Source organism: Saimiri boliviensis, chromosome 5 (assembly GCF_048565385.1).
Source record: "Saimiri boliviensis isolate mSaiBol1 chromosome 5, mSaiBol1.pri, whole genome shotgun sequence".
In the NCBI taxonomy this organism is placed as follows: domain Eukaryota; kingdom Metazoa; phylum Chordata; class Mammalia; order Primates; family Cebidae; genus Saimiri; species Saimiri boliviensis.
The window spans coordinates 21,449,014-21,691,907 of record NC_133453.1 but is presented as its reverse complement, the minus strand read 5'-3'; the positions used below and the strand labels follow the sequence as shown (position 1 = coordinate 21,691,907).

Genomic DNA, 242,894 nt, shown 5'->3' with positions numbered 1-242,894 from the left:
CTAGTGTCTTGCCCTCAACCTTCTCCTCCCTGTCCCCCCATCCCACGCCGCTCCCCACATGCCCCTCAGAGCTCTAATCCCTCCTGCTGCTGTGCCGCCTTATCTGCTCCCAGCAGCTTTCCCTGCTGCAAAGCCCTCTCCCCCTCCTTCCTGGATCTTCTCCCCCTCCTTCCCTTACTCTCTCCACTCTCTGACCAGCCCCCCTCCTGGCCAGCCCATGTCTGCCACTCAGGCCCCCGCTGTGGCTCCTGGCTGACACTGGCTCTGTACCCCCGGCGCCCTTTGCCCTCTGCAGCCTCAGCTCCGAGGTTGTCAGCTGCACACCCACTCTCACAGTGGCTGCGGCCATCCCAGCCCTCCCTCGCAGGCCCCGCAGACTTTGTTAGTTTCTGGCCAGCCAGGATTTTTCATCTTCCTGCCCTCCCTTTCCTGGTGCCTTCCCTACTTCCTCCTGATGCCCCCACCCCATCTTGGATCTGGTGCTCTTATAGTCCCAGGGACCCATTGCCTTGGCTTGGGAGCACCGGAAAGGAGATAGGAAGTGTTGGTATGAGACTCAGGAGAGGGTGCGGGGCAGTGCTGGCCCTAGGAAGATGGGTTGGGGGTGCAGGGAGGACTGGCGGACCATGGGGGCAGGGCCGGGTGGTGGGACGCTAACCCTCTTCAGTCACCTCAGATCACGTTCGGGCCTCCCCACCCCCCTTCACTGGGACTCTCATTAACCGCTTCTCCTGCCTCGTCCGCGGCATAAATAACCCAGATAAATCAGCCGCCGTCCGCCCCCCGCCCCTCGGCCCCCGCACAGCCCGTTTGTCACCGCTGTGTGCTCGCCAGCCAGGCCTGGCCCCGCTCCGGCCCCAACCCCCCCATCCTGTCCCTTCCCGCCCACATCTGTCCCACACTGGCTCATCACTCCGTCCGCACCAGGGGCAGGTGTCTGGGCTGCAGAGGGTGTCCTCCGGGTGAAGCGGGAGACTGGGTAACCTTAGGAGAATGCTGGCTAGGAGTTTGGGGGGTGGGGGTCATAGGATTTATGAATGGGGCCAGCCAGGCAAGGAATCTGGGCATCAGCTTGGGGGTTCCTGTGCTTTGAGAAAGCACCCTTGGAACCCCCTAAGTTGGATCCTGGGAGGTCTCTGGGTCTGCTTTTGGGGCATTTTGCCCAAACAAAATCTCCATGCCTCCTCCCAGGAACCTGGAGGCAGAAACCCACTTCTCAGCCTCCCTCCCCCTCTGCCCCTCACCCCCCACTGCCATACCAAACCTCGTCCCAGTCCATCTACCACTCAGTCTCACTGTCAGGAAGCTCATCCCCTGGGGGACGGAGGCGGGTGAACTGGCCTGGGAATAAATCTGAGGAATGGGGACAACCGGAGAGCTGAGGAACCTGGGATGAGGCTTCACATTCTGACCCTGCAACACCCAGCTCCCCTGCACTCGCAGCCCAGAGCCCCTAACAGCCCCGCCCCCTTTCTCACACCCAGCTCAGGGCCTTGCCAGCCACGCTGGTCCCTGATGCCTCACTGCAAGGGGCAGCTGGTCCCCTGGGAGTGGGTGGGGGAAGCAGGGAGGGGTGGGGGAGCTTGGGCGCAGGGCTGGGGTGGGGGTGGGGAAGAAGCTGGGCCGGGCCCCAGGGACCAGCTGGGCAATGAGCCGGGGAAGCAGCCGGGAGGCTAAATGAGGGAGATTATCACCCAACTGCAGCCGGGCAGAGAGGGAGGCAGGCAGGGAAGCGGGGAGAGGGAGGAGAGAGGGGACCGGGCCAGAGGCAAAGGGGGTATGGAGAGACAGGGAGGGGACCCGGGGGCCTGTAGAGAAGTAGAGGGAAAGGTCAAGAGATGAGCTGGAAGGACGGGGAACTCCCCCAGAACATCACCAGATTCCTGGAGGTCTGGGAGACTGGAGGCTGGGGGCTTGGGAACAATTGGAGACAGCTGGCCGTGGGGCAGTGGTGGGGGTGTGCAGGCAGCTAATTGCTGCTCCACTTCCTGGCAGCCTGGAGCTCCCCTCACAGCCCACCCCCCCACCGCACGCCCCTTATACCAGTTACCACCCGATTTCACTCCTTATAGAGGTTGAAGGCAAACGGCCATCCTCAGGAGGAAAGAGGGTGAGATTTGTCTCATGATGGAGGCCAGTATGTTGTTGGGGGAGTGTGACCCCAAGATCTCAATGGATGCTGGGGGAATTCAGAGACATATATTCTCTCCAGGGTAGCAAAGAGTGCTGGGGAGAGCTTGGGGGGCAGCTCCCCACTTTCTTGGCAGAGCCCCAGACTGAAGTAACCTTAAAAAAGCAATTAAATCACCTTTTAAAAAAAAAACAGCAAAGAAAAATCAATATTAGGAGAAAGGGGAAGAGAGAGAAGGATGGGGAGGAACAATGCAGGGAGCTCTGGAAAGATCTGGAAGTCTACCAGGGAGGGGAGAGCAGAGGAGGGGGCTGCCTGGGCATGGGACAGAGAGGGGGGTGTTGTCTGTGGTCACTTGGACACTTTCAGTGCTAACTCAGCAGCTTCTTCAATGCCAACTCCACTTTCCCCTCCGGGACGCTATGTCCCAGCCAGATGCAGCTTCTGCCCCAAGGGTCTTATCTTCGAAGCTTGGGGAACCAGCTGACCCAGACTCATCTGAGGCTTGGGGAGAAGCCCAGCTGTGGGATCCCTGGGGAAGCCTCTTTGCCTAAAGGCTCGGGACAACCTAGGCTGGGCACCACGCATGACCAAGGCTGGGTGAGTGGGCAGGCTCTGTGCTGGGGTGACCCTGATGGGGCCTGACCTGGCCTTGCAGCCAGGGTGGGCAAAGTGGCACCCAGCCTCCAAGGGAGCCATCCCTGGGCCCCTCCCCTGAGGCCAGGCCGAGGCTTGGGGGCCAGGCCTGACGCAGGGGGCGGGGTGGCCGTTGGGCCGCGGGTGGACCTCGGGCTCTAATCCCCAGCAGCTGCCGTTTCCCTCGGATCGATTCCCTTCTCACTTTTTTTTCAGCTGCTGGTTCCGCGGCTTGGATCGATGGAGCCACCTCCCCCCGCCCGTCCGTGCTTCCTCTCCCTGCTGCTCATTAGCGCCCCGATTAATCAGCCCCCCTTTCCTCCTGGGGACAAGGGCTTCCTTCCCCATGAGGGCACATGCTCTCACATGGGGCCCCAGAGCACACGCACTGATTCTTGCCACCCCACCCTGGGGGCATGGATGCGTCCCCTCCCAGCCAGTCAACCGAGGCTCCCACCCCTGCCTGTGATGATGGCCCACATGCCTGCTTCCCCTCCACAAGAACACAGCAGACCCCTTAGGGCTCTCCTGTCCTACTCTGCCAGGCACCCCTCAAACTCATTTTCTTAGGAGAGCATTCGCTCCCATTGACGCGCAGCACATCTTTCTGCTCCCTTCCACGACCCCACTGGGGCTCTTCCTCTCCCTCCATTGCACACCCTGTCCCCCTACATATAGAGCACCCCCGAAGCACACCTCCCTGTTGCTCACTGGCTTGCTTACCCAACATCCCTCCCGCCTAGGCTGGTTGTGGCAAGGGATTTGGGGAAGCAAAGTGGCCACAGAGATGCAAGCTGGCTGGGGTGTCAGTTTGAATGACTGAAATTGGGGGTGGAGGCAAAAAGAGGGTGAGGGCAGCCAGCCTCCAGAGGGGGAAGGGGCATGGTGGGTGCTGAAGTCAGGAGCAAAGCTCCAGGGAAGCTGAGAATCTTGGAGTCACAGTTGTCCCCTGGTCGGTCTAGCCTGCCCTCCTCTGCCCCCCTCCCCTGCCTCATTCAAACAAGTGGCTCTCTCAAGGAGTTTCTGGAAGCTGCTGTGAGTTGGGTAGTGGGATCAGGTGGTGGCTGGGTGCTGGAGTCAGCCGGCTCGGAGGCCAGGAGGTGGGGGGATAGAGTTGGCTGACCCTTCCCTGGGTGTGGGCCAGGAAAGTGGCCAAGAGTGAGCTGAGGACCCTGGGCACGGCACCCTTCCCTGGGTGGCCGGAGAGTGGGGAGATCTGGGGACCTAGTGAGCGGCTAGTGTGCGGCAGGAGTTTGGGGGATAACCCCAGTCTCAGGATCCCGGTCCTGGGCTGGGGACTGCCCCCTCCCCTGGCCTGGCTCCTGACGCCCGTGCTGCCGGTGAAACGCTGTTGACATGTCCTGAATTATTAAGCGCGGGGTGGGCTCCGGAGCACATGCTGAGCGGAGCGGCTGGGGCTGCGCGGCGTGGCGGAGCAGCACTCGCTCCCTCGCTCACTCGCTCGCTCGCTCGCAGGGACACACGCAGGGGCTGACAGCTGTGCTGGTGCTGATAAGGGAAGCCACAAGGAGACGATCGAGGAGAGAGACAAGCGGCAGCAGAGGCAGCAGCGGCAGAGGCAGCACCAGGGCTGCGGAGCTGCTGGGAGTGGGAGTGACTCCCCCACCTCGGGCCCCCACCCTGTCCCTGTCCTCCTCCCGCTTGCCCTGAGTTTAGAAGAGCAGCCGCTGCCACCACCGACACTCGGGAGGGCACCGGGGCTGCTGGCTAGGGAGGGACGGGGCAGGGAGGCTCTGGCCAGTCCCAGCAGCCGGCGACAGATGCCGATCGAGATTGTGTGCAAAATCAAATTTGCTGAGGAGGATGCGAAACCCAAGGAGAAGGAGGCAGGGGATGAGCAGAGCCTCCTTGGGGCTGCTCAGGGGGCAGCAGCCCCCCGGGACCTGGCCACCTTTGCCAGCACCAGCACCCTGCATGGACTGGGCCGGGCCTGTGGCCCAGGCCCCCACGGACTGCGCAGAACCCTGTGGGCACTGGCCCTACTCACCTCGATGGCTGCCTTCCTGTACCAGGCAGCTGGCCTGGCCCGGGGCTACCTGACCCGGCCTCACCTGGTGGCAGTGGACCCTGCTGCCCCAGCCCCAGTGGCGGGCTTCCCGGCTGTCACCCTCTGCAATATCAACCGCTTTCGGCATTCGGCACTCAGCGATGCCGACATCTTCCACCTGGCCAATCTGACAGGGCTGCCCCCCAAAGACCGGGATGGGCACCGTGCCGCTGGCCTGCGCTACCCGGAGCCCGACATGGTAGACATCCTCAACCGCACCGGCCACCAGCTCGCCGACATGCTCAAGAGCTGCAACTTCAGTGGGCATCACTGCTCCGCCAGTAACTTCTCTGTGGTGAGTTCTGCCAGCTGGGCTGCCTGGCCCGGGGTGGCCATAGGCCGGGGAGCGGGGAGGAGGAGTGGTGGCAGTGGTGTGCAGGGCATCCTCGACAGGGCTTCCCTTCCTTCCGCCACCAGAGGCTGGCCTCGTGTCTCTCCAAGCCTGGCATCTCCCTCTGGCTTCCCAGCCATGGAGCAGTGGCCGCTCATAGGGGCTTACCCTGGGATGCCTGCAGCTCCTTTTCTTGGTCTTGCTGCTGCTGCAGTGCCCAGGGCTGGGGGCTGGGGCGAGGGGGTCCTGGGGGTGGGCCCAGGTGTCCTGGAGCTGGCTGGCTTGCAGGGAAGGGACCCACCATCCCAAGGCCAGACTAACTGACTCCCACTTTTCTCTTGCTCCCTTTTTCTTCTGAGGCTACTGGATTCTTCCCACCAAACGAAGGAGATGGGGAGGGAAGGTTTGGGGGGCTCCATCTAGGGAAGGACTCCAGGTGGCCTCCTGGGGAGCTGGCCCGGTGGGCAGACTGGAGACAGCTGGTCTTCAGGACACTGGGTGCCAGTGTCTCTTCTGGATCTCTGTGTGTCTCTCACATGCCCCCCCTCACAGATGCCCTCACACATCCCTCTTTCATTCTGCCCTCCAGCCCTGCCGGGGGCCAGTCCCCTCCATCTCCTCTTCTAGCTGCTCCCATGTCCAGCTCTGGCTCTTACACTGGGAATCACTGGTTCACTCTTATGTGCATAACTCACCCTCACTGCTGCCCCAGCACGCCTGCACACACACACACACACACACACACACTGCTGGGGGGCAGTTTCCTGCACACTCCCTCTCACACACACACTCAGTATCCCTGTCACAACACTCACATGCACACCTGCACACCCACACATCCAGAGAGCCACTCATCTCCATGCTTGTCTCCCAGCTCTCGCTGAGCTGCCAAGGACGGGGTCCCACTGCAGCTGCCATCCCCTCTCATGACACCCTCATCCCCATCTATCCCAATGGCTGCTCCCCATTTGGAGGCTGCCGGCGCCATCTCTCACCTACATGTGAGCACAAACACGCGCACCCTCTCCGGGAAAGGGGCGTGAGCTTGGGCTGCTCTCCCTTGCACGCCTCCCACAGTCAGGTATGTGAGGGGGTAGGCGTGTCTTGTACGTAGCCTGCCTGACAGGCCTCCATTCACCCAGTCACCGGGTATCTAGTATTCATGGTGCTCTCAATGCTTGTCCCCAGTCCACGGTTTGCTCCCAGCATTGTGTGTGCGTGTATGTTTCATCCTGGCTACCACTGCCCAGTGTGTATGCAAATGTTTAGCGTCAACATGGTGCCCACTCCGGCCCAGCCTCCAGAGCCATCCCCAGTGTTAGGGACCCCCGCCAGGTTCTCACTCACCCGCTGCCTCAGGATCACCAGGAAACATGCTCCAGCCAACGAGGTTCCTGGCTCCCACCACGTCTGCAGTGTATGGGACCTCCGGCCATTGGGCAGGGGAGTTAGATAGAAATAGAGGAACAGGAGGGGGAGCATTGTGCAGGAAGAAGCGTCGAGGGCATTGGCCTGTTGTCCAGCTGTCCATCCCTCTCCTAGGGAAAATCACTGCTCCCCAAAGCCAGGGTTGGTAGAGTCCCCGAGGAGGAGGTGGGATATGGAGGGTGAGTGTGGCCTTTAGGATTCATGGGGCTCTGCCGTCCTCAGTCCTTACCCCTCCGTGTTGGGGGCTGGGCAGAGCTCAGTCTCAGCAGGTGCTGTTGGGGCAGAAATCAATGGGGTCTTTGTGTCCCTGAGTGGGAGTTGGGGGTGGGCAGGAAAGGGGAAGGGTGAGGAGACCTCAGAGGGAGGAAAGGAGAGGAAGAGCTGAAGGGGGTGAGGAAGTAAGGGGAGGGAGACCGAGGGAGCTTGGCTTCCAGGCTAGGAGGCGGTGCCTGGAGGATACAGGAGTGGGGATCCCCTAATCAAGGCTGGTGAGTCCCCGGAATCCTGGGGATGGCCGGGAGGAGTGTGGGTGGATTTCCCACAGGCCCTCTGGTACCCTGGGGCTGGAGAGAGGAGGATGGTAGAAGTCTGTGGGGTGAGGTTCTGGCGCTGGGGCAGGACAACGAGGGGTTGAGGGGACAGGCATTCCCCTTTGGGATTTGGCTCCCCCCACCGCTGTCTCCAGCTCAGCCTCTTACCCTTCTGCCCACGCTGCATCCCCTGTCTGCTGAGTGTCACTCTCCCTTGGGCCTGGCATTCAAGGGCTGAGTGTGCCGCAGATTCACCGGGGTGTGGAATTACAGGGTGGGCTGGGGGCCCATGGTCCATGGCAGTGGGGAAGATGGGGTGATGGGGTGTCTAACAGGGAAAGACTGGAGAAGGGGCATGGGGATGAAGATGCAGGCGCTCTAGAAAGGATATGAGGTCCATAATCAGCTCTGTGGTGAGGACCTGGAGTCAGTGATGGGAATTAGCGGTCTCTGGCGGGGAGATGGTATGTGAGCTGGTTGGTGGGGAACCTGCGGGGTGTGGGTGGTGAGATGGTCCGGGACAGGGACAGCCTTCCCCAGGGGGCTGTTATGTGTTTTCTGTTGCTTTCCCTGTTTCCTCCTTCCCACTCCCCACTCTGCTGTGACCTTTCCTCCGGAATCCAAGTTAATAAATGTCACATTTTCCAGCCTATTTTTACTCTGGTTAATGTGCCCTCCCCCAGTCCCCTCTGCTGCTGCTCTTGCTTCTGTTACCACTGCAGTCGCTCTCCCCCACGCTCCCTGTATCCCCTCATGTACTCCCCAGCAGTCAGAATCAGTCAACATGGAGTTCTGTGTGCCTGTGTGCTGGGCTCCCTGCTTGGAGCTGCAGGGGACAGCGAAGACAAGAAGCCCTGTCCCTGGTCCCTGTCCTCAAGCAGTCTATAGTCTCATGGTGGAGGGGGACAGGGACACTCCAAAGCTTAAGCAACCATGGGAGAGTTAATCAGCCATGCAAGTGGTATCATAAGGTGCCAGGATAGATTGCCAGACGAGGTGCATGGGTGGGAAGAGTCCGAGTTCAGAGAGGGAGAGGTCACTCTAGATGGACGAGAGCTGGGAAGGCCTTAGGGATGGGGCAGGCTGGGTGCAGTTTGGAGAGGAAAAGAGGGAAGACGGGAGAGAAGAGAGGGCCCTGGGAGGTGTGCCCCGTGTGTTCCCTCTGCTACAGCTAGTTTACCTCCGGTGCCTCTCCCACCTCCTCTCCCCACTCAGTCTCGTATCATCCCACTCCCACCCTTTCCACTGCCTGTGTGTCCCCCACCCCAGCCTCGCAGACAGCTCTCCCTTCCTCCCCGATTCCTGTTGCCATCTGCTGCCCACACCCCCTTCCTCCAAGCCCCACTTCTGCCTTCCCCACTGTGGCCTGCTCTCATCCTGCCCTCTCACTAAAAGGTAGACATCACTCTTCCTCCCTCGGCTTCATTTCTTGAGCTGTAAAATGCAAGGGTGGCTCTAAAATTCAGCATCCCCTCTCACCTGGGGACCACCAGGATTCGAACCTCTGCCCTAGCCATTAAGCTGTGTATGGCCTCGAGGAAGCCAAAAAGCTTCTGTGAGCATCAGTTTGTGTATTCTTGAAATAGGATGTTAGAACCTAAAAACTGGGGGTTGTGGTGAGGATTAAAGAGATGCTCCTGAAGAGCTCAGCACACTACCTGGCACACACATTGTATACACTGTGTAAGCGTCAGCTGTTATAAATGCCGCCACCCCAACTGCTGGCTATCTTTAACCTAACTGTTCTCGACACCACCTACTAGTTTCCGACCCATGTACTGGCATCTTCGTTACTCTCCATTACCTAGTCTTCTCCCCGATTTTGACCCTCAGGCTCACACCCTCCCCTGCCCTGTTCTAGCATTCCCATTCTATCCAGCGCTCCAAAATATGCTCACACTTGTGCATAGGTGCGGAAATGTGCACACATTGTCTAGAGGAGTGCTGGGGCCACAGAACATTCTGTGAGGACGGAAATGCTCTGTGTCTGTGCTTGTCCAACATGGTAGTCACTAGCCACATGTGGCCGCTGAGCACTTGAAATGTGATTAGTGAGACAGCGAAAATGAATTTTTAATTCAAATAGCCACACGTGGCTAGAAGCCGCCGCGCTGGGCAGCGCAGCCCTGGATGGCCCTAGGAATTAGACTGTCTGGGTAGGGCAGGGCTGGGATTGCAGCTGGGGCCACAGGATATAAGGAGGTAGCTGCGGGCTGCAATTGGAAGTCGGGCCATCTACTCTGTGGCTTTGATCTCAGGTTGAGCTGAGGACAGGGCCTGTGTCTGGGGGCTGGGGACAGTAGGGTGTCTGGAAACACCATGAGAGCAAAGGCGTGCTTCTTCCCAGGTGTAGGACGTGACCTTGGGTCTTTTGCATGCTACTGTCTGGAAAATTGAGGCATGGGGGAGGTGGAGAAGCCCTCAGAGGCGTGGGTAGGAGCCAGCCCGGCTCCCCGCGGTCCTCGAGGGTCCAGGCAGCCCCTGGAGGGCCAGGAGCCTGGGGCCCTGTGGGCGCCTCACTATCTGCCTCCCCTGTGGGCTCCCGGGTCTCCCTCCCCCTCCTGACCCTCCTTCCCCACACGCTGGTGACTGCCGTGACTATTAATCACTCGCCCTGTTCTCTTCCTCTCTACTAATCAGGCACAATTAGACAAGGCCTCTTCCAGCTGGGCAGTCCCCCTCCCTGCCCTTCTCCCTCCTCTCTCAGCCCCACCCAGCCACCAGCCAGGGGCAGCTCTGAGGCACTGAACCGGCATGCAAGCCCTCTCTCCCTTCCTCTCTCTCTCTCTCTCTCTGGCTGTCCCAGGCCCTAGTTTCGGGGCTCCTCAGCACCCACTCCTTCTGTCCCAGAGACCTCCTTAGCCCCTTCTCTTCCCAGTGTGTATTAAGGCCAATACTGATGGTCTCTGCCCTCCACCCCCTGCTCTTGGCCCTGGGAGGAGCTACTCCACACTCCATCCCAACTCCACACCTTTGTCACTGGGCTGGAAATTCCAAGGGCTGCCTCTTGCCCCTTTGGCTGTGGAAGGGAGGGCATGCCCGCTGAGGTGGGTCCAAACCTCTTCTCTGCTGCACAGCCTTCCCTCTGACTCCCCGCCTGTTCAGCCCTCTGTCCCCCATGGTCCCAGCTTCTCCTGGGGCATGAGCCTTGAGCACATTTAGTTCAGCATCTGGTTCAGGGCTGATCCTGCCCTCAGGAGCCAGGCAGGTCAGGTCGGGGCTGGGGGACACAGTAGGGAGGGGTGAGGTCTGAGAGCTGAAGACCTGTAGCCTTGAAGGGCACAGCTGCTCCTCAGCCTCAACTAACTGTTGCCCTGTGTGAGGAGCCCAGCGTGGCTGGGTCTTCTAGTTTGTCAAAAGCAGCTCCAAATCATGCTTATTTTATTTTTTATTTATTTATTTATTTTTGAGACAGATTTTCGTTTTTGTTACCCAGGCTGGAGTGCAATGGCGCAATCTCAGCTTACCGCAACCTCCGCCTCCTGGGTTCAAGCAATTCTCCTGCCTCAGCCTCCTGAGTAGCTGGGATTACAGGCACGCGCCACCATGCCCAGCTAATTTTTTGTATTTTTAGTAGAGACGGGGTTTCACCATGTTGACCAGGATGGTCTCGATCTCCTGACCTCGTGATCCACCCACCTCGGCCTCCCAAAGTGCTGGGATTACAGGCTTGAGCCCCCGCGCCCGGCCCCAAATCATGATTATTTTAATAGAACAGTAACTGATTTTTAAAACACTGAGGGCTGCCTACCCCTCAGATTGCAGAACCAGGTGCCCCTGCCCTCCTGACCTTCCACCCCACACCAGTGGCCGAGGCTCAGACCCACCTGGAGCGGGTGCTCTCGGCCTGCCTGCCTGGGCAGTGGAGTGGGTGGAGGGGCTGTAAGTGGTGTGGCCCGGCAGAGAAGGGCAGGGACTGTCACTGTCTCGGAGGTCTGGTCTTCAAGGGCAGGGGGAGGGGCCATGAGGGACATGCCCCACCCAGCCCCACTCAGCAGCCCCGTCGCCTCTTCATTAATCAGGAATCAGCCCCGAGCTGGGCTCATTATCAGCTCAGCGTCTCATGCACCGCCGGAAGATGCTGATTAGCGTGTGAAGAAATGGCCCTGCGTCCTGTCCCCCTCTGATCCTCACTCTGTCTCCCCGGCCCGGGCTCCTTCCTGGACCCCCACCCCTGCCCTTCTGCTTCCTGGGAGGAATCTGCTCCCTCTAGTGGCTGGCGGCAGGGCTGCCTCTGCTAGGGCCAGGCAGGGGGCAGGAAGGATGAGGAATGGAGAGGCAGGGGCACCCAGGGAGCACCACAGAGAGCACTGGAATTCAAGGCCCAAGCTACTCAGCCCGGGGGTCAATGGGTCCCATGGGCAGGCGCGAAGCAGTCAAGAGGGCGGAGCCTGAGGTGGTCCAGGAGAGACGGACAGCCACCCTGGAGGAGAGGCCGGCCTCGGGCTGCTGAGTTATCAGTGTTCCCTGCCCTTTCACGCTGGCCCTGCAGCCCACCTCGTTTGAGCAGCTGGGGAGAGGAGGTGGGAACGGCCAGCATTTGGGGCAGGAGGCCCACGGTTTTTTGTTTGTTTGTTTTTTGAGTTTTTGCAAATCATGGTGGAGACTTAGGGTCTTCAGAAGGATGAGTGAGGGTAGGAAGGCAGGAGGTAGGACAGAGGGGCAGAGACCCTGAGAGTGGGGATGGGAAGGTTCAGTGGTGTGTTTTTCCAGGAAGAGGTGGGCAGGGGTCTGCACTTCCTCCCCTGGCTCCTAGGCTGGGGCTGGCAGTGCTGGAAATCCAACCCACCCCTCAAATGCTCACCATGCCCTTGGGACACCCGTGGGTGTTGGGTTGGAGGGGGAGCAGTTTCAGAGAGATAGGCACGGGCTGCCGCAGCCGAGGCGGCAGCAAGAGTTCAGAGAGGAGCCACGGGATGATTAAGGGGAAATGGAGGATTGATTTAGGAGGAAAGATTAAAGGAGCTAAATCCGTGGCGCTTGGCTCAGCGGTGACTAAGCGTGGACAGGATAATAGCTTACAAATGTGTGGAAGGTGTAAATACCAAGTGGGGGGAGGGGAGGCTGCTCAGCGGCCCGGGGGGCGGGGTGGGGGCTCGGCAGGCCCCCAGAAGGGTTGGGAACCCCAGGGCGACTCCCCGGCGGGGCCGGCCCCTCCCCAGTGGGGGCTCTCAGGGGAGGAAAACGGGGTGTTGAGGAGCCCCCGGTTCCTAGCAGGGGTTCCGTTTCTGGCCTCAGCCTCCCGGGCTTCGTGCTAATTTCCACATCTCACTCCCGCCTGGATGGGGATCTGAGATCGTGGGTTCAAATCCCACCCGAGCACTCGAGTCCTTCGGCGCCCCTCGGCCCCGGGCCTTTTGGCCGCTTCAAGCCCACCAGCCAGGCTCTGCTGCAAGTCCACCTCCTCGGGACCCCCGCCCCGTCGTCCCCTCCCCGGCCGCGGCGGGGGCGGGCGGCGGTGTCTCCCTCCACGGTGGAAGCCTCTGGCGCTGCTGTGTGCGGAGGTCACTTTGCCGAGGAGCCGGGAGCCGGGGGAATGCAAATGAGGCAGACCCAGGGAGGAGAGCGGAGGAACCCGGAGGAGATGGGAGGGAGGGCGCTCGGGCGCCGTGATGGATGCCCGCCCCGCGGGAGGGAGCGGGGCGGGGGGGCGGCGAGGCGCGCGAGCCGGTGGGTGCGGCCTGCCGGGTGCGGGTGGGCCAGGCTTGGGCGGCCAGGCTGCGTGTGCGGGAGGGGGCGGGGGTCCAGGGCTCCGGGCGGGGCACGCCCAGTCACCCACGGTCCCCGCCGCCACCTTCTGTCTGGTCTCCTGAACTCTCGCCTGGCTGTGGGTGTGTACTCCACTGTGTAAGCAAAACTCTAGACGAGGAACTTTGCATCGAGGGGCGGGAATGTCAGGGAAGGACTTCGTTACCAATTCACTAATTAAAAATGACTGTCTAGGTGTAAGGCCTAAGCGGTCGCTGTCCGGGGAACGGGTTTGACTTTTACCTGGGTCCCAGAGGTCTTCATCCTCCGGTTCTCCTCTCCCGCGGAAGCCCGGTGCCCGTTGGGGACCACAACCTTGTTCCACCGCCCCCAGCCCTCCCTGGCTCCTAGGGTTCCCCGGTCCCTTCCACCACAGCTCACACATTTACATTTGAACAAACACCACGGGCATTGCCTCCTAGATCCACCGGAGGGAGGAAGTGGCCCAGAAAAGCTCCTGTGTGGCGGTGGAGGCGGGAAGGTGAGGGCCCCTGTGGGCATCTGTGGAACCAGGCTTGCTGGGGGCGGCTGTGTCTTCTTCCTTCTTCTTTCTTTTTTTGAGATGGAGTCTTGCTCTGTCGACCAGGCTGGAGTGTAATGGAACCATCTCAACTCATTGCAACCTCTGCCTCTTGGGTTCAAGGGATTCTCCTGCCTCAGCCTCCTGAGTGGCTGGGATTACAGGTGCCTGCCACCATGCCCAGCTAATTTTTTGTATTTTTAGTGGAGATGGGGTTTCACTATGTTGGCCAGGCTGGTCTCGAACTTCCGTCCTGCTGACCCACCAACGTCAGCCTCCCAAAGTGCTGGGATAACAGGTGTGGGCCACCGCGCCCGGCCTTCTTCCTTCTTGAGTGTGGCATGTTCACAGTTTTGGAACAGGAGTGCCATTTGGCTAGTTCGGTTTTTCCTGACCCTCCAAGCCAAATGGCACTCCTATTCCACCGCGGCGGCCTTGGGCGGGTCGTCCCATCACAATCAGGATCACAATTAGTAACAATCTATTCATTTGTGTCACTGGTGGATTTGCGTGTTTTGTGAACATGCCTGCTTTTTTTTTTTTTTTTTTTTTTTTTTTTTTTTTTTTTTTTTTTTTTTGAGACAGGGTCACTCTCTGTCGCCCTGGCCGGGGTGGATTGGTGCTATCACAGGGGCTTCCTCAGCCTCCCTCCAGGGCGTAAAAGATCCTCCCACCTCAGCTTCCTGAGTAGCTGGGACTACAGGTGTGAGCCTCCATGCCTGGCTAATTTATTATTATTATTATTTGTAGATACAAGGTCTCACTCTGTTACCTATTGGTCTCAAATTCTTGGGCTTAATTGATCCTCCCACCTTGGACTCCTAAAGGGCTGGGATTACAAACGTGAGCCACCGCACCTGGCCCATAAGTACTTTGAATGAATGAATGTCTCTGTAGCCAGACAGCAAACTCCTTGAGGGCAGAGCCTGTTTTGTTCGCTGTTGTATGTCCAGCACCAAGCACAGTGCCTGACACTGTTGAGCACAGGCTCCACCAATAGCATCAGACAAAGTAAGTGTTGTTTGAATACTCACCAGTTCTTGAGCACCTACTGTTTGTGGGTACTGTATGCCAGGTGTATGTCACAGAATGGCGATGGGTGGACTCCAGGGTCACATTACCTGTTCCCCTGTCAGCTCCCTTATCCTCTCTGTACCTCCGTTACCTTGTCTGTAAAATGAAAATGATAGGAGTGCCGCCAGCATAAGAGTTTTGTGAGGATTAAGGGGTTAATCTATATAAAGTGCTTAGAATGGTGCCTGGCACAGCGGTAAGTACTAAGTAAATGCTAGCGGTTGCTGTGGTTTACGCACATTCTTTCCTCTGCAGAGTGCCTGTTGTTATTTCCATTTTACAGATGAAAAATGGAGGATTGGAGAGGTTAATTGATTGAATCTAAATTCCACAGACTTAAGGGCAAGGCCCAGATGTGAACTAGGTTGAGCTTTCCATCTGGGTAGGAAGTCCTATCTCAGAGCCTGGGGGTTTTGCTCTGACAGAGCTCCATCCTCTAAGCAGCTCCCAAATTGCAGAGAGAGCCTGCAAGGGGCTTGATGCCCGGTGAGGATGCACCCAGTGGGGATCCAAGATCAAAACGGCTACACTGTCCGTCCTGGTGGGAAGTGGCTTTTCCCAAAGGGCCTCACCCCTCCCATGAGCACCTGTCAGGAATCACTGAATTGATCTCTAATCCTCTCATCTAACTTTAGGAGGAGGAATTACCATTCCCCTTTTACAGATGAGCAAACCGAGGCTCAGAGAGGTTCAGTCACACATCCAAGGTTGTTTGTCTAAAGTTGGTGGGAGAGGCTAGATTTGAACCCTGCTCTATCAGGCTACAAAATATATGCCCTTTTCTGTCAGGCTCGTAACATATATGCCCATAACGCATATGTTATGAGCCTCCTGTATATCCACTTTCAGCACCACATAGTGATAATCTCTGCCCTAGCAAGCTCGGGCAGGTCTCGACAAACCCTTCATGCAGGTCTCGACAAACCCTTTATTACATGGCCGGTCGAGGTGGCTCATGCCTGTAATCTCAGCACTTTGGGAGGCTCAGGTAGGTGGATCACCTGAGGTCAGGAGTTCAAGACCAGCCTGGTCAACATGGTGAAAACCCGTCTCTACTAAAATACAAAAAATAGCCAGGCATGGTGTTGCACGCCTGTAATCCCAGCTACTCGGGAGGCTGAGGCAAGAGAATCACTTGAGCCCGGGAGGCGGAGGTTGCGGTGAGCTAAGATTGTGCCACTGCACTCCAGCCTGGGCAACAAGAGCAAAACTCTGTCTAAAAAAGTAACCTTATTACTGGTACATGCATATGACTGCACTTTGCAAAAGCCTTTCACATAATTCCTCTCTTTTGAGATGTGCGACTAGTCTGGGAAATAAGCAGGGATTTCTGTCTCTGTTTGACACATGAAGAAACAGGTCCAGAGAAGTTGATGGATCACCTTACTAACCACAGTCACACAGGCTGTCATTGGCAGAGCTGGAGCCGAAACCAGGACCCACTGACTCCCAGGGAGGTGATGCTGGCCCGTGAACCTGGGGTCCACTTCTGAATCTGCCCCTGTTTTACGCATGCCCTTGGATATGAACCTGGCCATCTCTAGTCCTTTTCTGCCTTTGTACAGTGAATGACTGGACTGAGTGGCCCCGAAGGTCTGCGCGGCACAGACACCAAGGCATTTTGGTTGGTGCCATCTCCCTTCCTCTGCCCCTGGAAAGGATAGAGAAGGAAGAGGCTTTGAACCTGGATACTGGGCCACCGCTGAATAAAGCCAGGCTCTGGGAGCTGTTCCACCCCAGGGTGCTGGTCACAGTTCAGGGACAAGGAAGACGCACCCCTTCCACCTGGCCTACTCTGGACCTCGGGGCAGAAGAGTTCATTCTGGGGATGCCTAAGTGAGAGGCATGCCGGTGGACCCCATCAGTGAAAAGCTGATGGAATTTTGGGGGGAAGGGACACCATAGAAGAGTGTCGGGGGAGGTGCTGGGACCAGAGGCAGGTGCCCAGAAGGCAGTGGAGATAAAGCCCAGGCCGAAGATTAGCTCTGGGATTAGCCTGGCCTCGGCAGCTTCTGGCTGCTTCTTATCTCCTGGAGGCCCAGGGCCCTCTCCCCGCTGCAGCTCTGAGTCCTGGCCCCGCTAATTGCCTGTTAACCCTGTGGGTTCTTCAAGGGAGGGAGGATGCGAGCAAGCCAGCCAGGGAGAGCTTTCTGGAGAAATGGGAGCTGTGAATAGATGGAGCTGAGAGAAGCTGCTGCTCTCAGGAGGAGGAAGCTCTGGACAGATCTCTCCCAACCCCTCCTCACTGTCTCAGGCAGACCCTGAGAGAGAGCAGCCAGGGAGAAGGAGGTGGAGGGCACCTGGAGAGGGGTTCCTGGTGTGTGGTGTTGCGGGGGTGGGGGAGGCTCAGGCCCAGGGAAAAGTCTAGGAGGGAGACAGGAGGCTGAGGCTGTAGAGCCAGACTGGGATGGATAGAGAAGAAAGCAAATGGGATAGAGAATGCAGTGGGCAGGGGACAGAAAGGCCAGGAGGCATCCAGGCCAATGGGAGAGAAAGAGGCTAAGGAGATGGACAGGCCAACAGAGGGCAGGGGCAGAGAGGCAGAGTCCAGATGGATAACTGATCGGGGGCAGGGCCAGATGGGCCGGGCAAGTAGGGAAGGACTCGAGAGGCAGACTGAGATCAGGAAACAGAGGCTAGCGAGGCAGACAGACCCAGCTGGGGACGCTAAAGGGAGGTGACCAGAGAGGGACAGGCAGGGGCTGGCAGAAGGAAGGTGGGGGAGGGGACCCGAGGATGTGCGTGCAGCACAGACACAGTCCTGTCTAGGTGTTGTCAGCCAAGGCCGGGAGGGGCTTTGGGAGGCCACATGCCCCAGCTAGGGCCAAGAGGGTGGGCCTGGAGCTAAGGCAGAGAGAGAGGGAGGGCCAGACTAAAGGAGGAGGTGGGGGTCTGAGACAGGGACAGGGCCCAGAGGTTGAGGACTGGTCACCTGGAGATAGCCTCCCTGCCATTAGGACGCTCCTTGGCCCGGGACCTTCCCCTTTCTGTGACTGGGTCGTGGACTCCCAACTCCTCTACATAGGCCGCTGTCCCCCCTCCCCCATCTGGGCCAGTCCATGGGGAGGAAGCAGTGGACAACCTGTGGGACCTTGTGGCAGGGCTGCCGTGCCGTCTCCATGGAAGAAGCTATGGGCTGTGCTGCCACCAGAGTTCTGCCACTTAGGAGCTGGCGGCTCCACCCGCCCCTGCCTGCCTGGCCCAGGGACTGTCTCCTGGGCAACGCTGTGCTCTGACCAGCAGTCAGGACTGACCTGGGCTGTGCAGGGGGCCTTCTCTTGCCAGTCTGGCTGGTCCATTCCCTGCAGAGTATCCCTGAGACCCAGACAACTTCCACCCATCTCCCTTTGTCACCCCAACTCTGCACAGCCACCTTGAGGGCTTGTGTGCTAGGCAACCACCACCCTCACCAGTTGGGTATTTGTTCTGCCCTGTGTGGGGTGGGCTCAGGGTCATGTACGATGTGTCTGTGTGTATCTGTTGGAGGGACCAGGTAGGGATGCTGCCCCAGCTCCTCCAAGAGTCACGAGCCTTCAGGAGTCATTCATTCACTGAACACCCCCCAGGGGTCCTATAAGCCCTTACTGTGCTTTGACATGGGACTTAGTTCTGTTTGAATCTTGGCTGTCATTGACTTGCTATGCACCCTTAGCCAAGTCACTTTCTGTCTCTGAGCTTCAGGTACCTAATCATTAAATGGGGGCAACAATATGTAGCTCATTTTGGTTTCTTGAGACTCAAAGGAGAAAACAGATCAAAAGCACCTATCACAGGACTTGGTACAAAGTGAGGATGTTCGATCATGCTTGCTTTCCTTCCTCCTACCTCACACCTCCCTCTGCAAATCTCGCTGGGCTCTGGGGATGCCACGAGGGAAGCAGGACTCCTGGCCACCTGGAATTCATGGTCCCATGGGTGAGGCTGAGCTTCAGCGAGACCAGCACGTTGCCTGGCCATCAGGGCTCTGCTGAGGTGGTGCTGAATGCTGAGGGACCCAAGGGGGGAGCTCATAACTTGGGTGCCCCACATAGTTCATGTCTTCTTTAGCCTTTCAACTGGAGTGTACATGCAAAACTGGCTGTGTCAGCAAGAGCTGATTCCGGCATCTTCTTGGTGTCAAATAGGAAGAGGTTGAGTACTTTCAGATTTCTACAAACACTTATATATGCCTCGAATCTGCCTTCTCACACCACCAGGACCCAGGATTTTTTTCTTTTTGGGATGGAGTCTCACTCTGTTGTCCAGGCTGAAGTGCAGTGGTGTGATCTCAGCTCACTGCAATCTCCACCTCCTGGGTTCAAGTGATTCTCCTGCCTCAGTCTCCTGAGTAGCTGGGATTACAGGTGCCTGCCACGACACCCAGCTAATTTTTTTTTGAGGCGGGTATTGTTCTGTTGCCCAGGCTGGAGTGCAATGGTGAGATCTTGACTCACTGCAACCTCTACCTCCCGGATTCAAGTGATTCTCCTGCCTCAGCTTTCCAAATAGCTGGGATTGCAGGCGCCTGCTACCACACCCAGCTAATTTTTGTATTTTTTAAGTAGAGACAGGGTTTCACTATGCTGTCTCGAACCCCCAACCTCAGAGGATCTGCCCGCCTCAGCCTCTCAAAGTGCTGGGATTACAGGTGTGAGCCACCGCGCCTGGATGGGACCAAGGAATCTTGCACCCAGCCCACTTCAGGGTTCCTCTGCCTCCAGTGACTTGGCATAAGAGCAATGGTCTGGAGTGGGGCTATCTTGCTGGGATCTCCCCCTTCATCTAGTGCCTTGCTACTCACTGTATAGCCCATGGACCGGCAGTTGACAGAAAGACTCTCAGCCTTGTCCCACCCTCTCCCCACATCTTCGTATCAGAATCTGCACTTTAAAAAGACCTTCCTGATTTGTGTGCACAAAAGCTTTTGAGAAGCCCTGAGCTTGAAGATCCTGGGAAACCAGTTGAATTCTCTGAGCCGCCATTTCTTTCTCTGTAAAATGGGAAGATAATAATACCTGCCTCACAGGGTAGTTGTGAGGATTCATCCAGATAGAGCATGTGAAGCATTTAGCACAGTGCATGGGGCATACTGAGTGCTCCTGAACTGCCCATGACACCCACTCCTGACCCACAGATGGACACACAGCAGGGAGGAGGGCAGGGGTGATACTCGTGGGGTCAAGGACTTGAACCTGGAAGCTGGCAAACCTGTGGGCGTCGGGTGTTGAGGGAAGGAGAGGACTCAAGAGACAGGTGAGGAATGGAGGAGCAACAGATACGGAGAAGAAAGGTCGAGAAAGGTACAGAGAAACGGTGCAGAAGGGAAGGGGGGATGGGAGAAGAGAAGGGGACAGGCCTGGGGACCATTCCATCCAACTCATCTCACCTGGATGGGCTGGGGCAGGAGATGGGTCCCAAGGTAGGGCAGGCTTGGGGTGGGGTGCCAGCAATGGTTTGCCGGAGTAGCCAGAGCCTCACCCCTGGATGAGTTGCACCTCCTTCCCAGCTGTGTGACTTTGACGGTCACCTCAATTCTCTGAACTGCGATGTCCTCATCTGGAGTAGTCGGGGTAACTCCACCTAGCTGGTACTGAGGGCATGTGGGCCAACGGTAGATGGCACCATGTTCGGTGAACTCGGGGGGCTTGGTCTGTGGTGCACGAGTTTCTGTTTCAGGAATGGGAGGCAGGGTGGTTGGGTGGCAGAAGAGCTGCGTGAGAGAGAAGATCAGGGTTGCAGCTCTCAGAGCACTGCAGCCCGGGGCTAGTCCGTGGGGACGGGGACTTCACCCTGTCCCCAGGAGGTCTCGGGAAGACTCTCGGTTGGTTCGCCGCCCTCCACCCAGCCTCTCCCTTCTGCACTCCTCCTGTGAAGCTAGGCATCCAGGATCTCTTTTTCCTTCCACACCGCCTCTTGCCGTTTCTCCCAGCTTTTACCAGTGGGAAATGTTCCCAGGGAGAGGGGAGGGGGAGCGGGAGAGAGTGATTGAGTGCACTGACCCCTTGCCCCCAGGGAAGGTGCTGCCTGTGATGGGTTTGACCCAGGGGCTCGTCTCTGTTGGGGAAGCCTGGTGGGGGGAAACCAGAACCCGCCTCTCCCTCAACCTCTTCTCCACCCCTGCCGCTGCTGCGCAGCTCCTGGTGGCAGCTAAATTCCCAGCAGGAGCCTGGGCTTCCATCTCCGGGGCGCCAGCGCCATCTGCTGGCCATACAGGAGAACCCCGCAGAGGAAAAGGGAGCGGGCTTCTGTGCTGCAGAGACTGCTTATTAGAGTCTCTTGTGCCCTGTCCTGGGCCAGGGGCTGGGGACACCAGACAGCCTCACTGCTCCTGTACAGCATACACACTAACGGGGGGAGATGGACAATGGAAAGGAGACAAATAGATGAACAAGATCTTCTCAGGTCTTCATAAGTACTTCGAGCAAACCAACAAGACATATGGATGCATGGACAATGACGTTTAATGTGGCGGTGTGATGTATGAGTGTGACGGGCTGAGGCCTCAGCGACGGGCAGCTGCCATACCAAGACTGTGTGTGATAGGGCATTCCAGGAGAGGGGACAACAGCAACAAAAACCTGAGAAGGAAAGGCGTCCAGGTGTCTGAACTTGTCACAGAGATGGGGAGGTGACAGGAGAGGCAGGCAACAGCCACGTCACATGGAAGCTTTTGGGTTAAGGAAGGAGCATGACTACATTATGTGGGAAATGGAAAGATATTGTTGGCTAAGTCAGTGAGTGGTTTCATTGGATCTGAGCACTGTGGACTGGGCACTATAGCTTCTGGAAGGGAGGGTTAGGGGTGGACCAAGAGGGAGACCAGTTAGGAGGAGATGGTGAAATGGGGGTCGCTGGAGTGGGAAGGAAAGTGGATGGATTTTCAATATATTTCAGAAGTGGCCTGGAGGCTGGATACGGTGGCTCATGCTTGTAATCCTGCATTTTGGAAAACCAAAGCAGAAGGATTGTTTGGGCCCAGGAGTTCAAGACCAGCCTGGCAATATGGCAAGACCCTGTCTACAAAAATAAAATAAAAAATTACCTGGGCTTGGTGGCACACGCTTGTAATCTCAGCTACTTGTCAGGCTGAAGCAGGAGGATGACTTGAGCCTGGGAGGTTGAGGCTACTGTGAGTAGTGTTCGTGCCGCTGCTGCCTGGGATGTAGGGGTGAGGGAAGCAGAGATTTTGGAAATTCTGACTTGAGAAACTGGGTAGATTTGTGGGGCCGTTTACTAGGGAGGAGGAGAATGGGGGGGCAGGCAAGGTTTAGGAAGGTGTTGACAATTCTTGTGTTGATATGTTGTTAGGTTGGAGATGCCTTTTAATCATCTAAGGGAAGCCATCAGTGGAAAAGTTGGTGCTCATTGGACAGGCTGGGCTGTACATTGCCTGCTGGGATATGGGACTGGAGTGTCCAAGCAGATCTGGTGGCCTCAGCGGCAAACCGGGAACTTTGGAGTTGCATTGGCCCCTCCCTTCATCTCCCCTCCTCCTCTCTTACCCCACCTCCCAGGTCTATACTCGCTATGGGAAGTGTTACACCTTCAACGCAGACCCTCGGAGCTCGCTGCCCAGCCGGGCAGGTGGCATGGGCAGTGGCCTGGAGATCATGCTGGACATCCAGCAGGAGGAATACCTGCCCATCTGGAGGGAGACAAGTACGAAGGCGGGAAAGGGACAAGGGCCACCCTGGGGCCTGGGGCCTGGGCTCTCTGTCCCGGGATGGGTCTCCAAAGGTCCCCATCTCTGCTGTGCAGATGAGACATCGTTCGAGGCAGGTATTCGGGTGCAGATCCACAGCCAGGAGGAGCCACCCTACATCCACCAGCTGGGATTCGGGGTGTCCCCCGGCTTCCAGACCTTTGTATCCTGCCAGGAACAGCGAGTGAGCACCTCCTGCCAGGCCCTGGATTGGGCACAGGACTTGCCTTGGGTTCAGAGGGGATGTGGAGCCAACCTGCCCTTTAGAAGCTCACAGCCTGTCAGCTGTGTTGACTTTGCTAGGGCTGTGGGCATGGGAGGACCGGGTGGGATTCCTGGGTGTGACCTCATCGTGCCCCACCTCTGCAGCTGACCTACCTGCCCCAGCCCTGGGGCAACTGCCGCGCAGAAAGTGAGCTCAGGGAGCCTGAGCTTCAGGGCTACTCAGCCTACAGTGTGTCTGCCTGCCGGCTGCGCTGTGAAAAGGAGGCCGTGCTTCAGCGCTGCCACTGCCGGATGGTGCACATGCCAGGTGGGCACCCCACCCCCAGCCAGCCCTCCATGCCACCCTGCTGGGCTCCAGAGCCTCCCAGGGCAAGGGGCAAGGCACTGATCATGTGCACAGGCAGGTGCATGGGTACAACACGTGTGTGTGTGTGTACCTGCGTGAGTGTGCATGTGTGTGTTTGGGATTTTTATACATGGTTTCACATATGCATATGGGAATGCTGGCAGGCAGATGCAAGTGTGCATGTTAATATGTATTGGTGTGTGTGCATGCTCATTTACATCTGTGCTTGTATATTTGCTGGGGTTATGTGTGTTGGATTCAAGCACATGTATGCAAATGTGTGCATATGTGTGTGCATGCACGTATGTGCTTACATTTGGGCGTACTGGGGAGAGGGGAAGTGATCACAGATTCCAGGAATAATTTTCTCTCCTTTCAGGCAATGAGACCATCTGCCCACCAAATATCTACATCGAGTGTGCCGACCACACACTGGGTCCGTGCTGCCTTACCCTTCCCTACCGCTCCATCAGCCTCTCCATGTCTCTGTCCACTCTTCTCCTCCGTGTCTTGGCTCTTCTCCTCCCACTCTCCCTCTGGAGGGTTCTTCCTGGGGGTTGAGCCTTAGCCCATACTTCAGTGGGGTCAGGGAGAGGTCTGCAGACCTCTGCAGGTACAGATGCTTGGGTACATGGAGGCAGCAGGGTGGGGAGGTTGCAGAGAAGCCTGGACTGGGAGTGAAGGGCTGGGCTTCTCATCTTGGTTCAACCAATGAGCTCACCCACTTTGAGAAAGTGAAATGACTTCTTTCTTGGTCTCAGGAAAAATGCATTGCTGGCTATCGGTGTGGGTAAGGCAAACCCCATCTGTCCACAGATCTTGCCTGATCTGCAGTTCATCCATCTATCCATCCATTCACCGATTCGTGCATTCTCCAGACCTTTACAGCCTGTGCTGGGTACTGGAGGTGAGAGTGGGGGCGACAGCCCTGACCTTGGAGAGCTTACAGCCTGGCAGGGGTATGGACAGGCACTCCCACATAGCCCATCAGCTCGTGGAGAGGGGCGCCTCGGGTGTGCGGCAAGGCCCCAAGGAGGGGCATGCAGCACTAGTCGGGGAAGGCAGGGAGGATTCCTAGAGGAAGAGACACATTCGCTGAGGCTTGATGGGTGTATAAGAGCCAGGTGCAAAGACCTTGTGGCCAGAGAGAGCATGCTGTGTCCGGGGCACTTAAAGATCTGTGTGGCTGCAGGGCAGAGAACAGGGGAGGGAGTGGAAAGAGTGGAGGAAGGCCAGGCACGGTGGCTCACACCTACAGACGTGGCACTTTGGGAGGCCAGAGTGAGCAGATCACTTGAGCCCAGTGGTTCGACACCAGCCTGGGCAACATGGTGAGACCCTGTCTCTACAAAAAATTAAAAAATGACCTGGATGTCATGGGGCACACCTGTAGTCCCACCTATTCCGGAGGCTGAGGTGAGAGGACAGGCTTGAGCCTAGGAGGTCGAGGCTGCAGTGAGCTGCACTCTAGTCTGGGCTACAGAGTTATCCTGTTTAAAGAAAAACAGTGGGGGAGGGAGGCTCTAGGAAGCCAACAAAGGCCCCTGGCCAGGGAGGAATGCCAGGTAAGTCCAATGAGATGTGGACAATGGGTGGGAGGGGAGGGACTCAAGGCCAGGGCCTGGTCGAGCTGGCTGCAGTAATCCAGACACCAAGGGCCCTGTGGCTGGATTTGAGGCACTGGGCAGCCACACACACATCCAGCCCTTCTCTGTCCCCCACGCCACCTGCATCTGTCACAGGGGTGATTGGAGGTGTTTAGTTAAGGAACAGATGTGTGATCAGGAGTAAGGAGACTGCAAGGCACAGCGGGAGTTCACAGAGCTAGCAACACCTGGGAGCCTCATTCCCACCAGGCATGCAGGAGGAGAGAGACCTGTGGCTGTCCGAGAGGGCTGGCTGACAGCAGCATGGCTGGAGGAGCACAGCCTCTGCCACCTGCGGCAGTAAGGAAGCCAGGCGGGAGAAATACCCTGGCATCTCTCCCCCCTCATCTTCTGTTTCCGCTGGGGACTCCTGTTGGTCAAACCCAACCCAAAGCCAGAGGACAAGGGAGTTTAGGTGATGCATTTGGCGGAGATCAGCCTCGTGGGGAGCAGAGCAAGGTGGAAGAGTGGAGAGTGGATCTGAAGGGGCAGGCGGAGAAGGCCCAGCACATTGAGCCTGGGAGTCTTGGCGGTCCATTTGTTCTTCTGTTTCCCATCCATCACTCTGGCCATCTGCCATCCATCCATCCATCATCCATCCATCATCCATCCATAGATCCCAGCATCCTCTCCGCACCTCCTTGTGAGTCTGAAACCTCGCCGACTTGATCAGCCGTGGTGGATGGGCTCTGTCCTCCCTGTAGGTCATGAGGACCCCCCAGTCCCAGGGCCCTGGGAGGGTGCTGGAGGGTTCTGCTTATACTTGCTCTCCGGGGTCATCTGAAGCTGGTCTAGGTGGGGACCCACAGCCAGTCCCCTCTAGGAAGCACCAGGGCTGGCCAGTAAAGGCCCTTGGTGTGGGTGTGCCTGCCTCAGGATGGCTCCCGGGCCTCCTCTCTGCAGCTGGTGGGCCGCTGACCACGCTCCTCCAACTCCCACTGTAGCCGCTGCCTCTGTGTTGCAGACTCCCTGGGTGGGGGCTCCGAGGGCCCGTGCTTCTGCCCCACCCCCTGCAACCTGACGCGCTACGGGAAAGAAATCTCCATGGTCAGGATCCCCAACAGGGGCTCAGCCCGGTACCTGGCGAGGAAGTACAACCGCAACGAGACCTACATACGGTATGTGTGGGGGGTGGGGATGAGGGGGACTGTGTGTGTGAGCATGTGTGTGTGTGTATGTGGGTGTGTATGTGTATGTGTGGGGGTGTGTGTACATGTGTGCATGTATGCTTGTGTGTTTCTTGTGGGCGTGTATGTTTGTGAGGGTATATGTAAGTGGGTGATGTATGTGTGCATTCACACTTGTGAGTGTATCTGAGAATGTGTGTGTGTGTGTGTGTGAGTGAGTGTGAGTGATAGAGGCCACTCTCAACAGGCCTGGGCACGGTGGAGGCGGGGCGTGGGCTGCCTCTCTCTCTATGATGAGTCTTCTGCCAGGAATGCCTTTCATGGCCCTTTTATTCTCCTTTTCCTTCTCCTTCACCTTTTTTTTTGAGACAGAGTCTTGCTTTGATGCCCAGGCTGGAGTGCAGTGGCACAATCGTGGTCCACTACAACCTCCACCTCCCGGATTCAAGCAATTCTCCTGCCTCAGCCTCCCAAGTAGCTGGGATTATAGGCACCCCCCCCATCTTTTTAGTAGAAAAGGGGTTTAACCATGTTGGCCAGGCTGGTCTTGAACTCCTGACCTCAAGTGATCTACCGTCCTCGGCCTCCCAAAGTGCTGGGATTACAGGTGTAAGCCACCTCACCACCGGCCACATCCCTCTTCTTCTAAGTAGCCCCACCCCCTGCTCAAGTCACGTTCAGTGTCTCAACCTCCAGGGAAGCGCTTCCAGGTCCAAACGTCTTTCATCTGAGCGTCCAGTACCTGCACAGGTCTCCATCATTACACATAGGCCATGTCTGTAATGACGGAGCCCTCTGCTTATGCGTCTTTCTCCCCTGCACTGAGGGAGAGGGACAGGATGAGAGGGAAGGAACACGGCACCCTGCAGGCGGAGGCAGGGGGGGCTGCCCTGAGCCTTGGGTCTGGTCCCAGATAGCCAGTCTACACTTGCGGAGCGTGGTCTGGGTGCCAGCCCCCGTGCTGGGTTCTGTGGGGACAGATGATTACAACACAAAACCCGTGCCACAACTTGTCAATGAGCCCACGTTTGATTATGTAGGACTGATTCTCAGGCCCGTGTCGGGGAGGGAAGCCGGGGAGGCGTGAGCTGGCCCCTTAGGGCTCTAGGTTTGGGTCTGTGAGAGGAGGTGATGGGGAGGCGTCCAGTGAGAGGATGTGGGGCGGTGTGGCATGGAGCCTGAGCCACAGGCAGCTGTTTGGAGGAAGCGGAGAAGATGGTGCTGGGGAAGAAGGCGCCGGAGACAGGCCACAGGCTGCCCAGAACACCGAGAAGGGGCATTGTGGAGTGTACTGACAGGCGGCAGGAGTCACTTAAGGGTCTGCAGAGGTATAAGGAGGAGGCAAAGGGAACAGCACTGGTTGCTTTAGAGGGAGCAGCAGGGGTTCCTTCAGGCTCAGGAGCTGTTTTGCTCTCCCAGGCCCTTTGCTACCCCTCAAAAGATGAAACACACACACCTGCCACTGCCTCCCCTCACAGCCTGGGGGAGTCTGGGAGTGGCCACCGACTTCCCCGTGCAGCGTCTTGGATTAGGACCTGCGGGACCCGGATACCCCTGCCAGCCTTCTGAGGAAGAGAGGCCCACATGGACACCCCGCTTCCTGTCTCCACAGGGAGAACTTCCTGGTCCTGGATGTCTTCTTTGAAGCCCTGACCTCTGAAGCCATGGAGCAGCGAGCAGCCTACGGCCTGTCAGCCCTGCTGGGTGAGACCGGTGTCCCTGCCCCCAGCTTGTGTGGGGGTGGACTGGCCGGCAGCTCCCTCTGACGCTGCTCTCCTGCTTCCCAGGAGACCTTGGGGGACAGATGGGGCTGTTCATCGGGGCCAGCATCCTCACGTTGCTGGAGATCCTGGACTACATCTACGAGGCAAGAGCCCCAGGAGTGCAGGGCGGAAGTGGGGCCGTGGGCAGAGCAGAAGTGGGCAGAGCGGGGTGCCTGGTGGAGCTGGCCTGGGTGGGAAGTCAGGCTCAGGGTTCTCTGCCAGGGTCCCCTGACTGGCTGGCAGGCCTGAGGGCTCAGAGTCAGGAGAAGGGAATGGATAAGGCGGATGGGGGTGTCCTACTGGGAGTTTGCTGCGGCAGTGAGTCCTGTGGGCAGCTGGGCATGGTAAGGCCCACCCTTTTCCTTGACCAAATTTCCCGAGCCCACTGCTGTCCCCCACCCTGAACCCCAAGGTGTCCTGGGATCGACTGAAGCGGGTATGGAGGCGTCCCAAGACCCCCCTGCGGACCTCCACTGGGGGCATCTCCACTTTGGGGCTTCAGGAGCTGAAGGAACAGGTGAGGACGAGCTCACACGCAGCCATGCCTCCCGAGGACTGACTACCCCCGTGGTTTCTGAACCAGCCCGTGGAGGGGGCGCTGGAGATGATAAGGAAAGGCTGGTGGTGTGAGGCCTGGGGGCCCCACTGGAGCTCTCCCTGTCCCACGCTCTTTCTCCTGCAGAGTCCCTGCCCAAGCCGGGGCCGTGCAGAGGGTGGGGGGGCCAGCAGCCTGCTCCCCAACCACCACCACCACCCCCACGGTCCCCCAGGAGGTCTCTTTGAAGATTTCGCTTGTTAGGATGGTGCTGTGACTGAAGGACGAGGAGTCTGGGACCCCTCCTGGGATCCCCAGCACATTCTCCTCCTGCTCCCGGGAAAGACTGGGGGCGGTGCTCACTGGGAGGGCCAGGAGTCCGTTCCTGCTCTTGTCCTCCCCTGCCCTGGTGTCAGCTGCTTTGCACAAAGGTCCTTTTCCACACCCCTTACCCCCGGGCTGGTGCCCAGGGAGGGCTGAAGACCAGGCCATGGGCCCTAGCGGAGAGGAAGGGAGGAAAGGAGGAGTGGGGAGGATAAAGCCCATCCCAGCTGGGGAGGGGGAGCCCTCTGTACATTTGTATATATTTAGGGAAGGCTGGGTGGGGGGATGCAGATGTAGAAGGTGGGTAGGGCTTATGGGGTGGGTGATTTCGGGACAGCCAGGGTCCCAGCCCCGATGTCAGCAGGAGACGGAGAGTCCCAGGACTCAGGAGTGCTGGGCCGTCCTACTTCCTGCCCCTCTCCAGGCCCAGCTCCCCTCTCAGCAGGGGGAGAGGATGGCCCAGCAGGCCTGGCCCAGCTCCCAGTTCCCCCTGCACCAGCCCCCACCCCTTAAGTCCCCTCTACAGGGAGAGGGTAGGAGACAGTCCAGACTTCGGCTGAGCTTGGAGGGTGGGAGGGAACCTTCTCAGGCCCCTCTCCCTCCAGTCTGATTTTATAAAATGCTGACGAGATTGGGAATAAAGAGGCATAAAGAATTCTCTGTGTGTATGTGTGACCAAGCACGCAGTGGGGGTTGGGGCAGGGCTGGGCACATGCATGACTTGGTCCCGGGTGAAAGGAAAGGCAGGCCCCAGCAGGGGCAGGGCAGCCTGCATGCTCAGCCAGCCCTCCCTCCCCCACACGTCTACCCTCAAAACCTCCAAATCACGAGTCCACACTTGGCCAGTTTACTAAAGGCAGGGAGCTTCAGCAGAGTTCAAAAGGGAGAAATTGGGAGATGCCCCCTCCTCAGCTCCCCCTTCCCCATCAACTCAACTACAGCCCAGCCCCCAGGGCCCAGAGGCAGAGCTGGCGTCAGGCAGATTGTACTGCATAAATAGGTGGAGGCCACAGCCCGAATCAGCAGCGTCAGAGGGCAGGGAGACTGGGTTTGGGACAAGAAGGGCGTGGCTCTGGGGGCAACTCCCCCAGTGCTTGTCCAGAGCCCAGGGACCTACAAAGCCAGAGAGGGACCAGTGGGCCACCTTGGGGTCTGAGGCTATGGCCAGCCCTGCCCAGCGAGGCTGGCAGGTGGCTCTGGTTTTAGGGGAGGGGTGGCTCACGGGGACAGGATGGGGTCAGGTGCTGTTGCCCTGCTCCTGCTCGAAGAGCAGCATGGCCAGCTGGGTTCGGGAGCCGAGGCCTTCAAGCACGCTCTGGCGGCAGCGGTGGTACAGGTCCTCACTGAGCCTCGCGCTGCACGTCTGGGCCCGGTAGCGCTGCAGCAGCGCCGGCTCTACCGCCCGCAGCACATGCAGACCGGAGAAGTGCAGGAACAGCTCATACACGTCCAGGCTCTCCAGCAGCTCCTCTTCTTGTTCTGAGGCTGCCGCCAGGCGCCCACGGGCTGCCACGTAGTCGGAGTTGTAGAAGCAGGCCTCGCTGGCTGCCTGGCGATCAAAGCGGCCAGTGTCGCGGCCCAGCTCTGGCGGCCCAGGCCCTTGCGATGGGGCCACAGATGGGTGGAAGGCTTGGAAGTGCATGGGAAAGAAGGCCTGCCAGCCGGAGATGGCGTGCATGCGGCAGCGGTTCAGGAAGTCAGGCGTGAGCACCGTGTCTGGCCCGGCCAGCAGGAACAGTGTGTCCAACGGGTGCTTCTTGGAGAGGAGATCCATGAGGCGCAGTGGCGAGGGTGCGGCTGTCTGCACACTGAGCCATGGCACCCGGGCACCGGGGAAACGCCGCTCCAGCTCTGCCACGTGGGCCTTGACAGGTGCGAAGACATCTGCGTGGGCTGCGCGCTGGGCCTGGCGCGGCTCATACAGTAGCAGCAGGGTCAGAGCTGCCGCAGCATCACCAGGCTCCAGTGCTGCAGTGGCAAAGGCCTCCAGGAAGCCAGGGGCCAGGTCACGCTCAGCCGCAGCCAGAGGCAGCAGCACAGTGAGACGTGAGGCCTCAGTGACATAGGGCACAGGCAAGATCTCCACGCGGCTCAGCGGCCGGAGCAGTTGCACTCGGCGAGTGAGGGGCCTTCGACCTCCCTGGGGGGTTAGTGCCTCCAGCTGCAAGTCCAGCGTGTATTCCATACCCCGGGCTGGGTCAAAGCGTCGGTAGCCATTAACCAGCTGCTGCTTCTGGAGCCGCAAGGCTGGATGGTAGCGGCGGTTGAGCTCCTCCAGAGCGGCCCCCAGAACATCGGCCACGTCAGCCTGGTCCACCCCACGCAGTGGGCAGCGGGGTGAGCCATCGGCGCAGGAGAAAGCATGCTGCTCTGTGAAGTAGTCCCAGCGCAGCACCTCAAAGCGGGAGGCCGGGCGGGATGGTGCTGGGATACCCACGGGCCAGGCAGCTGCCCGGTCCCCATCGATGGCCAGATGGCTGGTATTCTGGATCTCCCACTGGATCAGAGAAACAGACCATAAGTAAGGGACAGACCACAGGCGCCAGCACACAGCTGGGGAATGGGTAGGCAGCAGGTACCACCCAGGGTGGGTCACTAGTCCCCAGCCAACCTCTGCCCACCCAGGGCCCATACCTATCATTTCCCCAGCACAGGCAGCCTAAGAGCCCCAGAGGCCCATCAGAGAATGTAGAAACAGCCAGGGGCTGGGAATAGGTTTGTTCTGTGATTCTAGTGCTAGCTTTTCACGTCTCTGGGATCTCTGTGACCTCTCAGATCCTGTCCCCCTCACCCGCCACCCCCAGGCCTAGACCATACCTGCAACTCCTGGATCTCCTGGTATGTGCGTTCCAGTTCAGCTCGGGCAAAAGCCTTGTGCAGCTGGTACATGTGCACAGGGTCACGCACAGGGTGGGCTGTCAGGGCACTTCGGAAACGAGGGTCTCCCTCCTGCACTGGCTCCCCTGGGCTCAGCTCCAGATGGCTATAGTGCACCCCCTGGGGAGAGGAAGGGAAGGGGTCCATGATGGCTGGTATTGCCTTCCCTTGTCTCACAGTCAGGGTCTCGGCTCCTCATCCTATGACCTGTTGTGGCCTTCCAGTCTGAGGGTTTAAGTCTACCTTGACCAGCTGTGAGTCTGCATGACCTCCAGCAAGCCTCTGCTAGCTCAGCTGCAAAATGGGCATGTGTCCTGTCTCAGAGCTGTCCAAGGGCTAAAATAATAACATCGAATGCCTATTGTGCACAGAGCTCTCTTATTTTCTCTAATCTTTGTAACAACCCCAAGCAATAGTTATTTCCATTGCACAGAGGAAGATACTGAAGCCCAGGGCATTTAGTAATTTATCCAGGGTCACAGGGATATAAAATAAAAGTCCGAATTGGCATAGAAAACCAGGCCTGTATCTCCACCACCACTTTGCCTCTCAGCAGGATTTGATTAAGACAGGAGATATCAGTGGGGTAGCTGATCATCCCACCTCGTGGTCACCAGTGCAGCCCACCCCGGTGGCGTCCAGAATGCAGCGTCCCAGCCACTCGTCCGGGCGCGCACTGACGATGTCGTTGCGGCAGCCTTCCAGGTGGGGGCGCAGCTGCTGCAGCAGCATGCGCGAGAGCAGCACCCCAAAGCCGCCGTGGCAGTAGCGGCCTGGGGTGGGCTCTCCGCCGATGAAGTCCTGGGGCCGGCCCAGGTACAGGTGGGCGGCGGAGGCCAGGCTGAGGTGGCCAGCTAGGCGTGCCAGGCCGTGTGCCTCGGTGTAGGTGGTGTCAGGCACCAGGAAGAACCAGTCAAAGTCGTCGCCGTGCTGCTCCAGCAGGTGGCGCAGCGCCAGGTGCAGGTGCCCGATGGGCCGCTCTTCGCCCAGCGTCACCACCGCCATGCCAGGTGGGGCCCGGCGGCCCCGTGCGCCCGTCAGGAACACCACACGCTCCAGCCGGTGACCCAGTGTTCGGTTCACCGCCACACCTAGCGTGGGCAGCGTGGCCTGAGAGGTCAGCACTGCCACCAGCAGCCTCTGTCTGATGCCCAGCTCCGTGCTGATATAGCGAGTCCTGGGGGAGGAGATGGCACAAAGTTATCAAAAAGACAATGGGGCGGGGTGTGTTGGGGGCGGTCAGCACAGATTCTGGCAGGTTGCGTCTTCTCTGTATCTGTTTTCTCACCTGTGAACAGGATAAGGATAAACCCTCTCTCCCAGGGGTCACGAGGATTTAAACGAAATATTGGTCTTACCCACGTAGTCCTTTACATTTGGGAGATGGCAATATCCACCCAGATAGGGCAGAGATATTGTGGGTCTGATTCCAGGGTTCACCACTTAGTAGTTACGTCCTTGTGGATGTTATTTAACCTGAGCCATCTGTAAAATGGGACTGATAATAACTGTTTAAAGCACCCAGCCAAATGCTGGACCCACCATGTATCTACTCATTTCTATATAAATATGCCATTATGCCAAAAATTACTCACATAAATGACATAAAGGAACGTTTGGCATAGGGGTGAGTGCGTGTCTTTGCGGGGAAGGGCAAACGACTCAGGGACGCCAGGAACTTACCTTTGGTAAGGCAGAAGGTAAACTGCAGAACCAGAATTCGAACCCAATGTTACTTAGAAATTATTTCCACTCATCAGCAGAGACATCAATGGGTAATGGGATGGGTACATTCCTCCCTCCCCCATCTCACCCTGAGGTGGCCCTTGTGACCCACTCAGGAACAAGAGATCCAGGTAAATCCTAGTTCTTGCCTTTCTCTTTCCCTGTCTCTATATCCTCACCCTATATACGAGTCATTTATCTAACCCCAGCAGCCCTGCCAGGGAGCTAGGAGGATCTTTGGGGAGCCATCGGGTCGAGCCGGTTTAGAACACAGGCCAGCAAGTTCAGCCCAGGCCCAGAGAAAGCCTCGGACTGGCCCCAAGGCTCTCGGGAAGGCAGGGCCATCGGAAGTTATCGGGGCCCAAAGACTTCCTGGCCGGCCAGCCCCTTCCTTCCGGAGCCCGACCCGGGCCCGGCGGCTTCCCCCGCGCGCGTCCCGGCCGCTGCCCAGGGGGTGGAGCGGGCTCAGCCGATCACTACCTGACGGCCTTTTTGGCGGCCTGGCCGGGCTGTGCGGGGTGGTAGGGCAAGACGCGCGGCTCCCAATTCTCCCCGGCGCCTGCGCCGGCCCCGGGCTTCTCGCGCTCCGCTCCGGGCTGCACCGAGTTGGGCCGGCGCGCCGCATTGGTGTTGCCGCGCAGCGGCAGCTCAGAGTCTCCAGGTTGGGGCGGGCCTGGGCCGCACGGTTCCTCCACCCAGGTGACGCTGAGCAGGCTCAGCGTGAAGCCCAGGGAGATGCCCACGGCCACGGGCCCTGCGGGCCGCAGCACCGACAGCAGCAGCGATGCCCGCATGGCGCCCGGACCGCGGGTCCCGGGCCCCGGCGAAGCCCCAGAGCAGCCAGAGGAGGCTCCGAGGGGGCGGGACCGGGGAGGGGGCGGATCCGGAGGACCCGAGCCCCGCGGGCGGGCCCGCTCCCTCCCCGCCGAACAGAGCCAGCTGCCCGAGCCGAATCCCCGGGGCTGCGCCTAGATTCCCCTCCAGCAGCTGCTCTGGGCTGCGCGGGGTCCCCGAGCTCGGCGCCTGAGCCTCAACCGCTGCCGCCGCTGTCCGACGTGTCACTGCGAGGGTCCCGCCCCCGGGGTGGGGTCTCGGGCTCCGGCTACCGGAGAGGGAGGAGAAGGGGGAGGTTAAAGGGGAAGGACCCCCGGAAGTTCCCCCTCCTCGGTGCAGGAGAGGGATACGCCGGGGGCGGAGTCCCCTGACTTCTGCAGCGTGGTTGGTGCGTCCCGGGTGACGTCAGAAGCAGCCCGCCCCTGCCTGGATGGTGCGCCCTGAGTGACGTCAGGAGCAGAGGCCGGAGCTGTCCATCAGCACCAAAGGCCGCGGGCGGGCTCAGGGCATGGGGCCTCGGTTCTGGGGCGGCCCGAGCCCCGGCTCCTGCTCTTTCCCTTTCCCCAGGCCCAGCCCGAGTTCCGGGACGCCGCGGTACTGGAGCGCCAGCCGGTGTTGGAGGTGGAGCGGAGCCGCTGCCGCGCCGAGACCAGTCTCTCCGGCCCAGCAGCCCCCTTCCCCGCACGACAGACTTTCCCTGGACCCCAGTCAGTTCGAGCCTCTGGCGCCCCGCAACCCCGGTCCGTCGGGCCTCCGCACAGCCTCTTTCACTCAGAAGCTCAGGTCGCCTCCAGCCCAGGTAAATCTTGGACAATCCCATATTGAGCCGCCCACAGACGAACCTCTTGGCTGCCTCCTTCTCACTGGCGGCACCCTGCCATCATCCCCCCGACCCTCGTCCCTCTTTTAACTTCATCCCAGCTTCCTCTAGCCAAGCACTTTTGTTTCCCTTTGTCTTTGCTCCCCACTCCAGAGATGCTTCCAGAGCTGCACAAATGTGGATACCACTCCTTTGTCCACTGTCCTTGCTGAGTTCTCCCAATCCCTCTCCCACTCCCATCCTGGTGAGGACCCAGGACGCCTCCGTGACCCCAACTTTCCCTCGTCAGGTTAACTTGGGAGGGTGACTCCCTTCTATTCCCAGCACTATGCCGGGGACTGTGGCAACACTGCGGTTCCAGCTGCTGCCCCCTGAGCCGGATGATGCCTTCTGGGGTGCACCTTGTGAACAGCCCCTGGAGCGCAGGTACCAGGCACTGCCGGCCCTCGTCTGCATCATGTGCTGTTTGTTTGGAGTCGTCTACTGCTTCTTCGGTGAGATCCCCATCATCCCTCACCTGGGCTCCCCAGTGTTTTCCCTAGTTCTTTTTCTGGGCACCCCAAGTCTTCGCTGAATCCCTCTACCATCATTAATAATTCTTTCTTTTCTTTCATCCCACAATTTATAGATTATCTAGACTCTAGATTATAGAGAACACAGGTTTTTGGATTAGGCATACTTGAGTTTGAATTTACTTAGTTTTGCAGTTACTACTTGTGTTAGGCACATTAATCTGTCTGAGCCTCAGTTGTCTCATCTGAACAATGAGAACAATATTTGTCTCATATAGCGTTATGAATTAATAAGCTTTCAATAAATAGTAGCTATTGTAATGAAGATGTGTTTGGGTGACTGTGCTAGGTAGGCACTGAAAACACTTAGCAGGGTCATTACACATGGTCCCTAACCACAGGGGATATTGTCTGACAGGGAGGAGATGTAACGTCTTGTGTAATATGTATCCCAGGTGTAAATGCTCCAGGGATTGCTCTCTGACGCCAGAGCCTCCTGGACTCCAGGGAGCATTTATACCTGGGATACATAGTAGGGCAGGCTGGATGGTAGTCACACACATCCATCCAGCCTACAAAGCAGGCTCCAGTAATCAGAGCTGCAGTGAATACAGGATGGGTACTAAATAAGGTAGCTCAGCTGAGTAGGCAAGTGGGGGCTGGAATCCAGCTCATGCTCTACCTGACAAACTCTGGGCCTTGGTACAAAGCTGCTTTGCCTAAAGAAAGGCACACCTTTTTCTAGTATGCATAAAGGTGCCATATGGGCTAGTGGCCCAGTGTAATGGGAATAAATGGCCAGCGACTCTGTAGCAAGAGTTACAGAACTTCAGAGAAGAGTGAGCTCTATGGGCTGGGGGCCCAAGAAAAGCCTCCAGGAGGAGAATTATAGGTGAGTGGGACCAGTGTGGTAAAGGATGCTTAGGGGCTGGGGTTTCAGGCTGGGCAGAGGTAATGCAAGACTTGCGTTCTGCAGCCTCCCCCTACAATGGGTGGGTAGACAGGGTTGGGAGCCAGATGGTCCCTCCCATTCCTCCCCCAAACTCTGGGCTGAACAACTGACAAGTAGGCAGGAGGAAGTGCCCCCTCAAGGGTTCAGGACACGTTCTGGGCCTCCAAGGATTCTATATCACCTCACCCCCTCCATTTCTGTACCCACTCCCTCTGCATGTTGCTCAGTGCAGCTTCATATTCCCTCTCCTGGGCTTGCTGACATCCTACCCCTCTTGGATGCCACTACTCCCAGGCTCATGGACTCAGAGCTCTTGTCCATGCCCTACTCCTCTCTCTGACCCCAGAGCCTCTTTGACTCTCATATTTCCCCCCACTCCTGGAAGTGACTCTCCTCTCTGTTATCTTTTCCTTTGGTTCTCCCCCTGACTCCCTGACCCCTGTCTCTGACTTCCATCTTCCCAACTGTTCAGGATCTCCACTTCCCCCACCCTTTCAGGTATCTCTAATGGGCTGAATGGCCCTATAACCTTATTTCTGAAACTCCACAAATACTATTTCCTTCTCTTTCATTCCCTGTGACCTCATGTAAGCCTTAGTGACTTCCACATCCCCTCACCTCCCATTATGTCCTTACCTTCTATACCTCTGATCCCCTCTATTACTCCTAGCTTTGATCCCTGGTTACTCCTCTCTAATTCCTACAACCTCATCATCTGATCACCTTTCTCCATGCTGTGATCCCAATCATTCTTTGTTTTTTGGCCTCAGTGTTCCTCTGTCTTGGAAATCCTTTTTTAAGATTTTTATTTATTTATTTTTTGAAATGGAATCTCGCTCTGTCACCAGGCTGGAGTGCAGTGGTGCGATCTCAGCTCACTGCAACCTCTACCTCCTGAATTCAAGCAATTCTCCTGCCTCAGCCTCCTGAGTAGCTGGGACTATAAGCATGAGCGCCCCCCCCCGGCCCCATACAGCTAATTTTTGTATTTTTAGTAGAGACAGGGTTTCATCATGTTGGGCAGGATGGTCTTGATCTCTTGACCTCATGATCCACCTGCCTCAGCCTCCCAAAGTGCTGGGATTACAGGCGTGAGCCACCGAGCCCTGGAAATCCTTTTATACTCTCAATGATTCCATTTCTGTCAATCTCCCTAACCTACAAATACCTTAATTCCCCAGGACAACTCTCCAGTAACCCTGCTTCTCTGTCCTCATTGTAACCTTTCAATGGTACCCTCTGAAGCCCTGTGACCCCCAAAGACCTCATTTTTCTAAGCCTGTGTGACCCCACCTCTCAAGTTTCTTATGATTTCCAAATACTTCCTCCCTCTGAACAATCCCTCCCATAGACCCCAATGACTCTCTTGCTGATCCCCTTGGGACCCCAATGATTTATTTCTCTGACTCCTATGATCCCAAAGACACCAATGCACAGATTCACTCTTGACTCCAAAGATTTATCCTAACTCCTGTGATCCTCAAATATGTCACCCCTCACAGACCCCAAATCGTGATCTCAGTGATTATGTCTGCTTTCCCAGTGACCGCCAACAGCCATCTCTCTGTAACCTCCCCTGACCTCAGTGGCCCCATCACTGATGTCCTCATGACCCCAGTGACCCGCAAATCTCTGATCTTAGTGTCTTTGTCTCTGGTTCCCTTGGGATCCCATGTCCTTGACTCCTCTGACCTGCTCTTTCCAGCCTGGTGACCTCATCTTGGTCCCTCACTAGCCCCTGTTCCCCTCCAGGTTACCGCTGCTTCAAGGCAGTGCTCTTCCTCACTGGGTTGCTGTTTGGCTCGGTGGTCATCTTCCTCCTGTGCTACCGAGAGCGGGTGCTAGAGACACAGCTGAGTGCTGGGGCGAGCGCAGGCATCGCACTGGGCATCGGGCTGCTCTGTGGGCTGGTGGCCATGCTGGTGCGCAGCGTGGGCCTCTTCTTGGTGGGGCTGCTGCTCGGCCTGCTGCTCGCAGCTGCTGCCCTGCTGGGCTCCGCACCCTACTACCAGCCAGGCTCCGTGTGGGGTCCACTGGGGCTGCTGCTGGGGGGCGGCCTGCTCTGTGCCCTGCTCACTCTGCGCTGGCCCCGCCCACTCACCACCCTGGCCACCGCCGTGACTGGTGCTGCGCTCATCGCTACTGCCGCTGACTACTTTGCTGAGCTGTTACTGCTGGGGCGCTACGTGGTGGAGAGACTCCGGGCCGCTCCTGTGCCCCCCCTCTGCTGGCGAAGCTGGGCCCTGCTGGCACTCTGGCCCCTGCTCAGTCTGATGGGCGTTCTGGTGCAGTGGCGGGTGACAGCTGAGGGGGACTCCCATACAGAAGGTAAGGGGACACAGGCCAAGGTGAACATGAGAGGAGTGGGTGGCCAGGGATGGATGGGGGTGCCGAGTAACTGGGGAGTGTGGGACAGCAGCAGAAGGCCTGGATGGCGGTAGAGGGCTGACTTGCTTGGCATCTGTAAGGATAAGAGCCGGGTACCATCACTCATTCCACAAAAACATATGGAGCGTTGGCTCTGCACCAACCCCATTCCAGGCACCAAGGATACAGCAGAGCTATAACAGAAAAGGTCCCTGTCCTTATGGGTATATGTTTGGGGTGGGCAGGAGACAGGTAACAGAGATGCAAACAAACAAGATAATTCCAGTTGTGTAGAGTGACATGACAGAGATATGCAGGGCAATGTGAAAGAGGACCCAGGGAAGCCATTAGAATTAGGGTGGTCAGGGAAGGCTGCTTGGAGGAGGTGATATGTAAGCAGACACTTGAAGGCTAGGGAGCCGGCCATGCAAAGAGTTAGGGAAGAGGGAACAGCAGGGGCGAGGGCCCTGAGAAGGAATGAGCCAGGTTGTTTGAGGAAGTAGGGCTGGGGTATGGGAGGGAGGTTTGGGAGCCAGGGTGATTGTGTGAAGCCTCTGGGCCCTAAGAAACACTCCACATTTTATTAGAAGGGCAATGAGATGCCACCGGAGTGTTTAAAGTAGGCGAGGACAGAATTGAATTTTGCTTTTGGGATGCTCGTTCTGCTGCCGAGTGTAGAAAGCACTGGAGGGAGCAAGCATAGGGGGAAACCAGTGAGGAAGCAACTGTGGCTGTCCGGTGGAAAGATGATGGTGGGTGGCCTAGGCCTAGGTGAGTCACCTATGGCTGAGGATTGGGAGGGTGATGACAGCCGGGAAGCGGGTAACTGGAAACCTAGGAATCTTCCACAAAGACCTATGGAAGAACAGAGCGACAGCAGGGAGTCCCCTCCAGGAGGTAGGAGACCAGAAAAGGACGTGACGGGGTAGGAGTAAGAGTTTATGGACAAGAGGAATCTGGAAGCCTGCAGCCCTAGGTGGGAAAAGAGAGGGAGGGCTCAGGGGAATTAAGGCGCACACTCCTCTGAGCTCCTCCTCTGCCCGTCCCACCTCAGTGGTCATCAGCCGGCAGCGCCGACGCGTGCAGCTGATGCGGATTCGGCAGCAGGAAGATCGCAAGGAGAAAAGGCGGAAAAAGAGACCTCCTCGGGCTCCCCCCAGAGGTCCCCGGGCTCCTCCCAGGCCTGGGCCCCCAGACCCAGCTTATCGGCGCAGGCCAGTGCCCATCAAACGCTTCAATGGAGACGTCCTCTCCCCGGTGAGCCCCCTGAGCCCATCCAGTCAGAATGGGGAGAAAAAAGTGTGGAAAGTCTATCCAAACAGTCCTGGGCTTTCCCCATGGGCTGGCTGCTGTCTAGAAGGCCTACTCTCTGTGTGTCAGAGCCCATGCACCAGGGACTTGGCAGGTCCAGCTGGTGGGGGGATTGGGGGAACTGTACCCTGAGTATGGGTTTTAAGTGGGATGTGGTATGTGGTGGGGTCTTAGGGCTGTGGACTCTGAGTCTGTGGCAGTCTGTAGGGGTGTAAGGCTTGCGGGGATTCAGGAAGAGGTGGTTTTTAGGGCAGGATTCTGCGGTGGGACTCTCACACCTATGTTTGCTCCCCCACAGAGCTACATCCAGAGCTTCCGAGACCGGCAGACCGGGAGCTCCCTGAGCTCCTTCATGGCCTCACCCACAGATGCGGACTATGAGTATGGGTCCCGGGGACCTCTGACAGCCTGCTCAGGCCCCCCAGTGCGGGTATAGCCAGATCTCTGCCTGTCTAGACTCTGCAGTCACCAGCTCTGCCAGCTCGGGAGGCCTGCCAGGCTGCCACCCAGCCCCCTGGCTTTGGCTGTCTCTCTCCCCAGCCTGGAGAGGGCTGGCCGGGTCACTAGAAGGGAGGATTGTCTCAGGCGAGGCTTGGCCTAAGAGAAAAGGCCCCTCCCAAGCTCCCAAGGGGCTCCTGAGGAACTTGGGGTGTGAACCCCATTGGGGTGTGCTCAGGGTTGTAAGTGTGTTGCCCGTGTGTGTGTATGTGTGGGGGGCAGGCTTGGAGGGGAAACTGGGACCCTTGCCTTAGATTTCTGACTGGTAGGGTTTCTCCAGGCACGGCCCCACCTCCTCCCCCCGGCTGGGGTCCCATGGGCCACCTCCTGCATGTCTCCGCGGAGGGGCTGCCTTCCTCCCCATCACCCTGCCACCCAGCCAGACTCATCTAAGGGTTCTTGTCCTTGTCTATGGGGCAAACTGTAGCACCCCTCACCCTGGTCCCCTGGCCTCTGCAAAGCCACCAGCCTGAAGGCAGGGGCAGGAGATGGGGATGGGGGGTGCTGCTCTGGGCTGGGCTGGGTTGGGAAGGGAGTTGGGGAGGGGCTTAAATGCACGGTGCATGTCTGGTGTCTGTCATGCCAACCTGGACACCTCATGCTTCTGTCTCCCCCATCCCACTCTGTTTTACATCTTTTATAAATGTGCCAAATTGCGTGGCCTCTGCCAGGAATGGTGGTCTTTGGTGGCTGGCACTTTCATGGGCGAGGTACAAGCACTACAGCCCTCACTGCACAGGGGCAACAGGCAAGGTCTGCCCTCCCACATCACTCAGAGAGGCAAGGGAATGAGCTGTAGCACTTTTATTGTTTCCTGACACCTCTGATTTCCCTGTCTCTCCTCCCCTGCCCAGGGTAAGGGCACACGCCTTCCAAGCTGTCCAAGGGCACCTGCCTGGCCTGGTTCGGTCCTCCTAGTTACCTGCAGAGGAATGACTCCACGTGGGGCTGGGGAGAGAGTGGGTACCACCTTCCTCTTCCCCGGCAGAGCCTGGACACTAGCACAGGAAGAGCTGGGCCCACAGGCTCTGCCCTACCCTTTCTGGGCCTCTGTTAGGGCTGTCTTGGAAGGTGGGGGTCAGCTAGGGGTAGGGCACAGCTCAACATCTGGAGGGAATGCTGGGATTTGGGATAGAAGGTGGGATGTCTCTTCCTGTGAGACATGTGTAAGAGGAAAGGAAGAGGCCTCTGCTAAGGCTGACATGGAACTCACTGAGATGGGCGGGAGGGAGGAGGGACAGGCTGGAGGCAGGCAGTGTTGGGGAGGCACAGAGGAGAGGAACTGGTAGAAATGGGGCTGTTCAAGAGAGAGAAACATGGTCCAGTGGCAAGAGAGAAGCCTGGCAGGAAGGGGTGTAGAAAGGTGGGAACAGCTGACCAGGAGCAGCTGATCTGAATCAAGCGGTTCCAGGGCTTTCCAGCCCTAGGTGTGCTCTATCCCTCCCCTCCCCCACCCCCACCTCCAACACATCCCGGGACCCGCCGCCACCCCAAGTCCTCGAAAGCCTCCCATAGGTGTGGCTTAGCCCATCGGCTCCCAGGTGTCCTCGTCCGCCTGCCTCTGCCCAGTCGGCTTTACTCACCCTCTACCAGCAGCCGTGTGTGGGCGCTGTCCTGGCCGGCCTGGCAGCAGTAGGTGCCCTGGTCCTCAGGTCGAACGTCATGGATGACCAGGCTGTGGGTGGGGCCGTGGCTGCGCATCTCATACTTATCTCCCGGGCACAGCTCGGCCCCCTCCCGCAACCAGCACACGTGGCCCCCCGAGCGGGACACAGTCACTTCCAGCACGGCCCGGCGGCCCACCAGAATGGTCTTCTCGCGAGGGGGGCGGCGGCACATCTGGAGAGGCAATGCTGAGGGTAGGGGGCGGGGGCTTAAGTTAATAGGGACACAAATAGCCCCCAGGAGAAGAGACGCATCTTCCCTCCCTGCAGCCTCCACTCATGGCCTCAGCCCTCTATGCCACTGGTCCGTTCCTTTGCACCTCAAATCCGAAGTCTCCTCTTCCCAGGGAAACGCGGTGCCCTCTGTGACCCGGCCCAGGAGAGCCCTTCGGGGGAAGGGGAAGAGGAAGGCAGCGTTCCCGGGGTCACTCCCGGTCCGTCAGTCCCCCGGCGGGAGAGGAGAGGGTGTTCTTTCCCTGTCGCTCCCGCCCTTGGTGCTTACCCTCCACTTCCAGCAGAGCCAAGGACTGGGCGGGCCCCGCCTGGAAGCGGACTTCACCGGCGTCCTCGGCGCGCAGCTCGCTCAGCACCAGAATGTGTTTCTTCCCTGGGGGTGACGGGGTCGCTAGCGAGGCCGGAGCCACCTCAGAGGAGCGCTGGGGACGAGGGTGGGGCCGCAGCAGGCCCCTGGGTCGGTTCGGACGCCGTTAGTGTACGCTAAGTGGGGCGGAACCGGGGTGCGGAGCGGGGAGAGGAGCGGTCCGGGACTCGGGGCTGGGGGCTGGGGAGAGACCGGGGACGCGGCTCTGGTGCCTTGAGGCGGGGCCCGTCGGAGCCGGAGGTGGGGCTTGTCCCGCGGGGCGGGGTCTGTCCGAGCCTGGGCGGGGCAGCGAGGGGCCGGAGAGGGTAGCCAGGCTGCCAGACCTTCTTGTCGGATGCGGACGCGGGCTCCGGGTCTCAGCGGGCGGCCTCCGAGCTCCCAGCGCCCCGTGGTCTCGGCCTCCGACACGGTGCACTCGAACGTAGCGCCGCCGCCTTCGCGGGCTCTCACCGACAGCAGCTCTGAGAGCACCGCCACTGTGCGGGCTGGGGCGGAGCCCGGGGCGTGAGCGGGGCGGGCGGAGGGCAGGTGCTGGCCACGCCCCCACGCCCCTTTTTAGAAGCACGCGCGGTCAATAGGGTCGCGGGAAGATCGCTCCGCAGGTCTCGCGCCCAAAGCAGTGCCCAGCCCCCGCATCACCCCATACCCACCGCGCACGGTCAGGCGGACCGGCCCAACGCGGGCCGTTCCCAACGCGCAGCTGTAGGTCCCGGCGTCCGAGGGGCTGCAGCGCCGCAGCTGGAGAAGGCGGCGCGTGCCGAGGGCCTGGAGCCGGAGCCGCGGGCTTGGAGTGAGCGCGCGCCCGTCCTAGGGGCGGGAGTTGCAGAGGGTCGGGGAGAGCACGGCTGGGAGCGGGCGGCGGCACCCTCTGTTGATGCCAAGGGGTCTCGAGGCGCGTTTATGTGTATCTCGTGTTCCCAAGCTGGGATCGGGCTGTCCCACGACTTCGGGGCCGTGCCAGGAGCCTCTTTGAGAAGGTGTCACCCTTTGGGGACCTTAGGGCCCCAAAGGTGCACGGGAAGCCCAGAGCCAGGTATCAGTCACAGGGGGACATGGTCACGGATTCTGGAATTAGGCAAACCTGGATTCAAATATGGGCTCCATCTCTTTGGTCTGCCCTTGGGCAGGTAATTTCGTCCCACTGAGCATCAGTTTCCTCATAGATAACACAATGACAAGGCCTACCTCCTAGAGTTGTAAGGAGTAAGGGATTAAATGTAACGCAAATGCACAGTGCCAGGCACACACGCCGAAGAAGTATTAGTTGTTTCTTGGTGCATTATCGTTGGTGTTATGATGTTGAAGTGGACTGGGCTGGGGTTGGGCTCTGACCTTCTCCCAGGTAACATCAGCCAAAGCTTGGGAAAGCTCGCACTCGAACGTAGCTGTGTCGCCCTCGGTCACCTCTAGGTCCTGTGGCCCCCGAACGATGGTCACTGGGACCTCTGGGAGTGGGAGAGAGAGGACAGTGCAGAGGGAGCAGGATGGGGACCCAGCTTGCAGCGACAAGGAAGGCACGCACTTGGGCACAAGGGGTCAGTAGAGGACACTAGCGAGTAGGGGGATAAGCTGGGTCAAGTGGTCCAAGAAGGATCAGTCAGTGGAAGGGGGTGCGGGGAGGGTCACAGCAGGGCTACAGGGCTAATGGGTTAGGAGCGGCCAACTAGGAGTCACACTTTAAGGTGCTCCGTGGGGAGAGGCTGGAGGCCAGAGGGCAATGGGGAAATGAGCAGAGATGCCAGTGGAGTCACCCACAGGTGGGCATGGTCAGTGGGGTCACATGTGGCCAGAATGCCCAGCAGGAGACACTGGTCATTGGGGGACCCAATGGGTTCAGAGGAGCAATGAGCAACATGCTAGAGCAGGTGTGGTCAGTGGGAACATCTTGGGGCTGGAAGCAAAAATGGGGGACGCTCCAGCAGAGTTGCTAGTGATGTCACCCCTAGGCAGTCAGTGGATTGGAAGGACTCGAGTGGTCACAGGGACTACACTCAGGCAGGCAGAGGGAGCCATGGCAGGCAGTGTAGCCAGCAGGGTCACAGTTAGAGTGGTCAGTGGGGTAGTGTACAGGCAGGCAGACAGCAGGGACCACAGTAGCATAGGCATGCTCATCAGTCAGTGGCTGACAGAGCCTGGGGCAGTCAGGGGCCACACTCAGGCAGAGGAGTCTCTGGGGCCACACAGGGCCAAAGGGTTGGGGGGTCACACTCTGGCAGGGATGTCAGTGAGGGCCACACAGGGCCAAAGGGTCAGGGGGTCACACGAGTCGGGGTCAGTATTCATGCCTGGGGTGAGTAGGGCCACATAGGTCAGCAGGCAGGCTGTGGTCTTGGCACCCACACCTCTCACAACGAGTCTGGCTGCGCAGCGCAGGGAATCCGCCGTGAAGGAGACACAGCCTGAGTCGGCCAGGCCTAGGCCGCTGAGTACCAATTGGTGACTCTGGCCCTCCGAGTGGATGTGGCACTTGGGCCCCGGATGCAGCCGGACTCCACCCCGGGCCCACTCCCCGGTCACACCTTCCTGGGACAGCTCCAGCTGGAAGGTGGCACTGCCACCCTCACTGATGGTTACGTCCTCCAGAGGCCGCAGCACCCTCAGCTGCCTCGCTGGCCGGGGGAGATGGAGAGAGAAGGAGGATGAGGCCTCCAGCTCTGGGCAGGGTTTGCAGTGGCTCCTCCATCCCTTGGCCCTGCCTATACCCCCCAACACCCAACCTAAGGCCCTGACCAAAATAGTTCAGAACCAGTGTGCAGGAAGGAGGAGGCACAGCGGATAGACTTGGTGGGGGCACAGGGCTGGATTAGGGTTAGGAGATGAGGGCACAGGAATGGGGAGGAGTGTGGTTGGGGGCTCATGGAGTCTAGGTGGAGTGCTGTGACACTGGAAGGAGCATGGAATTTGGAGTCATGTACACTACAAATAGAACCTCACTCTACCACAGAGTTTGTGCGCTGTGTGATCTTTGGCAAATGGCCTGACCTCTCCGGGCCCCAGCTGCCCCAGCTGTACAAGGTGAATAACACTGGGACACGGGTTTATTGCGATAATTTCATGAATGAAATAAGTTAGAAGAGATACATGTCACCAGCGGCAATTATTCACCAAGCTGTGTGTAAGCATTTTTCATGTTATCTGTTTATGTTCCCAGAGACACTTGAGATGGGGATCAACCCCATTTTAAATATTTGAGGCAGGATCTCACCATCACCCAGGCTGGAATGCTGTGGCATGATCGTAGCTCACTGCAGCCTCAGACTCCTGGGTTCAAGCAATCCTTCTGCCTCAGCCTCACTAGTAGCTGGGACTACAGGTGCACAGTCTCATGCCCAGCTAATTTTTTTTTGTAGAGATAGGGTCTTGCTATGTTGCCCAGGCTGGCCTCGAACTCCTGGAGTCAAGGGATCCTCCTACCTTGGCCTCCCAAAACGTTAGGATTACAGATGTGAGCCACTACATCTAGTCTTAGCCCCATTTTTAAAGAACATTTGGCTCAGAGAGGTTACATAAGTTGCATGAGGAAACAACGGGCTCCAGCTTGGGGTTGGAGGAGTGGGGTGCCGTTTGCCAGCCATCCCTGCTACTTAAGTGGGTATGTGTATCCCTAGAACACATGACTGAAGGATGCCCATGGCAAGTCTTTTTGGAGAATATTTATGTTTATAGCAAGGCCAACTTGGAAATATGAAATGGAATGCAAAATCCACACGGACTTTTAAGGTAAATAAAAAACACTAGAAAAAGAAAAGTTTTGCTTTGGGCAGGCTGCTGCAGGTTCCACCCCCAGACTGGGACGGCCAGGGCTGACTTTCCTCAGCGGTGAGGGGCACTTTGGTCAGGGCCTGAGGGACTCCAGGACAGCCAGAAAAGGCTGTGCTGTGGGACGGGTAATTCATTAAGAGAGGACAGGGCACTCACGCCTCACGCTGAGCCTGGCCAGGGTGCGATCGTGGTGGCTCTCGCAGCCGTAGGTGCCCTGGTCAGCCAGTACAACACCATGGATGAAGAGGCGGTGGATGTGCTCATCCTGGGCCATAGACAGGCGAGAGTCGTGGGGCAGGGGCTGCCCACCTCGCACCCAGCGCACGGCTCCCACTGCACCCACTCGGCCTGTCTCCACTTCGAAACACACGTCCTGGCCTTCCTCTGCCCGCACGTCCTGCAGCCGCCGTAGGAATAGCAGCTCTGTCTCTGGTGGGAAAGAAGGAGGAGGCCATAGAGGCTGGTGGGGTTCAAGGCCGGCCCCTTGCTCCATCCTACTGGTCTGTCCCTAGGCGGACAGGCAAGGCTGTGGGGGCCCAGGATGGGGGGTACAGCCACGGGACACAGAGCATCTCATCCTCCTCAGGACCTCACCTCGAACATGGAGCCGGGCACTTGTGGCTGTGCTCCCTGCACGCACAGTCACGGTCCCCGCATCCCCCAGCTGGCAGCCTCGCAGGGTCAAGGTGCGGCTTGAACCGTTCTGGGCCATCTCCACCTGGGGCCCCGGAGTGATGACGGCTCCATTGCGCAGCCAGGTGACATCGGCATCTGGTGGGGAGACTTCACACCGGAACGTGGCATCATCGCCCTCATGGACAGTAAGTGGTGTCAGCTCCGAGACCAGCTTCACCGGCAGCGGCTCTGAGGGCGTGGTCAGGTAATGAGATGTGTGGGGTCTTTTCCCTCCTCCCCTTTCATCCTGTCCTCAGGATACAGGCCCTCACCCCCAGTCATTTAATAAACCTTCCATGAAGACCTGCCATGTATGGGCCATAGGGGTGGCCCAAAGGACAAGATGTCAACTCCCTGCCACTCCTTTCAGTCAGTTCCTTGAAATCCTAGCCTAGCGCCCCACCTCCATGACGTCCTAATAACAGATCATTTACCAGGGACCCTACTTAGAGCATATACTTGTCACAACAGGTCTATAAGACAAGCACTATCCCCTCTTCTCAGAGCTGGGGCTCAGAGAGGCTGAAGAACTTGGCCAATGTCACACAACTACCGGGGCCCAGAATCCAGGCTGGAACCTGGGTGGGTGGATTCTGGAGCCCCTGCTTTTAACCACCTATGCCACTCTCACGCAAGGGTTTCTGGAAAGGGGAGCCGTAAACCCCTATCCAAGTGATAGTCACACATGCACTGGTTGGAGCCAGAGGCAGCAAAGCAGGGTGGAGGGGTAAGGGAGCCCCAGAATTGTGGCAGGTGGTCCTTGGGGTGCCAGAGCCCACAGGATGTGAGGAGTGCACTGTTACCTTCCACGCTGACGAGGAAGATGCGGCTGTCCTGGGGCGCGTCGCACAGGTACTCCCCAGCGTCCCCACTCCGTGCCCCCTGCACCCGCAGCACCTGCCTGGCCCCGGCCTGCTCCAGCTGCACCCGCCCCTGGCTTGCCAGTCGCTCCCCGTCCTTGTACCAGCGCACAGGGCCCCCGGGCCCAGAGAGGTGCACCACCAGCTCGAGGTCCCCGCCTGGGGTGCTCCGAACTCTCGTCTGGGCTGCCTCGGGAGCCACCACCCGCACAGGGGGCTCTGTGGGGTCAGAGCTGGAGGTCACTTGGAAGGAGAGACTCAGGGCTTTGAGGAGGGCAGTGGGGGGCATGACAGGAAGGTCCTGAGAAAAGTGGGATAGGGATGGGCAAGGCATGCTGGAAAAGCAGGAATCCTACAGGGTTTGGGGTGCCACGCACAGGCTTAGTGTCCAGGCTGTACTCACCAGCCACCTGGACGGTGAAGCTGAGGCTCGGGGCTCCTGGGGCTGCTCCAGACTGGCAGGTGTAGAGCCCTGCATGGGCTGGGCCTGCAGCCTGGATGCAGAGGACTCGGCGGGGGCCCTCAGCATGGAACTCTAAGCCCTCTCCCTCCTGCACGGGCTTCCCATTGTGGCTCCAGATCACAGGGGCACCAGCCCGGGACAGTTCACAGCTCAGCACCACTGGCTCCCCGGGAGCCACACAGAGCGGGCTCGGGGCTCTCTCTGGAGCAAGGAACTGCACTGGGGGCTCTGGGTAAGAGAGGAGGGTGTCAGTCCATGCTTGTCCTTGCCTCCCCACCCCAGGTTGGCCAGGAGCACGCACCAGCCAGGATGACATTGAAGGTGATGGCCTCATCTCGGGTCTCACACACATACTCCCCGGCGTCCTCAGGCTGGGCGTGGGGCAGGGTCAGGGTGCGGGTGGACCCCTTGGCACCCAGCTGCAGGGCGTCTGATGCCTCCACTTCCAGCCCGTCCTTGTACCAGCGCACCTGAGACCCAGCTGGGGCCACCTCACAGCGCAGCTCCACGCGCCCGGGAGCCCCAAAATGCAGATCCAGGGATCGGGCTGCTGGATGCACAATCCTCTCTGGCGGGGCTGGTGGGTGGGCAGAGAGAGGGGCACATGGGCTTGGGGAGCAGGCCTCTCCTGCCTTACCCACCAGATCCTCAGCCCTACCCCCTGGCAGCACAGCTGTTGGGAATGGTGCCAGCAGCAGTCCATGGAGCAGCTGCTGTGTGCCAGGCACTGTGCTAAGCCCTGGTTTTGTTTGTTTGTTTGTTTGTTTTTTTGAGATGGACTTGCACTCTTGTTGCCTAGGCGGGAGTGCAATGGTGCGATCTTGGCTCACTGCAACGTCCGCCTCCCAGGTTCGAGCAATTCTCCTGCCGCAGCCTTCTGAGTAGCTGGGATTACAGGAATGTGCCGCCACACCCGGCTAAGTTTTTTGTATTTTTAGTAGAGATGGTATTTCACCATATTGGCCAGGCTGGTCTCGAACTTATGACCTCATGATCTGCCCGCCTCGGCCTCCCAAAGTGCTGGGATTACAAGCGTAAGCCACTGCGCCCAGCCAGCCCTGTGTTTTTTTAATCAGTTACTCTGACCACCCCGAAACAGGTGCACAGCTGCTGGCTGTACCTCACAGATGAGGACCTGAGGCCTCTTTAGAAGAAACTGACTTGCTAAGCTCATACAGACAGAAAGAGGCAGATCCAGACTCACACCCAGATCTACACACCCCACTCCACAGCCACCCTACTTCCTACCCCCTTTCCTTGCTTCACCTCTGATGCACTCATTACCACCTGACAAACCATCTCTTATTTTTTGTCTGTCCACTCTTGCTAGAGTATAAACTCTGTGAAGACAGGAGATTTTGTCTTGCTGGTTCACTGCTGTATCCCCAGCGTCTAAAAGAGTGCCAAGCACATAGTAGTCGCTCAATGAGTATTGAATGAATGAATGAATGAATGAATGGTTCTAATTGATGGGCACCCTCCCACCAGGCCTCTGGTCCTGATCTGATGTGGCCAAGCAGGAATCTGATGACTGAACACAAGGAGGCTGGAAAAGGGGAAGGCTGGGATGGGGTGGGGGAGGAGGGTGTCTGTCCTTTAGCCTCCTACGTCTCTACCTCCTCCGTGTGCTTCAGAGACTGCCTACCTGTGACAGTGACAGTGAAGAAGGCTGAGTCATCTCCAGCATCGCATACGAACTCTCCCCCATCCTCAGGCTGGGCAGCAGGTAGTACCAGGCGGCAGCGTGGCCCGTCCCTCTCCAACACCAGGGCCTCGCTCTCCTCCACTTCCAGCCCGTCCTTGTACCAGCGCACAGGGGCATCCTCCCGAGATAGCTCGCACATCAGCACCACACACTCCAAGGTCACAGCGATCAAGGCCACCTCATCCCGGGGGTATAGGATCCGCACTGGGGGTTCTGCAGGGTGGGGACAACCACAGGCTGTCACAAGCTCACCGTCAGCCTCTCTGGAGCCATTTGGCAGCATGAAGATCCCATCACCCACATGATAATAATAAGTATAATAATAATAAGCAGTAATAGGTCCACAATTTGTTCTCTGAAATCTCTCGGGCCAGAGATGTTACAGAAGCCAGAATGCTTTGGATTCTGGAAATGATGCATTTCTCATCTATCACATACCTTCCTCAGCCCCCAGGGGACTGAGGGCTTCATCAGTCACATTAACATATCTGGTATAACACATAATACACTCACCCTAGGCAGGATATATTGAAAGATATAGACTTACAAGAATATATCTATAATAGATTCGTATCTTATAGATATAAGACTATAAGATACTCATATCTTACTGATATACAGCTATAGCTATATTCACCTTTCACAGGGTATTAAAACATAGAAATAGCTTCAGAGCAATCAAACTCAGGTTTTCCTGAAACGATTTGGAATACCGAACTTATAAAAGGCCTTTCGATTTTGTTTGGCATTATGGATAAGGGATAGTGGATCTGCAATAGCAAACATTGATATGCCACTTCCTAAGGTCCAGAAACAGTCCTAAGCACTTGAAATATTTAACTCTCACGGCAATCCTAAGAGGAAGGTAGTGTTTTATCCCCATTTTCCATATAAGGGCACAGAGTGATTATACGACTTCCGTAAGGTCACAGCTGGCCACATCCACTCTGGGGCAGGAGAAAGGAATACCCTCTGTCAAAGGGAGGAGGCTCAGATTCCACAGATAGTGGCAGGAATTCTAAACCAAGCCTTGCAGGAACGCAATAGTGCTTTTTGCATCCGCCTGTCTGAGAGTTCCCCAGGGGTGCTAAATGCTGATTCTGAGAGTTCACTCCAAGTTCCGGTCACTTCTCTGCAGAATGGGAACCATGTAAATATTAGAGGTGACCAGTGCATGTAGCCCAGGCCTGCCCACACTCCGGCTGCCCGCAGGTCCCCCCAGAATCTTCAAGTTTCCGGGAGACTTTAATGGCCCATCAGCCTTTGGCCCCCTGGTGGCGGGGCTGAGGAACTGCTAGCTTCCCAGTCTTGGGAGTGTGCATGGCCGAGGTAACAAGCTCCCACTCCGCCCTCTGCCAGGACTCCTGCCTTGAGCCACACAACCCACCTCCCCCATGGGCTTGCTTGCTCTAAGGGTCTGAGGGATGCAGGCTGGTCCTCTGTGGCCAAGCAAGGCCGGGAGAGAGCAGAGTGCAGCTGCCTGAGGGGTGGGGAAGGTGATGAGGGCAAGGAGAGAGCACAGGGCGCAGTGATGGGACCCGGGTGGCTACCCAGCTCTGGGACCTCAGCTTGGTGTCAGACTTGATTTGCTCTGGCCTAGAGGAGAGGTGGTGTTTGTGCGAACTTCTCTGTGAAGAGACTGGTGTTTTGAGGGGAGCCTGGGTGTGAGCTGGCGTTTGTGTGGCTGTGGCCATTATGTCTGGCCAGGGCTGGGGAGGAGAGGGTGAAGGTGAATGCTACAGGGCAGAATGTGAGCAGAAGGCCTCTTAGGCATTGTGGGCTTGTGTGTGCAGCTTGACTAGCTGGGGTACAGGGAGTGGGGGAGCCTCTAAACAGCTCAGCATGGGGCGTGACTTTCAGGACAGGGCTGGGGTAGGACAGGACTGTGGCTAAAGTAGGATGGGTGTTTCAGCGCAGCCACTGGGGTTCTGTGCCACCCAGAGCAGCCCAGCCCCAGGGACCTCCAGCCCCTGACACACACACTGGACTGGGCACTGTGAGCCAGCACCCCAAGGTCTCCGGCACTGAAACTCCATCACTTCCACAGTCGTCCTGAGCTTCTCCCGCTTCCAGTATTTCCCCCACACCAACCTCCTGCCTACACCCACCTCCACTTAGCTCCAGTATCAGCTTTGAAAGCACTTCCTGGCTAGGTGCAGTGGCTCACACCTGTAATCCCAGCACTTTGGGAGGCTGAGGCAGGTGGATCATGAGGTCAGGAGATCAAGACCATCCTGGCTAACACAATGAAACCCTGTCTTCACTAAAAATACAAAAAATTAGCTGGACATGGTGGCATGCACCTGTAGTCCCAGCTACTCAGGAGACTAAGGCAGGAGAATCACTCGAACCCAGGAGGCTGAGGTTGCAGTGAGCCAAGATGGCGCCACTGAACTTCAGCCTGGGTGCCTGGGTGCCAGCGAGACTCCATCTCAAAAAAAAAAAAAAAAGAAAGGCCAGGCGCGGTGGCTCACACCTGTAATCCCAGCACTTTGGGAGGCTGAGGCGGGTGGATCACGAGGTCAGGAGATCAAGACCACCCTGGTCAACATGGTGAAACCCCATCTCTACTAAAAATACAAAAAAAAAAAATTAGCTGGGCATGGTGGCGCGTGCCTGTAATCCCAGCTACTCAGGAGGCTGAGGCAGGAGAACTGCCTGAACCCAGGAGGCGGAGGTTGCAGTGAGCCAAGATCGCGCCATTGCACTCCAGCCTGGGTAACAAGAGCGAAACTCCATCTCAAAAAAAAAAAAAAAAAAAAAAGAAAGAAAGAAAAAAAACAGAAAGAAAGAAAAAAAAAAGAAAGCACCTCCTGTCGCCTGGCCAGGTGGTGGCTCTCAGCCCCAGGGTCCCTAGAGAAGCTCTAGGCAACAACCCATGCTCTAAGATCCTGGAAGGCGCCTGGCTTTCCTGCCAGGCTGTGCACTCCTGGAGGGAAGCAGCCATTTCTGTCTTCGCAGTGCTGGTTCCTGTGTGTAAAAGGGTAACTTTCTCTGAGGCCCTCCCTGACCCTCCTGCTCTGCGTTCTTGAGCCCTCTGCCCTTGGCCCTCCCAGTACTTATCACCAGGTGTCACTGTACATTTATTTGCGTGTTTATTGGTTTAACACAGGGGTCGCAAACTCAAATGCCCACAAGGGCCAGGTTAGGTTAGCGGCTGAAGCAGTCTGGGGAGAGGCAAAAAGCAATGGCAGGAAGGGTGGGACAGAGGAATGTGGGCCCCAGACTGCAGGGGCAGCTGCTACTCAGTGCCAGCTGTTCGTCGCCATGGGGGGAAGCGGGACCAGAGCCGCCGGGTCTTCGGCTTTTTCAAGAGGACGCATACCTCCGGATTGTTATCTGAACTGTCCTGACTTTGGTAAGACTCTGCAGACCAAACAAAGCATATGTGGAATGCACAGGCCCCCGGGACTGCCCGTTTGCGACCCCTGGTTAACAGCTGCCTCCTCACCTAGACTGGCAGCTCTCTCAGAATAGGAACCATGTCTGTATTACTCACCTGCTACTCCCAGTACCTGGCGCAGGGCAAGTGCTCAGTAAATGAATTGTGGCACAGAGCTGGGCCTGGCCTTGGGCACTGGGGAGGGGCTTGTTTCCTCGAATAGGAGCCCTGTGCTGATCTCAGCAAGAACCCTGGCACTCATACCTGCCGCCCCACCTTCCTCCTCCCCAGGGTGCTAGCTGGGGCTATGTGGCCAGCTCCTCCAGGGCTCAGGGCTGTCTCTGTGACCCCAGGAAGCTAGGCTGGACCCACACCTGTGACGGTGACAGTGAAGGAGGCTGACTCATCGTCGATTTCACACAAGTACTCGCCGGAGTCCTCGAGCTGGACGGCAGGCAGCACCAGGCGGCGGATGGTGTCTTCCTTCTGCAGGAGCAGCGCGGGGCTCTCCACCACCTCCTCTCCGTCCTTGGTCCAGCGCACCTCCGCCCAAGGCCGGCACAGCTCACAGGTCAGCACCACACGCTCCAGGCGCACAGCTGCCACATACACCTTGCCACTGGGATACACGATCCACGAGGAGACATCTGGAGGACAGGGACAGCTACTGCCAGGCATGACGGGTGGGCCAGGCGTAGGCCTGCCACCCTCCCTAATCCAGTTGTGTCCCCTACCCTATGTGTTGAAGAAGGACCTCCCTGAGATTGTCACACAGCAGCTGACAGTTACTCACAGCTAGAGACACATGAATACAGCTGTCACAAAAGCACACCAGACTTTGCGCTGTGCAGGGGCTGCACAGCAGGGACCATGGGGTCAGCTCCAGCTGCAGAACTGCTCCACATTCTCTGGGCTGGGACAGGAGTGGTATGAAGGGTGGAACTGAGGAGGAGGATTGGGTCCCCAGATGGAGCTGGGGATCTCCTCCTCCAAGATCTTTTGGCCTCTCTAGTGCCTAAGACCACCTGCCCTAGACTCTTCCCTGCCATAGATTCACTGTCCCCAAAGATTTCCCTTGGCAGAGGTTTTCAGGAGAACAGAGAAGGCAGGGCTTCCTTAGCCAAGACCAATGTGCTTTTGATAACACGTTTCCTGCATGTGACTAGACCATAGCTTGAGGAGAAAGGGAGGAGATCTGATCTGCCAGGGGGAGGGCAGCAGGGTGGGGAACAGTGACCCAGGAGTGAAAGTGTGGCAGCTGCCTGAGGGAGCAGGGGGCACCTTCCCCTGTGCCTCCCAGGCCCTCCTGGCTCCCCACCTGGCCCCCCACCTGTGATGGTGACGGTGAAGTAGGCACGCTCGTCTCCGGCGACACACTGAAACTCGCCCCCATCTGAGGGCTGAGTGGCAGGCAGCACCAGGCGGCGATGGGGCCCCTCACTCTCCAGCACCACGAAGTCATTCTCCTCCACCTCCTGCCCATCCTTGTACCAACGCACAGGGGCGTCCTCTCGGTCCACCTCGCAGGCCAGCATGACACACTCGGAGGTTATGGCATGCACGAACACATGCTCTCGGGGGTCCACGATGTGCACGGGGGGATCTGGGCAGGGAGCAGAAGCGGCATTGCACAGACATCCCCACACAATCAGTCTCAACTAGCTGTGTGGCCAGGAGACACTGTTTCTGCACAGGAGGACCCTGGGGAGGGCTAAGGCCCTGCTGTGTAGGGGCTCAGGGACAATGACAAGGAATACTGAAGGCATGGCAGGTGAGATACGGCAGATCATGTGGCAGCAGAGTGCTCTGAGGGTCCCCAAAAGATCAGAGGTGGTGGGGTGAGTACATGGAGGGAAGGAGGCACAGAGTTCACAGAGAGGCAGCCATTATTTGTCTAGGCTGAAGGGAGGTCACTGTCACAAGCTACATCAGGGCCATGCTGACTGCTTCTATTATTACAAGAAAGCCCCCGGGGCGGGCAGGTGAAGGATGGCCCAATAAGTGGCAACAGAGACAGCCCCTCTCCGGGTAATGAGTTCCCTGTCACAGGGTGCATTCAGGCAGGGGCCACAGGACCTCCTGGCAATAGTGTGGAAAACAGGGTTTCCACTCAGTGAGATGAGTGGGATCCGTGGTTGCCAAGCTGCTCTCTCGGAGAGTCTGTATTTGTTAGGAGAGGATCTTCAGGCTTCACCCTGGATATTGGGGCTCTGGACAGTCCAGGGAACCTGGGCATCTGCATTTATAAGCACCTTCCAGGAGTTTCCTAAAGCAGCCAGCCCAAGGACTGCCTTGTGAGAACCTCAGGGCAACTGCACTCGATGCTTCCATTTGACTCTCGCTAAGGCAGCAGGAATAGCACAATCCTGTGACTCCCAGCTCTGGTGTGACAGAGGTCATGTGACTCTTAGAGCCTCCGTTTCTTTGTCCCTGAACTGGGGATATATTGTCCCTCATCTAGTTGTGAAGATTAAACAAGAGTGTAGACTGGAAATCCTTAGCATAGCACTTGGCTCAGAGTAAGTGCCCAAAAAGTGTTCACTCCCATCTCTCCTTCCCTTGAGTGCATTTTGTTCCCCCACCCAACCCAGCAGAGGCTATGTGGGTAGTGAGTGTGCTAGACAGTGTGTGTTTAAGGGGTTTAGGAGGCAAAGGCAGGCCATGCGTGGTGCACGCCTATAGTGCCAGCTCTCAGGAGGCTGAGGAAGGAGGATCGTTTGAGCACAGGAATTCAAGGCCAGCCTGGACAACAGAGAGACCCTCACCTTAAAAAAGAAAGAAAGAAAAAAGGCAGGCGCAGTGACTCATGCCTGTAATCCCAGCACTTTCAGAAGCTGAGGCAGGTAGATCACTTGAGATCAGGAGTTTGAGACCAGCCTGACCAACATGGTGAAACCCCATCTCTCCCAAACAATACAAAAATTAGCTGGGCGCAGTGGCACACCTGTAATCACTTGGGAGGTTGAAGTGGGAGAATCGCTTGAACTCAGGAGTCGGAGGTTGCAATGAGCTGAGATCATGCCACTGCCCTCCAGCCAGGGCAACAGAGACCCTGTCTCAGATTAAAAAAAAAAAAGAAGCAATCGCAGAGTTATCTGAAACATGTTCCCTGGGCCACTAGGCTCTCCCTGTAAAGGACTTCCCCAAGTAGGCAGCAGACCAGGGGGCATGACTTATGCGGCCCCACAGTCAGCCTTGGCTGGAGGAGCCCAGGCTGGCATGGTTCCTGACCTTGGACAGTGACGTAGAAGAAGGCTGAGACCCCTTCTGTCCTGCACTCAAACTCGCCACTGTCCTGAACTTTGGCCTCGGGCAGGATCAGACGGTGTTTGCGCCCATCCATCTTCACCACCAGCAGCTCACTCTCCTCCACCTTCTGCCCATCCTTGTACCACGTCGCTGGGAAGTCCACCCTCGAGAGCTCACAGGTCAGCACCACCCGATCTGAGGTTGTGAAGGTCAATGACACCTTGTTCTGGGGGCTCAGGATGTGCACCGGGCTCTCTGTGTGGGGAGAAGCACAGATAAGCACCCGTCTCCGGTGCATGGGCTCAGCGTTGGGGTGGATGCAACGGAAACTGCTGTTGTTGTTGTTGCTGTTTTTTGAGACGGAGTTTCGCTCTTGCTACTCAGCCTAGAGTGCAATGGCGTGACCTCGGCTCACCACAAGCTCTGCCTCCTAGGTTCAAGCAATTCTCCTGCCTCAGCCTCCCAAGTAGCTGGGACTACTAGCGTATGCCACCATGCCCAGCTAACTTTTGTATTTTTAGTAGAGACAGGGTTTCACCATGTTGACCAGGATGGTCTCGATCTCTTGACCTTGTGATCCACCCGCCTCGGCCTCCCAAAAGTGCTGGGATTATAGGTGTGAGCCACCGCACCCAGCCTGGTTTCTTTTTTTTTTTTTTTAATTTTGAGATGGAGTTTCACACATTTCCCAGGCTGAAGTGCAATGGCGCAATCTCGGCTCACTGCAACCTCTGCCTCCCAGGTTCAAGCAATTCTGCCTCAGCCTCCCTAGTAGCTGGGATTACAGGCATCCACCACCATGCCTGGCTAATTTTTTTGTATTTTCAGTAGAGACAGGGTTTCTCCAAGTTGGTCAGGCTGGTCTCAAACCCCCGACCTCAGGTGATCCGCCTGCCTCATCCTCCCAAAGTGCTGGGATTACAGGCGTGAGCCACCATGCCTGCCCTGTTGTTGGGGTTTTTAAAAATAGGCTTGGGCTTACACACCAACCCTTAAGAGCGGTGCTTTGGCTGTGCATAAGAATTCCTAGGGAGCCTGCCAAAAATGCAGAATTCTTGGACTCCCAAGTGTGCAGGGGCCAGGAAATCTGCATTATAAACCAGCCCTCTAGGTGGTTCTGATGTCAGGGAGCCCAGGTCCCATTTTGAAAAATGCTGCTCTGGTTGCTGGTCAGGTCTCACCTGGCCCTCTGCCTGCGATGCTGACAGCGAATCACCCCAAGACCCTGGGCATGGGTACCAGCAGACTCTTTGATTGGTCTTGCCAACTCCAGCAACAGTGACATGGCAAATGCTAGTATGATCCTTGAACCTTCAGCCCCCCTCATCCTCAGGGATGCCTCGTTCTCCTCCTTCCACCTTTCAGCAGGTGGCACAGTGTGATCAGGAGCCAGACTGCCTGGGTTCATAATTCAGCACCTCGCTCATTATTTCCGTGCTTTGAGCAAGTCACTTAACCTCTCTGTAACTGTCTCCCCTGCTATAAAATAGGAATGTCAAAAGAACCTATGTTTTTTTTTTTTTTTTTTTTTTTTTGAGACAGAGTTTCGCTCTTGTTGCCCAGGCTGGAGTGCAATGGCACGATCTCGGCTTACCGCAAACTCCGCCTCCCGGGTTCAGGCAATTCTCCTGCCTCAGCCTCCTGAGTAGCTGGGATTACAGGCACGCACCACCATGCCCAGCTAATTTTTTGTATTTTTAGTAGAGACGGGGTTTCACCATGTTACCAGGATGGTCTCGATCTCTTGACCTCGTGATCCACCCACCTCGGCCTCCCAAAGTGCTGGGATTACAGGCTTGAGCCACCGCGCCCGGCCAAAAGAACCTATCTTAAGTTCGAGATAAGCCTGGGCAACAGGGTGAAACCCCATGTCTACTAAAATACAAAAATAAGCCAGGCATGGGGGTGCACATCTGTAGTCCCAGCTACTCAGGATGCTGAGGCAGGAGAACTGCTTGAACCTGGGAGGCAGAGGTTACAGTGAGCCGAGATTGCACCATTGCACTCCAGCCTGGGCGACAAAGCGAGACTCTGGGGAAAAAAAGAAAGAACCTATCTTACAGGGCCATTGAGAAGATCGTGTTAATCTATGTAAGGTGACACAGGACGGTGCATGGCAGGTAGGAAGTTGCAATGAAAGTGTCAGGAATTGAACAATAGGGCAGGAGGTAGTCAGGGACTAGCAGCCAGGGTCTGTCTTTCAAATGAGATGACAAATGCGACAGAATCCTGTAAACCACAAAGCACTCCAGAGAACTGGGATATGATGCTGACATATATCAAGATAACAAGGGGTGCTCTGGATGTTGCATGTGGGTTGAAATTGGCCTTCTGGACCTCTGAGCCCTCCACCTGCGCCCATCGTGGATGCTCCTTGCTCTCCTGGCCCAGATACAAGAAATGGGAACAGCATCTGTCTCATTTTGCCAACAGAACTTCTGTGTCTTGACCCTCTCTGCCCACTCAGGTCCCCACAGGCACCAACCTTGGATGGTGAGGGCAGCTGAGTCCTGCACGCCGGGGCAGCTGAAGCCGACCAGGGCCCCGCTGTCCTGGTGCTTGACGGCATGCAGGATGAGTCTGTGCTGCAGGCCTTTCTGCTCCACATGGTACCGCAGGGCCCCAGGTTCCACCTGGCCCTCCGGCTTGTGACTCTTGAGCTCTTCCCCATTAAGGAACCAGGTACCCTGGATGATGGTGGAGAGATCGAGGGAGAAGACGGCATCTTCCCCGTCGTATACCTGCACATCTTCCAGACCTGCCACCAGGCGAGCTGTGGGCACTGAGGCAGTGACAGAGTGCAGCTGTTAGAACTACAAGGGGTGGCAGAGGGTAGAGGCTGGTGGATGGCAGGCCTGTGAAAGGACCAGCACTGAGGGCTGGGGAAAGGAGAAGTGATGAGCGGGTCTGGCAGGATCAACTCACCAAGGTGAGCAGAACCATGGAACACCACGTGAGGACTGCGACCATGTCCGCTGACTGCGCAGATGCGGAAGCGGTAGTCACCCTCGGAGGGCACACAGTCGCCCGGCACCTCCACGGCTCCGGCTTTCTCGATGCTGAAGCACTGAATCCAGTCTTCAGAGCCCACTTCCTGCCGCTCCAGCCGGTAGATGAATGGGGTCTCAGGAGCAGGCTCGGGAGGCTTCCAGGTCAGCAGGACTGTGTTCTTCTGGCCCTTGAACATCTCAGCCGACACGGGGGGCCCTGGGGGACTGTGCTTGACGCCTGAGACCAAGGCAAGGACGTGTTCCAGCCTTGCTTGGGCCTCCACAGCCCTTCCACCTTAAATCTACTTCACCAACCCAGCTGGGGCATCTGGCCAACCTCCCACCCTGGCCCGCCTGTCCAGAGGCCTTCCTGCCCTCACATTTGACTCTGAGCAGCGCAGTGGTACGGGAGTTGCCCAGGCTAAAGATGACCTCGCCAGCATCTTCTCGGGTGACCCCTGGAAGGACCAGCGCATGCATGTGGCCCGAGGTGGTCTGGCAAATGGCCGGCAGCTCCTCTCCATCACGACTCCACCGTCCCTGGACCCCAGCCTCTAGAGTTTCCACCAGCAGCACTGCATTCTCTCCCTCCAGGACATCGAGCTTCCGGGGCAGGCGCTTCAGGATGGGCCCTGAGATGCAGACAGGAATCCATCAGCCTGGAGTCTGAGCACCTGCCTGCCTCTGCCTCAGCCTCTTCCCCGAGGGCCAGCCAACCTTTGACTGTGACATTGGCCACGGTGCGCACCCGGCCCCGCATCTCGCACAGATAGACACCGTCGTCATCTGCCTTCAGCCTGTGGATGATGAGGCGCCGGACGGTGCCCTCTTCGATCTGCTCGTACTTGCGGCAGGGCAGCAGCCGCTGGTCCTCTCGGAACCAGGCCGTGGGGATGCGGGAGTTGGGTACTTTACACTCCAGCACGGCAATCCCGTGCTCACGGCCCTCCACATCCTGCAGGGGCCTTGTGAACCGGAGGCGGGGCTCTGTGGAGAGGGGAGAGACAAGAGAGGGCTCTGGAGAATGGCCACACTAGGAGGAGGACTCCTCAGAGCGCATTAGTTCAGGCTGCGTGCTCTTCATGCAGAGCCAGCAGGCATTGTGGAATCACAGAAAACCATCAGAAGGCAAGCGGTGGTTCTTAAGATGGCCTAAGTTCTCATCAGGGCCTGGCACTTACTAGCCGCATCACCTTGAGACAGTCCATTTCAATATTTCTGAGCCTCAGTCTCCTTACTTGTAAAATGGGGAAAGAGAGGGAAAGGGCTGGACCAGATTGGTGATTTCCAAACTGTTCCTGGCTCCCCTCCCCCAGGCATTTCATATATTTCACAAAGGTCTGAGTAGAATTTAAAATATTTTAACTCTTTTCAAAAGTGTATTTCTGTCAGGCAAGGTGGCTCCTGCCTGTAATCCCAGCAATTTGGGAGGCCAAGGTGGGTGGATCACCTGAGGTCGGGAGTTCGAGACCAGCCTGAGCAACAAGGAGAAATCCCATCTCTAACAAAACACAAAATTAGCAGAGTATGGTGGCGCATGCCTCTAATCCCAGCTACTTGGGAGGCTAAGGAAGGAGAATTGCTTGAACCTGGGAGGCAGAGGTTGCGGTGAGCCAAGATTGCGCCATTGCACTCCAGCCTGGGCAACAAGAGCAAAACTCTGCCTCCAAAAAAAAAAAAAAAAAAAGTAATTTCAAAAAAAAAGAAAACAGGATGTTAGAAACCAGAAGGTTAACTTAGGTTGCTGGAGAAGCAAGTTTTTTTGTGTGTGTGCAACTCTGGGAAGCACCTCTAGCCTTCCCTTAGGGCTTTTCCTCCCTGATGGAGGTCCAGATCCACACCAACCTGGCGAATCTGTGCGCATTGAACTGTACCAGTGAGGCCACCACCACAGCCCGGGGGCCACATGCTTGACTGCATGCCAGGCAGGACTCAGGATAATTTACCAACTTTGTTTTTCCTCCGAGAGAAAAATCTGGACAACTAGTGAAGGCGTAAGCTTTTGCATTGTGATGAAATCCTGCTATGGAGAGCGTTCCCTTCCAGTGAGTTTGGGGTGTGTTTTTTTCCCTTTGAATTTTCTGTTTATGAGAATGTAAGCATTTATTGGATATTGGTGATTCAACTTTGAAATGTAAATCTCTCCTTCACCTTCCTCTTCTTTCAAACGTGGGGGGCAGTTTAATCAAAGAACAGTAAAAACATTCAGGACATTTGCCCACCCTCAAGTCTACCTTTCCACTGAAACGGTTGTTTCTCAAGGTGACAGATGCAGCCAGGCCGTCCCAACAGGGTTCAGAGCCTGAACCACGAATGCAGCCTTCACTTCAAATGCTTATATTCAATAAAATGGCCTCCTGATTCTCACTGACGCTTTAGAAGTGCCTGTTACACATTTAGACTTAGCAATTTACACCCGTAAAATACTCCTTTATCTGTTTCATCTATTGGGGCTCCAGTTGTGAATTCAGTTGGGGAAGGAGGAGTAAAATAACAAAGACGTTGAAAACCAGTAGGGGAGAAGAGTTCTAGGCCCTCTAGGTTTGTACATCAATCACTTCTTAGTGGTGTTCCACCATCTGCCTCAGAACCATTTGGGGAGTTTTCTAAGTTCCTGAGTACCCTGGAGACCTACTAAATCCGAATCCCTGGGGAGTGGGAGGCGGGCGGGTTTGGTATTTTAATATTCCCGCCGACCTCCCCTCCCCCAGTCTTCAGGGCAGCGCCGGGCACCGAGAGGGGCCGGGGTTCGGCGAGCCTCGGAGGACGAGCAAGGCCGCTCCCCCTGCCCGGGGAGCTGCCGTACCTTTCACGTGCAGCTGCACTGCGCTGAGCGTCTGGCCCGCCGAGTTGCGCGCGGCGCAGACGTAGAGCCCGCGGTCCTTGGCCTGGCAGTAGAGCACCTTGAGCACGAAGCCGCCGTCGCGGTCGCGGTACATGAGGCGGCGGCGGTCCGGGAGCAGCGGGAGGCCCTCCCAGTGCCATTCGATCTCGGGCTCGGGCTTGCCCATCACGTAGCAACGGAACTTGGCGTGCTTGCCCTCGTTCACCCAGAAGGTCTTGGGCGCGCACTTGAGCGGCTCCACCACTGGCGCTGGGCCCTCGTCGGGGTCTGCGGGCGGGCTCTCGGGGGGCTGCTGCACCTGGAGCAGCGCGCCAGCCTGCGCGTGGCCGTGCGCGTTGCGGGCGTGGCACACGTAGACGCCGGAGTCCGGCAGCCGCGCCGCCAGGATGCGCAGCGCCAGGCTCACGCCCGGGCCGTCCTCGGCACGGCCAGGCTCGAGCGCGAAGTGGCTGCTGTCCCACACTTCGTCCAGCGCCATCCCGTCCTTCTCCCAGTACAGCGTGGGCTCGGGGAGGCCCCCCGCCCGGCACGTCAACACCACCTCCGCCCCCCGCAGCACCCACTGGGACCGCGGCCCCGTCAGGAAGACCGGGGCGCCCTCCCCGGGCCCCGGCGGCGGCAGCGGGCGCTCGGCGGGCTGCGGATCGGGCTCGGAGGCCGGCGGCTCCAGCACGGTGATGGCGGCCGCCGCGTAGGCCTCTCCGGCCGCGTTGCGGGCGCGGCACACGTAGACCCCCGCGTCGGTGGGCAGCGCGCCGCTCAGCAGCAGGCCGTGCTCCGCGCCGTCCGCCGGGAAGCTCAGGCGTTCCGAGGCCGCCAGCTGCTGCCCGCCCTTTTCCCACACCACGACGGGCGGCGGCTCCCCCAGGACCACGCACTTGAGCTCGGCCTCGGCGCCACTTACCACCCGCACGGGCCGCGGGAAGCGCAGGAAGCACGGGGGGCTCCCCTGGTCCCCCGAGCTCGCCTTCATCGCGGCGGCCGCAGACCGCCCGCAGTGGCGAACCAGGGAAGGTGGGCGGAGAGCGAGCCGAGGCCAGAGGCGGCGGCGACGGTCCCGGGGCCGGGGCGCGGCTGGCGACCGGGCGCAGGGACCCGCGGAGCCCTCCCAGGCCGCCCGCTCCGTGCTTGCCTCCCTACCCTCGGCCCGGAGCTGCAGCTCTGCGGCGGCGGCGATTCCCTGACCCAGAGCCCGGCGCTTAGGGGGCAGTCCTTCCTGTTTGGCTCTCCAGCGAGGGGCCCCGCAGCCTCCTCTGCCCGTGGCCTGGCTTCCTGCTCTGGGGAGGCTCTTCCCAGCCCCCTCCCACAGCTTGGGCCTCTTTCCCCTCCTCCCTCCCACCTCCAGCCGCCAGGTCCCCAGCCGCCCGCCCGCCAGGCTTGGGCCTGAGTGGCAGAGGCGCCTGCAGCTGCCAATCCCAAAAATATTCTCTGATGACACAGCTGGAGGACAAGAGCCCAGACTGGCTCCTCTGGGCTAAGTATAGAGCAGGCGGGACCACCTGGCCCCTGCCTAGCTCCTGTTCTAGCCCCGGCCCCAGCCCTTCCCCCAATGGCTGGCCTGCCCAGCAGCTGCTCATTGAAAGGGGCCCCAGAAGGTCTGAGGGGTGGTGCACTCTGTCTCCTGGACAAATGACACTTTCTGGGGCTGGCCGGCTACAGCTCCCAGGCTTGATGTCACCGCTGGATGCGAGACTCTGTGTGTGTGTGTGTATGTGTGAATAGGGAGTTGATGTCCCCTCTGGAAGTGAGTGTGTGTGTGTGTGTGTGTGTGTGTGTGTTTGTGTGTATGTGTGTAGGGAGAAGGGGTTGTATGTTTTGCATTTGGGTCGGGTCGCTTGGGGCGAAACCCTCTCCAGCCCCTCCCCCACATTCCTGGCGGGAGTGGGAGATAAGGCTCATGGCCACAGACATCTACGTCAGAGATAGGAGGTCTCAATGCCACGGGCAGGGGCAACTCGGACTGTGGGGCGTGGGAAGGACTGGGGAAGACGGGGTGAGAAGGGTAGAAGAGGGTGGGTGTGGGATGAGGAGGGGAAAGCAGGGAGGCCCTGGGCACACCCTGGCAGAAGGGGCATAGGGCAGGGAGTGGGTTCCCCGCTAGTAGGGCCAGGTGAGCCATGGCGCTGCCACTGCTGCTCTTCTTGCTGCTGGCGCCACAGGGTGGGCACAGCTGCGAAGGGTCAGAGCTGGCCCGGGAGCTTGTTCTGGCCAAGGTGAGGGCCCTGTTCCTGGATGCCTTGGGGCCTCCAGCGGTGACCAAGGAAGGTGGGGACCCCGCAGTGAGGCGGCTGCCCCGAAGACATGCCCTCGGGGGCTCCACACACAGGGGCTCTGAACCCGAGAAGGAGGATGTCTCCCAGGCCATCCTTTTCCCAACCACAGGTAACAAGGGTGGGGGAACCGGCAGGGTAACTGAGAAGCTGCGAGGCACAACATGGGTTTGCAGGCCAGGTGGACCAGGGTTTGAATCCCAGCCCAGTCATTCAGTGTCTTTGCAACAATAGGCCAGTTGCTAAACCTCTCTGTGTCTCTATCTCCCCATCTATAAAATGGGCGATAACGCCGACCTCTCAGGATTAAAATGCTGCACCTAGAGTGCGTGGCATGTGGGAGGCATTTGGGAGGGATGCGCCAGGAGACCAGGGGTCTCTAGAGATGGGGCTGTCTGGGCTGGCCACCTTTCTTCCTATCTCTGCCTCTGCTCCCTGCTCCAATCCTTTTTTCTTTAGTCCCAGGTAGCTGAGACTGAGAAGCTATCAGAGATACAGGCAAAAGATTAGTTGGGAAACTTTTCTGGAAAACTTGTCTATCCTCTCTTGAGTTCCTGTCTTAACAACTTATGTGTGTCCTCTTGTTCCAATGACTGAACGGATAAACCCTCTTCCAGGTGGCCTTTCTTGTCATCTGGTCCACTTTTCTCCTAGAGAGGACCCCTGCCTCCCTCACTTCACCCCCTCCGCAGCACTGTGGGGAAAAGGATGGCTTTGGGCTCAGGCAAAATCCCAGCCTGGCCACTTGGTCGTTGAATGTCATTTCACCTCTCTAAGCCTCAGTCTCCTTATCTGCAAAATGGACCAATTTGTGAATATATAATGGGTGCTGCTCCGGGATGATTAGTATAGTCTACAAATATGTCAGTGTAAGGATGCTAACTGCACATTCTTTATTTGTTTTTGAGATGGAGTTTTGTTCTTGCTGCCCAAGCTGGGTGCAGTGGCGTGATCTTGGCTCACTGCAATCTCTGCCTCCTGGGTTCAAGCGATTCTCCTGCCTCAGCCTCCCAAGTAGCTGGGATTACAGGCTCGTGCCACCACGCCCAGCTATTTTATTCTATTTTTAGTAGAGACGGGTTTCACCATATTAGCCAGGCTGGTCTTGAACTCCCAACCTCAGGTGATCCACCCACCTCGGCCTCCCAAAGTGCTGGGATTACAGGCGTGAGCCACTGCGCCTGTCCCCAACTGGACATTCTTGAAAGGATTGTCTTCTGTTCTGAGTTACTGCGTGAGCCACTGCGCCTGTCCCCAAATGGACATTCTTGAAAGGATTGCCCTCTGTTCTGAGTTACAACCCTCCTCCTCCTCTTCTCCATCCTCCTCGTTCTTCGTTTTCTTTTCCTTCCCACCCGCCTTTCCCTCCTTCTTCTTTTGTTTTTTGGTGTTAAGTTGTCTTTTAAAAATGGAATTAAGGAATTTATCATAATTGTATGATATGCAATATTCCTGACATGCCAAAGAGAGTAATACGGCTCGGTGTGATGGCTCATGGCTGTAATCCCAGCACTTTGGAAGGCGAAGGCAGGGAGATTGCTTGAGCTCAGGAGTTCGAGATCAGCCTGGGCAACAGAGCAAGAGCCTGTCTCTACAAAAAATGGAAAAATGAGCTGGGTGTGGTGGCATATGCCTGTGGTCTCAGTTACTCGGGAGGCTGAGGTGGGAGGATTGCTTGAGCCCAGGAGGTAGAGGCTGCAGTGAGCCATGATTGTGCCACTACACTCCAGCTTGGGTGACAGAACAATATTCTGTCTTAACAACAAAAAGTAATGTTAACAACCATCTGTGTGGACACCACCCAAGGTACTGTTTCACACTATCTGGTAAGTAAGCATTGAAGTCTACCTACCATTTCTTAGTGCTGGTGAAGTGGAGAGGGACAGGGCCTCTTACACACTGCTGACGGGCATGTTAATTGGTAAAACCACTTCAGAGAGAAGCTGGCAGTGTCTTGTATTTTTTTAAGTTCTTTCATGAAGAAATTAAAAAATAGGAAGCCTACAGAAGCTCTCCCAAGACTCAGGAGAGTTCCCATGTCTGGGAGGGCACAGAGCAGAGTGCAGCCCATCATTAGCTCATGACTGGCAGCCACGTCCCTCCTGTTGAGGAAGGGTGCCAGGTCCTGCCAATCAGTGGTGCTGCCCTCTCTCTTCTCTTCTGTCTCCTTGCAGGTGCTAGCTGTGAAGACAAGTCAGCTGCTAGGGAGCTGGCCCAGGAGGCTGAGGAGGGCCTCTTCACGTACACGTTCCGGCCATCCCAGCATACACGCAGTCGCCAGGTGACTTCGGCCCAGCTGTGGTTCCACACCGGGCTGGGCAGGCAGAGCACAGCGGCCTCCAATAGCTCTGGGCCCCTGCTAGGCCTGCTGGCACTGTCACCGGGGGGACCCATGGCTGTGCCCATGTCTTTGGGCCATGCCCCGCCTCGTTGGGCCGTGCTGCACCTGGCCACCTCTGCTCTCTCTCTGCTGACCCAACCTGTCCTGGTGCTGCTGCTGCACTGTCCTCTCTGTTCCTGCTCAGCCCGGCCTGAGGCCACGCCCTTCCTGGTGGCCCACACTCGGACTAGACCAGCCAGTGGAGGGGAGAGAGCCCGGCGCTCAACTCCCCCAGTGTCTTGGCCTTGGTCTCCCGCTGCTCTGCGCCTGCTGCAGAGGCCTCAGGAGGAACCGGCTGCCCATGCCAACTGCCACAGAGTAGCACTTAACATTTCCTTCCAAGAGCTGGGCTGGGAACGGTGGATCGTGTACCCTCCCAGTTTCATCTTTCACTACTGTCATGGTGGTTGTGGGCTGCACATCCCACCAAACCTGCCCCTTCCGGTACCTGGGGCTTCCCCTACCCCAGCCCAGCCCCCTTCCTTGCTGCCAGGGGCCCAGCCCTGCTGTGCTGCTCTCCCAGGAACCATGAGGCCCCTACACGTCCGCACCACCTCAGACGGGGGTTACTCTTTCAAATATGAGACAGTGCCCAACCTTCTCACGGAACACTGTGCTTGTATCTAAGGGGGTCTTACTTCTTAGTCCCTTGGCTGGTAGCGAAGTCCCCACCATCGTCAGCTGGGAGGAAAGGAAGAATTGGGAAATAGATGGCTCCCACTTCTCCCTCCTTTCACTTCTTTGCCTGAGGGTCACTCTCCCCATCCCACTTCTGTCTCAATAAAGAACTTGGCATACATTCTCCAGCTTCTCTGATACGGAGTTGGGCCCCCAGGAGCATGGGGTTGTGGGATCTCAAGTCACTCAGCCACACTTGACCTCGGAGACATGGAGTTCAAGAGCTGTAACTGGATGTGTATCGGTTGGGAATCTACAATGCTTGGGGATGACACAATAGTGCTCCAAGCTCCTTGGGGAGCCACCCTGGAGACAGAGCTGGACTCCTGCAAGCTGAACCAGACATGTCAGTCGGGTTGCCTGCCCTGCGTGCCTAAGGGAGACTGCTGCACTCACGTGCCCACATCCAAGGCAGCCATAAGTCTCCTCCCCTGCTGTTCTCTGCCCCAGCTGGTGGACACTTAGCCCAAGGTCAGGTGATTTGTAGCCTGGCCAGAGATTGTGGCCTTTGGAACCCCACTGAGACCATTGTCCAGAGTCGTTTAGATCTTGGAGTCACTTGGGAATCTTGGGTGGGATGTAAGGGAAAGATACACACATTGGCAGCATCAGAAAGAAATTAACAAGGGCGAAGAGGTGGTGTATTAAGGTCAGATCACCTGAAAAGACCTGAGGATTTCAGTTTGCCAAGGGTCCTTCTTTGAATCTGTCACTATCTCTTGGTGTAGACTCTGTGAGGCCTCCTGCACTAAGATTCCAGTTAATGAACTCTTTGGCACCCCTTGATGCCCCCTGTGTATCTTTACATAATTCCTTAACTCAGCCAGAAGAGTGGAAAGACTGAGGCTACTGCCCGAAAACAGAAAAGCTCTTTTGTGAATTTGCACGTGCAGGGCATGGTGGAAAACAGTACTTTTCTTTTTTCATTGCATATCCATTCCGTCTATTCTGCCTCTGGATTTGGGCATTGGGAAACACCTCTCCTCTGGCCTTCCTCCCTGCTTTTTTCACTTTTCATGTTATGCCTTGGGTCTTGTTATCCTTGTTTGCCACTGGTTCCATCCAGTCTCCAACGTGTGTGTGTGTGTGTGTGTGTGTGTGTGTGTGTGTAGGGGGAGGGCTGGGATGTTCACGTCCATCAGACTGGAACTTGAGAGCACTTTCTGATATTGACTGCACAACTCCAGTGTGTATTTATCCAACTAGAGTCTTTTACGAGTCAAAGACTCCCTCCTACCAGCCTGAGTTGATGGGGTGGAAGGGTAAGCGCTTGCTCCTGTGAGCGATGTGGTGGGAAAGAATCCCCTCCCCCACTGGAACTAACTTGAATGAGCCACTGTTCCCGGAAGCACAGGAGCCCTTCAGAGCCATGTACATGCTCCTGTACACACCCCAGTCTCTGTTGACACTGAGGCCCCCAGGAAGCTGCCTCTGTTCTGGAGGCGGAAACCTGCCTGTTTACAGTCCCCAGTCTCTCCCAGGACCTTCATGTTGACCCAGCATTGGAAGCACTGTGTGCTCAGGGCTCCAGGCATCCCTATTCAGGCAGTGGGTTGGGGAGAGAGCTGCCTGGGCTCTGCCAGTGGTAGGGGAGGTTTTTTCCAAGCCCATCTATGTTCTACGTGCTCTCTACCTGGCTTCTCTGGCTGGATCCTCCCTGCCCAAACAGTGAGATCTTTCCTTGAGATCTTCAATTTTCCTACTAGGCTTCAGCTTTTCATTCTTTCTGCGGGGGCTCCCTAGAACCCTGTGTTGTCCAGATGCTCCCTGTCCCAGGGATGTGGATGGGTGCTGAGGGCTAGGGGCACATTACTGAGGGGCACAGGATTCTCCACGAGGCCAGTGAGCAGATTGGTATTGCAAGTGAAAAGCATGCACATGTCTGAGACAAAATGAGAAAAATGAGTATGAGCAAGTCTTTCACAAAGCCAGTGTATTTATTTTATAAGGGCTTTCATTGCTACCCATTCCCTTTTCTGCTTGTGGGTGTGTGACAGTGTTAGCTCTTTCATGATGTTACAAAGATGGTGAAGGCAGTGATTTTGTTTGCGTTTTTAACCCAACAAAATTTAAACTTGGCAATTCTACTTTGGAATCTAAGATTTTTCTTTGGAATTGTGTTGCTCTGTGAAATCTGTGAGATCCCAACACCTGACAGTCAGTGTTCTGGGCCACCTTCCAGGGTCTGTAAGACCTAGATTCCGCTAATGTAGCAAATTAGGAGGGATGTTCACAGCCCCTCCCTAAGAGGGGGCTGACAGTGGCTACGAACATCGAACATGGTTTTGTCTTCTATCCTCATCATGACACCAACCCAAGAGCAGTGAATTTCAAAGATGCTACCTGTTCCCAGTGCTAATCATTAGGGACATACTGTGAATACTTTTAGTTTGGAGTCAGTTTAAACAGAGAACTCAATTCAAACTGGATTAGATCAAATAATGTTTTAAAAACTCACCAGCACTGGCTCATTGATTCATGATAAATCCAAGGCACAGCTAGCTAAGATATGCCTCAATTCTGGGCTTGAAAGATGCTACCAGCATCCAGCTATAGACTCTACTTCCCCTGGGTCAGCTCCATCCCAGGTCCATGGCAACTCTGGGCAACACAGACTCCCATCATTACACAACTTGGCCCAGCAGGAGGAAGTTCCTTTACGAGAGTCCCCAAACACAGCCAGGCACAGTGACTCATGTTTGTAATCCCAGCACTTTGTGGGGCCAAGGCAGGAGAGTTGCATGAGGCCAGGAATTTAACACCAGCCTGGGCAACCACGCGAGACCCTGTCTCTATTTAAAACAATGCAAAACAAAACTAAAGTCCCAGGACGGGTCTTGATGGCCTGATGGGACTTATTAATGTCATGTGCTACTCCAGGAAAGGTGACTTGAGTTAATGCCTTAGCAGAGGTCACTTGTCCTACCCATAGAGCCCCGAGCCTAAAGTACAAGGGCTAAAAGTGAAAAAAGGTGATGCTCCCAAAGCAGGGGACAGTTACCACAAAACGCTGAGGTAGATGCTGAGAGGCAAGTACTGTTGTTCCTCCTAATTATCTTTCAGATCAACTCCTTTGTCTCTCATTATGTAGACACTATTTTGCAATTCTTGATTGGGCAATTTTTTTTTTTTTTTTGAGACGGAGTTTCGCTCTTGTTACCCAGGCTGGAGTGCAATGCCGCGATCTCGGCTCACTGCAACCTCCGCCTCCTGGGTTCAGGCAATTCTCCTGCCTCAGCCTCCTGAGTAGCTGGGATTACAGGCACGCGCCACCATGCCCAGCTAATTTTTTTGTATTTTTAGTAGAGACGGGGTTTCACCATGTTGACCAGGATGGTCTCGATCTCTCGACCTCGTGATCCACCCGCCTCGGCCTCCCAAAGTGCTGGGATTACAGGCGTGAGCCACCGCGCCCGGCCTTGATTGGGCAATTTAGCAGCCTCTTAAACCAGTTACTTCCTGCTCCTCCATCCATTCTCCACATGGCTGACACAGGAGCCTTCTGATGTGATCATGTTACTTAGGGTGGTTTAAAAAATTGTCTACACAAAGTTCAACCTCCTTCATGTGGTCGGAAAGCCCTTGACAACCAACCCTAACCCTGTCCTTGCAGCCTGATCTCTCCATTCCTCCTTTCCTGTCCCCACACAACCACAGCACCCAAACTCTGTTGGCACAAATTCCAGTTGCATCATTTTCTTCTCAAGCTCCCATGTCTTTAACAACACCTCCTTTTTTTGCTTTTCTGTTTTGTTGTATTTAGCTTTGTTTCGAGACAGGGTCTGGCTCTATCACCCAGGTTGGAATGAAGTGGCATGATCTTGGCTTACTGCAGCGCTGACCTTCTGGGACTCAAGCAATCTTCTCACCTCGACTCGCGAAGCGCTGGGATTACAGGCGTGAGTGGCTGTGCCCCTGCCTCAGTGCTTTCATGAAGATCCAATTCTGATGTCATGTTTTCTGTGATCCTTCCCTTCACTCCCAGACGGCAAAGCTCTTCGCCCCTTCCTCACTACTTCCTGGCTACTTTGTTTTCTCATTTTTATTCAAAAATTTCCTTTTGATTTCATAAGTCACAAAGAGATATCTTCTCACAGTAGAGATTCAAATATTAAAGATAAAACTGAGTTCCCCTTGATCACTATTCCCAATTCCAGTCCCCTCCGCAGAAGCAGGTATCCTTCCAGACACATTGCCATGAGTTGACGCGTATGTGCGCATCCGGTAGAAAAAGTCTTTTGTCCCCCAACAAATGACGTCATGCCATGTGTATTGGACTGCCGCTATTTTACTTGATAGTCTATGAGTTTACTTTGACTTTATTTTCCAGACGATTAACTTTTTTTCTTAGCAATTATACTTCTTCCCCTGAAAGAAATAAGATTCTATTACTTAGCTTTATTATTATTATTATTGTTATTATTATTATTGTAGATACAGGTTTGTGATTTTGCCAAGGCTGGTCTTGAACTTATAGTCTCAAATAATGCTCCTTCCTTGATCTCCCAAAGTTCTAAGATTACAGGCATGCATCACCAAACCCAGCCAGAAATTAGATCCTTTTGTTAATTTTATTATTCATATACTGAACACTTATACAGCACTAGGTACCTTATGCATGTTATAGGTAAAAGCTCATTCAATCCTTGTAACAACCATTTGAGGTAGGCACTGATATTATACCTATAGCACAGTAGAGGAAACTGAGGCACAGGGAGATTAAAATAACTTATCCAGAGTCATATCCCTAGCAAGTGGGGGGTGCCAGGATTTGGACTCCAGAAGTCTAGTATAAGAATTCATGTATCTGGCCGGGCGTGGGGGCTCACACCTGTAATCCCAGAGGTTTAGGAGGCCGAGACAGGTAGATCACGAGGTCAAGAGATCGAGACCATCCTGGCCAACATGGTGAAACCCTGTCTCTACTAAAAATACGAAAAAAATCAGCTGGGCGGGCGTGGTGGTGTGTGCCTGTAGTCTCAGCTACTCGGGAGGCTGAGGCAGGAGAATCACTTGAACCCAGGAGGTGGAGGTTGCAGTGAGCCAAGATAGTGCCACTGCACTCCAGCCTGGGAGAGAGTGAGACTTCATCTCAAAAAAAAAAAACAAAAACAAAAAAACCAAAAAACAGAATCCATTTATCCACCACTATATCATATTACCTCTCCTCCGCTCCTCAAGTACGCTTCCTGAGGACACAAAATTATTCCTGTTGGCCAGGTGCAGTGGCTCACACCTATAATCCCAGCATTTGGGTGAGGGACTAAGGATAGAGGTTTGCTTGAGCCCAGGAGTTCAAGAGCAGCCTGGGAAATATGGCAAGACTCTGTCTCTACAAAAAAATTTTTAAAAATTAGCCAGGCATGGTGGTGCATGCCTGTATTCCCAGCTACTTGGAAGGCTGAGGTGAGATGATTGCTTGAGCCAGGGATGTCGAGACTACAGTGAGCCTGATGGCAACTCTGCACTCCAGCCGGATTACACTGTTGAGGTGGCAGCCATCCCGTATCACAGGTTCGAGTCTGGTGGTGACTATGATTGCACCTTTCAAAACATAGAGGCGCTCTGCCCGATATCTCCACTTGGATGGCTGTCATTTGCCCAAGTTCATCCTGCATAGCGTAACCTAAAGTTGGGATGGAGTTTAGCTGTTTCCTAATTAGGTTAAAAAGGTGGCTTCCAGTCTCTCCACAGGAGGGGAAAGGGCTGAGGCCTGTGTGGCTATGATGCATGGAAAAAGAGGGACTGTGTTTATAACGTTCAGTTTCACAATCGTAATAAAATCCCCATAAACTTAGGTTGGCTAGTTCAATGTGCCAGGCTAATCTGGAAGCAGAGAAAAGTGGCAATTCTCCATATACCCAATAGTTTGTCTAATTATGTAGAGGCCAAAGCCTGTGCCCACTCAGTAAATAAGTTACTGTCTGCATGATTCCAACTTATACCCAAAAGTAGAATGTCAATCCACATCTTACGTTACTCATGCCTTTCTTTTCTTCTGAACAGGAGTGGGAGGTCACTGGTTGGCTCACAGGAGGAAGTGGCATCAGTCTCTTGTGTTCTGCCAGCCTGTGTGACTTCATAAGAGACAGGTTTAATTCGAGGTAAGTGGCCCCAGCTGTTTATTCCCAGAAGTTTAACTGCAGTTGGGACACTAAGGAGACCTTGATAGGGTCCCTTCCACTTTGGGAAAAGTTGGTCTGCTGAGGATCCTTCCTTCCAAGTGTTTAACAGAAACCAATCTCCCAACTGGGTTGTAACCTGATTCTCTTCCTTAGTGGGGGAAGGGAGTCTTTGATTTCCATATTCAAGGAGTGCATTTCGCACTTGTCCTAAGTTGATTATATAATTTTGTAGCTTGAAAGTATCTGTCTATTAGGACGTCTGTAGTTAAGAAAGGCCTTTCAGACATTATTTTAACAGGACTGAGCTGCAGCTTTCCCACAGGGGCCACTCAAACCGGTAACAAGGCTACAGGCAATAAAGACAGCCAGGTTTATGATGTTTCTTGGCATAGTTTACTAAGAGTCCTTTTGCGAGTTTGATTGGCTCTTTCTACTTTCCCTGAAGATTGCGGCCTCCACACTGAGTGAAGGCGATACTGAATTCCTAGGGCTGAAGTTATGTTTTGGATAATCGTTGTTATGAAAGATGGGTCATTATCCCTCTGCAAGTTCTTAGGCTGCCCAAATCTAGGAATTATTTCCTTTAGTAGGAATTTAGAAACCTCAATTGCCTTTTCAGACCCCATAGGAAAAGCCTCGATTCAACTAGTAAAGGTGTCAATGAATACTAATAAATATTTAAACCTTTTACATGGAGGCATCTGAGTTTAAGTCTATTTGCTGCTCTTCACCAGGGTACATTCCCGTATGTTGAACAGGCCTTACTAAAGGAGGAGGTAAAGATTGGTTATTTGGGTTATTCTGGGCACATATTTCCCAGGTCTGAGTTACCTGCTTTACTGTTTTAAGTAAGCCTTTTCCAGGGGTATGGGACACCAGGCCTAAGTTGGATGTAAACTGGGGGAAGACTTAAGGCTTTGCCCGGATCTTAGTGTCCCATAGCATAGGGTTTACTTGGGAGGGTACTTCAATGGATAAAGTAGATAATTCCCCTATTGTCTTTCCCATCTTATCACAGGAAAGGAAAAAGAGCAATTCCTTGTCTGTGTGGTGGTTTCCAAAAGATACCACTGTGGCTGTGGTGGCTCATGCCTGTAATCCCAGAACTTTGGGAGGCCAAGGCAGGTGGATCACTTGAGGTCAGGAGTTTGAGGCCAGCCTGACCAACATGGTGAAACCCTGTCTCTACTAAAAGTATAAAAATTAGCCAGGCATGGTGGCACTCACCTGTAGTACCAGCTACTTGGAAGGCTGAGGCAGAAGAATCACTTAAAACTGGGAGGCGGAGGTTGCAGTGAGCTGAGATGGTGCCACTGCACTCCAGCCTGGGTGACATTTGAGACTCTGTCTCAAACAAACAAACACCCCCAAAAAACCAAAAGATACCACTGTTTGTGGCTGAGTTAACAAATCCTTTCCCAACAAGGGGGCGGGGCATGATAAGAAAAGTATGTGAGAAAACCAAGCAGCTTAAAGGACAGGCAAAATGGCGTTTATGAACTTGTCCATCAATCCTCATGACTACACAGTTTTGGGGTGACAGAGTCCCATTATAACAGGTCAAAACAGAGTCAGTAGCCCCTATATCCAAAAGGAAGTTAATATTCTTACCTGCCATGCCAAGTGTCACCCAGGCGCCTCTGGAGATATATGTAGTTGTCTGACAGGGGCTGTGGTGGAAGGTCTTGGGCCCTGTCATTCTTGGGCTTGTCTGGCTATTTCCGCCATCATTGGTTCAGATGCTGATGGCTCCCTTCGGAGGGCTGGGCAGTCCTTCTTCCAATGGCCAGTTTTCTTACAGTGTGCACACTGATTTACACCAAAGGCACAGTGACTCGGACACCCAGCTTTGGGCTTCCCACCTTTCAGCTTCCCTTGTCAGGACAAGAACCAGGGGGACAAGGCTGCAGCCAAGAGCTGCACCTGTGAGAGGTCCTTCCTGCTCTTTCTGCTTCCTCTGCATTGTCCTTGTTTTTTCTTTTCTTTTCTTTTCTTTTTTGGGACGGAGTTTCACTCTTGTTACCCAGGCTGGAGTGCAATGGCGCGATCTCGGCTCATTGCAACCTCCGCCTCCTGGTTTCAGGCAATTCTCCTGCCTCAGCCTCCTGAGTAGCTGGGATTATAGGCACGCACAACCATGCCCAGCTGATTTTTTGTATTTTTAGTAGAGATGAGGTTTCACCATGTAACCAGGATGGTCACGATCTCCTGACCTCGTGATCCACCCACCTCGGCCTCCCAAAGTGCTGGGATTACAGGCGTGAGCCACTGCGCCTGGCTGTCCTTGTTATTAAAAACTAAAAATGCCACATCCAAAAGCGGTTCCATAGGAGTCTGGGGACCCACAGCTGCTTTTTGTAGTTTCCTATGAATATCAGAGGCAGACTAGGTTATAAAATGTACTCCCAAAAGGGTTTATCCTTCCTTTGAGGCAGGATCAGTGTTAGAATATTTTCTAATTGCCTCAACCATATGGCCCTGAAACAAAGCTGGATTCTTATCTTTACCCTGAGAAACTTCCTTAACTTTTTATTTTATTTATTATGTATTTATTTATTTTAATTTTTCTTTGAATTCCAGGATACATGTGCAGAACGTGCAGGTTTGTTACATAGGTATACATGTGTCATGGTGGTTTGCTGCACCTATCAACCCGTCATCTAGGTTTTAAGCCCTGAATGCATTAGGTATTTGTCCTAACGCTCTCCCTCCCCACCTCAGCCCCTCAACAGGCCCCATTGTGTGTTGTTCCCCTCTCTGTGTCTATGTGTTCTCATTAGAAACTTCTTTAAACTTTTCGTAGTTAACAGGGTTTTTAAAAAGACATTTCTTCATCCCTTCCAACAAACAAGTGACCATATGCTCTCTCCTCCCCAGGTACTCACCGCTCCTTTGACCGTTCCATTCTGGCTTTTTTTTTTCTGAAACAGAATTTTACTCTGTCACCCAGGCTGGAGTGCAATGGCACCATCTCAGCTCACTGCAACCTCCACCTCCTGTGTTCAAGTGATTCTCCTGCCTTAGCCTCCCAAGTAGCTGGTATTACAGGTGCCTGCCACCATGCCTGGCTAATTTTTTGTATTTTTGTAGAGATGGGGTTTTGCCATGTTGGCCAGGCGGGTCTCCAAACTCTTGACCTTAGGTGATCTGCCCACCTTGGCCTCTCAAAGTGCTGGGATTACAGACATGAGCCACCGCACCTGGCTCCATTCTGGGTCTCGACCTGGAACTACTACATCTCCTGACTGATATATATTACAGTTCAGTTTGCGAGCCAATGCCTCATCTGCATGGGTCCTGCTTGTTTCTCTTCCACTGTACAACACAGAGACAACAAAACATGCAGCTCCTGCTAAGTGAAATTATAGGTCAGAGTCAGTTTCTCAAATTCATCTAGGAATTTTTCTGGATCTTCAGAGCAATCTTGGCTCACTACAACCTCTGCTTCTCGGGTTCAAGCGATTCTTCTGCCTCAGCCTCCTGAGTAGCTGGGATTACAGGCGCGCGCTACCACACTCAGCTAATTTTTGTATTTTTAGGAGAGACAGGGTTTCACCATGTTGGCCAGCCTGGTCTCGATCTTTTGACCTCGTGATCCACTTGCCTCAGCCTCCCAAAGTGCTTGGATTACAGGTATGAGCCACCTCGCCCAGCCCAGACTTCTCTTTACAGAGAGCCAACTCAGACATAGAAAAGGGGACATGTCCTTTCACACAGTGCCTTCTTCCCCATTTGCCACCTCTGTAAATGGACAAATATTTCCCTTCAGAGGTTGATAAGAGGCTCCACTATGAGTAGTGCTCGCAGGGCCAAGTTCCTCAGGTGATGATGGATTTAGAGTGGGACTACATGGGTCAGGAGGAGGGGACCAAAGGTCCTGAATAGAACTTTCAGGTGGACTAGAGGGAGAAAGGCTGGACAAAATCTGAACCTTTAGAGCTGACAGAAGGAGGTTCTGCTCCACCCAGAAATGCCCCCTGAACTGGGGACAAGGCTTGCATCAAAGGATCATCTAATATGTCTAGTTCTTTTTCTTTCTTTCCTCTCATCACACATGCATGCACCTGCTGCAGGGTTTCGTCCTGACTGAGCAGCAGAAACATTTGAACATTTAGTATTTCATCCCATTTTCCCTCCTGCTTACAAATCGGGTTGAAGTATACTATTAGAGGTCATAGTTCCAATAGAAGGCCATTTCTCCTGTTTTTCCAAATAATACCAAGGCCAAATAGTATTACACAGAATTGCCAGTTTTCTCTTCTTAAGCCCATTTAGTTGAAACTGGTCCCAGTGTTCCGGAATACATCCTAGTGGTGCGTCCTTTGGGATCCATGCTGTGGTTCCCATGAAGGAGGCAGGTGATGTTGGAAGAAAAGTTCCAAACCTTCAAGATTATATTGCCACCAGCTGAGTTCCACTAAAAAGGATAAGAGAGGTTTCTAAGGCCAGCTGCATTAAAGAGGGGAATCCCTGTCAAAAATTGAATTCTTTTATTTACACTATCCAAATAATATAAATGAGATTTGGACTCCGATGAAAGAAATGTCTAATAGGCTGGGCATGGTGGTTCATGCCTGTAATCCCAGCCCAAGGCAGGAGGATCACCTGAGGTTGGGAGTTCGAGACCAGCCTGACCAACATGGAGAAATCCTGTCTCTACTAAAAATACAACAGATTAGCTGGGCATGGTGGTGCATGCCTGTAATCCCAGCTACTCAGGAGGCTGAGGCAGGAGAATCGCTTGAATTTGGGAGGGGGAGGTTACAGTGAGCCAATATCATGCCATTGCACTTCAGCCTGGGTGACAGAGCAAGACTGTGTCTCAAAAAAAAAAAAAAAAAAAAAAAAAAAAAAAAGTCAAATAAGGCAAAGAAAACGAAGAGGATTTCGATAGGAATGATCTGGGGAAACAGGTTCTGGGCAGTAGTGGCAGTGTGGATTGGACAAGCAAAGCTAGTTTGGCCAAATCCAAGAAAGGAAAGAAGTTTTGTTTTTGTTTTCTTTCTTTCTTTCTTTCTTTCTTTCTTTCTTTCTTTCTTTCTTTCTTTCTTTCTTTTTTTTTAGTGTGCAAAGTGAAACAAAACAGCAAGGGAAAAAGTCCCCTGATTTCCATCCTGGTGCTTCTCGATCACACCCAGTGGGCACAGCTGCCACCAAACATAACCACATCTATCTAATCTTACTGCTCAAAGCTGTTAAATACCAAATCTCAATCAGCAATTTAGAGACAGAGTCTTCAATACTTTCGTGTTCCCTATGTTTCACAAGCAAACAAACGGAAATTGAGAGGCACAGAGGGGAAGAGTATGTTAAAATCCCTAAGACCAGTTAAATAAAGTCTCATGAATATGATGTGCAACAGGGACAGCACCAAGAAATTGATTCATGCAGCAAAGAGGACAAGGCAGATTAATACAAAGAGCATGGCAGTTAACATTCTGTGGTGCCAAACCCATTCTTAGCAGAGAGGGACATTACTGAAAGGGGTCTCTAACCCCCTAAATCTTTTTTTTTGAAACATAGTCTTGCTCTGTAGCCTGGACTGGAGTGGAATGGTGCCATATTGGCTTACTGCAACCTCCATCTCCCGGGCTCAAGTGATTCTCCTGCCTCAACCCCCCGAGTAGCTGTGACTACAGGCGTGTGCCACCATGCCTGGCTAATTATTGTATTTTAAGTAGAGACAGGGTTTAACTATGTTAGCCAGGCTGGTCTTGAACTCCTGACCTCGTGATCCACCTGCCTTGGCCTCCCAAAGTGCTGGGATTACAGGTGTGAGCCACCATGCCAGGCCCTAACCCCCTCAATTGTAGAAGGGACTCTAACCTTCCTGAGTTAGGCCTCTAACCCAAAGTCGGTCAAGTGTCCTTGCCTTTTATTAAAAGGGCCTTCTAACCCATTCTGTCTTAGGAGAGATTCTGACTCCCCTAAGTTGGGCCTCTAACCCAAGCCCATCCTTTACCCAGGCATATGCACTCTGCTTACCTTAAAGTCAGCCAATTGGTGTGCACAGATGATTTTAGTTTGGGCCAGGGTCTCTTCAGTGTCGTCCCTTCCGTGGTTTGCCAGAAAGATGTTACAGGAAAGGGGTCCTGACCCAGACCTTAAGAAAGGGTTCCTGGATCTCACACAAGAAAGAATTCAGGGTAAGTCCACAGTGTAAAGCAAAAGCCAGTTTATTAAGAAGGTAAAGTGGTGGCTGGGCATGGTAGCTCATGACTGTAGTCCTAGCACTTTGGGATGTTAAGGCAGGAGGATCACCTGAGGCCAGGAGTTCAAGACCAGACTGGTTAACATGGCAAAATCCTGTCTCTACTAAAAATACAAAAATTAGCTGAGTGCGTGTGTGCCTGTAATCCCAGCTACTCAGGAGGCTGAGACAGGAGAATCACTTGAACCCAGGATGTGGAGGTTGCAGTGAGCCAAGATCATGCCACTGCACTCCAGCCTGGGTGATCCTGTCTCAAAAAAAGAGCAAGACAGTACAGATACTCCATAGACATAGTAGGGAACTCCTGAAATTAAGAGGAGGAACTCGTCCACCCTAGGTAGTATACTTGTTCATATACAGGATAAAAAAGATAGTGGGGAGACATGCTCTGCTGCAAGGGTTTGTGATAAAGGATCAATTTTATTAATTACTATATTTTGCAAGAATTGATATTATTATCTTTAAAGCAAAATTAGGAATGCTTCTGTTCTCAAAACATCAGGATATTAGGACACTCTCAAGTCTGGGTCTGTTTAGTTAACATCTAGAGGCTAGGAATACCTAATTTTCCGGGATGCAGCCCAGCATGTCCAGGCCTCATTTTCCTATTCCTCACCAAAGATGGGGTTGCTCTGGTTCAAACACCCATGACAGTTTTAGTTACTTGTGGTCAACTGCGGTCTGAAAATAGGTGAGCATAGTACAATTAGATATTTTGAGAGACCACATCCACGTAACTTTTATTACAGCATATTGTTATAATTGCTCTATTTTACTGTTAGTTATTGCTGTTAATCTTTTACTGTGCCTAATTTATAAAGAAAACCTTATCAGGCAGGGAGAGCAGAGCGGCTGCTGGGTCACTGGAATATTGCTATTCTGTTGCTTCCTTCTCAGTCAGTCATTCTCAGGCCCCAGCTTGTGTGATTTCTCGGTGGGCTTAGTTTCTGCCTCTCCAGTTTTCTCTCTGTGTGCCTCAAGTTAAATCTCTTCTGGAACCATGCTCTGATGAGCTTGCCTGGTCACGGTCTAACTCAGAGTTCTCATGCCAGACCTCCTCCAGTGCGGCTGATGTGACTTGTATGTTTTGACTTTGGTGACGGGGCTAATTCCTGGGCCAGTCTTCTGTGGCCAAGTCTACTAGCAGAGCCAAGGTTACTTATAGAAAGAATTACCTCCGGCCACATATGGATTACTCTCTGGTACAGACTCTTTTTATCAAAACTATACTTGGAGGTAATATTCTCACCTTCTCAGTCTTTTCCATCCTTTTCCCTTTCCTACTCCACAAAGATAGCAAGTTTTTCACTTGTCCAGGCAGGAGTACAGTGGTGTGATCACAACTCACTGCAACCTTGAACTCCTTTGCTCAAGCAATCCTCTAGCCTCAGCTTCCTGAGTAGAGCTGGGACAACACATACATGCCACCATGCCCAGCTATAGATAACAAGTTGATGAAACAAATAGATCATCCAATTTCATACCCCTTCACACCCAACCCAAGTGTAAAATTTTCATTTTGGTGGAATCCTTAGGTCTCAAGTTACCTGACCTGCTGTTGGAGGCTGCAGCATCATAGTGGGGAGGTCTAGGCCCAGGACAATGGCTCATATCCTAAAGGTGAACTATGACTTCTGTTGTCCTGTAGGCAAGAACCCTGGGTCTCACAAGATTCAAGGTATCAGAAATAAGCAGGATCTGGGATCTGTATTATCCTGTGGCTGTCATTCCTGTATGAAGATATGTTCTCCCTTCTTTTTCTTTTTCTATTTATTTATTTATTTTTTGGAGATGGAGTCTCGCTCTGTCTCTCAGGCTGGAGGGCAGTGGTGCGATCTCCACAACCTCTGCCTCCTGGGTTCCAGCGATTCTCCTGCCTCAGCCTCCTGAGTAGCTAGGACTACAGGTGCAGGCTACCACGCCTGGCTAATTTATGTATTTTTGTAGTGACAGGGTTTCACTGTGTTGGCCAGGCTGGTCTTGAACTCCTGACCTCAGGTGATCCACCTGCTTTGGCCTCCCAAATTGCTGAGATTACAGGCGTGAGCCATCACACCTAGCCTTCTCCCTTCTTTTCATCCCTGAAACCTAAGCTAGTAACAAACACACTTTTCCTTACCCTCTTATATCATCAACAGTTTGGAGAGCCTACTCCAGGAAACTTAAGGGTGGTAGGAAAGCTACCAGCAGCAGCTCTCTCTCCACACGGTAACACAGGGGTAGAGCCCCAGGAAAGAAGATGAGTTGTGCCTCCCTAGTACCAGATCCACAGCTGTGCTGGGAGTTCTTGGTCATGTGCAGCTGGTGTTGGTGCTTGGAAGAACCAGCAGGACACTTCTGATTTTAGGTGGAGTACTACTCCTGGGGACTAAAACTTAGAAGAGTGTTTGCAAGTTATCAGAGTGATAGCATAGCTTGTCTTTGAGAAATACAAATTCATTGATGATAGTATGAAATTATGCAATAGCAGCCAATACATGTTACGCTACTTTCCAGCAACACAAATTTTTGAAATGGAATTGCATGCCTTTTTAATAAAGATAATTCTTTTTTTTTTTTTTTTTAAAGGAGTTTCACTCTTGTTGCCCAGGCTGGAGTGCAATGGCACCATCTCAGCTCACTGCAACCTCCACTTCCCAAGTTCAAGCGATTCTTCTGCTTCAGCCTCCCAACTAGTAGCTGGGATTGCAGGTGTGCCCCCCAACGCCTGTTTAGTTTTTGTATTTTTAGTAGAGACAGGGTTTCACCATGTTGGTCAGGCTGATCTCAAACTCCCGACCTCAAGTGATTTACCTGCCTTGGCCTCCCAAAGTGCTGGGATTTTGGGCATGAGCCACTGTGCTTGGCTGGGTCATTTTTAATGTCCTTAAAGTTCTTCTGTTATCTTCACATAGACCTGGCATGTTTCTCAAAATGTTATAAGCGTGTGTGTGTATTTATATGTATATCTATAATTTATTTCTTTTTGGCTGCTATGATGAAAGGGAATATTTTCCCCCTTTTAGACTTTAATTTGTTTTGTAAAGTGTTGTCTTAGCGGAGGTTCTTATTGTAGCAATTTACAGAAGTATATTCAGATTATCTTAGGCCTAAAAAAAAGCTGGGGACAATTATCTGGAAGGCAGCCAAGGCCTCCCCTGCAGGTCAAGGGTAGAAAGGAGAGTGGGCCTCACAAGGGGGAGGGAAGTAAGAATTACTGAGCCTCCTGTTGCTGCTTTCCCTTAGTAGATCTATTTTTCTCTCCTCTGTAGCTTTGCTTCTCCCTTTTTCCCATTTCCATGTTTCTGAGAAGCAAAGGGATACAGAGCAAACCTGGCTACAGGGGCTACCCATATGGGTGGAGCAATACTCCGAAAATAACTGTGGGCTGAAACTGCAATGTCAGGGACTTCAAAAGAAGAGTTGGCAGTTATCGTTTGAGAAAATCTGCCCTTCTAAGTTCCAGATGATTAATAAACAGGGACTGACAACCATCATGTTATGGGATTAATAATTCAACAAAATATACTGAGCTCTTACTCTGATTTTATAGTTGCATACTAGTTAGCTGTTGTAGGGGCTGAAAAGGTGTGATACCTTTGTTCCTCATCATAAGGGTCAGAGCTGACACTTATATAACAAAAGATAGGTTAAGAGAAAAATCTAAGAAGTTTATTTAATCAGTTTTACATGACATGGGAACCTTCAGAAATGGTTACCCAAAGACTTAGGAAGAACTGTTTTTAATGCTTAGATTCTATGAAGAATGGACAGCCTGGAGTAATGTGGTTGGGCAAAAAGTTACCACCTAATAGTAATAGACAAGGGAGGGAACCCAACAAGGCCTTTCTGTGTGGCATTCCCTCCTCTGTGGTATAGGCAGGATCTCTTCTAGAATGAGGGTCTTATGGTCTACCATCAAGCAAGGTAGGCCAGAGAAGTTCTTATGGCCAGCTCTTACATGGAAAGGTGGGGGAAGTTGAGGTTTTACGGCTGGCTTTGGGGGAGAGGCCTTCTAGTTTCTATGACTCATTTTGGGGAAGAGGAATTCTGGTTTCTATGGCTTGCCATGGGGGAGAAAGAAGGCTGTGAGACAAGAGGGCAGGAGAAGGTCAGAAGGACTGTGCCCGAGGCCCTCCCATCTCTTTTAGTTCAAAATAGTCAGCATGCCCAAGCGCCATATTGTGGAGTATTGTTTTTCTGAGCTCTAACACTGTTTTGGATGTATCTCCACTTATTTTATTTAACCTAAAAGGCTTTTGGCTCAGAGCACAAGTAGTACGCCATGAATGCGAAATTGTGTGGTTCAAATATTTTGTCTTTAGAAAATAATATCTTTCAAATCTGGCAACTTGGGATAAAGATGACTAAGAACCGATTCCTCCTTTCAACTGGCTTATAATTCATTTTGATTTTCCTCTGTAGAAACCAGGCACTTTATGAAAGAAACCCTCCCTGAAAACCAGGAATTCTGTTAAAAGACCTTTCTGCTAATCTAGTTCAGTAGTTGACAGCATTTGACGGGGAGCCTGGTTTGAAAGCTACCATGAGAGTTCGGAAGCAAGAAATTTGGCAGTCCTGGCGCTGTTGGTTACTGATTGAACGACCTTCACAAGTAACCCAGCCTCTGTGAACCTGTTTTCTCATTTTCAAACGCGGGAATAACCACTTTTCCACTCGGATGTTACGTAAGGAAAGAGTAAACACAAAGGAGTAGGTTGGCGTGGAGCCCGGTACTGCTAAAGGAAAGACAAACGAGTTGGGAGGGAGACTAAGGAAAAGAAGGCAAAGAACCCCAGAGGCGACATTCTCGGTAGCCTCGGCTTTTACACGATTTAAGTCCATCCTACGGCGGACACGCTTTCCTATCACTGGAAGATGAGTGTTTGCTAACAGAAAGCTCCATTTCTCTAAACTTTGCCCCCGACCAGTTTGCAAATGAGTCACGGTTTCCTCACTAGCGCGATGGACTTGTCGAAAGCCGAGCAGGAGTCCCAGGCTGCGCGAGGTTGGGGGAATAACATGAGTACAGCTGGGAGCCTGGCTGCCCAGATAGCCACGACAGCGGAGGGACCGCCCCCATCACGAGCCAGTCCCCGCACCACCCCTTTTCGATACGTTTGCTCGTCTTAGGGTGTGGTTTCCGGCAGCAGAGGCGTGTCTTCCGGTCGTCCCTTGGCTCGATTTTCTTCCGGGGCGGGACTTCCTGTCCATCTTTGATAGGCGGCGGGCTGCTGAGCTGGTAGGAGGACCAGACTGGGAGGGTCGGTATGTCTGACCAGGGAGTCTGTTCCTCAAAAGGGCGGCCAGGAGGATGCTTTTCCTCGGTCTTCCTTCTCGTTTTTTTTTTTTTTTTTTTACCGCACGACGCCTCGGTTTGCGCTGACGCCCTGGGCTTTTGGCACTACCGCCCGCCTGAGGCTCTTCCGCTTCCTCTTTCCCCAGGCTCCGCCCCTCAGCGTTCTGTGGCCATGACGACCGCTCCGCGGGACTCTCTGGTGTGGAAGCTCGCGGGGCTGCTGCGGGAGTCCGGTGAGTGGACTTCCGGTAGAGCTGGGCTTCGGGCGAGCTCGGGGTGGTGTCTTCTGGAGACACGCCCTAAGAGTCACGGAGTTACGACTGGTAGGGTCGCCCGGTGTCGGAGTTCAATTTCTTTACTGTTAACGGCATTTGTTCCCCTAGTGCCGTTGCCTACAGTGTCCTTTGCCTGTGATAGCCTAAACTCTAGCCGTCCTTTGAGGCCAAACTCTGGTATCCCTCCGTCCTGACACTGCCTAGTCTGACACTCTCCGAAGGAGTGGTCTTTACCTGACTGACAGCCCCTGAGGACCAGGGACCGATCTTGATCATAAACCGTTGTTGTGTAGCAAGGCACTAAGTACAGCAGCTAGAAGCACGAGATTTGGAGTGGACCCACCTGGGTTGGAATGTCAGCCCGCTTTCAAACTTGCCAGACTGCTGAGCCTCAAGTTTTCCTCACAGATTGGCATAACGATTGTGCTTAACAGTTGTGGGGATTCGTTTTAATTCATGTGGAGAATTTAGTACAGTGTCTGCAAGTACAGTAAGTGCTGACAATTGGGAGCTATTGTTATTGTAATGACTTCCCTGGTGCTTGGCACTGCCTGGGCACAGTGGAGCCACAGTAGTTGTTGAGTACCTGGTTGGCATTAGTTGTGGTAGAAAAAGCCTTGGCTTTGAAATCAGATAGGAGAAGTAACTTCCTACCAACTATATGATCTCGCTCAAGAGTCTTCACTTTTTTGAACCTCAATTTTCATGTCTGTAAGATGGGGTTAATAGTGTTTCTCTTTGGGAGATTCTGAGAAGGTTTGAATGAGATATCGAAGTCATCCAGCACGTACAACAGTTAATGTTAGCTGCCCTCCATCACTCCACACTCCTATTGATATCTGTGGAAGCTCTCTTTATAGCAGTTTTTTTTCCCTTTCTTTTCTTTTTTTGAGACAGAGTCTCACTGTGTCACCCCGGCAGGAGTGCAGTGGTGCAATCTTGGCTTACTGCAAATTCTGCCTCCTGGATTCAAGCGATTCTCCTGCCTCAGCTTCTTGAGGAGCTGGGACTGCAGGCGTCTGCTGCCACAACCGGCTAATTTTTCTATTTTTTAGCAGAGCTGCGGTTTCACCACGTTGGCCAGGTTGGTCTTGAACTCCTGACTTCAAGTCATTAACCCACCTTGGAACTCCCAAAGTGCTGGGATTAAAGTCATGAGTCTCGGCACCCGGCCAGTAGCAGTTTTATTTTCTGGCTTGTATTAATAACTTTGCAAGTGTCTTCTATCATTCTCTGGGAGAAGGCAACTAGGAGGCCCTTTGAGCTTGGGAAGAGTCCTTGAACCATGTCTGTATCTATCCTCAGTGTCTAGTACACACAGAATCCTTCATGTCAGGTTGTAGGAGTTGTTAATTTATTCAGTGATGAATGGTGCATGTGTGAATGTGTGACTACATGGAGGTAGCAGGAAGAGAAGAGCTTGTGGTGGTAGAACAGTTTTGTATCTTGATTGTGGTGTGGCTGCAGGAATTTACATAAACAGCATAGAACTATATATACACATTATATCAACATCAGTGTCCTGATTGGTTTTTTGTTTTTGTTTTTGTTTTTCTTTCGAGACAGAGCCTAGCTCTGTCACGGAGGCTGGAGTGCAGTGACTTGATCTTGGCTCTCTGCAACCTCTGCCGCCTTGGTTCAAGCTATTCTCCTGCCTCAGCCTCTTGAGTAACTGGGATTACAGGCGTGTGTCAGCATTCCCAGCTTAGAATAATTTTTTGTATTTTTAGTGGAGTTGGGGTTTCACCGTGTTGGCCAGGTTGATCTTGAACTCCTGACCTTAAGTGATTAACCTGCCTTGGCCTCCCAAAGTTCTGGGATTATAGGGCCTGAGCCACAGTGCCCAGCTCAGTGTCCTGAATTTGATATTGTACTATAGCTATGTAAAAGTAACCATTAGGGAAAACTGGGTGAAGGATATAAGGGACCTTTCTGTGCTATTTCTGCAACGTCCTTTGACTCTATGCTTACTATATTTTTTAAGCCAAAGAAACTTTCCTCCATGCCTAGCTTGTAGCTGCACTTTTTTAGGTGCAGCGATGAATACCAGAGTGATCAAAAGATACCCTCAAGAATGAGTGTCTCATTAGAGAGAGCACTTTTGACAGCAATAACAATGTGTTAGTGCTGTAATGAATATTCTTTCTTATGACATACTTTTTAGTATCGTTTGAAAGTTTCTACACATGTTTATATTATTTTTGCAATCAGAAAAAGAAATAAAGATAAAACATCTAATTAACTTTTATGTAATAACGAGTGACTGCAATGTGAAAATTCAGCAGTATTACTTCTTGAGGTGACTTCCTGGAGGAGGCTTGTCTCAAGCCGGGTGGTGGAAGCGGGTGTCTCAGAACATGAGAGAGCTGTGAATCAAGCTGGCTGAATTTCCAGCACTGTCAGTAGATGTGGCTCTTTTGAGCAGAAGGTGAAAGAAAATTTGAAAGTTGTATAGCCAAGCAGTGTCATCAGGCTGAATGAAGTGTTAGGACTTCTTGTTGTTGTTGTTGTTCTTGTTTTTAGAAGATGAGGGGAGCCATTGAATGCTTTTGAGCTGGGAAGGAGATAGAAAATTTGATCCTGCAATAGGAGATCTACAGTAGGTATATTTTGGCATAACAGAGTCCTAGAATAAAGGGAAAAATCTTTCCACTGTCTTCCCTCCTGCCTGCCCCTCTCTCTGCAGGGGATATGGTCCTATCTGGTTGTAGCACCCTGAGCCTGCTGACTCCCACACTGCAACAGCTGAACCACGTATTTGAGCTGCACCTGGGGCCCTGGGGCCCTGGCCAGACAGGCTTTGTGGCTCTGCCCTCCCATCCTGCCGACTCCCCTGCCATCCTTCAGCTTCAGTTTCTCTTCGATGTGCTGCAGAAAACACTTTCACTCAAGGTTCTGGGTGTGGGGAAGGGGAAGGATGTGCAAAGAGCCCAAGAGAATGATGGAAGCTGGGGGTAGGGGAGGGGTGCAGAAGTCTGTGGTGCCAGGATCCACAGGGTGTCAGAGGTACCAGTGGTTCTGCTGAGGAAGGAATGTTGAGGACAGGGAGATCTGCTGTGCCTCAGTAAATGAAGTTTTTTTTTGTTTTTTGTTTTTTAGCTGGTCCATGTCCCCGGTCCTGGCCTCCCAGGGCCCATCAAGATTTTCCCCTTCAAATCCCTTCGGCACCTGGAGGTATGGGGACACTGGGGGATGTTGGTGCACAGCACCCAACTTGAGGCAGCCACTTGGGGATAGGAAGGAGAAGGGCCTCTTTGGTGGGGAGGCCAGGCTGGAGTATACCCATTGCTCTGCAGTAATGTGACATCCACCCTCTTTCCATTTACTGCTTCCCTAAACCATAGCTGGGCTTCGTGGTCTTCTCCCTCCACCCAACTAGGGGAAGTGGGGATGAGGTCTTTGTCTTCTGTGGGGTTCTGCCCTCCTCCCTCCTCTTTCCTTGTCCCAGCTCCGAGGTGTTCCCCTCCACTGTCTGCATGGCCTCCGAGGCATCTATTCCCAGCTGGAGACCCTGATTTGTAGCAAGAGCCTCCAGGCGTTAGAGGTAAGGAAGGTGAGGGGTGAGCTCATACGCCTTGTTCTGAGAGTGGCAGAGGACCGAGCTCTGATCTCCCCTCTCTGAAGCTCTCCCTGCCCCCGGCTTCCATCTTGACAATGTTTTCACTCCCTCTCTGTGTTCCCGCAGTCATACCTACCATCTTATATTTTATATTCCACTGTCTGCCTTCCCACTCGCCCCAAAGTGAGTTCTTGGGTCAGGGACCTGGGCTTTAAGCCTGTATCTTCAGATGGAGTTCAGTGTATAAAAAATGAATGAGGCCGGGCACGGTGGCTCAAGCCTGTAATCCCAGCACTTTGGGAGGCTGAGGCGGGCGGATCACAAGGTCAAGAGATCGAGACCATCCTGGCCAATATGGTGAAACACCGTTTCTACTAAAAATAAAAAAATTAGCTGGGCATGGTGGCGTGCACCTGTAGTCCCAGCTACTTGGAAGGCTGAGGCGGAAGAATTGCTTGAACCCAGGAGGCGGAGGTTGCAGTGAGCCGAGATTGTGCCACTGCACTCTAGCCTGGCACCTGGCGACAGAGTGAGACTCTGCCTCAAAAAAAAAAAAAAAAAAAAAAAAAGAATGAGTGACTGGGTGGTAGAGCTTGGCCTAGGCAGGGGAGGGTGGGATAATGAAGCACCTATCCGCCCTCTCAGGAGCTTCTCTCAGCCTGCGGTGGTGACTTCTGCTCTGCCCTCCCTTGGCTGGCTCTGCTTTCTGCCGACTTCAGCTACAACGCACTGACCTCCTTAGACAGCTCACTGGTGAGTGCCTCAGAGGGGAGAGGGTTTCGAGGAAGGGCAAGGCCAGGTCTTTGGGGAGGAGGGCCAGGTGGTTGGCCAGATAGTATTGTAGTGAACATTGATTTCTCTGCGTCCTCCCCATCCGTCTCAGCGCCTCTTGTCAGCTCTGCGTTTCTTGAACCTAAGCCACAATCAAGTCCAGGACTGCCAGGGATTCCTGATGGTGAGTGTGGGCATTCTGGCAGCTGGCACACCATGTTTCTTTGATTGCTCTGCTCTCACTCCCTCTCCTTGACTGGCTTTTACTCCCACCTTGCTCTTGCCACGAAGGTGGAGCTGCATTCCGGGAGACAGCAATGCTTAGGCTCTAGCATCAGACAAACCAGAGTTCGAATCTCAACTTCTGGTACATGTGCGACTTGGAGCAAGTTAGTTACTTCTTGGTTTCTTTACCTGTAAAGCAGAAATCACAAGAGTGTTCCTGTTTTTTTTTTTGAGATGGAGTCTCGCTCTGTCGCCCAGGCTGGAGTGCAATGGCACAATCTCGGCTCACTGCAACGTCCGCCTCCTGGGTTCTAGCAATTCTCCTGCCTCAGTCTCCCAAGTATCTGGGATTACAGGCATGGGATTACAGGCACACGCCACCATGCCTGGCTAATTTTTGTATTTTTAGTAGAGATGGGGTTTCACCATGTTGGCCAGGCTGGTCTTCAACTCCTGACCTCAAGTGATCTACTAGCCTCGGCCTCCCAAAGTGCTGGGATTACCGACATGAGCAACCGCGCCCAACCAAGTACCTACTTTTATAGTATTAAAATGGTTGTGAAGAAGTACCCAGTGTTACTTAGTCTAGTGCCCAGCTCAGAAACTGATAGCTTTTGTGATGATGATGAAGGACCTTTCTTCTGTGTCCTCCCATCCACCTGTCAGAGATAAAGTGGAACTAATTAAAGTGGTAAGGCCAGATTTGAATCAGTGATAAACTCTTGCAATAGGGGAGAGGGTGCAACGTGAACTGAATGCCCCTTTGACCTGTGCAGAGGTGACTGCACATTTACAAGGAGAATGAGGGAATAGGAAGGGGAACCGTGAGGGCTTGAGCAGAGGAAAGGAAGTGGAAATGTACAAAAAGCGGAAGTGGAAGCTAGTCCACATGAAGCCCTTCTGGGTTTGAGTAGCTCCAGGCATGTAGGCTGTCCACATGTGATATTTTAAAGTTTGTATCACCTAGTCCAGCTTCAGCTCACAGGGCTTTTTCTAAGATTCTGGGGGGAAAGGGCAGCTGTAAGTCAGCTAAAATTCCAGCAAGGATCTGGGTACTCGGGCATTAGTTCTTAGTGATGCCAAGTTGGGAGGGAGAAAATAGGAAGTGTTAGTTTAGAAAACTGTAACCAAATAATGAAGAAGACTAGAAGAATTGAGAATTTGGTAACGGCTGATGTGTAAGACAGCAGGACCCAGTCCAATTTACAGGTAGATAATAAAACTTCAAAGAAAATGAACAGGACTAGAATCTGGTAACCCGTGAGGTGTATTAGTAGTTTTCATTAAAAGATACGTTTTTCTCTAAGGCCAGTCATTCCCCTTTTGATTAAAGACAGTGAAAGTAGGATTATTCTTGTTTATAAAATAAGTCTGATCCTGTTAGATTGGTCTGCTTATTTACGTAGTGTAGTAAGAATGGTAATTGACCACAGAGGCCTTTTTTAAGTTTGCTTTCCTGGAACTTTTTATAAGAACTCTCAGACTGGACTTTTAAAACCCTCTTGAGGCTAGGAAGCCAAGAACTTGTCATCCGACTTCACATAGATATGTGAATTCCTCTCTTGTTGATGTCTCCAAAATATCCTGAGGTTCCTGGGCTGTCAGGAACTAGCCTTTGCCACTCATTTGTAAGGCTGGGAACCCTATAAGCCAAGTAGTAGGCTGGTTTTTCCAAGAAGGCTTTGTAAGCATTGGCTCCATATAGTCACTTTAGTTCCTTAAAACTGTCTGTTCATATCTGACTGTATGTATTATTTTAAAACATGACATTCCAGTCACATTTTAAAAGTTCAGTCAAAGCCTAGTTATATAACCAATTTTCCCAATTATGTCCTGTTACAAGGAGGGCAGACCCTATTGAACCTATGAAAATAACCATATTGCTACGTAAATAAGAATGCTCATGGGAGTTCCCGAATTCTAGAGAGATCAGGCATGGAGAAAAGATAAATGCTTCATATACATATATATGTGTATATGTACAGGTATATATAGATATGTATATGTATATATATGTATATATGTACAGGTATATATAGATATGTATATGCATATGTATGTGTATATGTACACGTATATATAGATGTGTATATGCATATATATGTGTATATGTACAGGTATATATAGATATGTACATGCATATATATGTGTATATGTACAGGTATATATAGATATATATGCATTTATATATGTATATATACAGGTATATATAAATATATATATATGCATATATATATATTTTTACAAAATTTACTAAACTCTTTTGTGCTATAGATCACATAACAGAAAAGGTAAAGAGGTTCCTTATATCCGAAAAATAGAACATTAAAGAACTGGCCAGGCACGGTGGCTCACACCTGTAATCCCAGCACTTTGGGAGGCTGAGGCAGGCAGATCATGAGGTCAGGAGTTCAAGACCAGCCTGGCCAACATGGTGAAACCCTGTCTCTACTGAAAATACAAAAATCAGCTAGGCATGGTGGTGTGCGCCTGTAATCCCAGCTACTGGGGAGGCTGAGGCAGGAGAATCGCTTGAATTCAGGAGTCAGAGGTTGCACTGAGCCGAGACCATGACACTGCATTCCAGCCTGAGTGACAGAGCAAGACTCAGTCTCAAAAAAAAAAAAAAAAAAAGCAAAAAAACAAAACAGAGCCAACAATATTTTAAACAAAGCCATTAAAACTATAATCATCCTTCATCAGTTCATCATTTAGTCTTATGCAGTCAGTTCTTGTTGTGCTTGATCTTGGGTTAGCAGTGTTACGAATCCATCAGCTTTTTCATTGGAGTTTTGGAAATTCTGACTCGGTCCAGTGGTATGATCTCAAAGTTGTTTTAGCAGTGCCACCAGAAGCCTTTGCCTCTCAGGACCTAGCATAGTCCTTTTCTATGGGTCTCTGTGACAGTCCCTTTTTGTTCAAAGTAAGTACTCTGACCTGTAGCTGATTGCAAGAACTTTTAGGAAGCAGGGTAAAGCAGTAACTCTGTGGATGATGAAAGAATTAAATGGTCTGTTTCCATGAGCTTTTTCTTTCTTTTTTTTTTCTTCCCCTCGGTTGCTTTTGGAGGTCTCTGAGTCCCTTGAGACCCCCCAGTGGGGGCAGAGGACCTAAAGTTTGAGTGACTGTAGGGAGTGGAGAGGCTGGAGTGTGAAGGGAAAGGTCTGGCAGGGTGAGTAGGGGTGGAGAAGGAGAGGCTTGAAGGGGAACCTGTCACGGGTCCAGGGAGCTGAAGGAAAGAGGAAAGGTGGTAGGAGAAGGAAGGGGGAGCAGAGGTGATGTGGAGTGGGGCGTCTTAGAGGAGCCAGCTTGGAGAGATCTTAAGCTTCCCAAAAAAGCCGTTGAAGTTCCAGATTATCCGTAGTAAAGTCTTGCCAACAGGAAATGAAATGGACAGGGCTAGGGCCATAGTGGTAGCATATACTGTATAGTAGTGGGGTTTGGGAAGAGGGTTTCAGTTGACTGCAAAGTCTATGGGAGGGGCAGGATCAAAGAGGGAAAACAGAGATGACTCAAAACAGCCAGGAAGAACTTCCAGCTCAGGAGTCAGGGAGTGAATTTCCGCTTGAAACAGAGTGAGGAAGAAGAAATTCCAGCTTAGGACATGCCTTTCACATGAAACTTGGGACTGTAACCAAGCTTCTCGAGTGTACTTGGAATCAGGAGAGTCAAAAGCTTCCTCATTGTGCTTCAGTGGATGTTGTGTCGCAAGCACTGGCTGGGAGTCAGATTCGCCAACGGATCCCATTGATCAGTCGGGAATGAAGGCAAAGGCATCAAAAGTGTGAAGCTGGGGTCCCAAGTGAGAGGGCTGGGAGGATCTGATGATGAATCTGGCCCAGTTTGAGTCATGGCATCAGGTGGCTGTCATGGATAAAGCTGGACACTAGATTTTAATCAGTAATAAACAATTGCAGTAGTGTAGAGTGTTGAGTGTAGTTTATTTTTGTGCAGGGATAACCGTGCATTTTATTTTATTTTTATTTATTTATTTTTTTGAGACGAAGTTTCGCTCTTGTTACCCAGGCTGGAGTGCAATGGCGCGATCTCGGCTCACCGCAACGTCCGCCTCCTGGGTTCAGGCAATTCTCCTGCCTCAGCCTCCTGAGTAGCTGGGATTACAGGCACGTACCACCATGCCCAGCTAATTTTTTGTATTTTTAGTAGAGATGGGGTTTCACCATGTTGACCAGGATGGTCTCGATCTCTTGACCTCATGATCCACCCGCCTCAGCCTCCCAAAGTGCTGGGATTACAGGCGTGAGCCACCGCTCCCGGCCTTATTTTATTTTTGAGATAGAATCTCACTGTCACCCAGGCTGGATTGCAGTAGCGCCGTCTCAGCTCACTGCAACCTCTGTCTCCCAGCTTCAAGTGATTCTTGTGCCTCATTCTACTGAGTAGCTGGGATTACAAATGTGTGCCACCACACCCAGCTAATTTTTGTATTTTTAGTAGAGTCGGGGTTTCACCATGTTTGTCAGGCCAGTCTTGAGCTCCTGGCCTCAAGTGATCCAGCCTCCTCAGCCTCCCAGAGTGCTGGGATTACAGGCATGAGCCACTGCGCTGACTGGGCATTTTAAAAGGAGAGTGGGGAGAGTGGATAGGGGGAATGGTAGGGCCTTGAGCAGAGCTGGGGAAGTGGAAATCTGGTTGGTACATGTGAAACCCATCTGGGTTTGCTAACTAACTGGCAGTTATCAAAATAAACCTTCTACCCTTTCACAGAGACTGGGAGACAGGCCCCTATTTTCAGGTGTTGGGTGGAACAAATGGGAAATTCTTCAGGCAGCTTTGACTTTTCCCAGGGAGGAACTTAAGGGACCTGGAGGAGCTGCCATGCTGGGGATGTGGCCTTGAACTGTTAGAAACGGTGCTGGTGTTGTTCAAGTCTTTTAACGTGGTGGTAGGAGTGGATGAAATTATTTGTACTGGGCCTGTGCAGTTTTATGTAGGCCAAGGTTGAGGCCTAGTCCAGAAGAGGTCTCAGAGGACCCTGATTAGAGTTTGGTCAAGGAGAGAATTGTTTTCTCCCCCTTCCCCCCTCCAGGACTTGTGTGAGCTCCACCATCTGGACATCTCCTATAATCACTTACATTTGGTGCCAAGAATGGGACCCTCAGGGACTGCTCTGGGGGTCCTGATACTGCGAGGCAATGAGCTTCAGAGCCTGCATGGTGCGTGGGGGTGTATGACGGGGCAAGCATGGAGGGGAAAGTGGGGAGTGAGGCTCCGGCTGGCCTGGGGACCACGTGCCTCTAGAGCCTTGAGAGGGCTTATGGGGAGGGCAGGGGTACTCTGGCTGGTCTTTCTGCTGCACCCTCCATGGTGCATGTACCACACTTACTCTCTCGCACTCATCCACATGCCCGTTGTCCCTTCTTGCCTCCACCCCAGGTCTGGAGCAGCTGAGGAATCTGCGGCACCTGGATTTGGCATACAACCTGCTGGAAGGACACCGGGAGCTGTCGCCACTGTGGCTGTTGGCCGAGCTCCGCAAGGTGAGACGGGAGGGTATCAGGGGCCTGGGAGCCACTCTTGCACCCACCCCCGCCATGCTGATTTGGTTAGTGCCATCTTTACACAGGGAGGGCCCTGGGCCCTCCTCATTCTCCCCTTCCTGCCCCTCAGCTCTACCTAGAGGGGAACCCTTTGTGGTTCCACCCTGCGCACCGAGTGGCCACTGTCCAGTACTTGTCACCACGGGCTAGGGATGCTGCTACTGGCGTGAGTGATCATCCTATATCCACTCTGCTTCCCCTTTTCTGCCCAGACCTCCCCCACCTCGTACCCCCTTGCTATCCGTGGGTGAGACGCCAAGGACCTGGGCCCTGCTAACTGTGTTGTTAATACCTGGAACTCAGCAACACTGGCCCCACCACGTCCTCCCTCCCCCACCCCTTTTTGTCTTTGCTCAGTTCCTTCTCGATGGCAAGGTCTTGTCGCTGACAGATTTTCAGGTCGGTGTGATCAGAGGCAAGGACTGATGGGGGAAGACGTGAAGGGAGAGCGCTGGGGAGGGAACAGAGGGCTGGCTGGTGACAGGGTCTTCCTGGTCAGTGGAAAGTAGGGTCCTGCCTTTTGGCTGGCTTGGGCAAGGCAGAGGCGCTCCTGGGCTCCAACCTCCATCTCTGTCGTCACATGCCAGACTCACACATCCTTGGGGCTCAGCCCCATGGGCCCACCTTTGCCCTGGCCAGTGGGGAGTACTCCTGAAACCTCATGCGGCCCTGATCTGAGTGACAGCCTCTCCTCAGGGGGTGTTGTGGTCCAGCCCCCACTTCATAAGGTTAAGGTAAGCCGCATCCTCCGCTGCCTCGTGCCTAGGTGGGGTGTCTCCACGGACTCCGGGCTGCAGTGGGCAGGAATGGTAGGAACTGTGCTTGCATGTGGTTGGGGTTTTTTTGGTAGGTTGGATGGTCAGCCGTGGATGGCAGGGCTGGAGGCTTGGCTTTCACAGAACTTCTTCCCTCCACCAACCTCAGAGCCGAGTCCGTGTGAGGCGGGCAAGCATCTCTGAACCCAGTGATACAGACCCGGAGCCCCGAACTCTGAACCCCTCTCCGGCTGGTAAGTCAGCCCCACCCCACTAACCTCTCTCATCCCCATCCAGCTCAATCTAATCTTTAAGTTACGGTAAAGGTCTGGTAGAATAAATGTTATTTTTTGTTGGGGTGGAGTATTATAGAGGGCTTCTTAGTCTTTTACTTTAGGGAAAGGAGAAGACACTGCTTTTGGAGGCATTTTGAAAAGTGTCTCAAGGAACATTAATTTTGTGGGGTGTCAAGAGATCGTGTGGGCCAGATGCAATGGCTTACACTTGTAATCCCAGCACTTTGGGAGGATTGCTTGATCCCAGGAGTTTGAGACCAGCCTGGGAAATATAGACACCCATTTCTACAAAAAAAAATTTTTTAATTAGCCTGATGTGGCAGTGCGCGCCTGTAGTCCTGGCTACTTGGGAGGCTGAGGTGGGAGGATCGCTTGAGCCTGATAGTTCCAGGTTGCAGTGAGCTATGGTTGTGCCACTGCTCTCTAACCCGGTGACAGAATAAGACCCTGTCTCAAAAAAATAAAAAATAAAAAGCCCCAAACTGAAAGAAAGTATGTATGTATACATATAAAATAATGGGATTGTGGCCAGAGAAGTTTGGGAAATTCGAGGGTGAAGAGAAATAGGTGTGTTAGCTGCAGGCCACATTGGGACCTTCAGTATGCTGCCACGCATAGTGAGTCCCCAGAAGTAGCAGGGGACGTGCAGCTTGGATTGCCTGTGACCACAGACACACTTCAGTACATTCCATGGAGGGGACGCCTGTACCCTCCCTTGTCCCATTTCCATCCACGTTGCTGCCTTATTACTGAAAAGCACCATTGAAGGATTTGGGGCCATCTGGGGTGCATGGGAGGCGGGCTTGCTCAGCTCTGGGATCCTCTCCTGCCCAGGATGGTTTGTGCAGCAGCACCGGGAGCTGGAGCTCATGAGCAGCTTCCGGGAACGGTTTGGCCGTGACTGGCTGCAGTACAGGAGCCACCTGGAGGCCTCCGGAAACCCTCTGCTGGCTGCCCCCACCAGTCCTGCCCCCAGTGCACCTCCATCTGGCTCCCAGGGCCCAGACATGGCACCCAGACCTTCACCCCCCAGACCTTCACCCCCAGAGGAGGAAGCCAGAGGCCCCTGGGAGTCACCACAGAAAATGTCAGAGGAGGTCAGGGTGGAGCCACAGGAGGAGAAGGAAGAGGAGGAAGAGGAGGAGATGGTGGAACAGGGAGAGGAGGAGACAGGAAAGGAGGAGCAGGAGGAGGAGGAGCAGGACCAGAAGGAAGTGGAAGGTGAGCAGTCTGTGCTGGGGCGTGCTGAGGCCAGGGGCTGGTGGGATGTGTAGGGGTGGAGGGGCCTGGTGGTTGGAAGGCCACTCGTTGGGATGTGTGGGGGTGGAGGGGCCTGGTGGTTGGAAGGCCATTCGTTGGGATGTGTGGGGGTGGAGGGGCCTGGTGGGTGGAATGCCACTCGTTGGGATGTGTGGGGGTGGAGGGGCCTGGTGGGTGGAAGGTTACTCGTTGGGATGTGTGGGGGTGGTGGGGCCTGGTGGGTGGAAGGCCACTCGTTGGGATATGTGGGGTTGGTGGGGCCTGGTGGTTGGAAGGCCACTTGTTGGGATGTGTGGGGGTGGAGGGGCCTGGTGGGTGGAAGGCCACTCGTTGGGATGTGTTGGGGTGGAGGGACCTGGTGGTGGTTGGAAGGCCACTGGTTTGGATGTGTGGGGATGGTGGGGCCTGGTGGGAGGAAGGCCACTCGTTGGGATGTGTGGGGGTGGAGGGCCACTCGTTGGGATATGTGGGGGTGGAGGGACCTGGTGGGTGGAGGGCCACTCCAGGGGAAGGCAGAGTCTGGGTACTTCCCTCCCTGCAGAGCTTCTCTCTCGATCTCTCTACAGCGGAGCTCTGTCGCCCCATGTTGGTGTGTCCCCTGGTGGGGCCCGAGGGCGTGTGTGGCAGTGAATGCTTTCTCAGGGTCACTTCTGCCCACCTGTTTGAGGTGGAACTCCAAGCAGCTCGCACCCTGGAACGACTGGAGCTCCAGAGTCTAGAGGCAGCTGAGATAGAGTCGGAGGCCCAGGTTCAGAGACTGCTCGGGCCCAAGGTGAGTGGGGCGGCGGGGGCTCTGGAGGAGCCAGCTACGAAGCCGTGGCTGTTGTGTGCCCGGCACTGGGCTGGACATTTATCACAGTCTCTCCTTGGCACCAGGAGCCGAAGAGGGAGTATCAGAGGTTGCAGGTGCTCAAAAGGCGGGGCTGAGGAGCAGGGATTCTGTGCTGGAGCTTGCACGTTAGCACAGGCCCGTGTCGGGCTCCAGAGCTACTGCTTCTCTTCCATGCTCTCAGCATCCCCTCATCCCTCTGACCGCTGCCCCTGCTGTCTTTCACTCAGTCCTGCTTCCTCCTGCAGGGCTCAGATCTGCTCCCTGGAGCCCTCATCCTCAGTCTTCGCTTCTCCTACATCTGCCCTGACCGGCAATTGCGTCGCTATGTGGTGCTGGAGCCTGATGCCCACGCAGCCGTTCAGGTGAGAGAGCCAGAGGGAAGTGGCAGCAGGCCTGAGGGCCAGGGGCCTGTGGGAGGTGTCTGTCTGGGGTCTGCCTGCTCACAGCTGCCTCCCATTCACCCACTGTCAGGAGCTGCTTGCCGTGTTGACCCCAGTCACCAACATGGCTCGGCATCAGCTTGGGGAGGCCAGGAACCTCCTGCTGGGCAGATTTCAGTGTCTACGCTGTGGCCATGAGTTTAAGCCAGAGGAGTCCAAGCTGGGATTCAACAGTGAGGAAGGCTGGAGGCCTCTGTTCCAAAAGACAGGTACAAGTCCTGCCCTTGACCTCTCTGCCCACCGCCTCCCCTGTTGCAGGGAAGGTGTGGAGCGGGAGCCCCAGGGAGAAGGGATGAGAGAGAATGGAGACCAGTTGTTCTGCTGGAAGAGAAATAAAACTGCCTGCCTGCTGCATTTTCAAAAAGGAAAACAGAAAAAAGAAGAAACTAGATCCTGTTTTTTTTTTTTGTTTTTTTTTTAAACTCCAGAAGTCAGGAAATGCAATTTCTGTAACAGCGCTTAAACATACTCATCATTTTTTCATAACCTGAAGGCTTGTTGTGTTGGGGTTTTTTGACTGATATTTCAGACACTACATAAAACCTAATGGGCCCTCACTGCAGTGTCGGATAGTGTTGCTGCCCCTGCCCGCAAGTGTAGCTGTTGAGTGGGATGCTCGGGGATTGGCTTGCTTTGTCCTTCCCGGCCGACCTTGGAAGCTACATAATGTCTTGTGGCATTTCTTCATGTGCTAATCCTGAAAATGAGAATTGTTTCCATTGTAGACTGGTCAAAAAGCACTATCTTGCAAGAAGACATTGAAGAAGAAAGAAATGTTCTTGATAACAGCTATGTGGAAATGCCAGAATTTTATTAACCAGTTTTCTCTTGTTGGTGGCAGCTGGGGCAGGAGTTTACATTTTATTCAGAAAATGGAGCCCTCCCCACTGTGACCTGGCCTGGGCACTGCAGCCTTAGTGACACAGCGTGAACAGAAACAGCCCCAGCCCTTCCCGGACCCTGGCTGGACACCATGAGGAGCTGTGGAGTCTCTTCCATGGTGGCATTATTAATGATCATTAGTAACATTATGTAATGAACATTACTGTGGGTTCCATTCTCCTTTCATTTACCGCCTCTGAACAAAGAAGGGAATGAACTCACCCCATGGTGCTATTATGCTGTTTAAATGTGACAGTAAGGCACTAAGCATAGGGCCTGGCAGAAAACAGAGGGCCTCTATAGATGGAGCTGCTGTTGTTGCCCCCAGTTATATGGTCCTGGGCAGCATGTGTAAATTATTTAATCTTTCCTTTCCTCTTTGCAAAATGGGATAGGGAGAGTTTCTCTGGTGCTGAAATGTGGTCATACTGGCACAGGAACTAGCACACGCCCAGCACAGGGTAGCTGCTCAGAGCTGCTTCTCTCATTGCTGATCCATGTCCTGATTCCTTCCCGGCTTCCTGACACTAAGGATGAGTACAAGATAGACCCTGTTGTCATCCCTGTTTTACAGACAAGGACCCAGGCTCACAGAGCTTAGGTGACTTGTCCATGATTACAGAGCCCTTAATTGATGGAGCCTGGAATTGGACCCAAATATGGCAACAGAGTTCTCTCTGCCTTTCCAGACCTGTTGATTTTGTTCTTTGAGATGTTGCTAGGAGAGCCCAAGTCTGTAGGAGGACGTAAGAGCAGGGCCTAGTTGTGTTTGGCCCAGTCTGAGAGGGCCTAGTGTCAGAAGGTGGAGTGCACTTTCAGGAGGTTGTGGGCTGTGGTTTGCTCATCCCTCCCTGGGATGAGGAGTGATCAGTCAGCAGCTGAGCCGGGAGAGGGAGCTGGTGGGCTGGGGCACTGTGGTTGTGTATGAAGCTGAAGACTTGGGCTCAGGGGAGACCAGGGAGTGGGCAAGGAGTGCCGTGAGCTGGGTGGGAGTTGTGGCACGGTGTAGGGGATGCTTACGGGTACTGTGTCCATCCTCCCTCCAGAATCTCCTGCTGTATGTCCTAACTGTGGTAGTGACCATGTGGTTCTCCTGACCACATCTGGGGGAACGCCCAACAGGGAGCGGAAACAGGGAGAGCAGTCTCTGGCTCCCTCTCCATCTGCCAGCTCTGTCTGCGACCCTCCTGGCCATGGTGACCACCACGGCAGGGCCAAGAGCAGCCCACCTCAGGCACTGAGCACCCGTGACTGCAGCAGTTGGAGCCTCAGTCCCCGTGAGTGTAGGCAAAACAAGACCTAAGTGGGGTTGGGGGAGGGAAGGGGCACTGATGGGGAGGTGGAGATGGAGCCCAGGGGCTGACTGATGCCCCCTATTGCCTTCAGCCCCTGAGTTCTGTGGCCTCCGCTCTGTGGACCACCGACTGCGGCTCTTCCTGGACGTTGAGGTGTTCAGCGATGCCCAGGAGGAGTTCCAGTGCTGCTTCAAGGTCTGTGCTCCCTGGCATTGCCCGCCACATGCCCCTAGCTGGCCAGGTTTCCATCACAGCCAACTGAGTCAGATCAGGCACTCTGGAGTCACCTGACCTGCTTCTGGTTTCAGCGCCAGCAGCTTCTTGCTGTGTGGCCATGGATCCATTGCTTGGTGTTGGAGTCCCAGTTGTTACCCGTCTGTGAAGGAGATAATGATGCTCCCCTTACACAGTGGCGTGCATCAGAGCTCGTGGTGAAGCTGCCTGGCTCAGCACCTGGCGCTCATCAGCAGGGCCTCCTAGCTTTATTATAAACAGATGGTGTTGCTAGGCCTTTGTTGAGCACCTGTTGTGCTAGACACTGAGGAGCTACAGATCAGTCTTGCCCTTGATGTTGCAGTCTGGAGTGAGAAATTGATGATGATTGCGAAACGTGCAGGTGCTGTCATCAGGCTGCAGCCCTAAAAGGGGTGTCTAGTGCAGCTTGAGTGGGTCAGGGAGCCTTCCTGGGAGGTGATGTCTAAGCTAAGTCTTGAAGGATAAATTAGGGAGTAGGGAGGAAAAGAATATTTTAGGTAAAGGAAGCAGCAAATGCATGGAGGCCCAAGAGTGTCGCCGGAGGGGAGAACTGCCCAGGATGAGGGGACAGGGTACCTAGACCTGCAGGGCAGGGGCAGGGGTCCCAAGAGGACTCTTGGAGGCTGGCAGGGGCCAGGTCAGGAGTTGTTGCCTCCTGTGTCTGCCAGGGAGTTTGGAGGTTTGGTCAGGAGGGCCACCGGGAGGGCCACTGAAGGATTTGAAATGAGGCAGTGACGGTCAGTTCTGTGCCTTAGAACAGTGAGTCTGGCGGATTGTGGAGGGAGCGAGGCGACAAGCAGGGAAGCCAGCTGCTGAGGCTCTGAGGCGGAAAGGGCCGAAAGACAGAGCAGTGGTGGATGGAGAGGCTGTTGAGTGCCAGGGAAGCTGCATAGACGGGTGCATGGGTGGTGGGAGGGTCTGGCCGAGGGTGCTGGCACCAGGAACTCGGCTTTCAGTATGGCCCCACCTCCCCGGGCCTCTCATCAGGTTCCTCACCAACTTCTTCCCCAGGTGCCAGTGGCGTTGGCAGGCCACACCGGGGAGTTCCTGTGCCTTGTGGTTGTGTCTGACCACAGGCTGTACCTGTTGAAGGTGACTGCGGAGATGCGGTGAGTGAGCTGGGAGGTGGGGTGAGTGAGGGGGGAGGTGGGTGAGTGAGGGGAGAGGTGGGTGAGTGAGGGGGGAGGTGGGGTGAGTGAGGGGAGAGGTGGGTGAGTGAGGGGGGAGGTGGGGTGAGTGAGGGAGGAGGTGGGGTGAGTGAGGGGGAGGTGGGGTGAGGAAGGAGTAGGGGTGAGTGATGGGGGAGGTGGAGTGAGGGGGGAGGTGGGTGAGTGACGAGGGAGGTGGGGTGAGGAAGGAGTTGGGGTGAGTGAGTGGGGAGGTGGAGTGAGGATGGAGGTGGAGTGAGTGAGGGGGGAGGTGTGAGTGAGGTGACAGGTGGTGTGAGTGAGGATGGAGGTGGGGTGAGTGAGAGGGGAGGTGGGTAAGTGAGGGGGGAGTTGGGGTGGCTGAGGGGGGAGTTCGGGTGAGTGAGGAGGAGGGGAGATGGGGTGAGTGAGGGGGGAGATGGGGTGAGGGGGGAGGTGGGGTGAATGAGGGGGTAGGTGGGGTGAATGGGGGTAGGTGGGGTGAGTAAGTGGGGAGGTGGGGTGAGGGGGAGATGGGGTGAGTAGGGAAAGGTGGAGTGAGTGAGCGGGGGAGTTGGAGTTGGGGGGGAGATGGGGTGAGTGGGGGGAGGTGGGGTGAGTGAGGGGGAGGTGGAGTGAGTGAGGGGCGAGGGGGAGTGAGATGGGGTGAGGGGGGAAATGGAGTGAGTAGGGGGAGATGGGGTAAGTGGGGGGTGAGGTGGGGTGAGTGAGGGGGGAGGTGGGATGAGTGATGGGGGAGGTGGGATGAGTGATGGGGGAGATGGAGTGGGGGGGGAGATGGTGAGGGAGGGGGGAGATGGGGTGAGTGGGGGGCAGATGGGGTGAGTGGGGGGGAGGTGGGGTGAGTGAGGGGAAGGTGGGGTGAGTGAGGGGGAGGTGGGGTGAGGGGGAGAGGTGGGGTGAGTGGTGGGGGAGTTGGGGTGAGTGGTGGGGGAGGTGGGGTAAGTGGTAGGGGAGGTGGGGTGAGTGGTAGGGGAGGTGGGATGAGTGGTGGGGGAGATGGGGTGAGTAAGGAGGGGAGATGGGGTGAATGAAGGGGATGATGGGGTGAATGAAGAGGATTATAGGGTGAGTGGTGGGGGAGATGGGGTGAGTGAGGAGGGTAGATGGGGTGAGTGAGGAAGGGAGTTGGGGTGAGTTGGGGGGAGATGGGGTGAATGGGGGAGATGGGGTGAATGAAGGGGATGATGGGGTGAGTGGTAGGGGAGATGGAGTGAGTTGAGTGATGGGGGTGTGGCTGGGGCAGGGCCTCCCTGGTACTCTGACGTCACTCTCACTCATCTTCATCACTGTCCCCTCTCACCACAGTGAGCCTCCAGCTAGCTGGCTGCAGCTGACCCTGGCGGTTCCCCTCCAGGATCTGAGTGGCATAGAGCTGGGCCTGGCTGGCCAGAGCCTGCGGCTGGAGTGGGCAGGTGGGGCAGGCAGCTGTGTGCTGCTGCCCCCAGATGCCAGGCGTTGCCGGGCCTTCCTAGGGGAGCTCCTTGGTGAGAGATGGAATGGGAAGGCGGGAAGGCGGGAGGGCGGGCAGGGCCCTGGGGCCAAGCTCCCCACCTGGTGTCTGTAGCAGAGACAGAGAAGGGAACAGGACTCGCCTCTTGTAGAAGTTCCTGAAATCCAGCAATGTGGAGAACAGGAAGGGATTGAGAGGTGGTGAGTTTGGGTGGACGAGAACAGAGCCATCTAACGTTCCTGGCCTGGCTCTGTCTAGATGTCTTGCAGTCTCTGCCCCCTGCCTGGAGGAACTGTGTCAGTGCTACGGAGGAGGAGGTGACCCCCCAGCACCGGCTCTGGTGAGTCGATAGGAGGCAGAGGTGGGGGGTTGCTGCCGAAGTCTCTTTCCCCAGAGCCCCAGACACTCCTGTGCTGAGTAGGCCCTGGATAGCCACCTGTCCTCATGCCATGCCCCCCATGGGCCCTGTGCCTCCTTCCAACCCACCCACAGGGCTTTCTTCCTCCTCCCCTCCCTGGAAGTCCTTCCCACCCTGCGCTGATCTTCCTGTGCCTGCCATGTTCCCCCTAGGCCACTGCTGGAGAAAAACTCATCCTTGGAGGCCCCCCAGTTCTTCTACCTTCGGGTGTTCCTGGTTGAAGGTGAGGCCCCTGTGCTGCTGATGCTTCCCTGGACTCTGTACCTGCCCTTGTCACAGACCCCGGCCCACCCCCAGCAGCTGTACAGTGCCCCTATAGCAACTGTCAGTTCCTGGAACTGGACTTCTCTCACTCGAGGCCATAGCCAAGTAATGGCCTCAGCTTGTCCTGCCTCAGGGTGCCCTTTGTCTCTGGGTGGGGTCAGGAGGCTCCCGGGGTCCTCAGGTACACAGAGCCTTTGCTCTTGGGCCCAGTCTTTCTTGAAGTGGAACAGCCATGCTGAGTCGGCCCTGCATCATCAGTCAAAGGTGAGGGCACAGCCTGGTTTCTGAGTAGGGTGGGGGTGGGGCAGTGGGAGTGGTAGGCCTGAGATGTTGGAGACTAGAGATTCCTGGAGCTTGGGAAGCGAGCGTCTCATCCCCAGGGGCACAGGCTGCTCTGGGGCCCAGCTCGGAGTGTGGCTCCTGTCTCTTCCCAGCAGCACTGGGACGCTGGCCCCAGGGATCCGTTTCCTCCATGACCTTCCACTCTGGGTGCCTCTCTTCCTCCAGGCCCTTCCACCTGCCTTGTGTCTCTGTTGCTGACTCCGTCCACCCTGTTCCTGTTAGAGGAAGATGCTGCAGGGTCCCCAGCAGAGCCCCCTCTTCCAGCAGCGGCTGTCGAAGCCTCAGAGAAGGTGCCTCCCTCGGGACTGCGCCCTGCTGTGCGCATCCGGGAGCAGCAGCCACTCAGCAGCCTGAGCTCTGTGCTGCTCTACCGCTCAGCCCCAGAGGACCTGCGGCTGCTCTTCTACGATGAGGTGTGTGTGTGTGTGTGTGTGTGTGTGTGTGTGTGTGTATGACTGTGTGTGTCTGTGTGTGTATGACTGTGTGTGTATGTGTGTATGACTGTATGTTTGTGTGTCTGTGTGTGTGTGTGTGTCTGTGTGTCTGTGTGTCTGTGTGTATGTATGACTGTGTGTGTGGCAGAGGGAGGAAGGGGAGATGGTGAGCACAGGTGGAGGCCGAGGGCAGGGTGGGAGATGGGTCTAGGCACCCTGCCATTCATGGCAGAATGGCAGTTCTGGAAGAGGGAATGAGGGCTGGAGGAACTGGGGGACTCTGGGCTTGGATGAGCACCAAGTCAGGGAGGGAGGCAGCTGTAGGCTGGGGGGACACCTGGACTGGGAGCCCAGCCATTGATGAGCCACGAGGCTTTCAGTGAGGTTTCCAGCTGCTCTGAGTTGGCAGGATTGGGCCAGCTCAGAGCTCTGTGTGCCAGCCGTTTGGTCTTTGTGACACCACCTGAGGAGCTACTGTTATTGGTCCCGTTTACAGATGAGGAAACTGAGGCTTGGGGATGTTAACCAGTTTGCCCAGGCCACAAGTGGTGGAGCTGGGAGTTGAATCCACACAGTTCCTTGAAATTGAGCCCACATCTTCTGTACAACAGGGGAGATGAGAGAGATGGGTCCTCTGGAGGCTTTCAGTAAATGTGGACTGGCTTCTGTTTACAAAGCTCAGAGTCAGGATCTTTGATGGGAGTGATAGGGGCCAGGGGAAGGGGAGAGGCGCTGAGCCAAGGCAGAGACAGTGAGGCTTCCCGGAGACCTTCCCTGCACTGCCCTCCCCGAGCCCACTCCGTGTGCCCCCCGCACCCCCCGAGCCTTGCATTGCTGACTGCTTGGTCTGCCAGGTGTCCCGGCTGGAGAGCTTTTGGGCACTCCGTGTGGTATATCAGGAGCAGCTGACAGCCCTGCTTGCCTGGATCCGGGAGCCGTGGGAGGAGCTATTTTCCATCGGCCTCCGGACTGTCATCCAAGAGGCTCTGGCCCTTGACTGATGAGGCTCCCATGGTGACCTTGGTTCTGACCTCAGGAGCCATACTGCAGACGTTCCCGCTACTGGTCTCTGGGTTTGGCTGTGGACTTCTCCAGCCTCTGGGTGCTGTCCAGTAAGACCCCAAATGACCCAGGGTTTATGGGAGAGGTGAGAGAATGGTCTGGCCTCGGAACAGGCCACGTTGTCAGGAGGAATCGTTTTCCTGCACTTTTTCTCAGGTATCAATAAAGTTATTTCCAACTCATATGTCACTTGTGGTACTGAGATGTGTCACTCTTAAGGCTTGCGGTTCCCTAACCTCTTCTGACAGAAGCTGTCCTGCCCATCACCTTTCCTGAATGGGCAGCTCCAGGCAGCCTTGTTTGTACCATGAGACCCCATCTGCAACCCAGCTGTGGTCCCAGCATGGAGGAGCAAGTAGAACTGACCCACAGGCACGCAGTCCCAAGCTGGCAGTGACCTGTCATTTGGCATGGCATGGAATTGCTACTAAACAAATAGCCGGGCCAGATGGATTCCTGCTCTCTTGAATTTTACATGGGAAGCAGTGAGGACTTCAGGCCATCGCAGAGGATGTCTGGGGAGAGGCTGTGTGGAGTCGAGCAGTGATCCCTGGTGCTTCCTGGTAATGTTTTTGCCCCGGCCGGGAGGCCTGGATGGGCAGCCCCACTCCCTCACCTCTTGTCTTCATGTCTGGCCACAGTGATGGTTCAGGGATACTCATGTGACTTGGTTTAGCTTACGAAGGCCCAGCGCAGGCATTTGACTAGAGCAACCAAGAAAGAGGCAAGTTTCCTCTCGGTTGCTAAGAGAATTGGCCTGGAACTGCTAGCTGTGAGGTGAGCGCTTTCCTGAACGTGGAACCCTGAGAGAGAGGACGGCAGGGCTGGGTGGAGAGAGCATGGCCAGATCCTGGGAATATCTTTGGAGCCCCTGGATCTAGTTGTGCCGGAAGGCAGAAGCCCCTGGGATTTAAGGTAACGTGAGCTAAAGGAAGCCCTCCCCTCTTTGTTTCTATGGCTTAAGCTAATTTGAAGCAAGTATGAGCCAACAAGAGTCCCAACCAAACAAACCCCGACTCCACCTTGAGCTGGGCTGAGATCTGTTTCTTTTGCCCAAGAATGAACACAATGGAAATCATGACACCCACATAGTTGTGTAGAGAGGTCCTGGTTCCTGGTTTCTATTGTGAAGTGAGGTGGAATAATTAATCCAGCTCACTCTTTGTGTCAGGCCTAAGGCCTTGACCACTTTGTGACTCGACTGCTTAGTGGGACAGCAGGACTGGGGCTGTGTCACTGTGGAACCTTCCACCTGGAAAGGATGCAGGGAGGGTTGCCTGGCCTATCCAGCCCACTACATCCCTAAATCCATGGGGTAAAGTATTTAAAAATTAAAAGGGGTAATTTAAAATCCTGTACTTGGCTGGGTGTTATGGCTCACGCCTGTAATTCCAGCATTTTGGGATGCTGAGGTGGGCAGATCACGAGGTCAGGAGTTTAAGACCAGCCTGACCAACATGGTGAAACCCTGTCTCTACTAAAAATAGAAAAATTAGCTGGGTATGGTGGTGGGCACTTGTAGTCTCAGCTACTCAGGCGGCTGAGGCAGGAGAATCGCTTGATCCTGGCAGGTGGAGGTTGTAGTGAGCCAAGATTGTGCCACTGTACTCTATAGCCTGGGTAACAGAGCGAGACTCTCTCAAAAAAATAAAACATCCTGTACTTTTACATGTATTTAAAGTTACTTAAAATTTATTTAAAAGATAATATGTACAGGAAAAATTACGCGGCACTGAAGAATGTAGAGTGGGTTGCTCTCATATGCCTGAGCCTCTAACTCCGATCTTTAGATTAAGGCTTTCTTTTTTTCTTTTTTTTTTTTTAATTACATAAATTAACCCATTTATTATAGGCCAGTGATGTCTCAAAGAGTAGAGGAGTGTCTACTGGTCTTTCAATTCCTTCAGTCTTCTGATGACGGACCGTAACAGTGGAAGTGGTATTGTACGTCCAGGCACCGCCAGCCACTGTCTTCATGCAGGAACCACAGTGCCAGATGCCCACAGCTCATCTCTTCATCTTGGTTTTGCCACAGAAAGAGCAAGTGTACTTGGCATGCTGGCCGATTTCAATTTTCTTCACCATTTTCCGGAGGGAGGCCCTATAGCGAGTTCCATATTTACCGACGATCCCAACCTTCTTGGTACGTTTGGCCATGTTGCTGGTCCGAGCCCAGAAAGGACTAGATTAAGCCTTTCTTACCCATTTTGTGTGTATATGCTCAGAAATCTCAGTGTATATATATATTTTTCCGCAGAAAAGGGTAATTAAGCCACTCAATTCCATTAAAAAAGATTGATTTCTAAGATTAGTTTCTCTCCAGCAGGTCTGGTCTGTTTTGGCAGGAGAATGGAGCGGAAATGGTGGGAGTCATGGAACCGGCTATTTGGGAAATGCTGGCTGGGGTCGAGGCCCCTTGAAAATGCCTGCAGAGGCTGGGGACCCAAAAACATCTATACAGAGGCCCAGAAAGTAAATTCACCTACTTCTGTTTTGTTCAGAGCTGCCCTCAATTTTTAATTGAAGCAAATTAAAACTTCCCAAAAATATTAGTCCACTTTCTTGGCAACGTGCACATCCCTTTCTCGGTCAGTGATTTTGCACCATCTGCAAACAGGAGCCAGTGCTGGTCCCGAGGAAGGCCTTCCCTGGCCAGAAGCTGCCCTTCACACCAGGCCTGTTTGCAAGCACCTCCCCAGAAGCTGGGTCAAGTCAGGCCATGGCGCAGATGGGGCAGAATAATCTCCAGTCATCCAGGGTGATTTGCAGAGGAGTGTGAGGTGGGGCATGGGAAGAGAAGTGCCTTCCATTTCCTGGTGCTTATCATCTCTGTGGTGAAGTGTTTTCTTTAACAATTTGGTGGGGTCTTCTGCCTTTATGCAAAAGTGCTCTTCCTTCGGTGACCCATAAGACAAGAGGTCAAGGGTGAGGCTATCCCCACTCCTGGAGGTGTCTGTCCCTTTAGTTCTGCACCTTGCCAGGGGCAGGTGGCCCAGATGTGCCTGCCCCTCCGACCCTTCCGCCCTCAGAGTGAAGGTGACTGCTTTCCTACTGGCTCTCAGCACAGGTGTCAGAAGGAAACACTCGACACTGGACGACTCCCAGAGATCAATTCCTCCTTCCGGCGAGTGCTTATTGATCCATCGCCTGGCCTCTGGCCTTGGGCTTGCTGGCATGAAGGACAGAGGCCTCTGGCTCCTGGAAAGCAGTGGAGAGAAGATGTCCTCTCACCTGAAACTAAATCCCAAGGGAGAAGCAGGAAATTGGTGGTGAGGAATGAAGAGGATGAGGAAGAAGGGGCGCAGAGATGGGTATTGAGGGTTTTTTTGTGTGTACTTAAAAATCCTGTAATACACATTGAAAGATTATATTTAAAAATTTATATAAGGCCGTATGGGGGTTAGTGACTTAACTGAGTGGTAGAAAAATCAGTGACTAAGACTTCAGAAGCTGAGAGCAGGCCAGCTCAAAGGACCCATCTCTTTTTCTCTCTAGGAGAGGGTCTGTCTTTGCTAATGAATCATGTCACGTGGAGCACAGGGTGACATCCTCCACCCTTGTCAAGATGCTGCGGTAGCTTCTGGAGGGACTCTACCCAGATTGCTTGGCTGTGGTTGAAAATTCAGCCATGGTTCTGTGTGTTATGTTTTCCGATTCACTGAGTACATGCACTATTTTACATTTATTCATCTACTCGAGGGGTGGTGTGGCATGGCTGTGGTATAGGAAAAGACACGGTGGATTTAGATCTAAAATATCCAGGGCGATGCCTTAGTTTTGTGGCTCCATATCTAATCAAAGGCACAAGGCTCACCCTGGCTCTGTCATCTACTGCATGGAGATGAGACTGATCAGTAAATTCCCTAGTTCACAAAATTGTTGCGTGTAATCATGTATAGGGAGGTACTATGTGGACCATAAAACATGAAATAAGTGCTGGTTAAAAACCTGCCTAGGCCAGGCGCCCTGTAATCCCAGCACTTTCGGAGGCCGAGGTGGGTGGATCGCCTGAGGTCAGGAGTTTGAGATCATGGCCAACATGGAGAAACCACATGTCTACTAAAAATACAAAAATTAGCTGGGCATGGTGGTGCGCACCTGTAATCCCAGCTACTTGGGAGGCTGAGGCTGGGAGAATGGCTTGAATCCAGGAGGCAGAGGTTGCAATGAGCTGAAATTGTGCCACTGCACTCCAGCCTGGGCAACAGAACGAGAATCTGTCAAAAACAAAAACAAAAAACCCTGCCTAATACTTATCACAAGTTGCTTTGTTGCCTGGGAATACTCTTTGTAATCAAGAGGGAAGGACTGGGCATGCTGGCTCATGCGTAATCCCAGCACTTTGGGAGGCTGAGGTGGGTGGATCACCCGAGGTCAGGAGATTGAGACCAGCCTGACCAACCTGGTGAAACCCCCATCTCTACTAAAAAGTACAAAAATTAGCCAGGCATGGTGGCAGGAGCAAGACTCTGTCCGCTCCCTGCCCCCCCGCCAAAAAAAAAAAAAAAAAAAGGAAAGCCTGAATTTTATTGCCCAGGTGTTTCTAAGTGGATATTTCCTCAGTGTGTTTTGGAAGGAACCTCAGACACTTCTGGGGCTAGGAGTGAACCATGGCATAGTTGTGTATTTGGTCCATCTTGTCATTTGATAGTTTTGGACTCGGTAACTTCTCCATCCTTCACAAAAACATTCTTCAGTTTATTAGTTACTGTAATTACTTGTGCACTTGCTTTCAATGCCACAGACATTTATTGAGCTCTTAAAATGTGCCCGGCTTCTACGGGAGAAGATGGGGGCAGGGATCCAAGAGTGAATCAGACATGCTCCTGCCTTCAGGGAGCTTATGGTCCAGGGAAGGAATGGGGAAAGGTGCCTTGGAGATGGTCATGAAGGCTGGGTAAGGTTACAGTGGGAGAATATTGCAATAGTGACTATTTCTGAGCACCTGCTCTAATAATTTTGTTCACATTATTTCACTCAGTATGATCGCCGTGAATGAAAAGTGTGATCTCCATTTCACAGGTGAGGAAGCTGAGGTTAAATATAGGGAATCTCACCAAGGGGATATTAGATCTCAAACTTAGCCCATTTGTCTAGAATCTGTGCTGTTTCATCTCAACTGTATTGCCTCTCAGGCCTTCCAGAATGCCCACCCTGCTTCACTCTTCAGTCCCTTTCCTTTTATTTATTTATTTATTTTTTGGACTGGAGTCTGATTCTGTTGCCCAGGCTGAGGTGCAGTGGCATAACTTTGGCTCATTGCAAACTCCACCTCCCAGGTTCAAGCAATTCTCTTGCCTCAGCCTCCCGAGTAGCTGGGATTACAGGTGTGCACCACCATGCCCAGCTAATTTTTGTATTTTTAGTAGAGATGGGGTTTTGCCATATTGGCCAGGCTGGTCTTGAACTCCTGACTTCAGGTGATCCACCTGCCTTAGCCTCCCAAAGTGCTGGGATTACAGGCATGAGTCACCGTGCTTGGCCCTTTAGTCCTTTTCGGTTCACCTTCTTATGGCACCGACTTCCAGGGAAACCACATTCTTCCAGAAAAACACAAACCAGATCATCTACATATCCAGGCAGACTGTTCCTGCCATAGAACATTTCCAGGCTCTTTGTTCTGCCTAGAATGTTCTCCTCCACCGACTTCTCCAATTCACCCTTCATGGCATGGCCAGTTCTTTCATTCCCTTCAGGGTTTTCCTCTTTGTCAACTCCTTACAGAGGATGTCCCTAATCCTGCTTCCTGAATGTTCAGTGTAGCTGGCCCTTCCCTTCATGCATTTGCCATGTTTCTTAATTATAAATTAGGTGTTTGCTTGTCTGTTTTCTGTTAGGTGCTCAAGAACAAGGACAAAGTCCAGATTTTTTCACCAATGTATACACAACCTGGCATGGAGCTTATACAGTGGGTGCACAAAATGTTACTACAACATTTGCAAAAGAGCCTTTTATTTCAAACGCTCATCCGTAGGGTTAGCAGGTCTCACCGACTTCACTCTCTTCCCTTTCTGCACCTTGGGGAACCACCTGCTTTGCTGATTGGGGAGGTCAAAGGGTCTGCTCCTCCACTCCTCCCCACCTTCCAGCTGAGACACTGTCTCTCTTGCTAACCCTTTTCCTCTTTCTTCCTTCACAACCCTCCCTTGGTTCCCTAAAGCGTTGGCTCTGAAAGAACAAAAGGCAGAAAGGCTCATAGGTGATTTCTGCTTTGTGTCCTACCCATTCACCCCAAATAACAAAACTCAAAGCAGGCTACCTGCTTGGGTAGGGGCAGAAGAGGAGCATGCAAGGACATAGATCCACATCTCAAAATTCTTTGTTAAACAAACATCAGTAAAGACGGGAGCTGAAAGGTGGATTCAACAGGGGTGGGAGAAACTTCAGGGACAGTGGTGCTGTCCTGGATTTATTTCAAAGCTAGTTCAAAATTTACCAATCAACCCATGGATTATGAAGGGATAAACCACCACAGAGTAACAACAATAGTAAATAATAAGGATGGCATTTATTGAGCACCTATTTTGTGCCAAGCATTGAACTGGCATTTTATATATAGTATCTCTAACTCCAGATTCTGGCTCTTTCTCAATGCCACGTTCTCTCTTGTGTAAAAATAAGATCTTACTCACCACCAGGCCAGTCAGCAGCAAATGGCACTGGGTGCTCTGCTCTGGGGAGTGGGGAGATACTTTTGGCAAGAGTCTAAGTGAAACTGGGGCTAGCTCAATCCATACCCTGCTGTATTCCAGAAACTCCCCAGCCTGCCAAGTTAGGGTTACCAAGGCAAAGACTGATCCATGACCAGAGTGTTATGATCTACCCTGGTGGGGATAAAAGTCATTCTGGATCTCCTCGCCTTCTTAGAGTTTGCAATTGTCATCTTTTTTTTTTTTTTTTTGATGGCGTTTTACCCTGTCGCTCAGGCTAGAGTGCAGTGGCATGATCTCGGCTCACTGGGGTTCAAACAATTCTCCTGCCTTAGGCTCTCAAGTAGCTGGGATTACAGGTGACTGCCACTGTGCTCAGACAATTTTTGTATTTTTAGTAGAGAGGGGGGTTTCACCATCTTAGCCAGGTTGGTCTCGAACTCCTGACCTCGTGATCCACCCGCCTTGGTCTCCCAAAGTGCTGCTTTGGGATTACAGGTATGAGCCACCATGCTCAGCCACAATTCTCACCTTTAATATGGCTCTAAGAATTATTTCTCTGGTAAGAGCAAGCTTTTGCTTATTTTATGTGTGTACATTTCACCATTTTTCACATTGCAAGTTATTTGAGGACTTTTTGGTACTTGTGTCTCTTCGATTTGTAGTGGTATTGAAACTAGCTAACACTGTTGAGCACTTACTATGGGCCAGTCATGGCTTTACACAGATGAACTCATTTTAGCCTCTCAACAACCCTGTTATTATTGCCATTTTACAGATAGGTAATCTGAGTTCCAGAGAGGTCAAATAACTTAATCAAAGTTACACAATTGTCAAGTGGCAGAGCTGTGCTATAAACTCAGGCTGCTTGGCTCTAGATGTCTCACATCTATTCCTCTATGCAGATGCTAGTCGCAAAGATGCAGTCTCCTTGAAAAGTCGATCTGGGAAGTTAGTAGTATATTTCAATTTGTGCCCATGGCATGGAAGGTCCAGCAGCTGTAGGAGGGCAAGACATGGTGGGAGGCCAGGTGCCATGACTCATGCCTGTAACTGCAGTGCTCTGAGAGGTTGAGAAGGGTGGATCACTTGCGGTCAGGCGCTCGAGACGAGCCTGGCCAACGTGGCGAAACCCCGTCTCTACTAAGATTGCAAAAATTAGCCGGTTATGGTGTCCACCTGTAGTCCCAGCTACTCAGGAGGCTGAGGCAGGAGAATCGCTTGAACCTGGGAGGTGGAGGTTGCAGTGAGCCGAGATCATGCCATTGCACTCCAGCCTCGGTGACAGAGCAAGACTCCTTTAGGAAAAGAAAAAAAAAAAAAAAAAAAAGACCCAGTGTGGGGAGGTACGGTGGTATACAGGGATAAACATTAGACATAAAGCCGGAAGCCCTTGCATCTGCTTCTTGACCATGCTGCCTATGAACCCTGAACCTTGGACAAGCCAATGAAACTTTCCAAGCCTCATTTTCTCACTTGTCAAATGGGATTAAGCTGTTCTTCCACAGAGATGTTGTGAGGAACCAATGAGCATGTGAATATTAAAGTGGCTTGTAAACCGGAAAGCACTACCTGTATTTTAAATAATGAAGTTATCATTGTTACTATCCTTAAAAGTACAGGATGGAGCTGATGGGGGATGAGAGTAATCATAAGAGAAGCAGGGGCTACCCAGGCCTGTTAATGGGAGGGCCATTCCCTCATGTCCTCTCCGCCAGCTCCTTGATGTTGGCACCACTAATGCCTGGTGTCTGCTCATCCCATGACCTGGACTGAGAGCTCATTTCCCTGATTCTAGCAGTCAGGATGCCTAGCTGCCAGCAATAGCCATTTTACGCTGGCAAGGAATTTATTAAAGAAATAATGATTAGGTAGTATTCTGGGGAGGAACAGAGAGCAAGGGCCACTGAGCAGCCACAGTACGAGAACGTCTCTCCCTTCCATGCTGTAGAGGTCTGAGTCTCCTGTGCACATTGTTCCCTTCTACATTCAGGTCTTGCACAGGTGAGTCTGACTGGTGGAATCGAGGTCAGTATCTGTGCCCTGGCTGCAAGGGTTTTCTGGCTTCTACCTTGGCCAGAGAGGATTTATGAGAAATGACCAAAATGTAAAAGTACATTTTCAAGGCCGGGCGCGGTGGCTCAAGCCTGTAATCCCAGCACTTTGGGAGGCCGAGGTGGGTGGATCACAAGGTCAAGAGATCGAGACCATCCTGGTCAACATGGTGAAACCCCGTCTCTACTAAAAATACAAAAAAATTAGCTGGGCATGGTGGCGCGTGCCTGTAATCCCAGCTACTCAGGAGGCTGAGGCAGGAGAATTGCCTGAATCCAGGAGGCGGAGGTTGCGATGAGCCGAGATCGCGCCATTGCACTCCAGCCTGGGTAACAAGAGCAAAACTCCGTCTCAAAAACAACAACAACAACAAAAAAACATGGGTTTTCAAAGATTTGGGTGGCCATGGATGATAAAATCTTCCATACTGGCCTAGTTCCCAGCATGCTGGACCCCAGAGAACAGCATGAGATTCCAGGAAACAGCACGAGAGGAACCCACCAAGGGCTTCTGGCCCATTCATGGGGAGCCCAGAGAATGGTGTGCTTGCTTGTGCCCCCAAATCTGGGTGGTGTGGCAGGATGGCTCCTGCTCCCTTGGACTTAGGGGACAGGCTGCTGTACTGCTGCGTGTGCAGACAAGTGTCCTGGGGTGCCAGCATGCAGGGTAGGGACGTTCATGTGAGACTGGACTGTGGGGAAGGGTGTGACAGTTGGCTACTGTTCTGATCTGGCCTGTCGCTGGCTTCTGCCTTTGCTGTCACCTTTCCTGTCACTTCAGTGTCTCCAGGCTCTAAGATAGGAGCTGACACATACCCAGAGTGACCATCCTTTGTGCATGCAAGGAGTGCTCTTTTGTCACAGAAATGCAGACCCCAATCGGAAACACACCGTAGGGGACTGACAGTTGCAGGTGCGCCGCAGGCAGGATGTCAGGAGACGAGCGGGCCTAACGAACGCATACGTTTATTCTAATAGGATGAGTTGGTACGAAACAACTGGTGGGTGTCAGCACATCTTACTCCCTCCAGCCTGGAAGGAAAGAGATAAACATGGGTTTCTAAAGGCTCTTCAAGGGGAGATTTTACTTCGTCATCTCAGAAGGGTGGAGGAGAGAGGAAGGTCTGCAAAGGTAGAGAACGGAGCTGCAGACTCTGGGTGGGGTGTGGGAGTCTCTAACTGAAAGAGGATGGGAGTCTGGAGCTCCCAAACGATGAGGACCTGTGCTCAGCAGCTTCCCTGGGGTGGGTGGAGCCTCAGAGGCACAAGTCCTTTGATACCCTATGGTAGCTTGGTGTGCAGGATATACATGGCCTGGTACCCCAGGGGTCCCTGGTTGGCAAGACCCTCCTCAGGCTGTCTCAGTATTAAAGTAACTGATGTCTGACTTTACAGGCTAGAGGAGCAGGGCTGGGAACGCAATGCCAGGGTAGACTGAAGACCAGAGCCCTTGTGAAATGCCGACCAGGAAAGATTCCAAGGCTCTTGCGTATCTCTAAGGACGTGAAGGCCCTACCAAAACAAAACTCAAGCTAGAGACTTGGAACCACATTGCCTGGCTCAGAGAAATGAAGAATTGGGATAGCCCTAGTTTGCTAGGGCTACTGTAACACAGTACCATCGACCAAGTGGCTTAAACAATGGAAATTGACTGCCTCACAGATCTGGAAGCTAGATGCCAGATATTGAGGTGTCGGTAGGGCCAGGCTCCTTCTAAAGGCACTAGGGAAGGATCTGCTCCAGGCCTCTCTCCCAGCTTTGGAGGTTGCTTGGCTTGTGGAAGCAGAACTTCAGTCTTTACTAGGTGTTCTCCCTGAATGCGCCTCTGTGTCCAAATTTCCTCTTTTTATTTTTATTACATACATATATGTGTGTGTGTGTATATATATATATGTATATGTGCGTGTGTGTATATATATGTATATATTTGAGATTGAGTCTCACTCTGTCGCCCAGGCTGGAGTGCAGTGGCATGATCCCTGCTCACTGCAACCTCCACCTCCTGGGTTCAAGTAAGTCTCCTGCCTCAGCTCCCGAGTAGCTGGGATTACAGGTGTGTGCCACCACACCCAGTTAATTTTTGTATTTTTAGTAGAGACAGGGTTTCACTATGTTGGCCAGGATGGTTTCGAACTCCTGATCTCAAGTGAGCTGCCCACCTAGGACTCACAAAGTGCTAGGATTACAGGTGTGAGCCACCGCGCCTGGCCAATTTCCCCTTTTCATAGGAACACCCAGTCATAATGGAGGAGGAGCCCACCCTTATCTTAACATCTACAAGAACATTATTGCCAAATAAGGGCACAATCTGATGTACAAGGGGTTAGGACATCAACATATAAATTGTGGGGGACACAATTCAACCCCCAACAGCTGGGTCTCCCATTCTGAGTTCTAGGGCATGCTTCACATGCTCTGCCTGGGCCCAGCTGATTCCCACCCTGGGAATTCCCACCTTGGGACTCACCCTGTGAGACTTCGGAGGACAGCACATCTCTTTCAGTTAAAAATTTTGTCTGTGGCTTGGAGAATTACCTTCAATATACAGATAATGGTGCCCAGACCTGTTGGCAGCTTGCCTCCCAGCTGTGACCATGGCAGGTAACCAGCCTCCCTGAGTCTTCACTGTCCTCTGCCGACCAAATGGGAGTCCTAATAGCTCCTCTTATTATTATGCCTGAGACGCGGCAGCCAGTTGGAGAGGGCCTACCTGGCGGAGGGGCTGTGAGCACACACAACACAAGTGGGCAGCCAGCAGATCGTAGCTCCCTTCCCCTTGGAAGGCTATACACACAGAAAACTTTCCTTGGGTTGAGCTGGGATCTAGATGAGGCCAGGTGTCAGACAGGGTAAAGTACCAAGGTCACGGGGCTGTTATAGGTATGGCACTGTGTAGAAGTCCAGTTTCACTGATCTCAGGAGAGGGGCTGATTGGGGTCCAGCGGCTCCTTCCAAAGACCTTTTGCCCTTGGAAAATGAGATGTGACCTCAGGGATGGGGGAGGAGGGAGAGGAAATGTGAAAACGGAGCCACAGAATCTTAAGAGTTGGATAGAACTTTGGAACAGCCCTATTGCAGGCCCCTCTTGCGACAGCTGGGGACGCTGAGGCCGGAGGAGGGGAAATACAGTGTCAAGGTCAAACGTTGGTTGGGTGGTGCCTGGTGACAGAGGCCAGGGCTTTGAGGGGCATAAGCTGTACTGGAGCTGAAAGGGGAGGTGGTGGGTGCTTCCAGGGGTCTGTGAGCTCCGTTCCCAAGACTGGAAGGGCCTGTGTCTGCGGAGGGGGTGGTTTCCAGGGCTCTGGAGGGGAAGGAAGGGGAGGCTAAAAGCAGGTGGGGGAGTGAATCTGGGGATTGTGGGAATTTCGGGCCGCGCCCCCGCCCCCAGCCATGCGGGGGGCGCCTGGAGAAGGGGCGCGCGGGCAGGTGGGGTGCTGCGGGGCCCGCGCGTGGGGGCCGCGCCGGCCGGGGCGGGGTGAGTCACTGCCCGCCCGCTCCCATTGTGCGGCCCGGCGGCGGCGGCGGCGGAGGTGCGGAGCCGAGCGCGAGGAGGTGGAGCCGCGGGCTGCGGGCTCCGGCGCCTGCGTCCGCCCGGCCAGCCCGGCTCTGCGCCGCGAGAGGCCGGACTGGAGCCGCGGCTGCGCTCCAGAGCGAGCGCGGGGGACATGGGGCGCGGCGGCCCGCCTGGGCCTCGCAGGCTCCGGAGCCCCGAGGTACCGCGGGGCGGGGCGCGCCGGGCAGGGCGGGGGCCCTGGGGTGTCCTGGGCGTGGCTGGGCCTACGCGGGGCGCTAGGGCCGGGTGCGGGGATCCGGCTCCCGGGTGGGGGACGCCAGCGCGAGGATCCTGACCCCGCCCTCCTCCCCCAGGGCTCCCCGCTAGGCCCCCTCAGTGGCCCCTCCTTCTCACCCGGGGCTCGGGTTCCTTAGTGAGCGAGAGCGTCCCCAGCCACCTCCCCAGCCATGGCCAACGGAGTGATCCCGCCGCCCGGGGGCGCCTCCCCCCTACCCCAGGTGACTGGCGCGCGCGGGGGTGGGGGAGGATGGGAGAGGAAAGGGTAGGAACCTTAGGGTGGGCAGAGGTGCCCTCTGGCCGACCCCAGGACCCCCCCCCCCACCCCCGAGATCCATGATTGAGCTGGGCTGGGGTTATGGAGAAAGAGGTGGCTTTTGGTGTTTTCCAGATCTGTAGCCTTCTCTCTCCTCGAGCTCTGGGAGCCCGGAGAGGGTGGTTTGCGAGATGCTGACACAGGCCTGGGCTCAAGGGGAGGGGGCCTGATGGTGCGGGAGCCTGCTGAGTTCCCCCAGCTAGGGCTTGGAGTTGGCGTGGGTGTGGGGCCTTCATGGGTCAGGGGTCGTTAGCAGAGGCTGTCTGGGCCTGCAGGTCCGGGTGCCCTTGGAGGAGCCCCCTCTAAGTCCAGACGTGGAGGAGGAGGACGATGACTTGGGCAAGACCTTGGCTGTGAGCAGGTTTGGGGACCTCATCAGCAAGCCCCCGGCCTGGGACCCCGAGAAGCCCAGCCGCAGCTACAGCGAGCGGGACTTTGAGTGTGGGTAGCCTGGGGACCCCTAGTGCGGCCGCCCTTGCCACCATCACCATCATCGCCACCATCACCGCGCTCACCTTGGGCTTGGTCACCCAGTGCCATCCTGTGCCGGACACTGTGCTGGACTCTGTGCGGGGCCACATGCCGTGTTCGGTCATCCTGCCTCCCCCACCCATCGCCTGTCCGCCTGCCAGGGGAGGTGGGCCCCAGACCAGGGGAGATCTAGGGAGCCAGGCCTGGGCCCTTCCATGGTGACCTTCCACTTCCTCTTTGGCCCCAGTCACTCCCTCCTTGTCCCCCCTTGGCTCCTTCGACTCTGCGTTTCCCCTCCTTGCTGTATCATCTCCCCTTACCCAGTCCCCTTCATGACCTTCCCTTTCCATCCGTCCCCTCCTCCCACTCCACCGGACCTCATCAGTGACAGGCACGTGGACACAGGTGTTGGGGGGTCATGGCCCTGGAGGAAGGACTAGGGTGCCCTTGTTTGCGGCCTTGAGCTGGAAGGTGTGTGTCCCTTGGGTGGGGAGGACCACCCTTTCTGCTGTGGGGGCCTCAACTGGATCTCCTGCACCCCCAGTTCACCGGCACACATCCCACCACACCCACCACCCGCTCTCAGCGCGCCTGCCTCCACCCCACAAGCTGCGGCGGCTGCCCCCCACCTCTGCCCGGCACAACAGGAGAAAGAGGAAGAAGGAGAAGACCTCTGCTCCCCCCTCCGAGGGGACCCCTCCCATCCAGGAGGAGGGGGGAGCTGGAGTGGATGAGGAGGAGGAGGAAGAGGAGGAAGAGGAAGGAGAATCTGAGGCAGAACCTGGAGAGCCCCCACCCTCAGGGTCCCCACCGAAGGCAAAGGTAGGGGCTTCCCTTGGAGAGGTGGCAGGTTAGGGGTCAGGGAGGGGTGCAGTGAGGAGGGGAGGAGCACATGATGGGGACCTGTGTGAGACCGGAGGCTGGATGGGGTTGGGGCTGCATGGTGGGTTGGGGCAGGGCCCCAGGGCACATTCTGTGTCTGCAGTTCTCCATTGGAAGTGATGAGGATGACAGTCCAGGCCTCCCCGGGAGGGCTGCTATCACCAAGCCCCTGCCCTCGGTGGGCCCACGCACTGACAGGAGCCCCCAGCACTCTGGCAGGTACTGGCCACAGCCCCCACTCAGCAGGGCCCTGCCCAGAGCCGCAGGGTCCAAAGCCCTGGCAGTCACCTCCTTCCTGATCCGGAGGAGTGTCCTCAACTCTGTCCCTGAGAGAAGGGGAGCAGGGTGATAGGAGGGGGGTGGGGATCTCTTCTCTGTCCTCATGATTTACGGGAAGGAGAGAACAAGGTGGGAGAAAAATGGAGAAGAGCAGAGTGAAGAGGTTAGGAGTTCCTCGGGAGAGAGTGACAGAGTGGAGAGGGCGAGGAGAAGGGTGGAGGAAGTGGGGAGCCTCGGGATGGGAAGAGGGGGCCTGGGTCAGTGTCCTTTTCTGCCCAGGAGGGGCCTGGGTCTTGTGCTCAGGGTCCACTCCAGGCCCTACTCTGAGCTGGGGGACGGTGACGGAACCACCGACCTGGCCCTGTCAAGTTCAAGGATATTATGTTGCCTCCCCAGCTCCCCCAGCCCCCGGGCCAGGGCCTCCCGACTCGCTGGGGAGAAGAGCCGGCCCTGGAGCCCATCGGCCAGTTATGACCTTCGGGAGCGACTGTGCCCAGGCAGTGCCCTGGGCAACGCAGGTGGTCCAGAGCAGCAGGTGCCCACAGATGAGGCGGAGGCCCAGATGCTGGGTTCTGCAGACCTGGACGATATGAAGAGTGAGTGAGACCTCGTGGCAGCCCCTATGGTTCACTGCGACTGACTCAGCCTGCGAGTGACCTTGGGAGGCTGTGAGCTCTCCCCCATTCAGGGTTGAGTCCTCTCTGAATCCCTGTCTGCTGGGATGTGGCCAGTGATGGGGAGCTCACTACCTTACCCAGCCACCCTCTCTGACTGCCAGAGCTGAGATTTCCTTTCCTGACACTTCAAGCCTCAGTCCTGATTCTGTCCTCTGAGTCACCCCTAGAAAATGGCAGCTCTCTTTTTCATAGCCTTGTATCCCTCCCCAAGGCCTGTCTTCTCAGGGCGAACCCTTTATCTCCTAGTTCTTTGATCCCTTCCAAACCAGACCCTGAGTCTGTGCCACTTTTCTGGACCCCTGCCTCTCCCTGTCAGGACCCCTTACTCCCATCCCACCACCCTTGGCTGGGCCTGGCTGTGATCTCGGCACATTCCTTCCATCTTATCAGTGCCCTGGTTTCTGTGCCACCTGTCATCACCCATGGGGCTCTGTGCCCAGGCCAGGGGCATCATTGATCCCTCCTCCTCCTTGGAGCCACAGTATGTGGGCGGGGTAGGGGGGAAGGGTAGGGCTTTGAGCTCAATACGTCATGGAAAGTTGCCAGGGCCTGAGGACAGGGACAGGAACAATCCGATGGCAGCAGTAGCAGTGGGATGGGGGGTGGGGGAGGGCGTGTTTACAGACCCAGGGTCGGGGCTGGACACTTTGGGGAGCAGGCTTGTGGACGTGGGGAGTTGGGGTCGGGAGGCTGTGCCACCTTCGGCTCTGGTTGGACAGAGGCTGCTACCTTGTCCAGGCTCCCACCTTCTAGGGCAGACGAGGGGTCTGGTAGGGAGCAGGGGCCGAGGTATCGGCCACCTGGAGAATGACGAGCCCACTGGAGGAAGACCCTGAGCCCCATGGGGCACTAAGCCCTGGGTCTGGGGACACCGGAGGCCAGGGCCCTGGGAGGGATCCAGCCCCCAGCCCTCGAGACTCACTGGCCTCAGAAGACTTAGAGATGTTTGTGCTGGACTTTGAGGATGGTGGCCTGTGGGAGTCCATCAGGGGCCAGCTGGGCCCCTTGGCAGGGCCACTAACTTGTGAGTAACGGGCCTGCTGGCCTTTCCCTGACTGCTGCTGACCTGGGCGGGGCAGGTGGGAGGAAGGGAGCGAAGCCCTGCCTGAGTCCGCTGGGCCGTGTACCTTCAGGGAGGGGACATGGGCATTGAGAGAGGGCTCACGGAGTGTTGGGGGCTCAGTGCCTGGGGACTCTGGCTCAATGCCAGTCATGGGACCGCAGAGGGAGAGCGAGGCGCAGCCGCCATGGCAGGGGCTGGAGGGTCTGGCTGGGGCTGTGGACAAGCTGGGTCTACCTTTGGGTTGCACCTTGGCTGGTGGTCCTGGGTGACCATGGGGCTGTCCTTCCTGCATTCTGAACTTCATTCTTCTTATCAGTGAAATGGCCCCATAGACTTAGGTGGTTCCTGCCGGCATGGTTCCTTGGTGACTATAGAGCTCACCAAGTAGATGGGTTGGGTAGAAGGAGCTGGGCCGTGACCCTGAGGCCCCCAGCTGCCCCTGTGGGACCCCCAAGCCCATCTTCTCTGCAGGTCACCGACTGGAGGACAATCCTGGTGTGCGGCGACACTTAGTGAAGAAGCCGTCCCGGACGCAGGGTGGGAGGGGCAGCCCCAGTGGCCTGGCCCCCATCCTTCGCAGGAAGAAGAAGAAGAAGAAGCTGGACCGGAGACCTCATGAGGTCAGAATGCTGAGAGGGTGGGCCTGTCGCTTCCTGACACCCCAGAGCCCTCCTCTCCTTACCTTCCTGCCTTGCCTCGTTGCCGTGTTCCCTACACCTGGCGGCTCCCGGGCCCTCACCCATGGCATGCCCCCCAGGTGTTTGTGGAGCTGAACGAGCTGATGCTGGACCGCAGCCAGGAGCCCCACTGGCGGGAGACGGCCCGCTGGATCAAGTTTGAGGAGGACGTGGAGGAGGAGACGGAGCGCTGGGGGAAGCCCCACGTTGCCTCACTCTCCTTCCGCAGCCTGCTGGAGCTCAGGAGGACCATCGCCCATGGTAGGGATGCCCAGGCCTGGCCTGGGGCTGCATGCCCTCTTCACGGCCACAGAGTTCAGTCTGTGCCAGGCTGCTCAGCTCCCAGGGACACTCCCTGGAGTCCTGGGCCCAACCAAGATCCAGCTGCCACCTGGGACCATGGGGTCCAGTTGTCTGGGCAGCCCGTGAGCCCCAAGGGGCAGTGCTGTGTTTGGTGCATGCAGTCAATCAACACGTGGCTTCCCCTTCCTTGGTGAGGAGGGGCCGTGCCCTCGTTCCTGTGCTGTTTTCACAGCCCCTCTCTGGCTGGCCTGTGGCAATATGGAGCTGTGTATCTGCCTGGGCACACTGGCCTCTTTCCTCTTACAGCACATTCGCCTGCTCTTGGGGATCAGGCAGAGTGGGGGGAGATTTTTCCTGCCTGATGGGATTGTGCCCTCTCCCTGGACTGTCCCCTAGGAGCCGCCCTCCTGGACCTGGAGCAAACCACCTTGCCAGGCATCGCACACCTCGTGGTGGAGACCATGATTGTGTCCGACCAGATCCGGCCGGAGGACAGGGCCAGCGTCCTGCGTACCTTGCTGCTGAAACACAGGTGCTGGGGTGGGTGCCTGGGAGGGGCCTGGCTGGCTCAGCTGCCCTTCTAGGAGCACAGCCTTTTCTGAGTGGCTCTCAGCCTCTACTTGAATCAGTGACAGAGAGCTCACGTCTATCTTTTGACACTTCCAATCATTAGAAAGTTTCTTCTTACACTGAGGCAGAGGGACGGAGGCCCTGACCCTCCCCTACTCACCTCGTGACCTCAGTCTACCAAGAGCCTCTCCTCTCCTAACCTGCCTCACCCTGCGCCTTCCAGCCATCCCAACGATGACAAGGACAGTGGCTTCTTTCCCCGAAACCCATCGAGCTCCAGCATGAACTCGGTCCTGGGGAATCATCACCCAACTCCCAGCCACGGCCCTGATGGGGCGGTGCCTACCATGGCTGATGACCTGGGGGAGCCAGCCCCACTCTGGCCACATGACCCGGACGCCAAGGAGGTCAGTGCCCTTGCTCTGGCTTGGGCCCGGGGACTGAGAGAGTGTCCAGTTTCCGTTGAGGTCATCAATGACTTCACTGAGTGGGTTGGGAAGGTTGGATTGCTGGCACCATGCTGGGCACTGAGGGACCTAGAGAAGATGAGCAGGAGGGGTCCCTGCCCTGAGACACAGGCGGTTTGAATGTGATGATGTGGCAGACCCACAGGAGCTGTTTAAACAAGAGAAGGTGGCAGTGGGGGGCATTGAGTCAGGGTCCACACCCCAGCCGGTGGCTCCCAGTGTGGGGCCACAGTGCCGTACCTGCCCACTCTGGGAGGGAGAAGCAGGTCTCAGACCCAGGCCTGGAGCCAGGGCTGGGAGGGCCTGCCACGGCCTCCGGTCTGGGTCCCAGCCCTATTCCAGTTCTGCGTCCTCAGAAGCCCCTCCACATGCCTGGGGGAGACAGTCACCGGGGGAAAAGCCTGAAGCTGCTGGAGAAGATCCCCGAAGATGCTGAGGCCACCGTTGTGCTTGTGGGTGAGGAGGGCTGGGCACTGGGGGCAGGGTCTGCAGCATGTGGGTGCCTCTCCTGGGGGCCTGTTTTTCTGAGTTGTGGCCTGGAGGCCGCCTCCTCCATCTCCCTCCAGTTTCCACCTGGCCCCTGCTCTTCCTCACAGCTGGTCTTGGCCCACTTCCTTTCCTAGTCTCCTGCCTGCTTCCTGTCCAGTTTTCTGCTATCTTGGACTCATGCAAGTCCATGTAGCACCACTGAGAATTAGAAACAAGAGCAACCCTTCTTTAATACCCTGAGTTTCCATCTGCTGGTGAATTGTCATCAGTGTACATATAGACACATAAGTGAATGGCACCCCTTTAGACCGTGTTTCTTTGTGCAGTATACAACCTGCTCAACTGTACCTGATAGTCCTAGATATCCATTCCAGGGCCTGCCTTGACTGCTGCCTTTTGCCCAGTGCCCTGTGCTTTCCTCTTTCCCTAGGTTGTGTGCCTTTTTTGGAGCAGCCGGCGGCAGCCTTCGTGCGGCTGAATGAGGCTGTGCTTCTGGAGTCTGTGCTTGAGGTCCCTGTCCCGGTCCGCTTCCTCTTCGTGATGCTGGGGCCCAGCCACACCAGCACGGACTATCACGAGCTTGGGCGCTCCATTGCCACCCTTATGTCTGACAAGGTTGGCTGCAGGCCTCTTCTCCTAGGACCTGCTTGCCCCCGTCCCTCTCATTGTCCACAGTGGTGCCTATAGAGGCCCCTGGGTGGAAGCCATGCCCTGGAGTATGGGGGAGCTGTTGGCCCAGGGGGAAGCGAGAGCCCTGAGCTGTAGCTGTGGGAGGGGGTGGTGACATAAGGGGAAAAGCTTAGACTCCAGAGCTTTAGATGTGACACGAGACTTGAACAAGACGGCTGGATGTGCTGGTCTTTGCTGTAGCTTCTCCTGGGATTGAATAGGAGGGTCTTTTAGCCAGGGGCAACGTTCACAGTATTATCAGCCTGTAAGGTGTGGCCGATCCAGTTGGAATGGCTCTGGAAGCCCCTGCTCTGCCAGCCGCCACATGTGGCGGCATGTGGAAGGCTGGCATCTCCTGGGGGAATGAGGGCACCTGGGGCTTCAGGACGGTGGCTTGCTGGCCTGCAGGGCTGGGTGTCAGTGTCACAACAGCCGACACTGTTGGACTGGCCCAGTATCTATGGCTGAATGTTCCCCCTGCCCATAGCTCAGTGACAACACCCCTCCCACCCATGTCTTCCTCCTGGAGGCTCCCTTGGCCATCCCTGAGAGTCCTGGCCCTCTCGTTGCCCCCAGCTGTTTCATGAGGCTGCCTACCAGGCGGACGACCGGCAGGACCTCCTGAGCGCCATCAGCGAGTTCCTGGATGGCAGCATCGTGATCCCCCCATCTGAGGTGGAGGGCCGAGACCTGCTGCGCTCCGTGGCTGCCTTCCAGCGAGAGCTGCTTAGGAAGCGGCGGGAGCGCGAACAGACCAAAGTTGAGATGACCACACAGGGTGGCTACACGGCCCCTGGGAAAGGTCAGACCCTTGGGGGCTGAGTGTCCCTGACACACACTCTCCCATCCCAGGGCCCTGAGGCTGTAACCCCAGCCCTGTCCTTCTGACTTCTGGAGTCCTTTGCATCCCTGATCCCAAAAGCTTGGGGCCTCCAAGCCAGAGGGAGTGGTCTGCCCCAGCAGCCCCTTGTTCCCCCAGAACTGTCTTTGGAGTTGGGGGGCTCCGAGGCGACCCCTGAAGATGACCCCTTGCTGCGGACGGGCTCGGTATTTGGGGGGCTCGTGCGGGATGTGAAGCGCCGGTACCCGCACTACCCCAGTGACCTGCGAGACGCCCTGCACTCCCAGTGTGTGGCCGCCGTGCTCTTCATCTACTTTGCAGCCCTCAGCCCTGCCATCACCTTCGGGGGGCTGCTAGGTAAGGGAAAGGGGCTCGGGGAATTGAGGGGCTCCTGCAGTCCCTCTTGGTCCCAGTGTCATTTGTAGGTTTCTGGGTCTGGGTGTGATCGTGTTAGGGGACAGTAGATGTGCTAGCAAAGGTGTGAACGCCTTAGAGACATGCTGGGTCAGGGAACCCCAGGGATCACCTTTGGGGGCTATAAAGTGAGAGTGCGTGAGAGAGGTGTAAGGGGTGGGAGTCCTGTGATCACCACTGGGGGCTAGTGGGGAGGGTCTGGGAGCAATGGGGTATGGGGTATGTCTGTCACTCTAAGGGGCTGCTCTGCTTTTGTTGGGAGCCCCAGTTTAGGACAAGCTAGATGAGGAAGGGGGCAGATAGACAGAGCCAGGCTAGGGCCATCCTACTGGCCTTGCCACCGCAGGAGAGAAGACCGAGGGGCTGATGGGCGTTTCCGAGCTGATCGTGTCCACCGCTGTGCTTGGCGTCCTCTTCTCTCTGCTGGGGGCTCAGCCACTGCTTGTGGTTGGCTTCTCTGGGCCGCTGCTCGTGTTTGAGGAAGCCTTCTTCAAGGTGAGGGGAGCCTTGCTCGCTGTATCCATCCTGCCCCACACTCTTCCTTACCCAGGGGATGAGTCCCTGCATTCTCCCTCCTCTTCCTTGGAGTTCACCCGCTGCTCATTCCAGGGGCACTGACGCCCAGAGCAGTGGGTAACCACCACTCCCAACCCCCCCAGTTCTGCCGAGCCCAGGACCTGGAGTACCTCACTGGCCGGGTGTGGGTTGGCCTCTGGCTGGTGGTCTTCGTCCTTGCCCTGGTGGCCGCTGAAGGCAGCTTCCTGGTCCGCTACATCTCGCCTTTCACCCAGGAGATCTTCGCCTTCCTCATCTCACTCATTTTCATCTATGAGACCTTCTACAAGCTGTACAAGGTGGAGGGCCAGAGAGGTCTTGGGGATGGCAGAGATGGGGGTGGACATTGCCCTGGGGAGGATACCATGGGAGGGGGAGGTATGGAGAATTGAGGAACAAGGAGAGGGACTGTGTTGGGAGTGAGGGGTTCTAGGGACACCCTAGGCTAGGTCTGAGCTGAAGGGGAGGGAGTCAGACCCAGAGGGTAGGTGCCAGGTCACAGCTCCAGGCACGTGGTTGGAGGCTTAGTAATAAGGACTCACCTGCACAGGTATGTGATGGGGAGGGTGCTGCCAGTGCGAAGGGGCTGGGTGTCCTTGGGTCACCTTTTGTAGAGGAGTGTGTGTGTGTGTGGTATGTGAGTATGGCGTGGTGTGTGTGTGCGTGTGTTTTATGATGTGTGTGTGGCGTGTGATATGTGCATATGTGTGTGTGCATGCTGTATGTGTGTTGTGTGTATGTGGTGTGTTGTTTTGTGTGTAGTATGTGTGTTGTGTATGTGTTGTATGTTGTATATGTGTGTTGTGCTGTATGTGTTGTGTGTTTTCCGTGTTTCATGTGCGTATGCGTATATGTGTGTGTGGTGCAGCTGGATGTCCGTACGTTACTGCTATTGAGGGGTCACCCTCTCTCTCAGGTGTGCTGATGACGATGAAATCAGGTCACCTGCCAGGTGAGTGACAAGGCATCCTTGTTATCCACACACAGGTATTCACAGAGCACCCGCTGCTGCCGTTCTACCCCCCTGAAGGGGCCCTGGAGGGGTCCCTGGAGGCTGGTCTGGAGCCCAATGGCAGTGCCCTGCCCCCCACCGAGGGCCCCCGAGGCCCGAGGAACCAGCCCAATACAGCACTGCTGTCACTCATCCTCATGCTCGGGACCTTCTTCATCGCCTTCTTCCTGCGCAAGTTCAGGAACAGCCGCTTCCTGGGGGGCAAGGTGCGCAGCTGCTGGGTGTGGAGCCCCCAAGAGTTCCCCGGTTCCTGCTGTCACTGCTAGGCTCAGCTCCCCAGGGAGTCTGCACCCCTTCCCCAGTCGGCCCTTGGACCAGAACCCAGCCTGGGCAGCCCCTCGCCCCATCGGAAGCCTCTTCTCTGGGAGTCTACTTGCCCTTTGCTCAGGGAAGTCCAATCAAGACAACAACCTCCCAGGCTGTGCTGGCACCTGTGGGGTTGAGAGGCAGGTGGGGGGCCTTCTGGCTCCAGCTTGGACCCAGGCACGGCCAGGGATGGCAAGTCCCATGTTAGTCTGCTGACCTCGCCTCCACCTTCTGCCCCTTCTCCGACCGGCCCCTCTCCAGGCTCGCCGCATCATTGGGGACTTTGGCATCCCCATCTCCATCCTGGTGATGGTCCTGGTGGATTACTCCATCACAGACACCTACACGCAGGTGAGGGAGCCTGAGCCTGTGGCAGCTGCTCTCACCCCAAGGCTAGGAGAGGGAGCCCCTCCTTGGGCCCTGGGGTTGGGATCGGGCCTGAATCCAGCTCTCCTAGTGGAGTGGCTACCCTGGGTGGTGGGGCTGGGGCTTCCGGCTTCCGGCATTGCCGCCTTCCTGAGTGAAGAATCCAGCAGAAGCCGGTGTGGATCTGGGAGCAGAATGACAGGTACCCGACACAGGTCCCAGGAAGCTCTGGGGCTCAGAGAGGAGGCGCTCCATTTCCCTGCCCTCTACTGGATTCTTGGAAGGACAGTGACTTTTAGAGGATGCGAAGCTAATTTCTCCCTAACCTGTTCACACCCCAACTCCCTGAAGTCCTGGTATTAGAGATGCAGGTTGGTGGTAGCAACTGCTTCATGGGCTTCCTAGCAGGGGGAGGCTGTGTCCCTGAACCCTGTTTTCCTGCCATGCAGAAGCTGACAGTGCCCACAGGGCTCTCAGTGACCTCTCCCGATAAGCGCTCATGGTTCATCCCACCCCTGGGCAGTGCCCGTCCTTTCCCGCCCTGGATGATGGTGGCAGCCGCTGTCCCCGCCCTCCTCGTCCTCATCCTCATCTTCATGGAGACACAGATCACGGCGTGAGAGGGCTGGGAGGAGGAGATGGGAGGGACGAGGCCAGGCTCTTGCCTCTTTGGCTTGGTTTCAGGGTTATAGCAGAGACATCATTATCAGTATCGGGGGGCCGGGTGGGTAGGAACTGGTGGCAAGCCTTGAGGAAGAGAGTGTGTGTCGAGGAGCTGGCAGGGGTGAGGAGGGGGTGGGGGAGGAGCAGAGAGCAGTGGCATCCCGGGCAGGGGCATGGCTTCCCCGTGATGGTTTGACATGACATCTGCCTGTTGCCACCACTGTTTGCAGCGTGGCACTTGACAGTCTTCAGAACACTCTAGCAGTCTAAGCTTGCACCCAGGGATGCTCTCATGTATCTAATTTTGGTTAAACCACAATAACGTGGTAAGATCTGGCATCTGGCTTTTGTGGTGTTTTAAATATTCACAGTATGAGAATTTGGCTCACATTTGCTTCAATGTGAGAACTTCAATTTGGGAACTTGAAAGAGGAAGCTGGCAGTCCCGGGAGAACTGTTGTCTGCATGTCCTCTCCCCACCCTCTGGTCTCTGTGTGCCTGCCTGTTTCTGTCCCCTACCCCCGCGGGGCCAGCCACACCCAACCCCTCCCCACCCTCTCTCTGCAGGCTCATCGTCAGCCAGAAGGCGCGGAGGCTGCTTAAGGGCTCTGGTTTCCACCTGGACCTGCTCCTCATTGGCTCCCTCGGGGGGCTCTGTGGGCTGTTTGGGTTGCCGTGGCTCACGGCGGCCACAGTCCGCTCTGTCACCCATGTCAATGCACTGACAGTGATGCGCACTGCCATCGCGCCTGGTGAGAAGCCCCAGATCCAGGAGGTGCGGGAACAGCGGGTCACTGGTGTGCTCATCGCCAGCCTCGTGGGTGAGAGCCCACCTCCACCCTGCACACCCCACTCCTGGGGCCCCATGGTCTTATATCTTCTCTATCCCAGGCTTGACCCTGAATCTCCCGATGTGTCATGTGTTGCCCTCAGTCTGACCCTCAAACCTGCTTCCCAACACTCCCCCAACTCCTTCCTCCCTGAGCCCTTTCCTGGTTCTGTCCTGCTCCCTCTTCTCTTGTTCAAGGTGATGAGACCAAACTGATTGGTCTAGTGGGTTCGTGTCACCCACCCACCAGGCCTGTCCATCCCCAGGGGCTGTCTGAGGGTCAGGTGGGTCTGTGTCACCTCTTCCAGGCCTGTCCATCCTCCCAGGGGCTATCCGAGGGTTAGCAGGTCTGTGTCACCTCCTCCAGGCTTGTCCATCGTCATGGGGGCCGTGCTGCGTCGGATCCCGTTGGCTGTGCTCTTTGGGATCTTCCTGTACATGGGGGTCACATCCCTGTCTGGTATCCAGCTGTCCCAGCGTCTGTTGCTCATTCTCATGCCGGCAAAACACCATCCCGAGCAGCCCTATGTAACCAAGGTAGGGCCAGGGAAGCATGGGGTAGGGCAATGGGGTGACGGGAAGGGGATCCAGAGGGATCTGGGTGCATCAATGGATGGGATGAATATGAGGGAGAAGTTGGGACCTGGGAGCCAAGTTCCCCATGATGTGGGTGGGAGCAGGCCGGGGTGCTGTGCGCTGAGGCCCACTGGCCGCTCCCCCAGGTGAAGACGTGGCGGATGCACCTGTTCACCTGTATCCAGCTGGGATGCATCGCGCTGCTCTGGGTGGTCAAGTCCACGGCGGCCTCACTCGCCTTTCCCTTCCTGCTGCTGCTCACGGTGCCTCTGAGGCATTGTCTTCTGCCCCGGCTCTTCCAGGACAGGGAGCTGCAGGCAGTAAGTGGGTGGCCTGGGGTGGCAGTATTCGGGCAGATGGGCACTGGGTTGCAATCTCTGTCTGGCCACCCACTAGTTGTGGGTGTTAGTTATGTAACTTCTGTTGCAAATTATCTCACCTTCCAAAATCTTATTTTCACCTGTATGATAGGGGTAATCATAGATCCTACCTTGTAGGACCATTGCGAGGGTCAAGTGCTTGTCCAGATAAAGGCCTGAGGATGGTGGTTTTGTACAGGAGCAGGCACGGAGCTGCTGCACACAGCTGTGCAGGCGGTACCTGACCCAAAACACACAGCTGAGGCCACAGGGGTGATGTGGCACTGGTGTCCACCCTGAGCCCTGCTTTTGTCTAGAGGAAAATACATCTTTTTTTTTTTTTTTTTTTTTTTTTTTGCGATGAAGTCTCGTTCTGTCACCCAGGCTGGAGTGCAGTGGCGCAATCTCAGTTCACTGCAACCTCCACCTCCCTGGTTCAAGCAATTCCCCTGCCTCAACCTCCTGAGTAGCTAGGATTACAGGCGCATGCCACCATGCCTGGCTAATTTTTTTGTATTTTTAATAGAGATGAGGTTTCATCATATTGGCCAGACTGGTCTTGAACCCATGACCTCAGGCAATCCTCCCACCTTGGCCTCCCAAAGTGCTGGGATTACAGGCATGAGCCATTGTGCCCAGCCATGAAAAATCCTTTTGCAGTGTATCCTACTCAAACATGGTGTACAAAGGTACCACAGCTACTAGAAGTGGCCTCAGGAAAGAGATTCATAATAATTATTATCACCAGGAGGGGCCAGGTGTCTGGTCTGGGAGGTGACCTGAAGGCTTTGGCCAAGGGCAGTGCTGCCACCCGGGGTCACGGTACTTGCAGACAGGCCCAGGAAAGGTCGGGGAGCAGGGAGGGCTGCAGGTTGGAGGAGAAGGTGGAGCATGGGAGGGGATAGGGATGCTTCCCTGCCTCCCGCAATCTTCTGTTCCCTCTGCAGCTGGACTCAGAAGATGCTGAACCAAACTTTGATGAGGATGGCCAGGATGAGTACAACGAGCTGCACATGCCAGTGTGACCCTTGAAGACAGTGCCCCTCAGAGACCCCAAGACCTTAGGGATGGACACCTGGGCCCCAGGCAGGGCCCAGCCCTTGGCCAGGGGGCTCCTCAGGACCCAGAGATGTGCCTGGAACCACACCTGATGCCACGGCTAGAGTGGCGCCCATGACTTCTGCCTGGGGCGTTGATCACGCCTCACCTTTCACAGACCAGACCGGCACAGGCTTTGAGCTCATTATAACCACACTCCTTGTCTCGTGTCTGCCTCACTCTGTTGGTTCCATCTTTGGTTTCTCAGGTCATACTTATCCATTTGGAATTGGAGGAATTCTATTTTCAGGGTCATCAAAACCAGGGAGCGGTTTGAGCCAAGGACAGAGTCCTTGGGAGAACAAGAGAGAATCAAGACCACAGAAGGCCAGAGCTGGGCTTTATCAACACTTCCCAGGCCCCTCAAGTGCAGCTGAGGAGCTGGTGGTGGCGGGGGGCACTCAAGGTCTGCTCAAGGTCACATGCCCATGAATCCAGCCCCTGCTTAGCAAGGGGGGAGAACTGGGGAGGGGAGGGAAGGAAGTTGCTTCAGTGTAGCCACTGGGGAAATCAGAGCATCTCCAGGGGCTGTGTGGCCACAGAGGGAATGGAAAATGTCTCTCTTCTTCTTCTTCTTCTTTTTTTTTTTTTTTTTTTTTTTTGAGACGGAGTCTCACCCTGTTGCCAGGCTGGAGTGCAGTGGCACGATCTTGGCTTACTGCAATCTCTGCCTCTCGGGTTCAAGCCATTCTCTTGCCTCAGCCTCCCAAGTAGCTGGGACTTACAGGCATGAGCCACCACACCCAGCTAATTTTTTGGTATTTTTAGTGGAGGCGGGGTTTCACCATGTTGGCCAGGCTGGTATCAAACTCCTGACCTCAAGTGATCCACCTGCCTTGGCCTCCCAAAGTGCTGGGATTAAAGGCCAGAGCCACCGTGCCAGGCCTCTCTTCTTGACGTCTGGCCTTTGATGGAACAGAGATAGCAGCTCAATCCCCTAGACGCCAGGGTGGTGCTGGATTTGGGGTCCCTGGACCATTTTAGATTCTGCTGGCTTAGAGAGGCAGTTTTGGGATTCCTGAGGCCACTCCTTGTGCAACAGTCTCCGTTTTGCCAGAAATAACCTGGGAGACTTGAGGGGAGCGGGAGCCCATTGCGTCATAGTTGCTAGGCAACCTCCAGAGCGAAGGAGCACATTGTCCCCCGTTGCCCTCCGGTGGCCGCTCTGGCATGCTGCAGGCTCTGTCCTGACTGAGGAATAGCAGCACTGCCACCTGGTGGATCCGCGGTGCTCAGAGAGCCCATTCAAGTGCATCCAGTTCCTCCGGGGGAGACCAGCCAGGTCAGGCAGGTTCCCTGTCCCACAGCCCTGGGCAGCTCAGAGCATCCAGGGCCAGGGATCCCTCAGCCTCGCGTTAGCAGTTTCCTCCCGAGCTGGTGCTGCTCCTTCTCTTTTTCCCGTTTTGTTCCCCAATGTGCAGAACCCCTATCAACTCCAGTGGGGAAGGCACCAAGAGGTAGAAGAGGAGACGGAGACCAGCAAATGAGACATGGGGTTTTATTTGGACTTATATACAGGGGAGAGAGTCCAGTAGCAGTGAGTGGTTCAGGAGAAACCACAATCAATTGCAAAAAGCATTTTCTATAGCATTTCCACTTAGCACCTTTCCCTAACAACCTCCGCCTGGGGATCTTCATTCAACCCAGACTTGGGCTTTGATCCCCTGTATGGCCGTGCTTCACGGTCCAGGGCTCAGATGTTCTCAGACAACGAATCTCCAGGTCGGCCACTCCCAGATTCCCTAGTTTGGAACACATATTCAGGTGCGTCTGCCACGCAGGGCCATTCTCAGGCTGTGCTTAAGTGTCTGCGGTCAGGTGCGGTTACCACACACTCCCAGGTGTTCAGGCCAATGGCAGGTGCCCCAAAGCTGGTCAGGAGAGAAGAGACAGGCCACTGTGAGGCTGTTTGTTGTGTTCCTAAGGAAGAGAAGAGCCCTCCAGCTGCCCTGGATTGTTGTCCGGGTGTAAGCATTTATTCCAGTCCACCCTGTCTCCCTGGGTCTCGGGTGCCATGGTGGCTTCTAACTACATCAAGCCTCTCCCCTGGTGTATGTGAGGACAAGATTCCTTTTCTTTAGTTTGGCCAAGGCTGGGTGGAATTTCAAAAGAACTGTGCCAAGGAACAAAGTCAAGGTCAAACGCAAAACCTAGAAGGGACATTCCAAACACAGATGGCAGGGGCCACTCAGACAAGTTTGGTTGTGAGGCTTTGCACGTGAGAACCCTGGTTCCTTCCCAGAGCCCTGCTCCTCCTTGAGGGCCTGGATGCGGGCAGGCACCCCTGCTCGATCTCTGGGATTCCTAGACCCCACAGGAAGAAACCTGCACTTTTTCCAGCCCCTGCAAGGAAATGGCAATGTGGGCTCAGAAAGCTGGATTCCTTATTGGACACAGATGGTGTCAGTCATCTCTGCTTGGCAAATCGCTGTGAACTGTGGGTGTTCCTCCACTGCAAAATGAAAAGAGGGGCAGGTCCTTCTGAAACAGGGAACGCGTCCCGGTCCTGGCTGGTGGGTCAGGGTGGCCTCCAGCAAAACTAGGTCTTGAGGCCTCAAAGCAATAGGTGAAACAACTTCAGTGAGAGAGCTTGACAGGCTTACTCATTTAAAGACCACCCTATCCATGCCAAAGGAGGGCAGCTGTGGTTTAGGACAGGCAGGAGGGAGCCAGAGTCAGCTAACATTTTGAGCTCACCCAGCTCACTCAGGGGGAATATAGAGGGTTGAGAAGATCCAGAACGCTGCAGCAACCCAAAAGGCTGCCAGGGCTGGAGACCCAGGGGGATAGGAGAGGAAAGAGAGACCCAGCTTGGGTGTGTGACACGGGGGATGACAAGACATACGGGGAACCCATAGAAAGGCAACCGGGCCTGGCCCAGGGCCTGGCTGGTTAGAAAGCATGTCATCTGGGGACATTCAGTGTTTGTCCTGAAGCCCTTTGTAGCCCCTGTGTTTCCTCTTTCTCTTCACCAGTTCTCTCTGACCTTCTCCTCTCTTGGAGGGGCCCTCAACTGGGGCCCTCTTCAAGGTACAGAGGAGAGTCAGTGGAGGGAAGCCCCTGATGGCCCAGCTCTGGGGGGCTGGACAGGACAGTTACTAAACGGGGGACAAAGGCCATTGTATTTTTGGACATCCGGCCTCTCTGCCATCTGCTCTGGACTGGAAGCGGCTTTGGGAGCGTGCACGTGCATGGGCCCTTCAGTAAGGACATCTGGCCTGTCGCCATTTCCCCCACCCCTTGCTGCTTTCTAAGTGGGGTTGTGGCCACATCTTGGGCAGCTGTTCAAAGCTTTCATTACTCCCGGACAAGTTCAAGCCCACTTCAGGTCCTGAGGAGTGCTAGCTCGTTCTTTTACTTTGGGCAAAGAGGGCGGCTGTCACTTTCTTGTTCATGCTGAGGATTCAGCTCACTCAAGATATCTGATGCCCTTGTGACAGTGTCTGGCTGTCAGAGCTCACAGACCATCTGCTGGGATTGCCCTGGGCCCCTCCTTTAGGGCACAGAACGTGGCAATAATGAGTCCCGTTTGGCAGCCTGTGTGACATTTCTTCTTGTATCTTATCAGGTGACTCAAATAATGATCATGCCTGTTGACACTTGGAGGTCTCACAGGGAATTCTGAGCAGCTAGGGGAAGGTGACATAGCACTCAAGGGCACCTGCGCCAAGTGCTGCCCGTGCAGCTGGTGATTAAGCCATTGCCGAAAACAACAATAAAACAGATTCTGGGCAAGTGGGGAATGGTGGATTCAGTCCAGTGTGGCAAAAAAGGAAATGCAAAGTGAGGAATGTGGTTTCCAGATAAATAAATTATATAATTGTGATTCACCACTTGTGCAAAGAGCAGACTAGTGTTTGCAGGATTTATGTTCTGGAAGAAAGATTTAATATTTGAACCTGCTGCTGAGATTAGTTTTAATTTTGTTGGAACTCTTTCTTCTTATTGAACAATGCTTTATTAAGTGCTGACTAAGCTGACAGCCACTGGGATGTTCTCTGGATGGTGGATGAGTCACAGTTGGATTTGGGAGACGGGGAGGAGGAGCAGGGAGCTCTTTAATGCCTGTAATTCCAGGGCCAGGGCTCAGGACCATGGGAGAGGAGGGACAATGAGGAGTTGGGGCACAGCTGGAGATGGGGAAGGGGCTGGGAGCAAGAGCTCAGAGCTGGTGGGAAGGTGGAGGCAAGGGGAGTATGGAGGAGGGCGCAAACCAGACTTTCATTTGCGAGTCCCTAAGCATACCCTGCCACGCCTCCTCTCTCACTGCATCTCACCATCGCATGTTTTTGTCTGTCTCCCTCTAAGCTGTGAGCTGGACAGAGACCTGGCCTGGGTCTCTTTTGTACTCTTTTTTTTTTTTTTTTTTTTTTTGAGACAGAGTGTCGCTCTTGTTACCCAGGCTGGAGTGCAATGGCACGATCTCGGCTCACCGTAACCTCCGCCCCCTGGGTTCAGGCAATTCTCCCGTCTCAGCCTCCTGAGTACCTGGGATTACACGCACGCGCCACCATGCCCAGCTAATTTTTTGTATTTTTAATAGAGATGGGGTTTCACCACGTTGACCAGGATGGTCTTGATCTCTCAACCTTGTGATCCACCCGCCTCGGCCTCCCAAAGTGCTGGGATTACAGGCTTGAGCCACCGCGCCCAGCTCTTTTGTACTCTTAATGCCTCCCACAGTGCCTGGCCACAGGGGTCCATGGAAGGCAAGGGGTGAGCAGGTGGCAGAGAAAGAAGGACCAAGAGGTCGCAGACTCCACCACATTTAGATCCAGTGAACTGTGCATCCTCAACCAGTTATCGTTTAAGAGGGAACACAGTTGTCCTTGCGCTCTAGGGCCACCGGGGAGCTCATGCAGCTTTTCTGGGCTTGGGAGAGAGAAGGTGGGTGGGGGATGCTTAGGAAGGACACATTCTCAGGAAGTGGTGTCTCTTCCAGGGACATCCAGCCTAGACTGTAAGGCCCGGAGCAGCTGGTCAGGATATCAGGCTCTTGAGATTGGTGGAATTTTCCCACGAATGTGGTCCACACAGCAAACACCATTTTAAATTTAATTTTATTATTTTTAATAGGTTTTTGGGGAACAGGTGTTTGGTTACATGGATAACTTCTTTAGTGGTGATTTCTGAGCTTTTGGTGTACCCATCACCTGAGTAGTATACACTGTACCCAGTGAACAAACATTTTAAAATAACCAAGTTGTGTCAACAAATATGAAGCAGCAAGTCTTCCAAACTACTGAAAAGAGCCCAGAGCTGGGGAACATTTCTCTGAGATCAGAGGAGTACCCAGGCAGTGTTTCCCCAGTGGGGAGGGATATCAGTAGTGGTGTGTGCGATGATGTTAGATGTGGTTTGGACAGTTTAGCTGTCATAGTTACGTATTTTCATGTGTTTTAGAAAAAAATGCAATGAGGACTTGAGCCCCATAATTTTGTGGACAACTCACTTAAAAATAGTGAGTTGATTTAAATAAAAAGTACTAAGTTAGGCTGGATGTGGTGGCTTATGCCTGTAATCCCAGCACTTTGGGAGGCCGAGGCGGGCGGATCACAAGGTCAAGAGATAGAGACCATCCTGGCCAACGTGGTGAAAACCTGTCTCCACTAAAAATACAAAAATTAGCTGGGCGTGGTGGCATGTGCCTGTAGTCCCAGCTACTTGGGAGGCTGACGCAGGAGTATGGCTTGAACCTGGGAGATGGAGGTTGCAGTGAGCTGAGATTGCACCACTGACTGCACTCCAGCCTGGTTCAGAGCGAGACTCCATCAAAAAAAAAAAAAAAGAAAAGAAAAGAAAAGAAAATTAAAAAACAAAAAGTACTAAGTTTATAACTGTATAGTTAGTAGGCATATGATATGGTTTGGATCTGTGTTCCTGCCCGTATCTCATGCTGAATTGCAATCCCCAGTGTTGGAGGTGGGGCCTGGTGAGAGGTGATTGGATGATGGGGGCAGATTCCCCCTTGGTGCTATTGCAATAGTGAGTGAGGTCTCATGAGATCTGATCATTCAAGTGTGTTGCACCTCCCGCCTCTCTCTCTTGCTCCTTCTCTGGCCACGTAAGACATGTCTGCTTTTCCTTTACCTTCTGCAATGATTATGTTTCCTGAGGCCTCCCCAGAAGCAGAGCCACTATGCTTCCTGTACAGCCTGCAGAACTGTGAGCCAATTAAACCTCTTTTCTTTATAAATTACCCAGCTCCAGGTATTTTACTCTCTCTCTCTCTCTCTCTCTCTCTCTTTTTTTTTTCCGAGACAGAGTCTCACTGCATCCAGGCTGGAGTGCAGTGGTGCGATCTTGGCTCACTGCAACCTCCGCCTCCCAGGTTCAAGCAATTCTTGTGTCTCAGGCTCCTGAATAGCTGGGATTATAGGTGCATGCCACCATGCCCAGCTAATTATTGTATTTTTAGTAGAGACAGGGTTTCGCCATGTTGGCCAGGCTGGTTTCGAACTCCTGTGATCCATTCACCTTGGCCTCTCAAAGTGCCAGGATTACAGGTATGAGCCACTGTGCCTGGCCCCAGTTTCAGCTTTATAGCAGTGCAAGAATTGACTAACACAGCATATACAGGAAGAAATTGTGACAATGCCAGGGAAAGGACTACAATATTAGAAATCATGGCTTCAAGCCAGAGCATCATAGCTCTGGTTAAGCAATGGAATCACTGGAGTGTTTCAAAAAGCATCAGTGTCTGAGCCTCATCTCTATAGGTTCACAATGGTATTAATTAATTTTTATTTTTTGTATAGATAGGGTCTCACTATGTTGTCCAGGCTGGTCTTGAACTGAGCTCAACTGCTTCTTCAGCCTCAGCCTCCCAGAGTGCAGGGATTTCAGGTGTGAGCCACTGTGCCAGGTCCACACTGGTATTTTATTAAACATTCCCCTCCCCTTGCCTTCCCCTCAAAATCCCAGAGATTCTCATATGGAGTCAGGTTTGAGAATCATCATCCTAAACCAATATATTCTTTCCTATGGTTGATTTCCACCACAATTTTCACTGTGGTTGAACGTTATTGCTTATTATTGCTTCTCTTTGGCATGGAAATGCAAATATTTACTTCATATGCATATTTATTTCATAAAGTAAGCTTGAGGGCAATACCCATGCCTATTTGTATTCTGTTTATCAAGCAACTGAAAGGGATGTAAATGCATGGACTCAGGGACCTGTTGAGTTGGTGGGGGCCTGTTGGGTTGATGGGGGGCGAGGGGAGGGAGAGCATCAGGACAAATGGCTAATGCATGTGCGGCTTAAAACCTAGGTGATGGGTTGAAAGGTGCAGCAAATCACCATGACGCATATATACCTATATAACAAACCTGCACATTCTGCACATGTATCCAGAAACTTAAAGTTAAAAAAGAAAGAAAGGGCTGCACGTGGCACATTCTAATGTTTAGGCTGCTTGTTTGGGGCTGTCATCTGTGAGCACCTCTCTTGCTCTTTTGGCTTTTTTGTTGTTGATGGCGTTGCAGTTGAATAGCCAGAACATCGGGATTGGCAGTCAGGAGTCCTCGGTTCTGGCCTCACCTCAGGCACTAGCTGGACTTTGCTTAAGTTGCCTCATCCTTCTGAGACATTAGGAATTTGGCTCCCACACTTCCTTCATTGACCTTGTTCTTTCAATAGACTCTGATCACTGTAGTGCTTGCTCAAGAAGCAAGGGGTTCAGGAGCGGGGAAAGCATTGTCTGTAGTGCTACAGGAACCCCCAAATAATCTCTCAGCAGAGTTACTAGGCTTAGGAACTGTCTCCTTTAGTCTTGCCAGGTCAAAAGGTGCATAGATCCTGGGGGAGTCCATTTTTGCATTTCTAGGGGAATCAGGAACTCAGAGATACAGTATATGGGGTGGGTAGGATAAGGGGGTGGGGCTGAGCAATGGCTTGGAGAATGATTTTGGGATCTTCGACAGAGCTGTGAGGGATCACCAGAATTCAATTAGGTGACATTTCAACATCTGTAGGAGGTGTGTGGTCCTATCACATAAGAAACACATGAAAAGGATGCAGGATTCTGTAGAGGTAGATAGACAATATATAGTTATAAGCCTTAAGGGTCACATAAATACACAGATATAGAACCTGGATAGGGAGTTATGGACTCCACTCTGACTTGACCATTAGTAACTGATCACTTGTAATCAAGGGACTAGTCTACTAAGCCACCTCCATCTTTAAGTTAAAAAGTTAGAAACTGAGGCTGGGCGCAGTGGCTCACACCCGTAATCCCAGCACTTTGGGAGGCCGAGGTGGGTGGATCACCTGAGGTCAGGAGTTCGAGACCAGCTTGGCCAAGCTGGTGAAACCCCGTCTCCACTAAAAATACAAAAATTATCTGGGCATTATGGCAGGTGCCTGTAATCCCAGCTACTCAGAAGGCTGAGGCAGGAGAATCACTTGGACCTGGCAGGTGGAGGTTGCAGTGAGCCAAGACTGCACCATTGCACTTCAGCCTGGATGACAGAGCGAGACTCCTTCTCAAAAACAAAACAAAACAAAACACAACAAAACTTAGAAACTGGAAAGAGGGCTTGACAGGTCTATAGAGTCAGCAGCTTGGATGTAATCAGTATCCCACCCGGAACCTCTGGCTGATAAGCAACCTCAGGTGGCTGAGAAGGGAGAACCTCTCTTGTGGGTAGACAGTTTAGTAGCCCTGGGAAAATTTATTTTCATTTAATTAATTTATTTTTAGCCTTGGGAAAATTTAAAATTAAGCACACAAACATTTAATGGAATCAAAACTATAGTTTTCATAGTTTCAAGTTAAAGAATTTGTGCCTATATAATATTTATGTGGGCAAAATTTTAGAGAATTTGACCTATTGGAATACTAGACTACCTTCAATATTTCATTTTAATGTATGTACTTGAGTAATTGATTGAAATTTTTGATAAAGTTGAAATATTTCCAAGTTTACATATAGTTTGGACATTTAGAAGAATTTAAGGTTCACTGTCTCTTGTATGCTGAATTTATTAGATCTGTAAGAATTACTTTTGTACTTGGGAAGGTTTGTCAGTCAGATGAAGTACTTAAAAAGGAATTGCATTTATTAAATTTATTAAATGCCATTTAAAATGTTAACGAGGTTTAATTAACTAAGTGTGTAAATGGGGCTAAGCATTAATCAAAACCCTCTCAAAGTGATTGTTAATATTTGCTAGACTTATAAATAGGATAATAAGATTCCTAAGGTGATTTTAAAAGCGTAAGGAAGAGCTATAAATTTTTAAATCTAGAAATATAATAAATCAAATACTAATTTTCAAAACCCAAGTAAATTTCAGAGTGGTCTTTTCAGTGTGCAAAAGCCGCCCTCAAGGATATAAAATACTTTCCTAACCAGTGAGTCTTCAGCAGTGCTGGGGGAGGGTGCGGAAATGGGAAGAAAAGAAGGGAAAATAAGATTTTAGTGTCATTGGATTGTCTTGTTCCCAAGGTCAGGCTAGATGGTGTATTCTGCACCATGCCAAATTGCTCATCTCACAGGAGACTATAATTAAACACACGCTCACTGTATGGGGGATCAGAATTGCTGAGGAGGGCATTTGGCAACTAAGAAGGTAGGTTAAGTCGTGATGGCTTTGGGCTCTCAGCAGTCCCTCTCAGTAAGCCCTTCTAAGTTATATTCCACTGTTTTGTTGCTGTTAGTTACTCGTCAGATAGTTTCCCCTGAGCAAGAATAAGAATATTCTACGGTAGAGGCTGAGGTTTTTGTTTCCCAGGGGTTTGCTGCTGAGAGCCAGTCGGAATGTGTATCAGTCCGAATTCTCTCTCTCTCTCTCTTGCTCTCTCTTTTTTTGAGATGGAGTCTCGCCCTGTCACCCAGGCTGGAATGCAATGGTGTGATCTTGGCTCACTGTAACTTCTGCCTCCCAGGTTCAAGGGATTCTCCTGCCTCAGCCTCCTGAGTAGCTGGGATTACAGGCATCCGCCACCATACCTGGCTAATTTTTATATCTTTAATAGAGACGGGTTTCACCATGTTGACCAAGCTGGTCTTGAACTCCTGACCTCGTGATCTGCTTGCCTCGGCCTCCCAAAGTGCTGGGATTACAGGTGTGAGCCACCACGCTTGCCCCCCAAATTCTTATTTTCAGCCAACAGAAGCCAGCTTCAGCTGATTTAAGCAGAAACAGGGCTGTTGAAAAGCCACTCACAGAATCACTGGGAAGGTAGGAGACTCCAACTCAGAAGCAGTGTTGGTCAGAACCATGGTCACAGACACATCACAGAAAAACATCTGGTGGCAAGGCTGCTGTTGCTGTGGAACATGAGATGCCACAGTTGAGCCCCTGGTGGGGGATGTCACCCCTGAAATGGCTACCAGGAAGATTCTGCACTGTTCTGCTTCTCTGCATTCATCACCAGCACCTGCATCCATTACAAGGTCTCAGGTGGATGTGCCTGCGTCCAAGTTGCTGGAAGGCTGAGAAGGAGGCTTGTGGCATTTCAGCTTCTGTGGTGGGAGCAGCTCAGGCTCTGACAGGAGTGATGTGTTGGAGCTAGTTTACAAGGGCTGCTTGTAAAAATTTCAGGGACTTGTGAATTGGTTGTTAAACGTAGTCATTGTTAAAAAGTAAATTATAATAGATATACTGTCTCTATTCCTCTTACAACATCTAAAAGAAATATAAGACTGTTAATGGAGGCAAGAAGAAGGCAGATGAGCTAGGGACCTTGGGACCCGAGGAATAATACATCAATGAGTTCCCTATATTTTCTTTTGTGTCATATATCCCAGACTTGGAGCTGAAGAAGCTGGCAATGCAGAAATGCCAATAGGTGTAGGCAAAAAAGCTCCAACCAAAGTCTGGTCTCTTTAGCCAAAGGAGTAGGAAAGAGGGAACGTAGCAGGACAGAAAACTTTCAGACACTAATAGCCAAATGCAGCAGAAAAAACTGTGACCCCCTCACCCCATCCCGACTCAGGCCAACAAAGGCTAAATTGGGAGCCTATACTTCCAACCTTGAGAAACTGTCAAGGCATCTCAATATTCATGACAGAGAGATGTCATAGGAGACCAAGTAGAACCTGGACTTCCTGCCCCACCTAGCAGTAATAAGGTATCCTTCATCCTTTCCACTGGATGGTGTCAGAGGTTGCCTAGTAGGGAGTCAGAACCTTTGTAATCATTTAGCAGTAAGAGACAGAGAGGGTCCGGGCGCGGTGGCTCAAGCCTGTAATCCCAGCACTTTGGGAGGCCGAGGGGGGTGGATCACGAGGTCAAGAGATCGAGACCATCCTGGTTAACATGGTGAAACCCCGTCTCTACTAAAAATACAAAAAATTAGCTGGGCATGGTGGCACGTGCCTGTAATCCCAGCTACTCAGGAGGTTGAGGCAGGAGAATTGCCTGAACCTGGGAGGCGGAGGTTGCAGTGAGCCGAGATCGCGCCATTGCACTCCAGCCTGGGTAACAAGAGCAAAAACTCCGTCTCAAAAAAAAAAAAAAAAAAAAAAAAAAAAAGAGACAGAGAGGGACACTATATAATGATAAAAGAGTCAATTTATCAAGAGTCAATTTTTAAAGAAGACATAGCAGTCCAAAATATACATGTACCAAACAACAGAGCTGCAAAATAGGAGAAGCAAAAACCAATTGAACTGAAAAGAAAACCAGACAAATCACAATTATAACTGGAGACTTCAAAACCCCTCTCTCAACAATTGCTAGAATAATTGATAGCTAAAGTTAGCAGGAATATAGAAGAACTCAACAACAATATCAACTGAGAGGATTCAATTGACATTTATAGAACGCGAAGGCTAAACCATCAGAATACTGCACACATTCTTTTTGCATGGTCATGGAGCATATACCAAGGTAGACCCTATTCTGGGCTATAAAACAAATTGCAACAAACTTAAGAGAATTAAAATAATATAGTTTGTTCTCTGCCACAATGGAATTAAACTAGAATAACAGAAAAATAATAGAAAAACCTCCAAACACTTGGAAACTGAACAACATGTTTTAAGTAATTAATGAGTCAAAAAGGAAGACTCAAGGAAAATTTTAAAAAATATTGAACTAAATGAAAACTAAAATATGGCACATCAAAATTTGTGGGTCACAGCCAAAGCAATGCTGAGAGAGAAATATACAGCATTAAATGTATACATTAGAAAAGAGGAAAAGTTTCAGATTAATAATCTAAGCTCCCACCTCAAGAATCTAGAAAAGATGAGCAAACTAAACCCAAAGCAAATGGAAGGAAGGAAATAGTAAAGATAAGCGTACATATGAACAAACTTGGAAACAGAAAAACAAGAGAGAAAAATCAATGAAACAAATAACTTGTGCTATATTTTAGTTTTCATTTAATTCAGTAATTTTTGTTATGAAATCATTATTTTATTATTGGATCATTACTGTGATTGAAATGTTCTTTAATTTTGCCCTGCCAATGTCACTGTTCTGGTTGTGACACTAATCTCCAAATAAAATGTATAATTAAAAAAATAAATACATTATATTCAAACACAGGTAAATACATTATATTAAAAATAAAGGTACTAAATACTCAAAATTCATGACTTCCCAATTATTTTATTACTTTTTACTATTGTCTATATTCTGGGTGTTATTTATATCTGTTATATCTGTATGTTGGCACATTTCTTCCCAATTCTGCATTCGGTGACATCGTACTAATAGCTTGAAATTGGCTATTGTGGGAGTATTTACACCAGAGAAATGAGCAGATACTACAAATTAGGTCCTCCCCTTCTTTTTTTTCATAGATGGTTTTTAAACTTTCACTGGGACACCACTGCTTATAAGGTAGGGAATTTCTCAAACATAGGAAGTGGGTTTAGATACTGGATGACTCCACTTCCCAAAGAGCAAATGTCAATCAAAAAATGGATAATGTCTCAGATCAGTTATAGAGGAGGAAGAAGCTGGCTTTTCCTAAGGCTACTTCCTCTCTACCCCATTGCTTCCCTCATTTTATAGAAGACTGTCGTGAACTGTGGTTGAAGCAGAGTTCAACTGTGGTTGAAGCTGGAGGAATGGAATCCTGGCCGTTTATAATCTCATTTCTTTAATATTCAGCAGAGAAATGGCAGGATGGTAAAACTACAAAAAAAAAAAAATGGAGCTTCATGAATGCCCAGATCTCTTTTATGCTTTTCCCCAGGCAATGCCATTTCTGCTTTCTCTCCATCAAATTCATATCCTTTTGTCAGCATCCCAATCTAGGGACCATGTAGCTGGCTATTAGCTTTCTCCTCTGCAAGCTTTTCCATCTCTTGCATGTCTATTTGGCCATAAATGAGAAGGAAGCAGTAAGAGATGGACCTGTGGAAATGATGAACCATCCTATCCTATGTTACAGCTATGGTGATAGGTACAAAGGTCAGGTCTGTATAGACAAGAGGACACACGGACATTGGTTATAAGGCATTCTCTTCACCCACTAGAGTTGCTAAGCTGGCACTGGCAGCATTCGGAGTCCTTGCCTCACAGAGAGGAAGGACCTCTCTGTAGCCAGAGTGTGACCAACACCAAACAGAACTAGGCAGAGACGAGACAGGATCTTTTTCTTCATTTATTTTCCTTTTTTTTTTTTGAGACGGTGTCTTGCTCTGTTGCCAGGCTGTAGTGCAATGGCACGATCTTGGCTCACTGCAAGATCTCCTGGGTTTAAGTGATTCTTCTGCCTCAGCCTCCTGAGTACCTGGGACTACAGGTGTGCACCACCATGCCTGGCTAAGTTTTATATGTTTAGTAGAGATGGGGTGTCACCATATTGGTCAGACTGGTCTTGAGCTCCTGACCTCGTGATCTGCCCATCTTCGCCTCCCAAAGTGCTGGGATACAGATGTGAGCCACCATGCCCGGCCAGACAGTCTTTTTTGGGCTGCGTCCCTGGCAGCCTTTGAATTCCTGGTCCCTGCAGCTTGGTCTCCCTAGCTAAATTCCATTTTTGGTTTAAGCAAATTCTAGTTGAGTTCTTTGGCACATGCAGCTGAAAAAATTCCGGAAAAACACACTCCATACAGAGCGCTCCTGGTCCGTACAGCCTCTTTTTCCTCCACTGGCTCTAATCTGGAGATTATAATTGTGATCTAAAACTTCCAACTGCAACCTAAAACCATGGAATGCCTCCAATCCATCTAAAGATTTGGTTAACTTTTAAAGATAGGCTTCAGAGGTCCCCTGAGAAGGCTGCCTTTCTCTTCTGTGCTGCATCGAGACACAGAGTTAAGTCAGAGGCAGGGAAACAGCACGATTCTGCTGTTTTATAGCCTGAAAGAAACATTTGGACAGGAATGCACTTTTTTCTTTTTCAGAATACAAGGAAACTCCAAAAATCAAGCCAAATGTTTTTGAGAAACATTTTGTGGTGGTAAACGGATTGGGTGCTAAGACACCTCCGTCTTTGCTTCCCATAGTCCCTGATTTATTTTGGCATCAGAGTGTCTGCAGTGCTACCATTCAGCCACATGTTAATTTTTTGTCTACGCAAGGGTGTAAACTGCATATGGTTTATTTCAATTAGCTTAATTGTTTTTGGTATTTAATAGCTAATTGTCTTAATTAGCTTCCAAAGCACAACAATGCCAAGAACGGTAATGACTACATCTTATCCATATGGTTACAGAAGACAGATGACTCAATTTCCCATCCTCAGGCTGTGTGAGTCTCAGGAGGACAGGGCAGATGTTCAAGGAAGAAGATGGAAGTCCTCGAGAGAGCTGGCCCGCCTTGAATGCAAAAACCTGAATATTAAGAATAAATGAGGAGGTGATGGACAGGGAAATAAAGCAGGAGAACGAAGGATTTATGGAGGACTCAAGTCATCTGTTTTCTTAATGTAGATACCATGCAGTGATGCTGGGTGAATAATAATACGAATAACAACAAATTTCACAGTGCCAGCAGACTGTATTGGCTCTGATCTGAAGAGGCAATGTTTGAAGACTAAATTGTGGGACACTGAGAGTAAGAAATGCCCCGTGGTGCAATCAGTCTTAGGAATAGCTGGTAGCAGTCAAAGCCTGGGTGACATTTCTCTGGCAAATATGGCTCTCAGAAGTAGTTCATAGCTAGTGCCTGGCCTATATTAGGAGCTTAATATATATTTTTAATCAGCATCTGCTAGGAAATCCTGTGGGCTCAACCTTCAAAATCTATCTCTAACCTGACACTTAGCATCTCCTTCACTGCTGCATCCTGGTCTGATCCACCACTGTCTTTCACCTGGCTGCCTCTCCCAGGCTCCAAACTGGTCTCTTTCCATCTACCCTCAGCCTCTCTGTGTTTACTCTCAAAGCACAGCTAAAGGAATCCTTTAAAAGCAGAAATCATATCACACCCGTGCTCTTCTCAGAACCCTCTCATGGCTCCCATCTCACTTGGGATAAAAGCGGAATCCTTGGAATGACCAACAAAGTCCTTCCCCATCCTGTTGTGCCTTTCTGAGTAAATCTCCCCCTATTCCCCAGCCCCCTCCACTGTGCCACACTTAATTCCCTCACCTGTTCACGATTTAGGGCTGCACTACCTGATTCATTTCCACTAGCCACATGCAGCTACTTAAATTCAACTAAAATTAAAAGTTGAAGGCTGGGTGTGGAAGCTCATGCCTGTAATCCCAGCATTTTGGGAGGCCAAGGCGGGAAGATTGGTTGAGCCCAGGAGTTTGAGACCAACCTGGGCAACTGTGTTAGTCCATTTTCACGCTACTATAAAGAACTATCTGAGGCTGGTTAATTTGCGAAGGAAAGAGGTTTAATTGACTCACAGTTCCACATGGCTGGGGAAGCCTCAGGAGACTTACAGTAATGGTGGAAGGTGAAGGAGAGGCAAGCACCTTCTTCACAAGGAGGCCAGAAAAAGAGAGTGAGGGGGGAATTGCCAGACACTTTTAAAGCATCAGATCTTGTGAGAACTCACTCACTATCATGAGGACAGCATGGGGAAACCACCCCCATGATCCAATCACCTCCCACCAGGTCCCTCTCTCGACACATGGGGATTACAATTGGAGATGAGATTTGGGTGAGGACACAGAGCCAGACCATATCAACAAGACTCTGTCTCTACAAAAACTTTTAAAATTAGCTGAGTGTGGTGGTGTGTGCCTGTGGTCCTAGCAATTGTGAGTCAATTAAACCTCTTTCCTTCATAAAGGTGGGAGGGGAGGCTGAGGTGGGAGGATCACCTGAGCCCAGGAATTTGAGGCTGCAGTGACCTATGATCGTGCCACTGCATTCTAGCCTGGGTGACAGAGCAAAAACCCTTTCTTGAAAGAAAGAAAGAAAGAGAAAGAAAGAAGGAAGGAAGGAAAGGAAGGAAGAAAGAGAGAGAGAGAGAAAGAAAGAAAGAAAGAAAGAAAAAAGAAAGTTGATTCCCTCAGTTGCACTGGTCACGTTTCAAAAGTTCAATTCCCACAGGTGACCGGTAGCTATTGTGTTGCACAGCACAGGTAGGAAACATCATCCCAGAAAGTTCCATCGCGCAGTGATGCTTTAAAGACTTTAAACTACCTGGAGAGCTCTTTCCAAAGATAGCCGCTTGGCAAACTCGCTCAACTCCCAGATCTTTGTTCAAATGTCACCATTTCCCGGAGACCCACACTGACCACTCAATTTAAGCCCAGCTCCCCACTGCAAGCATTCCTGCTCCCTTGCTCTGCTCACTTTTTTCTATAGCACTTAACACATTACAGTGTCTTATACAATATAATCATTTAACACACTCCCTGGTTACTATCAGACTCACCCTGCTCCGTGAAAATGTGTGCTCCATGAATTGAGGGTTTTTTTGGGTCAGTTTTGTCCACTGTTGTATCCCCAGCACCTAGAACAATACCTTGCACAGAATGGGCACTCACCAAACATTGTTTGAAGAGTTAGTTAATGGATCAACACATTTGTTGGGCACCTGCTGTCTTCCAAGCTTTTTGCTAGAAACTGGGGATACACAGAAAAACAAAAGAAATTGTTCCCACCTTTAGGAGTGCCTATTCTAGTGGGAGAAACAAGTAAACAGGTTTTACCTAATGCAAATTTTGGAAAATCCTCTGAAAGAAACAAATAAGGAGAAGTAGAGAAGTGTATGTGTGTGTGTGTGTGTGTGTGTGTGTGTGTGGCTGGGTAGGGAGGCTCAGATGAAGTCAAGCAAGCTTTGTAAAGAAAATACAAGTATTGAAGAGTATTCTAGAGGAAATAGAGACCCTGATGTGTGGGGAGACCCTGATGCAGGCAGGAACGCATGCATGGGTAAGGGAATGCTGCTCAGAGATGATTGGTGAATCAGAATCATCACAGATCAGTCACCAAGTGGGGGCTGCCCTTTGTGGCAGTGCTACTTGAACTGTAGTCTTGAATGGGCAGCATTACATCATCTGGGATCTTGTTAGAAATGCAAATTCATAAGGCAATTCTAGCCCTGAGAATCTATGTTTTCCCAAGCCTTTCAGGTAATTCCGATGCACCCTGTTCTAGAGCCCTGTATCTCTCTATAGAATCTAAGCACATGGTGAGCACCCCATAACTATTGTTTGAATGAGTGAATGAATGAATAAATGAATAAATGAAGGGACAAGTATAAACCCACTCCCTGCCACTGTCCCCCATGCCTGTTCTCCTTCATGTTCTCATTCTTTGAAGTGCAGATGATCATTAGCATGAACACAAAGCCATGCTTTCTTTGTTGAGCCAGAGGGCAATCATTAACTACAAGAATGAAGAAAGAAATACCTGAGTGTCACAGGAATTCAGAGATCTGGATTTAGAAAAAAGGGTGAAAGGCATTTCTGGTGGGAGAAAGCAAAGGCTGAGGCTGGAAGGAGCATGGCTTGACCTGGGGAGAGAAAGAGGCGCTCAACCAGAAAGGGCTGTTTGTGTGAGAGGAATTGGGGAGTACGCTGGAAGGTGGAGTGGTTCCTGCCTGGGACAGGTCTCTACTGCTGGTATAGGAAATACACAGTAGGCGAGGGGACTTGGTCTCTGAATGCTTTTAAGAAAGATAGTGTTATCACCTGCAAGCTACTGGAGTGACAAAATATACAGTGGGCTTGGCATTGTGTAAAGCAGCGGTCCCCAACCTTTTCGGCACCAGCGACCAGTTTCGCGGAAGACAATTTTTCCACGGCTGGGGGAATGGTTTCTGGATGAAACTTTTCCACCTCAGATCATCAGGCATTCATTAGATTCTGATAAGGAGCATGCAACCTAAATCTCTCACATGCACAGTTCACCATAGGGTTTTCGCTCCTAGGAGATCTGATCTGACAGGAGGCAGAGCTCAGGCGGTAATGCTCCTGCCTGCCGCTCACCTTCCTAACAGGTTGCAGAGGGAGGACCGGTACTAGTCCTTGCTCTGGGAGTTGGCGACCCTTGCTGTAAACAATACCTTAGCTGTGCATTTCATGTTTGACAAAGCAGGGAGGTACTGTCACCTGCTAGTGCTCTCTGTGTGCCGCACACTGGTTTAAGCATTTTACGTGCACAATGCTCATTTGATCCTCTCAATCCAATGAGAGACACCTACTCTTTATTACTTGACCAAGGACAGGACTGTGGCACAGAGAGGCTAAGTAACTGGCTTAAGATCACCCAGCCAGTAAGTGGTAGAGCCCATATTGAACCCAGGCAGTCTGATTGCCCTACACCAGGCTGCCTCGACTATCCTGAGTCTAAAAGACCTTGGGAAGCAGTTCTCTGCCTTGCTCCTCACCTGGCCTGGGGGAGGCCCTCGTGCTTCTTCCTTCCTGGCTCTTTCTTTCTCTCCTCTGGCTCTGTCCTCTCCATGGGTCAGATCGCTCTTTCCTTTACTTCATGGTTTCTGTGGTTAGTGTGTCAGCCAGTTAGTGTTGGCAGGTGTGTTAGTCTGTTTTTATGCTGCTGACAAAGACATATCTGAGACAGGAAGAAAAAGAGGTTTAATTGGCCTTACAGTTGCACTTGGCTAGGGAGGCCTCAGAATCATAATGGGAGGTGAAAGGCACTTTTAATATGGTGGTGGCAAGAGAGAATGAGGAGGAAGCAAAAGCAGAAACCCTAGATAAACCCATCAGATCTCAAGAGACTTATTCCCTATCATAAGAATAGCATGGGAAAGACTGGCCCCCATGATTCAATTACCTCCCCCTGGGTCCCTCCCACAACACATGGGAGTTCTGGGAGACATAATTCAAGTTGAGATTTTTGTGGGGACACAGGCTAACCGTATCAGCAGGAAAACTTCATGTTATGCAAAAGGAGGAGGGAGCTATGGGCATAGTCCCAGGTCTGACAAGGGTAGACTCAAATTTTGTGGAGCCTGAAGTTCATACTTAAAGGTCTTCTTTTTTTTTTTTTTTTTTGAGACGGAGTTTCGCTCTTGTTGCCCAGGCTGGAGTGCAATGGCGCGATCTCGGCTCACCACAACCTCCGCCTCCTGGGTTCAGGCAATTCTCCTGCCTCAGCCTCCTGAGTAGCTGGGATTACAGGCACACACCACCATGCTCAGCTAATTTTTAGTATTTTTAGTAGAGACGGGGTTTCACCATGTTGACCAGGATGGTCTCGATCTCTTGACCTCGTGATCCACCCGCCTCAGCCTCCCAAAGTGCTGGGATTACAGGCTTGAGCCACTGCGCCCGGCTTAAAGGTCTTCTTTAAGAAAAAGCAAACAAAAATGTCTTACTGCTGCAAATTTTACAAAACCATTGACCAGGTGAGTCATGCTGCACCCTACCCAGGTTTCAGGAGGGGGCTTCATTAGCTTCTCAGAAAACCTAACCTGCCTCTGGGCCTGGGCCTGGCTTTTCTAGTCACCCAAGCAGGGAAAGTCTATAGGGCAAGCATCTTTTCCTTGTTAACCATGAGCCCCACTCAAAGCAAAAGTCGAGTGCATTAGGCTGGGTGCAGTGGCTCACGCCTGTAATCCCAGCACTTTGGGAGGTCAAGGTGAGAGGATCACTTGAGGTCAGGAGTTCAAGACCAGCCTGGCCCACATGGCAAAACCCTGCCTCTACTAAAAATACAAAAGTTAGCGGGTGTGGTGGTGCATGTCTGTAATCCCAGCTACTTGGGAGCCTGAGGCACAAGAATCGCTTGAACATGGGGAGTGGAGGTTGCAGTGAGCCAAGTTCACGCCAGCCTGGGTGACAGATCAAGACTCTGTGTAAAAAAAACAAAAACAAAAACAAAAAAAACAAAAAACCACACACCACATTAATATGCTCCCGGAATCTCTTTTTGCCTCCCCACCGAAGCCTTGGGGTGGCCCTTTTATCACTGCAGCTTGGAAAGGGCAAGAAAACTCCATCTGCCTCATTTAGGAAAGTACTGGTTTATTAAAGCGCAAGGTGGTGGGTGGAGGGCTCTGGAGTGTTTGAGTCCAGTTAGGACCCCCACTGCTGTAAATTGAGACGTGTGAACTGCCTGCCGAAAGAGGAGCTGGCGTTTTCCTGGCTGCACTCCAGGGGACAGGCTGTCATCGGCTTCGGTGAATGATCCCTTTGCTGGCTTTGTACTTCTTTTAGTCTGTTCTGCATGCATTTCGTAAATAAGGTCCAATCAGGGAGTGACCTGGCTTCTGCCTCAGCAAAGCCCTGGATTTTTTTTTTTTAATGTAAGTAATTTATTAGTGCAAAACTAAATATGAGCTTCTGTAAACAGGTCTTTTCCCAGATCGCCATTTAGGCTGGCAGGGCCAGCATGCCAGAAATGGGTTTTAGCCTGTCTTTAAGAGGCAGCACAATCAGGGTGGCTTTAGAAACATTAATTGGGAAGTCTCATAGGATAGCTTCAGCCAGGAGGGGCAGAGAGACAAATCAGGTGGTGGAGGAGAAACTTGAGGGTGAGGGGATGAGGGTGAAGTGGGGGAGTCACGGGTGGGGAGAGGGGACTCAAGCCCATGTGTTTTCTATCACCATGACTTCCTAGCTTTTTTTTTTTTTTTTTTTTTTTGAGATGGAGTCTCGCTCCAACGCCGGGCTGGAGCACAGTGGGGCGATCTCCGCAACCTCTACTTCCCGAGTTCAAGTGATTCTCCTGCCTCAGCCTCCTGAGTAGCTGGGACTACAGGAACTCACCACCATGCCCAGCTAATTTTTGTATTTTTAGTAGAGATGGAGTTTCACCATGTTGGCTAGGATGGTCTGGATCTCCTGACCTTGTGATCCACCTGCCTCAGCCTCCCAAAGTGCTGGGATTACAGGTATTAGCCTTCTCACCCGGCATGACCCCCTAGGTTTTAATGAATGAATGTGCCACTTCAAAGCGGGTGACGATGTATGGTCCCAGCCTGGCTGCTGTCGGCTTCACTGTGTGGTCGTCAACTTACACTGCCAACTTCACCAGGATTCTCCAGGGGCTAACATAGGCATTAAAAGCACTCACTTGATATTCAAATATTCCCTCTTTCCTTTTTATTCTCCCTCTGCCTCAGAGGAGATTGACTGTAAATGACAACTTCACAGACCGTCCTGAGCTGCACATTGAAGCTAAGCCAGCAGTTCTGGGATTTACAATCGTAACCTCTTGGAACTGAACTATTAACGAATCCAAACACGAGTATATTAAGTCACCAACCCTGGCTTGAGCAATTACCGAAGTCTCCTCTTCAGTCAATAATTCTAAAAATGGTTGGAACTGCTGCTTCTTTAATCAGATCTCAAGCTTGGAGAGGCTGTGTCTTCCTTTTCCCTGAAGAAATCGCAGGGGCAGGGGTGAGATGTCTCCCTTGTTCCCTCCGCCCCAGGAATCATGTGACTAGTTTGAAGGCTGAAGATGGAGAGGCTGAAAATTAAGTGTTAAATGTTCAAGTTTCTTGAAGTGTGTCCAGTCTTTTAAGAAGTACCATGTTGGCCAGGTGTGGTGGCACACACCCATAATCCCAGCACTTTAGGAGTCTGAGGCAAGAGAATTGCTTGAGTCCAGGAGTTCAAGACCAGCTTGGGCAACAGAGTGAGACTTTATCACTACAATTTTTTTTTTAATTAGCTGGGCATGGTGGTGTGTGTCTGTAGTCTCAGCTACTTGGGAGGCTGAGGCTGAGGTGGGAGGATGACCTGAGCTTAGGAGGTCAAGGCTGCAGTGAGCTGTGATCACGCCTCTGCACTCCAGCCTGGATGACTTAAAAAAAAGAAAAGAAAAGAAAAACCACATTATTTGAACAAGAAGAAGCAGAAGCAGCAGAGCAACAGGCAGAGTTCACCTAGAAACTGAGATGATAAGTGAGTTGTAAAAGAAATACTTGCTGAAGGTAACAAGTTAATAAGGCAGACAGACCTTGAGAGCAGGATTTGTTCTAATCCAGGCCACGGTGCAGTGAATACTGGTCCTGACTCTGAGTGTGTGAGCCTGGCCTGGCACATCTCCCTTCTGCGTCAGGCTGCTCTTGATCAGTGGCCGCTGAAGAGCGAGGGTGGGGTTGTAGGTGATGGATGCACAACGTTAAGCAACATCATGAGAAAGGGATTCCTTCCTTTTTCAGGCGGGGTCTTGCTCTGTTGCCCAGGCTGGCGTGCAGTGACTCAATGTCAGCTCGTTGCAACCTCTGCCTCCTGGGTTCAAGCAGTTCTCCTGCCTTAGCCTCCTGAAGTAACTGGGATTCCAGGCACCTGCCACCAAGCCTGACTAATTTTTGTATTTTTAGTACAGATGGGTTTCATCATGTTGGCCAGGCTGGTCTCAAACTCCTGGGCTCAAGTGATCCACCTGCCTCAGCCTCCCAAGTAGTTGGTATTTATTACAGGCATGAGCCACCGTGCCCAGCCAATGTTTGGTGCCAGACTGGCTGGGTTTGAATCCTGGCCTTACCATCTAGTATGTAAGAGACTATGGGCAAGTTACTTAATCTCTCTGTGCCTCAGTTTCCACATCAAGGTGATAAGATTGATACCTGCCTTTTGGGGTTGTCATGAGAGCTGTGCTTGGCACAGAGTTCTGTGTAAGTGTTTCTTGTTAATGATGATGAATTCACTTTTAATTCTGATTTAATAAAGAGAAGGTCTCAGCTTGGTGCTAACGTTTTCAACAACCTCTCTTAGCACTTGCTAATCTCCTTTTAACAGAGAGCAGGGATTAATTTGTGAGTTTTTCATTATATTTATTTTTATGGTTATCCCATATTTTGGACTTATATAGCAAGTGAAATTGGTTTTCCCTGGCTTCCTAAAAAAATCCTAAACTGGGAGGATGAGAGGAGAGCTCGATAGCTGTGGACTTTAATTCACTGAGTGCCCAGATGGCCAAATACGTGAAAGTATGAGTCTGCAGCAGCTGAGGAGTGAAGTTATTGTGGGCTCACCCAAGATGCCTTGCCTTACCTCTTTGATTTTCAAGGTAATCTATCCCGTTTTTTTTCTTTAATCAGTTGGCTTTTCAGATAATCTTTTTCCATTGGGAGGATATAAGTATTTTTAGTACTAAAGGTAATTGACAAATCATATGGAAATATTTATGTATCCAAATTCAGTCCCTGTATGAAGAAATACCTTCACGTAAACGGGGCGCTTTATTCTAGATAGATATATTTATTTCTTGCTCATTGAATACGTAATCAGACAATAATGCTGTGAGTGCACATTTGAGTTAAGGGGAAGAAGCCTCTTAACTTTCCATGATACAGCTTTCAATAGAATCCTCTCATGGTAAATACTTTTATTCTGGAATAATATGCCTTAGTGTTTATGAAAAGATTTCTTATTTAACAGTAAAGTGGTTGTATTATTTTGATTACATTCTTAGTCCTTGGTAATTGTCTCATTTTTCTTTCATAAAAGGGACTCAGACACCTAACACAATTGTACCTCGACACCAATTCAGCTCATTATGAAGAATTCTGCCGATAGAATTCAGTGAGTTGTGAATATCTTATTTGCCCACATTTAGTTTTCTTAAATCGTCTGTAATTCATAGGTAGCACAGATGTTCCCAACTGCTGGAAAATGAAGCTTGAAGTTCAGGCGGATAAGGAGAAAAATATCTAATTCAAATTCCAAGAATTATTTGACCTAAATCAATTTCAGCTTGAGAAAATGGGGTCAACTCTCTTTACCCCACAAGAATCACCCTGGTGATTAAAAAGTAAATGTTGAAGAATTAAATTATGTTGCTGTTCAGCTTTCATATGCACACTTAGGAAAAAAACCCAGAGCATCAAAGGCTGTTGGAATAACTCAATTTAGTGATGGTGGCAGAGAGCTGCTGAAAAAGAGCTTTCTAGGCAGTGAGCTTTGCTCGGGGGAACTGCTGCACACTTCAATTTGTATCTGAGAGAAAAGGAGAGGTCTTTCAGATGAATAATTTTATGACTTTCAACCACACACATACAGCCTGAATATCAAATTATTTTAAATGAGAACTTCAAAAAGATCCACCTGTCAAAGAGTAAAAAGCCCCAAAACAGTTGCCTAACAGAACAAAGAGATTTGAATTCAAATGCCAAACAGAGATGGGACCAAGTGGAACTCTATTGTGCCAGCATCCACAAGACACGTGTACAAGGTAGAGTTTACCCTCTGATGGATGTGGGGTCTCTTCGTCCACTTGGGCTGCTATGACAAGATACTTTGGGATGAGTAATTTATAAACAACAGAAATTTATTGCTCACAGTTCTGGAGGCTGAGAAATCTAAGATTAATGGAAGGGGTAAACAGATTCTTCCTCTCTCTCTCTCTCTCTCTCTCTCTCTCTCTCTCTCTCTCTCTCTTTCATATCTCTGTTGCCCAGGTGGGAGTGCGGTGGAGTGATCTCAGCTCACTGCAACCTCTGCCCACTGGGTTCAAGCAATTCTGCCTCAGCCTCCTTAGTAGCTGGGATTACAGGCGTATGCCACCATACCTGTTTAATTTTTTTTGTATTTTTAGTAGATACGGGGTTTCACCATATTGGCCAGACTGGTCTTGAACTCCTAATCTTGTGATCTGCCCGCCTCAGCCTCCCAAAGTGCTGGGATTACAGGTGTGAGCCACGGCACCTGGCCTTCCCATACCTCTTTTATAAGGCCACTAATCCCATCCATAGGAGCTCTGCCTTCATGACTTAACCACCCCCTAAACAGGCCCCATCTCTTTACACATCACACTGTCAATTAAATTTCAACATAAGAATTTTGCAAGGATCCATTCGGACTATAACAGGGGGCATTAGGTCTCAGGATTTCAAAGATCATCAAATCCATTCCTGTTTCGAAAGTGAAAACACAGAGGCCAGAACACAGATGTCTTGCCAGCAGCAACCCCACCCCACTCAGTGAGTCTAGACACGTTCCACGTTAGCATTCTCTGAGTAGCATGAAGAAAAATTAGTGATTGATAAACTGCTCTGGTCTGTGTGACTAATGAAAGACAATGATTTATGTGTCACTCTTCCTAGATGATATTTGCATTTTAAAGGAGGGCTTCAATACCTTCAGCTCAAAGGAATGAGCTAAGGCAAGGATTTTCAGGCAACTGAATCAGGTTGAGAAATTCCTCTCCTATCTTCCCCTCATATGTTTCGTATCAAACAAGCAGATATGTATATATCAAGGTATCTACTGAGTGATGTGCAGAAAGAACTGCTGTGGACTGCAAGATTCTAATCTTGTCCTGTTCTCATTTAAAACAACCTGAGTATGATTCATCCACATAATCCAAGGCCAGTTGTACCCCTAAAGCTACTGAAACACAATTTTTAAAAAACCAATTTGATATTCAAGCAGTATGTGTATAGTTGAAAGTCATGCAATTATTCCTTTGAAAGGGTCTGCTACCTAATGAACCACATGCGACCTGGGCGTCTGATGTGGTTTTGCTGTGTCCCCACCCAAGTCTCATCTCAAATTATAATCCCCAGATGTCAGGGGAGGGACCTGATGGGGAGGTGATTGGATCATGGTGGCAGATTTCCCATGCTGTTCTGACAGTGAGTGAGTTCTCACGAGATCTGATGGTTTAAAAGTGTGGCACTTCCCCCTTGCTCTCTCTCTCTCCCGCCGCCTTGTGAAAAGGCACCTGCTTCCTCTTTGCCTTCCTCCATGATTGTAAGTTTTCTAAGGCCTCTCTAGCCTTGAGGAACTGTGAGTCAATTAAATCTCTTTTCTTTACAAATGACCCAGTCCCAGGTAGATTTTTATAGCAGTGTGGGAACGGACTAATACAATATCCAAGTTGAACTTCAGGAAGCTAGGCACAGGGATACTTGCCCCAGGTTTCTTCTCTCTCAGGGAAGTCAGGAGCAAGGTATAGGCTCATGAAAGTGCAAATGCTCTGTGAATTGGAATCTGAGATAGGGGTTCTGATTTTCATCAGCTGGAATGGGGTTCTGCTTCTGCCAACAGCAATGCCTCTCCTGCCCAGTAGCCAGCTTGGCTGGCTTGCTCCGTGTCCAGTCTGCCCCTAAATCTTGGGGTGCAACATGACTCCAGGGGAGGAGGAGTGCCTCAGAGATTTGTGGTGGTCATGCAGGTCAGTTCCTCCTAACTAGTGCCCAGACCATGGGCCCCCCGGAAAACGCCTGCAGCCTTTCTCTCGCTGGTCCAAGAAAAATGACAGGTTTGGTTTCTGACTCTCTCCCATGCTTCTCTTTTATCTGGTTCCTCTGATCTCTATTCTCCAGTACCATATGTCTATTCTCCCACTCTGCCTTCTTATCTGCTTGTCTTTAAAAATTTATATAAGGCCTCATTAGAATTTAAAAATTTTTTCTTCTGGGTGTGGTGGTGCATGCCTGTAATCCCAGCACTTTGGGAGGCTGAGGTGGGCAAATTGCCCAGGGGTTCTAGACCAGCTTGGGCAACATGGCAAAACCCTGTCTCTACAAAAAAAATACAAAAATTACCTGGGCATGGTGGCATGCACATATGATATAGTCCAAGCTATGCAGGAGGCTGAGATAGGAGGATCACTTGATTCCAGGAAGTCAAAGCTGCAATGAGCTGAGATCGTGCCTCTGCACTCCAGCCTGGGTGACAAAGTAAGACCCTGCCTCGAAAAAAAAATATTTTTTTTCTGCATATAGATTCTGTACATTTCTTATTAGGTGTATCTGTAGCATTTTGGTTTGTTTATTTTCACTTTTTTGGATTGCCACTTTTTTTTTTTTTTTGAGATGGAGTCTTGCTCCATTGCCCAGTCTGGAGTGCAGTGGTGTGATCTTGGTTCACTGCAACTTCTGCCTCCTGTGTTCAAGTGATTCTCATGCCTCAGCCTCCTGAGTAGCTGGGATTACATGTGCTCACCACTACACCCAGCTAATTTTTGTGTTTTTAGTAGAGACAGGGTTTCACCATGTTGGTCAGGCTGGCCTTGAACTCCTGACCTCAGGTGATCTGCCCACCTTGGCCTCCCAAAGTGCTGGGATTATAGGCATGGCCCATAGGGCCCAGCAGATTGCTGCTTTTTAAATGGGATTTTTTTTTCTTTCATTATATTTTCAAATCAGTTGTGTGTATATAGCAAGCTACTGATTTTTATATATACATTTTTATAGCTAGCCGTCTTAATGAATTCTCCTAATGATTTTAACAGTTTTGTTTTTGTTTTAACTCAGTTCTCTTTGGTTCTCCAGGAGTAGAGTCAAAACCAGTTGCAAATAATTATAATATCATCTTTTCTGTTATGTTTCTGACTTTTATTCTCCTACAGCAATGATGAGTTTCAGTGCATCAGCATTCTTCTCTTGTCTTCTTGGGTTTTCCATTTGGTTTCTTCTGAGGATTCTGCTTCTCTGATTTTGTTTATGATTTGGGATACTGAGCCTGAGTTCTGACATGGGCTCTCATTGGTTCTGGGGAGAAGTAGAGGTCACGAGCTCAGGGGATCCTTTGGATTGGGGGCCCACAAGGCTGGTGGGCTGTTTAATCCTCTCCCCCACATCCACAACTCGAATCCCCATCCCATCGTTCCTCCTCCTTCCTGGTGCTTCCTCCAGCTTGGCTTGTGGTCTTGAGAGTTTAGCAAGTTGATTTTAGGGGAAGGAAAAACAAAACAAAACAAAACAAGGTTTCAAAACTCTAGCATTATTTCAGCGCATGGATTTTGTAAATAGAGAAATACATTACGGATGTATTTCTAAGTATATTTTTGCACTGGAAAATACAACTCAAGCCCTTTTTAGGGGCCATGAACAGAAATCAATCTCAAGCCAGCTTACATCTGGAAAAGGCAAATTCATTGACTCCTATTGCCAAGTTTCAGGAAGGCTGGGTTGTTGCTCAATTTACTCTCATCCCTGCTTCCTCTGAGGATGGACTTAACTGTCTCAGGTCAGCCAGTCCCCTAAAGTCGGTACCATGGCGTGGGCAGCTCTGGGGCTGCGATCTTAATTCTAAGCACCTGAATTGCTTATCTCATTTAATCCACAGGATGAACCTATGAGGTGGGTCTCGTTATCCCCGTTTTACAGATAAATACATAGAGCCTCCGTGAGGAACTTTCCCAAATTCACAAAGCTGGTAAAGAGCTGGAGTCAACTCTGATTGAAGAGCTTGGGCTCTTAGTCCTGTGCATTCTCTTGCCTCTCCTCTTGAGAGCAGAGAGGAAAGGGCTCTTCCAACTCACTGCAGTTGGGCTGGAATGGGCTCTAATTGGCCTGGCCATTTGCCTATCCCTGGACCAATTACTTACATCAAAGAGAATACTATGCAGCCATAAAAAATGATGAGTTTGGCCAGGCGCGGTGGCTCAAGCCTGTAATCCCAGCACTTTGGGAGGCCGAGGCGGGTGGATCATGAGGTCAAGAGATCAAGACCATCCTGGTCAACATGGTGAAACCCCGTCTCTACTAAAAATGCAAAAAAATTAGCTGGGCATGGTGGCACGTGCCTGTAATCCCAGCTACTCAGGAGGCTGAGGCAGGAGAATCGCCTGAACCCAGGAGGCGGAGGTTGCGGTGAGCCGAGATCGCGCCATTGCACTCCAGCCTGGGTAACAAGAGCGAAACTCCGTCTCAAAAAACAAACAAACAAACAAACAAACAAAAAAAACCGATGAGTTTGTGTCCTTTGTAGGGACATGGATGAACCTGGAAACCATCGTTCTCAGCAAACTGACACAAGGACAGAAAATCAAACACTGCATGTTCTCACTCATAGGTGGGTGTTGAACAATGAGAACACATGGACACAGGGAGGGGAGCATCACACACTGGGGTCTGTTGGGGGGAAATAGGGGAGGGACAGTGGGGGTGGGGAGTTGGGGAGAGAAAGCATGGGGAGAAATACCAGAGATAGGTGGTGGGGAGGAAGGCAGCAAATCACACTGCCATGTGTGTACCTATGCAACAATCTTGCATATTCTTCACATGTACCCCAAAACCTAAAATGCAGTAAAAAACAAGTGCTAAAAAAAAAAAAAAAAAAAAGGAAAAGAAAGAAGCCAATCTCTAGGATTAGCCCAGCCAGGGCTATAGAGAACCAAATGGAAGTAGAGCTGTTTCCCAAATGAAGCAGTGATGTTGTTGTGGGAAGGCAAAATAATAAATGGCCCCTACAACTCCCAAGCCCAAACTCTCCACTCCAGGTAGACCAGCGATTTCAATTCTCTGGGAATGAGCCAGACACATTCCTTTCTCCCCATCTTTGTGCCTGCCATTCCTTCTCTGAAACACCCTTTTCGCCTACATCCTGGGTCATGTGACCCTTCTTTTTGTGTGTCCTACTGTTCTTTAGATAGCATCAAGCTTCGTCCTTTCTGCTGAGTTTTGGGGAGCAGCTCTACAGATTTTTGCCACTATTTTACTAATGAGAAGGTGGCTTTATTTTCCAGAGGAAAAAAGGAAAAGCTTCCTCTACTGACTTTTCCATGATCTTGCTCGCCCCTTCAAACTTTCCAGCTGATGGAAATTTGCTGGGGGAAAAAAAAGCCGCTCAAGGTGCCTGTGCCAAGATATTAGCATATACTGCCCCAGGCAAAGGCACCGCTGGCGTGCTCCATCTGTTTTTGCCAAGTTCTGTTACGTAAGTGACAGCTGAGGATATCTTTTAAGGAACGTAGTGTTTGTGAATGATGTGTCTTAATAGAGGAACAATGAGGCGCACCAGCATGCACAGCGTGCTTTGTGGGAGCAGGTTTTTTGCTGGAGGGTAATTTGGAGGTGAAAAGATGTTCAGGAGGAATAGTAATTAAGGTGGGTGGGGGGTAATAGTGACAAGAGGGTTCTTTTCATTTGTGAAGGGCTGCCTGCGGGCTGAGCCTCCTCTGGGCATCTCTCTTGGGGAAGGCGAATACACTCTTGAGAAGCAACCTTGAGGAATTTGTTGGAGTGGCCAGCACCCGCTCTTCTCCCACCTAAGTTAGAGACCAACCCATGTCTAGCCCCCTGGGGACTCTAGATATTATCTCTAGGCTTGGAAGCAAGGAATTCACTTGGCCAGTGTGGTGGTTGTAAAACATATCTCCTAAATTCTTTGGCACTCTTCCTATCCGGGATGAAGTCTATGACCTTTCCTCTTTTTTTCTTCTTTTTTTTTTTTTTTTTTTTTTTTTTTTTTTTTTTTTTTTTCTGTTGCCAGGCTGGTGTGCAGTGGCCCGATCTTGGCTCACTGCAACCTCCGCCTCCCAGGTTCAAGCGATTCTCCTGCCTCAGCCTCCTGAGTAGCTGGGACTACAGGCACACGCCACCATTCCCGGCTAATTTTTGTATGTTTAGTAGAGATGGGGTTTCACCAGTTGGCCAGGATGATCTCGACCTCCTGACCTCGTGATCCACCTGGGATTACAGGCATGAGCCACTGCATCCGGCTGATCTTTCCTCTTAATTCTGCTTTGGCCAATAGAGTATGGTGGAAGGGCTAGGACTGAAAGACCACGCGGCTTCCACTTGGTGCTCTGAAACTGTTTGCTTTCCAGAGACCCCCTTCTTAGCAAGCCTTTTCTCTAACTCAGCTGCCATGTTGTGAAAAGTCCGGCCCCCATGGAGAGGCCATATATCAGTGTTTTGGCCAGTCACAGTCCAGGCACCAGACCTGTAAGTGCAGAAGCCACCTTGGAAGCCCCAGGTACTGTGGAGAAGAGAAGAACCATCCCCACTGTACCTAAATCCCGTAGGAATTGGGAGCAAAATAAAATGGTGGTTGCTTTCTGTCACAAAGTCCTGGGCATACAACAAAGATGACAGAAACAGCCAGAGTTGCTTGATGTCAGCTACAACCGAGGGTCCCCGAACCCCCTTCAGCTTTCTAGTGACAGAGAGTCAAGAGTTGTGTGATGTTCTGGGTAGAGTGGGGTTCTTGGCAGGGAACTGGGATTCTGGGACATCTGATGTTATTTCCTCAGGCTTCCAATGCATATAAAAATGATGCCCTCTTGTTCAGGAGTGTCTTCCCAGTTTGGAGTCTGCTTCACTTCCCATGGCATTTGGGCACTCCGCCCTACCCTACCAGCGTTGATGGAAAATTCTGATGGACCTTTTTCTCTACAGATATATTTAGTCTCTAAGAAGCAAGTTCCAGCACCCTATCCACAGGGGTTTCCAACCATCCGGAAGGTTTGATCTCAATACCTTTCTGCCTTCTGCCATATTGTTGTTTCCTGATCACTGATTGTGATACTGGGTTTAACTACGGAAGCTTGAGGGATTTCTACCATCCAGCAAATCAGTAAGCAGTGGTTGAGTGACTGACTATGCTTTTTAAGGGCCTGTGGAGGAAAGGAAGAACTGACTGTATGACTCAGTCTGTGCTGTCAAGAGCTGGTAATTTATTTGGGGGAAATAAGACACAAACATGTAAAGTGAAATGGTACAAAGATTATAATATTTCCAGCATTTATATAGCACTTTAACCTAAGAGAGTGAGTAGCAGGTACGCGCCATTTTCTGTGTGCGTCTGTCTGTTGGAGGTTAGGGACCTCTTTTATAAGACATAAGATTATAAAGGAAGCTGATCATATTGTAATGTGTCTATCCAAACACTAAAAAACAAAATAAAATCAAATCTGTGAATGTAGTAACAGTTTATCTTTTGTGTTAACCCATTACATAATAAAACCTAGCAATGGTTTTATGATCACCCTAATATGGAAGTAGTTACGAGTATAAACTATAAACTCTCTATTTTAGACACTGCAACAAGTGTAGTGTGATAAGAAATATCTGTGGTTCTGTTGGTGACAAAGTCTCAAGTCCTGTTAATATCTCCTTGTGAGTGCCTACATTCATAATTGAGAGAAATGCTAAATTTTAATTTAAAATGCTAAATTTTAATTGAGCGGTTAATGCAGGCAAACGGGTACATGGATTGCAATCAATTGAAAAACAGTGAAAAAATTGAAGTTGGTCTTGCTGTCTTTTATTCTATATTGTACCATTGCACTCCAGCCCAGGTGGCAAGTGAGACACAGCCTTCCCTCTGTGTCTTCAGTTGGTACAAGGGGTGGAGGAGCCCTCTGGAGCCTCTTTCATGAGGGCACTAATTCCATTCAGGAAGGCTCTGCCCTCATGATCTAATCCCCTCCCAAAGGCCCCGCGTTGTAAAACCATCGCACTGGGGGTTAGGTTTCAGCATAGGAATTTTGGAGGACACAAGGATTCAGACCATAGTGTCAGAACGCAGCCGAGAGCTTAAAGTCCCCGATGCACTGGCTCTGTACCCAGGGATTAAGATTTAATTGGTCTGAGTGGGGTCCCTAAAACTGGCAGGTGGTTCTGTCCCATCACCCCTGACTGAGAACCACTGCCTTACTCCAATGCAGAGGTAGCCCAGGCAGCATGGAGAGTCCCTGCTCTCCCACCCACTATCTGTATGATCCTGGAAGTGACTCGCCCTCTTTGAGCCTCAATTTCCTCATCTGTAAAATGAGGACAATGATAGTGCCCAGCCCCTAGGGAGGTTGAGGAAATTGAATGAGACAATGTGTGCAGTGCTCTTAACATGTCATAAATCCTCAGCACATGGTAACTGCCATTATTATTATTTTGTTGACACCGATGAGTGAAGGTGGAGGAGAACCTCTGGCCATAAAGCTGTCCCCGTCTTGACTCATTCCCTGTGCTTCATGTAGGTCTGGGTCCAGCATCCCAGCACACACGAGCACCTGTGCCCAGGAGAGGGCTGCTTGGCTGTCCCCAGCTCCTGTACCCAGCAGGCCACGGAAGTTTGAAACTATGACAAATCATTCATTATCCAGGCAGGAGGGATGTAAAGGGAGGGACTTCTGCATTTAAAGCACTTTTACTTTATTAAGAGCCTTTCTAATGTAAAATGTGCTCACACAGTCACTTTCCAGGGCAACTACATTACCATCATTTTCAGCACTCTGAGGACAAAATGAGATTAGGTGTGGGAAGGGGCTGGAGTAGGGTGAGCATTCAAGTGCTGGGTTTAAATGCAATTCTGCAGGTTGAGCCTGTGTTAATGCAATATTACAGGATTTGGAGGCAAGGACCTCTGTGGCTTAACCCAAGGTTTCTCCAACATCTGGGTCGTTGGCAATGTCACTGCTGCTTTTATTCTAACTACATCGAGAGAATAGTCAGGGTGAGAGCTAATTCTTAATTCCCACAATTGCTTGCCTTTAAGGCACCAAAGAGGCATTCCTGCCAGCAGACCTTCCTTGATCACAAGAGACCTGAAATAGAAATGGTTTAACCCTTTCTGGAATGATTAGACAAGGCAGGGGAGTCCACATCCCCAGTATCTTTCCACTCCATTCAGATGAATTTCAAACGAGAGAGCTTAGAGATCAAAGAAGGATGCACATTTAATTACTCCTCTGCAGCCACAATCTGCTCAGCCTGCCAGGAGGCCCCACGAGCCTGAGCAAGTAGCAGCGCCACAGTCACCAGGTATAGATTTATCAAAGTCTCATGTGCTAGGCTCTGTGAAGGCTGCAGTGATTGAGAACTCAGCCCCTTCCCAGAGGGAGCCTTAGATCTTAGCATGCAAAAAACTGTAATAAAAGGTGCTACTATGACCAGGGCCTTGAGCAAGCGGGGCAGTCACTATTCTTAGGCTAACCTGATAGCCATTCTCAATCTCCTTCCTGTTTTCCTTGTCTACTCTAGGGGACTTAAATCCTCATTTCTTTCCCTCCATTTTAGCTAGTCAGTGATGATGTGGTTTGGGGTCATGAATTTTAAGTGGAAGTCTGCTAGTGGCTTCCAGAAAAACTTTTGTTCTCCTGATAAAAGAAGAGTAAGCAACAGGTCCTCCTACTTCTCCTTTATTCTTGCCTGGAAAGCAAGTATGATGCCTGGATGTGTGGCAGCCATCTTGCAACCATGAGGCTGAGAAACAGGTTCACCAATAACCAATCACAAGAGAGGACCCCCAGTGCTTGGAGAACAGCAAAGACCATCACTATGCCAACCACCATGACTAAGAGTCTGAACTATTCTGCCCACTGCATTGCGGGCTGTAGTTTTACCAATTGCCTGAGTCCTGTGAGATACTCACGTGAAACAAGTTACATGAAATGGATTTATTGCTCACCAAAAGTCAGCAAGGGACAAAGAAGACTGGGATTCATTGTGAACCAGTCCCCTAAGGAGTGTGAATGTGTTCAAGAAAGCTGCCCAGGATAGATGGAGTTTCCACTGCTTGTGCCCCACTTACACGGCAGCTGAGGGTCCCTAAAACATAGCTCACTTCCAGTTAAAAGCCTCAGGGGCTCCACGACTCACTGAGCCAAGCTTGGAAGAACATCCGGCTTCCAGGGCAGAGAAGAACAAAGCGTGGGCTGTCCCGAACAGTTCCCTCTAACTCAACATCTTACATTCCCCAGGAAGAACAGGAAAAGGGCCACGCTCTTTTAGGCAGTCCTATCTCAGGATGTTGCATTCCAGGACATTCTAAAGTTATTCTGGGAACTACACGCAGGAAGGAAGGGGGTAGGAACTGGATCTTCCAAGTCCATCTAGGGACTGTCCAGCAGAGGTGACAAGTCTAAGACAAAGGCCACTGGAGAGGCTGTCCCCGATGTTGTCAGGCCTCCAAAGCAAAGCTGGCAGCTGCTTTCCATGAGAGGACCTCTTATGTGAGGAAAATAAACCCCTATTTATCTAAGCTGCTGTAGTTTTCTGTGCCCCGAGGCTCAATGTCATCCTGATATAGGCACAGAAAAGTACAGATAAAGTGTCAGGAGACTGTCTGGGTGGGAGAGGTGAGCTGGCACATGAGGGGTAAGGAAAGACTTCATGGGGGAGGTCATGGCATTTGAGTTGAGACTTAAAAGACTTTAGGGTTAAACATGTAGAGATGGGAGGAGAGTAAGCCATGGCGTGGGCAGAGGCTGATGTGGGAAGCAAGAACCGCAGGGGAAGAGAGGTGAGCAGGTTGCAGAAATGAATCCCAAGCCAGAGTGAACAACAAATACTCATGTGATTGATTGGGAAGCTCACGGATGGACTTACTTCAGACAGGTTTGAATCCAAGAACATACATTTTGTTTTTTTTCTGAGACAGAGTCATGCTCTGGTGCCAGGCTGGAGTGCAGTGGTGTGAGCTCAGCTCACTGCAACCTCCACCTCCTGCGTTTAAGCAATGCTCTGCCTCAGTCTCCCAAGTTGCTGGGATTACAGGTGTCCGCCACCACGCCCAGCTAATTTTTTTTTTTTTTTTTTTTTTTTTTTTTGGTAGAGACGGGGTTTCACCACGTTGGCCAGGATGGTCTCGATCTCTCGATGTTGTGATCCTCCTTCCTCGGCCTACCAAAGTGCTGGGATTACAGACTTGAGCCACTGCGCCTGGCCAAGAACATACATTTTATCATTGGAAGTTTGTTGCCTTTTTGGCTCTTCTTCTGCCTTTGTCCTTGAAGAGTTGCCTTTGAGCAACAGATAAGGCGACCAGTAGTGGAGTCAGACTCACATCCTTCCAGCTTAGAAACATGTGTGGAACGAGAAGGTTGGACTCTTTTTTGGTTTGTTTTTGATGCACCAAACACATTCACGTTTATTTTCTTCTTTTGAAGCAAATAACAAAGTCCCTGTTGACTGGCTTTACTTTTTTAAACCTAAGCTTAACATGACATATGTAAACAGTTGTCAAAACTAAGCCCCCCGCACTCATGCACAAGAGAAAAACATCCTTAATTTATATTAAACCAGAAATGTATTACCATTAAAGCATGAATATCTTTCACTACTAAAAACTGGATAAAATCAAAATGATTTCTGTGAAAGATTCATCCTGGCAATGTTAATGTCAGGCAGGCTGACACAACTTGACTCACATTTCAGACACAGTGGGAAAGCAGGTCCACACTGGTGTTAGTGTATGATCTTGTCCTACCACTGAAGAGTCAAGGCTCACCTTGAAGTAAGTTTAATAAAAAAGCCAAGTGCAGACAGAGATTTGCAACAATTTTAAAGACAAAAAAATGGTCCCTGTTATGGTTTGGCTCTGTGTCCCCACCCAAATCTCATCCTGTAGCTCCCATAATTCCCACATGTTGTGGGAGGGACCCGGTGGGAGATGACTGAATTATGGGGGCGGGTCTTTCCCATGCTGTTCTTGTGACAGTGAATGGGTCTCATGAGATCTGATGGTTTTAAAAATGGGAGTCTCCATGCACAAACTCCCTCTCTTTGCCTGCTGCCATCCATGTGAGATGTGAGTTTCTCCTCCTTGCCTTCCACCATGGTTGTGAGGCTTCCCCAGCCACGTGGAACTGTTAGTCCAATTAAACCTCTTTCTTTTGTGAATTGCCCAGCCGCCAGTATGTCTTTGTCAGCAGCGTGAAAATGGACCAATACAGTCCCCAAATAAACTCAAAAGTCTTTGACAAATAGGGTCTCTGAGATGCTCGTTTTAAATACTTCAGGTGCAACTATACTGAAAGGCAAGTGTGTTCAAAATCGTCAAAAAATTGTTCCTGTTAGTCTTCAAACGGTGCTTGTTGTAGTTGAACATTTCTGTTAAATGCATCCATTGAATTGCTTGTTATCCAAGTGCAGCTGCTGCCTGCCCCTCACCGTGTATTGTTTTTTTTTTTTTTTTTTTTTTTTGAGACGGAGTTTCGCTCTTGTTACCCAGGCTGGAGTGCAATGGCGCGATCTTGGCTCACCGCAACCTCCGCCTCCTGGGCTCAGGCAATTCTCCTGCCTCAGCCTCCCGAGTAGCTGGGATTACAGGCACGTGCCACCACGCCCAGCTAATTTTTTGTATTTTTAGTAGAGACGGGGTTTCACCATGTTGACCAGGATGGTCTCGATCTCTCGACCTCGTGATCCACCCGCCTCGGCCTCCCACAGTGCTGGGATTACAGGCTTGAGCCACCGCGCCCGGCCCCCGTGTATTGTTAAGAACTTTATATAACTGGCTGTCATCTTCAGCTTCTTCGCTTTCTTGACAGTTCTCTTTGTTGTGGTTTGTCTGCTGTTAACCATTTTAGTAGAAGTTGATATCAAATTGAAGGTGCCCATCTCACTACCACCAAAGGTCAGGAAGAGAACGAAGTGAGTCCCCCGTGACCTGACTGAAATACGTTCTGTATCAAAAGAAGAAAATCCACTTCCAAAAGATGGAAAATCCAGTTTAAGGTAGAGAAAAATGACCACATCCCTCGGCTTCTGCTTCCTTGGGGATCTCCCCAATTCCCAAAAAAGTCCTCAAGTGAGTCTTCAAAGGAGTTGAATGAAAATGGGTCCCTTCCACCAAACAGTTCCCTGAATACATCATCTGTGTTAGGGAACGTGAAGCTAAATTCAAAGGGACTGTCAAAATGACTTCCATCTCCTACCTCCATCATTTAATACTTCTTGGCTGTATTTGTCATTTTTTTTTTTCCTGTGGATGTCTCTTTTTTTTTTGAGACGGAGTCTCGGTCTGTTGTCCAGGCTGGAGTGCAGTGGCACGATCTTGGCTCACTGCAATCTCCACTTCCCAGGTTCAAATGGTTCAGCCTCTCAAGTAGCTAGGACTACAGGCGCCACCACCAGGACCGGCTAACTTTTGCATTTTTAGTAGAAACGGGGTTCCATCATGTTGGTCAGGCTGGTCTTGAACTCCTGACCTTGGGATCCACCCGCCTTGGCCTCCCAAAGTACTGGGATTACAGGCATGAGCCACCGTGCCTGGCCTACTTTTTTTTTTTGGCTGCGGATGTCTCTTTTTTCTAAAAAAGGCATCTGGTAGCACCTCATATGGCTCAGCTACTTGTTTGAATTTTCTCTCTGCTTCTTTATTCTCAGGATTAAAAAAAAATCTGGGTGCCACTTCAGTACCAGTTGCCAGTATGCCTTTTTAATATCCTCAGGTGAGGCATGTCTCTGCATGCCTGGAACTTCTTGGCAATCCATCGTACTTTAGCAGATTGCTGGAAAGGGAGGCAGGGAGACAGCCCAGGTCTCCTCTGGCAGCCCCTTACGCTCTCCTTTCTCTTTGGCCTCTTATCCATGTATGGGGCCTTTGCAGGACCACTATTGGCCTGGGTTGGCTGATTCCGATCAATTCACCACAGACAGGTGGGGGCCTCTGAATCACAAGCTTCAGCAGGTGTAGCCTGGGTTGGCTGATTCTGATCAATTCACCACAGACAGGTGGGGGCCTCTGAATCACAAATTTCTACCTGCAGCGTCACCAATGTGTTTGACAGCCTGGAGGGGACACAGAGTAAGGGTAAGTTCCCCAAGGGGTCAGGAGAAGACAGTGGGTAAAGCATCCTGGGTAGACTAAACCACAGTTTTCTACAAGCAGATAATGTCGGTACAACTGAGACAGCCAGGTAGTGAGGGCTCCCGGTAGCGTCTCCTACCCGCCTGTGCTGGAGGAGGGTGGGGCCGTGGACGCTCACACCATCTGCAGTGGGGAGGAGGCTGGTTTCTCCTGTTCCGGGTTGGTACCCCGGGGATTTAATCTGTGAGGCGAGAAGCCAGCTACTAGGACTTCAGCTTTGCTGACTCCCTATTTTCTTTTTTTCCTTTTTGGCCAGTAAATTCAATTTTTCTCACCTTTCAAAGTGTCTGTGAGCCTAATCTGCCTTGGCCATGTGACAAAGACCCTGTTTTCAGCTGAACTAAGGAGAAAGTCCTACAACACAACTAGATGAGGGAGCAGCAGGTGCCAGATCTGCCCCTGAGTGCTTGTCAGCCTCTCCTGATCTGCTGGACTGAGATGGTGAGCAGCAGCCAAGGCAGGGCTTGGCACAGGGTGCAGTCAGCAGCCCCTCCGGGGACATGCCAGGGTTTCCATGAGGCCAGTCTTTGCTGAAAATTTCTCAATGACCACTTTTCTTTCTTCCTTCCTTCCCTCCCTCCTTTTCTCTTTTTCTCCTTCTTTCCTCCCTCCCTCCTTTCTTCCTCCCTTCCTTCCCTCCCTCCCTCCCTTCCTTTCCTTCCTTCCTTTCTTTCTTTCTCAGAGTCGCACTCTGTCACCCAGGCTGGAGTGCAGTGGTGTGATTGTGGCTCACTGCAACCTCCCTGGTTCAAGCAATTCCTCTGCCTCAGCCTTCCGAGTAGCTGGGATTACAGGTACATGCCACCACACCTGGCTAATTTTTTTTTGTATTTTTAGTAGAGACAGTTTCACCATGCAGGCCAGACTGGTCTCGAATTCCCGACCTCAGACAATTCGCCCACCTTGGCCTCCCAAAGTGCTGGGATTACAGATGTGAGCCACCACGCCTGGGCTTCCCCCTTTCTTTACCTGCCTTCCAGTTGGATGGATACATGGCTACTTTCTTACTGTTACAGACACATATTCTCCATCTCTCTCCCTTATATCTCTCTTCTTCTCTCTCTTTCTTTGTCTCTCTCATTAAAGTAAAGAACATAGCAGGAGAAATGGGAAAAGTAGCAAATCCCAGGCTGATCTGATCACTCCTGGGCTGAAGTGGAACCACCTGTGGTGTGTGGAATTGTGGCGTCTGGTGTCTGGCATGCCACGTTCCCTGCTCCCTGTTGTCCTGCCCTGTCTGTCTTCTAGAATCACCTGGAGCTCCTCCCTCAACCAAGACATCAACAAAAGAAACAAAACTGCTTCCTCTGAACAGCAGGAAACTTCCAGGCGAACACACTCAGGCTTAAATAATTAGGCAAAGAATGTGGCTTTGTGTAGCTCTGGAGAGACTCAGCTTGCTTGCTCTTAGAGTCTTTGTTTCTGCTCAGTCCCTGGAGTGCTGCTTCCGCTGCTGTCCTTTGCCATTAGATCAGGCATAAATCTGCCTTTTTCCTTCCCTTCCCTCCCTCCCTCCCTCCCTCCCTCCCTCCCTTCCTTCCTTCCTTCCTTCCTTCCTTCCTTCCTTCCTTCCTTCCTTCCTTCCTTCCTTCCACTGCTATTGATTTAGCTCCCTTTACATACCAGGCACCTTTCCTGGTTCCATTCTTGGGCCAGGCAGACTCCTTCAGAATTTTAAGGCACCAAATGCAGCTGGCACCTCTTAGGCTTGCTTTGAAAAGATACGAGGTTAGTGCCCACCTTCCTGTCTTCTGAATCCAGTCCTTTCCTTCTTTCTTCCCTAATTCCTGTTCTTTTTCTCTCATGACCCCTGGCTACCCATTAGCCTTTGGAAAAATTCTATTATGTTTGCCTGTGTGTTTTTTCTTTTAAATGTGTATGTTACCAGAAAGGGGTCTCAATCAGAGCCCAAGAGAAGGATCTTGGATCTCACAGAAGAAAGAATTTGAGGCGAATCCACAGAGTAAAGTGAAAACATGTTTTTAAGAAAGTCAAATAAAAGAATGGCTATTCCACAGAAAAAGTGAATGCAAGGGCTGCTGGCTGGCTATGTTTATGGTTACTTCTTGATCATATGATAAACAAGGGGTGGATTATTCATGGGTTTTCTGAAAAAGGCGAGGGTCGAGGGTCGGGGGGAGGATTTCCTAGAACTGAGGATTCCTTTCCTTTTAGACCATATAGGGTAACTCCCAGAGTTTGCCATGGCATTTATAAATTGTCATGGTGCTGATGGGAGTGTCTTTTAGCATGCTAATGTATTATAATTAGCATATAATGAGCAGTGAAGATGACCAGAGGTCACTTTTGTCATCATCTCGATTTTGGCAGGTTTTGTCTGGCTTCTTTACTGCATCCTGTTTTATCAGTAGGGTTTTTGTGATAATGGTCCTGCCAACATCCTATCTCATTCTGTGACTAAGAATGTCTAACCCCTCAGGAATGCAGCCCAGCAGGTCTCAGCCTCATTTCACCCAGCCACTGTTGAAGATGGAGTCACTCTGGTTCGAATGCCTCCGATGTCTAGAAATCCACTGTGCTCACTGAAGCCTGCCTTTTTATACACTTCTTGGTAGGCAGCAAATGTAGCAGAAAGAACAGGCAATTTTGAAGCAAGAAGAGGGATGTGGTTAGGCTTTGTGTCCCCACCCAAATTTCACCTTAAATTGTAATCTCCATAATCCCCATAGGTCAAGAGAGAGACCAGGTAGAGGTAACTGAATCACAAGGTGGTTTCCCACATGCTGTACTCGTGAGAGTGAGTGAGTTCTCATGAGATCTGATGGTTTCATAAGGGGTCCCTCTTCCTTCATTCAGCACTTCTCCTTCCTGCCACCTTGTGAAGACGGTGCCTTGCTCTTTCTTGGGCTTCTGCCATGATTGTAAGTTTCCTGAGGCATGGTGAGTCAACTAAACCTCTTTGCTTTATAAATTATGCATTCTCAGGCAGTTCTTTATAGCAGTATGAAAACAGATTAACATAAAGAGTGTTCTGTTTTAAGTCCTGGCATCATCACTCACTATTGTGACCTCGGGCAAGTTAAGCTCTCTGTGTCTGTTTCTTCATCTGTGCAATGTGTATGATATTAATACCTACCTCACAGGTCTTTTTTTTTTTTTTTGGTCTTAAATGAAATGATTCATTGGAAAAGCATGATGTATGCTGAAAAGCACCACGAAGACATTTCATATGTATGGACGGACCTAATGTATGTGGACCATGCAGAACGCAGCTTTAGTTCTGACTGCAGTAAAGGATTGTTTACATGTGTGCTGGGAACTGGCCTGAGCACTCAGATTCCCAGATCCAGGAAAACCTGTCATTTTCAGTGCTTTTCGTCCTTGCTCCAGAGGCAGATGTTAGAAGCTGGCTGAGATGTTTTCTGGATTAATTGTCCCCAAACATTCAGGGTTTTATGTTTCAGAACGTCTGGACAGGTTGGAATTTGAATCTCCCTTCTGCTACTCCTTGTCTTATTTTGGAAATGCACTTAAAGTCACATTTTTGAGATTCTGACTATGTGATGCACTGAGCTATTTGGAGCGTTGGTTTGCGGCTGTTTCTAAGCCTGGACTCTTGACCCCAGCTTTGCCTGCAGCTCTGGATTCGCCTTCAGGCTCCAGGGCTCTCTGTGTCCTTGCAGTGCTCTGGCCTCTGGTTTTGTTCTCTTGTGGCCTCTTGGCTTCTGAGTTAGGTTGGGCATCTCTCAGATTCCTTGGCTACTGAGTCTGTATATCCTATGACTCCTGGCCTCCCTCTCCTTCCACAAGCTGGTCGGTGACCACGGAGCCTTCTAGGTGGTCCAGCCTTCTGGAGCTTTCTGCTGGGAAGACCCTGATAGGCCTAATCTCTCCTTTAACATTAAGCAGAGCTGCCCTCATTCTTTTAACAGAAGCAGATGAACTCCAACTGGATTCTTTGTGCTCCAGTGAGGCTTGCTGTATTTACTGCTGTATAGGATACATTCCCCACTTTTCCTAAATGTTGTATTATATATGCAGCATAAAATTTTATGCTTTATATATGAATAATATGATAATATATGAATATAAAACATAAGATATATTACATATTATATAATACTATACATGTAACATACATCATATATAGCTCTATACAATATCTAGTTGTTTATTAGAAACACAAGTTTTCTTGTCAGTCTTATACGTTTTATCAGGGACAGCCAGAAGGCTGAGAAAGAGGTAAAACAATGGGGCATGCTACCCCCTAGTGGCAGAGCATGGCAACATACATCTCTGCAAAGGTGAGTGCTTTTCCATCCTGTATCAAAAAACAAAATGAAACAAAACCAGTAAGAGACCACACAGATAAATATAAAATTTGAGTAATTCCTCTACGTTATAAATTTGAGTGTTTTTTCACTGCAACTTGCATTCATAAATACCAAGGTATTTCTTTTTAGTTCTGTGATTTTCTTTTTAGGCATAATAGACTATCTATCAAAATGATACTTTAAAAAAATGGAGTCACAATGCTGTGTACTGTATTTATAGGAAGAAAATATTTTCCATTACAGCTTCGTCTTTACTTATTTTTCTAAAAAACTTTCTGAAAAATTGACATGCCAGCATGTGAAATGCTGGCAAACATGGCATTTACTGGCTCTGGTGCACAAAAAGCCTTTGAACGCTCACCAAATGCTTCTGTGAAGTCAAGGGTTTGGAGCAGGCTGACTCCAGATTGCTAGGGAGCCTCTCTAGGAGATCAGTGGGCTGCTAGGTGGCCCCAGCTAGGTTCTGCTGTGGCGTGTGCCCTTCTCTGCTAGCGCTGCAGCTTCCTCCAGTCCCTTTACTTGCATTCCTTTGAGCATCTCCATCTGGGGCTCAGGTGGGGGACTCAGGCAAGAGGCTTACACGGTCCCCTGATACTGGGCATGAGAACAGTAGCACTGCTGATTGTATGGGGTCCTGGCCACACTAGAAATATTTAACGCACAACACCTTAGAGTGGAGGTGGGCAGATTTATTTTTTCTGAAAAGGACCAGAAAGTAAATATTTAATTAAATTAATTAATTTAGAGACAGAGTCTCACTCTGTTACCTAGGCTGGAGTGCAGTGGTGCAATCTCAGCTCACTGCAACCTCCACCTCCCAGGTTCAAGCAATTCTCCTATCTCAACCTCCCAAGTCACTGGGACTACAGGCATGCACCACTACTCCTGGCTAATTTTTGTATTTTTAGTAGAGATGGGGTTTCACCATGTTGCCTAGGCTGGTCTTGAACTCCTGACCTCCAGTGATCCGCCTACCTTGGCCTCCCAAACCGCGGGATTAGAGGCATGAGCTACCTCATCCAGCCCAGAAAGTAAATATTTTAGACTTGTGGCCCAATACAGTCTCTGTTGCAGCTCCTCTGTTCTGCTGTCATAGTACAAAAGTGAAAGGGTGTGACGGTGTTCCAATGAAACTTCATGAACACAAATATTTGAACTTCATATTATTTTAACGTGTCTTGAAATAGTACGCTCCTTTTGATTTTTTCAACAGCTTTAAAATGGAAAATCATTCTTAGCTTGGCAACAGCATAAAAACAGACAACAGGCTGGAAGTGGCCCGAGGTTTGCTGACCCTTGTCTGAGTATTCCATCATCCCTTTCTAGTTAACGACAATTTTTTTTTTTCTGAATAATCACAAACAGCTGGATTCACAACTCTATTCTATCCAGTTTCCTGGATAAAACACAGTTCATAACCGGTTAAAATTTCTGGGCAATTCCAAACAGGCACACATTTATTTAGATATATAGAACTGCTTTACGGAGCCTGGCCCTTTATTTCCTCAAAAGAATTTGTTGATCCACTGAAAATTTTCTTTGAAAACCAACCTCATGGATGTTTTGTAAAAAGTCTCATTTAGAACGTTTGGGGCCTCAGTCAGTCACCCCTAATCCTCATCTTTCCATGTACACACCTCCGTCCATTTTTTCCTTTCTTCTTCCTAATTAGGTGCCTGTATAATTAAACCTTTCCTCATTTAGAGGTTCTGAGCCCTCACCAATGCGCTAATCACCCCGTGGCCCTCCTGTGGCCTCGTCTATTTCCTTTTGAGATGGAGTGCCCAGCACTGAACGGCAGTCAAGGTCGGGCCGCCCGCATTTGTATTACACACTAGTTTGCCATTACCATGGTGTTCGCTCCTTAATACAGACTAATAGCTCATTCTCCTTCCTGACCTCCAGTGAGCACTGCGCAGCCATATTCAGTGCTGGCTTTGTGATAATCTCAAGATTTTTTTCTTTAGGAAGTTATAACTAATTCAAGGCCTATCAACGATCATAAATAGTTTAAATTGCTCTTTCGAGTGTGAACTGCCTCCCATGGGCCATTTAATTTACTGAACGTCCCCTGGCTGTGCTTGTTCTGTGACCAGCCCCTGTCCCTGCCCTTATTAACTCTGTTTCCATATCTCACTTTGGTCCAGTTGGGAGAGGTGGCACTTATATTTGGGAATGAGCTTGTGCTTGGCTATTGACCTACCTAGCAATGCATTAAAGATGGATTTGATCTGATTTAAAGTTTTATAAGCCCAAGGGGGTTGCCTCTGGAGGATTTTTAGAGGCCACACTGATCCTGTAATTGTGCTTAGAGGTGGTTTGCTTTTGCTTAGAGAAAATCTAGGAATTTTACTTTACCTGAAACTTTCCTTGTTTTGGGGTTTGTCTGGGTATTAATAATTTGCCACCTCTGGAAAATTTCTAAGACAAGGTTTTGCCCAGTTGGCTAGACTAAATATTTTAGCTGTGTCCAATCGGTAACTGTTTAAGAGGTTTAAATACACAAATTAAGTTGGTAAAATTTGAATATGTGAATCTGGGTGAAGGATATACGGTGGTTCAATGTACTATTTTTGCAGCTTTTCTGTTGGGTTGAAGTTCTTTGAAAATGAAAAGGTCCATTAATTAAGAAGGTGGTTCAACATTCGGTCACAGCAGCACATGCCATTTGTACACTGCTGGCCTGGCCCGTCTTCCTTCACGGGACTGTTGGTGTGTGCTTGGATTTATATCAGCCTCGTCCCACTGAATGCTCCTGCTCTTCTGGTCCCCATCCCCACTTTCCTGCCCCATCTCAGCCAAGAACTCATCAAACGTAGGTCAGCACCAGTATGAAAGGGGAGTGGGAGTAAACAGACATTGTCCCCATCCTCAGGATGCTACAGTCTAACAGAGAAGACAGAAACTAAGCAGAAAAGCACAAAAGGCTGTAAAGGAGAAGTGCAGGTTGTAGAAGGGTCTAACTCATGGGGAGCTCAGGGAACCCTTCTTGGGAGAATTGGTGTATTAGTCTGCTCTCATGCTGCTAATAAAGACAAACTGAGACTGGCTAATTTATAAAGAAAAAGAGGTTTAATGAACTCACAGTTCCACGTGGCTGGGGTGGCCTCACAATCATGGTGGAAGGCAGAGGAGAAGCAAAGTCACATCTTACATGGCGGCAAGCAAGAGAGAGAGTGTGCACAGGGGAACTCCCTTTATAAAACCATCAGATCTTATGAGACTTAGTCATTATCATGAGAACAGCATGAGGAAGACCTGCCCCTGTGACTCAATTACCTTCAACTGGATCCCTCCCACAGTGCATGGGAATTATGGGAGATACAATTTGAGATTTGGGTGAGGACACAGCCAAATCCCATCTACTGGTGTTTGAGCCCAGAGCTGTAGGATGGTGTAGTCTCTTTGCCAAGGGATTAGCTTGGCAAAGAGAGGGTGCAGGTGTGCTGTAGGTAGGGAGACCAGCATGTGTGTGGGACTCCAGGGGCATGTCAGAGGTGTTGAGAGAAGCCCAGCCTGGCTGGAGCAGAGAGTGCGGGAGGCTGGGCAGATGAGGTAGGAGGGGCGGGCAGGGTCTTGCAGACTGCTTTGATAGCTTATTTTTCTTTATTCTGAGAGCCCAGGGAAGGAGTAGGCAGTAACGTCATAATGAGATTTGCATTTTTGAATACAAGCCCTCTAGCTGCAGTGTAGAAAATGAATTGGAAAAAGCAGCAGTGGTGACAGCAAGAGAAGCAAGGAGTCTGTCACAGCATCCAGCAAGCCATGATGCTCTCCTGGTCCTGATGGTGGCTGGGCCAATAGAAAGAATTGGGTAGATTTCAGAGTTAAGTAGGAGGTGGACTCACAGACTTGGTGATTAATTGGGCTATTTCATTCTGATATTTTTTTATTGAAGAATTTCTCTATTTTTCCTTTTGCTTTGTAGAGCTGGATGGAAAATACTTTTTTCCCCCAAGCATTTGCAAATATACCCATTTACATGGCACTGACTAATTGTCTTGCTTGTGTATGTCTGAGATGAATATTCCTCCTGCAGAGATGATGGTTTATCTTGCCCAATAAGATTGTGCTAATTAGAAATTGGGACTTATCCATCTCACATGTTCTAGAAATTTAAGCTGTAGGAGATGGAAATTAACGTAGTTTTTAAACAATCTATTGAAATTACGAAATTGCAATTAGACAATAGGATTTGTATTGGAAGATATGAATTTTGACAGGAAAGAGGCCCTGCATGATACAATCACAATACTGACAAATAAATGCCATTGTACTTTTCTGTGACAAGGATGATTTACAATTATAGTAGTACATGGTTCTCTTTGATTTATGGCATCCTGTTAACCATGGAATTACTTAGCAAAATCAGTTTGGCTTGATATAAGATTTTTTCCTTGCCTAGAAAAAATTTTAGCCTGAGGAAAAGATGACATTAATTTGGGAATAGTGGAGTTATCATTGAGTTATCAAAATAAATCTGAGGACATAAATCAATTCTACTGCATGGAGAATGCTAAATCAATAAGTCCAGAAAGACTTTATTGATTCTATGGCCATCATTCAAGCCTTCTTCATTAGATTCCTCAGCCATATGTTTAATTGAAATGATAAGGAAGATAACTTTGGGTAAATCCACACATCCCGACTTTATTATGGGGTTGTTCAAGGTAATGAAAATGTTTTGGCCAGGCTGGCTGTCTCCTTCAGAGTCAGAGGGTACACACGGGAAGACTTCACATCTTTCTGTCTCCTGTAACTTCCACTTCAGGCAGATGCTAGCTTAACAGTCTTAAGTCACTCTTTTAAAATTCAATTTAAAAACTGTATGACAAACTGATCATAATTTAAGAGAAGATGTAAAAAATTACTCATAGCTAATACCACCCTGAACCTATTGGCAACAATTGTGCTGAACTGTATTGTCTATTTCTTTTCTTTTCTTTTTTTTTTTTTTGAGACAGAGTTTTGCTCTTGTTACCCAGGCTGGAGTGCAATGGCACGATCTCGGCTCACTGCAACCTCCGCCTCCTGGGTTCAGGCAATTCTCCTGCCTCAGCCTCTGGAGTAGCTGGGATTACAGGCACGCGCCACCATGCCCAGCTAATTTTTTGTATTTTTAGTAGAGACGGGGTTTCACAATGTTGACCAAGATGGTCTCGATCTCTTGACCTCTTGATCCACCCGCCTCGGCCTCCCAAAGTGCTGGGATTACAGGCTTGAGCCACCGCGCCCGGCCTTGTATTGTCTATTTCTATGTCTTGTCTCTCGCACTTAAATGATTGTGAGCAGTTGAGGGCAGGAAGCTCTTATCTCAGTATCTCTTAAATCTTGTTCAATGCATAAGTAACTTTATATAGCTGCAGTAAGAAGTGTATTAGTTAGCTGTTGCTGCAAAACAAACAGCCCTCAAATTTAGTGGCTTATATCAAGAACCATTGTATTTGTTCATGATTCTTGGAGTTAGCTAGGTGGTTCTTCTGTTCTGGCCAGCTAAGCTGGGACTGAATAGTGTAGGATGGCCTCACTCACATGTGTGGCAGCTAATGTGATGACAGCTGGGATGATGACTATCTGACTATCTGCCTCTGGTGATCCAATGGGCCAGTAACATGACAGCAAAAGTGTTCCCATCAGCAGAAAGGGAAGTAATTCTCAAGTACTTGTGCAAGTACTTAGCAAGTTTTTGCTTGTGTCACATTTGCTGATATTCCAGTGGCCAAAGCCAGTTACATGCCAAGCCTGTATTTGAGGATTACATAAACAGATTTTACCACTTGATGAGAGGAGCTGCAAAAGATTGTGGCCATTTTTCCTGATATACTACAGAAATGTAAATAAATCTGTATTTTTCTGCATTAAAAAAAGACAACTATAGGTGCTTCCTCTTGTTACTATTTTTAAAGCTAATATATTAGATATTTACTGTTTACTAGAGGCTTTAAATATATATATTTAAATATATATGTGTATTATATATTTTATATATAATATACATATCTATATTATATAAAAATGTATACATATATAAATATATATTATATATAATATATATATTATAGCTTCCTTACTAGTAACATGGGAATAATAATTTTACTTACATTTTGGGGTTGTCTGCAGATTTTATGTATAAATATAATATATATTATATTAAATATATACATATTATATATAATCTATATTATATATTTTATATATAGTATATGTATATATGTATAAATATATACACATATATAAATATATATTATATATAACATATTATATATAATATATATTATACATATAATATACATATTATATACATAATATATACATAATATATAATATATAATATATGATATATATTATATATTTATTAGTTTATATATAATATATATTTTAATATATATTATATATTATATTATATACATAATTAATATACATAATATATATTATACATATAATATACATATATATTATACTATATAAATATAGAATATAGATGATATATAATATGTATATATTTAATATAATATATATTATATTTATATATAAAATCTCCAGATGACCCCAAAATGTAAGTAAAATTATTATTCCCATGTTACTAGTAAGGAAGCTCACTGAAGTTCACACAGCTAGTAAGTTGGGAAGTAGAGATTTTAACCTTGATCTCTATGAATCTACTTAACTCTTAGCAGACTTTTCATCATGATTCTTCTTTCCCTCTTGTGTGTTCAGACGTTCATAATTTTTTGAAGTTGTAGGAAATATCAGGAGGATTTCCCCAAGTTATGTGTGAGTCTACCCCTCTACTTCAATGCTTTTCTGACCCAAGGGTGACTTGGACCTTACAGGAGAACCATGTCAACTTTCAAGTGCACCAAATAAGATACCTCTGACTTTAGGTAATTTTGATGTTTGCATTTCCCCTAAGCCATGGGGGCAAAGGAGTGGTAGCAAGATTTCAACAAACCCTAAATGAAGGGTCTGGGTACTAACCCATGTGACTGCTCACCGTCTCCTCCCTCTTCTCAGGCAGGCATACTATTGCATTCAAATGTGGTCCAGCAATCTTTCTTTTCCTGCCTCCTCTTCTTAGATCAAGTAGCTTCCAGATGATTATCGTGAACTTATTCAGGTATCCTTTAGCCTTTCCCTGGCCAGTCATCTTTCTGTGATTTATCAGCTGATGGTTGGTTCCTGGTGGAGCCAAGCTGATCAGATTTCAGGCTCAGGATGTGCTTTGGAGAAGGCTGTGCTAGGTTTGGTAATCCTACTTGTTAAATGGGTGATACTCAGAAGAAAATAAAATAGGTATAATTAGTTGGACTAGAAAGATCATACATGAGAATTAACACTGACATCTAGGACAAACCTTCAAAGCTTGGCCAGGAACTCAGTTGGGCTTCTTCTTATCCTAACCACCACTTCAAGAACTTAGGCTCAAAATTAGGCAACTTCCCTAAAATCTAGAACCCATGTATATGAATGTGTCAAATGTTCGGCCTCTCAAAAATTCCCAGCCCACACAGGTATGTTTTGGGCATTTTCTAGTGGTGTCCTGGAGTGGCTCATACCAGCTCATGAGAGCTGATTGTCAAATTTTCAGGAAATTTGAAAGCCAGTTCTTAAACACAGCCATTCTTAAAAATTAAATTATGTAAGCTTACAATTAAATAAATTACATGAAAAAGACAATAAATTCTCAAAACTCATTAATTCTTTTTTTTTTTTTTGAGACGGAGTTTCGCTCTTGTTACCCAGGCTGGAGTGCAATGGCGCGATCTCGGCTCACCGCAACCTCCACCTCCTGGGTTCAGGCAATTCTCCTGCCTCAGCCTCCTGAGTAGCTGGGATTACAGGCACGCACCACCATGCCCAGCTAATTTTTTGTATTTTTAGTAGAGACGGGGTTTCACAATGTTGACCAGGATGGTCTCGATCTCTTGACCTCGTGATCCACCCGCCTCGGCCTCCCAAAGTGCTGGGATTACAGGCTTGAGCCACCGCGCCTGGCCTAAAACTCATTAATTCTTATTTATTCTATTACCTTTTTACTATTCTCTATGATCATGATGTTATTTCTACCCATTTCATCGGTATGGTGGAAACAGTATGTCACAGTGTGCTACTGTACATTTCTTCCCAATTCTGCAGTCCATGAAATCAAAATGGTAGCTTGGAATCAACCCTGGTGGAAATATTTATACCTTGGAAATCTGAAAATGCTATCAGGGCTTGATTTATTATCTTGTTGATTGCCTAAACTTAAGAAAGTGATGGGGAAGATGTAAATAATGGATATTAAACTTAAAAGTGTGTCATGTCTGTAACTGTTACATTGTGAATAGTACAGAAAGCTTAGGAAATTCTTCTGGTATTTGAAACTATCATCTGATTCAGCAAGCACTCATGTCATTGAAGAACAAGTGAAAATATTGACATACACCTTTATTATCTCACTTCCTCTTTTCTTGTTAATGTAAAGAAATATCAACCAACATTCATGTTGTAACTACACTCATTTGTCTATTCCAACCATAGATTGAGTACAGATACAAGAATTTTGCAAAAATCAACAAAGCCTTCTGTGAGAATCTATTGGTTATATGGAGTTTATAATAAAGAGTATTGTATAATTTGTTATCTGTAAATTGGGTGCTATAGATCCTTTATATTGGTAAGATTTATATCAAATACCCATATGCAGTATATCTATATGTGCATTCATGTTTCCCCAGAAAGCAATTGTTAGATGTTTACCAACTCCCTTTCTGAAGATGTTGAAGTGTGAGGAGTGGTGGGTCCTCCTACATGAAATCCTGGATTTCCCTGGGTCTTCTGGCAGGAAAATGATCAACTGTGCTGCTCACACAGGAGTGAAAAATCTGTATATCATCTCTGTGAATGAGATCAAGGGACAGTGGAAGTTCCTGCTGGCATGCGTAATGCGGTGACGACCATGGTCAGTAGGTGAGCCAGAGCTCAGAAGGAAGGTGCGTTCAGCAGTGATCATGTGACAGCAAAAGTCATACCAGAGAAAAGATGGCTTGTTTCTTTATTTTGAAGAAAATGCCAGGGTCGCAGTAAACAATAAAGGTGTGATGAAAGGTTTTGCTATCACAGGGCCAGCTGCAAAGGAGTATGCAGCTGTGTGGCCCAGGCTGACGTCCAATGCTGGCAGCACTGCATGAATCTTTAGTATATCTGTGAAACATTAAAAAAAAATTGAATTCTGCCCCTTTCCCAAAACACCCAACAAAAACCATTTACCACCACACTATCGTCATGTTCCCACTACTCTCTTACTGGTCACATAGAGGTTAGGGGGATTTTCCTCCTTGATCTGCATACTTGAGAATACCATTTTTCCTTTTATCCTTGGCTTTCCTCAGTCACAGAGGTCCCTATAAATGAGCACATTCAGTCAGCTGGGGACGTCCAAAGTGAAAAAAAACAAAAAACAAAAAAACAAAAAACTTCCCTGCAATCTGAGGCTTTTATAAGAAGGGCTGAAACCCCCGGGTCTCATTTTAGGTCTCCTGTAAGTGAACGTCTTGTTCATCACTGAGGGCATTTGAGAAGTTTTGCAGTTACATTTGTCAAAGTAACAGGAACAACAAACATGTCTCTGCTTTATCATTTATAGAACACATCTACATTTATTAGTTTATTTCATACTTTTCAAGATTTCTCTGTTTCGGGCAATTCACACGCAGCCGGAGAGGGGGCTAGTTACCGTAGACACTGGCTCGCTCTCCAGGGTGTAGCAGCCTCTTGGACATGGTATTAGAGGAGTTTACTTGCCATTTCCTACCCTCTTTATTATCCCCAGTCTGCAGTGAATTCAGAGCAGGAAACAAAACCCCAGGAAGGAGTTATTGACGGTTCCAGTAGAGAGTAATCCCACTTGCCAAAAGTATGTTATGATGTGGTTACCTTTACATTTCTTTCTCTCCCCAGGGACCGTGGGTGTGGGAGAACTCTAGTACACAGAGGGCAGAAACCAGTTGCTTCAAGCATTATGGGGTGAGTCTCTTAGCGTTTCCTAAATACTGTATCTGCCGTAGCTTTCCTCATACGGTACATGAAGAAACACATTGATATTACAATAAAGGAAAATACCGCCTGACCTGGTTATTTTGTTTTGTTTTGTGATCCACATCATAGCATATAAGATTTGCCCTGGAAAACCCTTCATAGGGTAAGGTATGAATGAAGACAAAAGTCCGTGGTGACTCATTGGTAAAATAATTCATGCCTGTTAACAATAACTAGGAGAGGTCTTTACCGTACACAGGGCTTTGGGAGTTTGCCTATTATCCAGTTAACATGATTGACTTTTCACAACTGTGTGAGACCCCCTCTGACCCACAAATGGTCATTTTCGACCAAAGGAACTGATTTCATGGCCTCCAATGACCAAATTAAACCAGACTGTTACCAAATCTTAACTCCACTTCATGCTGCATGAGCTTGGATTGTCTACAGTGGCATCCTTGGTACACTTTAGAATGAAAACAATTCAATTTTGAAAGTAAACACAGAACAAATATAGTTCAGAGGGCAGCTTACACAGATAACAAAGCCAGCAAGTACAGCTGAAGGTTGCAGGCCGAAGCAGTATTTCACATAGCCAAGGGTTGCCAAAGATGTTTTTTCACCAAGATCTGCTTTTTTCTCTTTAGTTATTGATTACCTTTGTGAATGAGAGAATATTGACATGTGCAGAAGACCGTGACACGTTGAAATAGTTTTAGATAGAGTATTTTTGGCAGGTCTTCGTGTTTAGATTTAAGTGGGAACCACTGTGCGTTCTGAAATAGCTTCTATAACCAGTTTCATCACAGACCTAATCATCCAAGACATCATTCCCTGTAATTTGACTGAAAAGCAGTGAGACAGCAAAAGCTTCAGTTCTTGAAAAGGATTTAGCGGCCAGCCATCTTATGGTTATTAAAGACATTCTTGTGCCGTCTCCTCCCCTCTCTCTTCACTCCAGCCATGACTAAATAAATCCAGAGGCTTGAATTAAACATGGAAAGGGGGAGTGACAAGCAGAGGACCAGAACAGATTCCTGGGAAAACATTTCTGTTTAAAAAATGGTAAATGAGGCTTTACTGTCCTACAGAAGTTCTAGTCTCAAAGGATTGAGAACCTGAAAAGTGAAATATTAAAAAAAATTTTTTTTTCAGAGGACAAGTAAGGACATTCTCAGGTCAGACTGTAGTGGAAAGAACCCAGCATTAGCTAAGTGAAGACCTGGCTCCTGGAGCTTCATCTTCATTGTGTGACATTGGACGAAGGCTCTTAACCTCTCTGAGCCTCGTTCCATTGGTTTGAGGCCATATGTTTGCTTTTAACCCCTTTGTACTCCTCTGATTCTAAAGCTTTCCCTTTTTTTTCTTTTCTTTTTTTTTTGAGATGGAGTTTCACTCTTGTTATCCAGGCTGGAGTGCAGTGGCGCGATCTCGGCTCACCGCAACCTCCGCCTCCTGGGTTCAGGCAATTCTCCTGCCTCAGCCTCCTGAGTAGCTGGGATTACAGGCACACGCCACCATGCCCAGCTAATGTTTTGTATTTTTAGTAGAGACGGGGTTTCACCATGTTGACCAGGATGGTCTTGATCTCTTGACCTTTGATCCACCCGCCTCGGCCTCCCAAAGTGCTGGGATTACAGGCGTGAGCCACCGCGCCCGGCCAGCTTTCCCTTTTTAAGGTTAAGATTCTTTGAATACTTTGCTCTCACATCAGGTTGTTTTAATTCTTATGCTATGGATTTTTAGCAAACATCATGGTATTTAGAAACTATATAAGCAATATTTGGGAAGGTCAGACATTTTTGGAATGTATAAACCAAAATGTAAGTACAGTACCACCCTCCAGGTAAGCCTACATCATCACAAACTAGCCTTTATTTCAACTATGTATATTATAGCATTACTTCTTTTGTACTTAAATCTAACTTCTTTTTAAAAATTATTTTATATTCAAGGGGTAGATGTACAGGTTTGTGACATGGGTATATTGTGTGATGCTGAGGTTTGAGCTTCTATTAATTCTGTCACTCAAATAGTGAACATGGTACCCAATAGTTTTTCAACCCTCCTCTTCTTCCCTCCCTCTCCCTCCCTCCTTCGTTTTGGAGTCCCCAGTGTCTTTCGTTCCCATATTTATATCCATGTGTACCCAATGTTTAGTTCCCACTTACAAATAAGAACATGCGGTATTTTGTTTTTCTGTTCCTGCATTAATTCACTTAGGATAATGGCCTCAAATGCACCCATGTTGCTGCAAAGGACAGGATTTTGTTCTTTTTTATGGCTGTGTAGTATTCCATGGTGTCCGTGTACCTCATTTTCTTTAGCCACTGTTGATGGCACCTAGGTTGATTCTATCTCTTTTATAGCAATACATTTTAAAAAAAGCAGATAGAAAGCTAGGTGTAGACATGTTACCCAGTGTCCGCCTTCTCCTTTTGCAGGGTCACCTTCCTCTGGGACATTAGTGTGTTTTTGTTTTGTTTTGTTTTGTTTTGTTTTGTTTTAACAGAGTCTTGCTCTGTCGCCAAGCTGGAGTGCAGTGGTGTGACCTTGGCTCTGCCTCCTGGGTTCAAGCAATTCTCCTGCCTCAGGCTCCAGAGTAGCTGAGATTACAGGCATGCATCACCATGCCCAGCTATGTTTTGTATGTTTAGTAGAGATGGGGTTTCACCATGTTGGCCAGGATGGTCTTGATATCTTGACCTTGTGATCTGCCCATCTCTGCCATCGTGCCTGGCCAGATATTGTTCTTTTGCTGTGCTGGTGTTGACCTGTGTCCCTGCCTTTGTCTTCATTGTCATTCTCTCCTCACCTTCATGCCATTTCCTGGGACTGCCTTCACTTCTTACTTACCTGCTTCGCTCTCTATTAGGAAGCACTGGTCCTTATTCTTTCAATACAGTAATGACAAGGCCAGGCAGAGCAGGTTTGCACTAAGAGCCTGGAGATATTAGAGGGTGGTCATGGTGTAGGACAGGGGACACATTCAATTCAAAGACTGTTAGAAATGATCAGCCAACCCCGCCGTAGTGGGCTTGTGGTAATAATGGAAAGGGAAAAACTAAATGGAACACTTAAGAGTTTCCCTTTCTTTCCCTCTCTCTTCTTAGGTCTGGAATAGGACCTTTAGGACAGAGATGGAGAGAGCATTTCAGGACAAGCAAAGGGAAGGGTGGGAGCTGCAGAGAGCGAGTTGCCACTGCACAGTTTGCCTGCAGCTGGCTCTGCCAGCAACAATGCCCCACCCAGATGAAGGTCTTTAAACACTCCTTGGCTCCCAGCCTCTGGGTGAGCCGACGATGCTGCAAGGCGAAGTCTGCTTGCTGAGGCTGGCCGAATTCCGCATTATTCTCTGCTAGCTCTCTTACGGGTCTGTCTTTGTGAATGCTCTTTGGGGGTGTTTAACCACCTAGTGACAGATGTGGAGTCTTAACAGTTTTTAGGCCCCTTGATTTTCTTGGTGGGATAAAGAGACGCTTCTGTCAACTCCTCTGATCCAACTTGTCTGCAGATCATGTTGAAACTCCTTTTTGTCACATCCTCCAGATCACAATGAAAAGGCAGATTAACGTGATTACTGGGGTCCATCAACTCAAGGCTCTTGGTTAAATGATACCCACCATGAACCACAGGGCAGAGCTTTGCAGCATTAGCCGGCTGCCTTCTTACAATGACTTCATTTAATAAACTTGCCGTCAACAGCTTAATCCTCACTCAAGTAGAAGGATGAAAATCCTTGTTCGCCATGATTAGGCAACATTGAGAGTTAAAAAAGTTTTCACATGCCCTGGCACTTATTTTCATTGAAAGTCTAAATGAATTAAAAAAAAAAATTCCAACAAGAGCACCTGATTGGCAGCGACTTTTTGGGTTTTCACCATGAAGTGCTGTTGCAAGTAAGCCATTTTAATTGCTCAGCTTGAGTCTACATTTGGGTTTTTGCTTTTGCTGGCAGGGTTTCCTATATGTTTTCTCATCTTTCAGGCTCCTCTTCTGCCTTACCTGTACTTGGGTCCTGTCAATCAAGCTGGCTAGGTGTCCTTCACAACTGTGCCATTCTGTTAGGGGTGTGAAATATTTCCCAGAGGGGGTGGTGTAAGGAAGGGTTTTCTATCTTTCCTCCTGTTAGCGTCTGAGATGGAGGCATGCTGAGTTCTTGGTAGTGCCCAGGGCTCTCTTCAGACTGGTGGATTATGACTTGACTATGAGCTCCCGTTCCCAATCTGCCTCTTCCTGGAAGCGCTGCCTTCGTACTCTCCCACCCCCCGCCCCAATGCCAGAAGTTCCTTAAGCTCTCCACGGATGTTTCAGGAGTGAAAGAATAAGGGGCTGGAGGGTCCCAGGTTCCAAATGCACAACTGCTTGTCTCTCTTTTCTGGACAGCTGTGATTATCTGGATCCTTGGAGAAGCAGAGGTCAAGCCAGGATTTGACATGCAAGGATTTCATTAGGGGAAACTCCTATGTGAGGGAAAATGGGGAGAGAGCCGGAAAAAGGTCTGGGTGCTGTCAGGGTGTGATGCAAGACTGACCCCCTGCCCTAGTGCAGGAGAGAGTGGCGAGGGAAGGCTGGGTGGTGGCATCTTAGACTGCTTTGCAAATAAAGCAAGGATAAGCAAGGCTGCTGGGGAGTCTCAGAGCCAACGTGGTCCACCAGCCTCAGACTGACCTGCCTTAGCATCTGGGCTGCGCACAGTCATTGGCCTCAGCACAAAGGTGACATAGCTCTCAGAGTGCAGGCTCTGGGGCCTTTGGGGAATGATGTATGTGGAGTTGGAGGCCTGTGAGGTGAGGTGCGTTCCCATGACTGCCGCACAGCCAGTGGCAAGAGCTGAGCCAGACGCACTGCAAAAAGCAGCACAGCAAAAGGGATATGATTGTACTTAAAATGAAGAGCAAAGCAATGTGGGGAGCACCCTCACTCTGACGTCTCCCAGTGAGGAAGCATGAAAGAACATTTGTGTTGACTGGGCCTGTGACCTTCACTCCAGCAAGGAACTCCCAGCAAGGGACATTCCAGCAGCTGGAACTCCTGGTGCCAACTCTTGTTTCTGGAGATTTGCTGTCCTCTTAGGGGACTGTTTCCTGCTGTCTTCACTCACTGCTCTGAATTCTGTTCTCTGATTACTGCTCTGACCAAGGGAAGACATAGATCTTTCCTTAAAGCACAGCTGAGAAGCAGACTGGCGTGTGATTCTGACATTTCCACAGGCTTACTGGGGGAACAGCAAAGCGGTCTTCAATAGCATTAGCTGGAGGGGTCGTTTTCTTCCCAAAGGCTCTTGCATTCCTGGGGGCCACTGAAAGGTGTAAAAAACCACAGCTGAACAGAGTTGATCTTAAACAAAATAATCATTCTAAGTAGTTTAGCTGGTGCTGGGCAGGAAAGGGAGACAGGAGTTATCAGGGTTCTGGCCAGTCCGAGGTGGGGCTGTCTAGACTGTATCTCCTAGTAGGGGTGTCCTGGGCAGAAGGGACAAGGATGAGGGCCTGATGGGGTGTCTGGAAGTGACAGATGGGGAAAGTGATGCAGGTGCTCCCTTCTACTCCTCATCTGAACCCTGCAGTGTCTTCCTTACCCATCTCTCTGCTTCCTTCTCCCCTCCACATTGCCCTCCCCCGGGCAATCTGTCCTGCCTGCTACAGTTGTTTTCCTTGCACACAAATCTGATCATATTGCTCTTTCTGCTAAAAGTCTTCAGTGGCTTCCCAGACCTTCTGAACTCCTAGCACAGCGTTCAAGACCCTCCTCAGTCTTCCCCCAATGCCACAGACCTCTCCCTACTCCTTGACTCTCACCAGCAGAACTCCCAGTTCCAACTCTTTCTCTGTAGGTTTGTTGTCTATTTGGGGGACTGTTTCCTGTTGTCCTCACTCACCAGCTCTGAACTCTGTTCTTGATTTACCGCTCTGGCCAAGGGAAGACATAGATCTTTCCCGAGAGCAAAGCTGAGACCAGGCTGGTGTGCAGTTCTGATGTTCCCACAGGCTTGCTGGGGGAACAGCAAAGGAGGTACCCCACAGACAGCTGGTGAGTATGGGCGGCCAGGTGTGGCTGCAGTGGGAACAGCTATGTCTCTTGTCTCTGGGGCCTCTCTTGGCAGCCCCCAGCCCCCCTCATCAAAGACAGTTTCCCCATCTCAATGCCCAGAGGCACCTTGAGGATATCTACCTACTTAGAGTACAGTGTAGGAGAGCTATGTCCAGGAAGAGGAAGTCCCCACCTCTTATCTCAAGTCTGCCCACCAAGTTTTAATGTCCTGATTTAGGACAACTGGCTTTGGGAAGAACCTGCCCTTTAGGTAGGTGGCCCACAGTGTCGCTCATAGTATTGTGCCTCACACTGTGGCCAGTGATCCAACCTCCTGCATGGAGATTTGCAGGAGACCTTTTGTCTGCCACATCATCATCTTTTCTCATGTACTCACATTTCAGCCTGAGCCTGTTTAAATGCTCATTGCTGGGTTATGCTTCTGGCAATTCAGATTCAGTGGGTCTGAGGGGCTCTATGGCTGATTCTAACGCAGCTTCCACCTCCAATGCAGCTTCTCTAAGCTTGTGTGTCCAACTCTGTGCTTGTATTAATATTTAGAAGGATGGGTTGGGCTCAGTAGTGCACAGAGCTCAGCTTCTAAAGGGAGAAAGGTAGATGCCAAGGTCGGGTGCAAAGAACAATGGCAGATAGGAAAGCGAGACTTTGGGGTGACATCCAAGTCCAGGGAACTTGGGCAGATGCTGTTACCCGCTTATAGCTACCACTTGGGTATCATTTTTCCCATTTGAAATCTAAATCTGTCAAATAAATTTTTAGTGGAGAGAAAAAGGAGATGGAGTAACTTGGGGAATCAAAAGTCATATCTAGGTTTTCAGGTTTTGTACCAAATTTGATATTCCCTGCACTGAAAAGAACCCCTCTCCTTGGATTAGAGTGAATTTATTTGATGCAAACACACCTTCTACAAATACGAGTATATTTTTATTTTTTAATACCCTGCCTAAAAGACCAACGACGTTCAGAAACAGCAGCTATTAACCTTGTAATCTCTTTAATGCAATTAATTAATTAGTAAATTGCTACCAATTTGAACTGAGACATGTATCCCTAGTCGGTATAAATATAAAGCTGCTGAAATAAAAAATTTACTGTTTTCACATTGGCATTTAACAATGAAGTTTTTAATAAAAGGCAAATTGCTTTATGTAGAACATTTACTTAATTGTATTTGCTCTAGTGGGATTTTATCTGAATTATCTGGCATGTGAAGGAAATGAACTAAGTTCTAACTGAAGAAAAACGAATCATAGGGAGATTTACTACAATGATTTTCAAGGACTGCATGGAGAGGACTCATCAATTTTAGTCCGTATCTCTATAAAGGGGATTAAAAAATTGAAAATAAATATACACCATAAATGGAGCAGTGTGATCTATTGGAGATTAAACCTGTATTTTCCCTCTGTTCTAGCAAGAAAGGGTTGGAAAGATACCTTGTTTTCCCTACTTTTTTTTTTTCTGAGGTGGGGTCTTACTCTGTCACCCAGGCTGGAGGGCAGTGGTGATCTGAGCTCACTGCAGCCTTGACCTCCGAGGCTCAAGTGACCCTCCCACCGCTGCCTCCCAAGTAGCTTCGACTACAGGCACTTGCTGCCATGCCCGGCTAACTTTAAAATTTTTCTGTAGAGATAGAGATCTCACTATGTTGCCCAGGCTGATCTTGAACTCCTGGGCTCAAGTGACCCTCTAGCCTCAGCCTCCGAAAGTGCTGGTATTACAGGCACAAGTCACCATGCCTGACAATATCTTGTTTCTTAGGGAGAATAAATCTTTGAATGGCTGAAAGTACCCTGTCTCTTGGTCCCATGTAGAGGTCTGGGACTCCTGGAGACATGGAAAAAGATGACGGGTAGTTATAGTTTTTCAGAAAAAGAAGTGTGAGCAGACATTTTGGGACCAGGGTCTGGGAGGAGAGACTAATAATTCCTGGGAGGATGCTTGGAGCGGAGATGGTGCCTGGGGCCCTGGACCCATGAGGCTATGAAAGCTGAGCCCATCTGGATCCTGTGTTCTAGAGCTGGCTTACAGTCCACAGAGTCGGGGAGGATGGGAGCTCAGAGAAAGAGCTGTGACAACTGGCATCCTGCCAGCACCTGAGGCAAGAGTGGGGCAGAGGACCCACCTGGCCTGGCCTGGTGTGTCCCCGTGTCCTTGGTTCTTGGCTTATCTCTCCTACTCACCGAGGCTCTGCTCCAGGGTTCTCTTGGCGGCTCCTGCAGTCAGTGATATCCACTAACCAGGTTAGGGAGAGGGGCCCCCGTGCCCACACTTTGAAGGGAGTCTGAAGCATGCAAGTGCCCTCTGGGGAAATGTGGGTGTCAGAAGGGCCGGACATCTCAGTTACATAGGGCTTAGCTGCGAGGCAGAGTTTTCTGATGATGAGGTGCATTAGTCACTGGGATGAAGACCAGGTGCGCTTTCCTTAGGGACCTTTGAAATAGGCAAGTCTCATCCATCTGGGGGTGGATTTTGGATTTTGTGTGGTCTTGCCTGGTGGGGAATAGGGGTTGGGAGATGGAGGAGGAAAGGCAGTCAAGGATAACAAAACAAGTTTGCTTCTCACACTGGGGATATCTACTTACTCAGTTGCTGAAATCCGGATGGGTCCCATCATTGTTCCTGCTTCTCCTGGATTGTTAGCATTTCCCCAGGGTATATTAAAATAAATACAGAAATCAGTTGCATTATCTTTTATGCTCAATTTCATAAAAATTAATTGCAGAAAAAATATATGCTGTGACGTATGCCTTCTGTCCCACCAAGAGAGGAATCGCGGTAGCACTTTCTCTTATGAATAGACCCGATAGTTCTCCTTTGTGTTGTAAAATGGTATTATAGTCATGCCAGATAGTGGCACTGCATATAATTACAAGCCTGTTGAGTTCTGTGTTTCAGCCCAGTTTGAGGGGGATGTGGAGCTCAGCGTTTTTTTTTTTTTTTTTTTTTTTTTTTTTTTTTTTTTTTTGAGATGGAGTTTCGCTCTTGTTACCCAGGCTGGAGTGCCATGGCGCGATCTCGGCTCACCGCAACCTCCGCCTCCTGGGTTCACGCAATTCTCCTGCCTCAGCCTCCTGAGTAGCTGGGATTACAGGCACGTGCCACCATGCCCAGCTAATTTTTTTGTATCTTTAGTAGAGACGGGATTTCACCATATTGACCAGGATGGTCTCGATCTCTTGACCTCGTGATCCACCCGCCTCAGCCTCCCAAAGTGCTGGGATTACAGGCTTGAGCCACCGCGCCCGGCTGAAGCTCAGCGTTTTTAATCACACAAGATTAAACTTGGCTTTCAAGTTTTCATATAAAGCTAGCGCTAGCTGGTAAATGTGCATTCTGACTACCAACGTGAAGAAAAATCAGTTCCATTCGGGGAACTCGGCCTCCAGGCACTGGTGCTGTTGGAACCGTTTTGCGGAAAGGGACACCGTCCTTCTTGCTACAGAGCTCATGCTTGATTGGTCTGTATTTGTGTCACTCTGGCTGTCAAAATATTTTGAACGTTGCTTCTGACTTACATCTGTACCCTTTTTTTCACATGTTGGTTGGATTACCAAGCTGTAACCCAAAATGTCCTGTCCAACCATGAAAATAAACACCAACTGACATGTCTAAAATTTATGGGCAACTGATGAAATGCAGTGGATTTACAACAAGCTACCCCCAGCCTTCATCAAATGAGGCAACTGAGTGCTGTTGAAATAGTTGTTTTATTTACAGCCCATTAAACTTCCAGTGGGCAGACTGCTAAACCAGGGTTGATCATACCTGGAACCACAGGTCAGTGACATCCCTTACTTGTGACCATTTCTCCCTAGAGTCCAGTCTAGTGCACACACTTATCTGGTCCAACCATGACTCTGATGGTTCAGCTTGTGAGGTCAGCTTTCATGGAGTTGTACATGTGCTTTCGTGCAAGATCCAGAAAGTTGATCTCCTGCTCCTCTTGAATCCTTAGTCCTAAATGTTGTATCCTACACTGAATTTCCGAGATGCATCACTGTCTGGCAGGGCTGACAACTGGGAAGAAGATGGGAAAAGGTAAAAAGCTTTGGGAGTTACGTAACAGTGGTGAAGTTGGAGATTGTATTTCTCTCATTCACTTTTCCTGGGCCACTGTAAATATTGCTGGCATAAGCATAAACAGTCATATGTGGTAGGCCAGTCCTGACCTACTATTCCAAATGTATAACTATGACAACAATAATAAGCAGGATGATAATCGTCATGTGGTGGTGGAGCAGCCATGTGCTGAACACAGGGCTAGATGGTTTCACATATATTATTTCATTTAGATTTTGTTTATTTATTTTTGAGACAGGGTCTTGCTCTGTGGCCCATGCTGGAGTGTGGTGACATGACACCATTATAGCTCACTGTCGCCTCAAACTCCTGGGCTCAAGTGATCTTTCTGCCTTAACTTCCTATGTAGCTAGGACCACAGGCATGTGCTACCATGCCTGACTGACTTAAAAACATTTATTTATTTATTTATTTATTTGTAGGGATGGTGTTTTGCTATGTTGCACGGGCTGGTCTTGAACTCCTGGCCTCAAGCAATCCTTCCATCTCAGCTTCCTAAAGTGCTGGGATTACAGATGCAAGCCACTGCCTCTAGCCTCATTTAGTTTTTAGAACAATAATCCTGCAAATAGGCATTTCTCATCTTTTATAGATAAATAACCTGAGGCTCTGAGATACTTATAATGCACCCATTTACTTAGCTCAGCTCTGTCTAGCACCAAAGCCCATCCTTCCCTCTATGTGGCTTCCCAAGGAAACCCAGTGGTCCCACCTGTCCAGTACATTTTCTGAAATCAGGTCCTAGTAAGTATTTCACGTGCTCCAACTTCATATGCAAACTTCATATATCTTTAAAATTCCCTTGCTCACTCCTCTAGTCAAGGTTATCTTGGGCACAGAGAGTTCTTTAAATATTCCAGCCACCTGTCACCCAAGGAATGTTCTGAACCCTGACAGTCTCTGAAACGTTCCTGCCCTTGCATGAAAATGACTCTATCTGGTTTATAATTAGAAGTGAAATGATTTTAAATGGCTTCCACATGGCTTAGTTTTCCAAACGGTTACAGTTACATAGAATCTCATATAAACAGATGAGAGGCTAGAGTTGGAGAGCACAGTTCCTGCTTCCAAATTGGCTTGAAGTGGGGACATCTGCCTGCATGAAGCCTAGGTCAGGCTGCCCCTCTCATCTGTGACCTCCTGTGGTCGGGAGGGACTTGCCCTGGATTATATAAAGACTTCACAAGAGTATTGGAAGCTGGGACAGAATCAACTTGAGCAAAAAACCTAATTGGTTTGAATCTTTCCTTGACTATTGGTAATTATTTTGAGATTGGTAGCCTATCTTATAATAAAGCTAGAGTTTCTTACCTTGGTTGCAAGTTCAAACAATTTCACTTAACAGGCTTTCACAAAATGACCTAATACGAGTCTAATGACTTTTCCTACAGTGAATTATGCAGTTTGGAGGATATTTACTCAACAAATTTAATTCCAACCTTCCCCTCCATATTCTCAACACACACGCATAGCCTCTTATTATTTTTAATTCCAAAACTGGATGGAGAATGTGGGAGTGGAAAAATTGTGCAAGCTGTAGAGCCTGAGTCTGAAATTTCCCTTGAAACTGTCATTGGTCTTCCAGAAGACCAGCTACCCCAGATGTATTAATAGTAGACACCACGGTCCCTGAGACACCTGACTTCAGAAATACTCGAGTTTCCAAAGTCTGCGTAGAGCTGGAGGCTCCCCTGCATGAAGCTTGGAGGGCCGGTTTGTGCTCATGAGAGAGACAGAGGGAAAGTACTTGCAGAACATCGCTCTAGGGTCCTAGCAGCCCCTATGCAACAGTGTTTCTTCCTATCCTCAGGGAGTCCAAGTGGATCCCTTCTTTGAATGATGGTTTTGAGCTCTGTCTTTTCCATAGATTATTTCTGCCAAGTCTCGTCTTCATTGATGCAGTTAATTAACAAATCTCATCTATTTTAATTTAATGCTTGAATGAGTGGCTACTCATGCGAGGTATTGGTCTAGGTATGCTCGATAGGGCTGCAAAGATGAACCAAGTTTAGATTCTTCCCCAAGGCATTTACAGTCTACCAGGAGAGAAGTCAAGTATAGCTGGAGATGGGAAGGGATGCAAATAAACACAGTTACTAGAGGGTGTGTTCAGATAGAAAGAGACAAAATGTAATGAAAGAAGATGGGAGGAAATGCCCCCAATGACTCCTTCTCCTAAGGGGCAGAGAACCCCTGAAAAGGCGGTCTCTAGTTCTCTGAGATATGTAATGTCTACTTGAGCTAGGAGAAATCTACGTTGGGTTTTTATTTCTATTTCTTTCCTAGCTTCTGGAAAGAGGGCCTTCAAGAATAATGTTGACAGCAGGTTTAAAATGGGTTGTGTGTGTGGTTTGGGGGGTTTGGTAAATTTCACCCATAGATGTGAAACCAGAGGGAGGAAGCCCAGTGCTGCTATGGCTTCCTGCTCAAGAAGATGCCAGAGCCTCTGAGCAGGGGCTGTGGTCAGAGGAGGCTTGTGACTCTCTTGTTTAACTTACAGCTTTAAAGGAAATAACATCTTTGTAGCAAAAGTCCACCAGAATTCGCATTTGTATTTCTAAAAAAAGAAGACGACTATACAAAAACCTGTAGACAAATATTGATTGACAGCAGCTTCATTTGTAATAGTTAAAGAATGGGAATGAGCTAGATGTTTCTCAGCGAGCAAATGGTTAAATAAACTATGGTATGTCTATATCACTGAATACTGCTCCACTATAAACAGGAATGAGTTACTGATACATGGAACAATTTGGATGAATCTCAAGGGAAATGTGCTGAGTGAAAAAGTAAGTCCAAAGGGTTACATATTGTATGATTTCATTTATATAAATAATAACACATGGTAGAGAAGGAGAGCAGATTAGGGATGGATGGGGTTAGCAACGGGAGTGTGGGGTGGGAGTGAGGGGTTGTATGTAGGCAGTTATAAAAGGGAAGCCTCGGAAGGGTTCTGTATCTTAACTGCAGTAGTAGATATGCTAATCTACACATGTAATAAAACTGCAGCAGTCTAAACACACACACACATCTACACACATAAAAATGAGAAAATTTGAATAAAATTGGTGGATTGTATCAATGTCATTTTTCTGGCTTTGATATTGTACTACGGTTTTGAAATATGGTGTGGCTAGCAAAACTGGGTGAAGGGTACAGGAGATGTCTTTGTATCATTTCTTACAAGTGCAGGTGAATCTATTATGATCTCAAAATAAAGAGTTTAATATAAAAAGAAGAAAAAGAGCCTTGTGAGCTCCCTTAAGCCTGTGACTTGCCTCACATATATCATGTTTGTTACTTTCCCTGCCACAAGCAGGAAGTGAACGCTGGGGAGGTTCTGAGGATAGAGAATTATTCCTGGCATAGGGGTAGACTGGCTCCATGGAGGAGGCTGAATGGCATCTGAATTCTGAAAGACTGTCCAGATTTGGGCACATAAAGTCTAAAGGGAGAGTGTATAGGTAAAGACAGCGGCAGGAAGAAGTGGGATTAGAATGTGAAATGAGACGTAATTGGGTGTGGTTGGGAAAGGAGGGAAGGAGTAGGGGTAAGTGTGGAAAATAAGATGGGGGGCAAATCATGGTAGTTGAGAAAACTGGGCAATGGGGAGGTCATTGAAGCCTCTGTGAGGGTGCTGGGCTGTGCTTCAGGGAGATCAGTCTGACAGCTGTGTAGGGAAAGAGGTCAGATGAGAATATAGAGGGAGAGAAATTAGGAACCCATTACTGTAAGCTGGGAAACAGAGAGGTGATTAGTTAGGATTAATTTCCTCTACCTGTATTCGGAACATTTACAAGTTAAGTTTATTTCTCTCTCACGTAAAAGAAGTTATGGTAAACAGTTCAGAATTGATGTGTAGGCTCCACAAAGTAGGATCTAGTCCTCTTTCAGCTCTCTGCCATCCCTAGGGTGCTGCTGTCGTTCTGAAGGTCATTCCAGAAGCAAAGTTGAGGAATGGGGTAGAAAAGCATGTTTTTACAGAATGACTTCCCAGAAGTCCCACATGATATGCTTACCTACTTCCCATTGGCTAGAACTTAGTCACATGGCCGCACCTAACTGGAGGGGAATCTGGGAAATGTATTCTTTTAGCTGGGTGGCCATGTGCTTGGCTAAAATGGAGGGTTCATTTATTAAGGGGGAAGGGGAGAAAGGATGATGGGGTAGGCAAATGGTAGGTTATGCCTCAGAGTCTGAATTCAAGTAGTGGTGAAGGGAATGGAGAGGAGAGGGAGAATGTGTGAGACACCTGGGCACATCATGACCAGGCTTGACAAGTAATTAGAAATGGGATGGAAATAAGAGAGGTTTGCAGCCTGAGTAAAGTGAAGTGGTGGAAACCATAGTTAACATGTGCCAGGCACTGGTCTAAGTGTTTTCACATGTATTTCACATTGATTCCTCATGACGGCACTGTGAGGTAGATCCTGTTATTATTGTCTCCATTTTGCAGATGGAGGAAATGGACATTGAGATAATTTGCTTGCCCAAGTGTCACCGTCAGTAGCAGAACCAGACTTTGAACTTGGTCAGCTGGTTTCAGAGACTGTATCCTTAACCATTGCTGTAGACGGAATCTTTCTGTCCCTTCAAAATTCATATGTTGAAACTGAATCTCTAGTGTGATGGTATTTGGAAGCAGGAGGTCTTTGGAAGGAGATTAGATTAAAAGAATGGAGTCTTCATGAATGAAATTGTGCCCTTATAAAAAAGAACTCAGAGAGCTCCCTGCCCCTTCTGTCACATGAGGACTCATTGAGAAGACAGCCATTCGTGAGCCAGGAAGAGGGCCTGATATGGTTTAGATCTTTGTCTCTAACCATATATCATGTTGAGATGTAATCCCCAGTATTGGACGTTGGACCTGGTGAGAGGCGATTGGCTTATGGGGGTGGTTTCCCACAGTTTAACACCACTGGCCTTGATGTTGCTGTGATAGTGAGTTCTTGTGAGATCTGGCTGTTTAAAAGTGTGTGGCACCTCTCTCCTTTCTCCTTTCCTCCTGCTCTAGCAATTTGAAGTGCTGGCTCTTCTTTGGCCTTTTGGCATGATTATAAGTTTCCTGAGGCCTCCCTAGAAGCTGAGTATGTGCCAGCATCATGCTTCCTGTACAGCTTGCAGACCCGTGAGCCAATTAAAACTTATCTTTATAAATACTCAGTCTCAGGTATTTATTTATAGCAATGCAAGAACAATCTAATACAGGGCCTTATCAGACAGTGAATCTGCTCACACCTTGATCTTGGACTTCTCAGTCTCCAGAATTGTGAGAAATAAATGCTTGAGCCACCCATCTATGATATTTTAGTTATAGCAGTCCAAATGGACTAAGACAACCACTACGCCTGTGGTGGCACTATGAATAGAGAGGGAACACAGAAATATCTAGATCTGCCTGCTCATACCATTTCTTTTCTCCACATTATTCTCCTTTTTCCTTGATTGTATTTAATTTCTGTAGTGCTCAGTTACAGGAGGTATAGAAAACTTGTTGAGTTGACCTCCCATGTGGGGTTGGAAGAGCATACGAAGAGCTGACAACCTGTCATTTGTTTTGATCGTTGACAATTTCAAGCCTTGGCCTGGGATGGGCACTGAGCATTGGCAATGCTTTGTGGCATCTGGGAATGGTTCTGGGGGCTGCATTCCAGATGTCCCAGTTGGTCAGAAAGTAGATTGCCCAGAGCCTATGTTACCAGGGACAAGAGAGGACGGAAAAGCCAAGAGGCAAGCTGGGGGGACTCAGAACCTTGGGAACCTCATTCCTGGGAAAGCCTGGGTAGGAAGCTAGGCTTAATATGGTTTCTAGGGAGCAGTAGGCAGCTCTGCTCTCCAAGGGCTGGAGATATAGCCCTAGAAAGGACAGAAGGGATTTGTTTTATAGCCAAATGTAACTTGGAAACAATATTCTGTCTGCCATTGCTGTTTTGCAGAAAGCATGATGGAGGCCAAGTCCATGCCAGGGCTGAAGACCAAGAATGGAGTAATGTCTGCAGAGAGAAGGGTAATTAGCAAATTCCTTAATTAGAGTTGGGTTCCTGTTTTTCCAGTCAATTCTAATCATTTGCTAAATTTTAACACAGCTTCTTTGGCCTGCAGAGTACAGCCACAGGGTTCAGAAAACCAGAATCCAATGATCTTGGATAAAGTAAGACCTGGTTTTCCTTCCTGAAAAAAGACTATCAAAAAATTTATTTCTTAAAGCTGTGAGAATCTAAAAAGTAATATATAAAATGTTGGCAAGCTCTCAAGGTTAGTTATTTATTACATTAGTGATAACAATGTCTTATTAGCCACTAATGTCTGTTAGTGAATGCTTCTGTGCTTAAATTTCATGCTTCATTGAATCTCACTGATTTCCTTTTCTCACCAAGGTGCCATTCTGCACTGACACCTGTAATCAAAGCTTGATGATTTATTGAGGCACAAAAAGATTAATCTTGACAAAATTCCTGAAGTTTCTCTTCAGTAGACATTAGCCATCACCTCTGGTATGTGACATCCTTCTCTTATTCTGATGTCTAAACATATATTTAAATATAGGTTAAGAAAGTATCTGTTTCAGAGCTGCAGTAAGTTAACTGGGGGAAAAATGGGCTTTCTTTGAGTAAGAATCTCACACTGGAATGAACCTTGATGTCTTGATATGCAGTGCCTCTATTCTAGTTGTTATGAAATACTTTCATTTTCCATTCCACTTCTCTTTTTCTTCAACCAACATTTAATTGCTGGGGACCAAGCTCATCTGTAATTATTCCATGGTAAAAACGTAGACAGGAATAAGATGTAGTCCTGCTCTCAATAAGCTCATAGTCTTAGAAGACAAACTTGGAAATAAATAATTGCAATACATGAGACAAATGCCATTGAATAAATATAAACAGGGTACAGACGGGGCATCTCAAGAAGAAGGAACAAAAACACATTAGCATTTCAACTGGGAGGAGAAAATACATGTTGGTATCCTCATATTCTAAATGTGTAACCTCAGAATTCACCAACCACTTGGCTAAACTGGATTATTTCTTGCATATAATGTTAGTTTAATCTTTTTAATTCCAGAGATTGAGAAGTAATTTGAGTTTTTATTAGTTCTAGTCTCTTTCTTCTTTCATCTCATTGTACTTCTTAATCTCCAATTTATATAGTTATAATGTAAAATGCGTTTGGTCACCTATCCTGCCCTCAATCTCTCCAATGATCTTTCTATGTCTAGTTTTTGTTTTTCCACCATAAATCTTTAATGTGTATAACTGTGTTCCTTTCCTTGTAATCCAAACTTGCTCCATCATATTTGCAAAAGTTTGCAAGCTTGACAATACACTCATTGGCAAGGCTATAGGGAAACAGGTATTCTTATCCATTGTTGATGGGAATGAAAAATGGCATAATTTTTATGGAGGAGAATTTGGTAGTAGCTAATGAAAGTGTATGTGCATTTATCCTTTGACCCAGCAATTAAACTAATAGTAATTTATTCTGAAGATATATTTTTAATAATACAAAAAAGTGCACAAGGTTATTAATTATAGTTGAAAGCCACCTTAATGTCCAAGCATAGGAAACTGACTGACTAAATTATGGGTACTCACACACAATGGAGTACTATGCAGCTGTAAACAAGAATGAGTGGCTGGGTAGGTGGCTCACAGATGTAACCCCAGCACTTTGGGAGGCTGAAACGTGTGGATTGCTTGAGCCCAGAGGTTCGAGATGAACCTGGGCAATGTGGTAAAGCCTTGTCTCTACAAAATAAAATACAATAATTAGAAGTGGTGACACATCACTGTAGTCGCAGCTGCTTGGGAGGCTGAAGTGGAAGGATTGCTTAAGCCTGGGAGGTGAGGGCTGCAGTGAGCCGAGATCACGCCACTACAGTCTAGCCAGGGTGATAGAGTGAGACACTGTAACAACAGCAACAGCAACAGAATGAGAAGCTACTGTGAACTGATGTGGAGTTATTTCTAAGAGATATTGTTAAGTGAAAAAGCAAAGTGCAAAATAATATATATGGTATGTTACCTTTTATGTAAGAGAGAAGGAAAAATAAGAAAACATACATTTGTTTATCTCTACAAAAGAAACAGAAAGGATAAATCAGGAAGCATTAAATTTGGTGAAGGGAATAGGGCAGGAGAAATCTGGAATTCTGGAAAAGGAGGAATACTTCTCTAAATCTATCTTTTTGCAGAGTTTAAACCTTCAGAAGCATGTTAATGTTTTGCATATTCTAAAGTAAAATGAATAAGGATGGAAAAGGGCAAAATCCCCAAAACTGAATACAAACTGAAACAAATTAGCCAATTGTGTTTCAAATGAATACCATAACCACCTTGAAGAGAAAAAAAGAAAGGACTAATTCTAGTAACTTATGAACATAATATTTGACTATATACCCTTAGTCTTAGGTGAAGAAATACATAGAATTGTAATAAATCCTGAACTTTTTTAAAAAGTAGACTTGTTTTTTATAGTGATAGAAGAAAGCAATTCTTCTTCTTCTTTTGTTTTTTTTTTTTGAGATGGTATCTTGCTCTGTTGCTCAGGCTGGAGTACGGTGGTACAATCTTGGCTCACTGCAACCTCTGCCTCCCAGGTTCAAGTGATTCTTGTGCCTCAGCCTCCTGAGTAGCTGGGACTACAGGTGTGTGCTACTATGCCTTCCTAATTTTTTGTATTTTTAGTAAAGATGGGGTTTTGCTATGTTGGCCAGGCTGGTCTCAAACTCCTGACCTCAGCCTCCCAGAGTGCTGGGATTACAGGTGTGAGGCACTGCACCCTGCTGAGTAAAAGCATTATGAAACAACTTTATATGCGTGAAAGTTGTCACAATCAAAATGAAGTCACTTGTATTAAAACCCTGACAAATGGAGCCAGGGAAGAATATGAAGACAGAGTTCTCATGAATGTATGCCTGACAATGAGAACTATCACAAAACACTGCAAAAACCATAACCTTGCACAAAGGCCACTGTAGCTTTACACAGAAAATACTTCCACAAGGATGTCTGTCCAGCAACTGCCCATCCAACCTCAGACTGACACTGCCCTTGTTATTGATCCTTGTAGCCAAGGATAATGGACTCAAAACAACTTATGTAATCCCCCTCATTTTGCCTTTAAAAACTTTCGTGTGTGTCAACCTCCCTGAATATGCCCATAGTTTACTCTGGCATGTGCATTTCCATTGCAATGCTACTCCTTAATAAATATCATTTTCTTTTAGAGAGTCTCCCATTCCATCTGTTACTTAGGTTTGACATACGTATTATAGGATTGAGCAAATGAGTAAATGTTTTGCTATTGGGAACGAGGGTTCTCATTAAAGAGAAAGTGACCGTACATGGAATAGGGAGAAGGCGAGAAAGAGCCCTGTTGGGATGGATTGTACCTGGGGTATCACCACGTATTATATTTCTAAAATGCACATGTATGTGTGTATGTAAATGTATATGAATATGTATTTATAAATACATATACCTTCGTGTATTACCTAGTTTTGTCTGCTGAAAGGGGCAAGAAGCAATAATACCTCAGTGGCAATGGACATACCTTGCGCCCAGATCTTGGTTTCTAATTCCATTCCTCACCAAAAGGACTCAGGGTTCTTGGGAGAACCAACTGATTCCAGGCTGGGGAAGGGCTGTACCAGGTGAGCCTGGAACTTTCTTAATTTCTAGTATAACAGAATATTCTGTTATACTGATACTAGAAATGAGGAATGAGCTCAAAAAGAGATAGGACCATGTCACAAGGACATAGGATCTAGCCTGAAAGGACTCCCACTGGCTAAATCAGGGACAATGTAAGTAATTAAGTATAATAATGAACAATAAACTATTAAAAATCAGAATTTATGAGTCCATACTGACAATAAATGGATTTTTACTTTATTTACATGGGGGAGAAGAGAGGGCTCTTGCTTACGGTGAAATGCTGAATGCCAACTCGTAAATTGGGAGGAAGGGCCAGAGCTGATAATGTTAGCATTTTGCAACCATCACGGCAAAGATCAGCAAGAATCATCAAGTAAGAATCATCAATGGATGCAAAATCTAGGGAGGAATTCAGACAAGGAGCAGGATATTTGTTTGGTCTAAAAATATCTCCCTGCAGACTGAGTATTAGTTCCAAGGGAAACAAAAAGAGCAATTATACTGCAGAGAAATTCGACAGCTTGACTGGATTTTCAAAATCTGCATTGAGGCCAGATGGATGTTGTGTGCCTCCTGATGTGATGCCCTGGGGAGGACACAATGGCACCTCTGTTGTATTCCAGCCAAGAATGTATAACCTCAGTCATGAGGAAATATTAGACAAACTCTAACTGAGAAACATTCTGTTAGAAACAGGGCAGGGCTCTAGACTTGGAAAATGTCATCATGGAGGACAAAGAAAGGTTCTGAAAGGGCTCTAGATCAATGAAGGATGGAGACAGCTGAATGCAATCCCTGTCCCTGAACTGAATTCCATTCTGGAGGGGAAAATGCTATAAGGACATGATTGGGTCAATTGACAAAAATGGAATAGTAGATTAGATACAATTACCATTTCATTGTTCAGTTTACTGAAGTTGAGGATGGTACTCTATCTATATGAGAGAATGTAATCACGTACAGTGATTCTTGAACAGTGTAGGGGTTAGGGACACTGACTTCTCCTGTGGTCAGAAATCCTCATATAACTTTTAACTCCCTTAAAACTTAACTACTAATCATCTGCTGTTGACCAGAAGCCCTACTGATAACATAAGTATTTGATGAACACATATTTTTTATGTTTTCTGTATCATATACTGTATTCTTGTAAAGTAAGCTAGAGAAAAGAAAATATTATTAAGAATATCATAAAACAGAGAAAATATATTTGCAGCACTACACTGTGTTTACTGATGCTGTAAGTTTGCGCCATCTGTTTACAAGATGAACCGTCCATCTGAAATGGTGGCAACCGCAGCTGCAGATCTCAATCTATGGCACACATCAAGCAATTTAACTTTTTCTTGTAATGCCATGACTTTTCTCTGCTTCTTGGGAGCACTTCCAGCATCACTTGTGGCACTTGGTATGGGTCCCATGGTGTTATTCACAATTTACAGTATTGCACTAAACACGATGAAAAATACATGAGAACCGCGAGAGATCACGTTTTACTGTGGTGTGGGATTTACTGGAGAGACGAGCTGCCCACGCAGAGATGATTAGTGTCGCACCGCATCTACTCACATCATTTGTGCCCACTGCAATAACACTAGGCAGTAGCTACGAAATTATTCCAGTAGTGCAGTATGTACTACAGTGATCTTTATGCAGTTATGATTTCAAACTACATCTTCATGTGTGTTTACATTTCTCTCGACCGTGAATGATACCATGTATGGTCTGGAAGTATTTGTGTGTGTTTGTTTCGATAAACATCATGTTTTAATAATAGATTTGTGTATATTTTATGGTTGTAAATGACAAAATAGACTAGTATCTACATATATTTTTGTAACATACCTAATTATTTCTTAATTTTTAAAGCTATGTGGTTAAAATAGCTTCATCTAGGCTATTTTAGGCTATGTGGTTCATCTGCGAGTTTTTCCAAATTGTTGAAAATCTCCAAAAAATTTTCAATAAATATTATAATTTCAGTAAATAAATATAATTTTTTCAATACATATTGAAAAAAAATCCAGGTATAAGTGGACCAGTGCAATTCAAACCTGTATCAAGGATCAACTATACACACAGCAAAAGAGAGAGAGAGGAAGAACAAATAATAAAACAAATGGGTTAACTGTTGATAATTGGTGGGTCTTGGTAAAAGAAATACAGGCATTCTTTTACTATTTTTGTTATTATAGTTTTTGTCTTAAGTTTGAAATTATTTTCCAATTAAAAAAAATTCAGTCCTGTATGGCCTGCTTTGGATCAGGAACATTTCTCTTCCTGCAGTGCTGTTTGTTGGTTTTGGTTCTGGGGACCCTGTTGACTTCTGACCACATCTTAGAATAGGTAACGCCAGTAATTTAAACAAACTTTTATTTTGGGCGGTGAAACGCTTCCTTTGCAAATGAAATCTTATGTGGGGCATCAAGCTGCAGAGATGACAGAAGCCACTCCGAGGGAAGCATGCATGTGTTTGTTGGGTGTTGTATCAGAGTCCTGCCCACTGCGCCTCTCTCTCCTCTGCCCGCTGGGCAGCTCTGAGGCACCTCCAGGGAATGTTTGACAACCACTGCTTGAAATTAAACTGGCCACCATCCAACTGACCTTAGCAGCCCCTGAATGAGAATGACTGTTCTTGATTGGGTGAAAGCCTCAGAATGGCTTCAGAGCAGTTGACTTGTGCTTTGTGAACATGGCCTCACGCGTGCTTTCAGTGATAAATGTCCAGTTTTTTTCCTGCCTCTCCATGAGGTTACTCTGCCCTTGGCCCATGGTTCACACTTGACAACTATTCAGCCACAGAGCCTGGCAGGTCAAGCCCAGTGTGTGATGGCTTCAGAGTCAAGTTCTTTCTGAAGAAGCATGTATAGATCAGACGCATGTAAATAGAATCACATTTTTTCATAGCTGCTTTATGGTCATTTGGGATTAATTTTCAAATAGCCATGGTGCCTTGCTGCAGGTAGAATTTATATTTATCTATCTTCCTCCTTTCCTTTTCTGCCAGGTAGTTAAGAGCCTTGAACACATTTGGTGGAGGGAGCTTGACATTTAAAGTCCTTGTGAAAGTAACTAAATTCCCCAAATTAACTGCTCTGAAAGTTGGAAACTCCAAAAGTTCATATCTACTTTATAGTTCAAACCCGAGTCAACCTAAAAGGTAAGTGTATTATTTATTCAAGGAGCCTTGGAAGATTGTACATAACAAATTCATTTTGTTGAAGAGGATGTAGCCATCTTCTTTTTTTTTTGAGACAGAGTCCCACTCTGTCACCCAGGCATGAGTGCAATAGCAGTTTCCGCTCACTGCAACCTCTGCTTCCCGGGTTCAAGTGATTCTCCTGCCTCAGCCTCCTGAGTAGCTGGGACTACAGGTGCGTGCCACCACACCCGACTAATCTGTGCATTTTTAGTAGAGATAGGGTTTCACTACGATGACCAGGCTGATCTTGAATTTATGACCTCATGATCCACACGCCTTGGCCTCCCAAAGTGCTGGGATTACAGGCATGAGCCACCACGCCCAACCCTGTAGCCATCTTCTTAATGATTTACCTCGTTTCCATAAAGCTGTTTGCAGGGCCCAAGACCACAAGACCCTTAATGGCTACCCACCTCATAGTTCTTTGCAAGGGAAGACAAGACTCCCACATCATGAACTGCTATAAAGTTGAGGACAGAGAGGGCTCCTGGGTTTCATCTCTTGTGACCATTCCTGTTAATGGTAGAAACTTCTTGTAGTCCTATGTTGAGAAGGTTTCTGGAGTAGCATCTGGCTTGGCGAGAATGAGTGCCATAATCGATTTGTGGTGTCTACTTGGGTGTGGAATGGGGACATTATCCAGGTGTTTGTAGCATAGTGATGTTCCTGGCCTAAAAATAACTCTCAGGGGCTCTGTTTGGAAAGAGCATGCCCCTTCACTGGTCACGAGCATTGGTCTAGTTCATGTGCCTTCTTACTAAGCAGGAAACCCTGGCTGTGATGTCCTAGATTAGATATGGGAGGAACCAGAAAACACTTGCTGAGGCTTTGGGTGATTTTCATGTACACATATTTCCACCCAGAGCAACAAAGGAGCCCTTAATACAGAGTGTGGCAAAATGAAGTGTCCACCCCCACCCGCAGCCTGCACCTTGTTTGGGTTCAACTGGTCGGCATGTCCATATTGAAATTTTAGAATCTTAGCCTTTCTTTTTAGGATTTCAGAACCTTGAAATTTCGTGTAGTTGCACAGACTCTGTGATGTTTCCCTGTAATTTAAGTGCCAAGAAAATTTGACCCTGGCAGACCCAACCTCTCCCAACACCTACCTCAGTACTGAGGCATAAGAAACAGAATAGAATTTAGAGAAAATTTCTGTGTGAAGCTATGCCTCATACTCACAGATGGATGGAGAATTCTCCTCCCTTGAATCCCACAGCATTTTTAACCTCGTAGGTTAGCTGTAGTGCTGTTTGACTTCTTTTTCATTAGGTTCCCCTTCATCCACCTCTTGCCTAGCAGACAATGAAAATCTTCCAAAATTTAATCAGTAAAAATGTTTGAAGGACAATTATGTTTCACTTTTCTTTGTCTTCTCATCACTCCTGAGAGTGTTGCAGAGACCCTTGTAAGACCCTAGTATGTGTTTGCAAAGCGACTTATTTCAAAGACACTTGCTTTTGAAATTATTTTCAGGGTAAGAATAAAAAGGCTGGCTGAGGCATGCTGACCTAGGCAAATTGTGATGGCGCTGTGCCTTCCATCTCTCTTTGCCTTTCCCCCTTCGCCAGGAGTTCAGATTTGAGTTACTTTCAGAAATCCTCAAAGGCCAACTTTCTGAAGCTGCATAGCTGGAGATGTTCTCACTTGGAGGCAGGGTATTAAAGGCAGCACTCAGAAGGATTCAATGCACGTTTTATTCACGAACAGCCCTGACTAAGGAAGACTATGTGAATGTCCTTACATTTCCCAATAGCGCGTGCTCGCCTCAGCCAGTGTGACCCTCCCTTCTCTGAAGCAGAACACAGGTCCTTATCTATGCAGTCCTTTCAGGTCAGACCCTGTTTTCATGGACACTTGCCTGCATATGTTCTAACTTCGGGGCCAGACAAATAAACAGGAGGCTGAAGGCAAAAATACCTCCAGTGAAAGAAGTCATGGCTAGAAGTGGGGCCCCAGAGAGGAGCAGAAGTAGGTGCAAGGACCTGAGGAAGGGCAGCTTAAGTCATACTATTTACAGTGGAGAAGGAGGGTCCGCATTTCTATTTTGAAAATTGTGTAAATTGGCTCTATCTTGCCTCTCCTCCTCCTTCATCCTCCCTCCTTCATGGAGGAATCTGTGAAGATCTTGTAATTAAAAAGTTGAAACTAGAAAAAATAATGAAAATGACATCTCTAGATAGGCTTTGTTTTTTGATTCAAAGAAACTGCAAACACATTCAAATCAGAGTTTCAGAGAATTTTTTATGTGACTCTCCTTCAATATAGTGTCCCGGTTTTATCCAACTGGATGGTCTTGACATGACCATGGTTTGAGATACTTCGAAGAGTCAAAGATAATACTTTTTTTTTGTTTATGGAAGATAGTAAAAAAAAACCCGAGGTATTTTGGAATTTTGAATCTGGGTAACTTACTGATAGTAACCAACTGGACCCTGAATTCCGGCAGATAATTTAAAACTCATGTATCTAAAAACACACATCAACACTCCCCCCGTCTCCCCAAACTCGTCTCCAGTCTGCCCCTGCCTCACCAGGCTCCCAGCCGCTTTCTGCTTCAAGGGTGCTCCAGGGCGTTGTTCCCTGTCCTGGAAGGATATTCTCCTTCCCTCCCTCCTGCATTAGGTGGCCTTCCCTAATTACCCTGATCCCTCAGAGGAATCAATAATAAGAATCTCCTTATTCTTTTTTTTTTTTTTTTTTTTTTTTTTTTGAGACAGTGTTTCGCTCTTGTTACCCAGGCTGGAGTGCAATGGCGCGATCTCAGCTCACCCGCAACCTCCGCCTCCTGGGTTCAGGCAATTCTCCCGCCTCAGCCTCCTGAGTAGCTGGGATTACAGGCACGCGCCACCATGCCCAGCTAACTTTTTGTATTTTTAGTAGAGACGAGGTTTCACCATGTTGACCAGGATGGTCTCGATCTCTTGACCTCGTGATCCGCCTGCCTCGGCCTCCCAAAGTGCTGGGATTACAGGCTTGAGCCACCGCGCCTGGCTAAGAATCTCCTTATTCTTTATTTTAGCCTCCTCTTTGTTTCCTTCAAAGCAGTCATCAAAATTCATACATATTTTATTTGTTTGTTTACTAGTTTTTGGATTCCCTAAAATGTAACCTCTTTGAACGCCGGGCTCCCTCTGTCTGCTTTAGCATAGGACTTCCAGTCACAAAGGACTGGTTGAATGATTGATTAAACTTGTGAGTTGTGTAAAAACCCTAAGCGGAACTGGCAGGAAGGAAACACACTAAGCCGCTTGCTGGCATCGAGATGGTCTTTATCAGCAACCTTCCTGCCCTGGCCAAAGGTCAGCCAGGGACTTCAGGAGGCACTGGTGAGTAAGAAAAGTGGAGTTCCTTTCAACACCTGATCATTGGAAGATGTGGCACACTCGAGGTAGTTCAGTGGCATTTATTATCGAATGGGATTCCAATCCAGACCCCAAAGATTCTTGCAAGAGAGAGTTCGAGGCAAGTCCACAGAGTAAAGTGAAAGAAAGTTGATTAAGAAAGTGAAGGGATAAAGAATGGCTACTCCACAGGCAGAGCATCACCAAGGGCTGCTATTTTTTATACTTATTTCTCCATCATATGCTCAATAAGGAGTGGATTATTCATGAGTTTTCCAGGAAAGGGGTGGGGATTTCCTGGAACTGAGGATTCCTCTTCCTTTTAATCCTTGGCATTTGGAAACTGGTGACAGTGTGTTTTGGCAAGCTAGTATATTATAATCGGTGTAAAATGAGCGGTGAGGATGACCAGAGGTCACTATTGTTGCCATCTTGATTTTGGTGGGTTTTGGCCAGTTTCTTGACTGCATCCTGTTTTATCAGTGGAGTCTTCGTATCTGTGTCTTGTGCTGACCTCCCATCTTATTCTGTGACTAAGAATGCCTAAATTCCTGGCAATGCAGCCCAGTGAGTCTCAGCCTCATTTTACTTAGCCCAGTTCAAGATGTTCAAGCCCAGTTCAAATGCCTCTGTGGCTAGGTCACAAGAGTTAGCCTCAACCTAGGCATGGGCTTGAGGCTGTGTCTTTTTTTGGCAAAAGGTGGGGATGTAGGTCATAGTTATTACTTTCAAAATTATAAAGAAAGACTGCTTGGAATTTTTCCTGGAAAAACTGTGGCCTTTTAATAGCAGACATTCAGTAAACCCTGAAGGCGTCTTCTCAGCCAGGGAGGTGATGGAGTCCGGAGGCACAGGGATGGGAACAAGGGGCTCAGTGTCAAGGGAAAACTGATGCATACATAATCATAGCACAGAGTGACAAGTGCTTCTGCAGAGGGAAGGGCAGGAGCCCTAGGGGAGGCTGGAGGGGCCAGGATACGTGCGGAGGGAGGTCACTTAAGACTTTCCAGAAGGTACAGCCTCAGCTTGCTTCCCCTCACTCATTCCTTAAAAGAGGATTTGGTGACCTCTGCTGGGGGATGAGACCTCCAGCCAGAACTAGATGGTGGATGCAAAGAGAGTGAAGATTTGCATGGAATCAGGACTTTCTAAAGTAAAATTTGTAGGGACATGGATGAACCTGGAAACCATCATTCTCAGCAAACTGACACAAGAGCAGAGAATCGAACACCACATGTTCTCACTCATAGGCTGGTGTTGATCAATGAGAACACATGGACACAGGGAGAGGAGCATTACACACTGGGGTCCGTTGGGGGGAAATGGGGGAGGGACGGGGGGTGGGGAGGTGGGAAGAGATAGCATGGGGAGAAATGACAGATACAGGCGAGGGGACGGAAGGCAGAAAACCACACTGCCATGTGTGTACCTATGCAACAATCTTGCATGTTCTTCACATGTACCCCAAAACCTAAAATGCAATAAAAAATAATAAAAATAAAAAAATAAAAACTCCAATAATGTTGGCAGTAAAAAAAAAAAAAGAAAGAAAGAAAGAAAGACCTTGAGGGAGATTTAATAAAAGAGGGGCATGGATCAACAGCAGCTAGAAAATACTTTACAAGAGCTAGGGAGTGGAGAAAGCTGGAGGGGCTCAGGGTGGGGAAATGAGAAGGAAAAGCAATGCCCCAGGATGGTAAATAGAAAGGGAAGGATGAACAGAAAGTTGGCTTCTGGGATTTGGAGTGAGTGCTTCCACTTCCAAAAATGTATTCTAAGAAACCAATCAGATGTATGTGCAAAGATGTCTATTCCTTTATGGATGGTAAACACTAGAATAGCTAAACACGGGGCTTGATTAAATAATTTATAGTCTACTAAGAATATGGTGATACCATTCAAAATAATGATCTTGTTTTATTTATACTGAGATGAAAAGACATTTGAGAAATGTTGATAAGTAAAAAAAAAAAGTCAAGTTACAAAGCGATATTAAAAACATATAAAGGCCTAGAAGTAAACACAAAATGCTCACAGCCGGGGGGAATTAAGAACAATTAGTTTTCGCTTTACACTTCTATGCAGTCCCACCCCCTGCCAAGAGGAGGCATTAAATTTACAACCAGAAAATCGGTGAAGTTATTTCCGTTTTGAAAGGAAAAGTCCACAGGGTTTTTAAAAGAGACGATTAGGGCCAGAATCCTAATTGAGTAACTGTTAGGAAATGCTGTGTTACTCATTCCACATCCTCCACGGAGATCCTCTCAGCAGGTAGGGGGATTCTGGGGCTTGTAGCTTTGACTCTGAGTGGAGAGAGAAACACTTCCTTGGGTTTACTCCTCGGCACTGATGTGGAACTGGGGCTGTGCTCCCCCTTATATACTCTAGAATACGCGTAGGAGCAGGAAGCCCCTTCCCCTGCTCCCTAAGCTAGCGGCTCTCCATGCTGGCTGCATGTTCGAATTTGGAGAGCTGTAAACAGTACCCCCCTCTCAGACAAATGTGATTCTCCTCCCTGAGGATGAGGCCCCGGGAGTGGGCCCAGGTGATGCTATTCTGCAGCCAAGGTTGAGTCTCTTCTGATTTGAAGAAAATGCATGAAAAATCAACAGCCCACATCGTAAATCCGGACCAGCATTTTTAAGGCCTGCCAGACCTGAGCATAGATCTTTGACAAAATGGATTCCTTGGTCAAATACTTCTGTCCCTACCTCTAGGAAAGTCTCAAAGTACATGAGAAAATAAAGACTCTGGGACGCCATGCGGTAAAGAAATTGATTTGATTTGTTTCAGATGGATTTCCCAGCAGTTTCTGATCGTCGAAAGCTTTGTCTGGAGTAGCCCTTTATCTTGGGTTAGCAGCGTCTGGCCAGAGCCTGGAGTCTCTCTTGCATGCCACAGTTTGGCCACCCCGTGGGGACACTTCTCCACAAGGACCCTAGGACATTGGTAACATCGAAGCAGATATCTGGACAGATAGCAAGGTGAAGGGGAGACGCTCCAATTCTGGAACTGGGGGGTAAGTTTATTGCTTGGTAGAGCACCTTGACCTGAGGCAATGTGGAGGGGACACCTGGCTATAGAATCTGGAAGGGAAATGAAGTCCGAAGAGATAATTGAGCACCTTGTTCCACATCAGGAAGCTGGGCAGGGGCCCTGCAGAGACTAAAGCCTAGACTTTCTGCTTCTCAGTGAGGCCCCTTTCCCTCCCTCCCCAAGACAAAGCTGTGATTTCAGGCATTTTATGATCTTTGAATAAAGGAACACTGCCATGATTAATGGGAAGTTCTTGCCTTCTTATCCCATTTTGTGTTCCTATCTCCATCTGCCAAGAAGACACCCAAAGCTCTAAGTATCATTCGTTGTAAGAAATGTTTAGAATTGAAGAGCTGCTTTGACACAATTAAAAGCTTCCAGAAGGCTGTTACGGCGCCAATTATTTACTTAGCGATAGCGAGCTATTTAAATTTCATTATAGAGTGGAAAATAGGGAGATAAGAACAAAATATGGTCAGGCTGACTGTGACCTCCAAACCCCTGCTCCTTTTGTTCGTACAAGATAGCAGAAGCAGAACATTCTGATTCAAGGACCGTTTTGCTAAACGGTGCATTCTCTTAAACGAAATTGTTTCCTAATCTCTTTGTGGGCTGCTAATGGGCCATTTATCAGGGTGTCCCAAGGCAAAGTGAATCCAAAAGAAATAGGGCTACTGACTTTGGGACGGGTCCTCCTGTGTTGCAGGTAGTTAGACAGTGACTCAGTGACTCCCCACTTCAAGCTAGATGAGATTCACTGTTGTAAAGTCATCGACATGCACCATTCCAAAGCAAACGGAGGAATGAACATGCTCTCCGTTTTCCTGACCCTGTTTTTGAAACATCATTTTAATTGTCAAAATTCTCCTTTTTCTCCTCTGGTCCCCATTCCGGGTTTTCTGTACTTATTTTAACCATAGCATTTCCAATGACACAACTTCTCATTTTGTTCTTTGTAGAGGGATCAGGAAGGGGCTCTAGGGTATGGCAGGGGTGGAGGATCTGGTTTGGGGGATTGTCAAAAGGAGCACTTACCTGATGTGTGTGTATATATATTGATTTAAGTGAGGTGTAATTTACATACAGTAAAACCCACCCTTCTTAGAGTAGACTTTTATGAGTTTTGACACATAAATTCAGTAGTACGACTACTACTGAAATTAAGGTATAGAACAGGTCTGTCACTCTAACGTGTTCTCTCTGGTCTCTTCGTTGTCAACTCCTTTCTTTCACCTCAAGCCCCTGGCAACGTAGCATGTCCGTTTCTTGTCTCCATGGTTCTGCCTTTTCCAGGAAGTCGTATCCATGGAATCACACAACGTGTAGTCTCTTGAGTCTGGATTCACTCACTCAGCGTTCGTAACACATCTGGGGATCCTCCATGTTTGTTGCTCTGTTATTGTTGTGTGTTTGTTGTCATTTGTTGCTTTGTGTTGCTGAGCAGGGTTCTGTTGTGTACCACAGTATGTTTTGCTCTTCACCAGTTAAAGGCCATTGGGATATTTTTCCAGTTCTTGGCAATTATAAATAAAGCTACTGGAAACATTCATATACAGGTTTTTGTGTGGCCAAATGTTTTCATTTCTTTTTAGTAAATATCTAGGAGTTGTATTGTTTGGCCATGTGGTAAGGTTATATACAACTTTATAAGAACGCCATGTTTAATTTCACAAGAAATTTATATACGTTTGTCTTTCTAAATAATACACGAATTTGATTTCGTTTTTAATTTTTTACCAGGTGTCATGCTGAGGTAATCTTTTAGGAATTAATGTTTTTTTTTCACTTAGGATTATATTGTTAAGATTTATCCATATTATGACACAGTTTATTTGTTCCTCTCTCTTCTTGATGGGCATTTGGTTGTTGCCAGGATTTTATTATTGTTTTGTTTTACTACTGACAGTCTTACGTATGTCTCTTGTTGTAATAGTTGTCTATGGCTGTGTAACAATACAACCCAAACTTTTTTTTTTTTTTTTTTTTTTTTTTTTTTAATAGAGATGGGACTTCACCACATTGATCAGGCTGGTCTTGAACTCCTGATCTCAAGTGATCTACCCTCCTCAGCCTCCCAAAGTGTTGGGATAACAGGTGTGAGCCACTGTACCTGGCCAATATAACCCAAAACTTAGTTTTTGTTTTGGGTTATATTGTTATCTCACACATTTGTTATCTCACAGTTTCTGTGAGTCAGGAGTCTGGGAAGGGCTTAGCTGGGTCCTCTGCTTCAAGTCCTCACAAGTCTGCAGTTAAGGTGTCGTCCAGGGCTGCGGTCTAATCTGAAGGCTTCGCTGGGGAAGGTTCGCTTTCAAGTGCATGTGGTTGTTGGCAGGATTCACGTTGCCAGGCCAGGGCCTCATTTTCTTGCTGGCTGTTGGCAGAGAGCACCCTCAGTTCCTTGTCATGTGGACCTCTCCAGAGTGATCACCTGCTTCATTAAAGCCAGCAAGGGAGCAGGCATGACAAACATTATATTCTTAGGTAAAATAATCACAGATGTATCTTCCATCACCATGACCATATTCTATTGGTTAGAAGTAATTCACCAGTCCTGCCCACAGTCAAAGGAAGGAGATGATTGCACAAGGGTATAAATACCAGAACGTAGGGATAATTGGTGACCATTTCAGATTCCGTCTGCCTTGGTTGCTACACATGCATATCATTTTCTCTGTGCTTATACCTGGGAGTGAATTGCTGTGTCCTTTCTTAATAATGCTCTTTACTTAAGGCTATGTTTCGTGGAATTAATATAGCTAGGTCAGCTCTCCTTTGATTAATATTTATGTACTATGTCTTTTTCCATTCTTTTGCTTTCAGTCTTTGCATATCTGTATGTTTGAGGTATGTATTTTGTAAATAGCATGTGTCAGAATTTTAAAAATGAATCCAATCTGTCACACCTTATGTTTTAAGTGGTGAACTTAATCCACCTACCTTTGTTATAATAAATGACATACGTGAACCAATTTTTATCATTCTAAAAAATCTAATTCTAATTTTTATCATTGTTATTTCAACTATGCTACTTTTTCAGTGATTTCTTCTATTTCATTCTTACTCTTCTTTTTAATAATATATTTGTATCTCCCCAATTCTTCTTAATAAGGTAAAAATATAGGATTCCTTGCTCCCGCCGCTGCCCTGTTATGTTGATATAACCTAGGCTTTTAATTCTGCATTATTACAGATATATTTTCTTCTTTTCATTGGTCATAGTTTGCTTTTTCCTTTTTAAGCAATAAGAGTTTATCAGGGTGTTTGATCACCCTTGTTCCATAAAATCTCTTGCAGAGTCTCCTGGATTTTTCTCTCTCATACACAGTACTTCAGCCAAAACAGTTTACAATGCACATCTTTCTGCAGCAAATCTTCTATGCCTGAGAATATTTTATTTGACCTTAATATTTGAATGACAGTTTGGTTGAATATAAAATATTAGGTTCTAAATTCTGTTTCCTTCAATTCTGTCAAAACATTACTCTATTTTTTTGCATCCAATATTGTTGATGCCAATCTGATTCTCGTTCTTTTGTGTGTGGTCTGCTCTTTTTATGACAGCTTTAAAATTTTTTTCTGTTTTATACATTTTTTTTTTTTTTTTGAGTCAGAGTCTTGCTCTGTCACCAGGCTGGAGTGCAGTGGTGCAATCTCGGCTCACTGCAACCTCCGCTTCCTGGGTTCAGGTGATTCTTCCACCTCAGCCTCCCGAGTAGCTGGGACCACAGGCGTGTGCCACCATGCCCGGCTAATTTTTGTATTTTTAGTAGCGACAGGGTTTCACCACGTTGGCCAGGATGGTCTTGATCTCTTGACCTCGTGATCTGCCCGCCTTGGCCTCCCAAAGTGCTGGAATTACAGGCATGAGCCACCGTGCCCAGCCTTTATAAAAATCTTAAGTTTCATTATAATATACCTAGGTGGGAGTTTTTCCTTTCTTTCTCTCTCATGTGTGTGTGCGCATTTATGTGTATTCTGCTTTCTCTTTCTCTTTCTATAGATGTAACAGAATAATTGATCTTAGTTATGTCCTCAAATGTTTTTCCCCTCAATTTTTTTTTCTTTTTTTTAATGGAACTCCTGTCTGGATGTTGGTACCTCTGCATCTGTTTTCCTTGTCTCTTAGCTTTTATTATTAAGATATTGTCTACATCCTTGTCCTTTTCTTCTACCTTCTGTTGTGTTTTTCTTTAATCTGGTATCCCAAATCACTAATTTGTTCTTCAGTAGTATCAATTCTGCCCTTTATTTGCATTTTTATATTTTTATTACTAGTATTTCTGCTGGATTCTTTTCATATATTTTTTGCTTCTTATTAATTTTCCTTCTATCTTTTAAGATATTTACCAGGATGATTAAAAATACTTGATCCGTCTATCCTAATATTTCTGCTTCTGTTGGAATCTGTCATCTAGGAAGCTATCTTCCTTTTGAGATGTTTGTGCTCCTCAAATATCCTGTGATTTTGTTTTGTGTGCTCATTTTTTCCCTAGGGCACTGATTCCACAGAGAGTACATGATGGAAAAGGCAGGTCCAGGCCTGTTAGCTCCAGTGAACTCAGGGTATGGGGCTGGATGAGCCCCAGGGTTAAAAGCCCTGAAAAGTATGTTCTGTTGGTCCTTATTGTACAAAATAAGCCTTTAGGTCAGGCCTTCATCTTTTGTCTCTCAGAGAGAAGCAGATTTGCAGGAGGCAGTCAGAATTCAGTGGTTTCGAACCGTGGGTGCACATTCAAATGACCTGGGAAGCCTGTATAAATCTTGGTGCCTGGGTCATGCCCCAGAGCAATTGCAATGGAATCGCTGGAGGTGGAATCCAAGCAGCAGTACTTTCCAACTTTCCAGGTGATTTCTACATGCAGCCAAGTTTGAGGCCCACCATCAAGACCAGATTGTAATTTTCCAGCCCTGGGAGTTTGAAGGGGAAGGGACATAGAAATAACTTCCAGAGGTCAGTTTCTTCTGAGGATATCTGAGCTTGGCAGGTGAGGTGCAGGCACTGTTTGCCCCAAGGTGATATGAGGTTGGTGAGTGGAAGCAGGAGCCGAATTCCACCAGTTTTTCTATTTTCTCTTCCCACAGCCCTGCTGGGCTGCTTCCTGCCTTGGGACAAAGCCACCACTTTACAGTCCTCTTTTGAAAAAACATCCCCTGTCAACTCAAGAGCTTCTCACAATGTTCTCTTCTTTACTTTTCTGGCTCCCATGGGGCTAATGGGGATGAGAGGTGGGGTAGGCATCCAGCAGTCTTGCTAGTTCAGCATCTTGGCCTGTATTGGAGCTACTCAGGGTATGATCAAGGGACGAGATGCATCAGCATCTCTTATGAGCTTGTTAGAAATCCCGGGCCCTACCCTGGACCTACAGAGGCAGAATCGGCATTGAACAAGATTGCCAAGAGATTCCTGAGCACATGAAAGTTTGATGAGCACTTCTTTACATAGCATAGATGCTGAACAAATATATTTAAATCGAATCAGGCACCTTTTTGACCACTACCTCAGTGTTTGCTCGGTTATATTGTCCCTACAAAATGTTGATTTTAGTTCTTTGATTCGAGCTTTTTCTGCCCTAGGCTAGAATTCAACAATACTGGATTTTCCTACTATGCAGATGGATTTTAAAAACAGAATTCTTTAAGAAAAACAATGCTCCTGTAGCACCATCTACCTCTCGGCGGTAGCACTCCTCACTATGGTAATTTTATATTTACAATCGTGGATGGTTGATTGATGTCTGGCATGATATTATAAGCTCCAGAAGGACCAGAAAGAAATCTGACTTTATTAGAGTTGTCCTCCTAATGCCCAGTGCAGTGTGTGGCATACAGCAGGTGCTTAATAAATATTAATCAAATGAGAGAAATGACTTAGGCCCTTGCAGTGACTTACTTAACTGACGGCTGTCTATCGAATGCTAGTATGAATGATTATGCCTGTAAAGTTGTCTTTTTTAAAAGAAATACGTATGGTTTCAGGAACATGTTTCTTCCATTTTTACTGTTTCTTATTAATATTAGATACAACTACTTGAATTTTTGGGGTCTTAAGTATTTTTTAAAAACTTGATGCATACTGGCATTTAAATAGATATGAACATTTAGAATTCATTTCTTAATTTCTACTTTTTAATCATAAAAGAAAGCAAAAACATCGCCTTCAAGGAATAGTACATCTCGTTGATATTCTGAGGAAAGGATGAATACATTTGTGATATTAGAGAAAAAAGCAAGGGTGTAAAGAGGTCACGGCAAGTGCTGGAATGAGTTCTCTTTGACCTGTTTTCCCTCCTATTCTTTCCTCCTCCCTCCCCACCCCAGTTTAGGCCCAGGCAGGAGCCCAACCAAGAAATGCTAAATCTACACTTTCCCCCTTCTCTGTCCTCTCTGCCCAATTTCCAAAGAGGTGTTGACCGTGAAATCATCTGGTGTCTCATCAGACTGAGGGAAGTGGGAAGGAAGTGTGCACTGGCTGAAGCAAAGCATCTGACAAAGATACAATTCTTGTATTGTGTAGGGCATATAAACAGGCACTTAAAGAAACACTCTATTTACGTTGATTTATTAAATTTTATTGGTAAAGAGAGAGCATGGGTTCCATTACAGCGGGTACTGATGTCTTTTATAGTCATGACTCCCAAAAGACATATGGTTTCCCCAAAGTGTAATAATCCAGTTTCTCTAACTCTGAGTGGGATTCCAAGTCTGCTTTCCTGTGTGTCCCCGCTTCACTTTCTCCCCTGATGAGCCTCATTACACACACATAAGAATTACACTTGCACCAGCATCACACAATTAAAACGCTAGATTTAAAAAGATCTTGCCCAGCTTTTCTATGGAAAACTTGAAATTAGGTATTTTGCTTTTCACTTGGGAAAGCTAGAGACCAAAGTGATGTCTATATTCAGGGAAAGTCTGACTAATAACTGAATGCTGTTGGAGAGCCAGTAGCACAACATGTGTTTTTTTGCTTGTCAAAAGGCGATGAGAGACATGGGAAGGAGTGAAATCAAGCAACATAATGAGAGTGACACAGAAGTGATTTTGTTCTGAGCATCGCTGAGTTTTAAAGCAATGTAATGTATTTCCCGTTTTCCATAAAACATTCTATTGTAAAATGTAGAGATTGTTTGAAAATGTTTTTAATATTTTAATTCCTAAAATGTGGATTTTTCCAACAAATACATGTAGACCTTACTGAGACTTTTGGGGGCTGCACTTTCATTTATTCTAAGTAGTTCTCATATTGAAAAGGCGGTTGCGAATTATTCATTTCATTACTGAAATATCAAAAAAAGGAAAAGGAAAATAAAGCAAATTCTTCAGTTCTAAATGAAAGCATTTCTTTATTTTTTTTCTAGAGAATGATTATTAAACACATAAAAACCTAGTCGAATCTCGTTTCTACACATCATTAAAGTGTTCTTGAGCCAAACAAAAAATGACCTTTTGTTGATGAGATTGTAAAAATTATTAGTGGGGAAAAATGATCATTTGTTTGTGGAGGACACTGTTACATTTCTACCTCCTCCCGCTCTATTTATTCACTTTTTTCTTTCCGGAGTTGGGGAAAATAACGAGATACAAACTCATTTCCCCAGCAGAGGTCACCCTTTCTCCTTTATCATTCCCAATAAATGGCTTCTTAGTTGTGGTTCCTTAGTCTGAGGAAATGCAGGCGTTTTCAGCTTGAAGCACAGCCAGAGGGCTGGTGGAAATATATGCATCATTCACACCCTCTGTATCTTCTTACGTATACACTGTTTAAACATATTACTCTACCTGGACTCTTAAATGGATAACTCACTTTCATATCCTAAGAACCACTAGGTTATGTATTGATAATCCTATTTTTTAGTTAGTGTACTTCATCAAGCATTAGTTTAATGCTTGCTGGTGCTGGCTCAAATTCTGCTCAATTTTCTGCCCCAGGGGCCAAAGAACAGGTTTGTATAACTCCCTGGAGGTGACTGGCACAAGCCTTTAGAGAGAATCCCTTGGCGAATTTCTGTGGGGGGAAAAACACAAATGTGGAGAACATTGGCCGAGTGGAGAGCTCAGGGCCAGGTACTGAAGGGTAAGCTAGGGAGGTGTAAGCCCCAGTCTCGGCTTCTGCGTTTGGTTTTGTTTTGGAAACAAACGTGAATGTTTGAATTTTATTTGCGATTCACATTGGACCACAGAATGAAGTTCTGAATTAATTATATGTGAGTGTGCAGAGTGTAGGTCAGTCAAGAGGTGCCATCTACAGAAGATCGGGGTGGATGGGTGATAGAATTGCTCCACTCCTGTTGCTGTCTGCTGGGGAAAAGCACTCAGCATGTGTCTGGCCAAATCCGAACATGGATTTTGGGAACTCCTTTTCTCTTTCTCACTTTATGGAGGAAACCAAAGGCATTTTCTTGGGGTCCCTGGGAAAGTTGGGCTCATTGGTTTTACAACAGTTAGTGAAGATCTTATCTAAATCAAATTCCCTTCCTTCCCTTTGTTTTCTTTCTTCTGTAAACTAACGTTCTTGTGGACATGTTGGAAGTTTAAGACTGTGGTGAATTTGGGGGATTCTCTGTGGCTGCCGCTCTTCCCTCAGACTCCAGATGGCACAATCACAGTGTGCAGGGGATAGGTAGCAAATCCCAAAGCACAGAAATGTGTTCTCCCCTCCAGGAAGTGGGGCGGCTGGATGACCGTGACCTCCTGTAGGGCTCATGAAGAGACACATCCCAGAAAGGAGGGTCTGCCTGTGTTCCTGATATCACCCCTGGAGTTTCTCCTCTGCTTTCTGAGGCTCTGGCTCTCCCTGCTGGTTCTGTGCTGGGTCACCTACCTCCTGCCCAGCCGGCATGCCTTGCAGAAGTCAGCTAGATCCAGCTGGCGGTGAGTTGCCAGAGATTCTGGTTAAATAGGAATTTTGCAAGCTGGTTGTTAAACCATTGGTAGCTTGAAATTAGCCTTGGGAGTATTTACAACCCAGAAATTGGCAAAGAGTACAAATGAAGCCCTGCTCCCAGCAGCTTACCAGTACTCCACAGCTTACCTGTTCCTCTTAGTACCAACAAAGACACCCACATCACCTTACTTTAATAGTGACAAACGGGAATTTTTGATGTAAATATTTACTAGAAAAAAAAAGGGGAAAATAGCTTAACTTCTTTTTCTTCTTCAAAAGCTTTGAAACAGAAGTCCTTTCATCAAGCACAGATTTCTCCTCTTAATGTTAATGAGAGGTTTGTTCAAAACAGGCAAATTGTCCCAGCTTTTGGGTGCAGTTCGATTCCCTTCCCTAAGCCCACACTTGGCTGAGAGATTTGCTCCCAAATTTCCTTTTAAAATGTCCTCATTTTCCCCATCCCGGCACCTCCAGCTTTCTGAAGGCAGCTGTTCCCTGACACTGTCCCTACCATAAGGCATCAGACTCTTAATTGGTTCTTTTTTTACTCAAGAAGCCATTCCAGGACAGGTGTGGTGGTTCACACCTATAATCCCAGCACTTTGGGTGGCTGAGGCAGGCAGCTCACTTGAGCCCAGGAGATCGAGACCAACCTGGCCAAATGGTGAAACCCTATCTTTACTAAAAATACAAAAATTACTTGGGTGTAGTGATGTACGCTTGTAATCCCAGCTACTGGGCAGGCTGAGACCCAAGAATCGTGTGGACCCAGGAGCTGGGGGTTGCGGCAAGCTGATATCATGCCACTGCACTCCAGCCTGGGCAACAGAGCAAGACTGCCTCCCCCCCGTGCCCCCCAACCTCCATTTCAGCTGTACATGTTCACATGGGCTGCCTGCCCTTATTGGGTTTGTTTGTGAGCAACAACCGTTTCCCCACAGCATCATCCTCTTATTTCTTGACAGGTCAAATCTGGACCCCTTAGTCAAGCATGGTGGCATGCACCTGTAGTCCCAGCTATTCAAGAGGCTGAGGCAAGAGAATCACTTGAACCTGGGAGGCAGAGACAGAGGCAGAGGTTGCAGTGAGTCGAGATCATGCTACTGCACTCTAGTCTGGGTGACAGAGTGAGACTCCATTTCAAAAAACAAACGAACGAAAAACGGTGGCCGAGTAGGCCTGGAGGTGGCACGTTAGAGAAAAGGACGTGGATTCTAGAACCAGTGGGTCGGAGACTGTGAGGAGATTGCTGCACTCCTGATGGGGTGGCTGCCGTATTTTCTGCTGGTAAACCCAGTGCCTCACCTTAATGACTTTATTTAACCTTAATTACATTCCTAAAGGCCCAGAATCCAAACACAGCCATGCTGGAGATGACAGCGTCAACATATGAATGGTGGAGGGGGGGGTATACATTTCAGCCCATCGTAAATGGGACATAGTCTGTTTAAAAAATATTAACAACAACAACAACAAATCTGAAATCTCCCAATCTCCTCTGATTCTTTCAGATTCAACAACTCTCTCTTTAAAAAGTCTTCCACACGATCTAAATTCTGCTCCATGTGGGACGACTCCAGTTTTTCTTCTGGTTTCATTGTGGAGGGCAGAGAGCTCATTCCAGTTCTGCATATCTGCGGTCTCCATCTGTGTATCTACACATATCCCTCTAAGTCGCTCCACTCGAAATTAATTTTTATTCATTTGAGTTTATAAACGTGCAGTAATGTAAGGAGAGTTGCATGAAGCCAGATCAAACAAACGGTGATGGGGCTTTACAACTCTCCAAAGTGAGAACTTTTATTCCTAAACACACTCATAAGACAATGGGTATGAAAATCACCATTACGTTATCCCTTATCGTTTTCTTCTTTTCCAACCAATTCCTCTTCCATTTCCTATTTCTTTTCCTAGTTGTGGGAGGGCATAAAATAAATCAGGGTGGAAGTCAGATAGCAGGACTATTTGTTTTCTCCTTCTTCCTATCTAGTTTTTCCCCCCATAAATTTAGGTTTTGTGCCTGTCTCTTGGTGGGGGAGTTCTTGTGTTTGCCAGAGGTCTTTGCTCTGGACTCAGGCTGCTGGGGAGTAGTGAGGGAAGCTGGTATATGTTAGTGAAAGGCCAGCATTGGAAAATGAAGTCCAAGGCTGAGTACCTGTGACTCTTCTGTGTATATTTGCATTTAACAGGAAACTTCTGGAAGCAAGATGCCTGAATGCAAAGAATCGGAGTACCTGTGATGAGGATTTCAGGCAGGTCTGTGAGGGAGACAGTTCGGGGGTGTGCAGGGACTCCCTTCCAATCACACCATTCAGACAGGTATCTGCCTCTTCACCGTCCATCTCAGAGTGGCCCAGAGAGCTGGGGGCTAGGGAGGAGGCAGGGCTGGGACTCAGCCACGAAGTGCTGGGGGTGTGACTGTGCTCATGATACACATGCATCCCTCCTCTCCATGTGGTTATATCTGGACTGGAGGTTACTCTGCCCATATGAAGCCCCAGGTGCACGGGCTTGAAAGGGACTGGGCCTGGGCCATGTCAGGGGTGGGGCTGGCAGTTGGCAACCTAGGGCGGTAGCCACCCTTCCTCCAGTGGAATCCCGAATCTCAGGACTTCAGAGGTGGGAGGCGCCTTAGAAGTGTAGTAAGTGCAAGCATTTCATTTCACAGAGGAAGTCACTGAGGCTCTGGGGGCTCCACCCTCTTTCTGGGCTTGTCAGAGGCATTTAAGAAAGACACGTTGACTTGACATGACCCATTGTGAAACAGGTGTAACAAAACTTCCTGCATAGCAGCTGGATTAGGCTGCTAGCAGCTGGGAATGATTCTCCCTCTGTGGGTCTGAGCCTAAGCGGTGGGTGCAGCAGAGGGGCATTCGGGTAGCTTTTTCAGGCTTGGGATGGTACAAGGTGAGCAGGGATTGAAAACCTCCTTTCACAAATAAACTTGAGTTTAACAGAATGTCAGAGCTGGAAGGAACCTTACAAATCATTAAGATCAACCCACCCTGAGGTTACAGATGGATAAACTGAGGCCCAGAGACAGGAGGTGATCTGGCTGGTGAATTGCCGGTCGACCTGAGCCTTGAACCCAGCAAGCAGCTTCCAGATTTATGCTCTCTCTGCTTTGCCATGGGGCCTGTCTTGGCGGCAAGTTGCAAACCCGAGATTGACTGTATTGTTTGGATTCAGGGAATATGTGAAGTCTAAAGAAGGAGCAGGCAGGAATGCAAGCTGATTTTCCTTTATGCCGCCATTTTGTGACTTAAAGTGGAGAGAGAATTATTGTCCCACCAGTGAGACAGAACCATATAAATTAAAACTGCAATGAACTGTCTGCTGAAGGTGTGAACAAGGCAGATAAATCCCTGGGAGCTTAGGAAACATCTGCTCCTTACCTTGAAGGCAGAAACCTCACCATAAAGCAGAAAAATCCAGGACTGGAATCTTTCACTTTCTCTGATGGGATATGTGAAGACTGGGCCCTGCCTTCAGCTACACTCCACACGGAGGGCGACTGTGAACCCTCAGCTAAGGCTTCTCCTTTTCTCCTTGATGACTCTTGAATTCTCCTACTGCTTCCCTGCCTATTTCAGTTCTTCAGTGCCCTTGTGCCATTATACATGCATGGAGGGTAATCTTGAGCTGGTCAAGGTATTTCCTGCTGAGCTCCAGTGATGGGGAGTTAAATCAGGGGGAAGAAAAGAAAGGTGCCAGGAGGAATCAGGAGTTGGGGCAGGTCACCAAGTCTGGGTCAGAATCCCTGGTTGGTTGGAGTGGTTTGGGGGACTGGCAATTGGGAAGAGGCAGAGAGCAACTAAGAATTGAGGTCAAGTGTCCAGGCCGTCACACTGGATTGCTAATCTGATACCAGGAACCCTGGACTCAGAGGAATATAAAGAAGCACCATGATTTACGCTTAACATGTGAAACAGACTTCTGGTAAGAGGAAATGGCCTTGAACACAAAGATGGCAAATAGGTGGCATCTTGCTTGTGATCCCAGGTGGTGGCTACCTGCAGTGTGGTGTCCAGTGTGGAGGATCAGAATTTTTGGTTGGATTAAAGGGCGCTATGATCCATTGATGATATCTGCTATGGACAGGCCAAGGCAGAGTCCGTATTCTAATATTCCTTATTCCACCTAACCCTGGTGTGTAGCTTCTAGCTGTGTGCCCTGTCCACCTATAATCTTTCAGTGTTCTGAACAGGTGCTTCCCTGCCTGTCCACATTGCAGAGCTGCCTTAGAGATGAGCAACCTCTTAATTTACTCTCTGGAGTGGAGTCTATGACTTGTTCTTTTTGTATACCATTATGTTCAATAGCAAGAGTATTGCATGTATGAAATCTTTTAAATAGGAAATAATAGGTAGTTGCAAAACCTAGAGGCTGTGTTGAATGTGGACTATTGTTTTTGTTCCTTTGGCCATGAGGTCCCATCTCTCATGCTGTATCAGAGGAGAGGGAACATCATTAGGGAGGGAGCAAGGTGGTCTATGCCAGGCTGCTTGCTCCAACCGGATGTACTCTTCCTTTTCCAGACTGATACAAAACAAACATTTAATGAACCATCGCTAAGTGAAATGAGCTTTCCTAGGCACAGCAGACCATCATGAGTCCCCTCCCATAAAGGGCTTCTGCTCTAGGGAGTACAGGTAGTATTTGGGTGAGGGAGGAAGGGTTGCAAAATTTATTTAGTTCTTAAGTGATCCTTAAGTGGTTGGTGAGAAGGACCAGCGTAATGGAGAATTTAGTTGTTTTGGTCATGCGTGTGTGGACACAGTTGTGCTTGGTTGGGGTGGGGGGATAAGGGAGGGGAAATCCATATTTCCTCCCCTTGTAGATACATGTGTTCCATTTTATCAGCACACATGAGATTGATCAGAGTTGCAACTTTGAACTTTTTGATATTTCTCTAGGGGCAGGTGTGAAAATCTATTCATCCAGGAAACAGTATGTGTCGAGGTGAGCACCTGGGAGTTAGGAAGTCTGGATGGGACTTGGGAGTTCTCTAATTGCTTCACGGAGTGATGTGGGGCAAATTACTTGATCTCTTTGAGCTTCAGCTTTTTTTTTTTTAATCTATAAGGTAGGGTAACAATGCCTAATTTACCGTCTAATAAGATTAAGAAATATTGACATGTGTGAATGTGTTTTGTAAATTGCAAAGTATTATAAAATGCCAGGGTTTATTATTATGATATTAAGCATGAATAATTGTTAGGTATATATACATACCTATTGTATTAAATGTGAAAAATAGGGCCCCTTTTGAACGGGATATTCACTCCATATTCTATTCACCAATCTAGAATCCACAGTAGCCTTCTCTTCTTTCCATTTTCTGATGATAAGATCCCAGTCTATCCCTTTCAAAAACCCATGAGCTGTTTTAGCAAAGGTAGAGAATTTTTTCCCTCATGCGCTGCAGGCCGGTTGCTCCATGGGGAGAAGGAGCTTGCATTTTAAATGAGTGAATGACTAAGTGAGGGGTGCAATCTGGGACCTCAAGACCCCAGCAGAACTAACTGGTCTTCAGAAACCTTGGTTTCTTGGTTAGCTCATGTACACCACTTGGGCCGACTGACTCAGGAATGGGCAGGTAATTCCAGACAAGAAGTGAGACAGGTTTTTGGAGCTTGCTTTACCCCAGCACCCAACTCTGTTCCCTGCAGCTTTGGCAGGACTCACTGTTTGTCACTAGCATACAGTAGATTAGGAAATTTCACTGCAACTTACTTTTAGCTTACTTGGGCCGAAGAAGGCATTGTCCCAATTGAGTTCAAGGCTCTGCAATTGGGAGCAAGTGCATTTTGAGCTCAAAAGATCAACTGCTGTGCTGGCAACTTGTTTTAATGTTGAATTTCTACAGTTAGGAGGAAAAAAGATTTCAAATGTCATTTGCTGTAATGATTAGCTCCAGTGAGGGATCCTATCTACGATTATTTGCTTCAAAGCTTTAATTGGCTGAAGCCTGTAGGTTTGATCATTAACAAAATGGTCTCCTCTTTCTACCATGTTAATAATCTTGTTTAGTAGAAATGCAGCTTTGATTTCTTCCTGAGCTAGGTTGCTATTATTCTGGCATGGAGAAGTGTTGGTTTAAGATTTTGCCACATCTGAGACATGGTAAAATTCCATCGTGGAAAGCTCTGAGCTTGGGATTGCTCAAAAAGATGGGACTGGAAAGAATATTCTTGGCACAGCTGTGGGAAGCAGTTTGTTTAAATCAGAGCAAACCAAAGAGGTTGGCTCATGTGGAAACTTTATACCTGTTCCACATGTTTTAGACACTTCTGAAAAAACAAACAGCTCCATATTTGCAATTACAGGGTCAAAAAGCCACACGTTGGCCCCAGTGCCAATTTAGCTAACTGAGTCCTCGAGCAGTCAGCACTGATGTTGTTAAATAACAGTTTGTTGTGGCCACTTAACCAATCTCCACACCTGGAAAAAATAAAAATTAAAACAGGAAACAAAGCAAAGTGAATCTGAAACTGGAGAGCAGGCTACAGTGACAGTGTTCAGATTCTGAGCTCCTGAGCTGGCTCTACATTCCAGACTCGGAGGAATATTTGAAAAGCATGCATCTTTATGGGCAGAATCTCCTTAATCCATATCTCAGGGGCAAGATTAACACTGTGCAATACCCCACATGGACCCGGATTTCTGGAAATACGTTCTCATGAAAAGTGTCCCACTGACCGTGTCATCTTTTTCTTCCTCCTCTGTCTTAAGCCAGCTGGTTTATCTCCTGAAATTCAATACATTCCCCGCCCCCCATCTTTTTTTCAGATGTCAGTGCACAAAAGAGGCTCATGAAAAGAAGCAGCTGCACCGATACCAGCAGGAGCTGCTGCAGCTACAGATTTTAGGCATGCACCTGCATGGAGTTAGGTGACTAGAGATTTTTCAGGGAAGGGAATATCACGAAACATCAGGACTCTAAAGCCAGAGGCTCCGGGGGTGGCATACTGGATATCCCACTGCTCACCTGAAGGTCACAGGATCACACCTGACTTGAATTTGTCAAAAGGATTCCAGGAGGAGGGCTAGTTGGTGGTTTATGAATGAAATGATTAGTTGGCTATCACAGTTCCTAATGAACAGATTGTCATATCAATGACATCTATTCATTGAGCTGTGAGCAAGTGGCATCTCTGTAACCCTAATGGCAGACGGGGGCAAGATTGATGAGACTTGGAAAGCATCCTGTTAAGATTTTGCATAGAAGTGAGTGTGCTGGAAGCCATCAGAGGTTCTGAGCAGAGGGATAACTTGATCTGGTGTATGTTTTAATAGATTCGCTCTGACTGCTGTGTTGAGGACAGACAGTAAGGGAGCAAGGTAATGTGATCAAGGGAAAAAAAGTGATGGTGACCTAGAGTATGGGGGTATTGCTGAAGGTGGTGAGAAGCTGTTGGATTCTGGGTATATTCTGAAGACAGAGCCAAACAGAATGTTCTAGTGGATTGGACCCAGAGTGCGAAGGAAAGGAGGAAAGGATGCGTTTGAGGTTTGGGGCTTCAGCAACAGGAAGGGCTGGGTTTCCAGCAATTGAGATGAAAAAGGCTTCATAGAGGAACAGATTTTGGGGTGAAGAGTATCAGGATGTTTACGCAGGTTGGGAAGGATGAGAAGATTTGGACGCATGAGTCTGGAATTGAGACAGAGGTTCTAGCTGGAGATAGAAATTTGAGAATCAGTGGACATATGGAATTTAAAATCAAGAAACTGGATGAGAACACCAGGGGAGTAGGGCATGCAGAGAAGACCCAAATGCTGAGCTGTGGGCCCTCCAGAATGAGGAGGTTGGGGAGATCAGGAGGATCTAATATGGACTCAGGAGGAGTCCATAAAGGAGAATGAGAAGGAATGGCTATGAGATAAGGAGGAAAGCTGGAAGAGAGTGGTGGCCTGAAAATCAAGTGATGCAAGTGTTTCAAGGAGAAGGAAGAGAGAAACCATGTCCAGGGATAAGTAGGATGAACACTGAGCATTGGGAGTTGGATGTAACTGTGTGGATGTTCCTGGTGACTTTGCCAAGAGCAATTCTGGTGGAATGATGAGGGTAATCATCTGACTGAAGGGCGTATAAAAGAGAAATGAGAAAAAGAGGGTTTGGCGAAGCAGTATTGACAGCTTTTGCAAGGAGTTTTATTATATGGGGAGCAGACAAATGGATTGGTAATTGGAGGGAAAGTAGAGTGAGAAAGGTTTGTTTTTGTTTTAGGTGGGAGAAATAACATGCCAAGGGTAATAATCTGCTAGAGAAGGAAAATTTTGATAATGTAAGAGGGAGGAAGAAGGCTGCTGGGACCATGTCCTTGAGTGGGAGTGGGTGGAATCCAGTGTATATAGGTGGAGAGGCTGACTTAACTTCCCCAGTAGCGGGGAAGGCAGAGTCAATGGGAACAGATGCTGGTGGGTGGCAGAAGTGGAGATGGGAGACTGTGGCAGTTCTTTTCTAAGTACTTCAGTTTTCCCAGTGAGGTAGAAAGCCAGGTAAGGTGCTGAGAGTGAGGATGGGAGGGGAGGACCCGGAGGATGGGAGAGGGTGGTTGTCTTGGAAGGTGGCAGGGCCAGGATGAAGTGTAATGTACCCAGTCAAGATCATGGAAGCAAATGTACAGCTTATGTACCCAGTCAAGATCATGAAAGCAAATTACAGGAAGACCAGTGGGTGTGGGTGTGGCTTTCTTCAGCCATGTTCAGTGGTGGGTGCAGGCACAGAGTGGGTGGAGACTTTGAATTCAGGGGTTGGTAATGTAGCTCTACAAAACAGGAGAGGAGCACCCTGAAGATTTCTTCTTCATAGACACTTTTTTTTCTCATTTTCTCAAGACGAAAATATTGGTTACGGACTTACTAAACCACCTAAACTTTATTAGTGAGTTGTGACCCAGTTTGGAAATCACTGGTCTAAATGGTATAGTCATTTTTCTTTCCTTCTTAGCTTCTCAATGTAGAAACGGTCTTAATGCAGATTTCCCTGAAAATCCATTAGGCACTTTTTGAGTGCCCACATTGTACCTAACACTGTTTCCAGTCCTGTGAGGGGAGGCAGAAGAGGCCTAAGACATAGTCCTTGCCTTCAGGGTGATGAGTTGGTGAGGAACTGAGTCAGGCACAAACTGGAGAGTCCTGTCTCATGGTACCCAGGACAGATTTTACTACTCAAAGATGGTAACACCCCATGGTGTGTTATTACCCCGAAACAAGGGGCCAAGCACCACAGATATCCACCCTAATGTCAGTCTTGAAATACCTGTTCTGTACATGTGGCCAGATCACTTGACCCAAAGACTGTTATCTCCTAAAGCCAAGAGGGAAACTCACATTCTAAGATGGTGTTAACTTTTTAGGCAACCTTGTCAAATTGCTGACTTATGCTGAATTTGTGGTCAAATTCTATCCTGAGACATTAAAAAAAATCTTTGATCTCATCAATTCCTTATTTATACGGTAGTTCCTAGGTATCCTCGGGGGTTTGGTTCCAGGAACCGCCTTGGATATAAAAATCCACAAGTGCTGAAGTCCCTTATATAAAATGGCCTAGTATTTGCATGTAACCTACACGCATCCTCCTGTAGACTTTAAATCATCTCTAGATTACTTATAATACCTGATACAATGTAAATACTATGCAAATAATTGTTATATTGTTGTTTTGTATTTTTTTATTGTTATGGTGTTATTTTTTCCAAATATTTTCAATCCACAGTTAGTTGAATCTGCTATTATGGAAACACATGGATACAGAAGGCCAACTGTATACCTGATTTTTTTTCTTTGAATATTTGAATAGAATGAATAGAAAGAATATCCTTCCTTCCCTCCCTCCTTCCTTCCTTTCCCTCCTTTCTCCCTCCCTCCCCTCCCTCCTTCCTTCTATCCTTCCTTCCCTCTTTCCTTCCCCCTCCCCCTCCCCTCCCCTCTCCCCTCTCCCGTCCCCTCCCCTCTCCCCTCTCCTCCCCTCTCCTCTCCCCTCTTCTCTCCCCTTCCCTCTCCCCTCTCCTCTCTTCCCCTCCCTTCCCCTCCCTTCTCCTTCCCCCCTTTCCCCTCCCCTCCCCTTCCCTTCCCCTCCCATCCCCTCCCCTCTCCCCTTCCCTCTCCCCTCTCCCGTCCCCTCCCCTTTCCCCTCTCCTCCCTCTCCTCCCCTCTCCCCTCCCCTTTTCCCTCCCCTCCCCTCTCCCCTCTCTCTCTTCCCCTCCCTTCCCCTCCCTTCTCCTTCCCCCTTTCCCCTCCCCTCTCTCCCCTTCTCTCCCATCTCCCCTCCCCTCTCCCCTTCTCTCCCATCTCCCCTCTCCCCTCCCCTCCCCTCCCCCTCCCCTCTCCCCTCCCCTCTTCCCTCCCCTCTCCCTTTCCCTCCCCTCTCCTTCCCTCTCCCCTCCTCTCCCTTCCCCTCTCCCCTCTCCCCTCCCCTCTTCCTTCCTGTCCCCTCCCCTCCCCCTCCCCTCCCCCCTCCCCTCCCCTCTCCCTCCCCTTCCCTCTCCCCTCCCCTCTCTCCTCTCTGCTCCCTTCCCCCTCCCCTCTCCTCTCCCCTCCCTCTCCCCCCCTCCCCCTCCCCTCCCCTCCCCTCTTCTCTTTTTCCTTTCCTTTCCTTGACACAGGTCTTGCTTTGTTACCCAGGCTGGAGTGCAATGGTGCTATCTCAGCTCACTACAACCTCCACTTCCTGGGCTCCAGCAATTTTCGTGCCTCAGCCTCTCGAGTAGCTGGGATTGCAGGGATACACCGCCATGTCTGGCTAATTTTTGTATTTTTAGTAGAAAGGGTTTTTGCCATGTTGGCCAGGCAAGCCTAAAACTCCTGGCTTCAAGTGATCTGCCCACCTCAGCCTCCCAAAGTGTTAGGATTACAGGTGTGAGCCACCATGCCTGGCTTCAGCTAATTTTTAAATTTTTTGTAAAGATAGGGTCTTGCTGTGCTGCCCAGGCTGATCTTGAACTCCTGGGCTCAAGCAAACTTCCTGTCTTGGCCTTCCAAAGTGCTGGGATTATAGTCATGAGTTACTGCCCCGGGCAAAATGCCCTTTCTATTGGAGGATGAGGACTGTGTGTTTTGCAGCTGTAGATACATACTTACCACATAAGGATAAACTCATGGTGCTAGTGCCCTCAAATTTTGGTTAATCTCAAAACATAAGACCCTGCAGGAAGCAGTATGCAAAAGTTTTTGATGCAAAGAGAAATAAACTTAATTGCTTCATCTTTTGGTTACTGTTTTTTGTCTTTGATCCAAAGGGGAAATGAGTTAGGACAAAGGTGGTGTATTCAAACTCATCTTCTAATCATATTTTAACTCCGTATAAAAGGAGTTCATATCTCTCTGTGATATTCAGTGTTTATGGTCTCAGACATGGCATTTTTGTTCTCTGTTTATGGTTGGATGCTTTGTGCTAACATATTTGCCACTGATGCAGTTGGGTTTGCCTTTCCAGGCAACAGTTAAACCAGCAGGAGACCACTTGTGTGCAATTTGTTGGAATGAAATCTACATTTTGGGATTAGATTACTTAGCAGTGTCATTTTGCATTGAGTTGACTTTGTGGGTGGTCTCCAATAAACCCTGCACGTATAGCCAAGTGTCAACCCTGATTATCTCCAAGCAAGCTTGTAATGACTACACAGCTTGGTATTTACAAGAAAAAAACAGCTTCCCTTACTTTTAATTCAGGGAATGCAGGGGCATGGATGAACCCCCACAGAAGGATGGCAAAAGGGCCATTCAAGGGGCTGTTCTTGCAATGGTGCAACTTAATTTTCTGTCCTTTCTGGAGATTAGAACAATAGCCACAGTGTCACTTGGAGCTCACCAATTAGGACGTTTGTTTTGAACAGTGCCTGAAGGAGTGGTTTGAGCTCAGAATATACAAGGAGTTAAGGATTAGTTGAGGAGGACAGAGCTAACGTTGTGGAGTGTACTATATGGTTGGCTTAACCCTGAGTATGAATAGTAAGTAACAAACAGTGTTCTGGGGCCACTGCCATGTCATTCTGGTGGTAGCAATTCTCTAGGGTAGTGGCCCTCAGTCAGGGGTGATTTGGCTCTCCAGGGGCAATTTGGGAATGTTTGGAGACATTTTTGGTGATCACAGCTAGGTGGCTTTCTACTGTATCTATGCGGAAAGACCAAGGATGCTTCTAACTATACTAGAATGCGTAGACCTCTTCCCTTCGCCTGCAACAAAGAATTATTGTGCCCAAAACATCAGCAGCACTGAGGTTGAGAGACCTTGCTTCAGGGTATTGGTGAACTCTTGGACTTCCCAGTCCTCTCCTTATTTTTTCTCAGTGTCCTCTGGTCCACTTGGATTCCTTCTAACGTTCCTGCTTGTTTGAAACCCACATGGTACTGGCACTAAAATATTAGAGTCTTGTAGTGGAGAGAGCATCATCTTTGGAACCAGACAGATGTGGGTTAAATCCCAGCCTACTGCTTTCGGGTTGGATGATTTGGGGGAAAATTACTTAATCTCTCTGAGCTTCAATTAAAAAAGAATCTGAAATAATGGGAACTCCCATCCTTACTTGGCTGGGTGGTAAGGATGAAATTTATGTAAATTTATCAGTGCTTGGTCTGCTAAGTAGATGCCTCAAAACATTTTTTATCATTGCACGTCCTTGCTTGCAACTACCAAAGTTCAGTTATCCCACATTTAAAGATTATTCCAGCAATTTCTTTTTATTGTAGAAAATTGAGAAAAAAGATAAGCAGGAAGAAAAAAACTAAATCACCTGTTTTCTTACTCCTCAGAGATAATCACTGTGAACGCTTTCTGTGTATGTGTTTCCAGACCTTTTCTCTCTCTCTGTGTGTGGGTGTTCCTGCCGTGGACAGTTTAGTGCTTGCTTTTTAGACTTAATGATGTATTAGGAACATCTTTCCATGTCAATAAATATAGATCTACATCATCTATATCATCGTTTTAAAAAGTTGTCCAAGTTTCACTGTATTGATGAACTATAATTTATTCAGTCAATCCCTTATATGCTTGGACATTTAGATCACCAGGGTCAGTCTTCAAAGCCCAGAGAATGTCTTGCCTAGATTGTATGGAGTTTATTATTTGGAGTTCTAGAAAGCCAGCCCTTTTTATTTATTTGTTTATTTTTTAAATTAAGAAAAAATTTATGGGCACATGGTAGGTATACGTATTTATGGGGTACATGAGATATTTGAGACAGGCATACAATGTGTAATAATCACATCAGGGTAATGTGTTATCCATCACCTCAAGCACTTACCATTTTGTTAGGTTATAAACATTCCACTTATGCTCTCTTTGTTATTTTAAAATATATAACAGTTGACTGTTGACTGTGGTCACACTGTTGTGTTATCGAATATGAAATCTTATTCATTCTATCTGACTATATTTGTATGTCCACTAACTAGCCCCACCTCCCACTTACCTGCTACCCTTCCCAGCCTCTAGTAACCATTATTGTACCTCTATCTCTATGAGTTCAATTGTTTTAATTTTCAGCTCCCACAAATTCACATGACGTTTGTCTTTCTGTGTGCAAAGCCAGCCCTTTCTAGGCCCACTTGCTACTACACAAACGTCCTCCACATAGTTAATTCAGAGGGACAGCTCTCTCCACAGAACACATGTCCTCTCCTCCCACTTTCCGGATAGCCTGCTCCTGCTGTATGGGACAGACAGTAGAGTTAGCACTCTTTTTTTTTTTAATCCCACAACGTAATACAGTGGTTCTGAGCGTAGGCTCTGGGGTCAGGCTGCCTGGTTTCAAATCCCAGCTCTCTTGCTTGGCTGCATAACCTCGCCTACTTGAGCCTCAGTTTCTGCCTCTGTGAAATGGGGATGCCAATAGTGCCTTCATCATACAGTTGTTCTGAGAATTAAATGAAGAAGTATAATGTCAGGTACCTAATGTAAGGTCTGGTGTATTTTAACTTGCATAAGGCAGAAACAAACACCTGACAATCGCAGTGCTTCCTGGAAGTCTGTCTCCTGTTACTCAGAAGTCCACATTGCTAGGTGCAAAATCACTGTCTCACACTATTGAGTGCCCAAGCCCTGAAGCAGCTGCAGCTGAGGTTTAATCTCTACTTGCTGCCTTCTTGGGGCTTTTGTTTTTCACGTCCATGCATTGCTTTCTTATAGTTATTGTAACAAAGAACCACAAACGTAGTTGCTTAATACAGCACAAATTTATAATCTTACAGTGCTACGGGTCACAGGTCCAAAATCAGTTTTCTTGGGCTTCAATCAAGATGTTGGCAGGGTTGTGCTGCTTCTCAAGGCTCTAGAGAGAATTCATTTTCTTGCCTTTTCCATCTTTTTAGAGGCTGCTTGTGGCCCCACATGGCTCTAACTTCTGCTTTTATTGGTCACATCTCCTTATTTGACTCTGACCCCTCCTGCCTCACTCTTATAAGGAAACTGTGATTACATGGGACCAAGTAGATAATCCAAGATAGTCTCTCCATTTCAATATCTGCGACTTTAAATTACATATTCTGAGTCCTTTTGCTGTGGATGTTTCTGGGGATTAGGCGGTGGACACCTCTGGGAGCTTGTTCTTTACCCCAATACCTGCCTTCTTCACACTACTTTCATGACTCACCCTTTTGAACTCAGCCATTGCTGGTAGCTCAGGCTTTGGGTACACCTGACGAATATGCAGCACATCTGACAGGTATTTGAGAGCTGGGATCCTTTCTCAGGACCAAGGTTAGCATCTGAGCAGTGCCTCTGCTGCAGGCAGGAGTGGGAAGCTCAAGACAACACCCCAGAGAGCCATCAGATGCTGGGAGCTGGGCTTGTCCAGACCTCAGCTTCTCTTCTTGACTTCTGATATGGTTTGGCTGTGTCCCCACCCAAATCTTATCTTGAATTGTGGTTCCCATAATCCCCACATGTCATGGGAGGAACCTAGTGGAAGGTAATTGAATCATGGGCACGGTTACCCCCATGCTGCTGTTCTTATGGTCATGAGTTCTCAAGAGATCTGTTGTATTTTTATGAGGGGCTTTCCCCTCCTTTGCTCTACACTTCTCTTTGCTGCTGCCATGTGAAGAGAGACATGTTGTTGCCCTCTCTGCCGTGATCATAAGTTTCCTAAGGCCTCTCCAATCCGTGGAACTGTGAGTCAATTAAACAGCTTTCCTTTATAAATTATCCAGTCTTGGGTCTGTCTTTATTAACAGTGTAAGAACAGACTAATACAACCCCTATGGTGCTTGGTCTCCCAGGATTCTCCTCAATTCTTGCTTTGCTAGCTGCCAGGCACTTCCTCCTCCTAGGGCCTGCCACACTCCTGATTCTTGGCCAGGCTCCCACTGGCCTGGAAGAAGCCCTCCTCCTTTCCCCTCCCTCCTTACTGCCTGGCTTCTGAGCACCCCACAGTCCCACTCTCCCCAATGAATTCTTGGCTGAGTACCTCCAGGCTGTATTCTTGGCCAAAATGTCATTAGGGGAGCTCTGCTCACTGTCACATGCTCACCCTGCCTCCCTGAACAGAAACACTCTCAAGAGCTCTTCTTCCAGCCTGTACTCCCGTCCACCCATTTTCGAATGTTCTATGTGTTCAGTGTGCTTCCTGGAGTCGCTCTACCACCTGGCTAGTCCACAAGGTCTCTCTAGGCTCACCAGTTCTAAGAACTGTGGCCCAGGCAGGGGACTGTGTCTTTTCATGCCATTTCTGGACCACTGGAAGTAGGTCCTCTGAGGAAAGGGGTACAAGTGCCTACTACACAAAGTGGGGCTGGCCTGCTGGTAAGATGCCCTAGGCCCATGGCTGGTACATTTCTTCCTTTGCCATCTCCTTGCTACAAACCATCATAGACAACATTCTGAGATGCGACCTTGGGGAAATGGGCCCCGTTCTGGGTCCTCCCTGCTAGTCCTTCTTCTCAGTTTTCTTAGTTCCCATCCAGACCCAGCAAAAGCCCCGATCTCCTGTTTTCCTGCCGTAATGAAGGAGGATGGAGTCACCCTTTAGATTAGGGCCTGCAATGCAGTGTTTATGCTCCCCACCTTCAAATTCATCTGTTGAAATACTAACACCAAGGTGAAGGTGTTAGAAGGTGAGGTATCTTGGTGGGGTGTTCCCTCATGAATGGAATGAATGCCTTATAGAAGAGACCCCAGAGAGATTCTTTGTCCCTTCTACCATGTGAGGACACAGCATGATGAGGCAGAAAGCAGGTCATCACCAGATACCAAATCTGCTGGCACCTTGACCTTGGACATCCTGGCCTCCAGAACTGTGGGAAATGTTTTTGTTTACAAGCCACTCAGTTTATGGTATTTTGGTTATAGCAGCCTGAAACTCAGACAGAGCCCCAAAACCGTTAGTAACTGATATGGTTTAGCTGTGTCCCCACCCAAATCTCATCTTGAATTGTTTTTCCTCTAGTCCCTATGTGTCTTAGGAGGGACCAGGTGGAGATAATTGAATCATGGGGTTGGTTTCCCCCATCCTGTTCTCATGATAGTGAGGGGAGTTCTCATAAGAGCTGATGGTTTTTATAAGGGACATTCCCCACTTTGGCTCTACACTTCCTGCTGCCGCCATGTGAAGAAGACACGTTTGCTTCCCTCTGCCAGGACTCTTAAGTTTCCTGAGGCCTCCTCAGCCCTGTGGAATTGTGAGTCAATTAAACCGTTTTCCTTTATAAATTACCCAGTTTCAGATATGTCCTTATAGCAGTGTGAGAATGGACCAATATGGTAACATAAGTCTTGTCTTCCCCAAGTAGGGCGTAGCTGGCCACTCAGATGCGTGATGCATTACCTTTTAAGCAGCAAAAAAACAAATTGCATTTTGAGATAAAAAGCAGGTTGACTATTTCTATCCTAATTTATAGATCCCACCTTCTCACCCTCAGGAAAATGAGGATGAGTGACTATCCTCTCTCACTCCCACACATTCTTAAGTCTATTTTTTGTTTTAGTTTGTGAAAATTTGCTCAGCATTATATAACCATTAGCCAAATATAAAGAGAGGAAAAATTCACTCATGACACCACTATCATCCCGGACAAATTAAGCTATGTTGATTTTTTCCCGTGTTCCCTTCCAGTTTCATCCCCATGAACATATAATTTAAAGAGTTGTAATCATAGTGTAGCTAGCATTTTGTGTTCTGCATTTTCCACTTAGCATTAATTATATCATAAGCATTTCTTTCATGTTGCTGCAAAGTCATCGTAATTTATCATTTTTAATGACTATAAGAATTCATCAAGAGGGGAGCAGATTTTTTAACCCTTGTTCTGCCAGGGGGCCCTTTGTGACTCCTTTGATCTGTTTCTCCTTTGGGGTTGGCCTCGATGTCATCTTTACCTGCTTTCCCTGGGTGAGGAAGACTGGGAGCCAAGAGGGTGGGGCTAGGGAGGAGAGAAAAAAGCACAGAGGAAGGAGCAAGCAGAGGGCAGGGAAAGAAACCTTCCGTACACGGATTCACAGTTAAGCCTCCTAAAAGCAATAACTAGAAGGAAACCTGGCCTTTACCTGGTAAAGCCCCTTCACTAATCATTATTTTTGAGAAGACAGTTCTTTGGAGGCACCTTCCACACCTGGTAGAAAGGCAGCTGTTGGAAGCTTACTGCAAAAATATGTTTATATTATCAGTTTTAACTTTCCTAGCCAGCAGAATCAACTCCTAAATGCTATTCTAAATTCCATAAACATAGTTACAATTTTTGTTAATCAAATATTTAGTGCTGATTAGAGCTTATATGATAACTTGAGAAGATTTAATGGTGACAGTGTTTCTTAAAGTTCTATGAGCACCAGCCCCACAAGATGCTCTACAAAACAAGGGCTGCTTTGAGAAACAGTGTTTGGAAATAGTGATCCTCCCTGCTTGATCCCCTTCTTCGATATCCACAATGCCTGTTCGTATATTCAGTGCTCTGAGAAGTTCTGCAGGAAGAAACTGCTTAACTTTCGTTGACCTTGTGTTTCCCAAGGCTGCAGGGCCCTTCTATCATAGGGTACCTCCACCAGTCAGAATCTACTCAGGAAAATAGAAGCCTTCTAGGAAATTCAGATTGAAGACAGAGATATAGTTTCAAAAGTTGATGTCACCTGGAGATTCACAATGACAGGAAGTAGTCAGAGGATGGACATGGAGTTACAGAACCTGGAAACACACTTGTTTCTGCAACCCTGGGGATAATTTACAGAGTGCTGAGACCAAAAAGAGTGATGCAGAGCACGGCAGGACCAGCAGATGGTGGGACAACTGTGGGGATGCTAAGCCTTAGTGCTGTGATGCAGAAAGAGGCTTGAGCAATGATTTCTGGATCTGGGGGAGGCCCCTGGACCCCACAGCCTTCTGCTACTGCTGGAGGAGTGTTACTCTCTGTGGTAGGCAGAATTTTGGCCCCCATGATCTCTGCCCTCTGGTGTTATGCCTGTAAATACATCATGCTACATGGAGAAAAGAGCCTTGTAGATGTAACTGAGGTCGCTAGTCAACTGGAGAATAGGATAGGATGGGAGAATATCCTGGCTGATGTGGCGTGGGCCCAACAGAAGCAATCATAAGAGCCCTTCAGAGTGAGAAAAGAAAGCATAACAAAGAGTCAGAGAGGGTCACAGCATGACAGGATTCAATATGCAATAGCTGGCTTCAAAGACAGAGGAAGGGTACATGAGACAAGTGATGTGGGCAGCCTCTAGAAGCTGAGAAGGACCACCAGCTGACAGCAGCAAGGA

General features: G+C 49.9%; 7 protein-coding genes and 2 pseudogenes across 27 annotated transcripts; 5 read left to right on the top strand and 4 right to left on the bottom strand.

Annotated features, from left to right (window-relative positions):
- Nucleotides 1-4,184: 4,184 nt before the first annotated feature.
- On the top strand, nucleotides 4,185-28,768 carry ASIC4 (acid sensing ion channel subunit family member 4). Of its 2 annotated transcripts, XM_003925496.4 has the most exons (10): nucleotides 4,185-5,130; nucleotides 21,960-22,104; nucleotides 22,204-22,331; nucleotides 22,517-22,679; nucleotides 23,098-23,154; nucleotides 25,329-25,482; nucleotides 27,104-27,195; nucleotides 27,279-27,358; nucleotides 27,667-27,771; nucleotides 27,937-28,768. In XM_003925496.4, exons 1-10 carry the CDS (start codon nucleotides 4,549-4,551, stop codon nucleotides 28,051-28,053), a joined length of 1,623 nt encoding a protein of 540 aa, XP_003925545.2. In that variant the 5' UTR covers nucleotides 4,185-4,548; the 3' UTR covers nucleotides 28,054-28,768. The 2 variants fall into 2 exon arrangements, with proteins under 2 accessions (XP_003925545.2, XP_074255077.1); XM_074398976.1 differs by lacking the exon at nucleotides 23,098-23,154 and having other exon boundaries at nucleotides 4,227-5,130.
- Nucleotides 28,769-28,937: 169 nt separating this feature from the next.
- Nucleotides 28,938-33,787, bottom strand: CHPF (chondroitin polymerizing factor). Of its 2 annotated transcripts, none has more exons than XM_003925491.4 (4): nucleotides 33,196-33,787; nucleotides 31,594-32,167; nucleotides 30,931-31,110; nucleotides 28,938-30,610 (listed from the first exon to the last, which is right to left on the bottom strand). In XM_003925491.4, exons 1-4 carry the CDS (start codon nucleotides 33,507-33,509, stop codon nucleotides 29,351-29,353), a joined length of 2,328 nt encoding a protein of 775 aa, XP_003925540.1. In that variant the 5' UTR covers nucleotides 33,510-33,787; the 3' UTR covers nucleotides 28,938-29,350. The 2 variants fall into 2 exon arrangements, with proteins under 2 accessions (XP_003925540.1, XP_074255076.1); XM_074398975.1 differs by lacking the exon at nucleotides 33,196-33,787 and adding an exon at nucleotides 32,674-33,109.
- Nucleotides 33,788-33,935: 148 nt separating this feature from the next.
- On the top strand, nucleotides 33,936-40,683 carry TMEM198 (transmembrane protein 198). Of its 4 annotated transcripts, none has more exons than XM_010336255.3 (5): nucleotides 33,936-34,348; nucleotides 34,694-34,863; nucleotides 37,586-38,161; nucleotides 39,255-39,457; nucleotides 39,810-40,683. In XM_010336255.3, the coding sequence occupies exons 2-5, from the start codon at nucleotides 34,698-34,700 to the stop codon at nucleotides 39,945-39,947; spliced, it is 1,083 nt and encodes a 360-aa protein (XP_010334557.1). In that variant the 5' UTR covers nucleotides 33,936-34,348; nucleotides 34,694-34,697; the 3' UTR covers nucleotides 39,948-40,683. The 4 variants fall into 4 exon arrangements, with proteins under 4 accessions (XP_010334557.1, XP_010334556.1, XP_003925546.1 ...); XM_010336254.3 differs by having other exon boundaries at nucleotides 33,941-34,348; nucleotides 34,523-34,863; XM_003925497.4 differs by having other exon boundaries at nucleotides 33,945-34,348; nucleotides 34,659-34,863.
- A 115-nt stretch (nucleotides 40,684-40,798) lies between these two features.
- On the bottom strand, nucleotides 40,799-63,633 carry OBSL1 (obscurin like cytoskeletal adaptor 1). 4 transcript variants are annotated; one of them, XM_010336257.3, is made up of 21 exons: nucleotides 62,167-63,484; nucleotides 60,078-60,347; nucleotides 59,741-59,992; nucleotides 59,296-59,598; nucleotides 58,856-59,152; nucleotides 56,353-56,625; nucleotides 54,452-54,724; nucleotides 53,496-53,768; nucleotides 49,680-49,952; nucleotides 48,336-48,611; nucleotides 47,975-48,262; nucleotides 47,515-47,790; nucleotides 46,631-46,900; nucleotides 46,193-46,465; nucleotides 44,617-44,883; nucleotides 43,607-43,719; nucleotides 42,925-43,081; nucleotides 42,598-42,759; nucleotides 42,176-42,280; nucleotides 41,593-41,862; nucleotides 40,799-40,931 (listed from the first exon to the last, which is right to left on the bottom strand). In XM_010336257.3, the coding sequence occupies exons 1-21, from the start codon at nucleotides 63,176-63,178 to the stop codon at nucleotides 40,924-40,926; spliced, it is 5,691 nt and encodes a 1,896-aa protein (XP_010334559.2). In that variant the 5' UTR covers nucleotides 63,179-63,484; the 3' UTR covers nucleotides 40,799-40,923. The 4 variants fall into 4 exon arrangements, with proteins under 4 accessions (XP_010334559.2, XP_074255074.1, XP_074255075.1 ...); XM_074398973.1 differs by lacking the exon at nucleotides 40,799-40,931 and adding an exon at nucleotides 40,948-41,306 and having other exon boundaries at nucleotides 62,167-63,277; XM_074398974.1 differs by lacking the exons at nucleotides 40,799-40,931; nucleotides 41,593-41,862 and having other exon boundaries at nucleotides 42,193-42,360; nucleotides 62,167-63,277.
- A 604-nt stretch (nucleotides 63,634-64,237) lies between these two features.
- INHA (inhibin subunit alpha) lies at nucleotides 64,238-67,654 on the top strand. Its single transcript, XM_003925498.4, has 2 exons — nucleotides 64,238-64,587; nucleotides 66,650-67,654. Exons 1-2 carry the CDS (start codon nucleotides 64,323-64,325, stop codon nucleotides 67,480-67,482), a joined length of 1,098 nt encoding a protein of 365 aa, XP_003925547.1. The 5' UTR covers nucleotides 64,238-64,322; the 3' UTR covers nucleotides 67,483-67,654.
- A 17,378-nt stretch (nucleotides 67,655-85,032) lies between these two features.
- On the top strand, nucleotides 85,033-111,191 carry STK11IP (serine/threonine kinase 11 interacting protein). Of its 7 annotated transcripts, none has more exons than XR_012517608.1 (26): nucleotides 85,047-85,116; nucleotides 85,294-85,380; nucleotides 88,109-88,314; nucleotides 88,522-88,596; nucleotides 88,871-88,966; nucleotides 89,627-89,734; nucleotides 89,865-89,936; nucleotides 95,028-95,154; nucleotides 95,375-95,478; nucleotides 95,609-95,704; nucleotides 95,896-95,937; nucleotides 96,126-96,272; nucleotides 96,463-96,547; nucleotides 97,424-97,810; nucleotides 98,416-98,621; nucleotides 98,927-99,043; nucleotides 99,153-99,330; nucleotides 101,050-101,280; nucleotides 101,390-101,493; nucleotides 102,565-102,662; nucleotides 104,010-104,188; nucleotides 104,413-104,494; nucleotides 104,725-104,795; nucleotides 105,344-105,591; nucleotides 106,467-108,817; nucleotides 109,001-111,191. XR_012517608.1 is itself a non-coding variant. In XM_074398969.1 (25 exons), exons 2-25 carry the CDS (start codon nucleotides 85,320-85,322, stop codon nucleotides 106,611-106,613), a joined length of 3,267 nt encoding a protein of 1,088 aa, XP_074255070.1. In that variant the 5' UTR covers nucleotides 85,033-85,090; nucleotides 85,294-85,319; the 3' UTR covers nucleotides 106,614-106,856. The 7 variants fall into 7 exon arrangements, 4 of the variants coding, with proteins under 4 accessions (XP_074255070.1, XP_074255073.1, XP_074255072.1 ...); XR_012517607.1 differs by having other exon boundaries at nucleotides 108,998-111,191; XR_012517609.1 differs by having other exon boundaries at nucleotides 106,467-109,146; nucleotides 109,292-111,191.
- Nucleotides 108,558-108,831, bottom strand: LOC120364337 (large ribosomal subunit protein eL43-like; annotated as a pseudogene).
- A 7,610-nt stretch (nucleotides 111,192-118,801) lies between the features above and the next one.
- On the top strand, nucleotides 118,802-133,229 carry SLC4A3 (solute carrier family 4 member 3). Of its 7 annotated transcripts, none has more exons than XM_039469999.2 (23): nucleotides 118,803-119,091; nucleotides 119,306-119,389; nucleotides 119,760-119,925; nucleotides 120,500-120,777; nucleotides 120,941-121,056; nucleotides 121,513-121,712; nucleotides 123,328-123,476; nucleotides 123,614-123,794; nucleotides 124,233-124,368; nucleotides 124,630-124,813; nucleotides 125,230-125,329; nucleotides 125,793-125,977; nucleotides 126,608-126,833; nucleotides 127,011-127,229; nucleotides 127,633-127,781; nucleotides 127,946-128,140; nucleotides 128,829-129,059; nucleotides 129,421-129,510; nucleotides 129,975-130,141; nucleotides 130,756-131,009; nucleotides 131,385-131,554; nucleotides 131,740-131,913; nucleotides 132,900-133,229. In XM_039469999.2, the coding sequence occupies exons 2-23, from the start codon at nucleotides 119,339-119,341 to the stop codon at nucleotides 132,975-132,977; spliced, it is 3,699 nt and encodes a 1,232-aa protein (XP_039325933.1). In that variant the 5' UTR covers nucleotides 118,803-119,091; nucleotides 119,306-119,338; the 3' UTR covers nucleotides 132,978-133,229. The 7 variants fall into 7 exon arrangements, with proteins under 7 accessions (XP_074255069.1, XP_039325933.1, XP_039325932.1 ...); XM_039469998.2 differs by having other exon boundaries at nucleotides 119,246-119,389; XM_074398968.1 differs by lacking the exon at nucleotides 119,306-119,389 and having other exon boundaries at nucleotides 118,802-119,091.
- A 4,628-nt stretch (nucleotides 133,230-137,857) lies between these two features.
- Nucleotides 137,858-194,378, bottom strand: LOC101053082 (dnaJ homolog subfamily B member 6-like; annotated as a pseudogene).
- Nucleotides 194,379-242,894: the final 48,516 nt, after the last annotated feature.

Excerpts from the sequence above, each read along its gene's own strand:
- ASIC4 (XM_003925496.4), top strand. The coding sequence starts at position 4,549 with ATGCCGATCGAGATTGTGTGCAAAATCAAATTTGCTGAGGAGGATGCG. Across the intron at positions 22,105-22,203 it reads GCCCATCTGGAGGGAGACAA|ATGAGACATCGTTCGAGGCA; the intron begins GTACGAAGGCGG and ends TCTGCTGTGCAG. Across the intron at positions 22,680-23,097 it reads CCGGATGGTGCACATGCCAG|GCAATGAGACCATCTGCCCA; the intron begins GTGGGCACCCCA and ends CTCTCCTTTCAG.
- CHPF (XM_003925491.4), bottom strand. The coding sequence starts at position 33,509 with ATGCGGGCATCGCTGCTGCTGTCGGTGCTGCGGCCCGCAGGGCCCGTG. Across the intron at positions 32,168-33,195 it reads GCCGCCAAAAAGGCCGTCAG|GACTCGCTATATCAGCACGG; the intron begins GTAGTGATCGGC and ends CTCCTCCCCCAG. Across the intron at positions 30,611-30,930 it reads AGGAGATCCAGGAGTTGCAG|TGGGAGATCCAGAATACCAG; the intron begins GTATGGTCTAGG and ends TCTCTGATCCAG.
- TMEM198 (XM_010336255.3), top strand. The coding sequence starts at position 34,698 with ATGCCGGGGACTGTGGCAACACTGCGGTTCCAGCTGCTGCCCCCTGAG. Across the intron at positions 34,864-37,585 it reads AGTCGTCTACTGCTTCTTCG|GTTACCGCTGCTTCAAGGCA; the intron begins GTGAGATCCCCA and ends GTTCCCCTCCAG. Across the intron at positions 39,458-39,809 it reads ATGGAGACGTCCTCTCCCCG|AGCTACATCCAGAGCTTCCG; the intron begins GTGAGCCCCCTG and ends GCTCCCCCACAG.
- OBSL1 (XM_074398973.1), bottom strand. The coding sequence starts at position 63,178 with ATGAAGGCGAGCTCGGGGGACCAGGGGAGCCCCCCGTGCTTCCTGCGC. Across the intron at positions 47,791-47,974 it reads CTTCACCGTCCAGGTGGCTG|AGCCCCCTGTGCGGGTGGTG; the intron begins GTGAGTACAGCC and ends CTGACCCCACAG. Across the intron at positions 46,466-46,630 it reads TGCCCGGCTCCATGTTCGAG|AGACAGAGCTGCTATTCCTA; the intron begins GTGAGGTCCTGA and ends CTTTCCCACCAG.
- INHA (XM_003925498.4), top strand. The coding sequence starts at position 64,323 with ATGGCGCTGCCACTGCTGCTCTTCTTGCTGCTGGCGCCACAGGGTGGG. Across the intron at positions 64,588-66,649 it reads CATCCTTTTCCCAACCACAG|GTGCTAGCTGTGAAGACAAG; the intron begins GTAACAAGGGTG and ends GTCTCCTTGCAG.
- STK11IP (XM_074398969.1), top strand. The coding sequence starts at position 85,320 with ATGACGACCGCTCCGCGGGACTCTCTGGTGTGGAAGCTCGCGGGGCTG. Across the intron at positions 95,155-95,374 it reads TGAGCTTCAGAGCCTGCATG|GTCTGGAGCAGCTGAGGAAT; the intron begins GTGCGTGGGGGT and ends CCTCCACCCCAG. Across the intron at positions 104,495-104,724 it reads ACCCCCCAGCACCGGCTCTG|GCCACTGCTGGAGAAAAACT; the intron begins GTGAGTCGATAG and ends TGTTCCCCCTAG.
- SLC4A3 (XM_039469999.2), top strand. The coding sequence starts at position 119,339 with ATGGCCAACGGAGTGATCCCGCCGCCCGGGGGCGCCTCCCCCCTACCC. Across the intron at positions 123,795-124,232 it reads CAGGAGGACCATCGCCCATG|GAGCCGCCCTCCTGGACCTG; the intron begins GTAGGGATGCCC and ends ACTGTCCCCTAG. Across the intron at positions 130,142-130,755 it reads ATGGAGACACAGATCACGGC|GCTCATCGTCAGCCAGAAGG; the intron begins GTGAGAGGGCTG and ends CTCTCTCTGCAG.